Source organism: Rousettus aegyptiacus, unplaced genomic scaffold, assembly GCF_014176215.1.
Source record: "Rousettus aegyptiacus isolate mRouAeg1 unplaced genomic scaffold, mRouAeg1.p scaffold_m13_p_13, whole genome shotgun sequence".
NCBI lineage: Eukaryota > Metazoa > Chordata > Mammalia > Chiroptera > Pteropodidae > Rousettus > Rousettus aegyptiacus.
In genome coordinates this window covers 55,181,490-55,451,661 of record NW_023416288.1, presented here as the reverse complement: position 1 = coordinate 55,451,661, position 270,172 = coordinate 55,181,490, and the positions used below count along the sequence as shown (strand labels likewise).

General features: G+C 44.0%; 3 protein-coding genes and 2 pseudogenes across 6 annotated transcripts; 2 read left to right on the top strand and 3 right to left on the bottom strand.

Annotated features, from left to right (window-relative positions):
- Positions 1-37,772: 37,772 nt before the first annotated feature.
- Positions 37,773-161,895, top strand: TBXAS1 (thromboxane A synthase 1). 3 transcript variants are annotated; one of them, XM_036230825.1, is made up of 14 exons: positions 37,773-37,800; positions 38,647-38,813; positions 69,735-69,828; positions 72,581-72,633; positions 95,485-95,581; positions 106,222-106,338; positions 119,318-119,406; positions 121,097-121,245; positions 122,812-122,942; positions 126,032-126,346; positions 155,722-155,813; positions 157,780-157,917; positions 159,345-159,507; positions 161,656-161,895. In XM_036230825.1, exons 2-14 carry the CDS (start codon positions 38,725-38,727, stop codon positions 161,728-161,730), a joined length of 1,602 nt encoding a protein of 533 aa, XP_036086718.1. In that variant the 5' UTR covers positions 37,773-37,800; positions 38,647-38,724; the 3' UTR covers positions 161,731-161,895. The 3 variants fall into 3 exon arrangements, with proteins under 3 accessions (XP_036086718.1, XP_016017353.2, XP_016017356.2); XM_016161867.2 differs by lacking the exon at positions 37,773-37,800 and adding an exon at positions 37,967-38,117; XM_016161870.2 differs by lacking the exons at positions 37,773-37,800; positions 155,722-155,813; positions 157,780-157,917; positions 159,345-159,507; positions 161,656-161,895 and adding exons at positions 37,967-38,117; positions 152,454-153,658.
- A 2,725-nt stretch (positions 161,896-164,620) lies between these two features.
- Positions 164,621-198,963, bottom strand: PARP12 (poly(ADP-ribose) polymerase family member 12). The gene is made up of 12 exons (XM_036230824.1): positions 198,604-198,963; positions 194,590-194,725; positions 191,554-191,845; positions 188,961-189,062; positions 184,837-184,960; positions 178,860-179,055; positions 176,092-176,233; positions 173,180-173,276; positions 169,979-170,054; positions 168,015-168,142; positions 166,977-167,128; positions 164,621-165,721 (listed from the first exon to the last, which is right to left on the bottom strand). The coding sequence occupies exons 1-12, from the start codon at positions 198,933-198,935 to the stop codon at positions 165,396-165,398; spliced, it is 2,103 nt and encodes a 700-aa protein (XP_036086717.1). The 5' UTR covers positions 198,936-198,963; the 3' UTR covers positions 164,621-165,395.
- A 7,542-nt stretch (positions 198,964-206,505) lies between these two features.
- Positions 206,506-269,921, bottom strand: KDM7A (lysine demethylase 7A). 2 transcript variants are annotated; one of them, XM_016161897.2, is made up of 20 exons: positions 269,643-269,919; positions 245,474-245,559; positions 240,833-240,950; positions 239,344-239,504; positions 237,141-237,282; positions 236,661-236,847; positions 235,336-235,498; positions 233,323-233,410; positions 231,936-232,042; positions 228,902-228,993; positions 227,817-227,906; positions 221,692-221,901; positions 220,068-220,192; positions 219,696-219,850; positions 218,487-218,584; positions 217,832-217,980; positions 217,486-217,694; positions 216,021-216,106; positions 213,764-214,037; positions 206,506-213,135 (listed from the first exon to the last, which is right to left on the bottom strand). In XM_016161897.2, the coding sequence occupies exons 1-20, from the start codon at positions 269,834-269,836 to the stop codon at positions 213,041-213,043; spliced, it is 2,829 nt and encodes a 942-aa protein (XP_016017383.2). In that variant the 5' UTR covers positions 269,837-269,919; the 3' UTR covers positions 206,506-213,040. The 2 variants fall into 2 exon arrangements, with proteins under 2 accessions (XP_016017383.2, XP_016017382.2); XM_016161896.2 differs by lacking the exon at positions 206,506-213,135 and having other exon boundaries at positions 213,150-214,037; positions 269,643-269,921.
- LOC118611027 lies at positions 224,501-224,619 on the bottom strand (annotated as a pseudogene).
- On the top strand, positions 238,688-238,806 carry LOC118610823 (annotated as a pseudogene).
- Positions 269,922-270,172: the final 251 nt, after the last annotated feature.

Below are 270,172 nucleotides of genomic sequence, written 5' to 3'. Positions count from 1 at the left end.
GGGCAGAGCGGCGGGCCGGCCGGGGGGGCGGGGCCGGGGTGGGCGCGGGGGCGGGGCCGCGGGCGGGGCGGGGCCGCCGCGAGGGGGCGGGGCCGGGGGTGTGGCGATGCAGGGAGCGAGCGAGGCGCGGGAGGGCCAGGTGTGCGCGCAGATCGGTTCCGATTGGCAAAGGAGACGCCGGTCCGCGGAGGCGGCCGCCAGAACTTTGTGCGTGTGTGCGCGCGTGCTGGGGCGGGAGGGGGAACAGACGAGCTAGGGGGAGCCGGCTGGCAGAGAGTCTCCCCCCCTGTCGCACCTGGTTGGCGCTCCCCGAGAGGTGTGGGAGGAATGACTGAAGGAGTGGGCGCACACCGTCCTCGGAGGGAGGATGAGTGAGTGAGTGAGTGAGTGAAGGAGCCTGAAATCCATATGAGGTCAGAGATGCAGAAGCCATTCCGTGCACACTTAAGAAATGCGGCCCTCGGTGGTCGCTGAATTCCTGCGGGAGCCTGGTTTCCACGCCGTCTTCATGTCCACAGTGTCCTTAGGGGCTCCCTCACCGTCACCTGGACGCGCGGTCCCTGCCGACTCGTTCCCAGGCCTCTGCTCTTCTCCACACTCCCCCCGGCCCTGAGCCTCTCCGCGTTTACTTCGGCAGCCCGGTCCTGGGTTCTCTGCCAGGATGTCCTGCCATCGCCTGCAACTTACGAAGACTGGAGTCTCCTCTTAGGCAGTGTTTTAAAAACTGGATCGTGACATAAATTCAATTAAAACAATCAGCTTTTTTAAAAAATGAAATAGAATAGAATAGAAAATATTAGGATCCATTGTGCTTAGTAAGGGTAACTATAGCTTCACAAACCTTTTGTTTCAGTTACATACACTGGACAACTATACTGCACTGTGACATAAATTGTATTTCCAAATGCTGAAAGTCACGGATCAAAAAAAGTTTAAAATCTATGTTTGGGGGTATAAAATAATGATCTCTAAGACTGTACGACTTTCCTAAAAACAAACCCATTATATCCTCAGTATCATTTATCATTCCCAACCTCTATACCTCATGACCCCAGGCCCCAACCACAAGACAAGCCCTTTCATACGTTTTTCTAGTTTTGTCGTGGCACATCATTCCCCCTTCACGTCAGGATGACCTCTGACTCTGCCATCGTCCCTGCCCCCATAGTGAGTACTCCACTTCTTCCTGCATCTCAGCCTAATGTCATTCACATTTGCGGATTCCTAGATACCATTGCTAGAACGGGGCTCAGAGGTCATCGGGGCCAGCCCTGCCCTTTTAAATGTGAAGAAATGAAGTATATTTCCCAGTATTACACAGTGCTAAATCTTGGCTCCCACTCTGATGTTCTTTGCTTCACACCATTCATTCATCCCATCCTTAACGGGTCTCAGTCCTGTTCACCCAAGTGTTGCCTCTTTCATAATAAGTAGCTCTCCCCACACCAGGCTCCTGCTCACATCCATCAAGGACTCACCTCTGCACTCAAGACCGAGGTTTCTCACTCCTTGGCTCTTGATCAAGGCAGGCAGGTCCTGACTTACCTTTCCAAGCACTTAAGTTCAGCAAGTCACTGCCTCTCCAGCAAGACAGGTTTATTCATGGTCCTCCACCAACCTTGCCCATCTGTGCCTCTGTTTTTGCCCAAGCTGCCACTTTCCCACCCAGGGTGCTTTCTCCATGTTTTCTCTTTAAATGATCGCTACCTGTGTCTGACTCATTTCCTGCATTAAACAGCTTGAGATAGCATGAGATTAAGACAGACTTGCGTTCAGATCCCAGCTCTTCCACTTAGTAGCCATGTGAATTTAGTCAAATTGTTTACCCTCTCAGACCTTTGGTTTCTGCATCTCAATTATGAGAATAGTAATTATAATAATGTTCTTCCGTTGTATCTATAAGTCTCTATCATGATCTTGACCATACAGATATTCTCTCTCTTCCCCTTTCCAGCGCTGCCTAATAAAACTTTCTCCAATGATGGAAATGTACGATTTCAGTCTGTTGAGCACATGAAATGTGGCTAGTGTGACTGAAGAACTGAAAACTTTCATTTTAATTAATTTTAATAGACATGTGTGGCTAGTGGCTATCATATTAGACAGTGCATCTCTAAACTATAAACTCATAAAGGGCAGAAACCAGGTTGCTCTCACTTGACTTTATAGCCCCAGCAATGAGCCCATTGCCTGGCATGTGCTAGGTACTGCACAAATATTTGTCGAATGAATAATAGCTGCCATTTTTTTTACATGCTCACTTGTGCCAAGCACAACACTAAAAACTTGACACAAATTATTTCATATAGTCCTTCTCAGCCCCCAAGGTGGAATATTAGAGATAAGAGTTTGTGTAGAGTGCTGGTGGATAATAAAGGTTCAATAAATGGTGGTTATTATCATTATCAATACCTCCCCTTGACCTAGCCAACCGATTTTTATCTCATCTTCCTCTAGGCTTACAGAGCATTTCCTGCCTGTCACACATGCTCTGTTGTCCCATGGCATACCCCACCCTAGAAGGCTGACTCTCCTCTTCTGTATAAATGCCCCATCCCCACAACTAGGCTGGCAGCCTCTCGGGACAAGGCCCATGGCATACCTGTTTGGATACCCGTCAGCTCAGGGTTTACACAAATTAGTGTTCAGTAACTTCGTCCCAGTTGCTGTCCAGCCATGAGTGATTCTAGGCAGCCTCACTCTCTGGAATACCCACTCTGTCCTCCCAAAATTCATATGTTAAAATCCTAACCCCTGGGACCTCAGAATGTGACCGTATTTGGAAGCAGGTTCTTTAAAGAGGTAATTAAGTTAAAAGGAGGCCGTGGGGCTGGGGTTAATCTAGTGTAACTGGTCATAGGAAGAGAACGAGAACACAGAGACACAGAGGAAAGAGCACGTGAAGACACAGGGAGAAGGCAGCCATCTGCAAGCTAAGCAGAGAGGCCTCAGAAGAAACCAAACCTGCCAACACTTCGATCTCAGACATCGAGCTTCCAGAACTGTGAGAAAATACACTTCGGTCGTTACAGCTACACAGTCTGTGATGCTGTATCACAGCAGCCCCAGCAAACTAACACGCCCACGGGAGGTGAATTAAAAGGAAGTAAGATCACTTGTGTGAACTGAAAACATCTCAGGGTGGGGGGGTTGGTGCGGTGGGTCTCCTTCCCATGGGAAAAGAACCATCTTGGGCATGGAAATGAGTCTCGTGAAAGGAGAAGACGGAGCCAGGTAGCTAAGCGCCCCACCTTCTCTTCAGACCACTGTGACTAAAGCGATACCTACACGATGCACCACTTCAGTAAAAAACACCCAACTGAGCTAGCATACTTGGCATCATATAGATGGGAAAATGTTATTTCAATGAATTTAGATCTTTTTTCTTTTTTCATGAATTGGCAGATCGAGCACGCCTGTTTGTCTCCCTTCCCCCTAGTGACTGCAGCAAGCGGGAGCAGGCTATAAACCTAACAGTGAAATGTCACTGAAGGAGAGTGAGAGAGCAGCAACCGAGAGGATTTGAGACAGAGCCCCGAGGAGCACCAGTATTTAAAGTATGGGGAGAGGCAAGAGGACCCCCTGTGGGGGAGGGGACGAGGACAGAGGAGGACGACCTGCATGGCATGACACCTGGGCATCCTGAGGTGTGGTCCGCAGTGCTGCGCGCTAACGGGAGGTCACATGGGATACAAGCGGGGACGCATCCGCTGGACTGGGCAACACGAGTTACCTTCGTGACTCTGGTGAGACTCATTATGGGGGAAATATCGGGTTCTTAACATTCAGCCGAAAGGGAAGAGTGGGCCGTGTTAGATAGACGGAGATGGGAGGAGGGCGAGGAAGGTTAGGGAGGTGCCAGAAGAGGGCACTAGAGGGTATTCCAGGTAGAGAGCAAGACCAAAATCACCGGGTGTGAGGCAACGAGATGGGTCCGGGAGCTATCGCATTTGGCTAGAGATAGTACGCACTGTATTTTATTTATTTACTAAATTCACTAGCACTTAGACGTTTACAAATATTAACTCATTTAATATTTGACTTTTTTGCACAACATGGACACTAGGTTACCAAAAAATGTTTGATTTCAGCATGCCGTGAGAAACAATAACAAAGGCCAGAGAAATGGAGAAAGGGTGTAGTAACCGTCTACTCCGGTCACCTCTTAATGCGCTTTTCTACAGAACAGCGCCGGTAATATCTCAGGGGTTCGTAGAGTCAACATGGGGGAGTTTTGACCTCGTTTTGCTCACAGGACAAGTGACAGAGCGTCTGTTCTTCATGTATGCCTGTAGTCGTGAAAACGCGCACCGCCACTATCTCTAAGGAATGAGATGGAGGTGTCGCTCATTGGGGTGGTTACATACAGGTGTGTATGTCTCATGATGCCTCTCAGGATGTTTGTTCACAGGATGACGTCTGAGCAGCTCGATCTTCTGGGACTTGGTGTGTGCTGCTCTCGAGTGTGTCAGAGCCTGTGGTTTTGTCTTTGGAGGATGTATCCGGGGGAGGCAATTCAATTTTCCAGATCTGTCTTTTGAGATCACAGCTCTCTTTTGGTCTCTAGGTCTGTATACTTCTCTCTTTTTGACAATATATCTGTCTCATTTTTCTTTTCCTCTGTATATTTAGATCTCCTCCACATATTATTTCTCTTCTCTCCTTTCCTCTGCTTTATGATTCAGTTTCTTAACAAATCATAATATAGATCATTATTTTTTTTAGTTATTCCTAAGAAATTACTTCATATTTCTGCTTTAAAACTTTAATCAGCTTAAATGAGACATTTTAAAATAGACTTGTGATCAAAAACTACAGGATCCCTTAAATAAAAGCTTAAGGGATAGGGTATTACACTGACAGAGGATGTGCAAGAGAAAATGTCACATTTAAATGAGGGAACAATTGGAGCTATGGTTTCAAGAGCAAAGGATAGAGAGAGCTTGACAAGGTCAAGGGAATCTGGCTGTGGAAGGGGCAGTCTTGGAGAAACTACACTGGTAAATCGGGGGAATGGGGTAACATCATTTTCTGCTTCTGCTCCTACAGAAAGAAAAAAAAAATAAAAAATAAAAAAGATCAGACATCTGAACAGGGATAAAGAAAAGGCAAAGAGAGACCAGCAGGGCATTCAGCAGAAAGGGGTTACGCCCTCCCCCCCCCCCAATAAAAGTAATCAGCCTACGAATGTAAAAGAAGCTGTGAAGAAGATGCATAGAAGATTGAGCAATTTTGTTGGAGTTGTGGAAATGGCAGATTAGGACGCATCTGCTCCCGAGAAGCAGTTCAGAGAAGCAATCCAGCCCTGCAGAGAAATTTCCGTGATAAGGGGAGATGGGTAACAGCTTGGTTTGCCTGACAAGCAGTCCAGGCTGAACGTGGACAAACTAGTCAGAAACGGCACAGGGAGTGGACACAGACAGGAGAGCTTTTAAAAGCCTATGGGTCCTACTGAACCAAGTTAAGCCTAGCCCAGTGATTAATCAGTGAGCCTGCACATTTGTGTGCTGTGTGCAGTTTGTACAATAAAGTTTCCTCCCACTGGCATGAACGAGCTTGCTGCTATGTGGCAACCCCTGGAGAGAGGTCCACGGTAATAATGGCAAAGGGCTGTTAGGGCTGACTCTGCTCTGACGTTGCCAGTGACCTTTTCAATGCCAAACCCAGTGTCCTTTTTCAGCCCCTCCCCTGCTGGATCTCTAAACAAACATTAGTTAGACACTGTTAATCCCTTCAACCTTCTTGAATCATCCCTCCCTTGACTTTTTATAACAATGTACTTTAAAAATTTCCCTGCAATGTTCCTAGGCTATTCCTTCTCCCTTTTTAATTTCAACAACAAAAAAATTTTAAAGCAGAAGAAGAAAGAAGAAGAAGAAGAAGAAGAAGAAGAAGAAGAAGAAGAAGAAGAAGAAGAGAGAAGAAAGAAGAAAGAAGAAGAAGAAGAAGAGAAAGAAAGAGAGAGAGAGAGAGAGAGAGAGAGAGAAAGAAAGAAAGAAAGAAAGAAAGAAAGAAAGAAAGAAAGAAAGAAAGAAAGAAAGAAAGAAAGAAAGAAAAGAAATTCAATTCATTAAATGTTCAGGGACTGCTTACTACATGTTAGATTCTACAGCACGAACTGAGAGTATAAAAGAGAATAAGCCACAGCCCCTGCTCTCAAGGGGCTCAAGTTCAAAACCGCCAGGTAAAGAGCACAATACAATACGATGAGGCAGCGATAGCAGAACACTTGCCATCAAAGACTGGCACAGAGGGACCAATGGCAAGGAGTGTGTTTATAGGGTGGAGGAGATGGCACATCTGTGTCCATGAATTCTGGCAGGGGACGGCAAGGAGAAAAGCACATGTGTCCAAGATCTGTAAGAAGGCACAATGTTGCTGATACCGAGAACAAGGTCCAGGCAGTGGCTGGGTATGTGGTTGGAGACAGAGGCAGAGTTTCGTATGCCAAGCCACGGAATTTATACTTTATTCTATATGCACCAGGTGTAGGGAAAAAATGAATTCAATTTCGAACCTGTTGAGTTTAAGGTTCCTGTGAGATATTCAGATAGGGATGTTCAGTTGCCAAGTTTTTAATGGGAGATAGAAAACATTTTTTTGACTCATCAATATATAATGGGTGGCTAATCCATAGGAGCTGCGAGATCACACAGGGAGAGGTTACATGGTGGCATTTCTCAATCTGTGGCCCCCGGGTCACCTGCCTCAAAAACCCACAGGAGCTTTCTAAAGATGCAGATCCTTCAGGCAGAACCCCAAGCCTACCGACTCAGGAATCTCCGGGGGGTTGTGCCTGAAAATCTGTATTTTAAATCTACTCTGTAGGGGATACAGTTGTAACAAAGAATTTCAACAGGCACTGGTATGGAACAGGCAGTGGTGTGAGAAGCTAAAGAGGCTAAAGGATGGAACTGGAAAGGGGGAGCCCCGATCATTTGAGAGTCTGTGTGTTTTCCTCTAGGGTTACAGAGGCCGGCCCAGAGTCCTGATATCTTAAAAATGAAGTAACCTTGGAAGCACCAACTACCAGGCTTCTTGGTAAGTGAGAAGAACAAAGTCTTTATTAAGCCACCCTTAGCTGGGCATCCCATTACTTACTGCAAACAGCATCTTAATTAGTATAAGGAAGAATTTAATTTTGTGACTTCCAGATAGCATTTTATCGTAGTCTATGTGGAGATCTTTTAAAATATTTCAACAGCCTCAAAGTGTAATTTAAAAAAAAAAATGAAAAACAAAAAACAAAACAAAGGTTCTTTTGTCATAGAATTCTAAGGATTTTCACTGTACGTGTGAGACGAATTTGAATTTTTAAAGAATTTCTTTTGAAATATGGCAGTATCTTCATCTCGTATTCCCTTTGCCCTAGATGATACACTTAATAAACATTCAGAAGCTGCTGATTTGCTTATCTTTTCGTTAGGAGACATATATTGCCTGGCTGATTTGAGTTAGTTCTGTAACTAACTCTGGTTGAGTTGGATGTTTAAATAGAAGACAGAATGACAACAAAAAAAGTAAGATTTAAACAATACCTTAGATTTCCTTGTGTTCTTTTGACATCATTTTGTTGATTCCAAACTTCTGAATGTTAAATCCCGTGTTAACTAGCCACCGAGAGGGGAAGGTGACCCAGGCTTATTGCTCCTAGGGTACAAGCCTGTACCGCACGTAGCTGTACAAAACAACGTGAGGTTAAATAAAGCACAAGAGAAAATGATGCAATCAAGAGATTTGGTAAACACGAGATGTATGAGGCTGTTGCTGGTGCATCACAGCAGACTATTTTACAGAAAAAGTTTTTATGATATGTAGGAAGAATACACTCAAAAATAACAACAAAAATGTATAAGGTAAAAGAAGTGCCTCCAACATTTCCTGTACTACTGGCTTGGTGGTCATCAATTCCTTTAGCTTATTTTTGTCTGGGAAGCTCTTTATCTGTCCTTCAACTCTAAATTATAGCTTTGCTGGATAAATTATTCTTGGAAATTATGTCCAAAAAAAAGTTGAGAAAAAAATGGTGTCAAAGTTCTCCCCCCCCCAAAAAAAAGTATAATGTAGTAAATACATAAGTCAGTAACAGTCGTTTATTATCATCATCATCAAGTATTATGTACTGTATGTAACTGTGCCATACTTTTATATGACCGGCAGTGCAATAGGTTTGTTTATAATAGCATCACCACACATACGTGAGTAATGCATTGCACTACGATGTTATGACAGCTACGACGTCACTAAGTGATAGGGATTTTCAGCTCTATTATAACTAAAGGGCCCGCTGTTGTAGACTGAAGCGTCATTATGCAATGCATGACTGTCTTGTAACTTTTTCCCCCACCCAAACTGTCCTCCACTACACCCCATTTTTTCTTATCCAGTGTTCTTAACCTTTTCCGTTCTGTGAACTCCTTTGGCCTTCTTGTGGGGCCTAAGGACCCCTTCACAGACTAATGTATCTAAATGCATTAAAAAATATATGTTACAAAAGAAACTATTTATATTGAGATACAGTTACCAAATATATCTTTTGTTTATTGATACATTAATAAGATCTAAGTGCAGGTGCAATAGCAACAAAGTAGTGATGAGTATAAACAATAGTTCAGAATACCTATAACGATCTTCAGTCAGTATGATATAAAAACATCTGTGACTTCCACTGGTAACAAAGTCACAGGTACTGCAATTACTCCTGTGGTTGGTTACCTAGTCAGATTTGAAGATTTAAGGTTAATGAAAGTTCACAGAACTTTGCCCCATCCAAGTCCACAGATCCCCCGAATTCTATCCATGAACCCCTGGGGAACCTGGGACTCCGGCATAAGAGTCCCTTATCCTATTCTGCTATTTTTGTGTAGGATTTATCATCTTCTAACATCATACATTACTTGCTTATTTCTTAAGTTCATTTTCTATTTTCTGATTCTCTCTATTAAAATGTAAATTTCACAAAGTCAGGAGTCTTTGTCTATTTCGTTCACTGATGTGATCTCAATGTTTAGAACGGTGCTTGGCACTTACTGGAGTCACGTGAATGAGAACAGAACACACCAGCGTCTGAGTCTCGGCGGGGAGGCAAGGAGTTCTCGTCTTCTCTCTTTCTCCCTTTTTCCTTTCTTCTTTCTGTTTTTTTTTTCTATCCTTTCTTTTACCTTTACAAGATCCCTCTGCATTCCTTTCTCTTCTATTATCTCTTTTCACTTCTCTCCCAATCAACCAAGTATGTACTGACAATACAATTGTGACAAGACAGAGTCAGACCTGGGGTTCCAAGAGCTCATCACCTGCTGGGCAGTGACTGAAGACCTGGCCTTCGGGTCAGTCCAAGTTCAATGTCTGCATCTTCATCATACCAGCCATCTAACCATGGGCAACTCTCTTCACCTCTCTGTGGCTTAGTTTCTTTTACATCATTTAGTCAGTCATCAGAGGGCTTATTAAGTGTCTGGCACTGTGCTGGGTACTTGTGGTCTAGTGGGGACAGAGAGAGATGAGTAAACACAATGATATGGTGTGACAAATGTTTTGGTGGACAAAAGACAAGTGCCGTTGGAGGGGAACTCTTGAAATCCTGAGCCTCGTGAAAATTCAGTCTTAGAACACTGCCATCCATAGTCAAGGACAGTGTGTGAGCTCCAAGCAATTTCAAATGAATTCCATTTTTTTTTTTTTTTTTGCATTTCTGGAATGACACTAAAGGAAATTCGAAGTCATAGCACATGATAAGAATGATTCAATCTCTCTTTTTTTCTACCCCAGACTTTATTTCTTTCCCCGAGGTACCCCAGCATTTCACTACGTTAAACTCTCACCTTCCTTCTGAGGCCAAGGGGGGGGCAGGGCACAAATTTCAGGGCTGGTGATTTCAGGGTTCTCCTTAGTAGACATTGGAGAAGAAAGAGCCATGGATGCCCGTCTGGTGCTAATTTTGCTCCGACACAGGAGCACGTGGGATGGGAGATGACCTGAAGGCCGCGAAGGATGAGGCAGAAAGGGCAGCACGGAGGGCTGGGGAACGAGAGATCATGGCCCTTAGCTGGGGGAAATTCAACCTGCCTAGAACATCAAGAGGATGTAGGAGGCTAGCAAGAGTGATGGGGACAGTGACAATGGAGGGAGGGACGAGGGAAGGTGAGGCCATGTCACAGCAAGGCCTTACAAACCTCATCAAAGAGCTGGGATTGTCCAGAGAGGGTGGGAAGTTAGAGAATGACAAGAGGTTTTAAAAGCCCTTATTGTCTGTGGAGTGGGAATAGATGAGAGGGCCACAAGATTAGGAGGCAAAGGATGAGAGAGACCCGGCCGTGGTGATAGCGAAGGTTAGGAGAAATGACTAGAGACATTTCAAGAGACATTTTGGAGTTGGAATCTATAGGACTTAATGACTAACAGTGTGGAGGACCGGGGAAGTGTTATGGGCTGAAATGTCCCCACCTTCAAAATATGCTGAAGTCCTAACCTCTAGTACCACAGACTGTGACCTAGTTTGGAAACTGGGCCATTGCAGATGTAATTAGTTAAATTAAGATTAAGTCACAGTGGAGTAGGGTGGGCCCTAATCCAATATAACTGGTGTCCGTGTAAGTTCGTATGACTGGCGTGTGAAAATAGAGACATGGAGAACACTATGTGCAGACAAGAAGTCGAAGTGATACATCGATAAGCCTGGGAACACCAAAAATTGCCTAGGAATGCCAAAAATTGCCAGAAACCAACCAGAAGCTGGGAAGAGGCAAGAAAGAATTTCCTCGAGGTTTCAGAGGGAGCGTGGCCCAGCAGACACCTCGAATTCAGACTTCTAGCCTCCAGGACTGTAAGACAATAAATTTCTGGTGTTTAAGCCACTCAGTTTGTGGTACTTTGTTACAACAGCTCAAGGAAACTACTTTGGGGGAGTTTAGCCACACAGTGAAGTGAACATTTAGGTTGCTCTGTTTATTATTATAAACATTACAGAGCAAGGGGAGCTGGAAAATATTAACAAAAATTAAAAAGAAAACCAGAACATGCTTCACATGGATTCTGAAATGCTCGAAGACCCACAACTGCTGCTGGAATTCAGCACCCTCACTCCACAGGTTTGCTGTGTGGTTTAGATGAGGTGACGTGTGTAAAATTGCTTCGTACACGTAAAGCACGCTAGGTATGTTAAAGCTTCGTTTCCATTTTAATTAAATAAAAACACAAGGCCATATGTTGAAGTTGCCCACACAAATAGTTCCCACCCACAGGCCTGGCAATATACTTTGTGGAGCACGGTGTAAAATGATACTTGTTGAGGAATCATTGAGAGTTTCAAGACAGTAACAGCAGAAAAGCATCAGGCCAAAGCACACGGGACCTGCACTCATAAAGCCACCCTGCCCTTTTGGGAGCCAGGAGCTAGACTTACGTGGAGATCTTAGAATCCAGAGAACTGTAGCATTGACATGTGGAAGGAAGAGGGGAGGCGAGGCGGAAAGGCTTAGGGCCGCAAATGAAAGAATGAACGTGGATGCCAACAGTGACAGAGGTCAGGCAATCATGAAGACAAAATATGATTAGACGGTTATGGGCCTGGACGGGAGAGGGGCTTTGTGCCAAGCAGAGGTATTTGACTCTATTTCTATAAGCAATGGAGAAGCACTGAATATGTTTGGGCAGGAGTCTAACTTGGTAGAGAGTAAAAAATGGAAAGCAAAGATTGGGAAAGCTATGAGGTTTTGAGTCTGGTTAAGCACCCACCTTATCAATGGTGATTGAGAGCAAGATATAATCCCTCTCTCTAGTTCTGTACCCGTGACACCAAGGTGTGTGTTGAATGGGCATCCTTGGCATGATGGTGGGTCATTCTGACCTGGTTTAGCACCTCACCAGACATATATATTCACCTTTTGGTTTGTTTTACGATACCTTGAGATATTGTAAAAATGCCTATGCTTTTAATACGTTTCATATCTTTATTAGTGAAATGTCTAAGCAGTGGCTAAGATGTCAATGGTCTTTTTACTATTGTCTCAACTCCTTGTACCTCGTAAGTGTATTTTTTTTTCTAGAGTATTTTTAGGTCTGTACATGGAGTTCTAGGTCAATTCCTCCATCAACCCATACTGAGCCCTAACTGCTGCTTTTAAACTGAGCAACACGGTTAGTTAGGCACACTGATAAAATGCCAAAGTGATCTGCTTATGTGTCCCACTATTTCCTCTCACCACAAGTATACACATCTCTCTACAATATTTTCCTTTTATCTCGCATACCAGTGACCAAGCGGGATCATTCTCTTGCACCTAGAGCTTAGGCCTACTGAAAAACTTGTCTTAGCTATAAAGTCAATGTGGCTTTAGTTTTACATGCAGGTAGGGACCATGAGGACCCTCTGGGTTTCATGCTGGAAGGAAACGTTCAAACCTCTCCTACTGTTACTACTACTGCTATTAACAGAATGGCGATGATTTTTGAGAACTGGAGAAGTGCAAGCCCTGACAAGTTCCTGTAATCCTCCTTTCTTTCATTTCCCCAGCTGTTTTCTATTCATCCTTTATCCTAACTTTAAAAGCAAGAGAAACTGAAATAATTATTTAGAAAGTTTCCATTGCTGTCAAGACAACAAAAACCTATGGAGTATGAGGGATCAGGCAAGAACAATGGATAAAAAGACAGTGCTCAAAAAGAAAAATGATTTCTTAAACTCTTGGAGAAAGGAAATCAAGTCTGCCCTGTGATCAACCTAAATTAAATTACGTGGCAGTAAGGGAAACTTTTAATGTCAGACCATTTTTTTTTCTTGCTCCTATGTATCCATTCTCATGGATAAAGTAGGTGGTTTAGGACTCCATGTTAAATTTGTATGAATTAGTTGATATTAGGAGAATGTGTAACAATGACTGCATTATTGATCGATATAGGTTCTAGGTTTTTTATCTGGTTATACATTTAAAAAAATCCAGAAACACCATTATAGTGGAAGCCTTGCATCGGGGACATAACCCAAGCTGCTTAACAGAGAAAAGCTAACAGTGGTCCAACACAGTGGAATTTGATTTCTCACTCTTAAAACAGCCCAGAGTGGGTATTTAGCAGGCGGCTCTCCACACAGTGATTCAGGGACCCAGGCTTTCCCCACTTGTGTGTGAGACCTCGGAGTCCTTTGCTTCTAGCTGGCAGGTAGGAGAGGATGGAGGACCCCCCCATGGGAGGTTTTTATGGACAGGCTTAGGAATGATGTCCCTTTCTTCCATCCATACTCCAAGGTCAACAACTCTATCACATAGCTGCATCTAATCATGAGCGGGGCTGGGAAATCAGTCTCTCGGAGCATCCGAGAGGAAGAAGACAAGTTTTAGTGAACAGTACCACAGTCCCTGCCATTGCTGCATAAAGCTGGACTGCCAAAGGTCCAGTTCCTGCACGAGGTCACGTTCAAAGACACACAGGTTGACCCTCAAGAAAGAATTAAAATAAGAAATTTAAATTTAAACCCTAGCTGCAGTCACTCAAGAAAGCTTCAAGGAAGAATTATCTTCTTAACTCACAGGCAAACTTTGTAAGTCTTCTCACGTCCCCCTGTTCCTGTGTGTCTGCCCACTACCCACGGCGGCCACTTCCCAAAGTCCTCTTCTCCCTGCTCCGAGCTCTCAACTCCCTTGGCAACCTAGATCACTCAGGCTTTCTGCTCCCTTTCACCCTAATTGTGCCTCATTTAACCCTCTGGGCTTCAATTTCCCCATCTGTGAAATGAGAAACTTGAACCAGATGACCTTCGTGTACTGAACACTCTACGAATATTTATTAAGTGCCCACTGGGCTATGCCAGCTCAAACATTCTCCATTGGTATGAAAAGAAAAAAAAAAAAAAAGGCCAAAATGATTAAATCACGAACTTTCTCACACTGTGGCTGAAGTTTTAGAGGAATCTACATCCGATGGGTTTAACAGTCCCTTCATGTAAGTAGGAGTATATCTTTCTGATAAAAATAAAGTCCTTATCTTTGTGTCATTAAGAAATGGTCAACGAAATTTGCTGTAATTCATGAAAAACAGCTTATAGACCTGGAACTATCATTTCTTTTAGAAAGGCATTGACCCACTTTGGGGAATCTAGTTTATAGAAACAAAGATATCAATAGCTAACAAGATAGGCACAGGAGTGTTTACTACTTTATTGTTTATAGTGGCCAAAGACTAGAATAGACCTGAGTAGGATGTTGGAACATGATACAGCTATTGACAATAATGAATTTGAATTCTATCCAATGACCTAGGGAGAGTGTGCCTGATACATTGAGAAGAGTAAGTTTCAGATTCATGTGCATTGTATAATTCTATATTTGTAAGAGAAATTTGAAAATCCCTAACTATGCTGTTTATCTTTGTACATCCCAGCCTCTCTAGATCTATTGCTACAAGAGCTGGGAATGGAGACCATGGCAGGGACGTGAAATTATTAGCATTTTCTTTCTACATCTTTGGTGTCTTTTTTCATTTCTTGCAACGATCACATACTTTGGAATTAAAAGAAGTTTAAGGATGACTTCGAAATGTTGAAACAAAGAAGCGTTTTATAATGACACATGTAAATGGGTGGTGAGCCTCATGAAATTTAGAAAGAAAGAAGCAAAGAGGAAGAATGTGTCTGTCTGTCTCCACCATAATATATTTTCCCCTGGGAAGATATTTTCCCAAGCAGAGCAGGGCTTGTGTGTGTATCAGGCTATGCTATTCTCTATAAAAGTGCACCCCAAGACTCTCATTCCATGCTTGGCAAGCTGATATCATTTTCATGTATATCAGAACGTAAGTGCTCCAGATCCAAATTTTTGGGCCTTAGAAGGATATACATCTCTCACCCTAAATTAATTCACTGGTATTCTAATTTGGGGGGGGGGGGCCGCGAAACAAAGCTAGTCTGTAGTTGGTTAAAATGGACTCATCAGATCTTGAAAACTCTTGAGTAAACTGATAAAATTGAGTTACCAAAATCACCAGGCTGAAACCTGAAACCACCACCACCTCCCACCCCGCCCCACGCCCATCCCCCAACCCTGCCAACAGCTCCACAAGATTCTTCAGAGATAAAGCCCTATGAGGCTGAAAGTCAACCCGCCTCACCCAGGATGTGTGTGATGGTTTGTTTCTATATTTGTCTATATTTTCTCTGTAGGTCTCAGACGTTGAACACCCTGTCTTTTAAGTCAAATTTACTGTAGAACTTGGCCCAGCATCTGCATATTTTATTGACAATAAAAACAAACAAGTAAGCAAAACAGTCATAGACGTATGGGTGGTTATTCCTTAGGAATTCCATGGAGCAAAGTTGGGTGAGTGGTAAGCCAGTCCCCTTCAGTCACCAGGGATGTGGGGCAGTGAGAGGTGTCAGATGCCTTGTCTGTTTTGACAGTCATAGGAAAATGAGTTTGCTCTTAGCAAGGGCTTTGGTGACTAAGTCAACTCTGCTACAAAAGATGAATGACGGAGGAGAGAATGGATCATTTTCGCTCCTCTCCCCCAAAAGAAATATCTTGGAAAATGAACTTTCTAAGTTATAAGCCTCACTAAGAATCATTTGAGGCCCAGATAAGAGAAAATCAACAGGAAACAGGCAATGTGATAAAGGCAAAAAAGAGGGACACAAAAGTTTGGTTTAACATTATCTGACATACACAAAGAAAGGTCATTGGGTTGTTTGTCTGCAGCCTGCTTAAGTCATGGCTAAATATGCAAGATGTTCAGATCAGATCCCTGGTTTCCAAATATGTAACTAAATGGTTACATATCTTCCTCACAAAACTTTGTGAGGAAGAAAAACAGCATAAAACATCCCTGTAGGAACCCTATTAGTCATCACTACATTTTAAAAGCATTGATTGAACACCTACTATGTGCCCGACACTGCTTGGCATACATCGGTGAACACCTTTGTTTCACAAACTTGTATTAAAAGACAAAACAGAGACCCAGAAAAAAAATGAACAAACAAATAATGTAAGGGCAGTTTATGATACCGGCCAAATGAAAGGTTCTTATTATAAATGCTATTGACGCTTAGGGAATGGAAAGATCACAATGTGCAGAAATAGTCAAGAAAACCTTAAATTTTGAGCCAGGCATTTAGAGATGAATTTGATTTAGAAAAGCAGAGAAGAAAAGGCAACATATTTCACATGAGATGGGACAGCATAATAACGGGAACATTTACAAAGCGCTTTACGGTTTGCAGAGCATTTTGTCATCTATGCCGCAGAGGCAAAAATGAGCAAAGCTGTTCAGAGCCAAGTGCTGAGATCGCCCTGACTCAGAGAAGGCAGCCACGCCTCCTCTCCCCTCTGCTCCTTCCTCTCTCTCACCTGATCAGGGATCATGGTTTCATACTGACTTGCTAATCTAAAGCCCCTTTGTAGAGAGTAATGTTTCCACACAGAACTGGCAAAGAGAACCAGGAGGCTGTATTTCTTAAACTAAGGGGCAGTATTATTTCTGTATATCTTGTGTGTGTGCGTGCGTGCGTGTGTGCACATGTACATGGATGTGCACATGCCAACTAACAGTTGGCATGACGCTCTTTCTATTTGAGGTGAAGAAGACATAATCCCAAACTAAATATCTCCTCGACTTTGAAGGACTTCCCTTTCTTAGCAGATCTTACTTCTTGTCTCTTTCTCCATTTAAGGTAAATCTATGCCTCCTCCCTAATTAACATCACGACCTAGCTTTCCTATCTCTGCTCTTGCTGCATGCGCCTTACTGCATCTAACCAGGTCACCCACCCACCTTGGTCTTCAGATCGAGCTCTACCACCCTCATCAGCTCTCTTCCAGCAACAAATGCAACTTGCCTGCACCCCTCCTCATCTCTTTAGCGGTTCGTAATATTAAGAGGGGGTATAATATATCCCTTTAAGAATAAGATGACTGCATTGGACCCTTGACACACATGCAAAATAATATGTGTCTAATTTCAAGGTATGTTCCCCTGAAAACATCACTTTTCTAGATCACATTTTTTAAAAATGCAAACTATATATTTCAATGCTTTAAAATCTACTTTTCTATTATTTTGCCTAACATAGGTCTTGTTTTCATAATTAGGCTGACTTTGAAAATAAAGTTATTTTAGAATTTTCGAGGTAGCCCTCATAGAACTGAGTAGCATGTAGAATGTATGGGGAGGAGGTATTTAATTTAAAGAAAAATGAATGGATAAACTGTGCCACACATTCAGTGATCAAGACAAATGAGCTAGCAAGCCACAAAAAGACATGGAAGAACTTTAAATGTCTATTGCTAAATGAAAGAAGCCAGTCTGAAAAGGCTGCATGCTATATGATTCTAGCTATACAACATTTTGGAAAAGGCGAAACTGTGGAGACTTCAAAGGGTCAGTGATTTCCAGCAACCCGGAGGGAGGGAGGGATGAGTACGTAGAGCACAGGGGATTTTTAGGGTGAGACTATGCTGTTCGATACTGTAATGGTAGACACGTGTCATTATACATTTGTCGAAACCTATAGAATGTACAACAGAGTGTGGCCCTAGTGTGGACGATGGACCTTATTTAATCATAATGTATCACTATCGTCTCATCAATAGTAGCAAATGTATCACATCGATGTAAGGTATTAATAATAGAGGGCAGGAGTGAGGGTGGAAGAGGTATAAGGGAACTCTCTTTTTTTTCGTAAACCTAAAACTACTCTAAAAATATAAAGTCTATTCATTAAAAAAAAAAAAAGAGTTTCAGATTTTGACTGTGGCCTCGAATGACTATTGGGATAAAGAACATGCAACTCCTTAACGCGATGCATGTGTTTTAGCCTTTCATAGGTTGTACCTATTGGTGTTAAACTCAGTTATACCTGATGTTTGACATCACATCAACATAGTATCCAGGATTTTTAAAGGAACTAACTGAATAAGAAAGATATGTTCTCATGATATAGACTCAGCCTCATCCTAATGTCAATGAAAGACCCAACATGTAACACACAAATTTCAACATGGAAAAAAAAAATCCATCGCTGTATCATTGGTGAGTCTTAAAACACATAGATGGGAAGAAGACCACAAAGACATTGCCATCACTGAAGAGTACTTTCTTCTTGGTCTGTCTTTATATCCTTAACAGAAGCTTTGAGGAAAAGCCATATTTACCCGCAACAAAATGAACACTTGGGGCCCCAGAAAATCAGTTCAGTGAGTGATGGGACCAAATTCAGCGTCTCATTATCAACTTTGAAAGAACATAGTTAGGGGTGACTGACCCAGGTGACTTCTCCCTGAGGTTACACCTCAGTTGACTGTTGTGAGGACAGGCAAGGATTTTGGCCATAGTATTAGCCCTTTGCCCCACGTCGATTCTTGCATAATGTCATCTTGTTTGGTTATTAAGAAGGCTGAATTGATGGAGTGAGCTATTCCAAAGTCCTATTATTCTGTCCATTTTATCAAATAAATTAAGCATACAGTGATCCAGCTGGTTGGGTATAAAGTGCTTCATAATGAGACGGGAAAAGAGGAAGCCTTCCCTCTCCTCTCCCAATTCTCACCAACTCTTTACCTTCCTGTCTGGCTTTGAGGCGGGAGCGTATTTAAGAAAAGGGTCAGTAAGTCAAGGCTCCCAGATAGCACGTGGGTTGCTCTGAAGCCCCTGTGTCCACTCGCAACTGAGGAGATGGTATTTGAGCCTCCTACAAGGGGCCATGCTGCCCTCTTAGTGACTCCTTTGACCTTGACCACTGATCTGGCCACATGAAGCATTCATTTGATTCCACTTATTTCCTTTTTCAATAATTATAAAGATAATGTTTTTCCAGTTAAAAAGACTGCTTGCTTAAAGCCTTCTCTTTGAAACACTCATGATGTGCATTCAAAGTGCATAGCCTGTGGGTCTCCATTGTGTACACACAATAAATCTTAGTTTATCTGGAATCTGGGCTATTGTGAAGCTTAGATGACAAGAATTTTGTCTTTAACAGACAGAAGTCAGGGAGGGCAGCCATTGCTCAGACAATGAGATCCAAGCAAGTACTGTTCTGAGACAAGACAGCGGGGAAAGAAAGAAGTCGGTGATGCAGGAGAAGACGGCATTAAATGGGAGGAAGACAAGAAATGGAAGCTAATGGATGGGGGAGAAGGAGATTGTCAGCTGGGGAGCCAGAGGACAGAGAGGAGAGAACAGGGAGGCTGAGTACGTGGAGCCGTTTTTACTGTGCTATGAACCGGGGAAGCCAGGTATATTGTTCTGCAAACCGCATTATTAGTTGCCTACCATATGGCTTCCAAGATACGTGAAGAAAGCAAAGGCAGAAAACAAAATGTTAGCCAGTTATGTTAATGCTGAAAGAAAAAAAAATCTGTGTAAATTTCAAGAACTGTGAGAAGAGAAGTCTAGCCAAGAGATCAGTGTACACGCCATATATCAAGCCTCCCAACCATGGTAGTTCTGTTTCAAATAAGCTTGTTTCATGCCAATGATAATTTATGTTCCTGACGGTGACCCTAAAGCATGACAAGAACCAAAGAGAGACTTCTGAATTTCCAGAGGAAGATTAATTATGTTGAGGGTGGTTTGACTAGTGAATGCAGTTTGGACGTCAAGCGTATGTTGCTGTATTCTAAGTTTTTGGAAGACTGGGAATCCATGTGTGAAAGACAGACTCACTCCCAATTACCTAGGACGTGGTTGGTCCATCTGGCAGTTCGTCTAGACCTTAGACCTTAGTTCTGAGTCTTTAACTCTACTCATTGCCTGGGAGCCCTGTCATCATTTTAAAGCATTCTCAGAAACGGCCTCATCCCTCCACCTGTATTTTTCACAGACATTGGCATTACTCATCCCTCACCTCATCTTTGATTCTCTCTTCTTTATCTCCATGGGCTGCCAGATTGTTCTGCAAAATATCTTGATCTCCTTGCCTTTCTCACTGCTCTGAATTAAGTCCAGATCCTCATTATCCTCTCCCCTTCCTCCATTTTTTTTTCTATTCGGCCAGCACACATGTTCTAGGACGACTTTCTTAACGTGGCTTTCATTCGGATCAGTCTCAGGGCCTAGGAGGTCTCCAGGTGTCCCTGGCACCTGCCCCACCTGACTCACATCTACTCATTTCCTCTCGCCCTCTAACCACACCTCCTTCTCCAGCAAGGAGCTCCCCCATTCAGGTTCCAAGCTAGAAACTTGTGGATCATCCTGACCTCCTTCCTTTCCCTTCAGCTATCCACCAGCAAGTCCTGCGGACCCCACCCCGGCGCCCTTGCCCTACCCACTTTTTATCTCCATGGTCACCACTCCAGTTCAGAGGCCAATGCTGCCCTTTGTCGAGACTCCCGCGACAACCTCCTCACTCTTTGCACTGCTCACCTATGACCTCCCAATCCATTCTCCGGAGGTAACTTTAAAAAGATGCAAATCAGGGTGTGCCATCCCTCCAGTGGCCTCTCACTGCACTTTGGATAAAAAGCCAAACTCCTTGCTGTCGCCTCCAAGGCCCCTCACCCAGGCCCTCCGCCCACGGCATGTGGTGTCCACCCACCTGGCTACCTCCTGAACGGCAGGCTCCTTCTCACCTCTGGAGTCTTAGCTTCAATAGCACATCTTCAGAGAACAGACCCAGACCGCCCTATGTATTGTCATTCCCAGTTCCTACCATTATTCTTACTACCATGTTTATTTACTCCAAACCCTTTTATCACGATTTGCAATTATTTTGTTTACTTGTGTTTTGTCTGTCTGCCCCACTGGACTCTAAGTTCCAAGAGGGCCTGGACCATATATCTATCATATTGACCATCATTTCTCTCTCTAGCCTCAGCATAATGCTCAATACATGAAAGCCATGATGACTATTTTATTATTATTACATCATTATATTGTATCATTATGTTTCTTTGTGGATGGAGTATTCTCCCTTCTATCTAAGGGTATCTGTATCCTTTTTCTACCTCCCGTCTCCTCCAGTATTCCCTCAAATTTTCGGTTTTCTCATGACTGTTAATTTCATCTTTCACTTTTAAAAACTCATATGACTCAATCCCATCTTGCTTCTCTTTCTTATACAAACCTGCCAGAGGAATAGTTTATACCTAACTGTATTTCCTCACTCCCATTAATTCCTTTCCTATATTCAACTTCTTCCTATCAAATGCTTTCATTACTCTAAATTAATTTCAGCAACAGTTTTCAGAAAGTTTCAAAAATAACCCCAGTGGCATTTTACTTGGATTACATGAAACTTTAGCTAGTTTAGGTTAGTTAGTTAGAGGGGAATCAATATCTTTGCTATGGAATTCTTCCTAGTCAAGGCAACAATACATATGTCCATTTATATATTGTTAAATAAAATTATATTTTCTTTGTACTGGTCCTTTTATATTATTGTTATATCTCCCTTCAACATTCAATAGTTTCAATAGAATATGTCTAAATCTTGTTCTCTTTTTATGATTTTTGCCTGACACATGATGAGCTTTGATATGAATACAGGTCTTGCTTCAACTTAAAAAGGTTTTGAATATCCCTATATTATTATACATTATCCTTATATTATTATTATTATTAGCAGTAGACTATATCTTCTGGTCTTTTCTTCCCCTCCTTCAAAGCTGAGTTTCCATTGCTTATCTTCTCCATCTAGATCTCGTTTCTTATCATTTCGATCTGTTTGCTCTTTTCTTCTCTATTAGGGATTAAAACCCAAAGCTTGTCTTTCTTTCCACGGATTGAATTTTCTTCTGTGACATTTCTAACCATCAATTATGCTAAATTTGCTTAAACTTCTGCTATGTCATTAAATGTTTCCTTTCATTATTTTCTTAACTCTGACAACTCTCTCATATCATGCTGTTGTCTTATTTCATTTTTACCTTTTATTTCACAGAATCTATGCTATTTATTTTTCCCTCCATCAGACGTAGTTTAAATGTTTAAATTTACTTCTGCTTTCCACAGTAATTTTTTTTAAAATATGCAATTTTAACATTTTTTGAGTGGTACTTTTATTTTCATTCATGCTATAGAATTATTTCATAGGTCACATTTTTTATTTTATTTTGGAATGTGGAAAAGTCTGTTTTGACTATGCCTCCATCAAAAATCAATGTGAATAGATTTTTCACTGTTTCCCTGAACTCTATTACAATCATCTTTTAAAGTCCTAAATTGGTGGATGGACTGAGACCAGGCGGATGACCCAACGGGCTAATGGGTGTGGAAAGGTGGCCGGGGCTGTGGGGTGCCCTAGCAGGGAATCGTATTTATAATCATCAATAGCTCCAACTCTAGATCGGCATGCGTTCTTTTCCATATATTTATTTGATCATCACACACTGATGGTGTCCAGTCCAGGGCCTCAGCCAAGATATTTCTGGAATTTCTTTTAAACAGTCAATTGTCTGCTAGGACTCATGGACCAGGCGCCCACCTCAAACTCGACATGTTGAATGCTGCGCCTGTAACCTCTTCTCGCGGAATGTGCCCCTGAATGGTAGATGAGCCCAGCTAACCCAGCAGCCATCCTTGACTCCTGCCCCCAGTTCAGCCACCATCCAGCTAAAGATGCCACCCGCTTCTGTGAGAATGATCACCCTTCCCATACAGTTCCTCAGAGCCTCCACTTCCAGCTCCTCCATGTGGCCTGAACGGTCAGGTGTGATTTGGTCCCTCATCTACCCTTGCTCCCTGAGCATTCTGTTCCCAGCCTTCTGCACAGCTTGGAGTTCCTTGACTTTATCTTGAGTGGCCTTGTCCCTGCCTGCTGATAAATGACCTACTGGGGAGGAAGTAATCCCCTATGTGTAGCATTTGTGACTTTTCTGGTGTAAATACTCCCACCATGACCAGTTTCCAACTAACATGACGTCATTGAATACGGAGTTGGGAAGAGATGGGCAGGAGCCACTATTTAGACTGTATTTCCATCATATAGACTTATAGATACAACAGACATAAAAGTCCTCAAGGGCATAGATAACAGTAACATGTAGTAAAATAATTAGGGAGTGATCCATTTTTAGAATTTATTATCTTTGTTTCTAATATAATTTATTTAATTGTAGACGTATATAATTTAATTTTTAATAACGACCATGTTTAACAACAAGCTTGCAAATTTCCTGAACATTTAACGATTGGTCCTTGTGAGCCGGCTCGAGCCAGCCCCAGGACACCACTGACCTTTTTCCGTGAGACCTCTCTTCTCCACCAACACCTGGTCAATGCTTCTTCTTCCTTTAGGAGCCAACTCTGCTCAGGCTGGGAATGTCTCCATCATTGCTCTCCACATCGTGATGATCTGTTTGTGCATCCGTCTCCCTCCTAGTCCATGAGCTTCTTGAGGACAGAGGCTGGTCTCATCCATCTCCGTAATCCCAGTGCAGTGCCTGGTACATAGTAGACACTGGGTGAGTTATGGTTTAAAGAACCGATGCTACCTTCCTTTTAGATCTCTCCTCATCCGTCTCCCTTCTCGTTCACCCTGGGAAGGGCTGCTGGCTGAATGATGGAACAGTGTTCTAGGTCTCAATGAAAACAATGCCTGTCGATTGGATAAACTAACCACGTGGACTAGAGCCTTTGTGGGTATGAACAGTTCACTCACATATACTCTTAGTAGGAGGGGTAGAGCTCTCTTGACTATTCCTCAGACATGGAATCTCCATGCCCATGACTCTCACAGCTCGTGCTAACAGTCCATTGGATGCAAATTCATCACTTGTGGGAAAGTGGTCATTTAAAGCAATTGTACATTTGAAGTCCTGTAGCCCTCTATGCTCAGACTTTTTATACGGAATGAAAAACAGCATTCTAAACCATCGTTTTGACTGACAGAGAATCAGAACAGTCCACCAGGAAGTGTTACCAGTTGGACTGAACAGAACAGCGATTAAGCATCTATTATGTAACAGGTGTTGGCTGTATTAGCCATGGGGATATATCAATAGAAAAGGAATCTGTAAATATACTAATAGTACTGATAATATTTTTTAGTGTTCAACTGAATGCTTGTCATCCTAACAACACAGACTCGAATTTCTCAGCATTTTTACAGTAACTCATATTTTTTTGTAGGTGATTAACCACATAGGATGTTATCTCGGGTTGCCTAACATACTACACATCCCCAGCCTCACCAAGAAGGGGCAGCAGTGTGTTCTCTAGAATTGTTATTTTATAGTTCACTAGGATGGATATATTTATCTTCACTAAGATGATATATTTATATAACTGAATCTTTTTGTGGTCTAAGAAGAAGATTCAACAGTTCCATTAAGTAACAGTAAGAGCAATAGTCACCTCTCCAGAACAGACTTCAATCTTAGCAAGATTTATATTTCACAAATAAATATTTAAAAGCAAATCATAACAGCAAAAACCAACGCTATTGCATGTACCCAAAGTATGCCTGTTAGCCTGCGTTCATTTCTCATGGGACTTATGCGCTTCTGAAAGCTAGGTCAGTTTGACTCTCTCCCTAAAGAAAAGTTCGGTGTCTTTCAGATTCTAGCTACACACATAGATCAGTCTGAAAAGCAAAATCAAAAGACTGAGGTCACTCTAATTTAATTCAAATTTAATTCTGATTTGAGTGAGTGGAATTTGAAAGAACTTATATATATTTACATATATATATATATATTTTTTGACTGGATTCAACCAGAAAAATATTGAGATTTCTTAAAATCTCCTTCTACAAAGAAACACTCTTTCTTGCCTATGCGGGGACAAATCTATATATACTCTGCAGATACAGTCACTCTTTATCACACTGATGGGTCACATCTGCAGTGAACAGATGTTTCCCAAGAGTTTAAAATTCACGAGCAAAGGTATGGTGTGGGTGAGAGTGGTGAGCTGTTCTCGGTAGATGTTTCGAGAGAGAGCTGTGCCTCACGATTAATCTGAAAGTTAATTACCCCCATCGGACAAGGACGGAATGACATGAACATGCTCCTCTTTGCCTTTCTTTGAAAAGTTCGACATCTTGGGAGGATCGACGCTGTCTGTTTTTGATGATTCTGAACTAGAAATGACTCCATGGCATGACTGGGGGCTCTTGGAAACGGACGCCGGAGAACCTCTAGGGGTGGGGGGAACTAGACATGGTCTCCAGACTCAATAACAAATTGTTAAAAGAAAAAAAGAAGGGAAAGAAGAAAAAGGAAAAAGAACTTCTTTCCTGAGACTAGAGCCACAGGAGTAATTAACCCTAAAGATGGAATTAGCAAATAACCTTTGGTGAAGGAGGTGAGGGATATTTTTCTGAGCATTTTGAGCAGATCTGACTGCTTTATAATTCTTCAGAAGGCATGGAAATGACCCTGTTGTGAATGAGAAATACACTGCTTAAAACGAGCAAAGCCTTAAATTAGTCCACACGACAGTGTCTCTGGCCAGGTGGAATATTTCAACCCTGCACTTCCTGGTCTGTACCCTTTAGAGCAATTGCATTTCATAAATTTCAGGAACATGCCTGGAGCAGGTGGTCGAGACATGGGAACGGTCATAAATCTGGGGCTCAATGATTTCTAGCTCCCAAAGTCAAGGCTCACAAGTGCTGGCCTTGGCACAACTGGAATTCATGCCACCGAATGTCTTCCATTCAGTGGAAATTCAATATCTTATGTTTATTTCTTATCGCCATCCTTGAAAAGCAGCAGGGTATAGGAATGTTAAAAAGAGCTGTCTTTTTCCAGCTTGCCATAAAAAGCTAGATGGAAGTTCTTTCCTCAGCAAAGATAATTAGGGTGAAATGTTCTAAACTTTGTGGCCAAGGCTGATTCCTACTGAGCAAATATGCATGAGTGCGGGGAGCCGATATTTACCTCATATTGTTGGGCTGAGCAGTGCAGAGAGAATGAGATGGAGAAAACAAACATTTCCATGCATATTTATCCTCACGTTGGATGCTTATAACCCAAACCAGAAGCTTTTCCAGAACCTTTTCCCCCTGTTACAAAAGTACTACTAGATTTTAGGAAATCCATTCTAGATTTTAGGAAGTTCAGACAAACGTAAGTAAATTTCCTTTGCTTTCTCCCTGTGTACATGCAAAAACACATCTCTTGCCCTGTATTGCATTTTGTAAATTAGGTCTAAATAAAGACATCACTCTTCTCAGAGACTGGTTTCAAATTAAGTAGGAGGGACACAGAGAAATAGCACAAGTAGAGTACATCATTCATCCGCATTCCATCCCCGTTTGGGGGAAGAGGATGGAGAGCCCCAGCATTACTGCCTGATTTATGGCGGCACCAGATCATCCTCCCACGGAAAACAGATAGTCATTGCACCTCATCCATAGTGCTCTGCATGCCGGCAGAGATTCGACAGGTCACTTGGTTAATCCTCCGAGGAAGCGCCATTTTGTCTGAGGACAACGAACGGAGAAGAACGTCCTGGGCAAGGCGTGATGCGGACCTTGCACATCCGGCCCTGTCATCTTCCGTGTTCCAGAGACCTCACAGTATTTGATCAGTGACGTCCTTCTGGGAACTATTTGACTACCCTGTCGACAAATGCCCTTCACGTGGGAGTGACTCCGCATCACCACAGAAGGACTAAGCTACGCACTGGCCGAGAAAACATGCTTCCGGCGCAGGAGCTGAGGAAAACTTAGTACCTGCTGACTGCTTATGGCTTCTTGAAAAATCTTTGTATCCTGCTTCTTTTGAATAGTAACAGCAATCACAGACTTATAGACTATAGCCACCCAAACTGTTCTCAGACCCTGGATTGGGTCCCTGAATCCTGTATAACCATTTTCCTCTAATTATGTAATTGAAGCCACCTTACCTGTATCAGGAACCCTAGAACTTAAGACTACGGATCTTCTAGATCTTTAGAACTGTGTTAAATGCTAAGAAATACTAGGTTCAGCAAAGACAGCATAGAATGTATACCTTTTTCTGCCGGAAGCTGGTCTACATTAGACTTATGACATTTGGGACCCAGTCTCAAAGCCAGACAGGATGAATGAGGTGACAACAAAATGGGGACCTCCCAAGTCCTACCCCTTCTCTACTCTATGTTAGCGAAGTCTCGGAGGCACATCGGCTGGTGCGGACCTGGTTTTCACCTCGGCCCGGCTCCTGTTGGGGCGGGGGGGAGTGTTTGTTCTGGATGCTTCACAGGGCTTTGTCTCTGTCCTCCGCCAGCCGGCACGGTCTTTGCATCCCGTCTCTCTTGGACGAAGCACCACGGCATGGGGATGGTGCCATCTCTTCACTACAGAAAAATCATCTAAGTGCAAAGGAACAGCTTTGACTCTGCATCTCCACAAAGGGCAGGTTTCCCTTTGCCCCTCGGCTCACTGCCCCACTGACTCAGCCCACAGCCTGGGAAACTGGCTTGTTCTTCAGGAAGATGGAAAGTCTGGAGCACATGGTTCCAACCCTCACCTCCTCACTCGGGTTTGCTGGGAAGGTCAGCTGGTTGGTACATTTCTGATTCAGAAAGCTGAAATCTCAACACGACAGCAGAGCTCTATGATGAAAATGCCACCAGGCTGGGAGCTGAGCGGCCTGAGTTCTAGTCTTGTCTTTGCTAAGGTCCGCCGAACCTACCCGAGTCTGAGTGTAGTTGCTTGGTCAGGTGGATGCTCCATGCCTGGCCTAAGTCACAGGGGGGTTGTCACTGTCAGGTGGAAGGACAGATGTGGGAGTCCTAGTATGGCTGGGAGAACATGGCCTTGGCGAAATCCGACGCAGGCTGTGGAAATGTGCAACAGGAAAGAGCTGCTTCACGCAGAAGCGAGCTCCTGGAATTTAAGCAGAGACTAGTCGGCTACATGCTGGGGACGCTATGAAGGCGGAAGGCTGGAGCTCGGAGTCTCTGCTTGGTTTTCCAAAGACTGTGATTTTCCAGACTTCCAAAGATACCAATTCTTGGCACTGACCTGGAGTCCTCACCAGACCCCGTACCCTGTCATCTGGACTGGACCTGGTGTCCTGGGTCACTGAGCGGTGAGCTCCCTGGGCACAGGGCACTCCACTCATCATCCTGCTCTCTCGTCCTTGTCCCAAGCCTCTTACCTGGCTGACGTTCGGAGAGCTTCCTAAACGATTGACGGTGACAACAGCATGCTGGCTTTTCTGACCCCAGCTATGAGCTTAAGTCCTGTCTCGAATCCAAACTGGCTTGACCTATCTACAAGACGTGTTAGGAGAAGGAAAAGTGCCTAGTGATGCTGACAACAAATGCGATTTGAATCTCCATCCTGCCGTCCAGGGGCTCTGATGTCAGAGGACGCCAATTTGAAGCAGACATCGAGACTGTGAGTTGGAGATGAGAACCTTAGCCTTGAGGTTCCAGTGCTGCAAGAATAGCACAGAGAGCAGGACAGACAGAAAGACAAGACAGCCATGAAAGAGAGAGGCAGGCAGACAGACAGACAGATGCTTAGCAAAGCAACCAGTGGGCAGAAGAGTTCCCCTGTAGCTCCCAGGCCTTACGTTGGCAATTTTCCTAGTTTCTAGATAACCTAACCAAGGAGACAGAATCATTTGGTCACTTCCATGAAGAGGTGCCACTTTTGAGATTATTACAATAGTTCCACCTTATCCACGGGGTACATTCCAAAACCCCCCGTGGATGCCTGAAACCATGAATAGTACCAAACTCTATATCTGCTGTTTTTTTCCTCTATGTATATAATTCTGATGAAGTTCGCGGTTTCTCTTGGGCATATCTGAATTGCCAGCATCACTACTCTTGCACCTTGTGGTCATTACTAAGTAAAATAGGGGTTACTTGAACAGAAGCACTGTGCTGCTGTGACAGTTGATCTGGTAACCACGACGGCTAAGTGACTAACAGGTGGGGACACTGGACAAAAGGACAGTTCACATCCTGGGGAGACAGAGCAAGATGGCACGAGATTTCACCGTGCTACCCAGAACGGCGTGCGATTTAAAACATATGAATTGTTTTTTGTTTTTTTTCCTGGAATTTTCCATTTACTATTTTTGGAACACGGTTGACCTCAGGTAACTGAAAATGCAGAAGGCAAAATCACAGGTAAGGTGGGGACCACTGTATTCCAACTCACTGCTGACTCGAGGAAGCAAAAGCAGGGAATCGCACACCCCAAAGTGATTTTGTGTGTAAACATCTCCCAACTGTTTTCTTATTAATTTACCTTGGCAACACCTCTCTATTATGTAATTATGTGGGATTTCAGGCCCATATTTACTTCTATCCCACACACACCTTATGTTACCTCATCTTTTCGCTACCATATTGTGAGAAAGGACACACTTCTCTTAGCTCCTGCAGAAGCTCAAATAATCCTATTTGGAGATAAGACACTTCAGCTCCAAATAGCTGGGTTGCCCGGTTGAGTGCAGGGGTGAGAACAGGGCTGTGGCTGGGGTTGCCTTGGAGAAGGGATGCAGGGTGGGGGATAGCGGGATATTCCTGGGTGGGTGGGGTGGGGGGGTAGTCCTGCTTTAGCAGGTGAGCAGGTCTGCAGTGAGCACCATGTCCCACCTGCAGGAAATGCAGCATAGATATTTCTGAAATAAGAGTTAGAAAAAGCAAAGTGACAAGTGCTTATTATGAAAGAACGAAATGCAACGTAATTTACATTGATCCTGAGGGAGGATGGGACGATTCTGGCCAGTTCGGTAGATCTCTCAGGGAAAGAGGGGAAGCTGAGGCCTCTTTGCAGGGAAAGAAGAGAGTGTTAGAGACAAAATGGGGGTAAAATTCATGAACAGAAACCAGAGAAATTGCTAACACACTGCAGGTCGCATACAGCGGCAGCATCTTCAGACCCGAGGTGTTTCCAGGGGTGCTGTCTTTGAATCTAACGTTGGAGGTGGAGGGAAAATCCTCCAGGAAATGTTCTCTCACCTGGATTCTGATTCAGATGGTCTGAGAAGGGCTCTGACTTCAGCATTAAAACAAACAAACAACACGACTCCTGTGGTGCTTCTAATACTCAGCTGGGTTCTGGCAGCATCTTCTCAGGGAGCGAGTGGTCCCAGACCAGCAGCATCAATCGGGGCTACCTCCAATTTGGCAGAAATGCAAATTCCCAGGCCCCAGCCCAGACCCACCGATTCAGAAATGCTGACCGTGGGGCCCAGCGATCTGTGTTTTCAGACATCCTCCCACGTGTGTCTGGCGCTCGCTAACGCCTGAGCACCGCTGTATCGAAGATACATGAAACTCAGGGTGCTGCTCTTCTTAAAAACGATGCTCTTCTTGCCATCTTCTCAGGAATACCATCCCCGGCTTTCTCATCGGAGCTGAGGACCCGGAGTCTTCCCGCAGGGCTGCTGTGGAGAGGATGGGCATGGACTAACCCCAGGCGCCATTCACCTAGGGGCCGTGCAGACAAGACAATGTTCCGGCAGGTAGAGGGAAAGTGCCTTGGGAAGGGCATGCTTTTTTCTTATTTGCACAGAGCCAAGATTTAGCCCAACGGTGAGCCTCCTTCCTTGGCTTGCTTCTCTCCGTCTTTTTCCCCAATCAGTCCACAAATCCTCCAGTTCTCAATGTAAGGACATCTCATGAAGCCACCCAGATGTCCACCATCCACGTCCTCCACTTGTCTCGTGCCCCAGCCCTACTTCCTAGATTACTGCAGACATCTCAAAGTGGGTCTCCCTCGCTTCAGCATCCGCCCATCCATCATCTGCCCTTCTCGGCACCATTTGATGTAGGTCCCTCCCTCCCCATTCCACTCCCCTTTCACTCATGCACACGCGTGTGCATGCCTGCCTGCCCTCACGTGCACGTACATGTGTGTGTGCACCACAAGCACCTCTGCCAGCCACCCTGCTGTATGGGAGATAAAGTCCACACTCCTGGTACCCCGACGCCTCCTCCCGCTGGCCCCTCCCTGCTGCTCAGACCTTATCTCCCACTAGCCTTATTTATGAACCCTCCACTCCAGCCAAACTGGTCTACTGGTAAAACCCTGATAAGATAAGCAAGTAAAATTAGAGCCAGTGAACACGCAGCAGGTACAAGCAGCCACACGGGCGTCAGGCTGGGAAAGCTTCAGAAATTGCACATGCTCAGGAACCCAAATGGACACTTTCAGGTCTTTGAGTTATATGGTGCCAAACTGAGACCACATGGAGAATGACACCGAGGGCTTGAGGACGCAATGGTGCCTTCTCTCTGCCTCTCCCTTTCTTTATGGTATTTCGTTTGTTATATTTTCTTAGAAAGTGTAGCTGGAGAAATAAGTTTGTGGTTATTTCAATGAACTGATTTATAGAAGGTTAATAACCAAGTGCTTGGATTATGGGAGTAAACTTCGATTCATTCCAGGTGTTCTTGCAGAAAGAGCATTAATTACCATCTATCTTCATAATCCAAAGAGCACTATTGCCATCTGGTGGCTGCTACCTGAAACACAGGCAGAAGTACATTCATTCATTCATTCATTCATTCAACAAACATTTCATGAACACCTACTGAATGACAGGCAGACTTTCTCCTAGCTACTGGGGATACGCTGCTGAATCAGATACAGTTTCTGTTCTCTAAAAGCTTACATCTAGCATGGAGACATACAATTACTCGTCAACGGAGAAAGCTTGGGATGCTATGGCAGGACACAGAAGTATAATTTATCATCGTGGATGGTTCTGGAGCCTTCCTTGAGGAGATGACATCTAGTTGGAGTCCTGAAAATGCACTGGAAGGAATCGGGCCTGTGAGGAGAAGCTGAGGTTATGGGTTGACACGGGATCTGTCATAACGCAGGAGGGCACAGGTATCGGCAGGCTGGGACCTCAGGCCGCATTCTCCATGTGATCTCAGTATTTAACTCAAAGACCTCGGGTCCAGCGCATATGGGGTGGGGGCTAGGACCCCTACAGATGTTCAAGGTACGAGGCTGATTTCTTCAGGCAGAGTAAATATTTCTGACTCACACTCTCCACTAGGGTGTGGAAAATCGAGGCTTGATCCAAGTAGCACTATATCCTAAGAGGTTCTAGTTGAGTCGACTAGTCTCGTCTAGTTGTGTCTAGTTGCGCATCTTACACGGATGGCTCCAATGGCTCCGTGGAGCTGTGGATAGGCTTCTGGCAGTGAATCTGGAGCAAAACCCCAGCTGGCAGCTAGGGCTATGGGCGTAGACTCAGCCTCCTGGGGAGGAAGTTGGGGAAACTGGGTCAGATGTCAGCACTCCATCATCATAAAGCCTAGTTCCTCTTTATCCCTGATCCCGGAACTGACAATAGGACTTTGGCTTTTTGTGGGGGACTCAACTGCCACCCCACCCTGTTCTAGTGGCTTGTTTCCTATGCAGGAATCACAGGCTTGGGAACATACCCAGGATGGGACCTACCTGTGGCAGGGATGCTAGGTGTTTGTCAAACTTGTTTCTTCTTCCTCCTGGGCCCACTCCATTTCCCAGCCTCCTTTCGGGTAGGTGTGGCCCGTGTCTGAATTCTGGCCGAGGAAATGAAGGCGAGAGTGTTCACATCACTTCCAGGCCAGACGTGGAAAAACCTTCCTCACATTTTTTGTCCTGTTCCCATTTGCCAGCTGCTTGCAGGTGAGCCAGCAGCGGCGTCTGAGGGGTTCGTTAGACGGCCGGGGTCACGGGACTGAAGGAGCCCGTGTTCCTGCATCACTACGTGGAGGGCCGCCCACGGAGCACCCACATTTAGACTGTTAGGTGAGTGAGAAACAGACTTCTACGGTGCCAAGCCCTTGAGATCTGGGGGCTCCTGCTACGACACTTGTTCTATCCACTCTTCTCCCCAGGACTCAATTCTTATTTCTGTATTGCTGTCTGGAGACTGAGATCTTGCTATCTGCTTGCGTATATATTTCCTGCTGCTCAAACTTCTGATCGTCTTCCGCTTTGGGATTCCCCACGACTGGGCCCCACGCATATGTCACGGTGCCCTCTTTACTCCGTGTTAGGACTGTGGGGTGCTGACTTGCCCGGAATACCACGGCGTTCTTCTGCCAAACTCTGCGGATTCTGAAATCTGCTTTCCGGGCATGCAGTCGGTCTCCACAATCTCTGCCCCACCCCCAGTGACTAGGAGGTGAAAAATGGCTGTTCCCAGCACCAGCTTGTCTCAAAGCTCCAAGACTTGCCTCAAGGCAGTCAAGCCACCTGCCGACTCACCACGTTCACAAGTGGAACGTTGCCTAATCATCAACACGTGGCCACATTCGGCGACGAGGAGTGCCAGGAGAGATCCGATGACAATTCTCAAAGGGCGACGACATCTGACGAACTGAGAGCACGGGCCACGTGACGCGGCAGAAGGACTTGGTGATTAACTGGATGTGGAGGTGGGGGTCTGGGAGAGGAGGAAGAGTCAAGGACAAGCCCAAGTTTTGGACTTGGGAGCTAAGTGGAAGGGGGTACCATTTACTGAGATGGGGAACGTGGATGAGGATGAGGAGATTCATGGAGAAAGGAGGCTGCTATGAGGAGTCTAGTTTCTGCGACATCTGTGCTATATCTATGAGAAGATGTCCAGTGGACAGCTGGATATATTAGTCTGAAACTCAGGAATGAGAACTGGGCTGGAGAAAACAGATTTGGGAGTGATCAGCCTGTGGATGTTAGTTAAAGCCAAGAGACTATATAAGATTGCCAGGTGATAACGTACAATGATATACGAAATATGCTCCCTGCCCTCATGACCAATATAAAATCAAGATTTGACATAGACCTTAAAACTGTTTACAAACCTATGCACATCTCCATAGCAACCTCGAAGAGAAGAGATAGTTCTGTATTATCACGGCAGGCGGGGTGGCGGACAGACACAATGATGGTGGCTGTCTCCCAAAGGTCTCCTAACACAGGAGATGGCCTCGCTTCACAGGGGTCCCACACATAGTGGCACCTGGAAATTCCGCTCTCGCTGGTCCAAATCTCAGCCTTCTCCCATGTCTCCATCAGGGGGCCAAAGAGATGTACAGGGAAGGTTGGACCAGTCCTTACCAAGCCTCTATTTCTCCAGTTCTATCTCTCTACGCCCCATTCTGGGGTTGGCAGTAATGACCTGATCGCTAAATTCAGACACTTTGGTAACCACTTCACTTGGCCTTTCTGGAACCACCTTCGGCCATTTCCTGCTTCTTACAGCCACCCTCCTGTGACGTTCATGAAAGACAATCACAGACCACACGCACAAGTGCTCACTACGTGCCCGAGCTATGTGAAGCATGCCACACGGGTACCTCGGTCTCCCCACAACAACACTGTGAAGCATATTTAATTATCCCCGCTTTATAGATGAGAAATTTAGGAGTGGGGACTTAAATAGCTTCTCAAGACCGTCCAATCTCTAGTGAGCACCAGTGGCTGGATTTGAACCCAGTTCTTTGGAAAACAAAAAAGCCATGCCTTTCGGCTCAAAACCAGGGTCCCTCTGATGGCTTCCCTGCTCTCTCTCCCTCAGATCATCTCTCCTCGGTCTCTCTAGGGTCCTGGTGGCTTCTCTCCTGCATGGCTGGCTGCTCTCAATGTCGCTTCATGACCCACTTCTCAGCTCTCTACCTGTTCTCTGCGGCCAGTATTATCCTGACGGCTTCGCTCCATCCATATGCAGATGGCTCCCGAAACTAAAACTACTTCTCTACTTCAGATTTCTCTCATGACCTCTCCAGCTGCCTCCTGAGCTTTTTATTTATTTGTTTGTTTGTTTGTTTGTTTGTTTTTTAACCCGTGCAGCCACCAGGGACCTCGAGCTTAGCCTGCTCACCGCCGAAGCCACAATAACTTCCTTTCAACTTATCCCTTCCCTCGTGTCCTTACGGTTGTATACAGCATCACATGGGCTCCATCGATGGAGCCAGATATTGGGGAGTTCTTCTCAATGACCCCTTCTCCTTCACCTCTACACTCAACCAATGACCAAATACTGTTACTTGTGCCTTCCCAGTCCTCTCAAAGCCCAGTGCTGCCTTGCACTTGTCCAGGTCTACTGCTCTACTCAGGCCATCCTCTTACCTAGGTGGCCTGTGGCCTCTTTGCTGGTGTCCCCATGTCAGGTGCAACCCATCCAGTCTGCCTCCTGAAGGGGAGTTCGAAAAGCAAGTCCAATCGCGTAAACACTCTTTGGACTTGCTTGGTGCTAAGACCCTCTGTCCTTTTACTAGGGGTCTCACGTGGCAGAAAGGACGTGCCCAGTGCCTCGAACCTCACCAGAGACATCGGGCTTAGCGGGGCCAGCCGGGAACCTTTGGCAGAGGAGGAAGGCACCACTCAGACAGCTGCACGGGCGGATTTTAAACACAGGGACATGGCGGAAATACCACAGAATTTATGGAGTGAAAGCTTTAAAAAGAAAAACAAAGACTTAAGTCAAAACAGTTGACCCGACTCTGGGGGAGGTGTCTGCCTGGTTATAGGAGAGAGAAAAAAAAAAGATAGACTTGGAGTGAGTTGGGGCAGAAGGGAAAAGCTCTGGGGAAGGTGGGTGTCCGACCAAACGGGATAGATCCCACCTCGGCACACAGCTCGAGGGAGGGGACGCTGACACTGCCTTTACGGAGGGTAGCACGTGCCAGCATTTTTGAAATACGTGTCACTTGTAAGAATGTCGTTTGGGACATCCTCACACGAATCCCTAGTGTTGGGTACAGGGATGCTCACTGCAGCCTCGCTGTAGTTAGGAAAACTCGGGAACGACTCAAATGCCATTCGACAGAGGGCGGGCTAATTCAGTGGCATCCTAAGCAGCAAATGGCTCTCCCTAGCTCTGCGTGTGGAAAGATAGTCACGACGTGGTGAGTGAAAGAGGCCATCTGCAGCATGTCATGGATATGATGATCTCGTCTTCATACAAATTGAAGATATACCTACGTTTATATATGCATAGAAAAAGATACGGGAGGATACACGTTAATTTGTTAACAGAGTTTGTCTTTGGGAGTTGTGGGTATAGGATATTTTTTAAACAGTTCTGTAGAGTTAATTGCTTTTGATAGATATGCTATTGAAAAGAAAATGTCCAGAGAATCAAGGTCTAGTGTTTAATGATGGTAAATATCATTGTAACAGTCTGCCCTTCATCCTGAAAGCATACCGGCCAGGGTCCCCGCATTGCGTCATAGATGTCAAAATTATAACACATCCTTAATCATCTTTCTCTCCTGATGAAAATCCATGATAGCTCTCATATCTGACCCTTCTACTCCATCTCCGTTAATTTACTGTCCATAATTCGCTGAGTATTATCTCTTCTGTAAGGCAAGTGCAGAAAGGGAGTGATGATCTCTCCCCAAATCACAAATCACATAGGAAGAAGGGCTCCAAAAATACTAGTTAGAGGAATGAATTAATGAACTCCGTGCCACTAGGAGAGCTGGCAACCCCTCGAGAAAACCAGACGTCTCTAAGCTGGCCACCAACACTCAAAGGTGTCTCCATGAATGAAGCAGGACCCGTGCCAGGTATATGGGTGACATGTCCACAGGGTAGATGTGAGGCGCATATTCTAGATGCAGAGCCTGAAAAAAGACCTGTGTTCCAGCACTAGGCAGCCTTGGGACTTTGTACCAGCCACTTTTCCTTTCTGGGTCCCCATTTCCTCCTCTGTCAATAAGAGTTGGGCTTGGTCAACATTTCTCAAAGCATGTTCCTAAGAATACCACATCCGGGATGTGTTACTGAAAGTCCCTGAAGAAGGGTTCCTCGGTCAGACACACGTGGGAAGCGCTGCTCTCTGTATCCCATGCCTGGAGCATCCTGGGGCACACCAGCAGGTTAGCTTCTCTGAGAGGTCTTTCGGCAAATAAACTTCCTTCTCAATGCTCACACTAGCATTTCTCATCTTTATTTGAACTTCGAATCTCAAAAAAAAAAAAATTTTTTTTTTCTTTTTTCCTTGAGCATCCTTTTGATATCGATGGTCTCAGGGCTTCTGGTGGTCCTTCCAACTCTGAATCCATGGCCACGATGAGCTCGCACTCTCCATGCCGGCTTGCTATCCTCCACACCCCACATGGCGGCCCCTGTGGCTGAAAGGAGCTAAAAGTGCAGCTCTGTTTCGTGAGGGGGAATACGCAGATTCCTTGACATCTCAGGACACACTGATCGGATGGGACAAAGGAGACCCAGCCTGTGGAGAGGGGAGGGGAAGTCCGAAAAGACCAGGCTGGAGCACGGGCCACTTGGGTCCAGATAGGCTGCAGCTCTTGGGGGCTACTTAAGTAAAAATGCAAAAGAGGGTGGCAGGGCAAATGGCCAGAGGAAAGAGAAGTGCTTGGTACTGGTGTGGTTCACTCTCTTATTTGTGGCTGTAGCTCATCGATTCCTCTGGATTTACATACCATTTGTCTATTGACGGCGTCCACATTTGACTATAACCTTTGGTTAAGAGAATGGGCTTTAGAGTCCTCCATTCCATGCCTCGGTTTTTTCTTCTATAAAATGGGCTTAATAAGCTCTACCTCATTGGGTGGTTTATGAGGATTAAGCGGTTAACACATATGAACGCTCTTAGAATAGTAACTAGCACATAGTAAGTACTCCACAAATGGCACTGTCATTATTCATTATTATTTACGTTTTCAGCTGAGGTTACTCGACAGTTCCACGCTGATGTCTCCCACGTGTCTCAGGACCAAAAGTAAACTCTTGATTTTCCCAACAATTCCCCATCTTCTGCATCTCAGTAAACGGCACCTTATACACCCATAGATTAAGTCGGAAAACTGGGAATCACACGTGTTCCCTCCTTCCCTTTCACATCCCATCCACCAGGAAATTCTGCAGACTCCACCCCTAAAGCACATTTCAAGTTCATCTACTTCTTTCCTTCTCCCATCCCTACTGTAGTCTGAGCGGCGGCGACTCAGAATGAATGCAAAAGTCTCGTAAGTAGCCCCCCTGCTTTTTTCCTCCTGCTCCCTTCCAATGAATCCTTCACGTGTAGCCAGAATGATTTTAACAGACATAAACACGACCATATTAAAACCTTGAGTGGCACACAAAATGAAGCGCAAGGCCCATTGTACTCCAATAAACCCTCCCCTCTACTGAGGGTGAACTACGATGACTAATAAGCAAATCAGCCTTCTTGAGTCAGTCAGATAAGCTCAGAACTGGAACAAAGGTGCCATACGTAAGTCTATGGATGTGCTTTTAGACATTTAAGAAATCCTCGAACTCAGGATGAGAGTGCCGATCTGAGGTAAGATTTCTGGTCTGTTCCAACAGCCGGCCATCAGCCACCTCTGACCCTAGAGAGGTCATTAGACCCCAGGAACCAATGAACTTTGTGGGGTGAACGTTCTCAGCGCGGTCAGCATTTCTTGTCAGGTTGCTGTCTGTCCCCAGTTCTTCTGGGATATTCAGAGTCTTCATTTAATTACGAATTATTATTATTATTATTATTATTATTATTATTATTATTATTTTTGGAGGAGTCTTCCTTCAGGGATGACTTGTCGGAGGAGAAATCTATGGCGGTGACCATTCTGTTTCTCAGCCAACGTGGGGCCGCTTCTGTTGCTGCTCCCCAGAAAAGTTAAACATAAATGTTTATTGACAGCGTAGTCATCAAGAAAGTAAAGCTGCTGATTCATCGCCTTACACTGAAACCCTTTGTTTTTCCCTCCTCTTCCTTCCTCTTTAGAAGGAGACGCTGTGAGAAAGAACGCGTTTTGGGGACCCGCTTAATGTGATGTTTTCTTGGTTGCCTCTTCCTTCTTCGTCTGCAGGCTGCGGTTCCTGTAACAACACACGATCAGCTGCCATCTGTCTTCTGGAAGTCACCCCGCTAGGGTCTCCGGGGAACAATGGGAGTCTTGGGCTTCCTCACACTGGAAGTGAACGGCCCCATGCTGACAGTGGCCCTCTCTGTGGTCCTCTTGGCCCTCCTGACATGGTAAGTGAGCCTGGCACGTTCCAATGACTTGTGACATTGTCGGAAATGGCAGCCCTGGAGCCTCGCTGGAACCAGGGTGGGGTATGCGGGAGTGTGTTTTTCTTCTGTTCTAATCTAGAGGGAGTTGAGTATTAACACAGCTTCAGAATTAAAAGCAAACAGCCAGGTTAATCTTTCGCTAGAATGCACGAGATTGAGGTGTCAGGAAAGGCTGGTGATTCAGTGACTGAGAATGCTACACATAATTAAGTTTGAAAGAGATGGAAAGAGAAACACATTGGAAAGGTTTGGGGAGAAGTATTTCCATGCACGCCATCATATCTTCGCACGTTGTTTTTCTTAGATCTTCTCCCCATGTTGGATTTACAGCCGATTCAGCCACTTGGTTCATGTTACATTAAAAAACAAGAGGACACAGGCGCCTCTGGCACTGTGGACTATTTTGCGGGAAGTCACTGACCGACGGGGGTTTCTGGAGGCTTATGGACAAACTGGTGGAACTAATTTCCTTGTTTTCTAATATTTGATAGAAGGAAGCAGAGTCCTGCGAACACAGCGCAGGCCGTGCCCACAAAGTCTGAGACCCTGAAACGATCTCAGATTCGAACTGAGAATAACTCCCTGTGATTCTGTTCATTCAACGGGGGGGGGGGGGGGGTCTTCGAAAGTCTGGCTTGATCGAAGGCCCCGCAAAATGCAACATTTATACATGTTCACCTTGTCGGTTCAGTTTATTAAAGTGACTCAGTCATGAGCACCTGGATTTAGGAGGCTCTGGCGTTTGAGGGGAAAGTGGCAAAAATAACGGAGAACTGGAGTTTGAACAGAATTTTAATTTATGTTTCCGGTGGTAATAAAGCCTCCTCTAGATTAATAACCGGGAAAGCACTTTGAAAAGCATCAAGCATTATGCAAATGCGAGGTGTTATTCTTTTAGAAATTGCATGGCTGAAAATGGAATTCACGTTTGATGTTCTGTGATGACGAAATGACTTCTTGCACACTGATTCTGAAACCCAGCTTCGGTCCCAGTGCTCTTCTGCTTTTTAACTGGTTTAGTTATCCACAGAACCAGAGCCAAACGGTAGCCCTCTGCCCCCGCCCCACCCACCCATCTCAACACGTCCCTGTGCTCGGTGATGCGCATAGCGCAGTGCCCGACACCTAGTAGGTGCTTAGTAGACGTCAGCCGCTATAATGAACTATCCATGCAGCCTAAACGCAGAGGAACATGAAGTCTTCCGTGTTTTAGGCAGACTTTCAATTTCTTATTAATGTGTTTATTAAAACGAATTTCTCCTCAATAGCTATGCTTTCGACTGTGATTCTCACAGCATGTCCCACTTGAGTCCTCGGGGTGATCTCACGGCAGGAGCGTTTATCCTACAGACTTTCCTACCTGTTTCTTTCTGTCTCTGTTGTGTCTTTTTCATTTCTTTATTCTTAACCCCCAGCTGAGTGAGTGCCTGACATATAGTATGGCCTTGATAAATGTTTGACGAAGGAAAGAATGAATGAATGAACTGCATATATCAATGCCGCTCTGGCCATGGAAAGGGCCCTGTGTCCTGGCTGATAAGCTGCTGTCACTGGGTGTTCGCAATCGGCGTAAATCAGGGAGTCACGGACAAGAACGCCGTGTCGTTCGGCCAGGCAGCTGTGCGTTCGGAATCTGTTCCCGCGGCCACGGTAATAACCCGGGTCAAAGACACGGAGATTAGAGGTGGCAAACGGCAAGCGACAGCCGACTTCCATTTGTTATCGTGAAAATATTTATTGATCTGTTAATAATGTGTGCCAGGCATGGAGTGACGCCCTGGGACAAGGTCAGGAAAGAGGGAGTCTGGATCTGATGCCCAAGGCAGGGGGAGACACGGAGGGTCTGGGGTAAGCGCGACGTCTGGAGAGAATATTGCCGAAGGACAGGAGGGGGCAGGAGGGAGTGGCCACGGCTCTGGGACTCTCAGGTCTGTCCCTTGATGCAGCTCAGGGAAACCATCTCTGGCCTGTCTACCGTCCTGTTCCAGGCAGGACTCTAAGTAGCCACTGAGTCCCCGTCCCTCTTCAGTTTCTCGACAGAGAGAGGGGAGCTCGGGGAGCTGGAGGTGGAGAGACACTCACAGCCCTCTCGGTGCTGGGGGTGATCGTGGAGGGTGGCGCGTCCTGGACATGTAAGCTCCTCAGTCTTTCCCGAAGGGCTACACCTGCTATCGGGCCAGGAAAGATTGCAATGCAGAGCCTGAACCCTGAGAAGGTAAAATCATGAAGGACGCCAGGATTGTTTCTTGCCTCCTCCACCGGCCCGTGAGTTCTCTCAGGGCAGAGGCGAGGTCTCATACCTCGTTACAATCCTGGAAACATCTGTCCGTGGCACAGATGTTCTCCTAGCATTTGGGGCACCGTTGAGAAGTACATAGTCATCAGCCCCGCATCCAGGACTTAGGGCTTGGCTCCCGCCTCCTCCGGCAGCCTCATCTCCCCTCCCTCCCGCCCGCATCCTGTGCTGTTCCTGGTCTCCCGGCACCTGTGCCCTCGCCGGTCCCCATGCTTGGAACCCCCGTCCCCTCTTTTGTTCAATGCTAAGCCGAAGGCGTCTCTTCAGGAAAGCTGTTCCTGCTCGCCCGAGGCATTTACGAGGCCCCCACAGTGCTGCTTTAATCACCTGTCTCTTCCCCTCTCTTTCTCTCACAATGCCCGGCACGTCCTTGGTGCCTCATAAGTGTTGGCTGAAGGCTAATTCCAGCCTCTAATCTCTGCCGGTATTTTTCTTGCTGGTTATTCTCTTATCCTTCACAGCTCAGTACAAATCTTAATTCTTTTGCCCACATGAATTACCCCCTTTCCTGAAAACCTATTGTGTTCTCGGTTTGTACCAACTTTTTGACCACTTCCCTAATTGTGGCAGGCGTACAGTTTCTGCGGCCCCTCCCCTCTCACTCAGCAGAGCAGCGACCATAGCATGCACCTGAGAAACGCTTCTTAATTTTTAAGTGCATGAATTTGGAAAGAAGACAAAAGAGTTAATTTCGTTTAAACAGAGGCCGCTGTAAAATAGGCATAATATATTTTGATAGTTTTCCCCAAACTGCATTTCATACGGTTTTTCAGTGATGATCGTTTGGATTGGCAGTTAGGTGGCTGAACACTGTGCATTGGGGTAGAAGCTGACGAGAGCTGCTCCACGGGGCCTGGAGATGGAGCTGGAAACGGAGACTATGCTGGCTAGAGGTACATGAGGCGCGGCGAAGGTGATTAACACATGTCATAAAACATTTTAAAAACTCATTTTTCTATGTAAAATTGTTTGGAATTCTTACTCTTGAAAGAGATTTGATGTACAAGAAATCAGCGGTATGAGTTGGATATTGCTAGAGGCAACCTTCACTTCTAGTGCTTTTAAACTCTCAAGCACACCTAAGAACTGGCAGCTGGATTCCTGTTGGTAAGATAAAGATTTCTTTATTCTCTAAGAAAGACTATAAGGAAATAGCTCAAATAGTAACTAGTGGTTTTCTTTCGGTGGTGAGGTTATGGGTGATTTCTATTCCTTAGTTTTTCTTCATCTTCTATATTTCTTTAATGAGTATGAGTAGCTGATCAAAAAAAAAAAAAGAACTTGATCAAAAAGAGTAGGAAATTGGTTCTCTCTAGTCGTGAGGAGGAAAATAGTTTTATGCTTTGAGCATGGAGGTTTGGGTACGGTAATCTCTCTATTTCTGCCAGGAGGGTAGAATGTACAGAGGAATTTGGAGTCATGGGGGAGCTTCTTGGCTTATGAGGCAGTGATAAAGGTAAACGTGGCTGTTCCATTAAGTAGCTAAACAATTACAGCAAGTAAATACATGAATATGGCAGAGGCTGAGAAGATTGTGCTGGGAAGATAGAAGGGCTTTCAAGTGGCAAGCTGCATTTTAAGCTCAGAGCCCAAGACCCAGAGGTGTAGATCAACTGGACATTAAGATAGGAATCAGACCAAGTTAGTGTTCTAATTTAAGAACAGGTGAAAATAAAATGCGATTGGTCATTAAGACTTGACTACAGTAGAAAAGTTCCTCACTGTACCTGAAAGTTTCTTTCTCAGAGACCTTGCTTTACATGTGGGAGAACTGGACTCTAATTCTAGACCCACTACCAGTCTCAGGCCATATTTAAAAGAAACGACTGCTCCCTGGAATGCAAGGATGGTTCGACATATGTAAATAAATAAGTGGGATAACCCACATTAATAGAATGAAGCACAAAAATTGTATGATCATCTCAATCGATGCAGACAAAACATTTGACAAAATTCGATTTGACTTCCTTTCATGATACAAACTCTCAACAAATTAGGTACAAAAGGAATGCACCTCGACATAATAAAGGCCATATATGACAAGCCCACAGCTCACATCATACTTAACAGTGAAAAGCTGAAAGCTTTTTCAGGAACAAGACAAGGATGCCTGCTGTTACCACTTTTATTCAACGTAATGCTGCAAGTCCTAGCCAGAGCAATTAGTCAAAAATAATAATAATAATAATAGGCATCTAAATTAAAAAGGAAGAAGTAAAACTGTCTCTGTTTGTAGATCACATGATCTTATACAAATACAAAATCATAAAGACACCGCCAAAAAACTGTTAGAACTAATTGACGAATTCAGTAAAGTGGCGGGATACAAAATCAACATACAAAAATCAGTTGTGTTTCTACATACATATAACAACATATCTGAAAAAGAAATCAAGAAAATATTCCCATTTTCAATAACATGAAAACTAACAATATACTTAGAAATAAATTTAACCAAGGCTATAAAAGATCTGTACACTGAAAATTATAAGATACTGATGAAAAAAATTAAGGCACAGATAAATGGAAAGATATCTTGTATTCATGGATCAGAAGAATTAATATTGTTAAATACCCATACTACCTAAGGTCATCTATAGATTCAGTGCAATTCCTATCAAAATTCCAAAGGCATTTTCCACTGAAATAGAAAAAATAATCCTAAATTTGTATAGAACCATAAAAGACTCTGAATAAACAAAGCAATATTGAAAAAGAAGAACAAAGCTGGAGGCACCACACTTCCTGATTTCAAATTATAGTAAAAGCTATAGTTGTCAAAACAAACAGTCTGTTACTGGCATTTAAAAAAAACAACACATAGACCAATGGAACAGAACAAAGTACCTAGAAATAAACTGATGCATACGTGGTCAATTAATTCTTTGGTGGTCGATTTTTGACCAAAAAAAAGAAAAAAAGCCAAGAATACATAATGAGGAAAGGAAAGTCTCTTCAATAAATGATGCTGGGAAAACTGGATAAACACATAAAGAGAATGAAATTGAACCCTTATCTTTTAACCATAACAAAGATTAATTTGAAATGGATTAAAGACTTAAATCAATCTGTAGATTACTCCTAAAAGAAAACTAAAACGCTTCTAAAAGAAAACATAGGAAAGAAGCCCCTTGACATTGGTCTTGGCAATGATTTTTTTTTTAATATGACATGCAAAGCACAGGCAATGAAAGATAAAAAAATAAGCAAATGGGACTACAACAACCTAAAGAGCTTCTGCACAGCAAAAGAAACAATCAACAAAATGAAATGACGACCTATGAAATGGGAGGAAGTATTGCAAACCATCTATCTGATAAGAGGTTAAAACCCAAATTATAACAGAACTTATGCAACTCAATAGTCAAAAACAAGCCAGCAAACAAACAAACAAAAACCCACCAATCAAAAAATGGGCAACATCTCTCAATAGACATTTTTCCAAAGAAGACAATACTAACGGCCAACAGGTACATGAAAAGGTGATCAGCATCACTAGTCATCAGGGAAACGCAAATCAAAAGCACAACAGACATCACCTAAACCTGTGAGGATGGCTGTCATCAAGAAGACAAGTGTTGGCAAGGCTGTAGAACAAAGGGAGCCCCTGCGCACGGCCGGCGGGATGTAAATTGGTGCAGCCACTACAGAAAACAGGATGGACGGTCCTCGAAACATTAGAAATAGAACTACGATATGATCTGGCAATCCCACTTCTTAGCACTTATCCAAAGGAAATGAATCAGCATCTCAAAAAGGCATATATTGCACAAAACATATATGAAATCTAAAAAAGTCAAACTCATAGAAGTAGAGAGTAGAACAGAAGGTGGGGGAAATGGGAAGATGCTGGTCAAAAGGCACAAATTTTCAGTTATAAGATAAATTCTAGTGATCTACTGTACAGCATGGTAACTATAGTTCCTAATAATGTATTATACTTGAAATTTGCTAAGATCTGTAAATCTTACGTGTTTTTAGTACACACATGGACAAACAGTAACAATGTGAGGTTATGGATATGTTAATTTGCTTGACTGTGAAAATCATTACACAAGGTATACATATATGAACACACCAAGTAGTACACCTTAAACATATGTAATTTTTATTTGTCCATTATACATCAATAAAGCTGGGGAAGAACCATTGGGATGGAATCTGGCAGCCAGCTGAGAAGCCTTGAACTTGCTAGAATGAGGAAGCCACTTAAGTGTTCCTTGTTATAATCGGAGGTAGAGGTTGGGACATGCAGCCACAGAAGTGGGTATTTCCAGCGTGAAGATCAGTTTGATGACCTCTTCCCTAGTTCTGTTCCTGAAAATGTTTGGGAAGTTAAATATAATCATGTATAAGGCCCTTCTTGGAGACTCACGGCATGTCAAAGTCTCTGAAAGGTTCTATAGTAAAGAAACCATTTAACTTTACTTAACTCAGTGTTTCCTAAACTTATTTACGTAAGTAATGCTGCTTATGGCTAAAGCGAGAAGGGCAATCAAGACCCTTGCTTGGGACATTCCCTTGAAAAGAGTGGTCAGATATGTCAGCAGTTAGGCGGCTGCACAGCCTCGTGGATGTGGAGGGGCTGCTGAACAGAGGAATGAAACATGGCAATGATCCCCCTCAAGCTCTGAGGCCTCAGGGTTGATGATGTTTACTTTGGGACATGGAGGGTACGGAGTCTAGAGGGCAAAGCGAGGCCAACGGGTGGGGCTGGCTCCAGTTCAACATCAAAGTAAACAAGTAACCACAGCTGTTCGGCAATGGCTTTGGGGGGCTGTGAGTGCCCGTCAGCGTCCATCAGGAACGCTGCCAGAGCACTTGCTGTGTGGCGTGGGCAGCCGGTGCAGACGACCACCGAGTGCCTTCTGGACCTACACACCATGACCGCTTTAGAGATTGATGCTCTTGCACAAACCTAGGCGCTGCTGCTGAAAAGCAAGTCAGATAAAACACGCGTGCTCCCTCTTGCGCCCGGATGCCCTACTCGTCCTCTGTGGCAGTTCCTGTGGCGCTGAGAGGGAGTCCTAGCAGCCTGGAAATACTCCCATACAGCAGCTTTTAGGGGCCCCGTTGTGGCCTTGTGCATGACACCTGCATCTTGCCTCCTCGTCCCAGTCCTTGGGCTTTTCTGCGTCACCAGCCAGTCGGAGGTAGCTGGGTCCTGAAATGCAGGGAAAACTTGATTTGGCAGAGGAGAAGAAGGAGACCTTTTTAGGTGGGGGAGTATCACAGGCGAAGGCGACATCAGGGTTTGTAACATTTGGTGGAAAGATGTCATTAAGAGTGTGAACAATGGACACGTTTTAGAAATACATTTTAAAGGCCGTGGATAATTTTCAGTGCCCCAGAGCATCTAGTGAAGGATGTGTGCTATTTCCCTTTTTTTAATTTTTTGTATTTTTTTTTGTCTAGGATATGATGGGCACTTTGGTTTAATAACTCAGTGATGAGCTGGAGATAAAATTGAGCCTGCTTATGAAAACTAGGTCTGTGCTTCCTCGAGGACCATTTTCACAGAATATTATTTTTTTGTTTTCTCTCTTTTAAACAGTTATACACAATATCCCTAGCCTTCCCCTGGCTTTATTGATTTTCCAGAACGAGAGTACGAGGTGTGACTATAAAGTAACGTGACTGATTATTTTAGCATACGCACCAGAACTTATACAGCCAAATGAATTTTATGACCTTCAAAGGCATTTTCCTGATAGGCTAAACCTTTACTGCAGATATGCCCCAATCAGAAAACACATTCTTAACACTTTTCTGTGGGAATGGTCCTGGGTGTCTAGATTCAGTCTTCTGATAGCCCTCAAGGCAAGAGATTATCATCTCTATTGAGAATGGACTGTTTTTTAAAAGCAGCCCAGATTTGGACAAACAGGTGATTAGACCAGGTAGTATTATTTTTAATCCAAAACAAAAATGTGATTATAAAATAATAAGACTTGTTGTTTACTCAGAGGTTCTGGAAGCCTGGGAATTCTATAGAAGGGCCACACTCATTGGACATATGAGTTGTTCTTAGTTTTTGTTTGTTTGTTTGTTTTAAAGAAAACAGCAATAGTCTTAATACTTATGGTCATACTTTCTCTTATCTGGTAAGTAATTCAGGCTTCTGGTAGCATCTACTCTTAGGGCAGAGATGAAAGAAGACTCTCATTTATTCTATTAACAAAAGAAGTCATCAAAATTTCATTGGCGTCTTACTGAGCTGCTTGCATAAATGCTTGGGGCCACTTTCCTTGGGAGGACAGTGGCTCTTCTAGAAATACGCCTGTTGAATGAACCGTTCCCTCTATTCCTGAAAACCATAATGACCAACCTAAGAAGCTGTCTGTCATTTGCCACTGAGAGTAAGTGCCCATTTTTTGAACCTCAGCAGTGTTACAGGGACCTGTTTCTGATTACAAAAATAATGTACATCTGCACATGGAGACAAGACTTTGGGGAGAGAAGGCACAGGGGGCAGGTGCTCACACTGTTGTGGACTGACACTTCAATTATTTTTTTAGATATTTTTTAAAAATTTATTATGGTGACATTAACAAAATCCGTAAGTTTCAAGAGTACAATTCAACAGTAAGTCATATACATTGTATATTGACTGCCCTTAGATTTCTTTCTGTCACCACATATTTGACCCCTTTTACCCTATCTACCTTCTCCCTCCGCCCTACACCTTGGTCACCACTAGTCTATAGCCCATGTCCGTGAGTCTCTGTCCTGTTTGTTTAGTGCTTTTAGGTTTATATCCCACATATAAGTGATATCATGTAGTTTTCAACTTTTTCTGTCTGGCTTATTTCACTCAGCATGATTATCACAAGGTCCAGCCATGTCATTGCAAATAGCAGTATTTCATCTCTTATAGCTGAGTAATATTCCAGCAATAAGATTGTATATCCAATCATCTATTTTAGGACACTTCGGTTGCTTCCATGTCCTAATCACCATGAATAATGCTGCTATGAACATCGGTGTGCAAATATCTTTTTGGATATATGTTTTCAAGTCTTTTGGGTAAACACACGGTAGAGGGATTGCTGGATCATATGGTAGATCAATTCTTAGTTTTTTGAGGCATCTCCACAGTTTTCCATAGTAATTGTACCAATTTGCAGTCCCACTAGCAGTGTATGAGGGTTCCTTTTTCTCTGCATCCTCTCCAACACTTGTTATTACTTGGCCTGTTGATAATAACCATTCTAGCAAGTGTGAGACGGTATCTCATTGTGGTTTTGATTTGCACTTCTCTAACAGCCAGTGAAGCTGAGCATCTTTTCACATGGCTGTTGACCATTTGTATATCTTCTTGGGATAAGTGTCCATTCAGGTCCTCTGCCGATTTTTTAATTGGAGTGTTTGCTTGTTTGTGTTTTTATTGAGCTGTATGAGTTCTTTGTATATTTTGTATATTAGGCCCTTATCGAAGGTGTTGCCTGCAAATATGTTCTTCCATTTGCCTTGTTGATGGTCTCTCCTGCTGAGCGGAAGCTTTTCGGTTTGATGTAATCCCATTCATTTATTTTTGCTTTTACTGCCCTTGCCTTTGAGGTCAAATTCATAAAATCCTCGTTAAGTCTAAAGTCCATGAGTTTAGTACCTATGTTTTCTTCAATGCAATTTATTGTTTCCAGTCTTATATCCTTAATCCATTTTGAGTTAATTCTGGTGTGTGGTGATAGACAACAGTCTAGTTTCATTCTTTTGCAGGTGGCTTTTCAGTTTTCCCAGCACCATTTATTGACTAGGCTTTCCTTTCTCCACTGTATGTTTTTGGCATCTTTGTTGAAAATTATTTGCCCATATAAATGGGGTTTAACTCTGGACTGTCAATTCTGTTCCACTGGTCTGCGTGTGTGTTTTTCTGCCAATAACATGCCATTTTATTGTTGCTTTGTATTGCAATTTGAAGTTGGGCAGAGTGATGCCTCCAGCCTCGTTCTTTTTTCTCAGGATGGCTTTGGAAATTCAGGGTCTTTTGTGCCTCCATACAAATCTGATGATTTTTTGTTCTATTTCTTTAAAAAGTGCTGATGGGGGCACATCAATTATTAAGAAAAGCTTTGTTCCTGGTTTTCTAGAAATATGTGACATTGCACAACTTCCTGTGTGGTGGGGCAGGGGAGGAGTGTCAGCTGAGTGGGAAAATCCCCAGATCCCTCCCCTCTCTCAGTTGTCTTTGGCCTCCTCACAGAGTGTGGTCCTGGGTCACACTGCAGGGACATCCTAAACCTCCATATGTCCTCGCAAAAGTGAGCGTCTTTGCTTCGCCTCAGTAAACAGCAATTTCTGAACATGGTCCTAGAAAAAAGATGGCCTTTTTTCTTTTTTTTTTTTTGCTCAAAGGTGTCTGGAAAAATGAATGGTGTCAGAGATGACCTGAACGCAAGGCCAACCTCTACAAATAGTGGCTTCAACCCAAATCCTATTTTTCAAGCGTTACACACAGACACCCTGGGGAGGGCCAACGCTATGCACCCAGAGCAGCTGCCGCCTCCACATTCGGGGCTGAGAGGCGCCCTAACATCCTCCTGGCTCGTCCCTCCTGCGTACATACGACATGCCCCACCTCCTCTGTACATCTCGCACACCACACCGCGGTCCCTGCTGCCTGAACGTCCTCCCCTCTCTGTTTAACTCAATCCTATCCATCCTTCCAAACCTTATCCGAATGTCACTCTTGAAGGTCTCCTGAACCAGGCCAGCCCTCAATGCCCCTGGCCCCTTTGGACTCCACTAGTGCTCGCTGTGTCTACTGCTGTCTTGGCGTTCACCGTATTATTTTGTTGTTCATGCATGTGTCTTCTCTTCCTAGCTCGACTATAAGCCCCTGAGGGCGGGGGCTGGACTTTAAGCCAATCAGTGCCTTGCGCCTAGTAGCTGCTTAATAAATGTTAATGATCATACTCATCCTCAGGTAACTGAGACAACAGCTCTGCTTCCAAATGATTAGTTACGTGCGTGCGTGTGCATGCACACAAGCATGGGGGAGGGTAGGATTAATCTACCTCCGACTTGCACACTAGTGGCACCCAACACCTGGCAGAATGCCTTGCACATGCCTCATTGAAAGAGTCAATGAATTACTGCTTCGTCCACACACTCAATGAGCGCTGAAGGTTTTCTTGGTGTGTTCTGGCTCCACCTCACTGATGTGCGGTGGATAACATTCCCACGAGTTCAGATAAAGTAAATTGTCACATTAGGGATCCAAGAGCAAGGCTCTGATGCAAAAGGAGGGGACGGGACAGAACGCAGGACATGCCATTTAGACAACGTGGCGTATGGGGGAGCATTCGGGGTCTGGGCGGGCTGTCCTGACCAGTGTGGGGGGACAGGACACATCCAACCCCCGACGAGATGCATCACAGGACAAGCACCTCCTCCTCCCCCACTGTTCTATCGAACCCCAATCCCCACAGCTTAAAGCAATGCTATCTAAACTCTTCACCACCATGCACTCTTTGTATCATTTCCCCATAGGTCCCATGTTCTACTGTCCAAACAACAATGATTGATTTATTTTCCCTTTTTAAAAAAAAAAAAAATATTCAAAGACAAGCTGATGGAAGCTCTGCCAATGAGAATAGCTGATCAATGAGATAACCAGCATTAGTGTGCCAAGTTATAATTCTACTCCAAAGCAAAGAAATTTGACATTTTAGTTAACCCGCACAATCTTATTGTCAATAAGCACACAATTTACATTAGGCTCTTTGAAATGCTGAAAATATATCAGGTGCCCCCTTCGCAGATCAATAGGGATCTGGGAACCCCGGGCTGTAAGCATTGTGAAGCACAGTCAGTTATATACTTAACGGGTTTGAACTCTATCTGCACACGGAGAGTGACCAAAATGGTAGCAACATCTCATGATACAAGGGATAATAGAGGAAGGTAACTGGCAAGGTCTCAGGAGAAATGGGCCATTGTGGAGATCAGCTGGGCCTTTACAGTTTAGGGCACATACACTTTTCGTGCTGAATGACCGTGGGCAAGTCACCCTATTCCTGCTAGTTTCCTCGTTGATAATCCCTGCCTCTCAGCATTGGGCACCCAGGCCAGCTCTCCCTCACCCCCGACAGTCAACCGATCCACAGTCTTGGCAGTCTTGCTTCCTAAGTGGTCCTTGAATCATTCCTTCCTCTCTATCTACTCTTCTCTACTGTACTTCACGATTTCAGGAACGTCCTTGGCTAGAAATAGCCTCCCAAACGGTTTCCCCACCTCCTGTCTTGTGCCCCACAAATTTGTTCTGCAACTCTGCAGCCAGAACGACGCCCCGGGAGCTCGCCACTCCGCTGCGTGAAACCACTGCGCTGCCCGCCCTGGCCTGGCGCACGCAGCCCTCTCTGACCGGCTCCCGTCCAACTCTGCATGTTCATCCGCAACATGTCCCACCTGGCGCAGTGTTCTCTGCTGCTCAGGCTCTTCCACATACCATACGCTGACCACCAAGTTCCTTCCCTCTGCTCAGGTGTCCTTCATTCAGGCGAGAGCTTCTGCATTCCCTGTGCTCCCAGCCCTACCACACCCGGTACCTCCTCTCTCTCCCCTCTCCCCTCTCCCCTCTCTCTCCCTCTCCACGTCCCTGACTCCCCCATTCGAAGATGAGTTCCCCAAAGACTTACTCGGCTTTAGCCTTGACTGGGGCACTCAATACATTTCTATCAGCTAAAAGGCGCTCAATTATTTGTTGAACCAAACTGAATTTAAAAAGATCATATATAGGATTTCGTGTGGCAGGTGCTTGGCATTATATAGCTAACACCCCATGTATGTTAGTTGTTCTTTGCTACTATGAATATCACCACAGAGAATTTTCATTCATTCCTGGCCGCCTACCATTACAGCCAGCTACCACCCCAGTTTGTTATACAATAAAGTTTCATTGAATCAAACTCTGGATCTTAAGAAAAGATTTTGTCTTTATAATTCAGGCTTAGACTGACTGGGCTATGGGTTGAAGTTCATCTCTGCACAGTCTACGAAGGAAGGATTGCTCAACAAAATCATAGTGCATAGGTGACTGCTGAATCCATTCAGGGAAATAAACTACTCTCAAGCACTTTAGCCACATGTTACTTTATCAACATTGCTTTTAAAAACACACTAAAAACACTTCACTCTTGGCTGCTTTTCTCCACTTGGTGTAATGAGCCAAAGCTTGGACTTTGAGATTCAAATTCTGACTAGCTCTGTGAACTTAAGCAAGTTTGGAAGGTCTCTGTGTCTCAGTTTCCCCACCTGGAAAACAGATGATAACGATACTTACTTTGTAGTAAGTTGGGAGGATTAAATGGGTTAAAATGTAAAGTAAGAATTAGAGCAGTGCTGGGCACAGTTAGTGTCAATCGATGTTAATCATTATTATTACCCAATATCTGTGGGCTTATACTCAACAGTAACTGCATAAATGCTAGGTAGACCCTAATTTTAATTTAATTTGCTAAACACCGTCCAGAATTCTCACATGATCTCCAGGAATGCACTGAAGTGAAGGTAAAGAGAGCTGTATTTCAAACAAGTGGCTTCATTTTGAATGATCTTGAGCTTATACCACTGGGTAGCTTTTAACCTTGAACAAGCAGGATGAGATTTTAAAAATGCCTATTGTATTCAGCAACTAAGAAGTCTTAGGTGATGTTGGAGATGGCCACCAATGGTGTGGTGGGGACAGTCACCTTTCTTTCTCCTTGTAAGGGAGAATGAGCACTATGTAAACAGTAAATCTAACATCAGTTTATATTATCGTTAGTCTATTAGTGCGACTGTTCGTTTCTTATTTGTATGTGTTTAAAATGAAAAGAAAATCAATTTCTTGAAAAGCGCTCTATAAATCAAGCTTTACACTCAATTTGCTTTCCAGAAATTTTTTTCAAATTTTCCTATGACAAAATTTACATTTATCCTTGGATGTGAATAGTGAATGCACAATTCTATTTTCCATTTGGCCTTTGTTTCATTGGCTGACACTCGCCTTACCCTTGGGTTTGAGGACTCGAAGTGCAAATGATGCATACCAAATTAGTAAATAAATCCTGGTCAGTCTTATTCTACATTCTCTCATAAACCAGACATTCTGTTTCCTGCATACTCGTGTCCAAGCCCTTACTTTCATTATCCCTTAACTACGACACCGTCAATGTTTCCTTGCAGGTTCAATTTTCTCATCTTAAAACATACAAGTAAGCCAGCCGACCAACCAACTTACCGGCTAACTACCTCTTTTTTGATCGTATGGTCCACCCCAGCTTTTACTCCACCCATCTTTCCCTTCCCAGACAAATGGCCTGAAAGAGGACCCCACACATACTCACTTTATCACCTCCCATTTACCCTGCAGCCCTGCCACGGGGCTTCTGCTCCATTCCCCACTGAAACGACTCTCTCCAAGGCCACCAAGAAAGTCTCCAGTTCCTACATGGAATTCACATTCCCCAAGCCTTATCTTTCTTTAGTGTGTTGCAATATTTGATGCTGGTATATTTAGTCTCTGTTACCATGGGGTATATTCCAGAGCCCTTGGGTGTGCAGGGGTAGAAAAAAAGTTGAGCACGTTGATTACCAGATGGCCTCATTTTAAAGATGAGAAAATGAAAGTCCGGAGAAGTGAAGCAAGTTGGCCTTGTATTAGTCAGCAATTGCTGCCATAATGCCGTATGACAAACCACCCCAAATTTGCTGACAAACAACATTTCTTTTTCTCACAGTCTGTGGGTGGGATTCAGATCTGCTCCATGGGTATTTATAATGGGGCCCAAGCTGAAGAGGATACTTCTGCAAAGCTCTGTTCCTGATAGATCACAGGAATGCAAGAAAGGCAAGAGGAATAAGCAGTGTCTCTTGAGGCCTCAGTCTGAAACTGATGTCACTTCTGCCCATGTTCCTTTGATTAAAGCAAGTCATGTGCTCAAGCCTAACATCAATAGGGCAAGGAAGAAGACTCCACCCATTGTAGTGAAGGTACTTCAGACTCGCCGAGCAAAGGGCGGTGATGTAGAATTTAGATACAGGGAGAACATGAAGAATTGGGAGCAATAATGCTCCACGATCACACGCCTGGGTTCTAATCTGTAGCAAAGCAGAAAGAGGCCTTGAATGGGAAGACAAAACAAGAAGCCACGACGAAAACGAAGAACGAACAAACAAAACCTTAAAGCTCAGAGATGTCTGGACTTTTGTTGTCAATGAAAACAATGGTCTCTGTAAAAAGTACGAACATTGACTCTGTCTAGCTGAGACACTGACATGGAAGGTCATGGCCCTGGAATGGTGAATCAGCGCGAGTTCAGCATCGGAGCTCTGTCTGGACCTGGGCTGAGCCCGGAGATGCATCCAGAATTTCTGGCTGAATAAGGGATAGAGGTCAGGGGCTGAAGTATGCTCTGAGAAAAGCAAACACTGATTCAGGGGAGGCGTTGGGGGAGGGAGCAGCTGCCACATAAAGGACCCAACTTTAGTCCGGAAAAGCAGGCTTGAAGGAAGGCATTTCTGAGGCCCAGGAGACTAGAAGAGCCGTCTGGATTCAGGAAAAAGTCTCACTACAGAAAGCACAGTGTGTTCACCATATCCTGAAATACAACGACCAGGGGGCATCCTTGTAAATTGCGAGCTGTATTGTTTAGGACAAATTCATTGTTCTACACTCAGCGGTAAATTTATGGATGCCGTTATGCCAAGAAACGGCTAAGGATGAACAGATAAATAGCTCCAGAACTCTTTTAAATATTCTCATGGGTGCTAGAGCCCTACTAGCTTATTAAAGAAAAAAATATATTCTAGGATTATGTCTTTCCCTTCCAGAAACTACCCCTTTGTGCTGGCTGAGAGAAAGGGTGTAACTCAGTATCACAAGGTCTGTTAGACAAGGTGAATTTAACTTGGGCTTTCAAAGATAAAAAGTGACTTTTATCTCCCTTCCAAGCCCCTCCCTGTCGCATGCTTTTGTGCCCTGTCCTCTAGGTGAATCTGGACAGGTGCTCTTGCAGTCCAAAATCAGCCACGAAATCTCATTTATTTTTTCCTATAAAAAGGGCATGTTGATTAAACCAACTAGAATATAGATTAGTGCGTATCATAACAATAAATAGCAAAAAAGCTCCACCAAACCCAATAGACAAAATAAAAAACAAAGCACAACATTCCAACTGAGCCCGGAAAAGAAAATGTTTTTGCATTAGCGTCGTTTTTCTAGGATTGTTTTCTTTCCATTTTGCCTCCTCTGACGCCGGGCGAGGTGCGGGGCGGGGTCTGGAAGAGCCCTCCCTGCCAACACGCCCGCCTGGGTTATTGTCTTTAGGCCCCTTCCAGGGCTGCGGATGGCTCTGAAGGTATCTGCACTGGGCTGAGTAGTATGCCCCCCAAGTTTATGCCCACTCAGCACCTCAGAATGCAGCCTTATCTGGAGACAGGGCCTTGGCAGAGATAACCACGTGAAGAGGAGTCCATACTGGATTAGAGTGGGCTCTGGGCCATGACTGATGTCCTTAGAAGAAGCAGGAAGTCTGGATACCCAGAGTGGGGCAAGCTACGAAGACACAGACGCCCAGCGAGAAGGCCACGTGACGACGGACGCAGAGGCTGGTGTGAAGCAGCTGCAAGCCACGGACGCGCGGCCGCCAGCCGACGCCGCGAAGAGCAAGGCAGGGTCCTCCCGCAGAGCCTCAGGGAGAGCACGGCCCTGCCGACGCCTCGACTTCGGACTCCCAGCCTCCGGAACTCTGAGAGAATAAGTTACTGTTGTCGCAATCTCCCAGCTTGCGGGACCTGGTGACGGTGGCCCCAGGGGACAGCTGTGGTCTCCCTCCACTCACTGGCCTCGTGGTGACAGAACAGACCCATCAGAGGCCTGGCTGGGGCCTTGGGCCCTTCGGTCAGACAGCCCGGGCCTGGGCTGTGGGCCTGGCCGCCGACCAGTGGGGCTGGTCTCCAGGTCTCAGCTCCCCCATTTCCACGACAGACGTGACGAGGACGTGGGCGGAGGTGAGAGGTGGCAGTGCTTGTCTAGTGTCGGTACAATGCCTGACCGAGCAAGCGCTCGGGAAGCGTTAGCTATTCTCAGCCATCTGGTTTCCTGAAGGCTTTAAATCCATTTTTTACACCCCGGCTTCAAGTTGCTCTGATTTTACTTTTTCCAGTAAAAGCCAAGTAGATCCTAGCTATCCTCCCGGTGATGCCTGATGGCAGCTGGCACAGTGCCTGGCACCAGGAGGCACTAAATACATCTTTGTGCGATGAAAAATGGAAGGACTTCCTCTTGTCTCAGTACCTCACCGTAGGAGGAAACAGCTAATAGACTTTACGAGGCTTAGAAACCGGCTTGGAAAACCCCAAGGTGAAACTTCGGAAGAAGGATGTACTTTAATTAAAACTGTTCGCACCGGGGTGCTGGAGATGTGGTCGCCAGCCTCCGAACGGCCCGTTAACGATCACTCTCGCCTTGTGGTCACGCCTTTGCATGGTCTACTCCTGCACTGTACCAGGGTCAGTCATGTGACCAACAGAATACAGCAGAGGTGACAGCATATTACTTTCAAGGTTAGGTTATAAAAGACTGAGGCTGCCTCTTAGGTTCTCGATTGCTTGTTTGGGGAGAAGCCAGCTGCCTTATCGAGCAGCCCTACAGAGCGGCCCACATAGTGAACCCTGCCCACCGCTCCATAAGTGAGCACGGAAGCAGGTTTTCTAGGCCCTGGCAAGTCTTAGATCATTGCAGCCCCAGCTCATGGGACACCCTGGGCCAAAACCAACCAGCCGATCCGCTCCCAGATGCCCAGCCCTTGGAAACCGTGTGCAATAATCAATGTTTGTTGTTTTAAGCCACTTAGGTTTTAAAGTGATTTGTTACACAGCAACGGATAACTAATACAGGTGACGAGCTAGGAGTGGCCAGGATGAGGTAGGACTAGGACAAGGGATAGTAATTATACAGGAGATTATAAGATGTAGGGGGGCAGGAAAGAGGCCAAACCCACGGGGAAGGCCGGGCAGGTTCTGTGGACTGTGCAGTTTTGGTCAGGAGCCCAGAGGTGGGTGAGAGCCAGAACCACACTGATGAGCAAAGGGCACTGAGGCTCTTGGTGATCTTAGACTGGAACTATTGCCTTTTGATCTGGTTTTATACAACTTCCAATTGGACCTACGGCTGATCACTGCAGCTAAGAAGTGATCAAAGGCCAATGAGTGAACTTACCAAGAATCAGGTCAACACAAAGATTTGGGGATTACCGATAACCAACAAGACATATAGGGATTTTAAGTGCTTTTGAAACACTCGGTATATTCTTTTGTTATTTTGATTGCCTAAGCTCTTTAAGTCATCTGCCAAGCTGGGAGACAGAACTGGGTTTCCCAGGCCTGTTCTGGGCTATTGGGCAGGTTGTGGTGCAATAGAAAGATGAGGATATTGGCTGGGTTTATGAAGATGTAACTGCAAATCCAGTTGGCAAATATTTTTTGAATGCCTACTAGGCTGGATGCGAAAGAATGGAGAATCATTCTGTGAACCCACTACAAGCACCCAGTGCTCCTGACTACCAGCCTTGGCTACTTAGAGATATAGCAACTCAACTGGCCAAAAAACAAAAACAAAAACAAAAAATAGCTCCTCTGTTCTTTGCAGAGGCTAGGTATTCACTTTAAATTTACCTGTCCTTGTTTCAAGTCTTGGGGCCCTGCTGACTGACTCAGTGGCTAATCCGATCAATTCAACTCCAGGGGATATCAGTCCTGTGAATGCCATTTGCCTTTCACAGAAGCCTCAGAGTCCTTAACACACAGACGTGAGCAAAGCAGGGCTTCCCACGCCTCCCGTCCTGTAGACAGGTGGGATGTCAGGCCACTTGCTGCTCCGCACATACGAAATGAGAGGCAGTACAGGCTGCTCCCTAGCTAAGAGCACAGACTCCAGAACCAGCCGGCCTGGGTTCGAATGTCAGCTCTGCTACGTAGCTCGCTGTGTGACCTTGGGCGAGTTACTTAATCTCTCTGAGCCTCTGCAAAATGAAGATGCTCATAACAACCTCACACAGCGAGTGCAGAGAGGAGTCAATGAGTTAAACCCTGCGTGAAGCACTCAGAGCAGCGCCTGGCCCCTGGGAAACATTCGCTAACCGTTTTCTGTGGTCACGCAGGAGACGAGGCATAATGACGGCAAGCAGCTTAGTGCCTGCTCTGCACCAGGCTCTGTGCCCTCCCAGGGGTCGAACTGTCACAGGGGTTCACCCAAGGCAGGTGTCTCTTTCACAATAACATCTTTAGGGTCCTTCAAGGACTTCATAAAAGCAAAAGGATTCACTACAGATGACTAAGCCCCCCTGATGGAAACAGAACCAGGTATGGTAAATAATGAACTCAGGCAGGATTATACTCCCACAAACAGTACACTGAGTTCTCCTGCTCTTCGTTTGCAGGCCCTTTGCATTAGGGGCCAGTGGCCAAGGAAAACATCTTCGTGTGCCTAGGACAGGCCAGGTGGGCTCCTGGAGTAGGTAGCCCTCCAGCAGAAAAGCGAAGAATGGTCAGGACTTGCCAGGCAGAGAATCAGGGTGGATACACCCGGCAGGGAAAAGAGTTTACAGCCGCTAGAGGGAGGTAAGCGAACACCCGGGGCATAAGAGTTAAGGGGGCACTCACGCTCGGGGTCACTCGACAGATGGGTCGGCACCTGCACATGCCAGAGTGCCTCCTTCAATTCTGTCCCCTCAGTGACTCACTTGCTTCACCTGAGTCCTGGCCTTGGAGAAGAGCATGAGCAAAAGCCAGGAAGAGTAGAGCAAGCTGGCATAACAAATCCTGTGAGATTACTGGAGTCTAAAGGCGGGGACTTGGAGTCAGGTGAGGGCCAGATCATTGAAGGCCCTATGGGCCAAATAAAGGAGTTTAGTGCTTGGTCTAGAAGTGACAGGGAGCCCATGAAGAATTCTAAATCAGCCATGACATGGTCAGATTCGCACAGATTATCAAGATTCCTCTGGCACTAGTGTGGATGGCGGATTGGGGGACGAGGGGAGAAACTGGAGGCTGGGAGGCCAGTTCGAGATGCTACTGAAGAGTCCATGCCCCAGGAGGAGACCATGCACGTGTGATATAGGGCAGTGCCAGTTAGAAGCAAGGAGAACTTCGGAGAGACGTTTTAAAAGCAGAACTGACATTACTTGATGATGACTGCAGACGAGGACTGACGAAGAGTCAAAGATGGCACTAAAGTTTCTCACTGGTGACCGATTTAGAAGCCATGGGGAGTTATCAGGTAAGACAGGAAATCTATGAAAGGCAGCTGTCAGGGCTTCCCCAAGTCCAAGGGAAATCCCCCGTCTCGCCATTTGTTTTCCATGGGATACTCTCTGGGGGTCGAGCTGGGTCTTACTCCCCCTATGTATGGTGTCCACACTCTGTAAGTATTACGGAACTGAGCAGCCTGCAGACTCCACCCCTCATCCTGCTCACTGGCTCCCCAGGGGCCTTAGCAGGGTCCAAATCCTTTTAAAGACGGCCATGCAGCTGGGATAAGACCAGCACAGCAATGTGTCTGACCTCCTATTCTGGACCTACAGGGTCCCAGAGCTCTGAAGTGGCCCCCCTGATCTCGGTGGGGGCCAGCACTGTGACCGGATGCCAGACGAGGACCAGGCTGGCCTGGTGCTGCAGAAGGTAGGGGAACAGGAGGAAGAGGTCGAGTGGAGTGAGGGCTATTGGGAGGCTTGGGAAGCTTAAGCTGCCTGGTGACTAGAGTCTGAGGAGACACAATTTAGGATCAGAAAGTCAGGCAGAGAGCAGGCTGGGGGATGGCAGGAGAAAGGCTGAAGTGGCTATGCGGGACAGGCAGGAAGTGGTCAGTGGCTTCTCAGCAGCCACGCCTGGGACAGGGAAAGTGCTCCGGTGGCTGGACCACATTTGAAGACAGGCAGCAGGACCAGCATCCCCTGGCCCCGGCACCGCCACACACACTGACCTTGTGGTCACCTAAAACCCCCAGGTCCTTTTATATAAACGTCAGTGCACTTGAGAAGTTTGGAAAATACCTGCTCTGCATGCATTTCCCCACATTCTCGTAAAAATAGAGTCAAAAAAGCGAGTCTGAGCACTTTGAAACATTAATTAAAGGCACCATAGTTTCCTTATTTAACCGAGGGTTGCTGCCTCATTTGGGATTATTAGCAAAGCAAGACAGCCTTTGTTCTGCTTGACAAAGTGATTAATTCAGGCTCTTGGTGAATTTTGGCTTTCTCAACATCTTTTGATGTGCTAAGATTCCCCAGTGAGGACAAACACCATCAATTACTTAAATAAGCCATTACCTTGAGAGCAAAATTATCGGTGAGGCCCAGTCTACTAACTGGCAGATGGAGAGAGGAGAATGAACTCTGCTCTGGCCTGGCCCCTTACCTGCCTAGAAGAAGCGAGAGTCCTTTTCATTGTCTCATGGCGATGCTCCCGGTCTGGAGTGACCTACTTATTTTCCCACCTCTGCAAACATGCATATTGGGTGACTTGTGTCCCTAGAACCCAGAAGCTGCCAGTGGCTCTCTGATGAGAACCTCATTCTCACGAGCAGGGCTGCAGAACTCAGCGTTGGGGGAACAGGGAAGAGACAAGTCCACGGAAGCAGACTTTGGACTTGAACGGAGTTTGTAAGAAATTCTTTCACTTGCTTTTTCCCTCTCAAGAGCCAAATTCTCCAATTCCTGGGACCAGCAGGCTGAGGCAGGGGCTTTTGTAAAATGCCACACCTGGGCTCCCAGCCCTCTGACACATAAGGAATCCAAGGGCCAGATACATGAGGCAGCTTTTCATTTTTAAATATATAAACGTGTAAAATTATATTTTTAAATTTATGAATTTGAATGTACTGCTTATGAATTTATGAACTTGAGCATATTTTATTTTAAAGCATTTATTATCAATATATTTTTAAGTGCATTAAGCTGTTATTCTTTTTTCCTCACCTTCTCCATCCAGAGAGAGGTTCTGGGGGAAGGTTCGATGCTGTATTTATACATGTCATTCATTGGTTTTACTGGTCGATGCGGTGGGTGAGCTCGGTCTAGGTAAATTCAGTCAAATACTTTTTGAAAATCCAGAAGCGTTTCTTAGATATCAGCCACTGAACTGGTTTTATGACATAATTCAATTGCCTTGTTCTATTTTTAAAATGGAAGGATGAGTTGCACGCATATTTGTATTGTGAAACTCCTCTTTGCTCTACCATTACCTTTCTTCTCCATCTACTGGCACAAAGGGGCAAGGCACACTCCCAGAATCCTTCTGTGACCAGCTGTGTGACGATGCAGAGAACTGGGCAACAGAGGCTGAGGCTGGGCCCAGCTCTGGGCCTCAATCTGAGTCCCCTCCCTTCTGAACCCTCGACTCCCACTCCATGCCATTTTGCTGCCATAAATTCTAGAAGGTGTTAGTTGGCTTTTGGGGGGCAGGATGGGCATTGCCTGGGACATCAGCCCTTTCAAGCGGCTTCTTCCAGTGCCTTCACCGGCGACGGGTGATACAGCCTTGCTTATCATGCCAGCTTTAATACGTCTGTCTCGGTTTAATGGTTTTCTGGAGATTGGTCCTCTTTGGAGGGCCATGCTTTTCGATAACTGGACTTGGTAGGGGTGGGGGTGGGGGAGTCAAAAACATAAGGACCACTTGACATTTTCTTCAGCTTCAACGAATACCATCCAATAGTTGGACAGGAGACGTGCTCTCAAATGATCCAAATACAAGGCATACATTTCAACTGGCGTATCATCTGACACGTGATGCTTCTTTGCTGCAAGGATCATAACAGAACTGCTTAATTAACTGCTTGTCATTAGCCATTGAACATCCGTCTGATCCACTAGGCTGCACTTGCCACATCTCTGCAGCCTCCCCAGCACCCAGCACTGTGCCTGACATGTAGGAGATGTGGATTCGTGTCACCCCAATGATCCTCTTCATTTGTAACATGTCCACTAGCCCTAACAGTGATAAAGGACTTCGCTACTAGGACCTGCCCCTTTTATGAGAGTAAACTACTATCATAGTTTGGAATAAATCCAGTGTCAAATGCAGACCAGCTCTCTTTAGCTCTGAGAAACAAAATACAAGACAATAAGATACAGTTGATCTAATTCTCCACCTGTATGCCGACATTCCCTCCTCATTCTCTGAACATGGTGTTAAACTGTCAGCTGAGCCAGGGACACCTAGACAGCTCACATTTTAAAATGTGGCCTGCTTGGCCCATCCTCAAGAGCCACATCTTCTCAGCAGTGGCCTATGGACCATCTGTGATAGGTGAGATCATTTCGGGGGGAGTTCATGGACTTAAAAGAACTTTTCATTGTGAAGTTTTATTTTAACCGTAAGTTTTTATTTACGGAAGTGGTAAAGGTTTTCATTTATGGTAGTAACAAAGTTTCCTTTTAAAGGAAATACATTTAAGTTTATTCAAAGGAAATTGAATGTCAAAGAGCACAAGCCATTTGTACATGTGTTAAAAATTATAAAGATGCTATTCAAATGACTGAATTTAGAAAAGTAATGTCTCAATACCAGTTGAGATTTATTGACTCAACTGACTCTCCTGCACTGAAAAGTTGGGATAAAAATGGAAAAATTAGGTAACACTCTGTACTATAATAACCATCGACTGGAGGACTTACTATTTTTTAACTATAGTATTTTCTCTAAAATACTTATCTATTGGCTGTTCAGTTGGTGGGGCCATCGAAGCTTGGTTCTGTGGTGCCTGAGGCTGAGGCCGAGTATCGTTCATCTCTGGGCTCACCTCCTGCCCGCCCTCCATCGACTGTGCCATCCAGCTCTCCCTAAACAGGAAGCTCTGATAATCTTGCAGTCCCCACCCGGACAGGTCTCCTTTTCAAGCCTACTCCAAAACAATGTCAGGATCTATGCCTGGTACAAGCTGCATAGTGGCCCCCAAAGATGTCTACATCCTAAAACCTGGAACCTATGAATGACACTTTCTATGGCAAAAAGGACTTGAAGGTTGAGATGAAGGATCCTGAGACAGAGAAAGTATCCTGGATTACCCGAGTGGGCCCTAAATGTAATCATAAGTGTCCTTGCAAGAGGCAGTAGTCAGGAAGAGTTGGCCACAGAAGGTGATGCGGTGACAGGAAGCAGAGACTGGAGTTATGCAGCCATAAGCTAAGGAGACGAAGGATCGATACCCCGGATCCTCCAGAAGGAATCATTGCTACCTGACACCTCAACTTCAGCCTGATGAGACTGATTTTGACTTCTGGCCCCCAGAACCATAAGATAATGAGTTATGTTGCTTTAAGCCACTAAGTTTGTGGTTATTTGTTACAATGGCAATAAGGAACTAATACAGTTGGGAAAGATTCGTTGACTTAAAAGAATTCCTTCACTTTCCGGTGAGATTCACCATATTGATCTTTAATTTTAATGTAAGGCACCGCTATACGTTTAAAATAATTCTAATTACAAAAGAGTCGATTATGTAGTTTGAAAATCTAAGTTTTTCAGTAAGCATTCACTTAGTTGAAGAATCAACTGTATCATGAAGTATCACCGAGAAATAAAGCAAAAAAGTATTTCTCCTTTTATGGATCTTCGATGCCATCTTCCAAAAAAAGGAAGCAGAGCTCCTTGGGAAAATTGCTGACCCAGGTTTGGGGCAAGAAAAGTACAGGATGAACCTGGAACATCTTGTCATTTAAGAAAGTAAGAAAGCTATTCTGTCAAAAATACTCAAGAACAAATGGATATGCACTCAACTAGCCAAAGATGGCACAATTTAATAAATAAAATAATAATTGTAATGGATCAAAACATATAAAAATATTTCAACACATGAGTTCATAATGATACAAAAATACTATGTGTCACCACTATAAGATGTTACAGAATCAACTCCTTAGTTTAGCACATTATATATTTAGAAGTCTCCTCTTAGAACACAACAGACACTAAAAGCATTACACTTCCAAAATGGGTGAGATACAGCTAAAGTAATTATAGGGACATTTTAGCCTTAAATGCAGTCACTAAAAATAAAATAATATTGAAAATAAGTGAGCTAAATTATTAAGAAGCTAAAAAAAAAAAAAGAACACGGGCAAACCTAAAGAATATAGAAGGCGATAATTAAAATATGAGCATAAATTAATGAAATAAACAAAAATTTAGAAATTAATAAAAGCAAAAGTGGGTGCTTTGAAAAGATTAATGAAATAGAGAAACCTATGGCAAAACTAATCAAGAAAAACTTTTCTAAGCAAACTAGGAATATGAGAAAGTGTCCTTAACACAATGAAAGATATCTATCCAAACTCTATAGGAAAATCTCACACTTAATTTGAAACATTAGATGCAGTTCCATAGAGCCAGGAATATGAATAGAATGCTCTCTTTTACAGCTTCTTTTAAATATTTACCAGAGGCCCCAGCCAATGAAATAAGAAAATGAAAAGTGAGGTAAAAGAATTAGAAAAAGAATGAATTTATATTATTTGCATGACATAAAACTGTCAGCATAAGGAATTAAAGAGATTCCACATGTACACTCGTAGAACTAATTAGAAAGTTTAGAAGAATCACTGATAGCAAGATTGGCATAAAAAACAAGTTGTGTTCCTACACACGAACAATACCAATCCACATGTGTGAATGTGAACCAGGTGTATTCCAGCCCTGAGCGCAAGTGAGAGCAAGGTCTTGAGGGAATGGGTTACAGGAGACCGTCCTGAACGTGGGGATGAGGATGCTAAAATGGAGCTGAAATACCAAAGTGGGAGCTGAGATGACTTCACACGGAGACCCTGTATTTCCTTGCGGCACAATTGAAGCAATTTCTGTACTTACAGTTTCTCTAGCTGTGGTGTGGGGGAACAAGGGGGCAAGGAAGAAGAAAATGGGATTTAAGGGCAACTAACAAGGCTGTTAGTTCAGAACTAACTAACAAGTTTGTTAGTTCAGAATCCACCTGCTTATCTTCCTCTTCCTGGCCAAATATGTGCTTGGAGTCAGTGTGCAGTCACCTATCAACGACTGCTCGTTTTCCAACTAATTTTTCAACCAATTGGTGTAGCACAATTCTGCCTGCGACCCAGATCAACTGGGGTGGAAATGAAGTTGGGGGGCGAGGAGGGGAGGGGCAGTGGAAAAAATAGTTTCAAAGTCGGGAAATATTTTAGCAATTACAGAAAAAGAGATGGCGTAAAAAAGTTCTCTCTAGTAATGGAAGAAATGCAGACATTCAGATACATTGATGTGTCTACAAAATTAGGAAAAATTTTTATGAAAGCATTTTGGTGAAATGGATACACTGACAGTGAGATGGACTGGGGTAAACTTTCTGGAAAGGAATTTGGCATACCAGCCTTTACAACCAGTGACTCACGGACTTCAAATATGGCAAAGCTTCATGCATAAAGTGCTAGACAAACTTCATGCTCAGAGATGTTCCCTGTAGCAGCATAACTTAAATTAGCAAAAAAAAAAAAAAAAAAAAAAAAAAATGAAGATATCCTAAATATTTAATAAGAATAGTTTAGTAAATTTTGATATGTCCACAAGAGGAATGTATTATAGCCACAAAATTAATATTCATAAAGAATTAATAACATAGATATTTTTCCTTACGGTAAATGGAAAAAAAAGATATATAAAGAAATAGTAATAAAAAAAATATAGACAATCTGATCTCACACATATAAAAATACTCAGAGGATAAAAACTAGAAAGAATTACAATAAAATGAGAGTAAGCTTTCTCCCTGATAGTTCTGGCTTTCTTGTCCAAATTTCTGTCAAGCATTTCAAGATTTGTCTTCTGGAAAGCTAACAAACCTCATGTTCTGCTCTCGCATCATAAAACCTTTTCAAAAGGCAACAATTTAAGGTTGTGTTTCTAATAAAGTTTCTGGTGCGGCTATGACTTTTCGTGGAATTGCTGGCAAAGCCTCTGATGGCCGTGCATGTTGAAGCATGCTGTAACCGTGAGAAAGGGGATTTTCTCCTCCAAAGAGTGGGACAGGTGTGTTACCTGGCACTCATGGCTTCGCCTGTGCCTGGAACATCATGATCTTCGTCCCAGGTGAAATGCTCTTTGCCAGAGAAATCTTTCACTATTTCTAAAACATCAACAGCCTCTAAAATTTCCCAAAGTGACTCACCAAGTCCAAGTTCTCTGACAGTGAGGACATGACAGATGAACCAAGGAGCTGGCTGTTTCTAGAAGGACACTAGAGAAAACCCAATTCCTCTCTGACTGCTTAAGATATGCAATGAGGGAAATCTAGAAGGACAGGCCCTGTTTGCCTATTTTCTTCTTGAGATTTTTTCCAAATCTCAATCAGCTGGACCATCTCCTTAATACATGAGCCATCAAAATTTCCCCCAATTTATCACGAGTGACTTCTTTGGTTGAACGAGGGGCTGACCACTCTTGTCCAATGCATCACGCCAGGGCTTTATCTTGGGGGAAATGAAATATGGGGAATTTCAAGGCTTTAAAAATCAAATCTTATTATGAAAATGACCCACATGGTGCCATCAATTTTGAAATGGATGGGATGAGGTAAACCATTGGCACTGCAGGATTTGTGTCCCAGAGCAATAAATGACAGCATTAAAGTAAAACCGAAGGGCGCTATCTGAAGCGACTACGTACACGTTCCGTTGACATTTTCCAACTTAAGTATCCCTAATGTAACAATGATAGACGCCCATATTCATAACTGTGGGATACATCTGCATTAATTCCCATCAAAAGGAGCTGTTTTAAATATAACAGGGTGGCCACATTATGGTTGCATGTTGCCTGCTTTACATAGTCGCATCCTTGGCCATCTGAACTTTGATGGCACAGGAATTCGTAGCACATTGAGATGAAAAAGCAAATTTCTCTCACAATAACAATCTTTAAAAGTACTGAGAGGAAAAATTTTAAAAATCCCTTTACATTGATTCTCTGAAACTCACTCTTGAGTATTCCTGGTCCATCAGTTTCCTAGCGTTTCCGTAACAAAGTACCACAAACTGGGCTTAAAGAACCAGAGTTCGCTGTCTCACAGTTCTGGAAGCTGGAAGTCTGGAATCAGAGTGTGTACGGGGTGCGCCCCCTCTCTCCCTGCTGGGGAGAGCCCTTCCCTGCCTCTTCCTGGCTTCTGGTAGTCGGCTGATGACCTTCGGCGTTCCCTGGCTTGCGCTACACAACTCCACTCCCGGCCTTTGTCACCACACGGCCTTCTCCCTGTGTCTCCACGTCTTCATGTGGGCTGTCCTCCTTACTATAAGGACACCAGTTATAATGGATTAGGGGTGCACTTTACTTCAGTATGGCTTCATCTTAGCTATATTTACAAACACCTTATCTCCAAATAGGGTCATATTCTGAGATCCTGGGGTTGGGACTTCTACTTGTCTCTTTTGGAATGACATAATTGAACCCCTAACTCCTTGAGTCCATAGATTCTGGGTTAAGAGCCTGTTGAGAGAGACAGAGAGGACTCTGGGACCAGAGAATATGAAACGAGCGTGCAAAGAAGTAGGAATGAGACAAATAGAAGCCACTTTGCAATTCTGTCCAGAAGTCTGGTGGCAGTGATCTCTCCCTGCTGATTTTGGTGCGAGGACTCTAGTTATGGATGGCAACATTTACCTAGTTCCTAGCTGAAGACACTCAAGTTCTATACTCGAGTCTAGGCTACAAAGTGAAAGCTATGGTCATGTCCAGAACATTCTCTGTTGATGCCATATGTTTGAAAATGTCTGAATTTTGTGCAGGGACACACAAGCAGTATTTTTATAAGTGGAGTTACATAATTAGGGCATGGACTTGCATAATAATTAGCATGTGTAATTAGGTACAGACTTCTTGTCCTTTAATTAGACAATCAAGACATCTAATTACAAAATTAAGATGTAATTACGTGGCCCAAGATGACATATTTCCTTGTACCCATTAGAGATTACATTTAGAAAATAATTCACAAAAACGTATGAAGAAACGAATCTAGGAAACAAATCTGGGATGTTAAGAGAAGTGTTAAGTAGACTGGTAAGTCTCTTTTGGTCTTTCCTCTTAGATGTGTGGGAAATCAATTAAAATATCATAGTCTACTCAAAAGAATAACTTTTACATCTTGTGCTGTCAACCTTTGGTACACAGGCTAATGAAGAGGAATGCAAGCATGACTAATCCGTGTAATTCACACGTGGCTCTTGAGTGTGGTCTGTAATTACACTTGAACATGGACTTAAAGATGTGACGTCCTGGGGATTCATTCAAACCCGACTGCGGAGCCATAGGAGGAAGCTTTGGTTGGGAGAGCCAGGAGGAGAGCCCTCCTTCCCCTTCTGCCCTGACTTGGTTCTCCTGTGGCTGCTTTAAAAGCAGACCTGTCGCTCAGAGTAACACGAATCAGCACTTCAGCTAGGTTGTCCTTTCCCTGAATATTTGAGCATTCGATGAAAAGGTGTTATTTTAAGGGCTTCTTATTGGACTGCAGGCAGGGAAGTGGGGTGGGGGGGGGGGGAGGTCAAAGCCTATACAAACATTCCATCTTTCTGATGATAAGTGAGTGATTCTTACAGTAGCGGGTGGAGTTTTTTTTCCGTTGTTTTTTTTTTTTTAAGTTCCAGTACTGCTATGAAGCCCAGCTCTATTGACACTCTTTTTTTCCCCCTGCTCCTAAATTAAGATTTGGCTGGTCCCTGCATGATGCTAAACACCCAGTTTGACTCATTAATTTTTCTGAACTAACTGAACTTTCGACCTAATTAGCTGGCTGATTAGGGATCACAGCCATATGTCCAGGTTTTTCTAAGCCAGTTCTGACTTTAACTGCGACATCCCTCTGTTCCCATAAACTGTTGAAATATCCTAGTAATTCCAATGTTTTGACAGCCACGCTGCACTTCCCAGACTGCCGCTTTCTCCTGGAAAGTGGCACAGAAATCTGTCGGGCCACATTTCCTGATTTTTGGTTAAGAAAATATGCTTCCCATATGGTTTTAGACCATGAAAACAAAGACATAAAGAGGTTGTAAGCAGTCGGTGATGGGGTCTTGTCTCCACAGTGTGGTCTCTCCGTCCCTATTTTTTATTCTTCTCTATTAGGCCATGGAATGTGATGAGGGGCAAATTATATGCAGGGGTCATTTCTGGCCAAGAATATACACAAATTTGCGCGGCGGGTTTATTTTTGCCATGACTATTTTTTCCCCTTGCCTTCTGAGACAATCGTTCCCGGTAGATTTAGAGGCAAAAGAACTGAACTGGGAAGAGGTGTGTTTTAAAAAACAATTCATTTATTGATGGACATTTTAGGTGGAGAAAGGGTATCACTTCTAAGGTGTCGTCCAACTGTGAGACTTTAGGATTCCTTGATCTCTAGCCTGTCGCTCAGTCAAGAGGAATTTCCTGAGCTCTATGTCACTCACTCACCTATAGGCTTCCACCCTTTCGGTTGTTGGACGTGATCAGCTGGAATCTTCTTCTACCTTTACTTCTGGAGAGCGCGATAATTCTGATTTCTTATTATAAAGCTGAAAGCGAACTTCACTTTCTCTATTTTCAAAATTTGCTTCTCCCCTCAGGTACTCTACATCAGCATTTTCAAGACTGGAGAAGTTGGGCATCAGACATCCCAAGCCTTCTCCTTTTATTGGAAACTTGACATTTTTCCGCCAGGTAAGGGCTGTCTCCCACTTCCTCCCGGCATAAGATACGCTTAGCCTGGTGCAGCTTTATCCGTGAAGCTCCCATCTGGGTCGCCTACTGCTGGGGTGGTCCTTATGTGAAGGTGCTTCATGATGAGCCTTCCTCTGCTGGAATGAATTCTTATGTGGTGACAATGATGTAGAGCTTATCAAACATCAATATGTATTGATTCCTGTCATTCATTCATTCAGCCATTCACCCAAAACTGCATTCATTGAGTATCTAAATGTGCCAGGTTTTGGAATGCAGAAGAATTAGAAGTTACTACTGCCCTCGAGGGCACACATCAAATAATGGTGGACAATACCCGATGGGATATATCCCAGCACTAGATTGGGTGGCTGTCCTTCAGAGGAGAGGCAGATCATTCAGGGCTAGAATCGTCCTGGAGGACTTCCTGGAGGAAGGGGTCCTGCCAGAGCAATGGACACAAAGACAAGGACACACAAACCAGGTGAGGAGTGACAATGTGTTTGATTGCATCTGCATAAGAACCAGCACACAGCTCGATAAGCAGCCTGGACCGACTAGAAGCCAAAGATTGGGGAGCACAAGGAAATGCAGCTGTCTGACAGACAGACAGACAGACAGACAGTCAGACAGAGACTGGATTCCTGACAGTCTAGAAAGGCAAGTGAAGAACTATTCTTGTAGTATCCTCCATGAATAGGGGAGGGACAGAGAACTGGAAGATTACTCTGTAAGGGAGAGAATTTAGGTTCGGGCTGTAGAATCCAACTGTTTTCGAAGTCTCGGCGTGAAGCGGTGGAGACTTGGCCAGAGGTGGCGATGAGCATGAAAAGAGGAGGACATGGGGGGCCAAATTCGTACCTCTTCTCACTAATTAGGAGTAGAGAAGTCAAAGCAAGAGGAGTCAAACCTGCCTCTAAGGCAGGGTGACAGGGAGAATGGCATGAGCGGACAGAATAAAAGGCCGGGAAAGAAGCTGGCTCGGGGAGGCGTGTTTGATTTGCCAGAGTGACATCCAAGTGGAGATGTCCGGCAGGCATTTGTAGATACAGGGCCAAGACTCTATCTTCTAAGTCTATTTCTTTTTTCTCACATTGGGTTTTCTCAGCAACCAGATGATTTATTCTGCTGACTCATGGTGGGGGCTGTCACCGGACCCGACATCAGGAGCCAACAGATCTGGCACGTGAAGAGCCACTAAGCCAAACAAAGGCAGGAAGGACTAAATTGGGGACAATCCTGATAATGTCCCTGGCCACCCCTGCAACGGGAAAGGCTGGCCCTTGGCACCAGATAGGAAACCGTTAGCTATTTCGGTCCTTTTCCCTCTACCCTCTCAGTTTCTTCTTCCTTTCTGTTCTTCCTCTGTCCAAAACCCCTTCTCATTCCTCTGTTGCTGTTCCTCTCTTCCTACAGCTTTGAAAACACTTTCTTCTCTCATCTCCATCTCATGGGTGGCCAGTTCACAACTTTAAACCCACAGCTATCTCGTTCGGGCTTCCTGTGAGACCCTTGAAGCAAGTGCAAAGAAATCGCTAAGTGTCAAAACAGAACAACGAACCAGACAGGAAATTAAATAAGTTTCACGTCTTTCTGAGGGGGGAAACGATCGGTTGCATTCAGTTGAGTAATTAATTTCGTATTAACATTTTGAGGCAAAAAGCATAACTGTCTATAGGAGGGGAACACTGCGCTCCTGCCTCTGGATAATTTCACATATGCCCCTTTACAGCTCGTCATCCTTGTATGTGCAAACCCTGCCAAGCGCTTTCTAGAACATAGTAATTTCAGTGACTATTTTTATATTCATATACGCTCTCCTTGATACATGGCAAGCTTAGACTGTGAACGTGGATTTAATGAGAATGGGACATATTCCCAGCAAGGACATCCGGCTCTTCTACGCCCTGACTCTCACCCACCCCTTACCCACCTGCCCGTATGTATACTCCATCCCCACGAGGCAAGTCAAGCGTTTTCCACTCCCCTGCCTCCCTCCTAACCCATATATATTTGCACATATAGTTCCTTCCCGCAACCCAATGGATCTAGCGATTTGCAACCCTTTGCCGTACGGTTCCTCCACGCACACCTGCACGCATACTTCGTGCTCCGTCCTCACCACACAGTGAGTCTGGCACTTCCTGGCCCCCACCCCCACTCCGCCTCATGTGAATCTGCAGGCATACCCCTTTCCCTAAAAATGTGTCTAGTGTTTTGTCTTACATAAAGTTGCTCTAAGGTCCTTATGTTCTAAGTATGTTGATGTTAGTGAAAATTCAACTTGGATCGTAATTCAGAATTGGTGGTCATTTGGATAAACTTAGCAGAATGTTTACACATACAGTGGCTGTGAAAAGAGGCTTTGCCAGTAATAATAATAGTAATAATAATAATAATAATAATAATAATAATAATATAAACCAAATTGCAGAGGGGAATGTTAACATAGTTGAGAAAGCAAATAGTTTTCAAATATTTTAGCAGCGATTATACACAAATAGTTTAAGTACAGATGATCTCTTCTGTCCTTTATAGCAGAGCTGACTGAGACTTTCCCTTGGTGACATATATTTTTAAAGCTGTTAGTTTTATTCTACTACTCCAAAGTCCTTGAAAGCAATATCAGTTCAATGCTTTTCTGATTGTTTACGTGATTGCTTTCTCGCTGTTCCCGATTTTTTTCTGAATAAGTCTGAATGCTTGAAATTTTGTTTCATCATATTCTCACTACAGTGCTGTGTTTCCGCAGGGCTTCTGGGAAAGTCAAATGGAGCTCAGAAAGCTGTACGGACCTCTGTGTGGGTAAGAGAGAGACTCTGTTCTTCTTCCACATATTTTGAACTTTGCACGTTGAATTGACATGGACGTAAGCATAATGATTCTCAACCATATCGTTCCACACTGGTGTCTAATCAACTCAGTTTGTTCCCACATGCTTCTCCTCGACTACAGGGTGATTTTTCAGTAGCCTTTTTCCAGACCCCCCGGTGGGCGACAATGCTTTTGGGTGCAGTGAAATTTGGTTGTGCAGCCTGATGGGCTTGGGAGTCCCTTCGATCACAGGACTGTTCTCTCAGCGATGATTTTCGGAAGGGAGCGACTTGTACCTTTTGTGGGACTAGCTCTACCCAGGAGACCCACAGTTTTGGCTAAGCTCTTCTAACCACTCTTTAGTCTGCTGTGTGACCCTGCAACAATAACAAATGCAGATGTCATACTAGATGCTTTCTGTATTAGTCTGTAAGTTCCTCTATAACAAACTACTCTAAAAAGCTGCTTACTACGCAGTGACTTAATCGACACATTGTTTATGGTGTGCCTAAGGGTTGGCTGGGATTGACTGACGTAAGCTACCCTTGGCTGGGAAGCTCAGCTGGGCTTCCTGGAGCATCTGCGGGTCATCAGGGAGGTGGCTCATCTGGGCCAGGCTCAGTTGGGGCAGCTCGGCTCCTCGTATCTCTTATCCTCCTTGGAGCAGCAGGCAGGGCGGGCTCTTCTCATGGTGAAGGCAAAGGTTCGAGAGAGCAAACCCAGCAGCACAAGAACCTTTCAACTTTCTGCTGCATCACATCTGCTAACATCCTATTGGCCAAACCAAGTTAGATGGCCAAACCCAAAATCCAGACAACAGGTCATGTGGCCAAGCTTGACACTGAAGGAACAAGGAGGTGTTTTCCTCTGATGGAAGGGCAGGGAGATGGTGCCTATCTTTCATCAATAAGCAACTCTACCTCGCTCTCTAAAATCTCATTTAGCTTGCTCTTCACTTTCCATCCTTCCTTCCTTCCTTCCTTCCTTCCTTCCTTCCTTCCTTCCTTCCTTCCTTCCTTCCTTCCCTCCCTCCCTCCCTCCCTCCCTCCTTCCTTCCTTCTTTCTTTCTTTTTAGTGCATAGCTTCTTGCTTTAAGCATGATACTCAATACAGGCTTAAGGGATTGAACTGTTTACCTTTCTCTGTCTCTCCTGCTGTTCTATTGTTCTGTAAAAGTTATCCTCCAAGCTTTCTCTTTCCAATAGTTTCATTCTGCAGTTGACTTGACGCTGACCTTGGAGATGGTCCCTTATACTTTGGAGACATAGCACTGACTCAGAATGACAGTAGCTTCACCAGAATTAGAAAAAGGCCTCCCCGAGTTTGAGTTCTAGGAATCATTTCCCTTGAGTATTCCTTGTACAGATTTTCAGAGTAGAACCCCTGGGTGTTTTAAAATAATCTTAGAATCTCAGATGGAGAGTTTAAAGGGCACTGTATTAACTGGTAGGTGGCTGGTGCATGCAAGTCTGCATGTGTATGGGGGGTGGAAGAAAACGAGAAGGAGAATGAATATGAATGAGAGAAAGTAAGACAATTGGTTTCCTTGACAACGGAATGTCCAATCAACTTTTTCTCCAACTTTAACTAAGTTAACACAATTTATCCTTTTCATTTCAAGAAAACTTAAATCAAAGAGAATGATTTCAAATGAGGTTGTAGGGATAGAAATTGCAGTATTATCTCCACTCTTTGTTCCCTCCTCTAGGGAAAAGGGGAAAAATGGAAGGTGATGGCATAATTTCTTCATACAAAGCTATCAACTTTTTTTTTTGCTCTAGAAAAAAAAAAAAGACGAGCCATAGAATGCTGACTTCTTTTTGAACGTGTCCACTGCCGATTTAACAGCAACGTGGTAGTGGGGTAAAGTCCTATTTGAGCTCTGTAATCTTGATGACACTCAGTATGCTCGCTTTTTACAATGAAGGAGTTGAACTAGTTTATATTTAATGGCCTTTTTAGCCCTAAAAAATATTTCGTTACTGCTTAAAGTTTAGCAAAAATGGTTTTACTGATTGGGAATGTCAAGGGTGGACTATGTGCAATGAGACAGAGCCTTCCTTTATGAAATGATTCGGGTTAAATTACATTCGTTTTTACACTATATTTATCATTAGGAAGGATTATCAACCCCAGATTGAGCCTCTTCAAAGCTGAAATAATAGATCGGTTCGCCATTTGACAAGTGAAATCCCACATTGTTACCGCCACATGAAGGTGCACTGTGTCTTCAGATGACAGGACAGAACTGTGTGTTGAGAGAAATGTGGCCCCGAAAGCCATATATGATTATTGTTTATGCTTATTACCTGGTTATCATCATAGCCACTCAGTCAGCTCCTTGCCCATTTTCCTTCCCAGCTACTGCTATGGGGAAGATATTGTTGGAGGAGCTTTCTACCAAGAGGGGACAGCAACATTAGTGTTTATTATTATCACCACCACCACCACCACCACTACTGAGCATAAAATGTCTTTACCAAACGTCTAATTATATAGCCTGCTTTGTCAGGCTGTCTGCAAATAAAACTACACATGTTGTCTCTGCCTTTTTTGAACTTAAATATAAAGTGGATGGACCGGCATGCACACCCATACAGTTTTTATTCATAATACTTCATTAGAACTCTTTTGAATTGTATAGTAGTATCTTTGGTGACATAATATGAAGACAGCAAGGCTTTATTGCTTTAGATAACCTTAAGTCAATTAATGATTACTGGTTATCTCCTTCAGTCTGAGAATGAGCACTAAGTTGGATTTATATTCCTCCCCAAGCCCTACAAGGACAGTATCAACATAATCATCACACACTTGTGATTTAATATAAAAAGGAGAGAGATCACGCCCCCTCCAAGTTGCAACTGACTTTGTAATCCAGTAGATGACAAGCCTTTATTACGCTATTACTATTAATTATTTATACATAAAATACTTACACAGCCCCCTAAGTTCAGCTCATTGGCAGCTTCTAAAGGCTTCCATCCTTATCTCGTCTGTCTTTTAAGTGACAGCTCTATAGTTTCTCTTTTATTTAGCCTCATCCCCATTTCTTCTTGCCCTTACATCACTTCAGTCTCGATTTCTGGTCTACACTTATCTCCCCGTTGTTGAACTTTATTTTCATGCTGCCTGGTGTCCATCACCGATGCCCTTCCAATTGATTAATGCCACTTGATTCCTGTCTCCCTTCATCAAGTCAGCTTTGTTGAATGATCTCATACTCTCGTTAGAACCTTAAGTTATAAGCAGGTGAACATGTACATTATAACTCATAAAGTGCTGATGAGTATACAGAAAAAAAGTAAAACTGACTCCCACTTTGGACCCTTAACTGCTTCTCCTCAGAAGCAACCTCTGTTATCAAGTTCTCAATACTCAAATAGATAATATATGGGAGGTATTGTTCTTTGCCTTGCTTTGTTCATTCGCGATAATTGAGAAACTACCCCATTCCAGTACATTCATTCTTGCTAAATGCTATTCTTTTTAAGGATTCCCTGGTATGGATGTATCCTAATTTAAAACCCAAGTTCTCAATTGATGGACCACCTTTTACTTTTATAAACAATACTGCAGTGAATACTGTATATACATTATCGCTGTCATGTATATCTGTAGGATAAATGACTAGAAATGAAAATATTAGGTCAAAGATTATCCACATTTTTATTTTGATAAATATTACTAAATTGATCTCTTTAGGGTTTATATATTGACACTCACATAAATAAGTGTATGAGAGCACCTGGTTCTCTCACATAATTGCCATTAAAATGTGTGGTCACAATTTTAAATCTTAACCATGTGATGGTAGTTTTAATTTGCATTTCTCTAAATATGAGCAAGTTTGAGCATCTTTTCATGTTTTTAAAATCAATTGTATTTTGTTTTCTGAAGACTCCTTTGTTACTTTTCCATGGAGTTATTGATATTTTCCTAATTTATTTGTAGCTCTTTATATATAAAAGAAAATAACTCTTTATATTTATGTTGCAAATACTTTCTCCTTTTCATCATTTGTCTTTGACTTTATTATGTATTTTTTCCAAACATTCATTTTTGTGTTGAATTTAATCAATTTAAATGGTGTCTACATTTTGTATCTTATTCAGAAAGGCTTTCTTCTCCAAAAGTTTTTTTTTTAACTTCCATTTTTCTAATGTTTTTTATTTCATTAAAAAAATTTTAGATATTTGATACACCAGAAATTTATCTGAGGGTAAAGGTGGGAGTATGGATCCGCCCTTATTTTTTCCAGACAGTGGTGTTCCAACGGGGAATTCATCCTTTTCCAACGAATTTGAAATCTCACTTTTATCATTATTAGTTCCCATATGTATTTCTGACTTGTCATATGCCAGTGCCTCAGGGAATACCCTTGTTTGGATATGATCCCTATAGCACCTTCTCGTAACTAGCAGCAGTAGAGTGCTCTAAGAACATCTCCACAAATATCAGAATCTGAAGCAATCAGTCTCCCAGGGAACCGGGGGGTCCATGCATGGGAAAAATCAATTCGGCAAACAAATGAGCCTTCAGTATAAAGGACCTGCACTTAGACGCAAGGTTCATGCCCACAGGAGGTAGAGGTGTCCCATATGGCTCCAACTCGGAGCTTTTTAACACCATTTTTTATTTAAGTAGCCAGCACACATGAACAAATAGAACTTTGTCCCCTGGCAGCGAGGAGATTGAGAACTCTGGGATACATAGGGGAAAGCATGTGGCATCAGCAATGAAAACAATAAGGACATTTCAGTGCTTTTTAAAGCCCAGATTCCACGGTGCCATCCATTAGGACAGTGTGTGCTCTGGAAGTGACTAAGGTGTGAAAACTTCTCATGTTAAGTGCCCTTTGCCGTCATCTTTATGTACAGTTTAGATGAAATCGAAGAGCGGCATCGAGATGGTCTACTGTAATGCAGGCAGATGGTTATGTCATCAACGTGCGGGAGATTGGCTGGCCCGCTTCCATAGATCGAGACCTCTGGGAATTAAAAGGCTCTGATTCAACCTGTTGCATTCCTGTGTCACATGACTGCTCTCTGACATAGAAGACACACTGTGCCTGAACACATTGGACTTGAAAATGTGGCAGAGGGTAGGGCAGGATGGATACTGGGGCTGATCTGTGCAAGAAAACACGACTTGTGCTGGGCAGCTGATTGGGGAGACTGTTCTCATTTTTAAATTGGGCCGAGGCCAATAGAATGATAGATGTTGAGGCACGGCAGGAACCTTAGGTGCAAATGAAGCAAGAGTGGCAAGAGAACCTCACAGACATTGACGCTCGGGAGTTGAACGTGAAGTTTCTGTTGCTGATTTGGAGTGCGTGCCTTAGAATGAGATTCATTTGCTAAGTATTTGCCCTAAAAATGCAACTCAGTTTGAAGAGGAACTGATGAAAATGAAAACAAAGTATGATCACTGAGAAAACACAGAATCCTTGAAACTATGGAATTCTGCACAGAAATCCTAAATTATCCTAACATTTCTATGAGGCCAGACTTGGGGGAATACCTGGGTCTGCTAACTTGAGAAAAGTTTCATGAAAACGTTGAAAGCAAACCTTAGAATCACCAGTTTCAACTAATGTGAGTCTAGAACTAAAATTCATATTAGATCTGATCATTCATATGCCATTATTATTCAGAATCATTCGATGATTTAAATATCAATGTTCTCACTGGTCAAAACAGTTCAATCACTAGCATACAGCCTATAAGGGAACATTTTTAGATGCGTGTTTATTAAACTGTATTGCATTTTAGGGGTGTGTTATTTTTATAAAAGTGAATACCCTGACATATGGGCTGATTTTTTAGGAGGCCTTTAAGAATAGAAAGGATGCTATCAGCAGCAACACAATTATCACCAAGCCCGATAGGCAGAATTATCAAAGGGATAACTGTCCTCACACAGGCAGCTTGGGCCAAAAAAGGGACAGAGGGATTCTGTTAAGAGTTCCACTTTTCTTGAATGAACCCTTAATGCACTCTTCACCTTGCCTGTCCCTGTCACAGTCCCTTATTCTACCAAGGAATCTTCTATGCTTCCTTATGATTCAAGACCAGCATGCTTCTGATGTTCACCCATTTTTCTGCCCTGTCTGACTTCTTCTTTCCCCCTTTATTTCACACCACTTCCTGTCTCTCCATCCTCATTTGACCGCAACCCGAAGGTGATGGTTGCTGCATGTTTTAGTGACTGCTTCTGTCCAAGTCTTTGTGACCCACAGTCCTCAAGATCAAGCGCCTCTATTAATTCCTCTTGTTTGGGAAGAAAACCACCATATAGAGCATGGCAATTTACAAGAGAAAACTGAAGTTCAACTTCCAGTTCTAACTCTCTATCTGCCACTTGTTAGTCTAACAGATTTTGGCCAATCACTTCTCCCCCTCAGAGCCTCGGTTTTCTTAGACGTAAAATGAAGGAGTTTGGATTAGATCAGTGATGTTGACGCGTGAATTATAATCCTCAGTAAATAATATATTTTACACTGTGATCCAGTACACACACACACACACACACACACACACACACACACACCTGAAATAAAAGTTGTACAAAACAATATCTTATTTGCTATCTAAAATCCACTCTGACATAGTCTATTTTTTTCACAAAATAGAAACAAAACAGACACAAGCTGGTCACCGTTCAATAAATTGGTTTCATAACCATCAGTGAATCAAAATGAGCAATTTGAAAAGCAAAGGGCCAGTTGATATCTGAAGTCCTTTGCAGTTCCAGACAAGATGACTACAAACTAATGACTCAACCCCAACAGTTTACACTAAAAATTTTTTATAAGTTTCACTCTTGCCCCATGGTGGCTTACAATTCTGAGAAATGTCTGACAATGTCAGAAAAAGCCCACTGTTGGCGGGTGAGGTGGAGTCTGAGCTGAAACGCTGCTCCCTGAGATGAGGGCCCCCACGACCGCAGGCCCGGGCCAAGCACGCTCTGGCCAGTAGTACCTTCCATCTTCTTTAAAATCACAACTTCGAGCATTATTAAAATTATTTCTCTGCCTTAATCAGAAATTTACAAGTTAAAAAGCTTAACAAAGTATATTAGTTGACAATTTAAAACACGTCTAAGATTTTTGCACTGAGTGTAAATATCTAAGTATTCTGTGTGGACATCCTTTCTCAGACAGATATGGCCAATGACTTGCTTATTTCCAAGGAATGGGCCAGCAGAAGGAAATGGCCTACAAACTGGAAGTAGCCCCATTCCCTGGGGTGGGATAGGTATGGAAAACTGACCAGGCTGTGGGTGCCAACAGAGTAGGTTCCGGCTGATAAGCAAAGCACAATGTTTAAAGGGTAAGAAACTGACAGGTCCCCATTCGAGTAAACACTGGCCATCGTGGACAGTGCGGGAGAAAGCTGCCCACAGGGACAATGTCAGTTGGACAATAGTCAGGCACCCAGCAAAGCTGGATTCAAGAAGGTCTGTCAGTGGACATTAGGGCCCAACTATGGGGTGTTCTGAGCCCTGAGAAGAGAGTCTGGCAAGACCACAAGCAGGAGCTCAGGGAGATGGGCCCAGGGGACATTCGAATGACCTGCAGACAATCTCAGGACTGAGAGTATGATGTAAGGCCCAGGCCTCAGAAACCAGACCCAATCCTTGTTATCAGTCGGGGGACAAAAGGTCCCTCCTGGCTGGAACAGATGGAGTCTGAGGCTGCTTGAGGCTGTTCCACTTCCGGGGAAAGGCTGGGATGTAGGTGGGGGGTAAGCACCTGGCTGGGAAGAGTGGAGGGCCATGGAGGCTGGCAAGTCAGTCACAGATTTTCAGTTCTGCATTCCTTGGTGCAGTATTTCTAAAATCCACCACTATATCAGGCCCAAGGTAGAAGGAAGCTCATTTTCCATCAGTGATGACCGAATATGGATGGCATCGGTCACTTTTTATCCCCCGAACGACAGCCCTGCACAGATGTGTTCCCGAACAATAGAATGACTCATATTAAAATTGCATAAAAGCCCTATTTCTAGCTAATATTTTCAAATAATGAATTCCATATTTAATTGAATTGTACCTGCAACAAATCCAAGTTGTTCGACCCAAATGCAAAATAGATTATGTAACGTAGCCCTGAATCACTGTGGCATTTGCCAAGGCATTCTCCCATCCGGAAGTAGGTCCGGATGACACATGGCATTTATCTTCCGTGAAGAACTCTTGCACAGAGAGTCTAAGAACTGTACACATTTACCCAACGCTTCTAGCTCTTAACCCTAATTCATTGAGAATGCATACAGCATTCCTACTCTATCCAAAAAGAATCACAACCCATCTTTGATTTCATAATTTAAAAAAATCACCACTAAATTCAAAGAAGCAACGAATTCCCAACTCACATAGAGCTTAAAGTTCCTCTTTGATCACAATTTTGCGAGCAAAGAAACTTTTTCCAAACAAATTCTTGGAACTCTTAATGATTAAAAAAGAAAAAAGAAAAGAAAAGAAAAACCAGTTTTAAATCTTGTTACTCAGAGGGCAAAAGGCAAAGGTATCTAAATGTGTAAACCAAATTAACTCTAGATATATAGTATAAGTTTTTTAAAAAGCCGCAGACCATCACGGACATTTGAAATTCTACTAAATTTGGAATAAAAGTTTGTCTTTAAAAGGACCATATTCTTTCTTCCTCGGGACCTTTAAATCTTTTAAAGTTTGGGTTGTTTCTTACATCCCAATCACTCCCAGTCAGCCTTCTGTATAACACTTCCAGGGCTGTGCACACCAGGTAATTCCCTAGCAAGGCTCTGCCAGGTTTTATGATGCTTACATGCCTGAGGCAGATCACAGAAACTTAACTACTAAAATAAGTTCCCTGATTACTTGTCACATCTCAAGACCAGGCTGCTAACAACCTGTGCCCCACTTAACCCCTCAAACTGCAAGAATTTTGCGGCCTGTTCTATGAAGCTTTCCACTCTGGGCAAGGCCTTCGGTTTATGGGCGTCTTCACAGAGGCCTGACCCTCCGACAGGTTTTCTGCACTCCCCACGTTAACCACTGAGGAGACACTGTCAGTACATACTGCTATTTTTGTCTCTGCTCAAAGAGGAACTTACTAGCCTTTGCCCTGGGCCTGTGGCTGGTGGATGGCCGTCACTGCCTATCAGGTAGGCGTGGTGAGTGTGGTCTCGTGTGTCGCACACCCACCAGCACTGCTTGATATTACCCAGGCTGCAGGAGAGGTGGGCGTCCAGGGACTGATGGACACCACTGCCTTCCACGACCGGAAATCCGGGTCCTCCCAGGTGATCCCCTCCTCCATCTTCTCCTTTGCTAATGCAGTGGCTGGTACAAACATATTAACCACCCGAGAGGCAACTGTTGAATGGACCTTCCGCTTTCCTTCAAAGGTTGTCTGTAACTTCGGGTTCTTTCTCTGGCTCACTGCCAGACTATGAGTTGTACCTTGTGACTGACATGGCCACAGGGTCCTTCTCGAAGACTCCAGCCTCAAGATTCCAAGCTGCTTCCCCGAAGTCTTAGATTTCTCTGCTAGAGTTTGGTCCTCTAGACCATCCCATGGGCAAGAAGCCTGGGCAATCTGTCCTCCTTGCCCGGGGGCCCCCTACGATACTCTGTCTCCAACCCTGAATGAAACTTAGCAGCCTGAGCTCCACCCTCCTTCATCCATACTTGCTAACGAGCACCACTTTTCAGGGCCCAGAAACCCAAACTGACACCTACAACAATGTCATCCGAGGAGGTGGACTGGGTCCTCACGCTTCCACGGCCTGGCCGGCAGAGCGAACTCTCCGACCACGGCTAGGGTCTGACGGTCGCCTGCTTCCCGGGCAGATCCAGGCGTTGCGGATGGCATAAAGGACATTTGGCTGGGGGGCACTTTTTTAAATTACGGTAAATTACATATAACACATATACACGTGCAACAAACACAAAATACACATGACAAATTTACCATCCCAATCATTTTTAAGTGTACAGGTCAGTGGCATTAAGTAATTCCACGTTGTTTATGACCATCGCCACCATCCCTCCCCAGAACTCTTTTCCTCTTGAAAAACTGACACTCGGCAGCCATTAAACAATAACTCCCCATTCCTCTTTTCCCCTAGCCCATGGCAACCGGCCTTCTACTTTCTGTGCTCGTGAATCTGACTGCTCTAAGTCCCTCACATAAGTGGAACCATACAGTATGCGTCCTTTGTGCGACTGGCTTATTTCACTTGGCATACTGCCCTCAGGATATGTCAGAATTCCTCTCCTTTTTAAGGCTGAATAATATGCTATTGTACATAAATGCCACATTTTGTTTATCCACTCGCCTCTCAATGGACACTTGGGTTGCTTCTACCTTGTGGCTGTTGTGAACACAGATCTCTCTTTGAGTCCTCACTTTCAATTCTTTTGGATATATACCCAGAAATGGAATTGCGGGATCAGATGGTAATTACATATTTTTTTTTTTTGAGGAAATGCTATCCTGTTTTCTGTAGTGACTGCGCCATTTTTCATTTGAAGAATGTTTTAGAGCAGTGCTTTATTGTTCCCTTTGACCACGAGCGAGTGGCCATCCCTCCTTACCTTCAAACCTTGACAGTGAACTCCAGAAGGAATTTAAACGTCTGGTGCTCTGGAACCCAACTGGTCAATGTGAACCACGCATTTCTGATTGGAACGCACGGCCCCAGTAATCTCGCTCCCACTTCCTGTTGACTATAAGTCAATGAGCACATTCTTCACCAGACCAGCCCCGTTATCAACAAACGCTTGTACCGCACCATAAATTCAGTCTGTTCTAATAATTCCCAGGGGCCCCCATCTGGAGCCCCTTCTTCCCTTATCTCACTCTCTGCCAAACCCTTTACAATTTATGTGTTTGCTTTTCTATTCTGCTTTCAGCCCTCTCTGAGTTTCCTCTTTCCCACCAGGTCACCGCGGCCTTTGTGTCTCATACGAATTTAGTCTTCTCTGCCTGGGACTCGCTGGCTTTCACTTTCTCGTTCCCCAAGCCCACGCTTCTCTCCGGCAGCAGCTCTTTAATCTCAGGGCTGCCTACCTCAAGGAACTTGTCGAGATCGTATTCTCTTTAATGTATGTGGAAACACGAGTGACTTTAAGAGGGTAACGATCGATCGTTCAGTAAGAGGGCTGTGTGGGTTCTCCTTACTAATCCAAACACTTCGCTGTTCCTCTGCATTAACAGGAGGCCGTGGCATTGTTCGTTTAATGTCCCGCTCTCCTGCTAGAACGCAAACTCTGTGAGGACAGGAGCTCTCTCTCTTCTTTGCTTTGATATTCCCAGTGTCTGGACAGTGTATGACGCATATAACGTGCTCAGTAAATATTTGCTGAATGACAAAAAGAAACACTCCAGACTAACTTGTTCCCAAGGAAATCTGAACCAGGAAGGTCTTCCTGTTTTGCTAATTTTGGTAATTACTATTATTTCCCTGAGACATAGGCAAAGAAACTGGAGGGAACTAAGTTATCCTAAAATCAAGGCTTTGGGTGGAGAGGTCCGTATTCTTTCCCCATCAGTGACCTGTCCTCCACTGATTCAATAGTGAGCCCGTCAGGGTTCAAAGTTGATTTAGTACCATGTCAGGCCACCTCGGGACCCACAGGCAAATGGAAGGGTCTGCTCTGGTGACCTGCTAGTTAAGTTCCACTCACTCGGGTTCTAATCCTGATTCCTGTGCTCCCAGCTGGCATCCTGGGACAGTGCCCACTTCAGGAGCTCACCCCTGGCCAGCTGTGAGGTGAGCTTCTCTACTCCCACACGTGGGCCCTCAGAAGGGCTGGGGAGCAGTTTCTCTGGCCTGTCGCGCCTCCTCCTGGCCAAGGGGCAGCTCTGGTGATGCTATGTGTCCTGGCGGTGCTCACCCAGTCGTCTCACCTCTTTGGACCTCTCTTTTCCTGGCTGTGACATGTGGGGGTTGGACGAGAATCAGCATCTTGAAGCTTTCCCTCTCTCTCTAAAACCGTATAACCTGTGCTTTAATTGTTTTGTTTTTCTCTGCCTCTTGTTTCTCTCCAAAATGGGTCTGAAATTCTTTTGCCATTAAATCCCCCTTTCTTCAGAGTCCCGCATCTGGGCTTTCTAACACGTGGCCCTGGGCAGCATGCTCCTCCCGGGGCCTGGGGCTCCTCCCTTGGCTGCGCTGTCTTTTCAGAACTGACTCTAGCTTTTGTCGCGCCCCTCAATTTACATTCTGAGTCCGCATGTCATTTGGGGAGAGGAGATTTTGCCATGTACTGTCACACAAATACATGTCCTGCACGTATTCTATGCAGTAGAACCCCCGTCCCCCGCCCCCCGACACACACACAATTCCCTCCAGCGCCTGCAAATCTACGTGCCTGGGCACAACTGCATGGGTGCAAATATTCGGGGACAGCCAAATGACTATTTTAATGTTTCTTTGTCCCTGCGGTGCCATCTAACTATTTACTTAGTGGTTTGATGCTGTTTGCATCAACAACTTTGCCTTATAGGCTGTTCTTCATGTTTATGATTCTTACTGTGAAAAAAATTGCTTGCCTAACATCTGTTCTGAATTTGTTTTTTTCTTTATTTTTATTTATCTATTCCCTATTGAGTTAGATTTGTGCCAAGGACAGTTACTTGAATTGGAATCTTCAGTGTCCTTCAGGATTTCTGTACACTTCAATACATCTCTTAATTACTATGTGTGTGTATGTGTGTGTGTGTGTATGTGTGTATTTTTTTTACTGTTATGAGATATACGTATATACCCATGCTCGCATAGGCAGACTGGTGTGTAGCTTACTTCTGCCTATCCCCCTCTGGGGAATATATTTTATTAACTAAATAAATTAAATGGGTGGGTATATCCAATGGAGTAGAGAAGTTTTTCGTTACAGGTTTGTTTCAGATAATTCCCCCCCCCCCCCCGCCCCCCGGCTGCCCAATTCCCTCTGTTAGCCGCAGCTCTGTTCCGGAAAAAGCTTTACTGTAGCTCGACATAGTCATAACTCACCAGGACTAGAAGGGCCACTGTGTTTTACAGAGGAAGACGCTCTGCCAGGCTAGTTTGTGTGAGCTCGGACCCAAACCCTCATGACCTCCTATTCGCACCACTTTGAAACCCACCTGGGGACTGACCAAGCACACTACGAGCGGTAGCCAAGAAGGGTGGCGAGACCTGCTTTTCCACCTGATGCCTGGGAAATCTTCCAGGTAGAGCTATCATGACCCTGAGACTCAAGGGACAGGCCCAAAGTCACCAAGGTCTGATTCCAAATGCAATGCTCTTTCTGACATCGGTTCTTGGGAACACGAGGGAAAAATAAGACAGCGCCTTGCCCTTAAAAAATTAACAGAGTAGGAAGGAGCCCATTGACAAATAAAACAGTGAGATGCAAATCGGCAGAGGATGGACAAGGTGCTCTGGAAGGCGTGAGGAGGAAAGGGTCCAGGAGCACACCACAGAAGAGGGGACAGGTGACCAGAGGGGGGGAATCGTGTGCAGAGTCAGGGAAACACTGCAAATTTGGGGAACCGCAAACAACTTTTTTTTTATATAGCAACAGCGTGCGGCTGTGGTTCCCAAACCGGGTACTGAGGCACCCCAGGGTGCCAAAGTGGATTCACAGGGGGCTTCCTGGGTTCTTTTAAATATTCGTGGAGAACACGGCGACATCTGCTGGTCACTGTGAGAACTACTTCCAATTTATGCGCTTTCTCTTCTCAAAGGTCCCCTAGTTGTTAGAACATGAATACTTATTAAGTTGTTCTGACTTAACTGCTTTAAAATGACACCATTAGGGACCTTTTTTGGCCTGGGGTCGGGGGCAGCTATGAAAGATTACTGAGTCACTAAGGGTGCCGTGATTTGAGAAAGTTTGGGAACCTCGGTGGAAGAGGAGGGAGGCAGGGAGAGAAGCTGCCAAGCCTTGCGTGGCTCCAAGCTGCAGGCCAGGAAGAAAGCCGAGGGTTGTCGCTTCAGTGCAGAGCCATCAGAGCTTTATCGGGAGCGCGACAATATAGCTCCAAAGGTAGATGTGACCTTGGGTGGGGGGGCGGGAGTTAGTTTGGAGGCAAAGAGCCCCACTGGGAGCCTCTGCAGGGGTCCTAGCGGGCTGGAAGCCAGCAGCATGAGAAGGCGGCTGGAACACCGGATGCTGTGTTAATGTTAAGGGGCTCCTAGAGCACGCTCGGCACTGGTAAACCCTAGAGGCGAAGATGCACGAGGTGAGGGCCCCGGGTTTGCAGCTCTCTTGAGCAAGGGCAAAGGCGGCCCAGGAGACAAAGCGCTACTAGTGGAGAACCGCGAGGAGTGAAGCCGGCAAGAGAAGGAGAAAGGGTGATGTCTCCGGAAGGCAGGAGGGGCAGGCGGGTTCAGTACATCACATCACATCGGGCTGATTGATCGTCAGTGCTGCTTCTTGGCAAGATGAGGAGGGAGGGAAGGAAGAGGCCGGGGAGCGAGGCCCGGGCCAGGCTGTGAAGGCTGCCGCACGCCGTGCTGAGGACTCCCAAAGGCCTCGATGGCGGCGAACCATGGAAGGGTTTTAAATAAAGGAGGGGTACCAACGGGATTTGCATTTTACAAAGTCGAGGAGTGGCAGATGAGGAACAGAAGCCAGAATGACAGAGATATAACTGTGAGTGGGAGGTCCCAGGAAGTGAGGGCCCAGCGATCTACTAGTATGAGGAGGGTAAGAGAATGGAGCCCAAAGGACCCCAGGTACCCTGGACAGAAAAGGGGCGGATAAAGGGCCGAGTTGGTCCATCAAGCTCTGTAGTCTGTGTGTTCAGCATCAGTACCCAGGTGTGAGTGCCTGAGGCTTTCCCGCTCAGGTAGTGTACACCCTGCTCGGAGTGACAGCTGGGGCCGAGAGAAAGCAGCTCCAGATGCCCGGGGCCTGTGACTCTGTCACTGGCTCCTCCAGAAAACTGCCCCTAGCAGCTCGAGTCTGTGCTAACTCAAGCCACCGCTGCTCTAGTGACAGACTGGACAGCATGATGCCCCAAAGCGCTGAGCAGGGACAGATCCCAGGACTCCTGGGGCTAGGCTCCCCCCACAGCACTGTGCCGGCCGCCCAGCCCAGGGCAGCCCCTGGGAAGAACAAATGCCCGAGCATGGACTCCCAGCGCTGGACTCCTACTTAGCTTTTCTCTAAACTTTTGGGAAGCTGAGTCTCGGACACTCACACCTGTGCTCTCCAGGAGGCTAAATGTGCCCACCTGTCCCCACTGAGCCTCCTGCCACTTCCACATCTAGCGTCCAGGCCGGAGGTTAGACTTAAGGCCAGGACAGCCGTTCCGCCTTTAACACCCTCGACCTGCCAGGAGATAGAAGTGTCCCCGAGGCAAGGATTTATCAGATGCTTGGCGTTCAGCAGTGGCAGAGTTGCTGGAGGCCCTCGTCTATCCTTCCAGGTCTACAGACAGGTTCAGAGTCCTTCTGCCAACATGGGGAGGGTGACGGCATGTCACCTGGTCTCCAGGGGGTGCGCCCCCGCCCGGCTTCTTTATCCCTACGAAGGGGCACTAGTAGGTGCAGCCTGCCCACTGGAGTGTGCGGGCCCCCCACCTTTGGTGCGTGGTCATCATGACCAGCCCTGGCCCACAGCCTTACTGTGGACCCAGCAGTCTCATATTTCTAATCTGACCCTCATAATGGCCTCTTTCATCAAAGTAACTGGCTCAGGAAGGTTGTAGTTTGCTCAAGGTGACCAGCTGTTAAGTCACAGGGCAGGGCCTTGAACCTAAGTCCTGGCAGCCTACCCGCTGCCAATCTTCACCCTGAGGCTTGACAGAGGCAGTGGGGCCAATTCTGTGACAAATCCCTCCTTCTCCCCCTTTTTTCAAATGTTACATGTACTCATTATAAACTACTAGGACATGAGAGAGATACACAATGTGAAAAGGGACAGTCCCCCACAATTTCCTGCTCCAGGCCTCCGCCCTGTTAGCTATCTAATATACCTTCCTCCGCATTTTATCCGGGAATACTCCGAAGGCCCCAGCATAGTGCCTGACACAGAGGATAGGCTCAATAACTGCTTTCTGAATGAACTAATTAATAGACAGACTATTACTTATTTACAGAACTATATGTACCATTTTACAACGTGCTTTTCCATTCAGCTGTGTAACTTGGCCACCCTTTCATGTGGGTCCCCGTCGGTGCGTTTCAACAAATAGTCTTTACAGCTCGGTCACCCCTGAGAGCGCTGGCCTTCCGGAACAAGGCCAGGCAGCCCACAGGCTAATACCGGCAACCTACCCTGCCTTGGTTCCTGGAAGGTCACTGTGAACTATTTTGGTTGAACTGATTTTTTTTTTTTTTAAAGAAAACCACTAATTAAACAAGTCGAGCAAATGCTGTTTTTGTCTCCACAATACTTCACCTATTTGTCTCAATTTTCACTTCAGCCAGGCGCTTTAGGGTTGGATTAGCAAATTCTTATGTGCATAAATAAATATAAATGAATAATTGGCTGAGAATTTTTGGCTCCAAAGGTGACTAGATACACATTTGGATTAGAGGAATCAAGAACTTACCTTGGTATCTGGGCTCGGGTGGGGTAGGGGGCTGGTTCTGGTCCGGTAAGCAAGTCGCTGCTTTGAATTCCCATCTTTAAAAGGCACAGACCGCACAGCTGGAACCCGGCTCTCTCCTCTCGCACATCTGCCCAGCACGGGAGCTATTCTGCAGTCAGGCCATCCAGGGAGGAGAGACCTACGGGAGTTAATGGCAGCATGGTCAGCAGTGAGGGGCCCAGGCTTTGGCCGCTGTCAGGCTGGGGTCAAGTCCCTACCTTGGGCAACTAACCTAAGTGCTGAAAAGATGGCCGCCAACGGCCCTCGATTCATACATTCCCAGTTCGGCAGCTCCGGGAGCAAGACAGAGTTTTCATCCCAGCCTCCGTGTATACATCCCAATGAAGGGTTCTGACTGGCCCTGCCCGGGTCCTATGTCCACCCTGTGGACCACTCATGGTTGCCAAGGGGATGAGATACTACGATCGGCCATGCTTAGATGGTGAGCGCATTCTCACAGCCAGAGGGACAGGGTGTTGTCACTGACAGCTAACCCAGAACTGCACAGGATGGGGAGGTGCTACCCCAAGGAGGTTTGGGCAGACAGAAACAATGGAGCAGCCCAGGAATTGGTGTGGGGGGAAGCCTGGAAACCAACCTTAATTTACATGTTTTTCTTTCCAGATCTATTCAGGAGAGATGAGAGTTTGTGTAAATATAAATTCACGAGATTACACAATTTACATGTAAAATGGGGCCAGTTTTCTCACGAGGTTCATAAACCAGCTGAAGCAATTCTAAAGGAATTGTGACAAAATTGTTTTTAGCATTAGCAATATTACTGGAAAAAAGCGCAAAGACTCCCAAGAGCCCACTTGGGAGGACAACTTTCATTTGAATGTAGAAGTATTATTTTTTTTTCTTTTTTGAAAATCCAGATTATGTGTAAAATTATTTTGGTAATAACTAAATCAATACAAATATATTACCAAAATACGTTTGCACCCCAGAGCTAATGTTTTCCTGGTAGGTCTAAGAATTTAGGAAAATGAGAATGAGTGTGAACTTTGGTTAAATTCAGAGCAGGGTTTTTAATTTGGGGTTTCTGGATCCCCGACTTGGTCATCGTTATCACATTAGGATCCCCTGGGGAGTGTGTCAAAATTAGAAAGGACTGGGTCCCGCTGGAGAGACTCCAGTCAGGTAGGTCTGGCGGGGCAGCCAGGCATCCTTATATCTTGATGCTGGATAGAAGGTTTTGACTAGCCACTGAGACTGAGAACCACTGCCCTTAGGCAGCATTTCCCAGCATGGGAGTGGTCCACCGGCATCAGAATCTAGAACTCGTTAAATGCAGATTCCCAGGCCCCGCCCAGGCCACTAGATCCTACTTGATGAGGAGCAGAACTACGACTATGTAGTTTATTAGGCTCCCAGGTGAACTTAAAATTTTCTTTTTTTTAGATTATTATAGATTCACAGAAAGTGGCATAACAAAACAAAAAAATGCACAGAGTGATCCTGTGTGCCTTCTACCGAGTTCGCCCCAGTGGTAACCTCTAACATAACCAAAGCACAACAGCAAAACCGTGAATTTGATATTGCTACAATCCACAAGGTTTATTCGGATTCTATAAGGTTTACGTGCATTCGCGTACGTGCACATGCACATGCAGCATTCTATGCAGTTTTATCACACGTGTAGGTTCGTGTAACTACTACTGCAGCCAAGACAGAGAACTGTCCATCACCACAAGACTCTCTAGTGCTTCCCCTCCTAGCCGCACCAGCCCATCACAACCCTGTTCCTAATCTTTGGCAACCACTAATCTCTTCTCGATCTCTATAATTTTGTTATTTCAAAATGTTAGATAAATGGAATCATATGAAACCTTTTGCTCGAAAAAAGGGGCAGAGATTATAGAATGTTTAGGAAAATAAACTTCTAATATTAAAAAAAAAAAAAACAACTTTCAAGATTGGCTTTTCCTCCCTCACATAGCTCCCTTGAGATCCATCCAAATCACTGCATGTATCAATAGTTTTTTTGGGGGGTGATTATTGCTGCATAGTAAACCCTTGTTTAGATGTATCACTGTTTGTTTAACCATTCAGCTGTTGAAGAATATTTGTTTTTGGTTTCTATTATAAATAAATCTGCTATGAATATTCAGGTGTACGTTTTTGTGTGAACATAAGTTTTCATTTTTCTGGAATAAATATGTCCAAGAGTGCCATGGCTGGGTCATATAGTAAGTGCAGGTTTAGTTTTATAAGAAACTGCCAAACTATTTCCAAACGATTTTACATCTTACCACCAATGTGTAAATGATCCAATTTCTCCACATGCTCATCAGCATTTGATGTTATTATTTTTTATATTTATCATTCTTACAGATGTGCAGTGACATCTCATTGTGGTTTATAGTGCAATTCCTTAGTGGCTAATGATGTTGAACATTTTTTCAAGTGCTTACTTGGCATCTGTAGATCCTCTTTGGTGAAATATCTGTTCATGTCTGTTGTCCATTTTTTATGAAATGGTTTGTTATTTTAACTATTTGGTTTTGATAATTGTTCATATATTCTAGATGCAAGTTATTTGTCAGATATATGGTTTGCAAATATTTTCTCCCAGTCTTTAGATTGTTTTTTTCATCTTAACAAGATCTTTCAGAGGAAAAAAAAATGGGGTGGAGGAAGAAGTCCAATTTGTTGATTTTTTTTTTGTCTTTTAGAGACTGTACTTAAAGTGTCAAGTCTAAGAGCTCTTTGCTTAGTCCTAGCTCCCGAAGATTTTCTCCTGCTTTTTCCTAGAAGTTTTATGTTGCACATTTAAGTTTGTGATCCATTTGAGTTAATTTTTGTATAAGGTATGAGTTCTTTTTTTTGCCAACCGATGGCCAATTGCCCAAGTCCCCTTTGTTGAAAGGCTATCCTTCCTCCATTGAATTGCTTTTGTATCTCTGTCAAAAATCAGTTCAGGATATTTGCGTGGGTCTATTTCTGGGTTCTCTACGCTGTTCCGTTTCTCTGCGTGTCTGTTTCTCTGCCAATACCACATAGTCTTGACTACTGTAGCCAACTCTTGGAATCTGGTAGATTGATTCCTCCCACCTCATTCTCCTTTTTCAAAACTGACTTAGTTAAGTCCTTTGCCTTTCCATACCAATTTTAAAATAAACTTGTCTACACCTACTGTGACATTCTTACTGTGATTTTGATAGGAACTGCATTAAACTTATGGATCATTTTGAGAGAACTGACATCTTTACAGTGTGGAGGCTTCCAATCTATGAAGATGACATATCCCTCCATTTAACTGAGTCTTCTTTGATTTCTTTCATCTGCATTGTAAATTGCATTGTTTTAATTTTGGTTTCCACATATTCATTATTAGTATATAGAAATGCCACTGATTGTTGATCTTGAATCCTGTAACCTCACTGAATGCATTAGGATTTTCTTTTTTTTTAATTCCTTAGAATTTCTTATGTAGACAATCATGTCATCTGAGAGTAGGGACAATTTCATTTTTTTTTCCAAATCTTTTTATTTATTTTTCTTGCTTTATTATTGCACTTGCTAGAGTTTCCAGTCCTATGCTGAATAAGAATAGTGAGAGTGGACATCCTTGCCCTGGTCCCAATCTTAGGAGAAAGTGTTTAGCCTTTCACCACTAATTGTGGTGTTAGCTGGTTTTTGTAGGTTTCTTGCAGACCTTTTTTTATAAAGTTGAGGACGTTCCCCTCTATTCCTGAGAATTTTTATCATGATTGAGTGGTGAATTTTGCCACAAGCTTTTTCTACATCAACTGAATAATCACATAACTTTTCTTTTTTATGCAATTTATATAGTGAATTATATTGATTGATTTTAAAAATATCGAACCAGCATGTATACCCAGAATAAATACCACTTGGTTGTTGTATATTTTTTTATACAGTGCAGAATTTAACTTGCTGGTATCCTGCTGAAGACTTTTGTGTCTAAGTTCATGAGGGATATTGGTCTATGGTTTTCTTTTTTTGTACTTTTTCTGGTTTTGGTATCAGGATAATACTGGCCTCAAAAATTGAGTTGGGAAATGTTCCTTCCTCTTTTATTTTCTAGAATACACTGTGTAAAATTAATTCTTCTTTAAATGTTTGGTAGACTTCTCCACTAAAACCGTCTGAGCAGGGAGATGTCTTTTTCAGGAAATTTTAAATTATGGATTCAATTTTATGGTTATAAAATTATTCAGATTGCTTATTTCATCTTGGCTGAACTTTAGTAGTTTGTGGTTCTCAAGGAATTGGTCCATTTCTCCTAAGTTGTCAAATTTATTCGTGTAAAGTTGTCTATAGTTGTCTGAAGTATATTTTCATCAGATAGAGGACTTATAATTGACAGCTCTTATCTTTCGGCTTTTGAAAAATGGGCCAGTTCCTGTTGGCCTCCATGAGAAATCTGTTGTCCTTTGAATTGGCGTTCTCTGTAGATAATACATCATTTCTCTCTGGCTGCTTTCAAGATTTTTTTTTCTGTTTTGGTGTTCACAAGTTTAATTATGATGTATCTTGGCATGAATTTCTTTGGGTTCCTCCTATAGGAGGTTTTCTCAGCTTCTTGAATGTGTAAGTTTACGTCTTTTGCCAAATTGGAGAATTTTCAGCCATTATTTTCTCAAACCCAGGTGACTTTTGAGCACATTTTACATTTGAGAAGCCTTACTCTACAGAGGGCTTTTGGGGGTCCAAGAACCCCTCACATTGTATACAAAATGCTGTAAATGTCCATTTTTCTGAGGAGAATGTCTACAGTTTTCACTAGATTCTCAAAAGATCCCGTAACACTCACCATAAATTTTATAAAAGGATTGGTTTATGGCCATATTGGGTTATTTTTGGCCTCTTTGGTTAAAAACCAATAAAAAATAGTTAAAACCAATAAACACTAGTTAGCAGCCTTTCTTCCTTTTCACATCTGTCAAACTCCTGTGTCCCAAGAATTCCCTCAACAGTTTTGGAAAATATGGTCACTCAGGTGAATATTTTCTGAGCGCCTAAAATATGCCTTTTTTTTTTTTCATTTTTCCCCTAGTCAGTGAGAAAGGGAAGAGTTAAAAAAATTAAAGCCATATTTCGCTTATGAAAAGTTCTGAGTAAATAAAGAATTCAAAGGAAATTTTGCTGCTGCCACATCTTATGATTTTACCCTTTAAAATCTATCCCTTACTACTCTTAGCTGGATATGCCAGTGATCAAATTATATCCCGAAAGCACAATTTCATTGACTAAAAACACGGCTTTATGCAGGAGGCCCACTTGTCGCGACTCTGGTTTGCTTTACGTGGTTGGCAGCCGAGCTCGCATTCCCATGAGCAGGCTTGTCCCTGGACAGCTGCACAAGCTGACGGCTCTGCCCACTGCACCCTCTCCTCCCCCGCTTCCCACCTTCTTGGCCTAACTCCTGCTTATCTTTCAGAACTCGGTTGGAGAAACCCACCTCTGGGAAGCTTTTTCTCAGTTCTCCAAGCACTGAGTTGGGTGTGCCTCCAATGTTACCCATGCTTGCTGGATGTCACGCCGCGTGCTGATTGCCTCTTATTCCCACAGGATGGTGAGGCCCTTGAAGGCTGTGACTGGGTCTTGGTTGCTTTTGCCCACTGGTACTTTAATGAACACATATGACAAAACGTGTACTTCAGCCCTGTCTCCAGTTAGACTTCACTAGTGCTGGCTGATCTCTTCTTCCGTTATTTCTTCATTAATGTCTTGAGTATCTGTTGAGCTTCTTAATACACCGGTGTGGCAACCAGATGTTCAGCCCCTCCCCTGCAGATGTAGTCCTTCCTGAATTCTCATTCGGGCTTTTCCCAAGAATCAATATATTAAAGTTATTCGTCTTCCCCCCGCTGCTCCCCACCCCTAGGATGTCTATCTGCCTGCAGTTGGACGATATGAACAACATTGACTTCTGCCATCTTCCTTCCCCGTCTTACTACTGGATCTTATGAATTCCTCATTATTGTGTTAACATTTACAGATCTGTCTTTCCTATCAGGCTATGAGCTCCTCATGGGTAGGGACTCTCTGTCTTATTCATCCCAGAATTTCCAGGGACTGGGACAAGGTGGGTCCCATAAATGTCTGCGAATGCGGTTTGATGTTAGATCATCGCAGTCACACTGGTCCTCATAATCAGCACACACGTCTACTCATCTTCCCACGTCATCTTTGCTTCCTACTTATCCTTCATTCTAAGCCACTGTGAGTTCTTTCTGGAAAGGAGAAATGGATAAACATGACACGTTTAAAAGTAATTCTTTTGTTCCTCCCAGGTACTATCTTGGCCGTCGGATGTTTATTGTTATCTCCGAACCAGACATGATCAAGCAGGTGTTGGTTGAGAACTTCAGTAACTTTACCAACAGAATGGTACGTAGTCTTCTCTTTGCAGACGGATGGATGGGGAAGCATTCTCAGATGCAAGGACTGCACGTCCCACCTAACAGGGACATGATCAGGCCTCTTATGGCTTTAGATCAGTTCAACTCACAACTGAGCTCTCGCATGAATTTAGGTCTTCAGAAGAGATGTGCAGGACTGGCACAAAAGAATATCATTTACATTTAAGAGACACTTTAAGAAAGCTAAAGCTCAAGAGAAGTTGCGGTTAATAAAAATGCTAAAACCAGGAGGGTTTTTTAAAGCTGTGTTCAAAGTTAGAGGAATCCAGGGGGCACAGGTCAAGTGACTGAGGAAGACGGAGCAAGGCTAATAAATACCAGAGGGAAAGCAAACTTTTGAGCCCCTTGTGCTTCCCTCTTTCGCAGAGAGTATAAAAGCCTGAAGGCCGGAAAGGAAAGACAAGCAACATTGCAAGCAAAATGCGTCCCCAAGTAGCAGGAGAAGCCAGTAAGAGGGCTGCAACATGTCAGTTTGAGCCTCTAATCCACTAAAGGATGTACATACTCCGCCTGTTTTAGAGAGTACATAGCCTACTTTTTATCTTTGATGAGGAATCCCAAAGAATGACAGAGGTGTAAGAAAATGGCAGAAGTCGGTGTTTTCTATATTTTCTAAAAGTAGGGAGATAGGGATTCTAGCAGAGAAGACCAAATATATTTATGTTGATTCTTAAAAAGAGTCTAGAGTCAATTAATAAATGCTTGCTTGTGAGAATTAAGAGAATCACAACGTGCCAACCTTTTTTGTCAAATTAAACTCATCTTTCATTCTTTTGGAAGCGCAGGTAATGCAGTCACTCTTTTGTTGGTTATCTGGCAAACTTCTGCCATATGCCATATGCTAGGCATTGTCTAGGTGCAGATTATAAAGAAATAGAAGACTGAGTGTTGTCCTCAAGGAGCTCACAGTCTAGTGACAGGCAAAGAGGCCAGTACGACATGGTAGGGTGAGTGTCACTGCAATGGAAAATACTCTGCCACCTAGAATGGGACAGGAAAAGGCTTATCGGATGGGAGATCTCTGGGGCGAGTCTTAAAGAAATCAACCCTGCCCCACCCTACATACTGTACTGGTTGAGGCACCAGAGTGGTTTTTCCTCATTAAACTTCAAGAGAACTTATGAGACCGACACAGTTATCACCTCTATGTTACAGACGAGGAAACTAAGCCTCAGATGGGTTGAGTGATAACTCTGGTCACATGACTCATAGGAAGAGCAGGGATTCACGTGCCATGTCGCGACTCAAGTCCAGGGTTCTTTTTACCGCCACTACCATTACGGCTGCCTCAAGTGACATTTCCGGACTGTCAAGGTTTCATGAGGTAGTTAGCTGCTCACCCCAAACACGCTCACCTTCCAGCCCCAGAGCATCCTGCCCAATTCCAGACACCACATGTCCACTGGAAGGAGGTGACCTGGAGGGATGGCAGAAGGAATTGCCGGAGTCTGACTACTTCTCTGCTGCCCCTAGATTCTCTTCCCTAAACATTACGTTGTTATTCCCCTGTTCAAAATCTCCCGAAGGTCTTATGTGGCCTCAGGCTCACAGAGACTGAATCTGATGGTCCAATACAGCTGTGGATAGTCACTGTGCCAGGCTCGGCAAAGAGTGTTGATTAAAGATGTGGGGGAAACTGGCGAGTCAAAGGGCCTGGACCACCAAGCCATGCCCAGCAGACAGCAGAGGCAGGCTGAGAGCCTGTTGCGGTTCTTGCGAACACTTAGCAGTGAGATGGGATGTGGCAGCCACGTGTCTCCATATTGCTTCATGTGACACCCAGATGTCACCATGGCACAAGACCCTGAGAAAAGACTTGGAAGAGAGCCACCCTCTAACTGATATACTAGGGGCAGACATACACTCAACACACACATTCACACAGAAGGCACCAATGAAGTTGCCCCAGGCTCAGCCCATTTCTCCTCTAAACCATTTATTTGTCTGTCCTCCCTAATGCTTTCCATCCCCAGACCCAGGTCTCTAGGCCTCAAACTCAGAATATGGTTCTAATTTCCTTCTTGCACTCAACACGGTGCTCTCGGGAGAAAGTTCAAGGTCCCGCGATGAGATTGAAGCGCCTCTGTAATTTGGATGCATCTCATATGTTCCAATCTCACCCCTCACTGCTCCCCAATAGCAGCCGTCACACCAGCCTCTCCATCCTTTCCGTAACCTGCTCTGGAAAGCCCTGCGCCAGTGCCTTTGCTCATGCTGACGCTTTATCATGAACAAGAGGCAGGATAACGGAGGGTCTTGCACTGATTGACAACGTGTGCTTGAGCAAATTACTTCTTTATGCCTCTCATTGCAAAATGAGGGATATGATCTACCTTATGGGGCTGCTGTAGGCTAAATGAGATCGAACGTACAAACCCTGCCTTACACCCAGGCCAAACGAGCACTCAACGTGTATTAGGTGCTATTAACAAGAAGACCGTCCACCTTTTCTGCACCATTCAAACTCTAGTATTCTTCAGGCTCTCCTCAAACTCTGCCTCCTCCAGGAAGCCTTCCCTACCTCAATCCACATTTACTTTTCCCTCTCTCTGAATCCTTACAACACTTGTCATCCCAGAAGAATTAGTCGTTACCTGAATCTGGACAGTGAATATACACTTCCTCTTCTAGATCATTCATAAACATTCGGAAAGACCCATGAAAGATTAGATCTCTAGGAAACCCCAATGTTTATAATTTTCCATCTGGGAATGTATCCACTTATCTTTGGCTTTGTTTACAGTCTTTAAGCCAGTTCCATATTGATGATAAAACAACCCTCAGTGACTCAATTTTTTAAAAATCATCTTTAGAGTGGGATTTTCTCACAGGTTTTTGAAAGTCAAATTAAATCGGGTTCTGTGGCTCCCTCTTATCCATATGCTTATTTATCTGCTCAAAGAACTCAAGGAGATTAGTGAGGCATGATTTCTCCTTACCAACATCATGCTGCCTTTCCTCTAATAAGCCATGTTTACTTAAGTGTTCAGCAATTCAGCTTTATTATACATTCATTCAGTAAACATTAAACGCTTACTCCATATGCGCTTCTACCAAATGGTCCCTTGTGATACAGACAATACCTCGGCATATTAGTTTGATACATTAAGTGAAAAGGAACTTAAATAACACATGGCTTCATTTTTCCTGACTGTAAGAGCCCATCTCCATGCACAAATCCAGGCTTGACGGACGTGTGCCCCTGACAGGCGGGTGCCAAGTGGCCGTGATGTGGCAGCTGGGTTTAGCGCTGACATGAGATGTGAGCTGTAAGGACCATATAGGATTGACGGAGTGTACCAGCTGGAGGTGGGGGCCACACCACGGGGAATTCCCTGACATACGTCAGTATCGAGCAAATGTTTGAGTTCAAAAGTTGTTGGATGGAATTATTTTTTTTTTCAAACTTCAGAACACCGAGCCCAATAGACCGTGGCTCAGGCCCAGGGTGGCAGCTCCCGTGACGGGCACACTGTTTGAGGCACTCGGGTCTGCGTGACGCCTTTGCCCGGTCTCGCCCACTTTCCACACGGACTGCTCGGGGCTATCAGCGCACTCAGCACTTCCTGAAGTGGCTTCATGGTGGTGTGACCACAGTTTACCGTTAAACCCAAATCAATCTTCTTAGCATTTATAGGATCTCAATTGTCCCAGAACCTTGAGATTTGGTTATGTTTTTATTTAGATACTTCAGAATTAGCTCCTCTTTGCTAGCGGGTACTCAATGAAGCCACGAAGGCAGCTTTTTAATATCTGCAGAAACTGGAGCTGGCTCCACATGACTCAACAGAAATGGTCATGCCCAGCCACAGAACCTCTAGTCCCAGCCTCTCCTCAAGGCCTGGAGCTGGGGAGGCGGAGGACGAGCGACAGGTGGAGGGTGGTCTGTGGCCCGTGTTAGGTTGGTCTACTTGGAAGAGGGCACAGTGGGGATATGCTCCATCACTAAATCTACAGCTGGGAACTCTGAGTTCTGGTCCCAAATGACAGCACAGAGCGTGGGTCGGGCTGCAGGCATGGCCGCTCCCAGGTTCTGCTGGTAGCAGTCACCTGTGTGCGGGCGTGGGTACCAGTCCTCCGGTCCTCTCCAGGCACAGGTCCAGCCACACCCTCAACTCACACGTAACACATCTAAAGCCATGGGATGGATTTGTGAGTGGTTTTATCCAGAACCATGAAAGACCAGGGGCCTGGCTGGCCCAGGTGCAGCCTCTCCGAGGGGCGTTTCCGACCTCTCACCACACAGACGTTAGAAGCACAGGACAAGTTCCTGTAAAACCACAAAGCCCTCAGCACAGGCAAGCATTGCTAAAGTTCTGAGGCAAATTAGTCGCTGGAAACCTTATTACGTCTGCATCAGTGGCCGTACCCCGTTACAGAGAAATGCGTGGGCTCGTTACAGAGTTCTCCGGCAAGGAAAACCATTCAGAGCTCCAGGTGGATAAAGCCACCTGTGCTGGAGCCACAGGGACCTGGGACCTCTCTGCTGGCATCTCGAGGAGGGAGGGAGCCTCGGCAGGCTTGTCGTAAAACTGCCCCCCTTCACCTGCAACTGGCACCTGTCCACTGACAGCGTTTGAAAACTTGCTCATCTAGAGCTTCTGGTGTCCTGTGCCATAAATGAGACGCTGAGTAAATTAAAACGTTCAGGGTTTCAAACCTGAGCAGTGAGGTTTACGGTGTGAGAATGGTTTCTGCACATGACTTAGGAAAAGCTCTCATCGCCCCAAACATTGGAGACTATTTTTAGCTTTGTGTATCTTGAGAAGGGTCAACTTACACGATAGGTCCACAGCTCTGAGCGAGGCAGACGACGTTCTTACTGAAAACCCGGACAGAGACTGCAGAGAACCCGAAACAGGTGTACAACCTCATCTGCCTGACCCCCTGCTATTCTGAGGCAGGTCTCCGCTCTGCACAGGAAACCCTCAGGCCTGAGCCAGATGCTTGTCATCCTGGGACGGGCTGCCCACGGGAAGTCCCATGTGACAGCGGGGATGGGACGCCTGCCCCCTACAGGCCTCCCCTGTCACTTGCTTTGCTCAGGACGTGGCTGGTCCAAAAACCAAATTTGGGGAATTGCATTTGATCTATAAAACACACTTGGCCTCACGTTTTCAACATGGCGGGTAAGCGTGACCCCTAAGATCTCTACAGGCACCGAGCGCCCCGTGAATCTTTGAGGATGCAGGGACGGTGCTAAGTGGCAATGACCTAAATGCCCAGACGTTCTGTCAATGCCTTGCAGAACATTTTTAAACTTCTGACCCCGCTGAAAACGATTTCATGTTTTTGTGTCTCAGACCCTTGGTTCATCAGGAAGCCATTTTTATATTTAAAAAAAAAAATAAGTAAAAACTTATTCTCATACCTTCTTCCCCTAACTTTTGTGGTGGCAGAAGTAGAAACCGATATATAAACCAGGAGATTAGTATCAAGGCTTTTGGGGGAGAGAACAGTAAATAAGCCAGTGCCGATCTCTCTGTGGTGGTATTTCCGAATATTCCGTGAAAGTCAGGTCACTGAGCTGCCGAGTCCTGACCCTCACTCTCCTTCTCTGCCTTAGTCTCCTCTTTATAACATCCTTTTCCTCTCCATTTCTTCCCTCCCTTAAGCCATAGCCCAGCAGGATGATGAAAGTCATTTGACTTAAATTTAAAGAAATGAATCAAATTCCAGATTTGCCACCTTCGATTAGTTGTGTGACTGGAGCCCGTCCTTGAACTTCTCTGAGCTGCCATTTCCTCTTGTGTAAGATATGAGTGATGGACTAGCTACTTGCCAGCTCTGTTTGGTTCCTAGTCAGATGTCAGCATCCCAGAGAGCCATGTTGAGCCTCGGATGCCAGGGTCCCTTGTAGGGGCCATCAGGAGAATTTCTTCTCCCAGTCAAATGTGACAGGTGCTATATCAGAGACACCCTTACTCCTCCTTAGCGCTACTTCTGGGAAGAAACTCTGCTGAGAGCTGCTGAGGATTTTCCTTGGGAGATTTAACAAGCCCCCTCGCACCCCTCCCCCAGCAGGATGGCCCACACATCAGGCATGGGGCTAATGGAAGCGCGGTTCTAAGGCTGTGGCTTCCTCCTCCTTGGTGGATAAAATGCTAGAAACACTATCAGGCAGGGCCACCAGAGCCCATATCATGCCTCTATCCAAATTAGAAGGCATCCCGCCCCCGCCTGCTTCCACCAGCCAATGCTGAGTTGGCAGATGGAGCCTGAGCTGGCTTTAGTCCCCCTGAGCTGTGGACACACCTCGTGACCTTACTTGGAGGTCATGCTCTCAGGCCTGCCACAGTCTGGAGTAGAGAGAGGGAAGGGATTGTCTTCTGGAGACGGAACACTTTTACTATTTCAAAGCGCCAAACTATAAGCCCTGGCTGATCTCTTTGAACAGCCACAGTCATGTGTTGAGAATAGCACATGTTCTCAGGTACAGAATTTAGGGTTGGTTATCTGAGTGACAGAACTCAAGAGTTTCTGTCGATTATGATACAATGTGGGGCAGTGCAAGATGCTTAACACACGCACGTGGGGAGAGACAGGTAATGCCGTGGAGCCTCCTCACCTGTGCAAAGTTCCGTGAAAATCAGCGAGTTTGTCACAGTGGACCTGGCCCTTTTGTGATCATAGCATATTTTCTAACATAGAGATTAGAAAGCTTACTTGACATACTGATCACTAAACAAGATGGCAACACTCACACCACGACCACAGCCGGATAACAGTATCCCCTGGGTTTTTTTAAAAGTGTCTCACTCTGGTTACCCGCAGCCGTGTGTGGCTGTCTGAGGACGGCTGACTGCCACGCCAAGTCATCAGGGAGCGCACAGGTCTCACGTCAACGTTCTTGCAGGTTCCAGGAGACAAGAAAACTCTTTTTGGCCACGGTTTCATAGTCTGTTAATGCCTCTTATGCCTTTGTCATAGTAATACGTACACTCGGTTACAGCAAAAATGCATGGCAAGCATTTCATGTCCCTCTGGAAAGGTGGTCCTTAGGTGGCTCTACCAGGTCAGTCGAGAATCGCTGGTTCGGCCCATGATAAACACTCAATTAATGGTGGTTCTGTCCATGTGAACACAGAATGCTGAGGTGCTGGTTTTCTTTAACAATTTGCTCCTCAGACTGTGTAAATCTTCAAAGTTTAAAGGTTATGCTTTGCTGGTCTAATGAGAAGTTAGACTATTTTACGAGATCTTAACTGAAAAGATAAACACATCTGAATGTCTAAAGGAAGCTCAGCTGGGGGTGCCACGAGGCCACTACGGAACCATTACCATCACGGCTTATCAGGGCGGTGTTTCCTAATTGCCGGAGAAACACCCCCAAATGAAGGAAATAATGTGAAAAGCACTTTGTTAGCTGTAAGATCAACCCATGTTGGTTAGACACCACACCACCCTACCTCCCACAGCAACTGTGAGCTCCTTGAGGGCAAGGATTCCATCCTGTGTCTGGATGGTCGAGCACATAGTAGGTGCTCAACAAATGTTCACAGCTTACTAACATGGTGACTGACAGGATTTTCGCTGAGGGAGAGGACAACTCTTGGGTTGCCGTTTGGGTTAGAATAGGTTTTTCAAGCTTTTTCTTTTTGACTGTGGTCTACAGTAAGGAACATGTTTCACATCATGACACAGAATTCTCTCTCTCACACACACACACATACATACCTTGAAGAAAAATTTAACAACAATAAAATATTCTTACTTTGTAAAACAGTCCTCCACAGTCCTACTCTGTCCTAGTTTTTATTTCCCTTTTTTTTAAAAAAAAAAAAAAAAAAAAAGCTGGTTGCCATCCACTACATTGATTTCATGACTGGTTATGTATGGCCTGCAGTCTGGAGTTCATGGCCAGAGAGTGACTGAAGGTGCCTTCACCAAGACGGGTCACAAGGCTGGGCTGAGAGACAAGAGGCCAGAAAGCGCTGTTTCCTGAGTCCAGTGTCCCCTTTTCCGCTCCAATATTCACCATCCTGCCCCCAGCAAATTTCTCAGTCCCATCCCTCATTTCTTTGGAGGACAGCCCTCTGTACCTTTCAAAGCATCACTCAGTAAATCTGATCAATTATTATGTGTAGACAGGGCCGCGATTGGGGAACAGGGAGTTACTATTTCATAAGCACAGAGTTCCAGTTTTGCAAGATGGAAGAGTTCTATGGCTGGATGGTGGTGGTATTTGCACAACAAGGTGAATATACTTAATACTACTGAACTGCATGCCTAAAAATGGTTAAGATGGTAAATTTGACATTCCATGTATTTTGCCACAATTAAAAACACATACGTGTGTGTGTGTGTGCGCACAGGCAAACTAATAAAAAAATACTTGGAGGGGTCTTCTGGAGAGGAAGTCTCAGGGTTGGAAGCTGTCTTAAAGGTCATTTAGACCAAATCCCTCTGGACACTGGTGCCTCTTGGGCCGAATTTCCAGGAAGGGGGTACAGTTTCCAGTGATAGGGGCCCATTGCTCAGGGCAGGTCATTTTGTCTTTGAACAATTCTGACCTTTGAATGTTGGGGAGTCCTTTAGATGAGTTGGAACTTTCCCCACAGCTTCCCCTATTGAACCCCATTCTACCCCTCAATTCACAATTACGACCTAAATTCCCTCTTCCTTGTGAGACGAATTCAGTAAAATTTTTTGCGCACATAACTAAGTGCCGCTATCTGATCTCCCAAGTTCTCCCTTTCCGGCTGAACATTCCACAACTCTGACGACTATTTTGTGCCCCCTCACCATCTGACGACTCTCCCGAAATGACCGATTTGCTGCTCTCCCTCTTACGGCATGACATCTAGAAAGGAAAACGCTATTCTAACCGATGCCCCCCGCCAAACTTTTCCATTTAAAACAAAACAAAACAAAACAAAACAAAAACAGAGAATTCTAATGGAAGCCATCGGCCGAGGAGGAAGCGCTGTCATGGCAGGCCAGTGAGGGAGCGATCTGAGGGCTGTGCCGACATCTCGCGTGGACGGCTACATTTGTCCTCCAGGTGCAAGATAAAAAACATCTTGGATCCAGTCCTTAGCTCTGAAGGTCAGACACAAAAATCCAATCAATCTTGACTCTTATCTCTAATTTATTCTGTTTCATCAGCACCCCATCAACCACCACCCAGCTCTCCTTGGAAAATGCATGTAGCATCGCACAGGACTGGGCGTTTGCCAATACATAAACATACATAATGTATGATTTTCTCCTTTGACTCTGGAATCTAAACAAATGGGTTATGTTCCAAAAATTCCAGAAACCCACAATTCTGTATGGTGACCACGGTGCTCCTAAAGAATTTCACTCTAAATATAGAGAGGTATTCCTCTGCAGAAAAATAGCCCAGCAACTCGCTTCTAATATATAATTAAATCCCCCCTAGATATTTTGCAGTTATGTTTTATAGCTTATTTTGAGTGTTCATATTTTATCAGAAAATTATAATTTTCCTCTAAATAGGAGTTTTTATAAAGCTTTTGAATTATGATGGCTGGCTTCATGTTTCAACTATAATTAAAACAGTGAAAAGAAAATGCGAAACTGTACATCATACATGGTTCTGAAGAATGCTCGGTCCTCAAATCCCCCCCACTTCCTCATACCCTGCAGCCCCGGAGCTGGGGGATGCTCTTACCAGCTGTGGGGGCCCCAGTTTTGACCACCTGGCGGGAGTAGCTCATTTTAGAAAGGAACCTAATAGCCTGGGAAGGAGGGATGAGGAGGCCTCATCTTTTCTATACTTTCAAACTCAGCTTGAATATCTCTTCCTCCAAGAAGCCTCCCTGACCATTTAGTCCCCTGTTATTCTCACCTTGCCCTATTTTTCCCCCTTCACAATGCTTCCTCATGAACAGTAATGATATCTGCTTGTTAGTTTATGAGCTTACCGTCTGCTTCCCCATTAGATTACCAACTCCTTGCGAACCGAAGCAAAGTCTTCATTATTCAACACTGTATAGCCAACTCTTTGCACATATTAGATATTCAATAAATGTTTGCTGAATGAGATGCATGAATGAATGAATGAATGAATGAACGAACACAGAAATATGGTGACAGGTGTTCTCTCAGAGGCAGCTCTGTTGGGACGTGCTTCTGAAGGACTCTCCTGTTGCCCCCTCCCCTCTGTATCCATATTCCACACCTTATGTCCCCCCAAACACACACCAAGGACCCAGACACATGAGCCTGTCAACTCCTGGCCCCACTTGACCAAGCCAGCTACACAAAACCCATTGCCACAAAGTTCAGACGTGAAATTCCATCCCAGGAAAGACTAGTCCATCCTGAGAAGCCTGGTCCTCAGGGAACCCCCACTGCAGAACACACAGAACTGCTGTTATTTACCCAAGGACGACCACACTGTCACAGGGTAGAACTGGGCCAGCAGAGCTTATCCATCTGCTCCCCAAGGCCCTCAGCCATGAATCGTTAGCTCATTATCCCTGAGTCTTTGTACTCTTTTCCTGTATCCTCTCAGGAAAAACACCCTCACTTGTTGGTCTCTGATGGACTTTATGTAGAGCGTTTATCATGGACCTGTACTGCTCCAAGGTGGCTTTGGCTCCCTTGTGTCCTAACCCTCGGCTCGTTGCTTTCCATCAGGCATCGGGTTTGGAATCCAAACCGGTAGCAGACAGTGTGCTGTTTTTACGTGACAAAAGATGGGAAGAGGTCAGAAGTGTCCTAACTCCTGCTTTCAGTCCTGAGAAGCTGAATGAGGTAAGGAAAAAATGAAAACTTTCTTCCTTAAGGAACAGGTTTCTCCTCTCCAAATTTGTGACGGAGAGCTGGTTCACACTGCATCACAGACCCCCCCATTCCGCAAAAAACACAGGACACCGTCTGGATTGCAGTGCCTTCCATCTCTCCAGCCTCCCACATCTCCGACGCCATGAATGGGCTGCATCGACAAGCAGTTGTGGCGTTCCTGCTAGGTGCGGAGACTCTGCCTCAGGCACGTTGGGAAGACCCAGGAGGAAAAAGGAAGCAGTGCTCCGCACACTCTCATGTCTAATAGATAACCTAGGAATCTTTCGAAAATACAGATTCTGACTCAGAAGGTCTGGGGTGGGGCCCGAGAGCCTACGTTTCTAACAAGCTTGCAGGAGATGTGATGCTTCTGAAGGGTGAAGCAGCCTTTGCATGGCAAGGCACCAGAGCACAGCTCGAAACAGAGGTGAGCTGTGAGTCAAACCTGAAACGGGGACCAGGTGGCCATGGACTACTGGGGAGGAGTAAGGGGATGTTCCTGGAAGAACTCCAGGCGTGCAGGCAGGCCCCGCTTAACCTGCGCAGCCAAGTCAGAGGGAAGAGCAGCATCCACGCCATGCTGCTGGCCCTTTAAAGGCCCCAGGCTCCCTCCTTCCCCCACCCAGTGACCTGCCCTTCTCTGCCAGCTGCCTGTCCTTTCTTCCAGCCAAGTTCTCTCACAACGGATCCTCACTGATGACCCCTCCATTGCTGGTCGGGCTTTGGTTTCTGGTCCAAATTTTGTAACACCTCAGGTGTGAGCACTCGGGCCCTTCTGATGTGAAGTGGCTAAGGGGTTGCCTCACTTTGAATCCTAGGTTCATGGGCAACCCAGAGCGACTGACCTTCCAGAGCCATCCACATCTTGCTGTTCCAAAAAATGCCTGGACTTGGAGTGGCCTGTCTTCAGCTCAGTAACCGAAAGCTCCCCTTAGCTGACACTTTAGATGCTTTGCTCACCCATGGGGTCCTGTTTAATTCCTATAAATCTTAAGTCCCCCAGAAGAGAGGGTCCCATACTTCATAATTAACCCCATCCAAATAAACGAACTCGGAAACCAGTGATCCTGCCCATTTTCAAAGAGGTTTTGACTTGTGTTTCCATGGCAGCCTGTGGATGAGGGCAGAGGGCGAGCTCAGCTTACAGCATCCGCAAACCTTCTCTGGGCTTTTACTGCGTGTCAGCCACGGGATCTAAGGGCTTCTTGCTGGTACTAACACACCTAACCTCCACCACATCCCTGTGAGGTAAACACTATCATTATCACCCTCATGTTACAGATGAGGAAACTGAGGCACAGAGAGATTAAGTAACATGCCCCATGTCCCACAGGTAGTAAGTGGCAGTGCCAAGATTAGACTCCAACTCCAAAATACTCGTAACCTGACTGCTTTTAACCTCCGCATGGTTTTCAAACGTCCTCTGACGCTCCCTAGGACTTGTCCCAGGGGCTGTGTGGCGGGTGGCGGAAGGGGAGCACTTGGGGCCTCTGGAAACGCAGGCGACTCAGAAGCAACACTCCTGTATTTTCCCACCTAAGTTGGCAACCAGGTGAGGTACGGAACCAGGTTTCAGACAGAGGGAATACAAATTCCTTTCTTACCGGTAAAATTGAGAAATGCAGCTGACGCGAAGGTCGCAGCCTGCCCGCCAGGAGGGCGGCAGAGAGCACGCGCCCCCAGACCCGGCCCGCGCATGCTCAGTGCCTCCTTCCCAGGCCCCAAGCCATAAGGCTGCAGGGGGCAGGGGGCGTGGAGAACAGGAGTCCGGCTGTGTAGCTCAGCCCAGCCGCAGCCCTCCTTAGCCGCAGGTACACCTTGGAGTCACCTGGGGAGCTTTGCCGTCTGCGACCCACATCCACAAGTTCTGATTAAATTGGTTTGGTTTGGCGTGCAGCCTGGGTTTGAGGGTTTTCACAGCTCCCCAGGTGATGCTGTGTAAACCCTGAGGTGGGAACCATCACCACTAGGAGAAGGTCCCCGGCCAGGAAACACGAGGAGCGGAGCCTTCTCCTTCGGCTGCCGCAATGAGCCCTGCTCCGCATTTAAACAGGTTACATACTGAGGTTTCATGAGAGAATTCGTTTGGAGGCAGGGCCCGCTTCTTTAAAAAGTTGTAAAGCACTGTTTTGACCACCCGGATGAGCCGGAGGGAGGACACTTTTTTACAAGGTCTGTCAGTAATATGTTGAGTTAATCGAAAGAAAGGCAGGAGAGGAGAGCCAGGTTGACATCCCTAGTTTAAGCGTGGCGCATCCTATTTCTTTATTCATGGGTAAACAACAGCTTGACAGCACCACAGATGCAGAATCCCATCATTTGTAAAAAAGAAATAGATGAAGTATATCTGATTGGAAAAAAAAGTAAGAAAGGAAAAAACTTTTCTTGACAGTCTTGGGCTATTTTTCTTTGGGGGGGAAAAAAAAGGATCTTATTAGGGTATCTTCCAGAAACTGACACAATGTCATTTCCCAAACAAATCCAGTGCTCCTGGTGTCCAAAGTATCTTCTCCTTCTGGTTCAGAAATCTAATTCTTAGCGCCTAAATTAGTGGCAGAAAACGGAGCTCCTCCAAGTGGTTCACAAGCACTAGGGGACGGGAGTGCCCATAAATGAAAGGGGGGGGGGCAGAAATTTCATAGACACAGAGTCCCTGGGTTTTGCTTCAGTTCTAGCCCGCTGTTTAACATGTACTACCAGTAAACTTAAAATTCCATTGAAAACCATCTTTGTACTCAATATTAGTTCAGTTTGGGTTCTTGGGTTTCCGTTCGAAAGATCGCCATTCCAGGGGTGGGGGGAAGTGGGCTTTCTTTTCTCCTCTGGAGAGTTTAGACCTGGTGGGTTTAAGATTCCTGGGAGACATAAGTAGATTCATGAGGAAAAAGCTGACTGTAGATCTGGAGCTCAGGAGAGAAGGGAAGGAAAGATGGTCGTCCAAAACGCAGACACAAGTGAGGTCACCCTGAGAGTGTATGTAGCGTAAGAAGAGAAGTGGGTGCTAAGGACAATCATTGAAGTGAGGGGCAGCGGAGAAACCTACAAAGAAGAGTAGGGAAGGACGGCCTGAAATAGAAACCCAGGAGAATGAGGACGGAGAAAGTATTTCGAGAAAAGAAAGAGGTGTTAAATGCTGCTTAAATAGAAAGAAACACGAGAACTGAAAAGTATGTGACAAAGATAATATTTTTAAAACATTAAATCAATGTATGTGTTTCATACCCCATAAATCGTGTCCCTTGTGACGTTCTCTCCCCCACTGAATTCATGACGCTAACTGCTTCAGAATGAGAGAGTGAATGCCGTCCCAGAACTAGGAACTGGTCGTTCAGTTTGAAACTGCACGTTAGGCTCTCCCGGTCCGTACTGAGACGGTGGTCTGGAAAGCCAAGCTTTGTTAGGATAGTAAAGAGTGTTCCTAATTCCAAAAGCAGCTTTGCATGTGAAGGTTTGGGGCCCTGAGCATGGACTCTACACCAAGGTGTAGACAGGATGGAGGATGCGAGAAAGGTACGGTTTCTGTCCTATGGAAGGTGGGTGGAGGGAAGAAAGAGGAGAGCAGGCTGCCACACATTATAGCGTTCCTGACTTCCTCCTTCACTAGCCTATGTGACCCCCCCGCCCCTGCCCCCGGTATCTGGATGCTTCTTGGACGTTAACCTCCCATGGCCTTTGCTCTGGTTCTCCAACCAAGGGCCTGTGACCAAGGGCTACACCAGAATCACCTAGGATCCTTATTAAAAATACATAATTCTATCCATCCCAGGACCTGCAGAATGAGATTTCTAAGGGTGACTGGGCATCTGTGGGTTATAAGTTCCCTAGCATGGTTCTGATAAGAGCTAGAGCAGAAAGCACTGGCATCGTGTCTTCACCTTAGTTCCTTGTCTGACTAGCTCAGAGCTGCAGCTTCCCCAGGCTTGAAGGAGCTGGGCCCCAGGACCCCAACCGTCTTCCCTGTTTTACTTTTCTCTGTAGCACTATCGTCGGCTCACATTCCATTTACTTCACTTATTTCTTTATCGTTAACGACACAGAACTAGGCACCCAATGGGCACTCAATAATGGTCAGATGAATGGATGGACAGATGGGTGGATGGAAAAAGAAAAATTAAAGAACCAGGAAGCGTTCCACTGAAGGATACATGTTAAGACTAAGATAAAAGAGAAATCATTGTTTCGAGGAAAAATTAAAGCATGACCGATTGTTGGCTCTTTAGAGAGTCACCAGTATCTATGTATATAAATAGAACGAGCAGGTCACAAAGGCACAAAGAGGAAGATGAGGCATGCACAGGGCCTGGGGCAGACGGGGCAGAGACGGGAGATGCTCAGAGAAGCGACAGGAACCTGCACTTCTTCTCAGTTGCTGGTTCCTAAGTCAGTTTCCCCGGCAACGGCTTTGGAATATCAATATCTCCAGTCCTTTTCTGAGTTTGCACCTATCTTTTGGACTTTCATTATCAAACTTCAGACTGTACTCTTGGAAATCAAGGTTTGTTTCCCCTTGAAAGTCTGAGGCTTTTTCCTGCGGCACCTTGGCACCTGAACTCCTTTACCACCTGTGTCTCTGTCAGTACTCATAAGGCACTGTTTTTATTTGTGTGGATATTAGTCTGCCGCAATCAACAATACTTGAGAGTTACTTTAAAATCAGTATTATATCATGAATCCATATTTTTACTTAAAATAAAATTGGTTTTCAGCTTAAGTCCTACCAGGGATAATACAGAGAGGTAGAGAGCCAGAGAAAATTTGATTGATGTGTGCCTGATTCCAGAAGAGACCATCAAAATCATAGCCCAGTGACAGACGAGTTATTGAGATTTATATTAAAGGATGGTTGGGTCATCCTGGGAAAACAACTGATGGTTTTATTAGGGAAAATTCTGTCTGATTAATCTGCCAGAGTTTTCACCCTGTTCCCTAAAGAATTGATTTTTTAAAAGAGACAACCAGTAGATTTACTTAGAATTTTTTTTTTTTCACAGATTCTTTTGCTAGACTCTTTACCAAGGACTATTAATGAGTAACCCTGGGATTGTGTAAAACTTTATTATGGGTCAGGAAATAAATAGATTTAACTTTAGGAGACAAAACTGGGACTAAATTAATTCTTCTCTCAGGGAAATATATAAGTAATGGGATTCCCTGTTAGCACTAATTTTATTTTTAAATTTTATAACTCATCTGAAAGAGGAAGAACAGCAGGAAATCTATACATTGTGACTTCCTTTAAGCTCTTCTGAGCTGAAAAATATTAAATCGATTGGAATAAGTTGTTAAGACTGTATTAAGATTATATACATTAGCACTAAAGTGACAGCTAACCTTCAGTATAAGCAAGAATAAAATAATACATTGAGGAGAAAAGCACCTAAATTGTACCTATATGATGACGAACTTCAAGCTATAAATTACCACCAAAGAAAAAGATTTGAAATCACTGAGCACCCGAAAAGGCTCTGTGATCATACAATTCAGTAATATATTTCAAACCATCTTCTTAGAGATTCACTATGTATCTTAGCATGTGAAAGGCTTAGGAGAGCCCTGTTGCAACAAACAAACAAACAAACAACAAAAAAAAATCTGTTTAACTTTGTTTATTCTGGGCTCAAATAAGTTTGTAGTAGGTGAAAACATGGGTAGTTAATGTCACAGCCCACTACTGGGCACCATGCCTTTGGAGATGGATTTCACGTGGACTCCATTTTCAAGTGCACCTTGAGCAGAAACCAAACTCCAAATTGGTTTAATCCAACCCAATACAGTGGCTCAGATTTTCCCAATCATCAAAATGCAATAGACGTGCTGGACATTTCCTCGTTCTCCCAGAAAACTAAGCTGGTGGTGACCCACGGAGCAGGTGTAAGAAACCGGCAGCTTCATACCTGAGAGCCTAAGGCTGTGTGTGTGTGTGTGTGTGTGTGTGTGTGTGTGTTTGTGTGTCACTCAAGAGTAAATGAGCCAATCATATCTCTGTGCTTGGAGACTCAGTTAAAGAAAAGTCAGACCAACAGGGAAGACTGGTATCTCTCACAGCCATGGAAAATCCACCTTGATGCCTCAGTTTTTCACTTTCATCCAGATGTTTCCTGTCAGGGAGGCACAGTCAATAATGTATGAATCTTAACAGCGGAGGCAGATGTGGTTATTATTCCCCCTCGGCCTTTCCTGCCTTGGAGAAGATGTGTTGCTTGAGAATGACTACAATTTTTAAAAACTTAAGTTGATATAGCCAGCTTATGAGTAAATGCGCGGCTACAAATGTTTCAGTGCAAAAGTCTTTGCAGAATTACAGTCATCATCACAGTTTAGTTTGGCCTTTAAATTTTCACTGTAAACTCTCAGACGATCACGCACAGGGGCTTCTAACACAGAACCCAGCCTTCCGACAACGTGAGAACGAGCAGCTTTCTCTCGGCTGTACCGCCGTCCGGCAGTCTATTTTGAATATTTGCTTTTATTTCTTAATCCTTCCAAACGATAAAAATGAAAGTCATTATAACCAAGTGTGGCTGTGGTGATAAATGCTTCAGAGTCCAAAAATACATTGTCCTTGCCTGACCGGTTGCCCATTTTCCAGAATGTCTGGGTATTTATCTAGCAGCAAGAGACCATTATCCTGCAACGCAGTTGTATTCCACTGACACCTAATATCCTAATTAAAATCGGTATGGTGATGGACTGTTTTAAATTTTGGTGAAAATGTTCCTTTTCCTTTTGCATTTAAAAGAAAACACACTCCTCATCATGGGTACCCCATCCTGGGTTATAATTTGGCTTTTCCTTGCCTGAATCATGTCACTCCGACTCACCGCTGGTTAAATCTAAAAGAGCATCTTGATGTGCCTCCCAGCTTGGCTGTTGCCTGGCAACGCCAGCAGCCTCCTCCTCATCAGAGTGAGTTCTAATTGGTCACAACTCTTGACAGGAGCTACTGACTTATTAGAAAGGACACTGGATTATTTACCTAGATGGCTAGAGCTGATACATATCAGCAGGAAATTTTGCATCAAAGTAAATCATGGGTGTTTTTAATAGCTGGGTGGAAGAAAGAGGTTATAAGTTTTGTTAACTGGTATTAATTTTACATTTGTTAGTCACCAGTACAGAGCACTTTCGGGTATTAATTTTTCTCCCTTTTTTTTTTTAACAATATGGTTAAATACCACTTCCCACCCCTATCAGCTGACCTATATTTATTCAGAAAATCGCCCTCTGACATCAGTTCCAAAGCAACCTTGCCCACAAGCTAAGAATGCCAATTAGAATGAAACATTAAACACCAAATTCAACCGGTTTTCATTCGTTCCTGTCTGTAAGGGGTTTATAATGCAGCAGGACAACAAGGTGCCCGCCTTCCTAGTGGAAGATGGTGACAGCTCACGTCCTCTTTCAAGCATCAGAGAGCACTTTGGAGGCGAGCAGCGCTGGAACTGAGCCCTGAAGACGTTGCTGAGTTCTGACAGGGGGAGATGGCGTGCTGCAGGTGTAGTGAGCCGCAGGAACAAAGGCATCTGGACGGCAAGTACAGGGCGTGTTTGGGGAATAGAGGAGCACGCATCAGCCGGAACACAGAGTACACGCAAGAACTTACTGAGAGAAAACCGAAAAAGTAGGCCGAGGCACATACGGTCCGACGTTCAGTGCCACGGGGAGCGCTTGGTGCGAACTTCTCTGGCGAGGGAGGAGCTCTCCAATGTTTGGAAGTCGGGGCATGAGGAAAAGGGGTCCCGTTTCAGGCTTTTAGCTTCCAAGATGCCAGACGTCCCCAGGCCCGTGGAGCAAACACTTCTGGAGAGCCACGGGTCCATAACTCGGGAACACGCTACCATGGCCCCAAGGGGGTGGCTCCCAGGGGCCGTGTTTTGATTGAGGGGTGGCAGCCTCCACTCATGCTCTTTTCTGAATCCCATCCAGTTTAGAAATACAAGGTAGCGCACCAGAGGCCCCCTCCTGCCCTCTCCCTGCTTGGGACATGTGTCACCCCCTAGCACTTGGGCTGTCTCCATTGTCCAAATTTCCAGAGGCTCCAGAGGCTTAGTGGTGTTTGCTGGTTTGCTTGTTTTTTTTTTTTTTTTTTTTCCTTTCAAGTTCATGACATCAGAACTGCATGGAATGAAATTACAACCTGGAAGTTAATTAACTGAGGAACAAAGGGAGCGTGCATCCTGATTTCGGAGGGAAAAAAAAAAAAAAAGCACTAAGCCAGGAGTCAGAGGATCTGGTGTTCTAATTCGCACTTTTACTAAATTATCTGAGCATAAAAATAACTAGAGTCTGCCTTTTAGGTCTTTTTGTAATACTAAAGTCAATGTGTGAAAGAAATGCAAAATGGCTTTGTTAGGGATCTCACGTGTTAGAGCAAGTCCACGAGCCCACTGATCGGACCCTTTACTGCCCTAAACTAGGTGGCTGCCTGCTCTTTCCATGGTCCCCAAGTGACTGCCTCAACCTGGTGCTTAGTGACCTCCTTGGAACCCCAGAATGTCCATGGAAAGGGACTTAATAGCTCATTGCAATTAGCCCCTCATTTGGGGGGTAAGGACCTAAGTATAGAGAGAACTAAATGATTTGCCCAGAGTAAGAAGCAGGGCCGCCACGGGTCCCAGGTTCATTCGGGGCCAGCTCCCAGCAAACTGCACCACGCCAACGCTAAGATAGAGCACCTCGATCTGGCGATGTTTCTTGGACACCTTCCATGTCAGGGCCCTCGGGAAACCGTCAGTCAGTCAGTCATCACGTAGATATTTCTAAAGAATCAACTGAATGTGTTGCACTGTGCTCATTCCTGATAAAATACCAAGAACTTCAAAAATATGTGATGACACACAGAGTTGCTACAAGACAGTGACGCTGAGGGTGCATTAGCTATCTACTGCTGTGTAACGAATTACCCCAAAACCTAGCAGCTTAAAACATCAAACCTTTGTTAGCTCCTAGTTTCTGTGGGTCAGGAACTGGCATGGCTGAGCTGGACGCCTCTGGCTCAGGGTCATCAAGCTGCCAGCCTGACCTGTGGTCTCATAGGAAGGCCTAACTGGGGGACAGCGGGGCTCTGAGTTCACGCACATGGTTCTCGGCAGAATTCAGTTGTTAATGGACTTTGGACAATAGGGTAAGAAGCTTGTCCTCCGTCCTTCGGTCATCGGGAAACTCCAAAGGGCTTCGGCAAAACATTGCGCAGATAATACGTATTTTCAGAGGACCAATCGGGGGACTGTGTGCAGGATGGATTGGAAAGTGAAAAGACAGGAGGCAAAGAGGCCAGCAGGCAGTTTCCAAACAGAACAAAGAAAAATTTAGTGCACCTATGTGCCAGGTAAGGCACGAAGATACTAAGATACTAAGATACCATAAGATACCAAGACTACGAAGATGCTTAAGATACGGTCGTTATTCTCAAGAAGCATGATGACAGCCATATTCCACGCGACAAGTGGCAAAGCCTGAGTGAGGGCGGTCGCTGGGGATACAGAGAGGAAGGGACCGATGAGAGAAGGGAAGCGGTGATGACCTGGCGAGGCAGGAGCGCGTGGGTCCGACGGCGCGTTGCCTGTGAGGAACGTGAGAGGGAAACGCCAGGCATCCCAACCAGTCGGAAACGTGGGTGTCCCCCAGGTCGGCGGTCCCCAAACTTGTTGGCACCAGGGACCGGTGCTCCTAATGCCTGAGGAGCTGAGATGGAGCCGAGGTGGTGACTCTGGCGCTGGGGAGCAGCTGCAGACACCTGCGGCTTCGCGGTCATACCTGCCACTCACCTCCTGCTGGGTGGCCCGGTTCTTAACAGGCCATGGACCGGCACCAGTCTGCAGCCTGGGAGTTGGAGACCCCTGCTCCAGAGGACAGCTACCATGCTTGGGACGCTCACCGCCGCCTAGTGCTAAGCCTCTTTCATATTATGTTCCTAATCTTTGTCATGACTTTTCAAGGGAGCTGTTATTATTCCCATTTTTTCTCAGATGAAGAAATAGATTCAGTGAGGTTAGTTCCCCCAACTGAAAAGTGTCAAGGAGAGGAAACCTAATAATCGGCAGTGGCTTCAAGTGTTTGCTCTCCCCAGTCCACAAGTATTTAACAAGATCAGATTCTTAGCCTCAAGGAAGGAAACCTCAAAATTCTGGGGCTCGCCTACGAGGAGGGAAGGAAGCCTCTGAGCAGGAGAATTTCTTAGCCCTTCCACATCATTATCCCATAAACTGTCTCTTTTGCCCACTCATAAAGCTCTCCCTACCTTCTTGAATTAATTCTACTGCCCTCTGTCTCCATCTTGACTTAGAATTCCTCAGACACTTTGATAAAGATTCTGGTTTGTTGTTGTTGTTGTTGTTTTTGTTTTAACTTCGACTATACAGTAAACTCTAGGTGAGCAAGGACTTCCCTCCTTGGGGATTTCCTTCCCAGGCTGAGGATGGTGCTTTACCATTGATGGTCGCTGCTAGTGACCAAATAGCTGACAAGCCGTACACTCAGCACCATCTACAATGGAAATCACCAATGTGAGAAATGAAAGAAGCAAAATGGGAAACGTTCTCCCCAGGCTTGGCTGCTGGGCTGGGACCCGCAAGAAGAAACCATTCTTTAAAAGCCTAAAAACAATCATATTTTATCTGATTATAAGTGTAACATATATGCATTATGAAAAATGCAACAACGACAACAAAAAGACATCACTCATTATCCTACAAAGCAGACAAAAACGTAACATCAAAATAAGGCTTTAAGATTTGAGTGATGATAGCACTGCATTCATCGGTGCGTGTGTGTTTGCACAAGCCACCTATGCCTGCTCGTCTGCAAATCTAGAGGAATAACTGCAGGGCTTGTGGATTGTATAAAGATGATTGCAAACCCATCAAAGAGAGCTACTGTTTGTATGCAACTCGTGTAAGAGTAAATATCCCGTAACTGCTTGTGTATAATGCAAGGAAGAAAAACCTGAGTTGATGGCTATTGGCTAACATACTGATCATGCTCTACTGTCTTATAATATGTTCTCTGCACAGCTTTTTAAAAACATTTTTCATATTCCATGCCCCATCTCATATCACATTAACCCAAATAAAAATGTCATTATCCATTCAGTTCGACAGACAGCAGGCAGAGTGTGGTAGACAATTACAATCATGCCAGCCGGCAACAAAGAATTCTAGTCACAAGCACGTAGAGGAACTGGTGGGCAGCTGGTCCAGCCTCTCTTTTGCACTGTCCAGGCATACGACTGGGCTCAGTATGGGTGTGCCCCTCTTTATACACAGAGCATGCTTCTGAAGGATTGTATATAAATCAAATTTTATGTTGCATCCCAGTTTTGTAACTTAAGGAAGCTTCAGGCTTGATATCTGAAGAGACTTCCTTTTAAACAGCATTTTTTTTTATTACGTTACCTATTCCCCTGAAATAAAGCTAAAAGATATTTTTGCATATGGAATTTTTTAAAGCAGAGTTCACTTGTACCATTAACTTTATGAAAATAATGGAAAGACTATAGCCAGTGAAACCAGTCATAGAGATGATTCATGGGAAAAGACCTTGCGATTTTCGTTGACCTGAACCTCAATATTTGCCTGTGTTATGTGTCTTACAAAGACGTCAACATAGCCTGGCTTTGCGATTGACGTGCGAGGAAACGGCCTGCTTAGCACTTGCGGGATTGTAGCCGAAATGCCATGTTCCCTGTATGGAGCCGCCTTTAAGGAGTGACATACTTGTGGTAGATGTTTTAGAACTTTTCCCAATGCCTCAAGACTTTACGAGCAAAGAGTGGGCTTTGTGTAATCATTAAAATCCAAGCCTTCATTCACCCCTTCATTCATTCAACCAATAATTACTACGTGCCAGGCACTGTTCTAGGTGCTGAGGACACAAAAATGAGCAAACGAGCAAAAATCTTCCCTGCTCTCGTGTCAAAAAGGTGAAGTCTAAACATAGATAACACCTCGAAATACATTTTCCAAAAGAAATGCTCAGGACAATGTATGACATCATGTTGCTTTAGCTATGATGTTATTCTAGAATGCACACTTGTTAAAACAAGTCCCCTCGGCGTTTCCAATTTGGTTGTTCAAACATACAGGGGAGGCTGATGCCCACCAGGCTCCACAGAGAATTCCACCTGCTCCCGCCAGCCTGTAGGGCCAGAGTGGTGGACAGCCAAAAATGAGGTTTAAATTTCTAGAAGTTGGATAAGTAGTTACGTGAATGTTTGTAACATCATTCTATCTATGTGTGTGTGTGTGTGTGTGTGTGTGTGTGTGTGTGTGTGTGTGTGTTTGAAATGTTACATAATAAGAATGTTTTAATCTTAAAAAAAAGAAATTCAGAAACTGTCCTGTATGGGCGTAGGAGGCCTCTTGAAGTTAAGAAGGGTTCCCTTGCATTTAAGGTTTAAACAATTTAAGCAGAAATCGCCATCCATCAGAAAAGTCCTAACAATGATTTTTATCTTGAATAAGAAGTTGAGATAAATGACCTTGGTTACCTTTGGCTCATAAGATTTTGTACTCTAGTGGAAGATCTAAAGTATAATTGGAACCAAGCAAACATGGATTTGGGCTAATTCCAAAGATAGTACATATGGATTGTGGTCTGTTTACTCTCTAATGTGAACCAAATGTCATGAAATTGAGTGCAGATTCTCATCTCTGCCTCAGCACTTAATGATCATTTTCATAATTATTTCACAGTATTTACTCTAAATCCTTCCTTCTTTTTTCCTTCCAAAAAAAAAGATTGCTTAAGCTAAAATAGACATTTACAGCTACTGTATTTTGCGATGCCTATGAATTTTAGCCCTTCCTCTTGAATCGTAGCTGCACAAAAGTTACCTTCAGTACTATGTCCATTTTCCCAGGAAGTACCACACATAACCTCTTTATCTGCAGCTAATTTCGGTGTGCTCCCTGCATGGTGTCCTAATTACACCTTTGTTATCCGCCATCAGATGATTCCTCTAATCAGCCAAGCCTGCGACCTTCTCCTGGCTCATTTAAAACGCTATGCGGAATGTGGAGACGCCATCGACATCCAGAGGTAAGGGCGCCACGTGGCTACATTGCAGACAAGAAATCGCACTGTTGAATTGCTGCTTCTTGTAGCGGCACACAATTGCTGGACAATTACCTCGGGACCAGCAAACTGTGGCAATGCTAGAAGCTCGTAAAAGCATGGGTGGACTGACTAATAAGTAGTAGAAATGAAACCCATACAAAATGCGAAGCGAACGTGAACAAAGCCCAGGGGAGCTGTGGCCTGCTGAGGGCAGCCTTGAGTGGGCAGTGGTTTGTGGGTACACTCACCCTCTGACCTCCGCAGACCTAGGGGGCGGGCAGGATGTGCCGGGGCAGAAAGGATGGGTTCCTGGTATAATTAAAATTGTGGCGCACCTCAGCCTGGAAGCCATGACTTAGTGGCGCACACCAAATTTAAATGACTGATGATCTGGCTTTTCTCCCAGTTGTGTGATGCTCAATTATGGTTTACAGCACATTAGGATAGGGTGGGATTGGCGAATCAGCCAGAAGCCGACTCGTTCTTATGATCATTGCTAATAAAATAATAACATAATCGTCGCCAGCTTTTAAACGCCACCATATTGTTTACAAAACCCTCTCGTACACATACTCCCTGGTCATGCGATGCGTGAGCTGGCTAAAGATGGGCACGGAAGCTATCAAAGCAGAGTCAACAACTCTTAAAACTCTTAAATCGTCAACCGCATTCAGTAGTCTAATTGTTGTTTTTGCAATAGCAGGGAAATGTGTAATCAATTGTAGAAATGTTTTCAATAAAAGCAGTCAAAATGAGTCATCTGGAGATGACATTTATTCTTTATGACCAGTTGTTGGTTATAGAGTTTATAAAGAAGAGGAACTAAGAGTGTGTCTACATCAGGCCACAAAAATAGACCTTTTAATTACAAAAAGGATAGGCATGCCCGGTGGTTAGCCCTTTTAGAGATAACTTAACCTGACCTCTCCTATGAGCTAATGAAAAAGGATCATTCCAGCTTAAAATGGCCATTTGGGGGGCAGGTTTCCTAGCGTCTAAGCGGTTCATTTCCCTGGAGCTACTGCCAGACACTTTTCCTTCTGTTTGTTTCTAAAGTACAATGTGTGCTTTCTGTAATAATATAATATGTTCATGAAACTGGTCCCAAGGTTTGTCTTGTATTATTTATGTGAATGTGAAGGGCTCTGGTTTTTTGTTTGCTGCTCTTACGAAAACTATAACTTCATCAGGAGGAAGATGGGGACAAAGCCACTACACATAGACAATTGTTCATTCATCAATCACGATTTGCTCCTTATCAGTTGATCATTAGGTGCTGGCTTTGGGTGGGCTCCGCACAGCTCTGAGGTAATGCACGTAGGCTCTGGGTCCGACTATTGTCCTTCCTTCTTGGGGAGGAAAATTTAAAGCACACTTCCTGGCATTTGCGGGTGTCCGCCCAAAGCCTGGGAGTTGAGCAACGCGCTCCTCCCCAACACAGTCTTTGCCTCCATCCGCTCCCAGCTGTCTTTCACGTCTCCTCTCCTGTTCTGCTGTCGCTGCTCAGAGGGGCTAATCCTGGTGGTTCCTCTCCCAGCTCCTTGCTCCAGACCTGCGGGAAGCTGCCCCGTCCAGCAGGTGGACGAGCGAGTCTGGGTCTCTCCGGGAGTGTGTGCGATGAGTGGGCCAACGCCGGAATCCTTTCGAAATCAAACGGTTCCCTCTCTCATAGGTGCTACAGCTGCTACAGCACAGATGTGGTGGCCAGTGTCGCCTTCGGCACCCAGGTGGACTCCCAAAAGACTCCTGAGGACCCCTTTGTCAAGTACTGCAGGCGTTTCTTTGCCTTCTGCATCCCCAGACCTCTCCTGGTTTTAATCTGTACGTACAACTCCTGCCGAGGGCGGGGATGCTGGGCAGACCCTGGGATGTGAGGGCGGGATCCAGCCTCTGCCATAGGGAAAGGGACTTGGGGTGTCGCTGGGAGCCGCTCTTGTGGCGTCCACCCTGCAGACGCCTTGATTCCTGGAGCTACCCAGTGTTTTGCATGCATTGCCTGTTCGTGCTTCTATTCCTCCTATGGAAAGTTTTCTCACCCCCATTTTACAGATGGGAAAACTGAGGCTTAGGAAGACAGCTCTGAGACTAGAACTCAAAGCCTTCCATTTTCCAAGGCCTATTTCTCCCCATTAGCAAAACCCTCTGCAGAAGACATCCCTGCGTGAGGCCCAATGCATAGTAAACCAGAAATCACACGTGATGGGTAACTAATAGGTTACCTAATGCTGCAGAGACCAGTTGATTTTTTTTTTTCAGAAGTGAGTTTTACCCTGGCTGGTTCTAGTATCTTCTTGCCTTTATGGAAATATTAAAGCATTGTTTTTATTGTTATTAATTATTGCCATAATTTCTAACCATTTGCTGGGCTGGTAAATTCTATTCATTCCTTGGTTAGTGTCATTTCCGTTTCTGAGTCAATTTCTGTAGGAGCCCCTGGTACCTCCATCCGCTGGGCAGTGAAACTGTAGGAGGAGTTGCCAAGGGGATCAAAGCCGCCTCCTCCTCCGGCCCTCGCCCCTCCGCCCAGGGGAGCTGTTCCGGCTGAGTGGGGCCCTCTTGCCATCAACCACGGGGCGGGCAGGTGGTTCCGTTCCGTGGCCTCATCCTTGCTGCCACTCTGAGCCTGCCCCCCCGCTGTGACACGCTGGTTCAGGCCCCGTCTCTTGAAAATGGGCAGAGCATCCGGAAACCTCCACGGGTCCAGGACCGTCCCGCCAGCCCAGCTCCCACACGGCGCCTGGGCCCTGTGGGCCCACTGTGGATGCCGAGACGCTACCACCCCCCTGACCCAGTTAGCCCTGTCCCAAGAGCATGGCAGCCATGGCCCAGGCTGCACATGGCAGAGTACAGCAGAGGAGGCACCCGCGGGGAATGGGGCCATCGTCCTTGTCAGCTGCTGCAGCCTCAGCTCTTAGGGACGATTCAGATGGTAGCTCTGGGGACAATTATCCAGTGTAGGGGGGGGGGGGGTGGGGAATGCAAATGACCAGAAAGTTAAGAAAGTCGATCAGCTTCCACCACTTGCTAAGACTCGAAACACGGCCTGCAATCTGTTCTTTCTTGAAATACAAAGGGTTGGGACCCTCATAGCTAGGACCTGGGAAATTAATTTATAAGCATGAGACCGACTTCTCAAGGGCCAGATGGAAGGCGGGATTCAATCGCACGAACGTTTATCGAGTGCTCGCGATGTGCAAAGAACGGCGAGGAGTCCAGAGGTGGAATAAGAGACAAGCCCTGCTCTAAGGAGCAGCAATTCAAAGGGGAACGCGGGGCTTCCCGTGACTCTGATTCAAGGCCGGGGCTTGCTTCCTGGCAACAGGCATCTAATAGCCTCGGTTTATTATCGCCCCCTTTTCAATGCCACTTTTGTTTTTCTCTTTCAAGTATCATTTCCATCCATAATGGTCCCACTGGCCCGGATTTTGCCCAATAAGAACCGAGATGAACTGAATGGCTTTTTTAACAAACTCATTAGGAATGTGATTGCCTTGCGGGACCAGCAAGCAGCAGAAGAGGTAACGTGTTTTAATAGGACACAGCTTCGAAACGGAATGGAACCTAATCTGGCTCCGCTGCCTCTTTTCTCTCTCTTCCCCGCACACCGCGCCATGCTGCCCTTGATTGGTCTATCGCTTAGCGCTTTCTAGGGGCAGGAGAAGGAAAGAAGAAACGCTGGGGAGGGGCGAATCAGAAGGAGAGAGTGAGGGCAGGTGGGACGCACCCTGCGGAGAAGCCCAAAGCGATCTGTCTCCGCTCTCACGTGGGCGCGCAGGACTGAAGCTGCCCCCAAACTCTCGGCCTATTTCAAGCTTCGCCCCTGGCACAGGTTATAGCAGCCCCCAAAAGGATTTTCTAGGTAAATGTGCCACTTGTACTTTCCATCGGCAGATTCTTTATATTGAAAAATGGCAAGAACGGCGTTATATATAGCACGAATGGGATTAATATTTGAGAATTTAGGCAGTTGTCACCAATTCCACATTTTCCTTCAGCACCGAGGATGTTGCTACAACATTTGTATTTGGGGGCCCTCCCCTGCTTCACCTGAGACCTAGAGATTTCTTTCCTCCTTACAGACTTGCACTATGCTTGGCACATAGTAGGAACTGAATAAGTACTTGTTGATTGAACTTGGCCGAGAATAGAAATAGGAATTTTCAGTGTTAAGAAAAATAATTTCAATATCAGATATGCTGACACATAGGCAATGTTATTAGGCTTTAAGGGCTTTGTTGCGTTCAAGAAAGCTGCTTAAAAGGAAAAACGAGGCTGAAATGTATTATCCAGAATTGACCCAGACAAAATCTAGCTTTGAAAGCATTTCCTCAAAGGCTGGGTGGCTCAGAGGAATTGACAAGGAAGGGATGGGGGTCCAATGGTTGCGGCCTTGGCCGAGAATAAAATCAGGAGTTAAGGAGCTGTTTGCTGGCTGCACAGAGCAGCCTCACCCTGCCCAGCTTTGTCCTCGGGAGACTGTGCGGCACAGGTGTGTACCAGCTCACGGCCCCTTGGGCCGCACCACTGTGAACTCAACTCGATGCCCTTGGAGGTGTGAGGAGAATCAGCTACCTGGTACCCCTGGCCCAGCTCTATGGCCTAAAAGGACAGAACTCTCGTTCAGGTTCAGGGAGGGGTGAGGAGAGCCCCATTTTCGAATCTCAGCGTTGCCATCAAGGGCTTCCGTATCGGTGTTTGGTCACTCGCACCCCCACCCCCACTCTCCACCCCGCCTCAGCCTGAAACCCACTGGCTCTGGAGTCAGGCTGAAAATCCTGACACTGTTGCACCAAGAGGCTGACTAAGAGGTGAGGGGTTATTAAAGATCCAATTACTGGGATTGCCTCGAGCTTTTCCTTTTATAAACTCGAGAGCTATTTGTTTCAAACAACGAGTTGATCTGAGAAAAACTTCCCAACCACAAATCCAGGACCGCCGGTGTCAAGACAGAGCTCTACGGTTACTAAGAAAACTTGCTTTAAACCCATCTAAACTCCGTAGACATTCCATCAAGCAGATGTGTGTTTGCGCAGTGGAAAACGCAGCACAGATGTTAAAAGGTAAATATTTTTCTAAGCTCTAGCCGATGGGTGGATTAGACACCTACATCTATCAGGGTGCGTATTTTTCTTGGATAGAACCATAAACCAGCACTGTTTCGGTCCTAAATGGGCAGTCTTTAAATAGCCTCCGTGATGCAGTGCGAATAAAAGAACCCCATCTGCACTAATGCTCCTCTCCAGGCAAAGGCTCTAGAGAGCGGCCCTTTCTTCTGGCCTCTGCAGCTGGAGGTGAAGACAGATTTCTGTGAGCCTCGATGGCCCTGCAGCAGCCTATCTCCGCCAGCTGCAGTTCTGCCGCTGGGAAAATCCAAACACTGTGGATGTGGCCATGCCGTCTCCTTCATCGTCACCCTCACGGCACTCCAGAAATGCCACCAGGAGGCCTCAAGGGCCACAACTGTCCACGGGGAGGGCACAGGTGGCGTGCAGACACTTGCACTCCAATGGAGGGGAAAAAAGCAACCCCACTTGAAATGACACTCTTAAAGGATGGAGTTAAGTGCTAATGCGTGTGGTGTAGATTATTCATGCAGCAGAAATCCGGAAGCCAATGAATTGGGGAAATGCTACAACAAATAAAGTAATCTGAAATTATAATATTTTTTGCCGGTGGTTCTAATACTCTGTTTGCTGTTTAGGCCCATAAACTTCAGGAAAAAAAGTCACATATTGGTTATCACTCGTCACATTAAAAGCTTTTCAAAGGGATACACTTTGTCAAGGCTAAAGCAATGCAGAAACCTTCTGTGGTTACAAGCAGTGATAGTAAAAATACAAAGAATATGCAAATTGCTGATAAGGAACGTGGAGGGTAGAGTGGGTTTATACATCTTTAACCACCTAAATGGGGTAGGGGATTAAAGGGAGCTAGGCTAAGGGATGCAAGATGCATACTGGACACTCAGGAGACAAGCCTCTCCAAAGCTAGCCCCCTCCCCTGCCCCCAGACTCTGTTAACTTCCTGCTGTGTGAGGAAAATGTAGGGCCCTGAACTGTGCAGAAGTGAACAGTTCTGTGCTTTGACTTAAACCTATACGGTTTTGTTTTAGTGTTGGAAAACCAACGAAACCAACCAACCTACAATACGAACATGGATAAAGTAAAAAAAATACAAGGCCCCTGGTTAGCTCAGCTCCTCCAGCTCACCGTGAACTGTTGAGTATGGGCATTGCTGAAGAGTTTCCGGGCGTGGACAAACACGCGTAATTACGTATCTCGTACATTTACTGTTCACAGAACTGGGCACGCCGTTCTGCAACTTGCTTTTTTTGGCTTATCAAAACAGCTTCCCATCTTTCTGACTTGGCCCAGATAGAAGGGCCACATTCTTTTTAATGGCAGCAACCCAGTCTGTTCTTTGCTGCACCAGTCTGTGAACCAGTGGGAACTGAAGGACGGACATTCTCGCCATCTCAGATCACCCTGCAGTGAGAATCTTTGTTCCTGCCCAACTCTAAAAGCTCTATGTGCATGTCTTTTGTGCTCTAAGACTCATTTATGCAACTCTAGGGCCAAAATGTGCATTTTCTTCTTTTGTCCCTTAGAGGCGGAGAGACTTCCTCCAAATGGTCCTGGATGCGCGACAATCTGCCCCTTCCGTGGGCGTGGAGAGCTTTGACATAGTCAGACAAGTCTTCTCATCCTCCGAAGGCTCAGCGAATCCTTCCCAGCAACGCCAGCCCAGACCCCTGTCCAAGCCCTTGACTGTGGATGAGGTTGTGGGCCAGGCCTTCCTCTTCCTCATTGCCGGCTACGAGATTGTCACCAACACACTATCTTTCGCCACCTACCTACTGGCCACCCACCCTGACTGCCAAGAGAAGCTTCTGACAGAGGTGGACCGTTTTAACGAGAAATATGTGAGTACGAGTTGGGCCCAGGGCTCCATGTGAAATCCACACAATTGATTTTGCGTTCGTCGACGTGACACCTATTTTTGATAACTGCCCTGCTCAATTCACGTTCTAAGTTTTCGAGGTGAAAGAGGACCGACCGTTGCTCGCCTCCTCCACCTCTCTGGGTTAGAAAGTGCGATGGAATGTTCAGGATAACAGAAAAACAAAAAAAAAAGAAAATGGTGCACGCGCCTTCACTATGTGGGGTGGTCTGTGAAACCAGGCCCAGCTCAGGGAAGCTGCAAAGCTTTTATGCGTCAGGGTCAGAGGTCAGAGGTGGGGCAGGCGGAGTGGTTTCCCAGTGCACTGACTGTGGAGTCGCCGTGCTCAGGGAAGCAGGTCTGATTCAGAAAATAAAGCCAAATCAAGAGGCAGGAGGGGGCATGAGGATGGGCCAGGCCGAAGCAGGAGTGCAGGTTGGATGAGCACAAAGGAGGGGGGTCCCCAGATGGCGTCGGGTGAAGTGCGGCCAGTCAGCAGCAAGTCCAGAGTCTGCTTTTCCCTCTAGCTGAGGCCCCTCCTTGCTCGGCGTGAAGCAAACTTTCAAGGGTGCCGAGTTAGGCTACTTTATCTCGGCCTTTGTTTCTGGATGCTTCTGTGTGCATGGCTTTGACTCATGAGTTGTTAAAGAAAGTCATTTTTTAAATCTGTGCTTTAAAAGGAAGACCACCATAACAGAATCCTTTCCATTACATTCTGATGTAATTTTTAGAGTCACGATCTTGGGAGGTGGCCCGTTCTGTTATCGGAACCATTAGAATTTTTTTTTTCATGTGTTGAGCTGAAACCTGCTTCCCAGAAAATTACTTTTTTTACCCCACTGAGGAAGTAATGCCACATTAGCCTTTCTTCTCCAACACATTAACTGCGACACTAATTTCCTCAACTTTTGGCTCCTCGTGCGCTTATGGTCAACTCAAAGTTCCACGATACCATGACAATTGCCACGCCGGGCCTCCCCAATCCACTGATTGCACAATCGATTTCTTGAGCCTAGATGCAAGAGTTTATATTTATCCTTATTACTGCTCAAGTCAGTCAAAATAATTTTGAATCTTGATTCTGCCATCTGTCATATTAGCAATTCCTCCAGCTTTGTGTCATCCGAGACTTGTTAAGCATGTCTCCTACTTCATCCAAGTCATTGATTAAAATGTTGAACAGGACGGGGCTTCCCCCCAGGTTGACATTGATCCATTAATCGATATTCTTTAGGCGTGGAGTCTCGACAAGCCATGAATCCAAAACGCTCAAGTACCCACGCTCACCACCTATAGTATTTTATCGGTAGTGCGTGGTTTTCATAATCGAGGCGCAGGAAAAGGAGAAGCTGAAGATGATCAGGGTATATATTACTGCAAGAGGAATGACAGGAGCTGAAGAGCATATCTGCAGAATGTATTTCTGGCAGGAAACAAAACCCCGAACAAAACTGATTTAAGAAAAAAAAGGGGAGGGGCTTATTATTACATACAATTGAACAAACAGCTCAGGAAGAGATGTGCCTTCAGACAAATCTTTACCCGGGCCTCCACGACGAGCTCGGGTCCCAGTTCTCCGGTTCCTGGCTCCGCTTCCTTCGTACTGGCCTCCTTCTCTGTCCTGCTCTCCTCTTGAAGACCCGAGCAGCCTTCTGAGATGGTTAGGACCGCAGGCTTCTTTGCTCGTAACAAATGGAGAAAAGAGTCTGTGGCCCCGAATTCTCAGCAAGAGTCATGCTGTCCTCTCTCGTGGGATTGCCTAGGTTGCTGCACATTCTTGAAGCAACTGCTGTGGCCGGGGATTGGAGGCACAGGTTGGGTTAAGCCCATCGACTGACCCGTAGCATCGAGCACACTCAAGTTACGTGACTGAGGAGTTGGGGGGGCACACCCCCACACCCAGAAGAAGCTCCTGCTGCTATTCCAGGAAGGCAGTAAAAGCTCGTCTCAAATAAACCAGAAGGCTGGTCTAACTAAAGACTTTTAAGCATCTAGTGAGTGCCCAGCAGTTGGTCGATATGGTAGTGGGTTAGAGTGGGGGCAGCAGCTCCAACAGGTAGAGGACACAATCTTCACCTTCAGGGTATTTAATAGCAACTGAAAAATAAGTACTTATGTCTATTAAAACAATACTTCCCTTCCAAATAAAACTCTCCAGGGCAATAGAAGGCAGCAAATAATCAAGTCCAGAACGTCCAGTGTCCTGGAGAGAGCGTGGGGCTCGAGGAGTCTCCCAGTGGCTCCATCGTGACCACCTCTGGATGTATTTATCTTCCAGGACATGGCCGTAACTGGCCATGGCCTCAAGGTGGATGACACTGTCTTACCAAAGCCTGGCCTCCTTCACATCCCCCCGACCTGGGATGGAACTTCCTTCCCCCAGAGGGCCACCTCCCATGGGGCTGTGCAGAACGCAGCAAGGTCCTGAGAGCCCACGGGCACACAGACAGAGTTTAGTAGGCAAAGTTTCTCAAACTTCAGTGTACAAAGAACCATCTCAGAAGGCTGTTTAACAGGCAGAGTCCGGGGACTCACCCTCGGAGAGTGTGATTCCATAAGTCTGGGCCGGGCCCTAGGAAGCTGCATTTTAAAATTAACATCCCAGAAGATTCTGATGCAGGTGGTCCCTTGTTCCACCTTGGGAATACACCCTTAGACTCTGAGGGTTCTGTTTCTTAGAATAAACGAAGTCCTGCCCCAGCCATGCAAGCCGCCGGTCATTTCCTTTCTCTAGGTAACTAACGATTGGGGCTGCCTCTGAGAAACAGGAATGCATGTTGGTAGTCACTATTGGTAGTCATGGTAGCGTTAAGAGTCGTATAGCCTTGCATGTGGTATGCAATCAATGAATATCTGTAGGTTCTTTTTTTTTTTTTTTTTTTACTGTAATCAGAGTTCTGTTAATATGGGCCATCTGTCAGGACATGGAAGTGCAGATTATATGTTCACACATTAGATATTTTCCTGAAAATTTGCATGTAAAGTATGACTTGTTATAATTTCCCGCTGGTTTCCATTCAACAAATATTTCTTGAGTGCCAGTTAATGCCAGACTCAGGCTCCAGACGCGGCACCCAGGCACGTTCTGACCTAGCTCTTCATGATGTCCCTGTGGAGCCCCTCACGGCAGGAGGTGGCCTCCCCTTCGCGATCACTATGTGAGCTCCAGAGTACCTCTTCTCTGAGTCGCATCCTTTTCTGGCAATGCCCCGCGAGAATCTGATGACAGCCGTGTCCCTCTCCCCAAGAGCAAGAGTGTATATGTGCACTGTATCGGTGAGGACTCTTCCTGTTGACCGTTAGAAAATTCAGACCAGATTTGTTCAGGTTGTTCATTGGCCCACATGTCAGAAAACTCTAGAGAGCAAGGCTGCCTTCAAGGATGCTTGATTCAGGGGTTCAAACACTGTCTCTGGATCTGGGTTGTTCTTGCTCCCCATCTTTCAGCTCCAGTCCCAGCCCGAGACCGGACCTCCCTTGGTGGTCTCGAGATGGTTGTGTAACCTGTATGCTGAACGGTCTGAACTAAGTGTGGTACAAACATGGAAACGTTTTGTGTTTCCTCCAATTATTTACTTTAAATGTGCTCTGACCAATCTCCTTTCTTTCCTTCATGATACCTTGGACAGATCTCAAAAGTTTCTGGTCGCTCTTAGACATTAAAAAGTCCAGACCCTTCTGGTCCAGTTTAACACTTCAACCAATCACCGGAGCTCGAGGGGAATATAACGCTCTGATTGGCCTAATTAGACCTGGATCACTCACTCCAGCTTGGATTTGGTATCTAGGCAGAACCTCAGCCTGAACCACTCAGACCTGGATAAGGGAGGGGTAGATTCCCAAACCCCTGTTACTGGAAGTGGGGTGAATGGCTGCTGGGTGGCTAGAAAACAGAGTATCCACTCAGATACGTCGAAGCTGTAGCCCCCAGATTAGAAGCTCCCACTTTCAAATTTTTTTCTATGCAATCACTTTCACCTCACCTCTGAATTTTTAAATACTGACTTTCCAAAGTCAGAGGTGTAAGCCTGACAGCACCTAGAACTGCCGCCTGCCCTTTCGTACTTCTAAAGGACGCAGACGGCCTGCTCTTAGGTGTTTCTTGTAAGGGACGCGGACACTTACAAGCAGCCTGCGATTTCCACAGAGCCAGTCACTGCTTCCTTATTGGTTAGCACGAAGCTTGGGTTGACAGCTGGCTTTACCGCATCCTTTCTCAGTCAAGATGCGCAATCGTCAGGGGTGAACGTCAACAGCGCAGGTGCCCGCTTTTAGCAGAACGGAACTTCCAGCCCATGCAGGGTACTCGGAGGTCTTCCTTTACTGCCGGGGGTAACTTTACACCAGTTCACGGCGCGCGCATTCTGACGGCTCGTCTCTCGTACCACCTCTTTTGACCCAAGTGGCCCTGACCGCCTTTCTCTTTACAGGGTACGGATTTCTGTTTCGGTTTATAATACGGTCATAAGCTTCTTTATGCCTCTAAACTGCTTCATTCGCAGCCACATGTTTCCTTCCAGATCACCTGGCTTTGGAATTGTGTCTGGTTTCCTTCCCCTCCTCTCACTCGGCCATCAAAATTTGGCTTAAAACCCTTCTCGAGTCACCCAATCTCTTGGCGAACCCGCTCTCCCCCCCCCCATGTTTTCTTAGTCTCATTGAAGAGGGGGTACGTTCATTAAACTCGAGAGGTGGGGAGAAGGGAAAGATTTGTAGCACTACTACCACTCGTAAAATTGAGAAAGCTCACCAATTATTTAATAAGACCTTTGTAACGCAGATGCTTCATTGTGTTCTCCAATATCTAATTTTGAAAAGGATGGAAAAAAAAACCCACTTCTTTCCATATAAATTGTTTTTGCTATAGCTTTAGCACTTTGTGTTGAAATTATCGACTTTTGATCTGGCTAAACCATTCTCTTTTCTTCTCTCTGGTGCCAAACTGTGCCAGCCAAAATTTATGACTCATTTTCCTTCTGCCTAATTGTTGTTATAAATCTGTGCAGAACCCAGTTATAAATTTATCACGAATTGGACTAGATTGATATATAGCCTCTCTTTAGGATACTTTGAACACGGTTATGCCTTAGAAGGAAGGCCAAATTCTTAAAACTTCTCTGGAAGGGCTACTTTGTAACCATTATAAATATCTAATTAAAATACAACTTACTCTTTTTCTTGTAAAGGATAAAAGAATGTTCCATGCTGGGTATTTCAGCTGATTAGCTCATGCTGCTAATGGGAGCAAGGTTGAGGATTTGTTTCTTGAAGCAGCCAGAGGATCTCAAAAGAAAAAGGTATATTCTGTGGCTACAATTTAAAAAAAAAAAAAAAAAGAAAAGCCATTTGCCACCAACTAACTGTTTCATAAATACACATCCTTAGTCACAGGGGGAGGGTTTGTTGAAAAAAAAAAAAGTGACTAGTTTAACACACATTGATCCTCATTATAGGAAAAGAAAAAAAAAAGTCTGCCAGTTTGGATCCCACCCACCGTGAATGTGCAGGGTCATGTTCACACGGGGAATAGGACATAGTTGATTTTAAGATTCAAGTGGAAAACGGGAAATGGGTTTTTCCGCCCTGGGAAGGGGTCTGCTTTGCCTAGGTCTGCTCCGGCCCTGCTGTTTCACATTTAAGAGGAGAAAGTTCAGCCACACAGGGCAGGAGCAATTCATCCGATGTGTCCCTCTCCTGCAGATCCCAAAACAGGAAAGAGGAGGGAACAAAGAACGACTTACACCCCTAAAGTCAAACTACAAAACAAAGATAAGAAATGGTAGGTTGCGGGGTGCAGGGGGCGGGGGAGCAGCCGAGCGAAATTAGCAGCGATAGACTGCAGGACCAGGCAGCGGATGGGGTGTCTCGTAGTTTAATGTGGGGAGCCTGTTAAAATGCAGGTTCTGACTCAGCAGGTCCAGGGAGGGGCCTGCGATTCTGCATTTCCAACAAGCTCCCAGGGGACATGGATGCTACTGGTCCACGGCCCATACTGTTAGTAGCCAGGTTCTAAACTCTCACTTCTGCATCTCTCTCAGTTGTGATGTACGTAGCAAATAATTATTCTGCAGTGATTTACCTTTTGAGAAAGAGACGAAGGAATTACTTGGTCCTGGGTATGTTTTTAGAAGTGTATTGCTTGCAACCCTAAAATTATCTGGCCTCCTTAGACAATCTTCTCCAGGGTGGGAAGCTAGGGAGAGTTTTTTGAGTTCATCTGTGGTCATTTTTAAGACAGTTAAAGGTGGTGACCAGAGTCTCCTCTCAGTATGCACGTGTAGATGGGGGCCCTATCATACCCAACGGGCAGCCACCAGGCTGGAGTTTTAGGCAGGGAGCCTCATCTAGACCACAACCTCCCCTAATGAGCCCTAAGTGTAGCTTTAGATGCCAATCGAGAGGCCGCGTCAAAGTACTGTGGTTAAAGAGAACCTCCCTGATGCTGGTCCCCGGGGGCTGAGAGCAAAATTTATAGTTTTCACCGCAGGAGCAGGAGCTGCATGGGGGGACTTTGGAATGTGTCCAATTTGCCCACTTCCTGTCTTTCATCCTGGAAGTGTCTGACCCGGAGAAGTACATTCTCTTGCCCTTCCCTGGCATCTCAACAACGAACATCACAGGAGAGAAGTCTTGACAGCCTACAAGAGGGGCCTCTCTGGGTGTGTACCTGGAACCCAGCTGGTGGTACTGTTACCAAAGCAACAACTCTGGGAAGGAGGAAGACAGGATATGAGGCACTCCTGTGCCCCGTCAGCAGACAACCCAGGCGTCCCCGAAGCAGGGTGAACAGTTAACCTGGATCAGGTGGCAGGCGCCCAGTGTTCAACTGCCCATACGGTGATGAGATACACAAAACCGTCTTTGTGATCCAGGTCATCTGCCCATCATTCCTCGGGGACACCTGCAGGAAGGTAGATGTCCCTCCCCGGGGACGTCCAAAGCCCGTGCCTTACTGACCTCTGGGGAAATTGAACCACCTTGACTTTGAACTGCTCCCGGGGCCTCGGCAGTGGCAGCCACATCCCCAGGCCTTATGCCACCTAAGAACTCAGAGATGCTCTGTGGATTCCCCCGACTCCTTTTCTTTCCTCTCCCTTCTCGTCTAGCCCCAGTTCTTGAATTTCTCTGCTCTCTCCTCCCTTCGGGCTTCGCAGCACCATTTAGTCTTCTTGATCCTCGTTTGGGCTCTGTTCGCGAGATCCACAGAGACTTCCCTGCGCCACCTCCTGACCCACTGCCCCCTCGGGGCCGGCTGGCGGTCCCCGAAGCCTGTAAAATCACAACGCGACATCCCGCATGCCTGCGATGGGTGGGCAAGCAGGAGGTGGGCTGCGGCGCAGGAAGAACGTGCAGGTGTGTTTCTGGGCCACCGGGCTTAATCAAGTGTGGCGCTTCGGCACTTGCAATTTTTAGCAAGTAACGCTCCAAGTCCCCCTCCCCTGTAAGTCCCTGCAGAGCAGTTGTCACGGCAGAGGGAGAGGTGACCTGCAAAAAGATGTCTCTCCCGGGAACTGGCCATACCGATCGGCATATATTTGGTGTCCTTCATGGGGCGACTCGGAGTATTTAATACCCTGGGCCTCAAGAGAGGCCAAGCTTTGCTTAGCAAAATAAGCTGGTGGGGTCGGTTCATGTCAATCCAGAAAAGCGAGAATTAAAAATAAACCTGGGAACGTGAACTCCACAGGTGAAGCTCTCCCCTTGGCAGGCGGCTTGGCGCTCCACTGAATGGCTCATTTATTTAACTGTTGCTCACATTATGGGCTCTTAAAACATCAAAAGTATGGGTTTCCTTCCCAACAATTAGCTTTTGGAATAGAAGAATAAACACACACTTAAAAAAAAAAAAAAAGTCACTGGATTCTATTAACCAAAGCCACTGATACACCGGTGAAGCAGGCTGATAGCAGCTGATGTAAGTTTAAAGACTCCTAGTCCCTGAAAATTTTTTCCATCGACCCATCACGAGCCTTAAAACTTCACGATCAGTAGGTCCTTCCTTTGTTTCAAGACACTGCCCGTCATTAAAACGCTGCCGCTCTTGGGAGAGGGTGATATACTCAGGTACCCACAGGGGTGCCCTGCTCGGCACACTGGCCTCTAGCAGCACTTGGCACACGGGAGGCTGCTGAGGAATAGTGTCGAATGAATGAATGAACGAGTGTGAGTTCACCCCTTCCTTTCTGACTGGAGGCTGACCGAAAGCAAGCCGGAGGTGGGGAAGCACAGGGAGACGCACGGGGGAACACACGTGGTTACCGCGTTCTGAGAGGAAGGAGACGGGAGTTAGAGAGGGCAGCTGCTGAGGCAGAGGGAGGCAGGGGAAGGCAGCCCTCAGCAGCCCCCACGACCCCACAGGGCTCCCGTGGGGGCATGTCACACATCCCCCAGCTCATGCCCCGAACCTGTCACGCCAAGGCATGGAGGGAACCTGGGCCCTCAGGCTCTGAGGGGGTCTAAGGGGCCATCTAGGGCATTCTCCCATCCAGGGCAGATACCTGAGAGACCACGCTGCTCTGCTTGAATGCTCCCAGGAACAGGGAACTCACTACCCACTGTCCACCATTATCCTTGATAAAGGTCTTCCTCCACAGAACTGAAACTCATCCTCGCTGATTGCCCTCCTACTTGCCTTTTTCTACTCTTCTCTCAGTTCATGGTAATTATCTGCTAGCAGTCTGCAAATTAACAGCTTCTGCCTGGGGGCTGCTGCATCCACGCCCACTAACAGCCCATCACTGGGCACCTCAGAGACAGGGGGCGGAAGAAATATTGGGAAATCAGTATAGAATAAGGGACCTTTCTAAAATGTTTGCTTGTGGTCCAGACGTTTAATTTACTCTAAGTTTTCTGGTAAGTCTGTTTTGCCCCAGGGCTGTGGGCAGCATTATGTTTGCGTTAGGTGTGTGTGTGTGTGTGTGTGTGTGCAACATTATGTTTTATAGCTGAATATAGCATGTGTGAAAGTACCGACCACGTGAGCCTGCTAGTCCAGGCGTATGAATATTCCAGATCAGAAAGGATGTTTGACTCTCCCGTGAATTGCAATGTGTAAGGTTAATAAAGCTAAGCACTTAGAATTCTGTCTTTCAAATTTAAATATTTAGATTGGGTCTCTAGGACACAAAAGGCAATGCTTGTTTCTCACTCGCCTAATTTGATTTTTTTTTTTTCTTTCTTTTTGGTAGCATAAGTTGTTTTTCGAAGCCTCGTGCCTCAAATGTTCCCTATTGGAGGAATGTAATTAAACTCCACTGGCCTCCCCCTGCTGGGACCAAGCCAGGGCCAGAGCTGCAGGAAGCTTCACACAGACACCCTGAAAAAACAATCCTGATTATAAAGATGAGAAGGGGATCAACTTCCCTCTGGTTATGAACAAGCAGCGTTAGGAAGCCTTTGGCAATGGGCTTAGTCTCCAAGATACTTTAATTAGTAATTTAAGGCTGGAAGCAAGAAGGTAAACTTCTCGCCTCCTTAGCGATACATACACGAGAATCCGAACTCACTGAGAAAGCGCTCCTAGCGGCTGAGGAGGAGGGCGGTCCAGGCGAGGGTGGTTCTGGAAGAACCACCAACTTTTTCACGAAAGCGGCACAGGGAGGTAGGCTGGCCTCGTCACTCGCTGTGCCGGGGGTCCCATTCCTTGCAGGCAGTTCTTACTCCTCCCCTGGGGGCAGGCACTGCCTCTCTCTGTGATGCCCCCAGGGGGTGGGGGTTGTCAGTCACGCTCAGACCAAACCTAGACTCCTCTCTGCTGCCCGGAGAAGGGGCCGGAGGCCTGGGTGCTAGTCCCAGTCCTGCCGATCACGCACGTGGGGACGCTGCGCCGTCACTCGGTGGCGGTGTGACAGGGATGACTGGCATAGACTGGCATACTCTCTTTGTTCCTCAGTTTTCCTGCCTGTGAAATGGGCGCAGCAACAGTATGTAGCCTGTCAGGTCATTGTGAGGATTAAGTGAGTGAATCCGTGCACGATCCTGGCCACGCCGCCGGCATCCACACATGGGCTCCTGTCACCCCCTCTCTGTGCCTCAGTTTCCTTATCTGTGAAAGGAAGGGATTGGACTAGACTTCCTCTCTGTTGGCAGTGATAATGATGCTTCTGTGCCAGGCCTTAAGCGAAATACTTTACACACAAATGTTAACTTGATTCTCACAGTGACTCTATGAAGTAGGAACTGTCACCATCTGCACTGAATCAGCAGAGAAAGGGAGGCTGCATCAGCCCAGGAGCTGCAGAGAAGCAGGGCCGATGCGGGAGGGAGAGAGATTTTAAGGAAGGGACCCATTCGATGCTGGGGGCTGGCAGTCCTGAAACCTGCAGGGCTCCCGCCGGCCGGAAACGCGGGCCACGTTTTTTCGATGCGGCAGGGTTGGTTTCTCCAGGAAACCTCAGATTTTGCTCTCAGGTCCTTCGACCGATTAGGTGAGGCTCATCCACATTAGCAAAGGTAATCTCATTCTCGCACAGTCAGCTGGCGGTAGATGCCAACGACATCTGCAGAATATCTTCCCGGCAACGCAGATTAGTGTTTGATTAAATAACTGGGCACGATGGCCTGACCAAGTTGACGCCAAAGAACAGCCATCACAGAGGCTTCAAGAGGATAATTCGTCGAAGGGTGTTGCAGTAGGAAGGGGGCTGGCTTGGAGCTCACGTCTCCCTGACACCTGGTCACTGTTCCTTTCGACATCATCTCAGCAGTCAGTGACCCGGTGATTCTGAAACTGCCCCTCAGTGCTGACGCGGCCGGCCCGACAGGGGAGTCAAGGCCAGCTCCGCCATTTCTACAAAGCGGGGGCTTCTGGGCTGCCGTCCGGGGCGGGGGCCTGAAGCTGCGTTTGCACCGCACTTTTATGGCACCGAGAGAATGCCAATTGTCTGGGCAGATGGGGACGCACGTCCTCATCGGTCACCTTTGCCAGTGCCACCTTTGACCTGCCATCCTGGCTCTTGGCCCTAAAGATAACAAGTGTGGCTAGGTTTGTTGTGGCTTTTCCCCTCACGCGTGACTTTTCCACACTCCAGTCTCTGCACTTACGAATTATCTTTCTTTGTGGCTCAGACAGTGCAAGACGAAGGGCACACAGCCGGCTTCGGCCCTGAGGTCCCTCCATCCCTGGGACATCCCTGGAACAGAGTCATCCAGCCGCAGGGCTGCCTCCTACCTCCACTGACACCCTTTCCGATGCTTTCCTCACTATTTTGTGAAGCCGATCTTGCCTCATTCAGTGCAGAAAGCTCTCTAGCCGGCCCAGGCTTTCTCTTCCACGCCCCTGGAGTTTTTCACAAGTTGCATTTCCTTGTAGTTCATTCGCATTGTGTTTTTCCATGAAGAGCAAGAACTGTGCATCTGGGCCATCTGTCTTGCAGCCTCCTGGCCAGCCTGGCCCTCCTGCTCGTAGCTGGTGTCATACTGGAGAGCAAGCACTGTCCCCTTTCTCCCTGGCTCTCTGCTGGACGTCAGGTTTGATTCTCTCCCAGCTGGGGTCAGCTACTAACTGCTACTGAGCGCCATTTTCATCTTAATTTAGAAAAGTCCTTGGGACAGGGTTGGGAGCCAGGGAACAGCCCTGCACCCCGAGACCGTGAAGGGGTGGCCTGCCCTGCCTCCCAGCAGGACGCTCTGCCCACCCGATTCCCCCCAGATACCTCTGCTGTGTGCAGCTGCTCCCCTGTGAGGTGTGCAGGGCAGCACTGCCTGCCCCCCAAGTTCCCAGAGTCTGAGACTGAAGTGGGCCGAGGTTATAGAACAGACCCCAGCCCACCTCTTGGCAGAATCGGATTTCAGGCAGCGAGAGACCTTCCGGGCGTTCCTTCTCCTATTCACGTGGCCACTCAGACCAAGGCCCTGCATGCAAATCAGGGACCAAGAGCGTGTCCTCGAGAACTTCTAAAAATGGCAGATGCATAGGATCCAGCACAGAGATTCTGATTTAGTTGGCCTGCAGCCAGGCCTGGGCATCACACTCCTTTAAAAGCCCCCGGGTGACTCTACAGTGCAGGCAGGGTTTAGAGCCATTGCCATACTCCCGTGACGTATATACACAAACTTAACTTTGACCGTGACCTCGGGTTGTGTTATTAATGACATGACTTAACTTTATAAACACTCTGCATAATCACTGGAGCTGCTTTTTGCTTTTTAGAAAAGTTCCTCATCGGGTCACCAGGAAGTAGTGGGTTTTCTGTGACTGTGCCGTGGTTCAGATCCCGCCCGGCCACAGAGCCGAGAAACAAAGGCCTGGCGAGCCCCTCCAGGTGGTTGCCCTTGTGCCCCTCAACGGACCAGCCTGTTTGAAAACGCCTTAGAATTTTGGTCCTTAGGCCTGGAAAATGCCAGAATCAAGAGGTCGTCTGCTCTGTGCCCCACATCCGGGAGCAGGAGGGACTATTTCTCCATCTCACAGACAAGACAACAGAGGCCCAGGAAGGTTCCCTCACAGCCATGCGTCATCTCAGAATTCAGAGAGCTCTTCTGGCTGCCCAGGGCCTCGGTCTGTCTCTCTGCTTTCTCTCTCTTTACCTCTCTTGCTTTGCCTCTGTCTCTATCTGTCTGTCTGTCTGTCTCTCTATCCCTGCTCCCTCCCTCTCTTTCTCTCCTTTCTCTGAAAAGCTCATTTAAGGACTCCCCAGCCTGGCTGCAAATTAGCGATTTGTAGATCCGAAAGATGCTAATGACAGCAGTCACCACCATCATCATCGTAACAGTAAACATTTAGGGGGCACCGTAACCATTCATAATTTTTCTGTGTTAAATAAATCAGACCTAACTCGATAAAGAAATAGGCCCCACTAACCAAGAATATTATGTAAGTGAGAAATGTCCTAGAAGCATCTAAAAAAAAAAAAAAAGTGTCTCAAGTTTCATAATGCGCATGATTCGGCGGTTTTGTTTCTGGTCTCAATTCACTGCAGGCCCCGTGCACATTTTCAAGGGGGTTACTGTCCATCTTCCCAGTTCTCAGCCTGTGGCCTGTGGTCAGTTCTAACTCTCCACTGTCAGCGTCGGCTGTTAAGTTCTGCTACAGAAACACCCCGTTTCCAACTTGTTTTTATCAAGCAGTGCTTCTTGGGGAGCGAACATTCGCTATCGACCAATATGAATAAATAATTATGATGGAAATAAGAAGAATGACGACCCCTCGAACGCATGTGCTGTGGCCTGCTGCGGGGCCAGGCAATTCTAACAAAACCAACGTGGCATCTTCCCCCGTTTCAAAGAGGAGGAAATTGAAATGTAAAGATTAAGTGACTAGCTCGAGGCGGAAAGCAGAGTCTAGATTTGAACCCAGACCTGCAGGCTGCTACATCCTTGGCGCCGTCCTGGGAATGACCGCTAGGTCTATGATAGATTGCTCTGTGAGGGCACGTGGCTGTCCGGAGCGGTTAGGTGCACCTTAGGACACATTTTTGACCATTTCATCAGCACTGTGACGGCCAGGTCTCTGGCGAGGTGTCGCAGAGTTCTCAAAGTCATTTTTTCCCCTCTCTTGGGTGCCCTGCTCCATACCCTTCCACTAAGTACCCAAGGACACCATCAGGGTAAATGGCATTTTTACTTGGATCTTTGGCTTTGAGAAACTAAGAAATCCTAGTAAGTCAAGATGTGTCGGTCTTTACCATAAAAAGAAAAACTAAATTAATGTATTTCAACAACCAATAAAAAGATCAAATGACATAAAAGTCCATAGCAAGGGAAAGAAAGAAAAAAAACCTAAGCCAAGAAGTATACTGTTTCTTTTTTACTTAACATTTGACAAATTTACCCTTGTCTGCTCTTGCATATCTTAAAATAAAACTCTATCACTATTTCCATGTAAAAAAAAAATTTCTATATAAAATCCAACATATCAAAAATTTCTCTATTCATTCTGTCCCTTGGGTTTCAGACAGAGAGTTTCTTCCCTCGGGAATAATTCATATGTTAAACCTGTAATTTATCACTGTATCTGGTAGCATTTTTCTCTGTCCCACAATTTTTAGCTTAAAGCCCACTTAATAAGATCTGTGGGTGTCCTGACAAACATCTTTCTCAGACTCCGCGAGATTTCTGGCGACACAGGCCATAACCGAGCAAAACAAATCCTGTCCACTGCTGGCCTCTAACCGGCATGCTGTCAAATGTCCATATTTGCCTTTCTTTTCTAGAACTGGAAGAAGGGACGAAAACATCCCCCATGCCTCCAACTTCATTCCCTCCATCAAACTTCAAAGGCTTTGGAGAGGCGAGGCAGGTGTCTTCTGATGAGTTCACTCATTCCCACGTGGGTCAGCTAGAATGACAACTGGGCCACAGGTTTAATCCATCCCTGCCCATGCTCTATCTTGGAGAGAAACTTCCAGAAGTCAGCACCTCCCAGCCAGCCACTTAGAGACCTCTCCCTCCTCAACTGGGAGAACCAGTAACCAAGAGAACGACAGATTTCCTCCCTTAGAATCTGTCTTCCCCAGACACTTCCAGGAAGCTGGAGTCGGCACCCGTAGGAGTTTCACATTCTGTCCCCTCCTCCCCATCCTGCTTCTCTTAGGCAGAAGGACACACTTCTGCTTGTGGACACGCTCAGCTGTTTACACCATGAGTGTAGGGTCCTCCTCTTTGTTATCATATCCAGGCTCAATGGTAGTTGAATGAATGAATGAATGAATGAATAAAAGTTAAAGTTGAAAGAAACTTAGGGACCAGTCTATCTAAGCCCTTTATTTTGCAAATGAGGAAACTGAAGCAAAGGACATTAGGAGACCAGCTGAGGTCTCCCCCGCGTGGGCCAGTGGGCCGTCTGGGTGTGGTTACTTGACTCCCAGGCCCACATGCGCTCACAGCCTATCAAAGGCTCTCAGAACACCGAGTGTAGACAGTGTGCCCTTGGCCCCAGCCTGGGGCAGGAAGGGTTTGCCGCTGTCGTGGGGGAGCAGGCACAGGACACCCCAGCACGGCACTTTGACTCCTTCCTCAGTATCTACATTTTCTCTTCTGGATGAACAAAGGGTCCTTTTCTAACTGCATCAGCCTCACCTGCCTTCCTCCCCGTAATGTCTGCTGCAAACAGCCTGTCTTCCCAGGCCAGCCTGGCATTCTTCAAGGATTCCTTACGGCCATCTGGCTCCCTGTCCTCGAAGCTTCTGCTCTCAGGACCACTTTGGGGATGGCAAGTGCCCTTAGCGAGATTTGACCCCTCCCTCCCAGGGCAGATGCCAGCATTTCTTCCACAAACAGGATTCCACAATTAAAAAAAAAAAAAAAATCATTAAAGCTAAAATCAAAAACAAAAAACTGGGGGCATACTGGGAGCCTCCAAGAGGATGATGGTCATCGTTAAAAAATTAAGCAGATCAGCCCGAAGATAAGGCATCTCTATTATGCTCTGAATATTAAATTAGCCAATGCGTGGACGTTTCTATAGCCATGCCATAGCAAGGCAACGGCAGAAATTGCTTTTTCCTCTTTGTGTATAATCACCAAGAAACAGGGAGGCATGGAGATTCCAAATCAAAGGAGCCCCCTTCTCGTGTGTCCAGTCAAGCCAACCTTCGCATTGCACAGTGTTTATCGGTGGGAAACTGCCAACTTCTAGATAAAAGGCAGGAAGGGGTGTTCTCTCCTGTTATTTCACTGCCAAGCCGTGTTTCTTCTAAAAGGCATTAAGATGGAGGGAAAGGAACCACTGGCCACTCACTGGGATTGTGCTTGAAGATTCTAGACAGACCATAAGGAGTTCGGTGAGTCACTCACAAAGACCCCGGCTCTGTGTGTTTGCGGCTGTGGCATTCAGGCTAGCCAGAGGTAATGAGCGCCACCAAAATGCAGAACAAAACTCTTATCAGAAGATGTCATTTTTTCCGAAATGTCATATATACAATTTTTATTGGAGCGTGATGACAGATAGTGAATAACTTAACATAAATTTGCATAATATAATACAGCTGTTAATTTATGATCATATTAAAGCACAAAGTTTTGTAGTTTGGAGCACTTAAAAGTCTTAATCTTCAGAAACTTTCCCTCCAGTTTGCTGTTTATTTATTACTTACCCAGGGCTGCCACATAAAATATAGATGTCTGTTTAAATGAAATTTCTGATAAACAATGAATCATTTTTGAATATGTCTCATGCAATATTTGGGACATACTTATACTCAAAAATGATTCATTGCCTACCTGAAATTCACATTTTTATGTGATAAATCTGGCAACTCTATTCTTAGCAAACACCTTAAGCCCTTCTGGCTCTTTGCTGGCAGTGGGAGAAAGGGCCCAACTTCTGGGAACGTGGTACCGTTATGCAGAGAGAGAGAGACTTGGGTGCAAAGCGAGAAACCGAGGCAGACGGCACATCTGAGTTTTCGTGGCGGCACCGGGGTGGGGGAATTTAGGGGGCGAGGAGTTAGAGCTGTTTTCCACACTTTTTTGACCACAGCCCATCTTTACAGCTCAGAAAAGTGAATGAGATTTTTTAAAAAATAATTTTCCTAATGAGAAAGTGTGTCAGATCAGTTAAGAGACAGACATTTCAGGTCCATTTCACGAACTTGTGGCCAAATTGGGAATAACACTGAGGTCTCCCGGCTCCCGAGCCCGCGCGTTTGGTTTTCATTCTACCGCACGTCCCAGTACCCATTTTTTCTGGGATCCACTTCTTTTGTCCTATTTTATAACACTGTATTGCTTCTACACCATTTTGTTAGCACGTCATCGCCTTCTGAAGTTTCCCAAGATGTATGTCATTTCTGAGCTAAACCGAGCATGGCATTGCTTACGGCATCCGCGGGACTTAACACCCGTGTTTAAACGAATTCGCCTCGGTACTCACCCTGATCTTTGGCGCCGCCCCGCCCTCCCACGCGCAGCCCTGCCTCAGTCTCTCGGTGCTTCGGACCCGTGCCGTGGGCCTTCCGCGTGTCCTCCACGGGGATGCGCCCTGTCAGACACATGAGAAAAACATAGAAGAGAAACTGTTATCCATTACCATTTGCTCTCCCTGATCGAGAAACGTGGCGGCGAATCTACTGCCAACATTCCCTTTCGGGGCTGAGGAAACAGGCTCAGAGAGGTCAGGTGTCGTGCCCGGGGTCACAGAGCACAGACGGAACTCAAGTCTTCTCGCTCTGATTCTCACGCTCCGTCATCAGGACATGGGGGCCGCTGCGCTGAGACACCTGTGAACAAGTTCACTGGCTGGAAAAGACGCCAATCCAAGAGTAATCCATCCATTTCGTGCATTTTTCTCATGTACTAAGTCTAGATTTTCAAACCACATAAAGAGCTTTCTGGAATCTCACAGTCACTCAGTTTACTATCCTCTAGATCTTCTCCACGACCATCCACTGCACATGGCTTCCTCCCGCCCCAACCTCCCACCCCCACCCCCACCCCAGTTGTGACAAATTCCGAAGAAATGCGTGGTCTGCCGAGCACTTTTCCTCCTCTGGTGGCTCACCACAGTTCATCTGGGCTTGTATAATCCAAATTCGGGGGTACCCTACAATATTTTTTATTAACTCAACAGTCCATCGATTTACACAGAGAAGTCCACGGGGCTTGCTCCCTCCCTCTCTCCCTCCATCCCGTGGAACGAACTTGCTGGTTGGTGCCTCCAGGCCCAGCAGCTACTGCCTGAGCTGCCAGAAGATGGTTCTCAGGACCCCCCGGGGCTCAGCGCAGAGGGACCGCAAGCCCCTCCTCAGAGTGGTGCAAAGCAAGGACACTCCTAGCAGGAGTCACAGACAGCGTTCTGCAGGTCCCACAGCCCTTTACCAATCTTATCTTCACCCGCCCTGGATGGAGCCAGGCTAAGGGCTGAGAGCACAGGCTCCGGGTCGGACTCTGCACCGTGAAGCCAGACGGCAGCCCTGAGCCAGCCATGTAACTCCAAACCTTCCATTTCCTCGGTCGTTAAAAAGGGATAGGACTCGAACCTGCTCCCATAGGTTGGAGCTGACAATGTGGGATGGCGTGTGTCAGCACAGGGCCAGGCACCGGCCGCTCTCTGGGAGCTGGCCGGCTCACTCCGACAGTCTGAAACAGAAGCCGCTTCCTCGCAGGCAGGAGGCTGGGAGCTCCAGGCTGAGCTGTCCTCTGGCCCAGCTCGTCCTGTGCTGTCACCTGAAGCACACTTGAGCCCTCTGTCCTGGTGACAGAGGGTCTGCTTGTCCTGGGATGTCAAGAGCACTTGGGGAGTCTGAGCAGAATGTTCTCTAATTTCAAGCCAGGAAGCACTGTAAGTGTCTGTGCTTAGAAAACGTAATATTAAAAAGTGGTCCCCAAGGGTTCTCCCTGACTGCCGTTGCACGGGCCACATTACTGCGAATTAGAATCGGAAGGAATCTTAAAATCAACCTGTCCTGCCTCGCGCCCAGCGAGGCTGCCCCTGCAGCCTCTCTTCCCGACCTTGGCCGTGCCTCGGAGCCGTCGCCAGGCCCTGCGCAGGGTTCCGCCCTGGATCCATCACCCCTCAGCCGTGGCCTTGAGCCAGTCACCAAGGCAACATCAATATGTCACCTGGTCTGCAAGTTGGGGTTATGATGATTCTCCGCCCATGTCGCAGGGCAGAGTGAATGAGACAGTGAAGTTGAAACTAATGTGTCAAACAAGCAGATGATAACTTCTGTTTGGATATATTCAGTGGCAGGGAGTTAACTTCATTGCAAGGCTCTCTGTCATATGTATCAAACCACTTTACAATATGTCAAGGAGGAAGGCAATTCTGAAATCAGATGGAATTTCTTTCAGCTGGGGCTTATTTCATAAATTAACTGTGCTTATTTCATAATTAACTGTGCCCTTAGAAGTTTGAAAACAAATATTAAATACTTGCTGATATTTAATATTGGGAAATAGCGATTGATATTTAATTGTTAAATATGGGAAAAAACAGATATCAAAACATAAACTGATTTTTTTTTGCCTCATGGTTTATAGTCTCGACCCAGAGTTCCTTAATTTTCAGGGAGACTGTTGCATCTATATTTGATTTTCAATGAGCAGTAACTTCTAATTTTATTTCTAAGGTTCTTGGACTCTTAGTCTTTCTGTCATATAGTTTATGATCTGTAAATCAATATTTAAAAGCAATAGATAAAGATGATGGTTAAGGGAACTATCTATTGAAAAATTCTTGAAATAGGGAAAATACTGCTTTCTCCTATTAATCTTACTTTGCTACATTTAGATTTGTGTGTACCACTTTCTCTGAGAAGTAGACACACACACGTGTGTCCTAAGTCACTCACACATACACACACACACCCCACAGGTATGATGTGGGGTATAAATGAGAAAAACAAAATGAAAATGTCCTTGCTTTCAAAAGGATTTTTCCTAGAGATTCGGGGACCTAATAGAAAAAATAACATTTCCCTATTTTGCTAAAGGAAATAGAAGTGGGGGCGGCTTCGAGTTCGCTCCTCCCAAGCAGCGGCAGCAGCAAGTAGTATTGATAGGCACGCGCCCTGAATGCCGGGCGTGGTGTGCTGCGAAGCGGGCTGAGTTATGCCGGCCCTCGCCCTCCCGAGGCAGGGGACTTGAAATCCCTTACGACATGGCATTTTAGCACCAGGGACAGCCATGGGCAAAACAGCCACGTGAAGAGTTAGGATTTCCGTTTGCTCTGATTCTCCAGGGGACATAAGACGATCATGTGAACCCAGACCATGGAAAATGTGGCGACTCTGGCTTTGCCCCTTTGCCCACCAACTCAGAAGGAAAGCCTCTCCCTCCCCACCAGTCTCCAAGGTGAGCGCCGAGTCCCAAGTCCCGTCCCACTCTCTAAACCAGCTCTGGAGTTTTGGCTTTGCGATTCCACAGATGTGTCTGGGTGAGCCATCTCAGGCTTAGAGGGAGAAGAAATGGGGGGTGGGGGTTACGAGAGGGGCAGGGATCCATCTGTCAACATCGCTCTAGCCAAGGCCCAGAAAGTCCTACTTGCGAGTTTAAAGAATTTGGCAGAGTTGGATGTCAGCGTGCATTCACACCTTAGAAATAGTCATGAGAAGAATGTATGTAGCATCTAGTTATATCCACTTTACAAGGAAAGAGACAGAGCCCACCTCACATAAGCACGTGGATTACTCCAGGTGCTCTACTCCGAGCCCAGGCCATTAAGGGATTAGGTAAGGAGCTGCCATGAAAGAACATAAACCAGGCTGTGTGCATGCACACACACGCACGCGCGCGCGCGCACACACACACACACACGCACGCACACACACACGCACACACACGTGCGCATGGTGCCAGCCCTCCCCTCCGTGGCCCTGGGTGGAGCTTTATTTAGAGCGCTGACCCTTTGCAGGGATTCCTGTTCTCGGAGATCTAGGATAATGACAGCACTTCGCCTCCTGCCTTACCAAAAGATTTTTGCATGCACTCCATCGTGTGGTCCTTACAAATGCGCTGTGGGGTAGGTAGGGCAGTCTTTGTTGCCTGTTTTATAGATGAGAAAACAGATTCCGAGAGGTCTGTGGCCCGTCCAAGGTCACGCAGCTAGGAAATGGCAGAGTCGGAACCAAACACAAATGCTCAGGCTCCGAGGAGGATTTTCCGCCGTGCGGTGCCGCCTAACCCTCCTTTCTGCTCTCCTTCCCACTGCCTTCCCACCTCTCTCACTCCTTCCCTTTCCTTGTGTACGTTTTATGGAAAAATAATGTGCATACAGGAAAACGTAACGCAAACGAAAGTGTGTGGAGCCCAGTGCATTTTCACAAAGTAAGCATCCCCTTGAGACCAGCACCCAGATCGAGACGCAGAGGGCTTCCGGCGCCCCGTGCCCCTGCCGGCCGCAGCCCCCACGAGAGTAGCCCACACGCGAGATGACTTGAGCCTCTTGAAATTTGACATTTTTGTGTGAACAGACTACCGGGTGCGAAGGCTTTCGTGTCGCCTCCTGGCGTTTGGCTGTGTCTTAGAGATCCACCCGCGCGGCGGTGCGGAGAGGCGGCATGCCTGTTCCCCATGTCGTGGGGACGTCTGCGCCTCCTTTCAGCCGTGGGTGGACGTTCGGGGGTCATCACGAGTCAAGCTGGCTTCTGCAGCCAGCTACACGTTTCTGTTGGGCGCGCGCACGCGTGTGCGTGTGTATGTGTATACACGTGTGTGTGTGTGTGTGTGTATGGAATTACTGGGTTACAAGCGATGTGTATGTTCAGCTCAAGTAAGTATTTTGAACGGTTTTACAAATTGGTTGTACATAATACCTAAAATTTTAACGGCGAATCAGTTGAGAAGCAGCTTGTTAACATCTCGGTCCCTCTATTTACTCACTGTGGGTCCCTCCCCCCTTCCTCTGCCTGCCCCCCCTACCCTCGCCCCCCAGCATGCTGAAATCTAACACCGTCACTATTCCAGGAAAAGGCTGAGAGAAAAAAAGTATTTTCGGGGGCTGATTTATTTATTCCTATAGTGTGTGTATATGGTGTGTGTGTCGGGAGGTGGGGGACAAATAAGATAGATCTAATGACCCAATTTAAAAGTTTTGTCCCAATGATCAGACACGAGCACTCGTAAGCCTAAAACACATCCTAAAATCAACTAGATTCGAGTTTTTTCATTGTCCGATGTTTTGTAATATTTAGGATTCTGTTCTTTCTATTAGCATGAAATAACCCGTAAGTAAATGAGAGTTAAATCATCCATCCCACTTTCTCAGCACTGGGGAGAGAGTGTCTCGCGTTTCAAGTGCAGAGAAATCCTTGTTGTTCCCTCTCTCCCCAGGCGGACACTGAGTACCCCGCGTGTCGGGGAAAGAGGAGGTGAGACGCTTCCAGATCATACAGCTTATTATGTATTCGGGAAACCATTTACTCGTTCATTCAAAGATGTGGTATTAACGGTAATCGGGAGTCATTGGAGGTTTTTGATAAGTAGAGGTGTAACATACTGAAAACGGTATTTTGTGATCTGACAATGACGTATAGGATAGATAGCTGGAAGAGCTGGGTAACAGGGCAGTAAGACGGGAGACTATTGCAATAGTCCAGGCAAAAGCGATGAGCTCCCTTTACAGGGTCAGCTGTCAGGATGGGAAAAGGGGTTGAAAGAGAGAAGGAATGCAAGCGGTGATTCTCCGCCTTGGTTGCCCTCTACTGATGCCAGGGCCTCGCCCCAGAATACTTGGTTTGGGGAGCAGGAATTGGTATTGTTTTGAAAGCTCCCTAGGATATAGAATCATTGTAAGGAAGGAAAGCTTGTCCGGAGAGGTGAGTCTGTAGACATAAGGGGTCAGGGAGTAAAGAGATAAAAGTGATGCTGAGAGTTCATTCCTGGGTGGCTGAAAGAAAGGTGGAGGCAGGACCGACCCAGGTGGGACGTCCTCGTCCAGGAGGAGCGTGGCGAGGTCGTGTTGGGGGCCCCAGCGCAGATGGCGTCCAGTTCAGTCCACAGAGGTGGATGAGTCTCTGGGATGGGGAGAGGAAGAACTGTAGGGACTGCCCAGGGAAAAGTGGCAGAGAGGCTGGGAAGGAAGGGGCACTGGATGGTGTCCCTGACCTCTGGGGTACGGCCAAGGAGATGAGAACTAGGCAAGGCCGTTGCATCGGCCAGCCACGGGGTAGAGGTGAGGCCGAAGCCAGCACCCCGGACTGACCTCAGCTGCCGATTCAGGAGAACTAGAGATGCCCTGAGGGAGAGTGGACCTGCAGGGAGAGAGGACATGGAGGGAGGGGGGACAGACACACCCCTTCTACTGGGCAGACGGAGCCAACCGAGGGGACCAGTGAGAGGGCCGGCACATGTCCGAGCAGCAGGCATGTGACAAAAGCGACGTGCCGCTCCTGCAGTTACTGAGGGCGACTCGAGCCCGATGGTGAGTTCGAGAGAGAAAGGTCTTGACTCGACCTTCAAATGACGAGGACCTAACAAGTGACCCGGGTGAGCCCCATGTCCACTGGAGATTTCCAGAAGCTGTTGTTGAGCACTTGAAAAGGTCCCTGTGGGGTATTCACAGATCCCTCGCCAGCAGGAAGTGGATGGGGGTGACCCCAGAGTGCCTCACATCTGGGATGGTCTGACCCATCCCCCCGTCTCCCAGGGACAGCCTATGGCGCGGGCAGATCCCGGACCCCTGGGCCAGGTCAAGACAATGTGGCAGGAAGGCAGAGAGCGATCAGCTTGCTCTGCTGACCCCCACCAGCCCCCCACCCCACGTTCCCATTCTCCTTTCTGTGTGCTTCTCATTAGATAATTCAGTCCAAAAGCCGGAGCCCAGGTCACTCACTGTTTGGGGAAATGGTAAACAAAGATAAGAGCTGTAAGCACTGGAATTTATTTTTTTATCCACTCGGCCTAAAAGCAACTGGCATGTCAGAATCAGAGGGCTGCTTCCAGACCCTTCCCCGGCCTCCCGGGTCCTGCCTCCTCCTCAGCGCCCAGTGCTCCGAGCGGCGCCTTGCTGGTCACTGAATCCGAAATGTGTCTGTAAAGCCCAGAAATCTTTAGAGGCTGCCTGCCTGGATGTTTATAAAAATGTATCATCTCAGGGCCTGGGAGAAAATAACCATTTCCTCCGAGAGCCGGCTCTGCTCTCCGCTCCACAAGCAGCCCGTCTCTACCCAAATATTTACCCAAATATTTACCCAAACTCCCTGCCCGGGCAAGACAGGCCAAGGCAGGACCGAGGAGCTTCCGTCTCATCCTATTAGGAGGTGAGATGCTCCCCGGGGGAGTAACCGCCACACGATTTATTTACAAAGGTCTCCCTCATGCTTGGGAATCTATAATCGAACAGCTCTCTTTCCTATGGAGAAGAGAGCCAGCAGCCAGCTCCAGGAACCCATAGAAATCCTTTTGTTGGCCTGGATTGCTGTTGTATTGAATATTGTTGGAAATAAACGAGCCATTGTCTGGGCTGAGAATTTTCTAGTTAGATAGAGATCTCCACTGTGATGCGATTTATTGTAGCGGAGGGGGGGGGGGGTTGGGGTTTGGGTTATTTTTATTTTTATTTTTTTCCAAGCTCATTTTAAATTCCCTATCGCCTGCTCAGTCCCTTTTCACATCTCGGGACAGAAGTGGGGAAGGGCAAGCTAAAAAAAAAAAAAAAAAACGAAGAAAAAAAAGAAAAAAGAAATGAAAAAAACCTCTCCTTTGCCCAAGAACGATGTTCAGAGACTCCGTGGTGTCGGGTACCAGATTTTAAGGAAGGCCGGAAGCGAGGGACACCTGTTGGCCAGCTTAGGGGAAAGGAGAGTCGACTGATGCTCTCAGTGGGCAGGTGGCTGTGAGATCAGTCACAAGACCGAGAAAATAGGAACGAGGAGACTCAGAAGTTACATGCGCCCAACCCTCCCACGTACGGACTAGGACCGGTAAAAAAATAATAATAATTCTATTAAACCGGCCAAGCTCGAACACACACCCAACTCTAGTTAAGATGATGTTTTTGAAGTCGAAAGGAAAAAAAAAAGTCTAAAGAACAAGACACCGCTTTTTCTCCTTTGTAATTAACTCCTGAGGTGGTGCATGTCGCAGGCGGCAGGAGATGTGGGACCCATCAGATCTAGGGAAGGACGGCGGGCAGAGCCGCTAGCCTCGCCCAGGCCCCCTGAGCTCATCTGTAACGTGAGGAGAAATCTCCGCCCCCCGAGAGGGCTTGTCGTGAGGATTCCTCGCAAGGGGCCACGTGGGTGCTTGCTGAAGAAGCTCTGTTTGGTGATCTTGCTTTGGGACATGAGATGAGGAGCATAAGTGTCAGATTTGTTTCTAAAAATGCTGTTTAGAGCCCCCGTGAGTCCACGGTAGCTGCAAGCATGAGAAACAGTCCGTGCCGATGAGAATCAAGAATTCAGCTGGGGCTGCCTTGATGGACATGCCAGTGAGAAGTCCCCACCCTGTCACCAGAGGAGGGTAGAGGATTCTAAAAGATAAACCACACGGCTTAGTTGTGGCCGGTCCTTGGAGACCTGCCCTAACTCTGTCCTGCTCCTGGGGCAGAAGTAAGGTCCAGGACGCCTGGCTCTCACGTGGCCACCTCGGCCCAGACATGGCCTTTCCTGGACCCAGGGTCTGGGCGACCAGCGACAGGGCTCACTGCGTTACTGGGCGCACCTCAGTCAAGGGCTGTCTGCTCACAGGCCTGAGCCCGGTTCTGCAGGCGAGGAGGGAGGGAGTGGCGATGTCCTTGTACCCCCATGAGGCCTGGCGCTTGGGCTGCTGCCTGCAGGGAGGCCAGGGGCCTGGGAGTCCCTCGGTGAGCAGCCACCGAAGGGGACTGAGTCTCGAGGCAGCAGCTGGGCCAGAAAGCTCAGCCCGGAGCTCCCAGCCTCCTGCCTGCGAGGAAGCGGCTTCTGTCTCAGGCGGTCGGAGTGAGCCGGCCAGCCCTTTCTAACACGGCGCAGACCTTTCCTGACTGAGCTTCCCTTCTTCCTTTCCCTTTCACCGGAAATGAATTCTACCCCCACGACGTTGTTTTCTTTGTTAGCTTTCTCTAAATGGCAAAGAAAACCACGCGGCACCGAGATAGCATAGCTACCTTTTCGGTTTCGTTTCTCCTCGACGGCCCTCCGCCACCACGAACCACGCCCACCACATTTCACGGACTTGATCAGTGCCCGGCACGGGAGGCCCGTCTGCCTCTGTGCCTGGAGAACGGCCATCTGTCCCCCAAAATGCAGCTCGGAGCGGCACCCCTCCCGATAAGCCAGCCTGACGCAACCGTTTTAAATTCTTCAATGTATCTCAGAGCCTTGCATAGGCTGTTCCACACGCTGTTGCTTAAATTTCTATTTAATGCTTCAGCTTTTTATGAAGGAAAACTCTAACCTTCACACATTGGAAGGATCACAGCGTGAACCCCTGTGTACCCATCACCCAACTTCAACAAGTGTCAGCTTCTGGCCACTGGAGTTTCATGTATTTCTCCACCCTTCCTCACTTCCATTAAACAAACAAACAAAAAATCCCAGACATCATGTCATTTGTAAATACTTCAGCATGTAGCTCTAACAGAAAAGGGCTCTTTTCTAAAACATGATTACCACACCATCATCACACTAAAAACGAAATGGACTGTAATTTCTTAAGCACGTCAAATATCCTCTCAGGGTTCAAGGTCCTGTGATTGGCTCATGATTTTTTTTTTGTTTTGTTTTTTCCAGATTGGTTTCTTTGAACCAGAGTCCAAACACGTCCACCCACTTTCCACTGGCTTATTCTCATTCATCATAAGACCTCACTTTAGACCCTGCTCTCTCCTGGCAGCTCCCCTGACCCCGGACGCTGGACGTGTGCCCCTTGTCTGTTCCCCCACAGCTCCTGGGCTCGCCACTCTCTAACCTTCACCACCGGTTGGCATCCTGAGATAGACTGTGAGCTCCAGGAAGGGTCGCTGGGTGATGTCATGGAGTGATGTTGCACTGATGTCCCTGTGCCTAGTGCCGCGCCTGGTCGACAGTGTGTACCAAATCTCTACGTGATGAATAAGTGAATGAATGAGCTCCCAAAGTAAATGAATGAACTGTATGTCCCATTCCTAAGCCCATTCTGTCATACATTCCGCATTCTGTGGAATGGTTTGCGTGGAAGTCTGTTTCTCCGTGGAACAGAGACTTAACCGTTTTCGGAGCCCCAGGGCCTAGCCCATGATCTGACACACAGTGGGCGGGTGTAGAGAACCCGGGTTTTCTACTCCAAATTCTACTGGTGCGACTTGGGATTCACAGGCTTTCCTCGCTGGGTCTCGTTTTTCCCGTCTCTGTAACGAAGAATTTCGATTCATGAGTTCTAAGGTCCTTTTGGGTTTGCGATTCTGAGTAGGGGCCCGGCCTCCTGGGGAGTCCCCATTTGCCATACACTTGCTGCCCTCTGCTGGCAGAATTGGCTCAGGACCTCTCTGTCCTCGATTTTCCGGAAAGAGTTCTCCCCATCTGTAAGTAGGACAGGGCCTTGAATTGCGCTGCCTCGCCCAGGGTTATGTTAAGACGCGGAGGCCCGTGCCTCCCTCCACCTCACCCACTCATTCCTCCAGCAGAGGGGATCACTGGCGTAGGTCACAGAGAGAAAGAAGACTAACACGGTGGTGGTCACAACGCCCCAGCTTCACGTGAGAACCTCCGGGGGTGGGGAGCGGGGGCTGCTCTGAAAACAGATCTGATGCCCAGGCCCCCCTCAGATCAACAACCAATTCCCTGGGGGACAGGGCCCAGCGCTCATATATGTTAAAAGCCATCCTGCTGCATCTAATGTTCGGTCACATCGAGAAAGCCTGGACCAAGCTGATGTTTACATGCGTATCTTGAGCCAAAAGCTTAGAGCACAATAAACAGTTCACCCAAGAAAAGAATAAATGAAGACTTTGACTTGACGATACCAATTTCTCTCAGCCGATCTTGAGACGTTTTCTTTCACGCGCTGACAGCTTCCAAGCCTTACGGTTTTGTTTGCTGAATACCATCCCCCCCATTAGCGACACTGCTCCCCTCCTGGGGCATCTTTCTGCTTTCGAGCTATAGTTCTGTATTTCGGTGCACGGCACCACTGTTTCTTCCTATCATTCATTTTTTTCTTTTTTACATTTCTGCATGTGTTAAGACTCCTTGGGTTGCAGGTAACAGAATTCCGTGGTTCCTAACTTAGGCCCCACATGAGAAATTGATGGAAGGGGACCAAGAGGCCACCCACAGGGCTCCCTGCCGGAAGCAGATGGCGAGGGGGAACTGGACCTCTAGGCGACACCAGGAAATGGTCACTCTCGGTCCTTCGCCTCTGCTCCTCTCTGCGCATCAAATTCATTTCTTCTCTCTTTGTCCCAGTTAGTGTGTTCTGCCCATTTGCCCATAGGCGGAAAGTGGCCACCGGTAGATCATGACTCGCCCGTGTCCAGCTTCGGTCTGCTGGAGAAAAATCTCCTTTTTCTCAGCCCCAAATCCAAAGTCCCAGACTGGTCCCCTTGGGTGAGAGGCCCTTGGGCCAATCAGCTGCAGCATGCATGGCCAACTCTATAATTTGTTGGGCCCAATGCAGAATGAAAACATGGCGTCTCTTATTAACAAAGCAGGACAAGTGCCATGAACGGTCTACACAGAGGTTCTTAATTCTGAAGTCTCTCGACTTGTCACAGCACTTTTTCTTTTCTCTTTACTGTCATTCTAAGTAAAGAAATATCTAAATTTGACAGTATTCGCATGGATTTCTCCATTCATCTTTATATCATGCAATGCCACTTTAAAACGTCATATATCAGAGCATTTAACTCAGATGCAGAATCACTGAAACGACACACTTTGTATTTCGTGACTCGTGGGCCAGAAAAGACGAACACAAACCAACCTATTGAAAATAGGAAGGGGAAAGAGAGGGAGCGGTAGGCTCCCCCAAGGGGCACTCCCTCTGGTGTGGGGACACTGGCTAGGCTGGGGGGGGTCACCTTCACCGGTGCCCAGGGACCCTCCCACCAGCCCGTACATGTGGCCCAGCCTGGGACCGGGTCCAGGGAGCTGAGCTAGGCTTCCCCTTCCCATGGGCCTACCACCCCCAAACCCACAGCGGGCTGCGACTCGGCAAAGATCTTTACCCCTCTGTTGCCAAGACACACTCAGTGCGGCGGGTCCTCTAGTGACCCGTGTCCTTCCATGGTACAGTGACACCCCGGTGGATGTCATCCAGAGGACGTCGGGGTTCCCAGAGCAGGGCACGGCCCCTGCTATCTAATCGATATTTCCCAACTTTCCCTAACCTGACGGGCGGCAAACGGAGTCTCAGTGTTTTCATTTGTATGTGTTACTTATCCTGACAAGGCATATTTCTTCTGTGTTTTGCCCCTTCAGATTCTTAAGAGTTTTTTTCTAATGAGTTTCTCCTCTTGCTGAAGTAGTGTAGGTCTTTGGTGTTTGTTGCTATCGATCCTTCATAAATGTTGCAAACTTTTTTTTTTTTTTTGCTATTTCACTATTTGGCTTTTAACTTTACAATGTGCCGATTACCACCGGCGTGACCACCTCTCTGAGCCTCCGTTTCCTCGTCTAAGAGGAGAACAGCGGTCTGGCTGGTGTGCTGGGAGGATCAAACGAGGCGGTGTCTTCACAAGGGGCAGCCTGTCACGTCGTCGGCTGTCAGTAAACGCTAGTGGTGTTTTACATCCAAACTGCTCTATGACTCTCAAAGGCCCCCAGCTCCCAGGCCGGGCTGGCTTGCTCTCAGGAACACACGGCACCGTGAGATGAGTGCAACGGAATATTCTGCACGAGAGAATATGCGACGTGCTAATCAAATGCAACATGGGCAGTGACAACTGTTGTTGATATTGCGAGGTTTCCATTTAAGTATCTGCTAAAATTGGAGCAGGACTCTAAGGTTAATGGAAAAGACGGAAGGGTGTGTGACTCGGTCTAACTCGACGCTCTTCTTTTGTCACGACCCCTCCATCAGACGACCCCCGAGCTCTGCAGCCTTCAGGAAGGCCTGCCCTACCTGGACATGGTGATCGCAGAGACCTTGAGGATGTACCCGCCCGCTTTCAAGTAAGCCCGCAGCCCCGCACCTCGCCCCACGCCCCGGGACCCCTTTCGGCACCACGGTTTGGGGGCCTCGCCAGCCCTCAGTCTGTTACCACCCGCGTTATGACCAAGGCTGGCCTCGAGCTCCTGAGTCGTGGGTTTCTTTGCATCCCCTGGGGGCACCGTACTGCCTTCCGCACAGTGACAACAATAAACGTCTGGCCCATTTTCATGCAACCGAACTGCCTTCCGAAAGTGTCGCTGATCCTGTCCTAACATGACTTTCCACCCCCAACCCAAGCCGGTCTCTTTGGCCTCCTAGCCCTAGATGGCTTTGGCCATCCATTCCCCCTGTCCATTTATTCATTCATTCAGCAACTGTTCATTGAGCATCGGCTCTGTGCCAAGCACTAGGAAATCGGCCACATGTAAAACCCGTGTCCTTGGACCTGACAGTCCAGGGAGACCCCTGAGGTCTGGGATGCGCCTTCCTGCTCCCCAATAACCCACATCTGTCCCATCCTCAGAGCGGCAGCCTAAGACTCACCACACCAGGCGGCCCCACCCAGCCACAGCACACCTGTCCCTCCGTGCCCCGCCCCCCAGCCCTTTCCATGGTAACAGTACTTCATGTTACATCCTTGGACACATTTCAACCTCTCCACAACACTCTCCAAGGCCCATCCAGCCACACCAACCTGTAGGTGCCTTGAGAGCAAGAATCAGGTCTTCTGCTTGTTTTTTTTTTTTTTTTTTCAAACTCCCCCTAAATGAGGCATCTCATGAAGCATGCGTGGGGTCTTAACTCAGATTCCCAGGCCCTTAGAGGGTAAAACAGTGGCCAGATTTCAGGCTCTAGAAACGGAAACAACACAAAGCACTTAACTGCATCTCATAAATTCCATCGGCATGTCTATGAATTAATATGTCACTTAAACCGTACGGAGATACCTCCTGACATTTTAAAAGAGACAGCGTGGACTATTTGAAGCTATCTTAAAATTATATTCCAAACCGAAAAACGGCACTAGAAAGCGTGCTTGTAGCCACTGTCCAAATGTTCAGACCCAGAAGCAAATACAGAGGATTCCAGGGGTGTGCGTCCAACCGCCGGTTCTCAAGCGCACGTGGTTTCTGTCTCGCGGTCCGGGAGCCGCGTCATGCCAGCATGCACCTTCTTCTCCGAACGCCAGTGTTAAGACTGAATCTACGGGCCTTCCCTGATCTGGGGGAGCCGCAAACTGTACCCACTCTTCGTTTTTTAATGATTTATCCCCGGCTTCCTTCCAAGGGAACCGTGGGCAGCTGCTATCCACATTCGAGTGAAACTCAAAAGTGAGACATTCAGGGAGAACACAGAACAAAGGCTGTCGAAAGGAACGAAGCCTTTATGGGGCCCCGGAGATGGCCAGTAACCGGGGCCGGGCCCGCCTCGGTGCTGCGGCTTCTGGCACAAGTGAACCCAGCTGAGCTCAACAGCCGCGTTCGCCAGTGGGAGTGAAGTGTATAAACTCATCAAAGACACATCATTTCCTGGATCTAAACTCGATCACGAATGCATCACACGAGGCCTTGAATAGATGACGGACGTGCTGAGTGACAAAGCCATCAGGCTCTTTTCAGCGCCGAAACGCTGCGGCCAATTCTCTTACTGACTCTTTATCAACAGCACTGAGTCAAAGGGAGTCAGGGAAGGCGCTGCTCTCGGGGACCAGCATCCTGGCGATCTCACCTGAGGGCAGGGCAGAAACTAGAGGATCTGGAAGAACGTGTTAAAAGTCTCTCCTCCAATCACATGTAGTGCCAGTGCTCCGTTTAATGACAGAACGGGTCTAGACAGAAAGTTAAGGCAGCCCCGGCCCGGCCCTTAGTTTGCTGTGTGATCTTGAGCAAGTCCTGTCCTGCCCTTTGCCCTGCCCGGTACAACCGCCTGCGGGCTCTCCTTATCTCTGATCTGCATCAAAGCGGGGTGACCCGTGTGTCGCCGCAGGTTCACGCGGGAGGCGGCGCAGGACTGCGAAGTGCTGGGGCAGCGCATCCCCGCGGGCACCGCGGTCGAGGTGGCCGTGGGCGCCCTGCACCGCGACCCCGAGCACTGGCCCCGCCCCGAGGCCTTCGACCCGCAGAGGTAAGCACCGCCCCTTCAAATGGGGGGCCCTGAGGGCCGTGAGAGCGAGGGGATTGGAGGCCGCTGCAGGGAGACACGGATTCGGTAAAGACTTAAGACAGCCCCAAACAGTCAAAAGTCGGAGGGAGGTTGGCGAGGCATCATTTCTGAAAGAAATAATTGCACCATTCTTTAAAACTCCCTGAGGGAACCCAGAAATTTAGCATTTCAGCAGCACCATCTGCGAGAAGTAAGGCAATTCCAAATGCGTGTCCTCTTGTCTGTTCGAGCCAAGAAACAGGACACGGGAATCAAAGTAACAAAACGTCCTTTCCTTTTTTAAAAATTGGAACCTATTTCAAAACGAGAGGATCAACCAAATTCCTCCAGGAATTCCTGAGATCCCGCCATGCCGACGCGGCGATCCTGGATCTCCCTCCTGCACCTAACATGAATTAGGTCTGTTAATCTAAATTTCATTCCTAGGCTCCCGGACATAGAATGACTGAGCAGGCCATCAGAATGCATCCATAATCCCTGCCTTGTGCGACCTGGCCAGGGGAGGGTGGGCGCTTCCAACTTCCTGTAGAACTGCCAACCGGGTCACTGGGAACCCGTGGGCAGCGGGACCTAGATAAACGCGCCCTGCTGCGCAGTGGCTGCCGGAAACACCGCAAAGATCAAGCACTGTTAACAGTGCCTGCAGAGCTTACAGCGGCACCTTTGAAACAAAAAGTGCATTAATATTAGGCTGAAAAAAGGCGGGACAACGGCTCCTGGGCCCCAGAAAAGCCCAGAGGGAGTAAGCAGTGAGCTGGCTATGTCCCAATGTCACAAACACGCTGCTCCTGCTGCTGTTTGGTAGCAGATGGGCACCTCCTCCGCGGAAGGGCTCCCAGTGGTTCATTGCCACGGCCTCCAATCACCACTAGGACCAGAAAGGCAAGTGTGGGCGAGGGGGACAAACTGGCGGGGCCTGGCCTTCGGGAGGACTGGTGAGGAGGGCTAGTGCCCCAGAACTCTCCTTAGGAAGTGGGTGATGGCTGGCGTCACCCTCTGGCTGCTGGGGAAGTTGGAGTCAGGGGTCCAGGTAAGGGGTGTGGTTTCTTTAAGACTCTCATCCTTCTGGTGTGCAGTGGGCCCGGAGGCTCATTAACAACGCAATGAATTCGCAAGGGGAGGACAGGAGGGCCGCAAAGAATTTCTAGGGCATTCTTTTAATTCGGCAGAGCCTTCGCAGGAAGCTCGTGGATTAGCAGCCACCAGCTCCAGAGCCTGACGGACTGAGCCATGAGAAAACAGGATTCTGTTGACCTCGGCGGGGTTTAGGCCACTTAGTAGGAGCATGGCCTCGAATGTAGCGGACCCTCAGCCAGACCGAGTGGCTGAAGACGCCACAGGAGGCATGACGGGTGTCGTGGGCCCACCCTGACGGCGCTGCCCCACAGGTTCACGGCGGAGGCCCAGCGGCGCCGGCGGCCCTTCACCTACCTGCCGTTTGGAGCGGGGCCGCGGAGCTGCCTCGGCGTGCGGCTGGGGCTGCTGGAGGTCAAGCTGACGCTGCTGCACGTCTGCCGGAAGTTCCGGTTCGAAGTCTGCCCGGAGACTCAGGTGAGCCCCTGCGGGTGAGCCCCGCTGCGCTGGGTTCAGGGGCGCTCACCCAGGGATTATTATTATTGTTATTGTGTTGTTGTTGTTGTTGTTGTTGTTGTTGTTGTCGTCTGTACACAGGGCTGGGGCTCGTGATTCTGTAGGTCTTCCCTCTTTGGCAGAGAGAACCCAGTAATCCTGCAGAATAGGTTTTGTTATTCCCAATGTTCAGGCGAAGAGCTAAAATAAAGCTCAGAGAGGTTAAGTAACTTGCCTGAGGTCACATAGTTGGACTGCAGACTCCATGAGGACAAGGACCATATTCATCGGTGGACGCTCCAGCACCCAGCTTAATGCCGGGCTCACTCATTCATTCGACAAACGTGAATGAGCGAATGACTGACTAGCCAGAGTGAAGAAAGTAGAGTTCAACCCAGGTCTTGCTCCCTCCCAAGCCCAATCCCTCCCTCTTTCCTGTACATCCAGTAGCCTCTCTATACAACGTTAGTGGTTCCCAACACAATTGGAACATTGCTCTCCTCCCTGCCTCTTCGGAACCCCTCCCCGGGGGCAGATTAGGACATGCTTAGAGATGGTAGCAACTTGCAGAAAGTGGCATTGCCCCTGACAAACGGGGAAACCGGTCCAGGAGGAATAATGAGTTTGTTTGGGGTACAAAAGATTGTGGTATTGGATGTGAAAATGTCCTCAAGGGTCTGACGGTCAAGGGTGGAGACAGGGAGGGACAAATTAGAAGCACAGAGCCCAAGCAAGACAGGTGAATGGGCAGAGAGAGAAAGCAGGCCCTGACTGCCCTAGGGATTCCGTGTGGCAGGACTTCCTGCTGGGGTTTGTCTCAATTACACTTGATCTTGATAAACAGTAGAGCAGCCAAACCAATGTCCCCAAACACAGCTTAACCCTGGCACTCCCCAGCTCAAAACCCAGCTGTGAGTCCCAAGCCTGTTGGGTCCAGGGAGAACTCATCTGAGCCCCCTTCACATAGTCCCTGCCCCAGCTTCCCACTCTGAGGGGTCCACCCACTTCTCCCTGGCTGCTCAGGCTGCTGCCCAGACTTGGAACGTCATCCCTCTCGCTTCCGGCTCCCAGTCCCTTCCTGTCCTCTGAGTCATTTGGTATTGCCTCAAATCCCAAAGTGGCCTCTGAAAAGTCCTGCTCACCAGGCTTTTCCCATTCATTGCCCTACCCCAGGCGTCGCTTCCAGGAAGCCCTCCCTGACTTCGCCAGCCCCACTGACCTCTCCTTTTTTTGAAGTCCTGTGGTGTTTCAAGTTTGTCTAATACAGTAGCTGCTAGCCATGTGTGGCTCTTTACACGTTAATGGAAGTTAAATAAAAAATTCAGCCCCTCATTTACACTAACCACATTTCAAGCACTCAGCAGCTAAATGCACTAGTGGCTACTGTACAGGATATTGCAGGTCTAAACTATCTGGTTTCTTGGTTGTAAAACTGATCTCCTGTCTAACTCTAACCCCTAAAGACATCTGAGGGCTAGAGATTTTTCTTTCCTCAAAAGGCTTCAATAATAGCTACCGAACTATCATTTTACACACAGCTTAAGGGGATATCCTGCTTCTTATGTATTTCTTCGGCTTTTCTTCCAAGTTCCCAGTCCACCATTGATTTGTCTTGTAAGTTGGACATAAGGAAAGCTTTCTGAATGGTAGTGAGGCCAGACCACAGCATGCACGAACAGGAAACAGTATGAGGTTGCTCTCCCCCAAAGCTCCTGGGAAAAAGAGGGGGCTGCTCAGTTACTGGCTGGGCACCAACCAGGGAGGGGAATGAGAAAAGATTGTGGCTTTGCTTTCCCCTTTCTGGTCATGTGACCTTAGACAACTCACTTGGCCTCTCTGAACCTTCATTGCTTCGTTTGCAAAGTGAGCTGCAAACACCTCTTTCTCAGGCTTCGTGGGGTTAAGTACCCTCCTCACCCGCAAGATTTTATTAACACTGCTAGGGCCCCAGTGCCTAGTCCCAGAGACAGCCCTGCTGGCTTCTCAAGGCCCCGCTGGGGAAGCTGCTTTGCTAACTCCTGGCCCAGCTAACCCTCAGCCGACTCCACAATCCTGCTTCAGGGCCGGTTCTGAGAAAGTTTTCCTGTAGATGTGTAACTGCGACAAATATTTTAATCTCCTCTATTTTAGGTGCCACTGCAGCTAGAATCCAAATCTGCCCTAGGTCCAAAAAATGGTGTCTACATCAAGATTGTCTCCCGCTGACACTGTTAAGAGGGTGCCCCCTAATTCAAAGAAGACTTTCATGTGGAAATTCAGATATTTGGGGAGACATCACCTTAGCCATTGAAAGGGTGCCCGGAATGCAAGTATAAAAGAGGTCATTTACATAACATGTCCTAAATGCTTAATAAATGTTTGTTGCACTTAGTTTCGACTTTGCCAATGGTGTTTGAACGAACCACTGATCCACCTTTCTCAACAAGGGATTGCTGATAAATAAGCAAAAACATAGTTCTGACAAAACAACTGAGAACTTGGGTTTTGAAGGAAGTCCTGGCCTCAGGAGGGAAGGAATCTATGGGCAGGGGACAAGTGACATTCAGGGAAGCCGTCCTGACAACACCAGCTTGTGGGCCTTTTTAGCTTCTGGTGCGTTGTGGTGTTTGACATAGAGAATGATACTCATCAGAAGCTCAACTTCAAAAGTGGCTTAAAAGCTTTATTTTGCTTTGATTTTCGAAGATGGGGTAATACCAACTCTATAGTAAGTTTCAATGTACAGAAAACTGAGGCTGAAGAGTCCTTTTTCTTCTAAGGGTGTATCTTTTAATTTTAATCAAAAAATCAAAATATAGAGGTAAATTTTAGCAAAAAGGATTGTATTGCCAAGAAGTTCCAATTCAACAAAGAACCTGCAAAGTGAATCCCAGACCTACCACTAGTGGCTGTGGCTGCTGGCCTCTCTACCTCCCTGTGCCTGTTTCTTCATCCGTAAAACAGGGAGGCTGACCTAGATCAAAGGTCCCGTCCTCTGTTTGACACCTGAGCAACCTTAAGGGGCCGAAGGTCCCATTAACAGAAGGAATCCATCAGCATGGAGGCGACCGGCCTTGAGAAAGTTCTGGCTGTTTCCTGAGAAATGGCAAAACAGGCCTCCGCATATCCACCGCTGGAAACGCTGCCTCTGCCGCGTAGTCCTCCCCACTCCAGCCCAGAGCACCCCTTGCTTCCCTCGAAGGGCTCCCCTGCAGAGCCCCCATCTCTCTCTGGCCTCCCTGGAGGAGGGCTGTCTTGTTCCCCGGCACTGTCTCAGGCCTCGTTGCTGGCCGTCCTCTGGGAGGTCCCACCAGCCCATCGCACGGCCCTCTCACACACCTGCTGCCACCGCCTGCTCACCTCTGGGACCAAGCCCCTTTGAGATGCCCGGCCCAGGGCTTAGTCACTGGAGAAAGCCATCCATCCCCATTCCTGACCTATCTGCCTCCCCTGACTACCCCACCTTTCTCCCCGTCCCTGACCCGTAGCCATCACAAACCTCATCCTGGTGAAGGCCCAGCTGAGCACCTGGCTCCCTACTCGGAGTGTTGGTCTGCAACCTGTGTCCCCAGCTCATCAGCTTCATTGGCTTCCCTCACCTCTGTCCAGGTGGTCACCATCTTCAGACACAGCAGAGAGGCTTCCTCATGTGCTAGAATCACTGCACTCCCATCTATGCTTAAACCCCATTGATTACACCAAACAACTAACACAGGACAGGAAACGGCAGGAAACAGTACTGACTGGGTCCTCCACAAATCCCTTCAGCTCCATTGCAGCCGGGCCCTAAAGACGATTTCTTGGCAATTACACATACCCTTGCCCTGGATCCCACTACCTCTTTGCACTAAGGTTCTGAAGGTCACGGTCATTTTGACTTTTCTGGACAATGCCCACCCTCTCCTATGCCCACAGGAACGGCTGCCCACCCCCAGCCTGCAACCTGCCCACATGGACCCCACCCCTCTCTCAAATTTCCAGTCCAAGTAGTTGCTGTTCCTGACTTGCTTTCTCAAAGGTCAGCAAATCCATAGGTGTCTGCAGTCTTCATAGCTCACTTGACTTTTCTGGAGCATTTGAGCACCTCCCGTCCCAGGTTCCTCTTGCCATTCTTCCCATCTACACTTCCAAAGGACCATTCCTGTTTCCCACTCCTCAGTTCCCAGAAGCCGGGTGGTTAAAAACCATGGCCTCGATTCACCTATATGTAAGACTTAGCAGGCGAGCACCGATCTAAGGGTTCTGACATCACGTAGACTTCCTCGCCCTACACTGTAGGAGGACCAACGACTTAATCGAAGAGCAATGAATGCAATTTCAGAATTAATCGGGGTGTGGGAAATACTTTAGGGGCTCTGAAAATCATACCATACACAACTAGGTCCTGATGGTGGATAAGGTAATATTGTCACTTCTTCGTCTTTCTGGTCACTTAATTCAGTTCTCTCTGGCTTGATTAGTTGACCTGTGTCAAGTTCCAGGTCATTCTGCCCCTGTTCCAAAGCTTGGATCTGAGAACTACAGGACAAAATCAACTGAACTGGAGGCACTGCATGGAGAGGGACTACATCGTATTAGGAAGGGGGTGAGAAGGTACAGGTGAGGAGAGGCGCCTGCTGCTGAGGGCGGAACCTGGAGGCCAGCAGGTACAGCACCTGGGAGGAGGAGACAGCTTCATAATGGGGAGCCATCCTGCCAGACTCTCCGCCCCACGGCCAAAGCCAGCCGGCGCCCAGCAGAGACTGTGTAACCAGCCGAGTGTGGAGGACATGCACAGGACATGCCCACTCTCCTCGTGCCCACAAGTTTGCTCGACAGTGATACAGCGACTCTGGGCTTTGTGGGACTTGGAACTTATATGAGGTGGGGCAAAAGAAAAAAATACAAATATGTAACTTCTGCAAATTTAACCAAAATGTATGACCAAAGCTAGGGCCCCTCTTAGGGCTGCAGAGAGGGCTCCAGCAAGTGAGGCGCCCCGAAACTTCGGCTTCATGATTAATTCACACACAACCCCCCAGAGGCCAACGAGCTGTTACATCCCAATACCCAGAAAAGTGCCTGTATCCAGCAGGTGCTCAATACACAGACGATGAAGAATGGGGTTCAGTCGTCATCCGCTTCAGATAAATATTCTTTTATTTCCATACTCTATTGTGACATTTGCAGCAGATATTCTAATCTCATGGGGACATAAAACCCATATTCAGAAGATGTCCAGTGAGCTTAAGAGACGTAGGGATAGCATCCATGGACCAGGCCCATGACAAAGGGAAACGGGCAGGGACTCGGTGACACCCACAGTAGCCACTTGTCTGACAATGTAACAGATGGCCCAATTCCGAGGCCACAAGCCCAAGAGAAGCAGCAGAAGAGCTGCCTGGACTAGAGCCAGGGCCACAGACACAATGACTGTGCCTCCCGCGGCCGCAAGGTAGGCTTTTCCATACCACAGGCTACTGCGTCATTCTGACAAAAAATAAAACAAGATGCCACCGAGATCCTGAAAAATTAAATCACTGGAGAGATAGAAATTCTTAAAAATTAAAACTAATCCATAAAATAGTACCTGGAAACTCTGTGAGTGGTGCCAATCAGCAGCAAAATCAACAAAGAGTAAAAAAAATTTAACACTCTAGTAAAAAGCAGTAATGAGCTCACCTACAATCACTGCTGGTTAGCCCACCACTGAGATCGAAAGCGACTTAAAACCGAAAACTACTATCAAGAGATTAAGAATATAACTTCATCAAGAAGTCCACATTAAACAGTTCATTAAAAGCTTTTTCGTTTAAAAAACAAAAAAACAATAACCACGAAACCCACTTTCCCAAATAGCTATTTCAAGGAAGACAAGGCTGAAATGAAACACATGAAAAACATCCTCGTGTTCACTGCCGGTTGCCAAAGAAGGATGTCAGGGAAAGCAGGCTGGAGCCCCCGGCCACAGGCTTGGTCGACGTGGTGTACTGGATGACGTACTCTGGGTAGACCTGGTGCTTCTCGAAGACCACGAAGATGGACGGGTCGGACACGCTGTTCACGCAGCTGTCGTAGAAGACGTTGCACTGGCCCTCCTTGGCTGGGGGGCGGACGAAGGAGGTGTTGCCTCGCGCGAACTCGCCCACCAGCACCCGAGCCAGGAACATCATGTGCCGCTTCGAGTCGGATTTGCTGTAGTGGTGGGAATACGCGGCGTCTCGGGCGAAGTAGCTCCCTGCAAGGACACGCATGGGCTCAGCTGGACCCGGGGAGGACAGCCACAGCCGGGAAGAGGCAGCTCCAGCGTCCTGCCAAGCAGGCAGTGCCAGTGGCTCCTGGAACTCTGAAACCAAACGTCCCTCCTGCCCGCCCTCCATCCTCCCTTTCTTCAGCCTTCCTTCGTGAAGGGCGTCAGAGGGGACGCCAAACTCTGAGACAGAAAACTCAAGTTTTGAACCTGTCACCCAAATCCTAAGACTCTGTGGATATAACATTACTTAACTCCCCAAACCTCAGTTTCCCCAGCTATAAAATGGGACCGCCATGCCCAACCTCACAGGGTGGGTGTGTAAGGTGACCAAGGTCCCACACGTGGAGCCACTCTAGCCACTGGCAGCCCGGTGTATGGTCTTAGGACTAATGCGCATCTGAGCTGAAAGCTGCCACCGACACATTCGGATTGACCACCGGCTCACGTGCATCCTGACGCCACGGCCATCACGCCGGATGAAGGCTAACTGCTAGAACAGAACAGGGACTGCTGACTGTAGTATCGCATCCTTCTAAAATTTTCTCAATTTAGTAACCATGTTGTGGAGACAGAAGATACTGTCCTTTTTCTTAGGTGCTGAAGGGTGAAGGGGCATGATGCATGCCACCTACTTACGAATGGTTAAGAAAAAAATGGGGGGTGATAAAGTCGACCTGGCAAAATATTAGAGATGAATCTAAGTAAACGTAGGAATTTATACAGTTTTAAAAATATTATTCTTGCAATTTTCCTGCGAATTTGCAATTATTTCCAAGTAAAGTTTAAACATAACCAAGAGATAGGAAAACACGTAGACGAATCACATTATAGCTAGAATCACATATTTACATGAGCATATCTGAGGTGTTCAGATTTCTATTCTAACGAAACAGCACAGGCACACCCTTTCCTCTTCTGACTTGGGCCACCATCTTGCGGGGCCTCCCCTCCACAGGGACGCAGGCTCATCCCTGAGGGAAGCGCGACTCCAGCCTATGCAGGGCCGACCTGCTCGAACCGTGGGTCAGGCCCCTGGCTGCACGCCAAGGAGTGGGAGAAAGGGTACCGCCAGCTGCGCCTCCTGCAGGCGGCCAGGCCCGTCCCCCACTGAGTGCGAACCAGCTCATCAGCTTACGCGGTCCGCCTCACAGCCACCACTGTCAATTGCTTTAAAATGGCTTCCTGTGCCCTGGACAATGCAGTGAGGCAGGGTTCTGCTGGAGGCCGCCCTCGCCCTTACCCTTGCCGAAGGAAGTGCCATGAAGACCACAGACCCGCCAGTCAAAGTTCTGCTGGCAGATGGCTTCGACGAAACTGGCACTGGTACCATGGAACAGCTGCCTCTCATCCACCGTCTTCCCTTCATTTCTCTTCTGCATCTGCCCTTTTTGCCTAGAATCACAGGAGAGAAATGTGTGCTGGAGGCAGAGGGCACTTACCGCCCAATACAAGCCACCTGACCCAAGAAAACACTTTATTAGAAATGACATGAGAGAGACCAGGATAAACAAGTCTAGGCCCATCGGACTCCAGCCATGGGCCAGGGAAGGAGAAGGCAGAGAGCGAGACCTGGGTGAAAAGCAGAGGGAAACCTTTCCCTCCAGCCCAAGGCCTTCAGCAGCTCCTGGAACTCCCCACGCAGACCAGCCTTTGGAAGGCAGGTGCACTTCATCCCCACCACCTTGCTTCCACCTGGAGCTGAGCCGGGGGAGCCTGAGGATGCTGGTCATTGGGGGGTCGTCCATCTTTCTTATGTAGGTTACCCTGATTTCATCACTGGGCCCAGAGTACAGATGAGACTGCTCCAACTTCTTGTGGGGACAGCACGGCAGGACCCCAGGCCCACAGGGTGACCTGCCACAGATCTCTATCCCATACGTACAAGTGCCCCAAAACATGCTGGTCCTCAGGCACACACATGAGGCCCCTGCACTCTGGCTGTCAGGACAATGGTTTTATGTTCCCTCAGGTGTGGGTGACATGGTGAACTATCCCATCGATCTTTAGAGGGGCAGAATGTGTAAGTGCTGGCTTTGTCGATGGGGATACCTCAGTCCTCTTCCCTCTGAGAGGATACGTCAGCACTAAGCTAGAAAGATGATGAGACAGACAGGAAAGCTGGGACACAGCTCCCGATTCCAGCAGCCCTGGGCAGGTAGTGGCTGCTCTCTGGGATCATCCCTGAAGCCCAGAACACATCTGGTAAGCAGCTAGCCTACCACGTAGAGGTCTCAGGAGACAGAGTCACCAGCCTGCCAAGAGCAAGCCCCCAACATACCACTGGTAGACTTCCCAGAGAGCCAGGTTCTGGACTCGCTCAATCTTCTGGACGAAGAAGGGGAGCGTACGATTAAAGAGATTGCAGACCTTTTGATATTCCTCTGAGGAAGAACTGAGGGTGATCAGCTGCAAGGGACAAATATTTTTATACTGTTATCGTCAAAGTAGAATATAGATAAATATCTTTCCAAGACTGCTCCTATAATGACAGAACTGCAGAAGCAAGACCAGAAAGTGATCGCCTCTCCCCTTTGCCCCAAGGTGTATTTCTCCAGGCACAGGATGTGCGCAATTTGTGTTTGCTGTGGAACCTGCCTGAAGGACAGGCATGCGATGCTTACATCAGCACCATTCCAGGTGTCCCCAGGATGTCCCTGCTCTCCTGACCACACACAGGCAGCCTACACAGTCTACAAGCCCAGAGTGAATGTCAGTAAAGGCGGGGTGCATACATTTGGCAGAGAGGGGTAACTGTAGCCACAGAAGCAGCGCTGCGTGAGCGCCCCACACTGCAAGCACTGACAGAAGAGCCAGGCTGGCGGACCGGCAAGAGCAACTCAGGAGTGTGGCTGCCGCGTCCCTCCAAGCTGAATCTAGCTCTCCCTTAGCCTCTTGCTCTGGGAAACAGCACTTCAGAAGGGCCCAGAGGGGCCCCTGACCAAGAGCACGCTGTCACACAGAGTGACAATTCACAAATTCCTGCACTTGCAGCTTGAACCCTAACCATCCTCCCTGGTCCCAGTTCCATGAGGCCTGATCCAGTGATAGCCTATTTGGAGATCTTTGGGGAGTCCCTCTATACCACCCCTTCCCCACCCCAAGGGCAGCCCTATAACCACCACCTCACCCCCCAAATTCCTAAATGATCAGGGCTGGGCATGGATGTCCACGGGTCTCCTGAAACTCAAGTCCTGACTCTGGTTTCCCTGCTCCCACCTCACTGGAAGCCACCAAACTACTCTACCTCAAGTATGGAACCAACCCTGCCCCTGCCAGATCAGACTGTCACAGGCTCCCATACCTATCATGGCTGCTGCTCGGCCCCAGTTCCAAGGTGCTCCACAGCACAGCCTTGACCTCCTTCCTGCTCCCCACAACTATGCAAGCCTTCCATCTAAGACACGCCTGACATCCCGTGTCCTGACTGGGATGGTTCCCATTCGGTTCCCCTAAACCTTTACGTTCTTCTGCCACTCTGCCTGTACAAGCACCAGTCATCATCATTCAGATGTGGACCCTGTGATGCCTTCTCTGATCCCTTCAATATGGTTGCCTCGTCCTCTGACATTTGAGTGCTGCTGTCAATTCATCCAGCCCTTTGCACGTCTTGCCTGTGCTGTTGGTGCTCGTGTGAGTTTGTACAAATCAACGAGATGAGTCCTCCCAGGGCAGTGACCGATTTGTACAGTGCTTGGCAGCAGGCCAGCCATCAGAGGCCAGTCCAAGTGCCCCACATGGATGGGGCATCAGCAGACACTGGCCTGAGTAATCTACTGAACTCAGCGCAGCTCCCATTATCTGGCAGACCCTAAATGAGCTGCTGAATTGACTGTTTCTTCTCTCGCCTTCTACGATTTACCACCTTCCAATAGTAATTTCCCCTCTACATGTCCTTAATCATACTCAAACTGTCCCCTGGTTTCATTTCTTTTTCTAACATTTACTGGCTGAGCCCAGCTCTTAAGCTCTTTATTTCTGCTCTTTCTAGAAAATTTCCAGCTCCATCCTCCATCCACAATATATCCTCTCCCCTCAGGGCCACAGCTATCTCCTGGATGATCTCCAGCCCTAAAATCCCCCAGAGATGGGCGGGGGGTGGGGGGGAACCCACATATGCCATGCCCCTTCACAAGCCCTGGCCTCACAGCTTCTTCAGCAGTGGAACAAACAGGATAGTTGCTCATACTCACCTATCTCTAAGAACACTCTCTTCCCCAGCCCAAGCCAGCGCAAGCCCCATACCTTAAAGCCGAGGTCTGGCAGAGCCGAGGGGTCCCAATGGTCTGGGATGCTCTTTGGGCCTTGAAACTTGACACTGCTACAAAATGTAAACAGAAACACTAAGACATTTAGTTCCCAGACGCAAGCAGACTATCACAGGTGGCCTCTACTAGCCAAAACCACCAGTCTCGAGTCTCGGCATCTCATTTTAGAAAAGTGGAGGGAAAAGGAAGCACATAAACATACTATACACCTTGTAAGAGTACTTTTGCTCTTTGCCTAAGTGGCCCAAACTGAAAGAATCAGGCCTGAGGAATCCATTTCTCACCCGTATCCCAACTCCTGCACATAAGGGAGAGAGCATATGATTAAAGCGGGACAAACCCTTTCCATGACTCTGAAATTCAGGGTTCTGAAACTTTTATTTAAAAGACCCCTGAAATTTTGATTAAAGAGCTCTGAATGATTACTAAAAAGAGCCTCAATGAAGTATAAATGGCACATAAAGACAGTTTTTAAAACCATAAAATTGATGTCAAAACTCAATTTGGCAGTAGACATTTTACTTGAACTGCTACGAGGCTACTTGCAGTCTCTATATATCCTTTTTAAACTGACTATGCATGTTTGTTTGTTTTACTACAGAAATATTAATGATAGGGTGTCTTGTGACCTTTCTAAAAATAAAAATAAATAAAATCTGAGTTCTGAAAGACATGTGTAGCCCAAAGGGTTTAGGAACAAGGACTGGGAAACTTAATTCTGAATCACTGCTACTCAGCTTCAGAATGCTCTGTTCTTCCTACAATAAATCTACCTTCTGTTTCTGCTGGCATGAGACCTTCATTCTGAGCCTCAAAGAACTCCCACAAATAACATTCCTAGGGAAATGGCACAGTTTAAAAATAACTAAGCAAATCCCACAAGCAAGAATCAGACCCACAGAGACTTATGTTGCTGAAATTATCAGGCACAGTATAAGACAACTATTCTTTCCATGTTTCTTAAAGAAATAAAAGACAAACTAAAAACATATGCAAGAACAGGACCTAGAAGATCTGAAAAAGGACCAAACAGAACTTCTAGAAATAAAAAACACAATCCTTGATAGTAAAAGTTCAATGGACAGGCATACTAGATTAGATGATCTGAAGTGAGAATGAGTAAGCCAAAAGATGAGAAATGAAATTCTCCAGAATGTGGCCCAGAGCAATAAGGAGATGAAAAATATGGGGAATAAGGTAAGATGTGGAAAAGAGTGAGAACGCCTGAATCTAGCCAAAGAGAGGAGAAAGAACAGGGTGGGGGCAATCTTCAAGCAGAACTAATGAGATTGACCGACTCACAAGTTTAAAAAGCCCAAAGAAACTGCAACAGGATAATTAAAAATACATATCCTGACATGCCCTAGGGAGAGTTTATAACACCAAGACAAACAGATAAAAGTAGCCAGAGGGGAAAAAGGGGGATTTAGGCAAAGAAGTGTCAGTTTGACTGACAGCTGATTCCTCAAAAGTGGCAATTGAAACAAGAGGACAGTGAGTGATGTTAATGGTCTTCTAAGAGAAAACAACCACAATCGAAAATTCTATACCCAGTGAAAGTATCTTTCAAGATTTTGAGGGCAAAGTAAAGCTATATTCAAACAAACAAAACACAATTTTCTAACATTTAATCTAAGGAAATTTAAAAAGACAAAATTTGTAAAATGTGAGTAAATTTAATGAAACATTCACAGTGTTAAATAACAGTGCCTTATGAAGTTAAAAAATTTTGTTAGAGGAAGGTAAACGGAATGATATACATGAAGGTCCTAATATCGGCTGATAGGAAGGCAAAGATACTGACCAACCAACTTATACCTAAGAACACATGTAATTTCTAGTGTAGCCTAAAAAACAAAACAAAAACAAAAAACAAAAACACTAAGTAGTAGGGAAAAACAAAATGACAAAACTTATCCAAAAGAAGATAATCAGAGAAAAAATATGACCCAATCATATGGAAGGATAGTAAGGAACTAAACCAGACACCTGATATGTAAATGCCATTATGAACTTCCATTAAACTCCTATATTATAATTTCTAAACATGGAGATCATATTCTGTGACCCTATTAACTGTGTACATAGAAAAGTTGTTTCTGAAAGTGACCCTCCCTAAGAATTCCAGCTGGCCACAGAGGCCCAAGCAGACTTGTCTGCTGCAGGTCTGACAACCAGCTCCTGCCACACGGGTCAGAGGAAGAACCATGCACTTCACTGCAACAACACACGTGACTCTCAGGGTGACAGAGGAGGCAGATCCTGAACCGCTCAAATCTTAGTCTGAATTTGACCAAAATAATCACTTTTATTTCTGATGTGTGACAACTGCGTGTGGACCCCTGAAGACTAAGTCAGAATGACAACAAAAGAGATCTAGTCTCTTTTTTTCCAGAAAGAAGACAGATTTTTCCAAACTGTGCCTAGGGTAGACTCTGGAGAAGGAAAGAATTTTAGTTAAGCAAAATTCTAAATCCAGGAGCAACACACAGAACAGATACAATAAAATAAAAAATAAAAATAAAAAATAAATATTTCTGCCTGGCAAAATATTTCATAAATAAAGTCAAAAGACAAATCAAGAGAAAATATTTGTAACTTTTATAACCAAGGGCTGATCGCTCTAATAAATAAAAGGCTCTTACATTTAGGAAAAATACCAAAAGGCTGATAGAAAAATAAAGACAAACAGTCTACAGAACAAGAAAGGCAAATGGCCCTTGTATGTTAGGAAAAAACAGTAAGCCTAACTTATAAGAGAAAGCAAATTAAAATACACTGACACACTCTTTCCCGCCTATGAGGATGGCAACCATCTAAGACCGTGATGACCCGCTCTGTTGGCAAGGCTGAGGGAAGCTGGCGCCTCATGCATTCTGGGGTAAGCGCATACTGGTTCGACCCATGAAGAGGAACGTGCACTGACCTTCTAGGACTCTAACCTGATGAGTCACCTCCACCAATATGAAACACCACGTACACTAGATCACCGTTTGTGGCGTTACATTCATAACAGCAAAAGACTGAAAAGACCAAAGGCCAAGGCACAGAAAGTGCTGGGGCATTCAGTTATACAACCAGTACGCCGCCTCAATGCTTTTGCCAAAGGAGGTTTTCTGTACCCTGCGGAGTATGCCCTGATACACACCAAGCACCAAGTTCCCCAAATGCCACTTACCAAGTTTGCTTCACCTTCACATCCTGAGGGGATACGTATCTGGGTCTCCGACAAACCTTTCTGACTGTGCCATAGACCAGGTTTTTCTGAACAAAGGCTGAAAAAAAATTTACATACATATATATGTGTGTACACACACACACACAGAGCAGAGGATGGCCATGTTTTATAAACCTATCAAATGGGTTGGAAAGCTAATCCAAACATGTAAAGCCCAGAATCAGTGTGTTAAAAATAAGGCAGCTTTACTCATTTCAAATATTCATAAAGAAATAGGAATCCTTAGGAGACTGGATTTAATGAATAGATGAATGATTAGTAATTGACATATCAATTACACATGAGTGCTTTTAAATTGTTCCTTCCAATCTAGTTTAAACTATTATTTTGCTTAGTAATTTTTCCCAGTCTGGATAAAAAAAAAGCTTCATCCCAGCCTGAGACCAAATTAGAAATCTTGAACCAGTGGGATTTAGAATATAATAATTTTACTCTTATGACTTTCTTATTTTAAGGAAACAGTCTATAGCAGTGTTTCTTAACCATTTTTAAAGCCATACCGTCTTTAATAAACACATTTCTTGCCCCCATTCCCACCCCAGGATCCTCAGATTCATCCTGAGGGTGGACACTGTCCGTTGAGTCAAAAAACCACCAACACCTATAAGTTAGATTACATGTCTCCACTCATCAGGAAAATCTTGTCAAGTCTTATTTTCTGCATTTAAGAGTAAAAAGATAATTGTTTTCATTTAAAAAACATTTTGATATTAATTTTCAGATGCCTTTAACTTACCTGACTGCATTTGAGGTGTGTGTTCCCTGCGCTACAGCCCAGGTCAAAATCAGGCACTCCTGGGGGGTGGGTGTGGGGGTCTCCCACATTTTAATCAGCATTCCATGATCCAGACCCAGCTACCACAACCCCTTCTGCTACTCACCAGTCAACCTTCCATCAATACTCTGCTAGCTAATCAGCATGCTGCATGGGTTTTTACTGGCCTGTTGACTGACATTATGACGAATTTCCAATGGGCTTTCAGTGGCAAAATTAAGTTATTCAAGACATGTGGACTGGATTAATATACGTGAGACCTGTTCCCTACCATCCCTTGGACAGGGTAAAGTAAGGCATTTTCCTTAATTTACCCTTAAAGAGGCTTAGTCGCTAAGCAAGCCCTAACCTTGAGGATTCTGCCTGACTGATGCCAGCTAACAGATGTCAGAATTCGACCTCTGGAAACTTGGCACTTACCTTGAGTGACTCTTTTGAAACAAGAGTCCCTAAAATGACAAAGCTGAGTCATCCCCAATCCTACGGAACAAGTCATCTGGCCTGCGGTATGTGTGTTTCCTAGGTGTACTTTCTAATAAATATCTAATTAATAAATGTGAGTGGCAGATTTAGGTCTGAGATTTGCTTTCTTTATATCTAGCAGTGAGGTTGTGAGGAGAGAAATGAACTCACCTCAAACTTCTTCTGTGACTACTGTCAGCTACCAACGGAAAAAGAATTGTGCCCACTCAGGCGAGCCTAGGTCGGTCTGCAGTAAACATGCTTTCTCCTAGTCTGTAGTCAAGTGCATGCGTGTGCTCTTCTCTACCCTCACCGGACTCTCTGTTCTGTCCTCTGAGGGTGCTGCCTAGTAGGGTTGAGCGTGATCAAGATTGCAGCTGACATTTTCAGTTTATTTGAAAGTCCCCAAATATTTGAACAAATATTTTAAACTGTTGTTAGCAGCAGTCAGTTGAGTGCTAGTTATATAGACGTGATCTGATCATCAGGGCAATCCTGACTTGTTATTTTGTATATTTAACTGTCCCCTTTATTGCACTGTATTTATCAGACTGGACTGCAAACCACCTCATGTGTGACCACTGCTTTCCAGCAGACAGTAGAATCTGGGAAGCAGTTCTCACTGAAGAGCAGAAGAAACATTTAGGATCTCTGAAAGAGCCTGTGGAGGCAGCAGCAATTCTTCCTTGAGTAAAACTACAACTGCTACAAAACCACAAGCAACAACTAGCTAAAAGCATGCAGGAAGAGTGGATTTAGGGTAATTCACTAAAGACACTTTAATGCCCTCCGCAGAGAATGAAGGTCCATAAAAATAGAGAAAACAGTAAACTGTGCTTAAAGGGAAGTCCCACTCAACTCCCTTTAAAAATGCTAAACATTCAGAAGGATTGAGATGTGAATTTAAAGGCAAAACTACATTGAACAATGCTGGACTGATAAATTCATGTGGAAATGGCCTAAGAAGTTATAGAAAAACTAAAACCTAAAAAAAAAAAAAAAAAAAAAAAAACTCCTCACAATAGGCCACTGGAAGGCCAAAAGGTGTCTGGTCTGCCTCTGACTGTCAAGGCAACTGGGACAAGTCACTTACAGCCCAGTTTTAGGACACCATGAGCGCACAAAAATTTGCTTCCCAGTGACTTTTAATTAACGTGCATGTCTACCATGTTTGTTAGCCTGGCAGCCCCTCTATGCCGAAGGCACCTAGAGAACAGAAGATATTAACGTTACCACACCAGGGAGTGTGAGGCAAAGCTGCGTGGCAGAACCACCGTGACACTTGTCAGGGACTAAGGTTAATCCTCAGACGCAGAGGAACTTGACCATGGCCAACAGGACAACCGCCACTGCGCACGTGCCAGCTTTTCCCTCCTCGGGGTCATCTCTCTTCATCCCCTACGGCACCTCTCCTCAAGCCCACTGGGCGGGCATCATCTGTTTACAGGTCTGTCTCCCCTTCTAGATGGGCAGCACTTCAGGAGATGAGACCACCCTTTCTTTTCTTTCCTGGCCCTCAACGTGTACAGAGAGCTCTTCCAGGGTTAATGTGGAAATGGCACAGCCAACAGATGGCCAGGCCCTGCTGGGTGCGGGCAGTGGGGTCGGGAAGTACCTTTGAAGTCTAACACGTATTTGTGCTTTCCCGCCTCGAACTTCAGAGTAGCTGCCTGGGGATCAGACCCTGAGGCACAGTACGCTAGGTAGGCCTTCTCCAAATCGCTGTTGCTGACAGTGGCCACGGGGTGCTCCATGCCCTGCAAGGGAAAATACCAGACACTTCTTGAAAGCCAGAACCTAAGATGATGAAGACACACTGGGTGCTATCCTCACCATGCCCACAGTGGTACTCATGTCATGGAGGAGGCAGAGGACGGAGCAGGGTGGCAGGAGAGGGAGGCACTGAATAGAAACAACACAACTGCCTCTTAAAAGCCGCCTGGGAAAAAAGAAGCTTGCAAACATGGGCGTCGCTACATCAGGATAACTGCGATGGGAGCAGTGGAGAGAGGGTATTCAATTACTCATAACGAATGACACAAGCATTCAAACGAAGGTGAAACATCGGCAGTGAATTCTCGAGTGCTACCAGATTTGATGGCCTGAGCAGCTCTGCCCCTTCTCCATCTAGTCTTGTTCCTACCGTCCTCTAATCAGAGGGCAGTCTTCATTTGCCTTTTCCGGTCCCTTAGAAAACTCTTCTATTTTTCCAATTATCCATTCCGATCCATCTTCCTCATTCCAATTACCTAAGGGATAGCTGATATTTTGGGATGGACTGACTGTGAATTCTGGCCCCAACCTGTTTACTCTATAACCTTGGCAACTTAATCTCTCTGAATGTCAATTATCTCAATTTCATAACAGATAATAATATTTAAATCATACTCATACTGTTATACAATAGTATGCCATCCTCATACCACCCTCAAAGGGCTGGAAACTAATTAAAACGAGGCATGCAGAGCACTCAGCACAGTGCCTGAAACAAAAAGCAAAAGTGCTGCAGAAATATCAGGTGGGTATTTGGACACACACAAGTCTGACATTCGAAGATGAATCTGGTCTAGAGACAGAGATAGAGAGCTCACTTGAGGTGGCCACCACTGTTGGAAGAATCGGTGTGATCAACCAGTGCAAACACACCAGTGGAAAGAACGGGGGTGTGGGCTGGACCCCAGGAAACCACAACATTCACTAAGGGGAGTGGAAAAGCAGCCCATGAAGGGCACAGGATAGAAGCAAGAATGTCAGGAGAGTGAGGAGGGAGTGGGCAAGAAGCTGGGTGAAGGCTGGAAATGCCATGGGACTCGGCACCTGAGCCCTCTGCTGGGGTCTACAGAACTGTGAGGCCTATGCCTGACCGGGTCCCACTTCCTGCAGGTGCTCCAGGAATAGTGACCAGATGAACGAGTAACGGGAACAGAAGTCAGATTCTGTTGAGTAGAGGAATAAATGCAGAGGGCAGGGGGCAGGGTCCTTTCCTTCCAACCAGATGGATGGGTTTGTTCAGGTACAAGAAGATGAAGGTAACTGTGGGGCTTTTAGAGCAAGGCAAAGGCAATCATAGGAAAGGGGAAAAATAGAAAAGGTACACTAACATGAGAAGCCTGTTGAGGATAATTCAAAAAGGATGCTGGTTGGGATAATGCTTCCTGGAGCCCAATACCTCAGGGATGGCAAGTTTAATGCAGAAAGCTTCAGTGGACCAAGTACAGTAATTCTTTTACATACAAGATTAGGTTAAAGACCTACTGAAGTCCTAACCGCCAGTACCACAAAATGTAACCTTATTTGGAAATAGGGTCAATGTAGACGTAATTAATGTAATTAGTTAAGATGGGCATCTAATCCAACATGACTGATGCTCTTATAAGAGGATGGCCATGGCCATATGAAGACACACAAAGGGAGAACACTATGCGATGCTGAAAGCTGACTAGAGCGATGTGTCTGTCTACACACCAAGGACACCGAAAATCACCAGCAAAACACCAGAAGCTCCAAGAGGCAAGGAAGAATTCCCTACAGGTTTCAGAGGGAGCATGACCCTGACTACACCTTGATTTCAATTTCTAGCCTCCAGTAATGTGAGATAATAAATCACTGTTGTTCTAAGCCACCCAGTTTGTGATACTTAGTCACTGCAGCCTTAGGAAATGAGTGCAGGTGGAAGCAATTTGGATCTAAAATTTGGGAGTACATACTGAGCTCAGGCATTAAAAAACTTAGCTTTTCTGAGAAGAGGAAACTACCTGAACTGACGATTAGCAGAAAACTAAGACAGAAATATAAATATGGGGTGACACCAGAAGTATGTGGGAAAGGAGGGGCTAAAATGGACAAGCTGCCCTATGAGATGGACCCACTGAGGGGTCAAAATAAGACCATGCAGCCAAATGTCACTGAGTCCACACACATGCATTGATACCGGCACATGGTGTGTCACTCATACCTGTATGACTGCCGCGACTAAGTATCACAAACTGGGTGGCTTAGAACAACAGTGATTTATTGGGCAGCGAGCTACACAAACATTCCTGCACACACAGGCATGCGCTCCAGAGTTACCTGTTCAACGGTAAGAGAAGCATCCTTCTACCTCATTTAACAAAACCAATGAAAAAACGTGATCTCCAACTTTTAATCACACTGCTCTTATGAGAGCTAACAGATACCTAATTGTTCAAAGATGAAAGCTCAGAAAAATGAATTCCAAATTAGCTAGGTCTGTTTAATTTCCCCCAAGGAGGTGAGCAGGGAGATCTGGAGATCTTTAGCTCTATCACTGATCCCCACAGCAATCTTTGGGCACATGTTAGAAGGGCTCTTCTATATGGAGGCTCAGGAGGGAATCACTGGCCCTCTTTCCATCACACTTACTTGTCTTCCATATTCCTGCCAAGTACCAAATTCATCGGTCCAGTACCACACCCACTCAGTGGTGAGAATGAAGTGTGGAGGTCTGGTGACTGAGGAAGCTGTGGAGAGGCGGCGAGCCCGGGCAGTGCCAACTGTCATGGAGTCAAAGTTCAGAAGAGGAATGAGAAGATCACTGCTCGGCTTAGCACATAGGATCCTGCAAAAGAATGTAAGAGGTACACGAAAATGCCACCAGCCAAATGAACACAGGCCCCTCAGCTTCCACCCATGGTCTTCTAAACACTCAGCTGGTAGATATGAACATAAATGTGAGATGCGCATTGAAAAAAAAAAAGTTTCCAAGATCAATTTTGCTGTACAAAAATAACAAAATCGAGGTAGCATAGAAAACTCATTATCATGACATTCCTTTCACTACTTAGAAAATGCTAGTTAAAATATATTTTTAAAATGGACTACTGAGGTGGAAAAATGGGAAATCCTTAGAAGACAAAATAATAATAGTTAACATATGCTAAATGTTTATTGTGAGACTGTCGACACCTTGATTTTGGACTTCTAGCCTCCAGAACTGTTAGAGAATAAATTTCTATTGTTTAAAGTCACCAACCAAGGTTGTGGTAATCAGTTATGGCAGCCCTAGGAAACTTATACCTACATTCAGACTTATAGCTGTCTTCTAAATAGAAGCAATGGAAGCTAGAGAACAGTGGAATAATCTTTGAAGAGTTGGAAAAAAAAATACCAAATAAAATTATCTTTGAAGGATGAGGATGAAATAAAGATACCTTCAGACAAACAAAAAACACATTTGCCACTAGACTCTCACTAAAGCAATTTCTAGGAGATGAAGTTAAGGAAGAAGGTACATGATCCATGAGGAAATGTATGGCCAAGATGGTGAGCACAAAACAAAATGATAAATACAGAAGTTAAAGCAAATACTGACTACATTATATAATGCTAATTTCTAACTTCTGGGATTAAAAAAAGAGCAGAAGCAACACTTATATAGCACATTTTATATGCCCTACACTGTTTTGAGTGTTTTATATATATTAATTCCTTTAATTCTCAAAATAATCCTTTGATGTAGGAACTATTATTTTGTCTATTTGACACATGAGGCATAGGAAAGTCAAGTAATTTGCCCAAATTCATTTAAATAGTAAGTGAGTGGAACTAGTAAGAATTCAAGTATTCATAATTCTTTAATAGTTCAAGAGAATGATTAAAAGTATAAATTAGCTTAAATTGCTAATGTTTGTTACATTAAAGAGCCTGTTTAGATTTCCAGAGTAACCACTAAAAGAATAAGATTTTCAGTACATAGCTCCCAAACTAGCAGATAAGGGGGAAAAAAATCAAATGGGAAAAAAAGACAAAAGAAATATAGAAAAAGCAGATCAATAGCAAAAATCAAGATGGACAATAAAAATTGATTCAAATGTATAAGTAATCATAATACAAAATAAACTAACTTTTAATTAAAAGACAAAGATTGACAAACAAGAAAAATATTCAGTTCTATGTTTATAGGTAGTATAAAGGACAAAATATAAAATATGAGGACAAAAAACTTTGAAAGTAAAAAAAAAAACAGTAACTAAAAGAAAGTTGGCATAGTTATATCAATATCAAACAAAACAGACTGAAGGTAAAAATCATTACTAGAAATTAAAAGTATCCACTTTACAATGTTAACAGGTTGAAGTTATTAAAATAAAAAATTTTAACTTGTATATGCTTTACAACAGTTTAATACATAAAACAAAAACTGATGGAATTACAAGGAAAAATTGACAAATTCATAGGGTTAACATACTTCTATGTGTAACTGATAAAGTAGCAAAGAAATTAATAAAGATATAGAAGATCTGAACCACAAAATTAATATACTTCATCTAACACTGCTTCCAAAAGATTTTTAGCATACATAGAACTTTTACTAAAACCAATCATGTACTACACAATAAGCAAGTCTCAACAAAATTCAAAGTATCTATTATTATTCGGTCTATACTTTGACACCAATGCAGTTCAATTGTAATTTAACAAAATTTAAAATACACTTAAAAATAAACCACGGGTCATCTAATATAAGAGATCAGAAAAGAACAAAAGTTGGTTATTCTAAAATAGAAAACTATCAGTAAAATCAATAAATCTCTGCAAGATTGATAAAGAAAAAAAAAGAGGAAAAAGAAATTAGAAATGTAAAGGACAAAATTCAAGATGCCACAGACAGTAAAAGATACCACAAGCAACCTTATGACGATTAATTTGCAAAGAAATAAAACAAACAAACTTCTGGAAAAAAAAAAACATCAATTTACCAAAACTGACCCAAGGAAAAATAGAAAACCTACCTGGTCCTATAACAATTATGAGAAATTGGGTCAGTAGCCCCACAAGTTAAACATTAAGTCTTTATATTCTTAAAGACACATGATCAATAATTCAGGAAAAAGTAATTCTAACTCACCAAAAACATTTTAACACAAAAAGAAACCATTCCAATCTCATTTTTATAAGGTTAGAAACTTCTGGCGATAAAAACAGGCAAAGATAATATGAAACGATTATAGACCAATCTTACTCAAACATAAACGCAAAAATCTTAAAGTACCTGAAATCCAGGAGAGAGAAGGAGATGGAGAGAGGGAGAAAGGGAGGAAGGGAGAGGGAGAGAGGTGGGGGAGAAGGAGGGAAGAAGAGGGAGAGAGACAGAGAGAAAGAAAGAGAGAGAAAGAGAGAGAATGAATGGATGGATGGATGGATGAGTGAGTGTGTGACTGTGTGTATTAAGCCCAGGAATGCTATGGACTTAACATTAGAAAATTGATGTAATTCACTGCATTAATAAAGTATGAAGAACATGGGCTCCTAATTAATGGAGAAGCAGCACTCAATAAAATTCAATTTCCGTACGGAATTTTTAAAAAATTCGTAACACAGTAGGAATAAAATTAGAATTCTTTAACAAGGCCAAAGATTCCAAATACTTATTCATGTTAATTGAGTAACATTTTAACATTTAAAAGTTACTCCTTTTAAAGGTAGGGGAAAAGAAAAAAAAATAATATTTCAGCTATCACTACTTCTATTTAGCATTGTATATCCTATAATAAGGCAATAAAAAGAAATAAAATGTATAAGAATTAAAAAGAAATAAAAGTGCTATTTGACAGTTATATTAATTTCTATGTAGAGATCTAGAATAGATGCCTATACAGATGATTCAAATATATTATCAGTAGATTCTGAATTAAAATAGTAAAGTTGCAGAATACAAGATTATATAAGTCAACTGCATTTCTATGGAATATCACACAAAAATATAATTTTTTTTTTTTTTTTTTTTACTGGGGATGTACAACATGATAACTAGTTAATAATGCTGTATGGTATATTTGAAAGTTGCTAAGAGAGTAGATCCTAAAAGTTCTCATCACAAGGAAATAAAATTTTTTTTTATAACTATATGAAGTGATAGATGTTAACTAAACTTATTATAGTAATCATTTTGCAATATATACATACGCCAAGTTACTGTGCTGTACACCTTAAACTTATTTAAGTGTTGTATGTCAGTTCTCTCTCTGTAAAACTGAGGGGAAAATAAATTTTAAAAAAATTTTAAGCAAAGAAGTTAACAGATCCCTAAAGAAAAAAATCTAACAAAAGATATACGAGACTTTAATGAAGAAAATTATAGAAATACTGAAAAATATCAAAGAAAATTTAAACAAATGAGATGCTATCATATATATGAAAGTCTCAGCATCATGAAGATGTCAGTTCTCCCCTGACAGCAAGTCAATGCAATTTCAATTTTAAGAAGTCAAACCAGAGTTTTTTTGTGAAAACTGAGATTTTCAAATTTCTAAAGAGAAGCAAAAGGCCGAAAACAACTAAGACAATATGAAGAAAACCAAGGTCAAGATTTGCCTTGCCAGATGTCAAAACTTACTAAAATGTTCTACAAGGTAAGATAGTTTGATATTGATACAAACAGACCAATAAAACAGCCAGAAACAGACTTGGGTGAGTATTTGCTAACTGGTGCCTGACACAGGCGGCATTGAAAATAGGTGGAGAAAAGATGGACTCCTTTAAAATAGTAGCATTTGGCTCCTGAGTCTGGAAATAAGCTATAAAATGTGTTAACACTGTGACAAATTTAGCTCTGTTTTGATTGGGTTTAAAAGTAAACTTATGGAAATGGTTAATGGTGATGGCTGCACAATGTATATGAACTTAATGCCACTGAAATTTACAACACTTAAAAATGGTTACTATGACGCATCTTATTATGTATATTTTACAATTTTTAAAATTTTAAATACATCTTTAAAAAGTGGTCTTTGGAAAAACTGGTAATTCATCTGCATAAGAATGAAACTGGGTCCATACTTTACCACAGGCAGGACAAAATTAAATACAGTCCTTAAAATCTTAAGACTTTTTAAAGAAAATTCAGGAAAATTTCTTAATGATCTTGGGATAAGAAAGGATTTCTTATGACACAAAAAGTATAAAACACTAAAGACGAATAAATATTTCTCTTTAGTAAAAAATACCATAACCTAACAGGGAGAGTTTATTTTAAACACTCAATATCAAGAAATTTTTTTAAATTCCTAAAACTAAATAACTAAAACCACAACAACCAGCCCCCACCAAAATGAGCAAACTACTAGAACAGACATTTCATAGCAGAAGCAGCACAAATGGCCAACAAACATATGGAGGAACACTTATCTCATGGGATATGCAAACGAAGATACCAAGTTACACCCCTAGTCTGGGAAAAGTTCAGATGGCAGATGATAATATCAAACACTAGGAAGTGACACTACAGATTGTTAACGGAGGTGGAAAGCGGAGGGAAAGTGGAGCAGTCACCTGGAAAACAGTTTGACATCACCAGAGTTGAGGATGAACCCCAGCCTAACCCTAGCAGTTTCACCCCCGAACGTCACCCGTGCACATGCGCGCCAGGAGACAGGACGACCCGGACGAGTCTCGGAGAGTGCTGAGAGAAAAATGCTAGACACAACAGTCCCATCCATGTACGGTTCCATTCAGATGAAGTTTAAGAACGGGCAAGACTAATCTATGGAAATGGTCATCAGGGCAGCGGTGGCCTGTGGGTGTGGGCACTGACTGGAAGGGGACAGGAGGAAACTTGCTAGGGTGAGGAAAATTATCTATACTCAGATCACTGTTGGCTACACGAGTGTCTGCATCTGTCAAATTCACTGAACTATACATTTAATATCTATGCGCTTCACTATGTGTACATTTTGCCTCAGAACAAGAGAGGGAAGGAGGGAGGGTGTTTTGCGAGCCATTTAATCCTCCTAGGGGAAAAATTTGTCTCACATACTTTGCAGTAGCAATTTGTACATAATTGTACTCTAAGCACAAATTTATTTTATCTACTTAAAAAGAAGACTCAAAAAAAGTAGACTCAAGTTCTCTTTGTGGCAACATACCATAGCAAGTTCAATCCAAGATGGTAGTATTTGAAAATAAGGCTACCCAGAACTTCTCCATTTACTACGAACTGACTAAGTAAAACATGGGGGACACACTTAGAAAAGTAAAGAAGTTAAAGGCTAAATGGCAGTTCAGCCATACGACTTCACAGGCAAAGGCTAAAATTTCTCAAATGATCATCTCTCATTTTTCCATACTAATCAATGAGGATATAAGTACGTGATCAATCCCAACAGCCACCTCGTTCCCCACAGATCCTCCCTTAAAAGAGAAGGTGGGAAAACACAGGCACCGACTACCAGTATAAATATTAACTTCCAATTCCCAGCCCAGAGCTTCCACCTGCAGACCAGGCTGTTTACCAAATGTTTGTGTGTGTGTGTGATTAAAACTAAATCCTGCTGTGTCTAAACTTCCCATACTGCACAGAAAAGACCAGGTAAGAGCAGACCCAAGTGAAATTATTTCCTACCTGTTTTTTTGGGGATTGCTATATGCCTCTTCAATAAACTCCATGTTGTCCAAATCCTTCCATTTGTCTCCAACCAAGAACTGCCATCTATATGGCAAATGGAAATGAACTCTATTGCATTTATCTAAATAAAACAAAAATATAAACAAGACATCTTGGCATTAGACAGCATGGCCTAGTCCTATGGTTCTCAGCAGGTGTAGTGCTGCCTGCTGACCTGGGAACATTATGAAAATCTGTTGGGGGGTCTTTTTTTTGTAATACAGTCATATCTAAGCATTTAGATATTGAAATACTATGTATTTTATTATGTACACTTTTGTCTCCCTTTGCAACAGGACATTACAGTGATTTTTAGAAAGATGTTAGTAGGTTACATGACATTAATTTCATCTCATGACAGTAAAGAAGTTGATCATAAGAAGGTCGAAGTCTCCACTCTTGCAGAGGACAGTCTATGCCTTTGCTATTCATGTGGCAGGTGGGAACGGGAGCTGTCATACCGAAAACGAAGCCAGCTTTTTCTCTACTGGAAACCCAGCCCAACCTGACGTGTTCCACTTCAGGTGGTCAGCGGCATGGGTCCGACACGCTTTGACCTTTCTGGCTACTAACATACGCACCTCTTCTCAACACACGCCTGCAGCCCTGAAGGTCTTTATATGCACTGCTCTGCCCTTGCAGATATACACATGCTGGCCCAGTTAAAATCCTTGTCCTCTTGTTCCCTTTCTCAATTTCCTTCCCTCCTTCTACTTCACTGTGACGTTTCAGAGAACAGATTTTCTAGGTGAGCCCCAGAAACCAAATCGATTTGGCAAAGTACCCACATCCACATCCTTTTTCTCCCTATAGCCCTTGAAATGACAAGCCACAGAGAAGAAATCCAAAAGCACTAGAAACAATAAAATATTCCATCAAATATTCCAGATATATTGAAGAATTTCTAAAATCTTGAAGCAGAAAGAATCAAACCGATAGAGAAAAAGGAGAGAGAAAAAACAAAGTGTGAAGAAGAGAGCTACTGCCAGAGTGGGAAGGGTCTGGGGACTTCATGTAACAAGGAGCAAGGAAGACACCAGGCAATCACAATGAGAGTAACAGGGCCCTTGGCACAGGTACTCCCTCACTGCCTTGTTTGTGCTCAGCAACCTTTTTGGTTTTCCCATGGAACATGAAAGTGTGGTTGTAAGGGCTAGGGGGAGAGAGAAGCCTCTGAGAGATTCGTCAAAGCCCCTAGTCCTAGGATACATGCTTGCAGCCCACCTGCCAACCAAGACATAGTGCTCTTCCCTGATAAGCCCGGCAAGAGAATCAGCAACCACCACAGGCATGGGGCTTCTGAGTGCCAACATGAACAGACAACCAAGAATCACCCAAAACACAAGGAAAAACTACGCAGGCAGCTAACTCACACAAAAGAATCAATACCTAAGGAAATAATTATTAGAGAAAAGGGATCAAGAGTTACAGATAGACCTAAACATAAAAGCTAAACCTATAAAACTTCTAGGAAAAAAAACGCAGAAGAAACATTTTTGTGGGCTTGGAACAAGCAAAGATTTTTAAGGTACACAAAACCCAAACCATCAAAAAATATTAAAATGGATATCAATATTAAAACATCTGTTCTTCAAAAGATAACATAAGGAAAATGAACATGAAAGACACAGGCTGGAAGAATATATTTTCAATACCTGTATCTGACAAAGACATGTATAAAGAATATTCAAAATTCTTGCAACTCAATGAGCTCAAACAATCCAAAAAAAAATAGGGAAAAAATCACACAAATTCACAAAAGACCATATACTGTACGATACCATTTACATGAAACATCCAAGCAAATCTATAGAGATAGAATGTAAATGTGTAGTTGTGAGGGGCTGGGAGGGAGGGGAGAGTGGAAGTGACTGCTAATGAGTACAGGGTTTCTTTGGGGATGATGAAATATTTTAATATTGATTGTGACAGTGGTTGCGCAATCCTTTGACTATGTAAAAACTATCAAAGGAGTGAATTATATGGTATGTGAATTATACTCAATATCTCAATAAAGCTACTATACAAAAAAGGCAAAGATTTAAATGGATTCTTTACAGAAGATATATAAATGGCCAATAAGCACATTAAAAATAAACGTTAAACATCATTAATCATCAAGCATTAATGCAAATTAAAACTACAACGAGCTAGCACTACTCACTGACTAGAACAGCTAAAATTTAAAAGGCTGACAATACCAAGTGTAGACAAAGATGCAGAATAACTGGAACGCTCATTCGTACATTGCTGGTGGGAAGGTAAAATAGTACATCCACTTTGAAGGATAGTTTGGCAGTTTTTAATTAAGTTAAACACATATTTATCACATGATCCAGTAATTCCAGTAATTCCAGGTCTTTACCGAAGTGAAAACATATATCCACATGGAAACTTGTACATGGAGATTTACAGAAGCTCTATTTGTAAAAGCCGGAAACTGGAAACAACCTAGTGTTCATCAAGATCTGAATGGGTAAACAAATTGTAGTCAATCCATGCAACAACAAACTACTCAGCAATAAAAAAGGAACAAACTATGGATGTGCCAGCATGACTGAACCTCAAAACCATGCTGGGCGAAAAAAGATGGTACAGGAAAGCACATTCTGTACGATTTCATTTATATGAAATTCTAGAAAAAGCAAATCTAATCTACAGCAACAAAAAACAGATCAGCAATCGCCTGGGGTCGGGGAATTGAGGGGTAAGGATTAACTATAAAGGGGCACAAGGGAAATTTTTGTAATGAGAGAACTGTCCCATGTCTAGAGTACAGTGATAGCTACATGGGCATGCATAGTTACCGAAACTCAGAGTATACACTTAAAATAGATGGATTGTATTGTGTGTAAATCAGATCTCAATGTTGAATTTAAAAACATAAATATATATGTATATATGACACATATTCCTTGACCTACCTACCATTCCATTTCCAGAAATCTATCTATGGAAATACACGTGTGTCCTCAGATGCTCAGTGGAACATGACTCTAATTAAATACTACACAATTGCTTTTTTAAAAACAAGGTAGACTTACATGTACTAATGTAGGAAAAAACCTCTAAGATATGTTAAGCAAAGGAAGCAGATTAAATAATATGTGTCACATGTTCCTGTCTGTTGAAAATATGTAAAACATATATGACTGCACAGCATGTGTTTACCTTTAGGGATGACTGAAAGAGGACTTCAGATTTTACTCTGTATTATTTGACTCTTTTATAAAGTGAAAGTATTCACAGTGTTCATAAATTGCTTGGGTAGTTTTTTAAAAATTTATTTAAATTAGTTTCAAGTACACAGTACATTGGTTAGACATCTATATAGTTCATAAAACGATCCTCCCAATTGTTCCCTTCCTCCCCTGGCCCTCCACCTAGCCATCATATTAATGCTAACTGCATTCCCTCTGCCATGCTTGGGTAGTTTTTAAAGACTTAAAATGAAACAAGAAGTGGTTATGGTCGTTTTTTAAAAGGAGTCACTGAATTCAAGAAGAAATCTTTCTTCAAAGCCTAGGACGGCCATAAGAAAAAAAACAAAGGTTTAGTGAAAATACAAACACACACATATACACAAGAATTGTTGCTTCTGATAAAAGGAGGACTGTGGAGAGAAGACCCCAACTTAACTACTCATCCCCCAAGAGCAAACATGAGTGCCTCCTCAGGACCTTCCAGTTTCTAAGGCATCCTAAGTCTGAGATCACCCCTGATGAAGGACACTTTGTTCCCACTACACTGGGTATCTGTGTCTTGTGCATATCTGTGACCTCATGCTAAGTTGACCAAGGATCCAACACTTGGTACTCACTTTGCCGCATGACCCAAACAGTTATGTTTCCCAAAACTCCTCTACAGTTTGATTTTTAGAAACTCAAATAATTCCTACCATCGTCAACTCCCCAACAAAATTGCTGCAGAACTGGTTTGGCTGAATGTCACGCCAGCTCACAATTAAGGCCCACTCTCTCTGGACAGGGGAGAGGACTTTGGAGTGGCCTCGGAGCAGAGCTCCAGGAATGAGAAGCAGTTATCCCATCCACATGTGGTTGAAGGGGTTTCCTCTGACTTACCTTGAAAGCTACAACTTTTCCGGATATGGTATAAGCAGATCTCCTCACTCTCCTCTTGGTTAGTAGTAGTCGGGGACACAGAACCTGAACTATCTCTTCTTTCTACAAAGAAACACCACAAAGACACATCAGCTTCTGCGGAAACTTCATTTACCAGATTGGAGTAGTTCAAGATACAAAGGACAGAAAAAAGGATTTATTCATCTCTCTGCACAAGACAAACATGGGCAGACAAAATCAGACAATGCTTGGGATGAAAGCACCGTCAGACGTGCATATGGGCTCTGTTTTTTTTAGGAGGAAGCCAGGGAGCCCAAGGCCACACAACTGTTTGGCAAGTCCGAGACAACACGAGGCTCTCTTCTCAGCTCTGGCTGTGCACTCCATTCACTAGAAGACCCATTTAAAAATACAAGTGCCTGGCTCTGGCCTAGACTGACTCAATCAGAACCTCCAGGGGTGGAACCTGGGGAGAACCACTATCCTACACACTGAGAGAGCTTAAGAGTCCTTCTGTATCTAAGCTGGTGGTGACACCAAGGGGCAAGCGGAGGGCTGCATGTTACAACCTGGATTTGATTCTAACAGCAAATCCTTGTTAATGAAATATTAGAACTGGGTACTAATACCAAGAAAAAAAGCAATATATATAAAGCTTACTTCTTAAAATATCACCTTGAGATTATAAAAATTTCAATATAAAAAGGGCTTGTAAGTGATTTCAAAGCTTACCTTTATTAGTAGTGGTCCAATGAGCCTTACCTAATAATTACATCCCTCCTCCCTTCCACCTGTAAGTTTATAGGAAATTCTCCTCATTTTATAACCAGTCATTTTGTTATTCATCTTGCCCTTTCCTGTTTTATTTTAAGAGGTTACTTTTTTATTGTTGAGTTAAATTGTAAAGTCTACATCTACAGTTTAAGAAGAAATGCTTCACATTACATCAAGGATACATTTATTCTAGTGGAATAAGAAAGATGCAGACAAAAAAAAAACAACGTACACATCAAAACAAAAACAAAAACAAAAAAGACTACGCCTTTCACCTAGTCCTTTCGCTATTTTGGACCGTACTTTTCCAGAAAATTGATCTTACATACATATTAAGTGTGACTTACCATCCCACTTTTTAAACATTAAATATACCTTCTCACAATTTCTAAATGGGAAATAAAGTTTAAAAACAAAGAAAGTAAAAATAATAGACTGTTATTACCTTACAGTGGAAAAGCTGACTGTGAGCCCTCTGTGGCTCATCTCAAAGACACTTTTACTCAGAGAGGGAAGCATTTCTGTTCTAGCAGCATGTTTCTCACTCCTGCTGCGGGACCAGGCTTTCCCTTCTCTTTATGGGCCTCTCAAATATCCCCAGGTTGGGCCTCAAAACCCACACCTCTGGAGCCCTGGAGGTCACCTCCATCTGTCCTCAAGTCCTCAAGGGCAGGTATCTTTCCCTCCCTTTCTAGCAAAGCCATAATCCAAATGATTCATCTTCAAGATCTGTTTAAAGCAAACCCTGTCTACTTCTAGGCTTCCTGCTATTGAAAGAAATTAGCCAAAATTAAAGAAAATACAAAGAAAAAAACACATATGACAAGGACAATTTTTAAATATAAAAATCAGGTATGATTAGAGGAATAAGTTTGCTTGCTGGTAGTCCTGACGCTTACCTGGTATTTTAGGAAAGGGTCTGTTAAAAATCTTAACTATCACTACAGCTAACAAGTGGATATGATTGTGCATTCATTTGGGGAGTCATGTTTCATAGTCACCAAGACATAACTGGGGCCCAGGACAGTGGCCAGCACATGACAATCACTTGAATTTGTTGAATGAAAGAATGGATAACGAGAATGGCCAGCCAACAGATGATACTGTGAAATTCCAAGAACATCGATGTGTAATAACCTTGAGAGACCGCATTATTCATTTTCCACACAACAGGTATTAAAGAAATGCTTGTTACATAAACAGTCTGCTCAGAATTCTCCCATGTGCCTAACACTAAGCCTGACATTCCTTTTAAAATAATTATCCCAGCATGCTCCATCATTCAACCAATATCTGAGTGCCTATGCCTACTGTGGGTCAGGTACTGTCCAAGTGCTAGAGATAAGCAGTGAACAAAGCAAATTTACAATGACTAAAAAAAAAAGAAGAAGAAAATCCATTTATACATATCAAGAAGAGAGCTAAAATTAAAATATACTTCACTGACTTATTTTTTAAAAATCACAACAGAACACAATGCAAAGAACACCCTTAGAGTTGCACAGCATGGCATTCTTAACTTTAGGGTCCCTTATTAAAAGGCAAGTTCTCCAGGGGGCAGAGGGACAACTGTATAGGAGAAGCAGAGTCCCTTATCTCCGTGCAGGTGAGGCCCATATTCATTCACCCTCAACACCAAGTCGCACTTTTCTAGAATGCCTTGCTTGTCCATGGCCATGATTTCAACTCACCCTCATGACCCCCACTAGCTAGGAAGGGATCACTAACTGCACTGTACTAAGAGAAGCACAGACATATCCAGCCGCGCATCTCATTTAATAGTCAGATGGAATCCCGGAGCCCCAGCCCAGAGCCTTACCAGAAGTCCCTGGAGCCGGAAGGTGCTCTTTGCCAGGGGCGGAGTTCTTATTCTTGATGTCATAAGCATTTCTATAAATGGAAGGCAGCCTGCTCACCAAGTCTGAGCTCATGCCCAACTTCTCCAGTTTTTCCAGAGTCTCAGATTTAGAGAAATCATGGGATCTCTTACAGCTAGTACCAAACCTGCATTCACCCTGTAAAAAATACTGGCAGATATGGAGTTTGATACATTGCTTCTGAAAGGAACAAGAGCCATAGGGTCCATCTCCTTTATTGTAGTGAAGGCAGATCTGTTGACAAAGAAGGAAAAAGACAGCAGCTTAGGAAAGCTTCACAAGCCACCACCTCCCTACTGACCAGTCCACTGGTTAGAAGAGGTTTTTCCAGAAATCTAGCCACTGCTAGTGACCTTGTTATCCACACAAACCACGCAGCTATGAGAACATCCCTCGCTCTAGATGGGTGGCTGTTAACATGTCCTTGACTAAAATGGGAACTGAGTGGACAGCAGACTGCTCAGAATAGCTGCTCCATTGGGGAAACCCAAAGAACTTGATCAGAACTGCTCCCTTCACAGGAGACATTTTAATGTATTTGCTCCTCTCAACCCTTAAGCTCTATCTATACCCTTCTCCCTGATTCATTAACGCTCCATTACCTAGGCCCCAGTTTCTCTCAACTCTTTTTTCTACAACTCAGGGGTCAAAGAGGTTCTGAAGGTTTAAAGCATCTTAGAGAAGGCCAAATACAGCCCTTTAATTTCTCACAAGAAAACTGAGACTCAGAGAAGTTAACTGGCTTGCCCTAAGTCACACAGCAATCTGCCACATTTGGCACATACAATGGCTGAATTAGGTTATTGGCAAAGCTGGGATCTGAGCTTGAATTAACTGCTCCTTCTCCTCTACACTCCAAATTCCTACAGATGCAAACTAGGCCAGAGACCACCGAGGACCCACCCACTCAATTCAAAGGCATTAAACTGAGCAAGATTCAGCAGGAACCCTACTCTTTTCCTACCCTACTCCTTTCCCCAAAGAGAAAGGCCAGAGGGCTGGACCCTTACCTGATTCTGCCACTTACAAGCTGCCTGACCTTTGGCAAGCTACATGTCAGCTCTCAGATTCAATTTTTCAATCCACAATATGGGAATAATCCCACCTCCATTCCTGGGTTATTGTGAGGATTAAATGGGAAATATTACAAAATGGCTAATGCCATACCTGGGACGCAGTGAGTGAGTGCTCGATTCATGGTGGTGGCCCCCAACTGGTCATCTGATAAAGAGACTAGCCTGAGAGCAGAAGCCCTGGCAGGAAAGCTGCACTGGGTCCGAGTTTGTGGCCTCGGCTTCCACCTGCTGGCACTGTGTCTGAACCAACCAGCACACCCAAGCACGCAGAGGCTACAAACTCTTGCTTGGTCACCCTCTGATTCATTTTTCACACTATTGACAAGACGATCTCTCCAACATGTGAATGCCCACTCCGAACACAAACCTACCTCCTGACTCCTTCCTGTGTATGAGCCTCTGCCCATCCATGTCTCTTTTTCCCCTCTCCAACCCTAAATCCAGGCTGTGCTGACCTACATGAGGTCCCCTGACAATGCTAGGTGCCCTCCTCTCTGTGCCCCCCTCTTCCCAGACCTTCATCGTTCAGCTCCAAGAGCAGGCACCATGGACTCCAGGACGCCTTTCCCAGCACCCAAACTGTGCCCCGGAGATCAGAGCACTGACTTCTGTTGGAGCTTCTAACACAGCACCTTACGATTATCTGCTGACTTGTCTGTGTGACCCAGTAAATGTGCCTCCTAGAAGGACAGAATGGGATCTGCTATCTCCTTATCACCAGTGTCTGATCCACAGTGGATATTCAATAAAAGTTAGCTGAAGTAAATCAATACTAATTTTCAAAAAGCAAAAAAAGTTAATACCCATTATGTGCCAGTCACTATGCTCTGTTGCACCTTCCTCAAATGGGTGATTCTAATTAAATCATATGGAAGCACCGTCATTAAAATATGCCGATCTAATCTGTCGCCTCATCACAGGAAGTGTCAGCGCATCCCATATAACCTGTGCTGGCCACAGAAAGGCGCTGCTCATACCTGCTGCAGAGCACAGTTAACTGACAGCCCAGTGTTGCCTCTGGAGCCACTACCTTATTCACACAGAGGCCACACTCCCGGGGACGCTCCCAGCCAATGGAGCACACCTTTCTAGGGAAGCCCAGGTTGCCTCCAACAGCGAAACCTTTAACTCCGAACTTCCAGTTGGCCAGGCAGAAGCCTTCCTGGAACTGTGCTGCAGTCAGGATCTCTTCCTGTCCAGTCCCCTTCCTTCCCCCTCCTCCTGCCACAGATGCTAGACCTGCATCATTGCCTCAAGGCTCGCCCCACCTTCTGCTCCCTACCCAATAAATCTCACACTTCTAATTCCATCTTGCTTCTAGAAGGATTTGAAATAGCACATAACCACTGCAGTGAGCTCTGAAACAAGTGGTTAATGCAATATGAGACTTCACATTAACTAAACTTCAAAATTCCCTGGGTGCAACTGAGTTAGTAGAGAATGCATAATCTGTCTGTCAGCAGCCCTAGAAAGCTTCTCCACAGACGCAGCTGGCTCCACTGAAACCTGCATGATTCCAAGACCTGCTAAACAAAGAGGGGCTGGCTGGAATCTCTCATCTCCTTGACTCTATGTAAATAACATCTTGCTGCAGCCACTGGCCAAACAGGCTCTCAACTTCACAGAAGCCCTGCAAAGGAGGTACCAGCCCAACTGATGGAGGAGGAAAGGAGACCTCAAGAAGGAGCAAAATTGGCCTAATGTCACAGAGCCAAGAATTCAATCTAGGTCTCCTCCAGGCAGTCCCAGTGGTCACGATGGGGGCCTAAGATTCTCTTCTACCATAATATTTCCTATCTTCCTACCTTTTGGCCTCTCCCTGATTCTGTGTGCGCGCGCACACGCGTACACACACACACACACACACACACACACACACACACGCACCCTCCTGGCACTCACCTCTGGCAAAAGCCAGGAGTCATTCTGAAACAAAAGCTGGCAGAGCTCACTGTAGCTAAGGTGGTCGACGCCGTGAGTTCTCAGCACACCCAGGTTGTGCTCAGTTGTTAAGCTGTGACCATTCTTACAGTTCTTCCTGCAAAAGAACAGAGCTGGGATCACAACTGAACTGTCTTCCGAAAATTCTTATGTTGAGGTTCTAACCCCCAGGACCTTAGAAGTGATTCTATTTGGAGACAGTCTTTAAAGAAATGATTAAGTTAAAATGAGGTCATTGGAGGGGGACCAATCCAATTTGGTGTCCTTATAAGAGGAGGAGTTAGGACACATACTGGCACAACGGGAAGATGATGTGAGGACGTGGGGAGAAGATGACCATCTACCAACCATGGAGAGAAGCCTCGGAAGAAACCAACCCTTGATCTTTAACTTCTAGCCTCTAGAATTGTGAGAAAATAAATTTCTGGTTGATTAAGCCACCCAGTCTGTGTTAACTTGTTATGTCAGCTGGAGCAAACTAATACAACTGGTAAAATCGGTCTTCAAGAACAGTTCCCGACCTTGTTTAAAAGCACTGGAGAAAAAACCAGTTGGCTATGCAACAATAATACATAATGCTTATTTACAAAAAAAGAAATGATAACTTGTGAGTTCTAGAGCCCAGGATAGCACCTTTCAGCAGGTTTCTGATGAGAATGACAGCGCTATTTCACAAAAAAAAAAAAAAAAGTCACAGCATACCAGTCACTGGACACTTAAAACACTGGCTGAATAAATGAGTGTTGACACCTTATGGTTATAAGTATTTACTCATGCCCACACACTGGAGACCCAGCCCTTTTCTCTGTTCCCCTCCTCCATGTTTTCAAACAAGCCCCTGTTAAACACTCATCGTGAGCAAGGCACTGGCACCATGCCCCAGCGATCCAAAGACTTCAAATGATCGCCTGGGTCAACACAACTGGGAATAGTCAGGCAAACAGATTTTGCTTGACTAAGACACTGCCATACTTCATAGATTATGCTTATTTTAAGCACCTCAAAAGAAAATGAAAAACCTGATCAACTCCCCCAAACCTGTACCTTCCACAGACTCCATCTCAGTAAAAGGCAACTTAACTTTCCTCTTCCACTGCACAGGCCAAAAACCTTGGAGTCATCCTGACTCACATCCTTCTCTCATCTAGTGGAAGTAAAAGACAGATGACTAAAATGGAGCAGAAAGTGCCAGGTCAGCTAAGCTCAGAAAACATCAGTGCAGAAGGAGGGGCACCTGAGCCTGACGGAAGTGGGGAAGCAAACAAGAGAGGACCTGAGCCAAATACTTAGGGTTGAAGATGATCCAGGCAAGGAGAGAAGGGAAAAACATTCTAGGCAGAGAGGCTAATAATTGGTGCTCTCAAACCCAAATCTATCTAATTATTATAATGATAATGATGATGACTGCTAAAACTTGTTGAACATTTACCATGAACCAGGGAATGCCCAACATTTTATGAGTTAATTTATTGTCTTCAAAAAGGCTATGAGGTAGGTGATATTATTATCCCCATTTTGCAGATGATGGAACTGAGACTCAGATACAAAGTAATTTGCCCCAAGCAAAGGCAGGGTTGGAACAAGGCAGGCTTGTCTTGGAGGCTATGCTCCTGACCACGGTGCTTACTGTCCGCTAAGCACAGTTTGAAAGTCAGGGACTAAAGACCCCTCCAGATTCACCAATGAACACAAGCAGCAGTAAGGACCTATTTCTGAAACTGACCTATGGTTCAGGAGGACTAATAGTCACAGAAAATACAGCCAACTGCACATTCTCTCTCCCCACATGACCCACAAATAGTCAGAGAAGGAAGGGTCAAGAAATTCTCTTGCGTGAACCTCAAGGAAAAGGTAAAGATGAAAAACAAAAAAGAAAACATAGAATTATCTAGATCAGTAAATACCATATGTTCAGACTTCCAAGACAAGTAAAATTTGACCCCACATTTTGGTGACTACCCTAAGAATAGGTCTGCCATCTTTATTTTACCAAATACAGGCATTAACAAAATCTACCAGTTATTCTTATCATCACATCCATCCATCCATCCATCCGTCCGTCCATCTGTCCATCCGCCTCTCTGTCCGTTATTTACTGTGTCCACCTTTCTCTCCAGCTGCTGCTCCTGATTCTCCCTCGAGGTGGATCTTCTCTACCAGTTCCTGAAAGCCAAATTTCTCCAAGGTTCCACCTTCAGACCCCACCTCAGACCTGACCCATTCATGGAGCCACAGCCTATGCCACCCAACAACTTCCAAACGAGCCAATCGGGGCCCTGGCTGTCCTCCCAAACGTCAGATCCCTGACCGAGAAAGCTTCAAAACAAAACACTCCCCTGCTCTCAGTCAAAAGAAATAACAGTCATCTCTCAGTCAACGAGAAAGAACACCGAGTTATCACCTCTCATATTCTGTCACCACACTCTCACCAACTCCAGCCATCTCTCCCAAATTTCTCACACATACATCACTTCTTAAGGCCTTATATGGGCCTTCGAATATTCTAACCTTGATATTTCTGGGCAGCGGCTTCCCAGGGTCTACATTTCCCCAGCCCTCCCCCACTCCTCATCTAGGTGGGGTCATGAGACATCTTGTGATGTGGGTGGAAGAATATCTACCAGTTCTAACACTGACCCATAAAAACAACTCTCCAACCCTCTACTGTGCCTCTTCTCTGCCTGCTTCCTGGAACCTGACACCCAGAATGGCTTTAAGAGCCATGGGTTGAGGAGAGCAGAGTCTAGGTGAACCAGCCTGGATCCTTGAATGACTGCATGAAGATCCGTACCCAACACTAGCGGACCTGACATAAGCAAGAAATAAGATGTACTGTGTGTTAAGCCCTCCACCCCCAAAACGGAGAAAAGAGAAAGGAAGGATGGAAAAAAGGGAAAGAAAGGAACCAATTCTTTTAAGTAACTGGACTAATTTCCAAACAGGTCCCCACCACAACCTCTTGTAAATCAGCGTCCACACCCACCACTACCTAAGATACAGCTTCCTAAAATGAAGACCTGATGGCCGCTCTCCTGCCATTTGACCGGCCCCTATCACATTTAGGGTGAGGTCCAAAGTCTTTAGCCCAAATCCAGTCCACTCACTGCAAAAATCTCACCGAACACCTGCTGTGTGCACAGAGGGAAAGACCAGCCAGGGCTAAGACTGCAGGGCCTTCCGCGCTCACAGAGCTTCCGCCCACCTGGGGGGAGGGGAGCTATGGTAGGTGGTAGGAGAAAAGTAAACAGGACCATGTGATGGAGAGGAAGAGGAAGGGCGGGCGCAAAAGGAGTGGTTATGGCCTTTAAAGATTCATAGGGCAAACCAGGAAAATCGTTCCAGACAGAGCAAAACAAAGCTCACGAGACGAACAAAAAGGCTGGAAATGTGCCAGAAACCAAAGGGCACCCAGGAGGGGTGCGGCTGGAGTGCAGCCGGGCCCAGCCCCCTGCGGTCCTTTCGGGAGATGGCGCGGAGCTTGCATTTTATCCTAGACGCAAGCGAAGCCTCTGCTGGCTTGGAAGCCGGGGAAAACGGGGGCTGAGCGACGTTTGAACAGGTTTCCTTGGGCTGTGTGGCTTTCAAAGCTCCGGAGACCGGGCGTCATGGCGCGCGGGGAAGCCAGCCCGGCCCCTCTCCCTGGGGACCCGAGCCCGCCCTCCCCTCCCCTCCCCCAGCCGCACCCTGACCCCCACCCCGGGACGGCCATTCCGAGAGCGTCCCAGTCCGCAGCGCGCGCTCAGCGGCGCTCGGACGGCCGGAGCCTGGAGGGCACGATCCCACCGAGTCCCTCACACGGCGCCCGGCATTGAGCAGGTGCTCGATGAGTGTTCGCTGAGGAGGACTGCGGGGACGACCTCCACCCCGCCTCCCCAAACCCTAAGCGGCGCCCCAGACGGCCGGGCGCGGAGGCGCCCCGGGGCCTCGGCCCGCCCCCCTGCCCGGGCCCGCCGTCGGGCCGGCGCAGCGCCTTACCCGGCCCTCAGGAACTTGCAGGCCCCGCACACCATGAACTTGCAGAGGTGCAGCTGCGAGCAGAGCCCCGCGCACGCGGGCTTGGCGCCCTGGTGGTCGCGGCACAGGCGCAGCGCCGACACGGCCAGCACCACCCGCTCGGCGGCGGCCGCGGCGCCGCGCGCGCCCGGCCGCGCCGCCACCGCGAAGCGCGGGTGCTCCCGCAGCAGCCGCTCCAGCGCGTCCGCGCCGACGCCCTCGCGCAAGCGGCGCCGCAGCTCCTCCAGCTCCAAGGCGCCCCCGGCCGCGCACAGCACCTGGGTCACCTCGCGGAGGACGGCGGCCTGGGCCATGGCTGCGGGTGCGCGCTGGCCGTCGGACCGCCGGCTGGCAGGGCGACTCCCGCAGGGTGGGGACGCCGGCGGGAAACGAAACCGAAAGCTGAGCCGGGCCGGGGTGAAACAGAACTTGTACGGCCTCGCCACGCCCACCGGCCCGCAGCTGAGCGAGGCTCGCCGCCTTCCGGCCTCGGGGCCCTCCGCGGAGGCGCCCGCCCGGCCGGACGAGGCCATCGTCAGCGCCGTCGGAAGGCCGCAGGGGCGCCGACGGCTGCCGCGACTCTTCCCCGCGGCCCTCGGCGGGGTTCCCCGGGCGCTTCAAAGACGAGGCCTCTGCTTTCGGGGCAGCGCTCTGCACCTCACGAGGCCCTTCACCTCGAAGACGGAGGGGCGACGCGCGGGAGCGCGCGCGCTGCCTGCCCGGGGGCCGCGCTCCCGCGGGCGCCGCAGCCTTTGCGCCCGGCGCGTTTGCGCGGCAGGCTGGGACCCGGCGCCTCACGTACGGCGGGACGGCGACCCTGCGGCCACCGCCGGCGAAAACTGGCGCCCCGAAGTGCCAGGGGGGCTGCGATGTCACTTTCTCCCCCAGTGCCGGCAGCGAAGCCCTAGTTTTAAACGTATTGGCGTAGATATACACATAGACCTGTTTAAAAAGCCAGTCCGTGGCCGCGCGCCTTGGCCGAATAAAGAGTGAACGACGATCGAAAGGCCGTTCGGAACTTCGGGAGGGACACGCTCTAGAGTTGCCGATGGAAGTGTGAATTGTTAGGACCTTTTGGGACAGTCATCCGGGAATAGCCATTAAAATGTTCAGTGTGTGCGTGACCTTTGACTCAGAAGTCCTTCAAAGAATCTTCTGGAAGTAAAGGGAACAGTGCATAAGTTATGCATGCAAGCGTTTTAGTGGGGGAGGTAGGGTTACGAACAACGGGTTGATCCGTTGTTCAGACTAGCCAGTTTTAACAATCATATGTTAAATCTCTTGTCTGTTGAGATTTAACAGATGTGTTAAATCTGTTAACACATTCACGATGTGTTAAGTGAAAAACGAGAGCTGTGTAGAAATGGCGGATATCGGTTGCAACAAGAATCCTATTTGTGTGTGAATGTGGCAGGATATTTTTGAATGAACCTGAAGAAGGCTGAGGAAGGACACACACTGTGCTGTTTGCATTAACTCCGGTTGTGGGGAGCAGGCAATAGGAGGTACTAGGAGAGTGAAAAAAGGAAGATGAGGGGTAGAAAGGCTGTGGGGGAAACGGATTTACGGTGTAAACTCCAAACGAACATAAAATTCTATTGATAATATTACTACAAAAGGTAAAAAATCTATTGTATGGACAAAGAGTTCCTATTACCATGAACAAATGGAAATGAATGAGTTGCAGTTTTTCTCTCGAATTTTTTTTTAATGTGTGGAAAAGTTCATTTTTCATGACAAATTTTTTATTTTCATTGTGGGTTTAATATTCTTTTGCGATAAAGTAACACTTTTTAAAAGAAAGGAAGGGTATTGTCAGTGAAAATGCTGGAGTCCTTAGGACCTCAGAAAGTTTGCCCTTCTATACAAGCAATGAAAAACTGGGAAAAATGGGCAGAATTGATATTTTCAGAGCTCTGGAAATTAACCAAAGTCTTGCAGCAACTCATTTAGCATTTAGTCAAGAGAAGCAGCTGAATCTAAGCACATCAAACTTTGTAGCATTCTATCTCCTTCACAGCTCCATGCCTGCCTTGAAAACTCACAGCCCACATTCCTGGTACCTGTACCAAACATAGCAAAACACAGCTGGAGCTTTCAAAGCCTCAGTCCCAAATAAGTCATTATGTGACCTGTCCAGTGGTCCCCCCGGAAGACTGTCTGAAAAGGCAGATATTTATTCCACCTCACTGGAAAAAAACTAGCCCAATCCTAATGGCTTCTCCCCATGGGTGGTTTTATCATTTAAATAGTTTAACATCATAACTAGCTGAGGCTATGGGTAACATTTGGGGCAAACAATAAACTAGCCAAAAAGCTTAAAAGGAAAAGCTGAAGTATGAGATGTCCACTGGGTCTTTGAAAAGCTCCAACTTATTTCTAGGAATCGAGAAGGCCACACGCATGCCTCACAGTGGATTCTCATCATTCTCCAAAGTTACCGTGAACACTGAATTAGTGAATACTAAATCATTGCTCCTAGGGCAAGTACAGGGTTAGGTTCCTGCAAGGCTCTGGTCACATTTTTGGCAATTCGGATCAATGCACAACCTCTATATGTGTATCTGCTTAAAGCCACCTTATGTAATGTATTTCGATTCATTCATATTGAACTCACAGCTCACGTCACTACAGCGTATGCCTGAACGAATCTTCTAACATATTTTCCCCTTTGGCCACATCGCAGCCTGCTTGCACTTAAGGGCACTAGGGGCCCTGCCAACACTTATGCTTGAGGGGCATTTTAAACAGTGAAATCACCAACAAAAAGCACCAAAATGTGAAAAACATGGCACTAAATAGGCCACCAAAAGGTTAACTTGTTTACCCCACGATAGTTGATTGTTTACCCTGTGATAGAGGTAGAGTATCACTTCACTATGTGACCATGAATGACCATAAAAGTACCACACGTAGTGATTGGGGATTACGAGATGAATTTGCAGATATGGAATCTGTGAATAAGGAAGGTCAACCATAAATACTCCTCAGAGTTTGTCCCTTCACTGGGCTATCGGACCCCTGCACCATCATCCAACAAGCAATGGCTAAGGCCTGCGGAGGAGCAGGCGCAGGGGCAGGAAGAAAGCTCCAGGCCCTTCTGGCTCTCTGCAACTGCACCTGGGCAAAGTCACTCCAGTAGCAAAGCTTGAAAATGGGCATGCAGAGTAAAAAGGATCCAAAGGCATCTGGGAAAAGCGGACAGCGTCCAGGGCACGCTTTGGGGCTCGAGTTATGGCAAAACAAACAAAACCTCAGAAGGGATCGATCAGCCTTTGGAGTGTCATCGAAGTCCTCCCCAATCCCACAGACTGCCCAAGGTCACCTTCATGCTTGCGGCACAGCACAGTGGAAGAGGGAGGCAATATTATAATTGACTAACATATTTATTCTTGACTGTTCTTCTTAACTCAGACTTTCAGAGAATCACTGCTGGTGTTTACTGCAGACTATTGAAGCCTGTATTCTGGAGTGAAATCAGTCTTTCTCTGTAGAAGGGGTTGTTTTTCCTAAGAGGTGGGTGTAGAAATTTCCAAGAGTAGAGGATTTGTGCTGGATCATTTCCATTCATTCCTCCAGGGCCACTTTCTACTCTCCTGCACCCTGCTCTGTGCTCCTGGAGGCTGGACAGGATCAAAGGGGCTTCCTGGATGTCCAGCTCCCAGCAGGACCCACCAGAAAGAGGCCATGGCAGGTGATCAAGAGAAAAGCCAGAGCTCTCTCTCGCCTGGCTTCCCCCCTGGGTGGCTGGTTATATCCTTGTGCCAGAGGCCACAGCTCCTGTGGGAGGATTACACAACTGCCTCTGCACTCTAGTGACTTCTCCCTTCCCCGATCCCGCAGGGGCAGGAGTGGCTCCTCCTCTTTGTTGCCAGCCCCAGGATGACTCACCACCCTTTGTGTTTTTCCCTAGCCCCTGCACACTCATTTATTAAGTCCTTTTATCAAGCTCTTCCCAATTATGCAGGTCGAGGGTACCATTAGCATCTTCTAGGGGACCCCAGCAAATGACAGACTGAAGAGGGAATAATGGAAAAAGAGGGTTTTGAAATAAAAGCAAAGGCAGGGAATGGGGTATTTCTGAAAATGGTTCATTTTCCCTTGGGCTGTGAGGGGTAATCATATTTAATGGACAGATTTCAAGGGTTCTCTGAATTCGACTATCCAAAGCCTTTCATAACTCCTATCAGTATGCTTAGCTCTATCTGTGAGAAGCTAAGGGAAGGGCCGTTCAGGGCAGTAGGGCCCTTCCCATCTTGCTCCTCCCTCTCCTGAGGCCCACGTGGGCTGGCAGAACCATTTATAGAGCACTGTGGTGTCCTAGAGATCAAAGTAGAATCAGAATGTAAAGTGTTTAGTGACCCACAGAAGCAACAGGAAGCAGCTGCCAAGGGGTGATTCAGTAGCAGATGCAAGGCAGACGCCTTTATTCCAGGTCAATCATAGCCAAGTGAGGCACCCAGGGTAGGAGACCGATACTGCAGTGATAAATATTTAAGGCAGTGTATCCTTGGGCAGTGCACACTACGTGCTTAGCACTGTGCGAACACGTGGACGATCGAAAACAATGGTACCCTTGGTCCCTGTCCTCAGGGTTATTCTGATGTAATTAAGAAGTCAACGGACTTGAGGAAAATGAGAGAACAACAATCACTATGTTTACTGAGCATGGATGTGCCAAGTACAACGCTAAATGCTTTACATGGATTACCTCATCTATTTTTTATAACAAACATGTGGCGTAGAAGATACTATTATACCCATTTAGAGGTGAAAAAAATGAGACTCAGTTGAGAGGGATTAAACGACTTGTCCAGATGTTAGGTGGCTCAGCTCTGTGGCCTCCAATGTCCAGATAATATAGAAAAAAGTGATTCTTCCCCTCTCTGGTTGGACAGTCCAAAAAGCCATCTTGGATCAGGAGGTGGCAGCCAGATGCCAATGATGGCAGGCCAGCAGGACGGAATGGATCTGGACCCCTGACAACTTTGTGAGGTAGTCCCCGGTCCTGGAAGGCCTATCTCCAGCCTTCTACCTTGTTTAAGCCACTAGGGTTTTGGGTTTGCTCTCCTTTGAAGCTGACTCTACCTCCAACTGATGTACCATGTTAAGGATTTGGGTCTTGATCCTAAGAGCTCCTAACGAGAGGCTGTGGTTGTTGGTGGCCATCAAGAGATGATAAAAGCCATGATAAAATGAATGGACAGGACTTTGTGACTCATTGAGGTGGGGAAAGAAGAAGATTTGAGAACAGCACCCAGGAATCTAGTTGGGACAACTGAAGATTGCTGAGGTCTTTCACCAAGAAAACACATTTGGGACAGAACGTGGAGGTTTGGAATCTGATATAGAAGTGTAAGATGTCTCCACCAGGTGGCCCCAGCCAGCAGGACACGTTGACCAGGACTTTAGAAACCGACCCTGGAACTCGTGTCCTGCTTTCCCTGCCACTGGCCAGGGTCCTCTTCCCCTTTACAGCCAGACTCTGCTGTGCGCAGCACACACCCAGGCCAGCTGCGTGGTTTGTCTTCCGGGTGAGCCCTGCCGAACCCCTGAGCAATTCCTTCCCTGAAATCACGCTGCCCGGGAGCCACAGCGGAGCAACAGCCCGTGAAGGGGCCGCTTCAAAGCTCTGAAAATACTGCTCTGTGGAATCAAGTAGCTCTTTCAGGAAGCACTTTTTTTTCCCCCTCTAGGTAGGAAAAATTCTTTCATAATTAGGTACCGCCTAATTGTTTTGTAGTTTTACACACTAAAATTACTATTGCTTTCAAAGCAAGTACACTAGAGTTTACAAAGCAATTACCATGAAATTTTAGGTTTTAGGTTCTAAGTGAGCTATGTAATCACAGTTTATCTCATTAAAGAAAAACCCATTCTGCCTTCTATTTCTCATTGTAAAGACACTGGAAACACATGTGGTTTATAACATTATACTGATGAGTTTCTGTAGACGTTAACAGTTGACAGAAGTGGAATTCTAAAATGGCGTAGGGTTCTTTTCTCATTGTTCTGCTTTTCTTTTACCAACCTCTTCTACCCCCACCCCACTGAACCCCATTACGAGAGAGAGAGAAGCTCAACTGTTCTTTTTCCTTCCTTATCTGGGCTGATCAATCTACCAGAGCTGAGGGGCTGAAAATGATGGCAGAAGAGGCTTCGATGTGGGAAGCGGGTGGCAGAACAGCAAGACAGGCAGCTGTGCTGTCTCGTGGGGTCCTGTCCCGGAGAAGGGGTTCAGTAGGCGTGGCCTCCACTTAGATAATAGCTCTGTGACTTTGGGCATTCATGTTAGGATCATATCCTGTAACAGTATCGCATGTCCCTTGTTTACAGCCTGTTCTTCACTAGAAGGTGGGATCCTAGAAAACAAACGGCATTCTTTCATGTGTGTCCAGCCCCTGGGAAAGGACAGACTCGAAGTTTAATTGAGTGACAGAAAACTTCCATAAGAAAATATATTATCAATCCAAAATGGATGCCTACAAAGAAAATTTTAGAATATGAAGCTTTTCTAAAGACCATATTGATTCCTTTTAAATAAATGAAAGTATCTAACAATAAAAAATAAAGAAAAACAATTCAGAAGAAATAACATGGCCTTTAGAGTTAGGCTTTCGCTTAAAATCTCAGTTCTACTTATTAGCAGTGTGAACCTCGACAAGTTATTTACAGTTGCTGGTCTCGGTTTCATCTGCAGGATGGGGGGGTGCCCCACTTACCTTGTTGGGTGATTGTGAGGAAGAAATGAAAATATGCCTTGTACACAGTAAGTACTCAAATGGAATAAAATTAAGATAATGAGGGCTTCTGTTCCAAAGCCTGTCTGCAGCAGAGCACCTGATTCTTCCCACCCTAAATTGAGGGGTGGGTGACACCCCACATTCCACAGTGATGATCTGTCTCACTGCTTGGTGGCAAGACATCCGGTTAGAAGTCTAAGGAGCATAGGTACTGATGATCCCTAACAAAGGCTAAACATCCCACAGGTTCATAGATAGCATGTGTATTTTTACAGATTTGTTCGGATTTAGTTTCCATCAGCTGGAAGAACACAAGCCAGTAAGGGAGAGGAGGTGTGAATGAGCTTCGAGCAACAGGTGTTGAGGTGTGTTTAAGCGTGTGCACTCTGGCCCCCTGGCCCACCTGCTCTAGCAGGTGTTAGTACAGGAAGAGCCCTGGTCTTCCTGCCACCTTGGTTTCCATGAATCTGCACTTGGGCTCCTCCTCCACAGCAGATGCTCTGCCCACTTCCTGCCCCCTCCCAGGCTCCTCTCCTGACCGGAAGTGCTGCCCCCAGTGCTCCTTCCTCCTCGGTCCAAGGCTCCTCAATCACCCGCCCAAGGCAAGGTCTCACCACACTCAGCTCATCCCGGACCTGGTCACGGACCCCTTAAAAGCACTATGTCCAAAACAGAACTCATTTTTCTCACTAAACTTGCACTTGCACCCCGACTCCCCCTTCCCTCGGCGGCCAAGTCACAGCGTGCCTCGTTCTCCCTGGCCTTTCACATCTACCATCTGCTCATGCAGGACTGGGGCTGTGTCCTGTTCACTCCTGCAGCTCCAGCGCTAGAACAGCACCTGGTATCATGCAGGTGGCTCGGTGAGTCTCTGTGTGGAGCCCAGGTTGGGGACAACGAATGCTCTTACACGTCCATCAGAAGCACCCACATCCATGGCCACTGCGTAGCCTCACCTTGCAAATTACCCTTTGATGTTCTTCCCTCTCTTTCGGCAATTGCTTCCCCAGTGATATGTCTAATAAAACAATATGACGCATTACCTTTCACAGTAAGGAGCCTAAATTTGATACAGTTTTTCACACACTCAAATAATTCACCCACGATTCAATAAGCAGAAAAAGGGAACAGGAAGTCAGAATTGGATATAGAATTCAAATTTTTTTCTTTCAAAGACACATTTTATACAACTTCCAACATTTATACTTTCAAACAAAATGAGCCCAAAATACACCAAGCGCTAAAAAAAATCAAAACAGAAGTAATACAATTTTAATTTCAATATTCAAAATACAGAAATTGGAAATACCAAATACAACTTTAAACAAGTCACTTGTCTTCCCCTCTAATAACCAATGTAAGCTATTTAAAGACTTACAAATTTAAAACAGAAACAAAATAAATACTGTACACTTTCCCTGCCTGCAGGCAAAAGATGGGAAATACTGTCGTGAATCGAAAAAAACGCTCGTAAAGCTTCAGCGTCCCACTTCCCAGCCACACCCCACTCCGTAGTCACACAATGTGCTTCTGTCTTCAAAGGACACACATGTGCACACACACTGACTGCCTATACAAACAGACAAGACACTACTCTGCAGACACCCCAAACAAGAAAGAGTGACAGTCACCTTGGACCATGGGCATAAAAATCAGTTAAGGAAAGTCAGTCAGGCTAGCAAAACATTACTACAAAACTAGTAAATACCATAGCCAACAACCATCCCCTTTTCAAATTTCACAGATTTGAAAACCCTAAAATCAATACTACCCCTCCCTACCACCTCCCTCCACCCTTCCATCCCCAAAAAGCCTGCTGAAGCACTGGCAAAGTTAGATGTTTCACAGTAAGTGTGAAAATTCATATTATATAATCTCTTCAAATGAACCTTTCACCCTCTTTCCACAGCATGAAACTGTTATGGCTTAATTTATATTAAAAGTAAAAAAGTTTTCACGGAAGGAAACACAGCCTGCAAAGCTGCACGTGCATTTCCTGATCAGTGCTATTTCATACCTAATGACTGCACGACTTGCTTTTGCAGTCAGAAGCTGTTTTGGAAAAAACTGAGGTTACAGCTTTTGATTCAGTCTAACCATAAATGTAAGGCCCTTAGTTTGGTTTAGGTTTCTTTTGCAAGATAAAATAACCTTGGGGTTCACTTAGCAAGTTACACCTCAGGTCCCTGACTATCATGTGGAAGTTATATGTATGCTTTGTAAAAATAAAATGGTATGAACCTTTGAGGGAAGAAATGATTCCGGGCAAGAAATTAACTCATTATATATTCCACTTAATGCTGGTAACTGTTACCAACCAAAATCTACCACAGAAATATGAGTATGTCTGGGTTACTTTATTCCTGCAAAATATTACATATTCCAGCACTTATGATCACTGTTTTGGTGAAGAGTCTTGTGGGGAAATAGCTGACACTTTGAAAAGGAAATGGCCAAAATAAAACTGGGTGGAGGCAAGGTTTATTTTTATGATTAAGTTCCACTTAGGACTGCTTTCTGAAATAAGGAAAAGTGAATTCAGAATGTCACAGGTCTTGCATAGGTAAACTACTTGGAGGTCAAGGGCTACGTGGTAGCCAGGGTTTATTAGTGAAATAGTGCAGAGCAGATCAACTTGTTGGAAGAATCACTGAATTGAGTTTTAACAAAAAATTTAATGTTGCACTTATTAAGACAAAGCTTAAGGACACTAGAGAGGGCACCAAGGGTGAAAGGAAGACCCTAAAGGAAAGAATGCAGGTAAATAAGTGTTATTTTCCCCTACCTATTAAAGAGGAAAAAAATACTATAGAAGGATAAAACCACGGTCTATCACAATAAGCTAATTGCTTTGGAAATGGGCATTTGCTTATCAATGATCTTAATTTAAAAAATTTGTTCATGTGAGGAATATCAAATATTTGACTTATGGCATGAGGTTCACTGAAAAACAAATGAAAATAAGGGCAGGGTTTTTAGTAAGGCTACAGTACTAAAATTACTTTAGTCCAACAGCAATGTAGTGAGCATATTACTTCTTCCCCTTTCTTTCCACCTGGCTTCTAGTGAGCATATCGACACCACTAGCAGAGGTTGCAGTCACAAAGGAGGGTCTGTGGTAGGGGGGAAGCAAGGTACCAGAGGTCTGTGACCCCAGGTGAATCACTGCCTTGTCTGGGTTTCATTTGTCTCCTTTAGCTAATGGTGACACTCTTTTCCTAAGCTAAAGAGCTGACGCTCGCCTTCTCAAGACTGCTTTAGGTGAAGGTCTAGGGCATCCAAAAATGACTGGTGATTTTAGCTTCTCTTTTTGGAGGGAGCAATTAGCTTAATATTTAATTAGAAAAATGAACTTTTAAAAAATCGTCAGATTGACATTATTAAGCCCTCATCTCAGTGTGAAATCGTAAAGTCCTGATACACTGCAGTAATTACATCCACAGTAGTATACTGGGCTGTATGGTTATTTGTGAACTCTTTGGGGGAGGTCTTGTCACTCTAGAGAGCATCTCTTGAAAAAAGCAGGAAGAAGCTTCATTTCGAAGAAGTCCCACTGTGTCTCCTTTCCTACACAACCAGTGGTTCCTCTCTCTACCCAACAAGCCATTGTCAGACAGCACTGAGCTGTCTCTGATGACTTCCATATTTGGAACCACCATATTTTATCCCACCCCCCACCCTCCGCTCCATGAGTTGTTGCCAAATCATTTTGATTCCGTGACTTATTTTACCTTTATCTAGTGCCTGGAGAGTACGCAGACTCTGAGGAGCAGTACCATCCTAATTCCTCTTTGAGAAAAACCTAAAACTATCTTCCAATTACTTTAAATCTTAATGATTATTGTAAATAAACATTATTCACTTGAGGATAAACATAAACTACTTTACTTCCTTTTACTTCAAGCACTAATTCTGATTTCAATTCAGCACCTTGTAAAGAGTCTTCAGATTTTTTTAGGTAGCATGCTCTAGGCATATGTTTGAAATGGAATAAGTTTTATGAGTAATAGGAGTTTTCATTTAAATGCATGTGAATGTACATTCATTATCACTGTAACTTAAATAATGATAAACTACCTGCAAGTATAAAGTGTTAATAGATTAAGGAATGCTTTTCTATGTTTTTCCTAACTGCATTTTCATCCGAACTTACAAATGAGAAAACTAAGACTCAGAAAGAGTAAGTGACTTATTCAAGGTCACATAGCTGACATATAAATGGCAGACCTTGGACAAAAAGTCAGGTCTTCTGCTCCCTTCCATGCTAAACCATGACCCTCTACTACCAACATTAAAATGTTAACTTTTAAAATGTTTAAAAATTTTTAAATTAAAAAAATTTTACTTCCATTTCTACAGTAGCATAGTATATCTCAGTTGAAACTAATAAATTATGCTTTTAAAAAAATGAATGGTTGCTCTTTTGCTTAAGTTTGCTTAGATGTGAAAATAATACTGCTTATTTCCTGGAGAACATACCTTCAAAGGCAGAGACCATACTTCGACTTTGCATTTCCCCAGAGTACTAAGTAGTGCCTGGCACATAGTAGGTGTTTGATAAATACCTGCTGATCTCATATGAATAAATACAGTAGAGTTCATTAAAAAGGCAATAATTAGGATTATTAAAAAATAGAACAGTATTCAAGCTAAGTATTTAAGTAGTGATAAAGATGGGCTTGTTTTCTCTGAGTTTACAAGATGATTTCATTCAGAATTTTCAATTTGTATGCTTTAAAAATTCATTGATGCTTATGAAATTCAATGTATTTCTAGGATACTAAACTATTATAAATGCCATCTCTGTACTGTTCACATCATTAATCAATACTTGAGAGCATTATATTATGTGACATAATGAATTACAGCACAGTGGATCCCAGATTAGCAGAAGTCACACATTTGAATCAATACAGAAAAAGTATCTACTGCTACAATTAAAATTGCACGCATAAAATCATAGTTGTTTTATATACTGGTACTTGCTTATAACTAGCTAAATGCCACCACTGCTGTCTTCCTAAGCTGCAGTATCTACACAGTAGTATTGTTTGTAAATGAGACTGAGAAGATAAAAGGTTGTCTATTACAGCTGAGCCCAGATACTAGCTGCAGTTTCCTCAAGGTTCAGTCATTTCCATGAGATAAAGGGATGCATCACAGCCAGTAACTTTATAAAACTAGCAAAGTCATTGGATCAGTAACTAAATTTTTATCAATTCAGAAAAGAAGATACATGTATTCTGTTTTAGTGGTTATATTTATTACCTTACTGAAAGTTTTAAACTTAGCTAGTTAATGGGCTAAAACTGCCAAAAATGAATCCACAGTACCTTCACTTAAGAGTTCCACATACTGGCTACTTAAAATTACTATTTACTGGCCTAAGTACAGACAGGGTGGATACTGGCCTTAATTTTAATTCATAAAAATAAACTGTTTTACTTTAATTTTTATAGCTAAAGAAAAAAAGTCAGGTAATTAGAAATACTTAGAGCTGTGAAGAATGTAAAGAAAACGACAACAACAAAAAGCCGGACCATGATGTAATTGAAAAAAAATTGTAACTGTTATTTCTTAAATCAAAACAAAAACATGCGTACTGTTAACTCTAAAATGGTGTCTACAGAAAACCAAAACATCACAGTAATTAATATATTGTGTGGGGAAGGTGGGAGAATCAGACCCAAATTTTCAACATTTTGAGATTCAATGACCAATCAAATGACTGACTGTATCCATCTCCTTAGTTTTGGTATAATGTAGACACAGTTTAAGTAGGCCACTTATAGACATTTAGTATTTCCGTACAAATTCTTCTTGACACCCAGATAAGAACCAGAGTTTGGTCCAGCCACTTGGACCAAAAAGACTAATTCATAAGCTGTTTCATATTTACTCCATGAAATATTGGAATGAAGACAGAGTATAGATCTCTCTTTGAAAACACATATTTGAACCATGAAAGATGATAGTGGAGATTTTATTTTCTTACAGCTACATGTGATACTTAATACAGAAGAGAAAGTCCTGCTACCTCACTGACTAAAAAAAGGGATGTCTATCCTATGCCCATATCTCTTCACGAAAATAAATTTGATCTTATTTGCCTATATTTTCTTTGTAGGAACTTGTAAAATGCTCTATTGTCAAAATTGGAAATATCTTCGCCCCTCCCCTCCCGCTGAAATCGCTTATTTTTATGCCATGGGGAGGGGGGTAAAACATTAGCTATGATTAGCAACTGGCATTTAGTAAAAATTATGCATTAAAAAAATAAATTGTGTTTTAGCTGTCAAAAAAAATATTGCGCATAAAGGAGATAAATGATTATTTACCTTAAAGCTCTACCAGATACTTAACCTCAATATGTGCTGGCTAAGTTAGGACAGATGGAAAACTGCAAGAAGCACCGATTTTACTCCAAATCCATATCTTAGATAATTCTTTAGAAGGTTAAGAAATAAAAAACTAAACACACGCACACCTCAAAAGATCTACTCCAACATGCTTGCATCTATATAATTAATGTAGTATAGTCCTATTATATTACGGCTTATTGTATAGATTTGAATAGACTAAGTCAAATCATATTTTCCAACAAATCAGATACACAGAATAAAAGTGTCGTAAAATATAACCTCTGTGGCAGGTGTCGGCCCTGCCCTCCAATACCAGCAGTCCGAAGAAGGCCCTCTGTAGTTACAAATGTATTTGAAAAACTACAAATATGACAACTTAACCAAACTTATAATACTTTTCCCACAAGTAGGAAGAAGATATTAAAGCTGTTCTCTTTGGGACCCAGATATCACCAGCAAAAAATGAAAATGCAAGAAGCCTTTTTTTACATTTAGAAGAAAATCGCAATGTCAAACGAAATGAGAAATGAGGGGTCTTTGACGCAGTTCTTATGCGTTGGCTATGAAAGTGTTCCCTGCAAAGAGAAGTCTGTTGTGTCATCACAACTGTCGGGGGTGCAGAGGGGGCGGCGGGGTGTAAGGTCATCAACCTGGATAACAGTACGCACCTTGGATGTTAGCAAAAGCGAAGCTAATAGCTTATAAAAAACACGAAATATATAAAATAAAATGATTTTCATATACATCTTAATTTAAAATAATTAATGCATCAAATCCCTGTTTAAGACTTTAACCTGAATATCAAATTTAAGAGTCCAGACTAGTTACTGTTACTGTGGCTCTTCCCCACATGTAACACACGCACTATCAAAAATAATTTAAAAACCTTCACATTCTTAAATCTAAATTAGTGAGATATTTCTCCAGAAATCTTCCAAATAAATAGCTTTAAAAAAGAATTTAAAAGCTGTTAACTTTAAAAAAAAAAATCTGTTAAATAAATTATTGATAATTCTTTACCCTACCACTGAAAATAAATCAAGACACTACCAACAACAAAATGATATTCAAGCCCTGACGAGAGACCCTTTCCAGTTCAAGGTCTCCTTTTAAGGTTCTACCCTCCTTCTTCCTCTCCCCCACCAGGTCCAAAATGGTTATTGCTGAGTGGGTGTGGCACAGTGAAAATGCAGCATCAGGTTCATTTTGTTCTTCGGGCAGTGTTCTCTACTGCACACGCACGGCGGAAGCTCCAGGCTCCCGCACCCCCGAGACTGGTCTCCAAAGGGAAGAGTGGTCCCAGTGGCAGCTCCGTCACACAAAAAAACGTGCATGGCCATTTCTGTTCAACTTAAGGATCTTCCCAAGACGTTGTTTGGCTGTTGCCATTCCTTTTTTTGGACGTTTACCTATAAAACACCAATAACAGTGTAAATGATGATGGAAATCATGCTGGGCACCCAGGATCCGGAAGAGCCCTGGGAGGGCTGCGTGGCAAGCAAGCTCTCAGGTGTTCTGAATGGGCCGAGGCACAGTCCAGGGATCCCACTGTTTAAAGTGGCGGAGAAAGGCCCGCCTCCTTCACAGGACTTTCGTGGCCCTCGCCCAGTCTAATCTCCGCCTATCTCCTCAACGCGCGCTCTTGCCATATTCCACAGGAAACTGCTTCAGCAACGAAAGTGACGACAGTTTCATCGACACCACACATGCTGTTTCTTACCTTTGGACGGTGGATCATACGCTCTATCTCTGTCCTTCAATGCTGTCTATCCTGTCGCTTCCCCCAGCTCGCGTGGCTAACCCCTTATCATTCTTCTCAGGGTCGACCTCCTCCTCCTAAAGGCCACTCTGGATCCTCAGGGGTGCCTAGCATCCCCTCCTGTCCCAGAGTATCTGGGCACACTGCTGTCACTGTACCACTCACAGTGCATCAGGCTGTGAGCAAGCTGAGTGCAGAGACTATGTCCATGTGAAGGGCCGCTGTCACCATCATACGTGGCGAGGGATAAATGTAACCTACAAACATGTAAAAGTTACCTTTCGTTGCCTGGTTGCTGATAGGTGGTGGATTTGACGCAGGTCTCTTGGTGGGGTGAAGGGGCACTGAAAAGGAAGTTTCACCAACTGGCCTTTCTGGGCTCACACTGCCATTACTTATCCGGCATGCCCCCGAAACCAAGCTTGAATTCTGCATACACTTTCCGTTCTGAGGGCTTGAGCCACTGCTGTCCACAGAATTTCTATTTTGTACCTTCTGACTGGTTTCTGATGAGCCTTCCTTTTTGATGCATTTCTGGCTTCTGCTTAGATCCTAAAGAAGACGAAATAAGACTGAATTTTTAGGGTTCCTTTAAGATAAGTGAGGTATTTAACCTTTCTTGCATTAGTGAGTCAAGGGAGAGAAGAAAGAGACCACTGAACTTTGGTTTTCTTAACATGTAGCAGCCACAGAAGAAAACCCTTCATGATGGCCGTCTCATTCCAAAGCCTAAGGGCTCTGAAGGATTTGAGTATTAAAGTTACATCATAACTTAAGTCAAGAAGAAAGCATAATCTCTGGCAGGGGGAGGGAGAAGAGGCAGAGAGAGAGAATATGAACATATTTTCAGCAAGCCATCCTGCTCGCAGCGAGCATGTTGCGAAAGGAACCCAAGATGGGAGACGCGGCCCTACTGTTTCCTCCGGATGTCAGCTCCCACAGCGCTCTCACTGGGTAACGTACTGTCTTTTTTTAGAAGCTAACTTATGTTGTTTGCTAAAAAAAATCCCTAGATCCTGAGCCCGAAGCCTGCTTTTACTGTAACAATTCTTCCTTCAGTCCCCTAAGACTGTTGAGTAAACTGTCAGGAAACAAAGAAACAATCTACGGAATGTCCTGAATGTCCTGAAATCAATGCAGAAGTGATGACCCGAAATGAAACTAGAAAGGAAAAGACAAACTTGGAAAGAGCACACTTCGGATGTGCTGTTTCCTAAAACTCGTCTTGGTTTTGTGTGTGTATGTATGCGTGGGATGTACAATAGCCCTCTGATTCTTTGCTTTTAAACCTTACTTTCTATATATCTCTGATTCTGTAATGGTAGAATAAATTTTAAAAACAGCATTAAACACAGATTTGCTTTAAATTAATCTTACAAATACGTGAGCATGAAGAAACAACTGTTATGATTTGACATGCCTCGCTATAATCTCTCTCTAGATTATACGCAGAAGAAATTTGGTTGTCTCTAAAGTGCTAATCACCTATCTACTTTATTTTTTTTTTCAAAGACAACTATAAAAACAACAGCTAGATTTAGGTAATAGCTTACTTTTAACACTGAATCTTATGTCACAAAATTCATGATAGCCTAGGTACAGCGAGGCACTAAAATATCGTATACTGAATAAGTGAATTATAACAGTTATAGGATTTTTTACCTGACCTTTGACTCTAGAGCATATACTTCTATTAAAAGAATTTATACACGTGAAACTGCCTTAAAAAATTTGGCACTTTTTCTTACTGTAAAATTGGTAAGTATTTAGAAAATAAGCAAAACGAAGAAAATAAAACTCTCTCATGATTCCACTACTCAGTATGCTTGGGGTCGAGGAGGGTTCGGAGCCTCACTCTGCCACATGGGAATTTTAGTTCTTTCGTTGGCTGTCGTTTTCCAAGGTTTCCAGCAAAAGGTTGTATTCGCTTTCCTTGCTATTGTAAACATTTTATTTTTTAAAAAAATCGATTTTGGGTGCATTTTGTTTGGTATAAGCATTAACATGCTGAGACCCCAAGATGAAAAGTGTCTTCTTTTAGAGGAGGGGTTCTTACTTTGGAGTCAATGGGTGGTCAGGGGTGGAGGGTGGAACACAAATCATGAAAAAAAATTAAGCAAAAGTCAGTATTTATGATGAACATTTTTCTGGAAAGAGAATTTATAATTTCCATCAAATTCCCAAAGAAATTCAATACTTAAAATGTCCAAGAAACACTGTTGGAGATTTTTTAAAAAGAGACCCTCTGGTACTTTTCTTTCATGTTTCCTTTTAACCAGACAAAATCTAGTACTGGTGGCCAGCAGTTTTTAACTACTTCCTTGAATAAACTGTTCTTTTCCAGATCACGTGCTATCCACAAGTTTTTCATTGGTCATATCAGAATCTCTAAAAATGTGCATTTAATTGTAATATTTTATCTCCCCAGATCCAGTCAGTGGTTGATAACTAGTTCCAGTTAAAAAAAAAAAAAAGTAAACACGTAGTTAATAACAATTCTAAATCCTTTTTCAATGTTTCAAACCTTGAGTATACCTGAAGATTAAATCTGGAAGTTGAGTCAAATTGTTTAATCCAGGAAGAACTCCTCAAGTCCTGATCTTCAGTCTTGACATGGTGTCCTAAAGAGAAGTATTAATTAAATTTCCTTCACACAAAATTGATCTTAAAGAGTTAGCCAAATGCTTAAAATTGAAAAGAAATTTGTGTTGGCATTTGATTAAAAATGAGTATGCTAACTCTTTAAATATTTATTCATATACATTCACCGCATTCCCTTCCCTCTCAAAAACAAAACAATCATCAGCTCACCATCTTACATGTTAATTCTTTCAATTCTCTCAAAGGCTGTCTTTATATGACAGGTTTTGTGCCAGATGCTGAAGATCTAGAGTAAAATTCTATGGCCATCTGTTGTAGATGTGAAATCAAGTGCAATACACACTCTCTAAAAAAGATGTATTTTTCCATATAGAATAAAGGCATATGTTTGCCTGAATTTTGTAGTATTTCCACAAAATCTTTCTTTTCAAGAAACCAAACAGTCTATCAGAAGACAGAATGATGTAGTAGAAAAACAGACAAACCTAGATTTGAATTTGAGTTCTTCCATTACCAATGCATTTTTAGGCAAGTTATTTAATCTCTCTAAACCTCAGTTTCCTCTTATACAATAAGTGAAGATTTTGAGATCAGATGGTCCTGGGTTCAAATTCCAACACTATCCTGAACACTAAGCTATGTTAGTATGGGTGTATTAAATTTACTTCACTAAGTCCTATTTCCTTTACTTGTAAAGTTAAAAACGTTTTCCTTTACTTGTAAAATTTAAAATGTTGTTTCAAGAATTAAGTGAAATGGGTGTCGAACCCTTAGTACAGAGTTGACATTTAACTACGTGACCATGAACGCAACTGGTATAATAGGCATTTGGTTTTAAAATAACAACATCTTCTCTCCAGTCCTCCCTCCTCAGATGTTTAGGGAAACAAAAATTTTCCCTAAAGGCACAGAGAACAAAATGCTATGTGGCATCACTGAGGCTGCCACTGAGTCTCCTCTCTCTCCTAATACTTCCTTTGCAAGTTGGAAAGAGAATATGCTCAGCCAGAAACAGTTCAAATCCTGCTTTCCTTCCCATTAAAGGAAAACAGGCTTATTGTTCAAGTCAGCAGATTGTTTAAAGGACCCAATATTCCTTCCACTCTGATCAGCTTACGAAAGGGAAATAATACTATCTTTCCACAGCAATGATAAAATTAAGCTGGCAAACACCACTCTCGATCCCAGGTAATTTACATTTTGAGTTCTTACACTGTGTCATCTTACATAATTTGCCTACATCATGTATTTTTTGGCCAATGTGCTCAGTAGCATTTCCAAGAAAAAGTGCACAATGAACAGTTCTTATTCATAATCTCTAACTTTAACGAGGATTATATAGCTATTAATTAAAGTGAGAGTCATGGGTTACTTTTTAGAGACTAATTACGTTTCTTACCACATTCCACTGGTTTATCATAGCGATACAGCTGCCTAACCTCGTGGTTACTGCTGTGGCAGCTGCTGGGGTCCTGGAGAGAGTTTCTTTCACCACTGCAGTCTGTGCTTTGAACATGCCTTTGTAAACACGTGGGATAGTGCAACCCTGCCATAGACAGCATGCCCTGAATAGCTTCTTCCTCTGTGCTCGTCGAGGTAGGACATTCCCTACGGAGCAGAGAGCCAAAGAGACAAGAGCCTATTTATTCCGATGACATTTTTGATAAAATTTAAAACTAAAAAAATGTTTTCATATCCTTTACGACACAATGTTACGAGACTACTACTACCATCAGCAAGCCTACCTTTTAATTGAAATTTCACTTCTAGATGGCTTTTGGCTCTTTTGAAGGAAGTTCCTCATCACATTAGACTCTTCCTTACAGTTTGATGTTATTTTTTGTTTCTTTTCATCACCTGAACTTTCAGACTCTTCAGTGGTAAAATTATTTTTCTGAGATAATAAATAATGGAAGTAAAGCTATATAAGAAATCTGATTAAATCTGTACAAACCAACAAAAAACACTTTACCCATCTAGGGAAAGAGTCTTAATTATCATGGAATTATTTCTATATTTCACATAAATGTGAAAATCTCTAATAACTATAGTAATATAATTCATTAGTAAAAATACACAGGTACAGGTTTTCTTTATGGTAAAATGAAATATCACCTATGAGAGATAAGAAACATAAGAGCAGTATCTCCCTCCACTCTTTCTAAAATCAGAGAAAAGCTATGTTTATCAAATGTTAATAGTCACATGTTGGGGGTGTGTGTGTGTGCGTGCACACATGCGTGTGTGTGTAATTACTACCACTACAGACAAAGACCCTGTGTTACAAAGGTCAGAAAGACAGGCTTTGGGAAACGCTGTCATTCACTTTTCTCCTAGGTAAAGGAAAGTAGGGTTCATCTTTACATCAAACAGACACAAGTCGCAGGCTTTTGGGCATACCAGTGCAGTGCAATCAGGTCCAGAGTCTTCTGAATCAGAAATATCGGAATATTCTGATGATCGATTCCTGAGTTCTGATTTCACACTTGTAAAAAACCCTGAGAAGGGGAAAGAGAGAAAGAAGGTCATTAGAATTCTATGAACAGGGCGATACGAAAATCTGTGCAGCTTCATCGTTTCTCCGTCGCTCTTGCTCGATCCTCATTTCTCATTGCTTCACCTTCTCCATTTTCCTTCCCCCAGGGATTTTCTCCCCAATCGACCAAGATAAGGATTGCAGTGTATTCTAAAACCATTTCTGGAATTTACTGAACATGATTTTATATTCCTTATCTGGAAATTTTTAATATCTTTCTTACCAGAAAAACTCCTCCAACACTATAGTAAGCTACAAGATGCTTTTTACTCTCCCTTTTGCATTATTTCTCTCCAGAGAAAACAAAAAGGCAACTCCCTAAACCTAAAAAGCATTCGAGTCGAGAGTGACTGCAACAGGCCTGTACACTGGGCCTTAGCGCTCGCTGCCTTCCTCCTCTACAGCAACTGCTGGATGCATTCCATTAACCACCTTTCCCCGGCATGTGAACAAATGCAGTTACCAACTGCAGCAATATGGAAGGGCATGTGAAGGCCCTAAAACGTGCTGAGAAATTAATACTTCACTCAAAGAAGATCTCCGGGAGGTACTACTACTTTTCACACTGATGATAACCAATTAATAACCAAGTCGAGACCTTCTTGTCAGTAGGCAATCGTAAAACAACACAAGGATTACTAATAGCTTCAGATCGGCCGGCCAATTATGTCTTCTAATTCTGAAAACCACATACGTGTTAGCTAAAATTATATATGAAATTGCACTGAACTTGCAACTGTTTTATCATTTGGAGTAGCGGTCCATAAAATACATGAGCTTTCACGTGACTCTTGTAAAAACTGTCACTAGATGAGTGTGTCACTGACTCGCACACATCCTCATCATTAACAACACCTTCCCTGGGCTCTATACCCCTCCTGGCATTCACGCTCAGCATTTCTGTAATAGATAAACTACTCAGAAATACTTCAGATTTCTCAAGAGTATTAGAGATGCAAGCATTTTCAATCCTGCTACAAATATAAGAACTTTAAAATTAACAAGTTACGTCGCATAGTATTATCACATTAGTAATGAGCAGACCTTTAAAATGACCATTAAAACAAACATACTGTTAAGTGGTTTTTGCGATTCTTCATTCTCCACCCCCTCTATTCCTGAACTCTCTTCTATCTTCACTTGTGCCTTTTTTGTCCTTCTCTTATCCTCTTCATTTTCACTATCTGCTGTATAAAGACTTTGATCCGCGAAGGGCTGTCTTTCATCTCTGTATATGGGAGGGGTGGAATAATCGTCAGAACACAGTGCATCTGTGCAGCCAAACAGTACCCTCCGCCCCCTTAATTTGCAGACAGAATGGACAGACACCGAGACGTGTTCCTCACGTTTCAGTCAGCTGTGCAGCAGTATGGAGCGGGGATTAAGTGAGCAGAGGGAATTCCCTGAAAACGAATCTGTTTGATACTTTGATCTGGTTTACGTACTTAATTATTCTTCCATTTGTCAGCAGTAATCGTAGATCGTTATCTTTCGCTCTCCATTCAGGCACCGTGGAAGATGGCTGGAGATGTTTGTTAAATTTTCCATTCAGTTTAGAGCTCAAGATGTCCTTAAAGCATAAAAACAGAACTTATTTAACTTCTACCCTCAGGGATATCTGCTTGACCAAAAGAATACAGTGTCCCACCGTCTCCTGCCTGGGGCCCGGCATCCCAGACTGGGCTGGGCAGCTGCCGGCCAGACAACATGCAGTGGTGAGGCACTAAAACGAAACGGTTCCTAAAACCGAAGCAGGAAGGTGGTTCCTCTCTCTGCAGGGCCATCCGCAGCAGCACACATTCTATGAAGTAGAATGTAAAATTTGCATAGAGCGAATCCAAAGACGATTCAAAGCTGAAAAGCTGGGAAGCTGGAGAAGCACCGCCTTCATGTATTTTAATGCTCCTTCCCGTGTTGCTTTCCGCTGCAGCGCCAGCTGCCGGCTCTTTCCCGGTCCCTCTATCTTTGACCTAATGCCCAGTCTTCCCACCAGTCACCAGCAGCAACTCACACTGCTATCTCTAGGAACAAAGGCCACCATGGGACATAAAAGCACACAGCAGCTGGTTTTTAATACATGAACACTTCCTTCTTATGGTCATTTTTTTCTTTCATAAAAGAACGCTTCATAATTTGCTAAATCATCTTCCAGATGGCTCTGGGTTAAGGAGGTTTAGAATAACAACGAAATCTTAAAACAGCACGAATACAATTATCTATGATTTAAAATATTTAAGAAAGTTATCATTTCTACATAACTTTTTAAAAAACTAATTTAGATACCACTATCTTGTTCATTTTCAATTATTTCCTACCCTCTACTTAAGATGTAAAATTATGGATGATATGGATCTCATTGAAAATTCATTACCATGTTTTACAAAGGTCCTACATTGATCTCATTACTGCCTCCCTCTCCACTCTTGCTTTGTCCATTAGGCCAGCATTTCTCAAACTTTAATGGGTTAATTCTAAATCTCCCAGTCTAACAGTCACTCATGCCGATGCTCTTGGGTGAGGGACAGGCTTTTTGCACTTGCCCATCCCTCTGCAAACAATACTTGTCCTCAAATCTGTGTATCTATCTGACTTCTTGCCATTATTTGTCAGTTCAGATGTTACCACCTGAGCAGCTAAAGTAGCTGGCCACCCCAAACTCCTTTATTCTATTGCTCTATTGTTTTAGCTACCTTTGTAACACATATTATCTGAAGTTATATTACTTTAACATATGTTTCTGTCTCTCATCTTTCCAACTTGACCTAGGCTGGAAGCTACCAAAAGGTGTGAACATAAAATGCTTACTCTGAGATCTCCTCCAGAGCCTAGAAGAGCTTGGCACTTGGTAAACACTCAGTAAAACACGTCAGTGAATGAATGAGATTTAGTCATCCTATTTTTACATTGATGCCCAGAAAGCTGAAGCACCGCCTCGTAGGTACTGCCCACCGTACAAGGCTCAGCAAAGGTCAGATAACAAGAATGGTTAGATTGTCCTCTTTTTATTATCCATTTAGAGAAATTTTAAGCACAATCAAGTCTCTTTTGTAATCATGAAACAGTACTTGCCTCTTCCCACGGGCACATTTCCAGTCTTCTAAGGACCTCCCTCGTGTGTAGCTCCAGGATGTCTAGGTTAGAAGGAGTTCGAACATTATGGTCTCTAAGTTTCCTCATCTTTCGTCGGGAATGGTACGGGGAAGTTGCTTCATTTGAGGATCGTGAAACTGGACACACAGTAGGAATTCCCTGAGATTTAACTGGTTTGCTGTTTTCCTCCTTTAGGAATTAAATTCAGAGTATTTTTATGACAAGGCTACATACATACCTAAGTAATCAGTCATAAAAATATTTCTGAAAACAAAAACCATTCAGTTTCATTATATAAGTAAAAAAGACCAACTCATAAGACAAGCAGACTTTCTGAGACCTTTATTTAACGTACTATGAATATATCTCCTTGATTTTTAGCATCATTTTAAAGGCTGTATAGTACTCTGCTGTATAGATATAGCATAACTGACTGACTTAAGCTTACTGGTAGTTATTAGACTGCTTCCAGTTCTTTCCTATGATGAACATTCTTTTACTTACATAGTTGCATAGATCAATAATTGCTTTTTAAAGCAAAGTCACCCATTTGTGTGGTTTTGAAAATTAAAATACTATAAGCATATTATGAAAAGTAGCAGTCTGCTCTTCCCCATTCTAATTCCCATTCTCCAGAGGGAACCACTTGTAGCTTTTTAAACAACTGTAACAACATATACATCATTTTGTACCACATGTGCGGTAACGTATGTGTAATTTACCTTTTACGTATACAATTTAGAGACATTAAGCGCATTTCACATTGATGTCCAACCATCACCATCTACCTCCATAACTTAATTTTCCTAAACTTAAACTCTGTACCCATTAAACAATAGTTCCCTATTCTTCCTTACCCCCAGCTCCTGGCGACCACTTTTCAATTGTCTCTATGAATTTGATTCTATGAACCTTGTGCAAGTGGAACCATACAATATTTGTCCCTTTATGGCTATCTTATTTAACATATTGTCTTCAGGTTCATTCATGTTGTAGCGTGTATCAGAATTTCCTTCTTTTTAAGGCTGAATAATATTCCATTGTGTGTAAACAACACGTTTTGTTTATCTAATCTTTGATGGGAGACACTTGGGCTGCTTCCACCTTTTGAATGTGAATAATGCTGCTATTAACATGGTTGTGCATGTATATATTGGAGTCCCTGCTTTCAGTTCTTTTGGTATATACCCAGCACCTGCAGCTCTTGTAGCTATTTTTGCTTTTCCCCCAGTTACTTGCTTCCGAATTTCTAAACAACATGTTATTTCTTGGTTTTTCAACTTTAGATACTACTGAATTCCTATGCAAGATGAAATCTTAATCCTTACATACCTCTCCTAAATGTACACCTACAGCCTTTTCCTTCAATACTCAGCATTTAAATTGGACTCAGTAAAAATTATTTACCAACTTTAAATGCATTTAGGTAATCTATCAGATTTATATTTTTCTTTGGCAACATCCTTCCTGGATCAGCTTGCAGATAAAGTACAAGATGCTCAGTTAAGTCTGAATGTCAGATGACCAGCAGGACGGCTCTCCTGACCCACCCTGGCCTGACTGCTCTCTGAGCCTATACATGTCATCAGAGACCTTTCCTGACCTGCTCCCACTCCGCTGCATAAAACTGCAACCCCCTCCACCATCTTTGGCTGCTACCCCTTAACCAGGCCCCCGTTATTTTTCTTCATAGCACTGTCAGTTCCTGATTATGTTAAAGTTGCTGATATATAGCCTCTTTCTATTAAGCTCCATGCACGGGGACTTCGTTTTGTTGGCTGCTCTATGCCCATCCTAGATGGTACAGAGCATGCAGTAGGTACTCAGTATTTGTTAAAAGATGCATTCCAGGGCTCCTTCTTTTTTCATTTACTCCCTTTTTGGAACGGCCTATCTTTTTAGAGTTTCCTGAGAAAGGGCACATGGGAGGTACGTGTTTTGAGATCTTGCCTCTTTGACATCTTTGTTTTACATGTGATTTATGACTTGGCTGAGTACAGACTTGGATGTTGGCGTCCCCTAACCCGAGAATGTTAGACTTTGCTCCACTGTCCTCTAGTTTGCAGTGTTATTGTTGAGAAATTTGATATTATGATTCCCCATTCTTTGTATATGAACCATACTATCTTCCCTCGTGCTCTTTAGGATACACTTTGTTAGATGTATTCTAAAGTCTGACCGTGATGAGCCTTGGCATAGATAGGCCTTTCTCACCCACTGTACTGGACATTTTGTAGGGCTCTCAACCCGGGAAGATATATATATATCCTTGAATTCTAAAACATTTTGATTATTTCTCTAATAATCTTATTTTCTTGGTTATCTCTTTCTGGAGCTCCTATTATTTTGACAATGACTGTATAAAATGACCTTCTAATTTTTCTGTCCTATTTTTTTTTTTTAACTTTATGGGAGAGCACTCCAAATTTATTTTCTACCCAGTCTACTAAATTTTGTTCTTACTATATTTCTAATTTCCAAGAAGCCCTCTCCTTTCTTCTCTGAATGCTCCTTTGTTACAGCCTCCTGTCCTTTTTTTCATGGAGGCTATATTTACTCTTTTCTCTTGAGGATATCAATTATATTTGGGTTTTGGGTGAAAGACTTATTGTTTCTTTTGAATACTTTTTCTCCTTTATTTTTAGTCAATGTCTTCAAAATTCTTCTGGGTTCTCTATGCATTTTATTTATTGTTGTTGTTTTTTTTTTAATTATTTTTTTAGGCAAGGTTGACCTCACAGATTGCAAGGATCTTGTCATCTTACAATCCCTTATTTTGTACTTTTTATGCCTACAGCACCTGGTCTTCCTAGGTGGTCTCCCATCCAAGTATTAACCAGGACCAACCCTGCTTAGCTTCTGAGATCAGATGAGATCGGGCTTGTTTAGGGTGGCATGCCCATAGAAGGGAAGCATTAAAGAGCTATTTGGTGCTAAGAAAACTAGATAATCATAGGGGGGAAATGCCTTGACTTATCTTATGCAATATACAAAAATTCAAGATTAGCCATTTACCTAAATGTAAAAGCTTTTTGGGAAAAAAAAGAAAGTAGTTTCAAGACCTTGGGGTGCATAAAGAATTCTTGGCAAGGACACAAAATAACAGTAACTATAAAAGAAAAAGAATTGATAAATTGACCCTCAAAATTAAAAATTTCTACTCATCAAAAGGTACCTTTAAGATAACTGACAAGATAATTTATATGTACACACATATATATGAATAAATGCTTGTTTAATGACAAAGAACTTGTGACCAGAAAATAGCATGAACTCCCTACAAATCAATAATAAAACAACATAATTTTTTAAATGGTCAAAAATTTCAAACAGGTACCTCAGAAAAGAATATAAATACCATGCATGAGAAAAGGTGCTCATTAATTTTCAGGAAAATACAAGTTAACACCACAATGAAATAATATTTCATACTCTCCAGAATAGCAAGAATTAACAAGACTGAAAACACCAAATACTGGTGAGGATATGGAATAACTACAACCATTTTAAAAAACTGGTAGATTCTCACAAAATTAAAATTCACTTGCCCTGTGATTCAACAACTCTATTTCCAGGTATTCATCCAAGAAAAATGAAAACATATATTTAACACAAAAGATATATAAGAATGTTTGTAACAATTTTATTCATAATGGCCAAATCTGCAAATAACCCAATATCCATTAACAGAAGAACAGAAAACAAATTGTGGTATATTCATTCAGTGGTGTACCACTCAGTAAACAAACAAACAAACAAAACTAGTGACACACACAACAACAAGAATGAAACTCAAAAGTATAATGTGAGTGAAAGAAGCCAGACAACAAAATATTATATACTCAATGACTGCCTTTATCTGAACAGACAAAATTAATCTATGATGGTAGCAAAACAGATGGGAGTCAAAACAGTGGTGACCTACAGTAGTCAAAGACTGACTAGAAGGGAACAAGAAAGGACTTTCTGGGGTGACAAAAATGATTTACATCTCAATTGAGATATTGGTTAGACAGGTGTATACATTTGTCAAAATTCCAATTTCCTTACGATCTGTACACTTTACTATATGTAAAAAGAAAAAAGCTAACTGGAAACTCCGTGTGAGTGGGGCTTTGTCAACTGGTGGGTTTCACTGTAGGGATCTGTCTTGGTCCAGCAGATCCAGTAGGGACGTACTGAAAGGTTTTAAATTGTCAGTATCAGTAGGTCTTCTTGGGAGGCACAGGCCAGACGGTTTTTGGGGAGTCAAGCGGGAAAGAATCATTCACTATGTAGGCTGTCACTTAATCCTCTTGTTTTCCATGTGGGACTCATCTCCCTCAGCTGGACTCAGTGCCCCAAAATCCACAGTCCCAAGTTCAACCTCTCAAATAATTAAACCTCTAATTTTCTGCATGTGTTAAGGCAGGGAGCTGGAGATCAACTCATGTCTTAAATAGGCCTTCAATCGATCTTTTCAATCGCATCTCCACTCTCACATTCAGAGGGTCCCGTGTTCCTAACTCCTGAGCTTTCTGAAGGTTCTGTATAAATAAGACCTGCTCCTTGCCTTCCCCCACGGCCCACACAGGTTTCAGTTCTTAGGGCAGCTAAATCAGTGACCACTAGTACATTTCTTGTCTAAAATTTTGTTGGAATCTTCATCTCTATTATTCTCTTTGTTTCGGGGAATGTCTTCTTTTACTCTTTACTATCATTCTGGTCCCAAGAGGTGACAGTGGTAAGTATATATGTTCAATCTATCAAGTTTAATTGGAATCCTCTTATTTACTTTATTAGGTTAAAATGAAACTTCCAGGTCAACGGATGTAACATTCAGAAAGTATAAACTAATCTCTACTCCTATCATCAGGGCTAGAATATAGAATTTGATTTTTGCCAATTTGATAAATGATCATATGAAATCCTAAATTATTTGGCAAAATGTGCCTGAATAGTTTTTCACATATTGAGATTATTTCTCATATTTTTACTGGACTGGTCATTTTTATTTCTTCTTTAGTGAAATGCCTGTGTGTTTCTTTGCACATTTTTCTACTGGCCATCTTGCTGCCTTCTGTACTCTCTACCCTTCAATGAAATATAAATAATAATACTATGTCGGCTATTTTTGTCCAATTATTCTTCCAGGGATATTGCACCATTTAAAATTTGTGACACTAATTTAGAGGTGACATATTTCAGAAATGACACTCCCCTTACTCAACTATTGTTTTACTTCCCTTAGTAAAGATTTATAGTTTTTGCAAATAGACCCACACCTCTCTGAGTTTACTCTTAGGTTGGGTTGTTAAATTTGAGATTTATATACTTATACATTTACATATATAAGATTATATATGTGACTTTTGATTAAAAATCTATACAATTACTATCACTCTTTAAAAAACAAAATATTTTTCTACTATATCTGGACATATTAAGAATTACATGAACTATTCTGTCCAAGGATATTATGTATCCCTCTTTCCATTCTCAAAACACAGACCTAATCTAAACTGTCAACTTACAAGTTTGCCTCCATTTCTCCACTTAATTTCTTTTCAGTTCAGGCTAGACACTAATAGAACCACCTTCCTGAATTAAAACCTCCTTTCTTTAATCCCTAAAAGAGCTCCTAGTTAATTAAAACGCCTATTCTCAGATTTTGTGGACTCTTATCAGAGGGCATTTATCTAACCAAGTTGTTCTAATATTTCCAATCGAGTGACCCTCCTCGCCCCACCCCCCTAACATCGCCCCCCTTCCAGCCCAGCTGCACCCAGCTCCACTCACTCGCCTTACATTTCCTCTCTTTTTCTCACTACTAGACATGTATTCCTCTTCAGATAGCTCAAATGAACTAGATCTGAATGTTTTATTTATTCTGTATTTTTCATTTTTGGAGTAACCTGGTAACTGCTTCCTTATTCATTATAATACAATATTTTAAATTTCTCTCTAGGACTTCAGAAGCCTAAAAACCTGAGACTGTTTCTCAGTCTTAGCTCGTTCCATTTATTTCTAAGTGCATATAAGCTTTCATGTTTGTAGTGCAGCGGTAGATTTGCTTTTCGAAGCAGACAGTGACCAAGCATTTAGATGACAGTTTCTATGCTTACCTCTATTGCTCGAATCACTTTAGAAAGTTCTTTAATGAGATGTCCAGGTCTAACATTGTCTGGAATTTCAAAGGCATGTTCAGATACAAGCTGTATTTGGATTAACAAAGACAAGACAACCAAAGTTATTTATACTTTAATATGAAAAAACCAATTTATTAAACCAATTTTTGGGTTCTCCAGATTTTATGAACATAGTTAAATATTAATAAGGCAGGTCTCAGAGTTCCTGTAGTGTGACACCTTCTAAAAAGATTCTCATTAATTTACAGAATCTTCTTAGACTGATTTAAAGAGAATTTTGTGTTATATAGAGTAGTGGCCTCACACTCTTCACCGCAAAGCCTACTCTATTTCTAACTACGATTATAATTAGTTACTAATTAAGCCTAACATTTAATGCATAATACATAAGGATTTGAAAGAGGGAACAAAGGCACTGAAATAATCCTAGTCCACTGGTACAAGTAATATGCTAAGGAAGCATAAAGGACATACTAATCCCCAAAAGGAATCTGGGATGACCTCTTAGAAGAGGTGGGACTCAAATGCAAACAACTAGACTATATTTTAGAACAAATGGGAAGCCCCTGCTGGATAAGAGCACAGGCTCTGCAATCACAGAGACCTAGATTTAAGTCCTAGCTCCACCAGTTATCTTGGGCAAGTGACTTAAAACTTGTTTCTCCATATGTAAATGGAGAAACAAGAACTATAGCACCAGACTGCATACAGTTGCTTTAAGAATTAAATGAGATTATGGGTATAAAGACTAAGCACAATGGTGAGCACACTATGAGAGCTCAGTTATTTATAATTATTTTAAACCTACACATTCATTTCTTAGTTAATACCCTAGATATACCTGAATTATTTTCTTTTCCAGCTTAAAGAAATACTGAGGCACTTTAACCTCATAAATATAAAGATAAACCAGTACATTTGCATATAGTGGATAATAAAATGCAGGTTATATTTAAAGCACAATTTCCATTCCCTCAAGTGTTGCCCATCAGCGTAAGGTCTCTGTTTTCCTGACCTTGCCATATAAAAGAATAGCAATCATTTCACTAAAGAAAACTTACTTCTTTTCTCATCCATAATTTTAAAGCAGTATGCAGTGCTTTCACGCCCTGTACTAGGTAAGTTTGAGGCTGGAAACCATCTTCTCTCAGTTCTGTGGGAAGGGAAGAGGAGTAGGAAAAAGAGTTAAGTATTCTGAAGATAAAGGGATTAACTTTATATTTTCAGTAATCACCAAATATCAAACTACACAACTTCCAAATTAATAAAAAGGAAAAAAGTGAAATAAGAAATGATCGACTGAAAAGGCGACAAAGAAAAAGAAAGAGAATTACATTAAATGATTAAATGTCGTTATACTAAATGCTCCAGTTAAGAGAAAGCTCACACACATAATGTTGAATAAAAGACAGGCCACAAAAAATGTCAGCATGGAGCTATTCATATGATGTGTAAGAAGGGACAAAATTAAACTATTTTAGTTTGTGACTTAGGTGACAAAACAGAAGAAAAGGATTATCACTGAAGTCAAGATAGCGGTTCTCTCTAGAAGGGAAGGAGGGTGTGATGAGAAGAATGGGCATGCCTCTAGCGCTGGCATGGCTGCTCCTGCTCACCTTGGGTGGAGGTGATCTGAGAGGCAGTCTTATAAGTCTCCACACTGTAGGAGAGCCTCTGTGTATGCAGTGTGTGATCGACACAATCGACTATGGACACGACATATTTCACTACTGTAATGGTTAATACACATTCACATAATACACACATACATGCAAATGTCTCCCCTGGGTTTTGAAACCAAATTAATTATCTAAAACTCACATTAATATAGTAGATGTGGTCTATGACTCAGGTGAGTTGAAGCCAAAGTGAAAGATTTCATTTCTGCTCTAATTTACTTACGTAAACCCCCACCAAATTGGTTTGCCGTTTCATTATTACTGACACTAAATACAGTTAGAAGTTTCATACACCCACCCTTACTTAAACCATCTTATAAGCCTATAACAACAGTCTGAGAGCTGGCAACTAACAGGCCACAGTGGAAAGTTATGGGATGGAAGGACAGCATAACGTGGGGTTACAAGACCACCATTCCTGCTTCCAGGATGAAGACCTATGATGACAGCAATCGGCATCTTAGTAATTGGGCTCTTGCCTTAGTGGGATTGGACTGGCATGCTGGTACTGCCAGGTACCTTGCACTGATCTGGCTGATGAAATCAAAACATTTTAAAACCTGACCTACCAATATCCTTTAACAGTAACCTTTTTTTTTGTCTTTAATGTATAGGGCTATGTGTTTTGATTAGACCTCAATAGTTTTGAACTCTCGATGGCCTAACACATAGGCTAGAGATCGATTCTAAGACCAAGCGATTTGCTGCTCGTGGCTACGACGACGACGGCAAAATTTTCTTTCAGATAAATTCTTAATCTGTTCTAAAAGGTTAATTGATGGGCCCCTCTTAGACATTAGCGGAAAAGCTTCACCCCAGTGTGTGTGTGTGTGTGTGTGTGTGTGTGTGTGTGTGAGAGAGAGAGAGAGAGAGAGAGAGAGAAAGAGAAAGAAAGAGAGAGAGAGAGAGAGAGAGAGAGAGAGAGAGAGAGCGAGAGCGAGAGATTGAGAGTGAAACTGAGGAGAGAAAAGATGGGAAAAAAAGCTCTGAACTTACTGAGTATTGAATTGCCAATCTATGATCTAAGGGTTTAGTAACTGGGTTTTATGTCCAGAAAACAAGGACATTTATAAGTGTTTTTTTTTTTTATAAGTATTTAAAAATGTTTCTATTTTTCTAGATTTCTACCTGGATAGGAGACTACAAACTTTAAAGTCCAGTATTTTACTGGAAACTATATATGGCAACTCTGTGATCCACTGTGACATTCCTGCAGCCAAGAAAAATACCTGAAAACATTGACCAAGTCAGGGATTCGGGATAAGAATGCATTTCTGGAGCAGAGACGGGCGTGTGCAGGCAGCACCTGTTCTTCCTCCTCCACGGACCCTTCCGCCATTACAGACACCTGCACCACCATCAAGACCTCTACCTCTCCACTGCGCTAAAAGGTGTGGCACGGGCTTCTATTAGTCTCTCCTTCCATACAGAGTGAGCCTTTTTCTTTTTTTGAGCAAAAGAAAATACATGAATGAGTTTTATCATTTAATTCTGTGCATGCTATCCCAGGAAGTTAGTTTTGGTTGTTTCTTTTTTATTTTACCTTTTCTTCTTGAGTAACTTTTAAATAGAAAAAGAAACAGATATTTAGAACAGACTTTACAGTTTAATCTGTTTATATCTGTTCTTTCGGGAGTTAATTATAATAGTGGCACTATCTGCAAACTGACTTGAAAAGTTAGCCAACACAGAAACGAGATGAACTGTATTGTATTCTAATGGACAGAAATGCATGAAAAGCAAAAAATGGATAGAACTACAAGGGTATATTTAGTCTCTAACTTGATGGCTCAAAGATCATTAAACCAAAAAGTGAAAGACTAAAATCTGAAACTCTACATTAAAAAGGTAGCTTTCAAGTTTAAATAAAGCAATATTCCTAACCACCTCCCCCCACCAAAAAAAATAAATAAATCAAAATGTTCTTCTTCAACTGCAGGCTCAAAACCTGACGTTCAGCTTGTCTGTGCTGACAGGTACCTTATATTGGCCAGCATAGTGGGTCATAATAATGATGGCACAGGCACCACCTGGTTCTCTTGGGATATGAAAATTACTCCCTTAATTTTTAAAAGCAAATTTAACAGTCTCTTGGCTTAAATTGCATTTTTGTAAGTGAGGGACTTTTATATGCCTGACAATGTTTGTGGGCTATAAGACTCCTAGGTGAAATGAACACGTTTCAATAATACCTGTTCTGATGCAGGTCTTCACATAACTGCTTTTCAAGGTTATAGACTAGAGACTCTAATTTGCTAAGAAGGTTCTTGGCAGGGGGAGATCAAGCATTTAAAAAATAAAATAGGGGCAACAGCCACACCATACTAAAAAAGGGTCTTTCTATCAATGGCTTTTAGTAAATTTACAAACATCATGCATCAAATCAACACAACAAAATGTACAGATTATTAATTACCTTTCAGGGTCTCCAGCAAGTTTTTGGCTACAAACCAACATATGGCTTCGAAGAAAGGGAATTTGAAAAGATCTGGTGTTTTTAGCCTTTTTTCCATCTCATAACACCTAAATAAATACAATTTAAACACATTTCATATTAAATTAGCATTTCAAAGTTAAATGGAGGCCACTAACTTAAGGAAAATAAAATAAGCCACAACGTATACGAGCGATCAAGTACTGTATATTACCTAACGCCACATTTGGATAAGACTGAATTGTGATCTTAGCCAGGTCTGACCTTAACAAATTTGACAGTATATTAAAGAACTACATTGGCCTTAGAGAGGATCATGCCTCGGGATTTCTATCCTCGTCTTAACTGGAGGAATTCTGCGAGCATTCCACTGTGGTAAGTGAAACCACGTGTTTAGATGTTAACGCCACGTGTGGGGCAGCACTGTGACACCCGCTCGGGTTTGCTTTAGGTTCTGCTAAGCGTTCAGGCTCGAGACCACACTTGGCACTCGTCGAGGGGGACGACAGGAACTGCAGCTTGCCACAGTGCTCGTCTTCTGTGGGAGTATCTGCAGCAGTCCACATAGCCAGCCGGGGGCCACCTTTCCCCCCAGGGGCAGCTCAGGTATAAAGAAGCAAGATTCACACTTGGCAGGTGTGGGAGCTGCCCTGGCTTAAGCTTCATGTCCAGTAAGAGCCAGTATTTCTTGTAATAACTCCACAGACACACAGCATCTAGGGTTCCCCATGGGCAAGCCAAGGTACAAGAGTCACCACATTCAGGAAAGCCCAAATATATGACTTCATACTAGGTACTTCTAGTTCTCCCAGTCCTGATGCAGTTTATCAGTCAACAATCATTTTACCATAATCAATATTGCTAAAACATTCTAATCTCATTAGGCTACCAGGAGCACAGTTACCTAAAGGTCAAATACAGAACTGCTGTTAATATTTTACTGATAGCAAAATTAAAGCAGGTTGTCTTGACAGCAATCCTAACTTAGGGCTGCTTTTCCCTAGTACCATATGTCACACATGAGCCTGACGGGATTTAGTTCATTTCCCTAACTGTAAAAATGGCCAAAGGAAAGCCCATACATTTTTATACAATTTTGAAATCTGGGAAGACATTTAATCTCAAACTAAATACATCATCATCATCATCATTATTATTACTGTTTTCAGATTCGAAATGCATCAAGGTGTCCTCATGACAATATTTTAAGATGCTTTTTGGTCCAAGTTCCTATTCCTAGTAATTTCTCAGGGCCTATCTCCATGAGATCTCAATTAAAATACGTCGTTGAATTTACGTTTTTGAAACTTTTAAACAAAGTCCTATTTAAGAAAGGGCAAAAGATCCTTTAAATACTGATAACACAAACCTGAGCTGCATGCCAATGTTTAGGTTGTGCAGAAAGTTCCCCCCAAAAGCCATACAGTCCTGAGAAGTGAGTACTGCATGAATCCACCCTGAAATGGTTAAAAACATATAAATCAGTGATGTCTCAATATTTAAACCAAATGTGATATCTATCTGAAAAAAAAAAAACTCGAACTATCAACATCAATTTATTTCACCCTCCAGTACTAGAGAAGTTAATGTCTTATACAATCTATAGATTCATTCAAATAGTTACTGAAGGCCTATTATATGCCAGGCTCTGTGCTGAATTTGAAGAAACATATGTATTGGTCCAATTAGACAAAGTCATGGTGTGGGAGAGGTGAAGGTTTTTGTGGCTGCTGCTGTTTTAGTTTTTTAATTTGAAAACACAATCCAACTTTATACTGAAGATTTTACTCTGAGACAAGTCAAATCTGGTAGAATGAGGCAAGCACATTTCCGTTAAGGGAATCTTGAGACTGGCTGAGCACTTCGCTTCCCAGGTATCTGAAATGAAGACCCTTAGGGACTAAGCGGAGGGACCTCCCTCCCAGAGGAAAAGGAAGATGGCCCACATTTCATTAGGGAGGGTTTTGGTCATATAAATATAAATGTTGGCAGTCAAAATGATGGCTTGTTTTCCCATAAAAATGTTTTTGAAGTGAGAATCATTTCTAAGAGATGCCTAATTTTTGAAAGAAATGTCCATAGTCTAAACATAAAGACTTTAAATATAAATATATACATTTCTCCAAAGAGATATTCAAATGGCCAATGAACACGAGAAATATGCTTAGGATCATTGCTCATTAAGGAAATGCAAATCGAAATCACAATGAGATACCACTACTTCATACCCACTAAAGTGGCAAAAAAAAAAAAAAAAAAAAAAAAATTACAGTGCTGGTGAGGGTGTGGAGAAATGGAACGCACTGTACACTGCTGGTGGGAATGTAAAAGGGTGCAGCCATCTGGAAAACAGTCGGACAGTTCCTCACAAAGTTAAATGTCAGTGAATCACAGGACCCAGCAATTCTGCTACTAGGTATAATCAAGGGACATGAAATACCTCGGGCACAAAATTTCACAAATATTCAAAGCAGCACAATTCATAATAGCCAAAAGGTGGAAATAATCCACATGTCCATCAGCTGATGAATGGATAAATGAAATGTGGTATATCTGTACAATAGAATATTACTCAGCCATGAAAGTAATGAAGGGCTGACACATACCACAGTAAGGATGAGCCTAGTATACGTTATGCTAACTGAAAGCAGGGAGAGTGAAAAGGCCATATATTCCATATATATACACATATATACATACACATATATAAAATGTCTAGACTAGGCAAATCCAGAGATCAAAAGTACATTAGTATTGCCAGGGCCTCAAAGGAGCGGAGTAGAGATGTGATTGCTAATTGGTACAAGGCTTCTTCTTGAGGTGATGAAATGTTCTAGAATTAGACAGTGGTATAGCTGCATAACCTTGTTAATCTATTAAAACCCACTGAATTATACACTTCAAAAGGGTAACTGTTACAGGATGTGAACTTCAACTGAATAAAAATTAAAATAAAGGCAAATGGCATAAAATACCAGACCAAAGCAAATCCTAACTGCAAGAGAAGCCCTCTAAGGCAGGAGTCCCCAACCCCAGGCCACAGACCGGTACCGGTCCATGGCCTGTTAGGGACCAGGCCGCACAGCAGGTGAGCGGCACGCAAGCCAGTGAAGCTTCATCTGTATCTGCAGCCGCTCCCCAACACTAGTGTCACTGCCTCAGCTCTATTTATCATCAGGCATTAGATTCTCATAGGTGCACTGGTCCCTGGTGCCAAATAGGTTGGGGATTGCTGCTCCAAGGGACAAAGAAGAAAGAAGTTCAAGATCAGGCTGTGCAAAGCTACTTTCCAAACATGGGAAAGCCAGAGGATCTAATCAAAAACTGACTCCATGTGACTGAGTATCAACTATAGGGAGTGGGGGTGGGATTAAAACCTTACCTGTAGGAACAAATAAGGTATGTCCCTGCTTTACCACACATTTGTAGCATTTATCCACCTTATCACCAAAGAAAACCTCACTCTGGGTCACAGATGAACTCCAAGATTCATAGAGTGCCAAATTTTCATCTGTTGGTTTTATCAAATAAAAAATCTTCTCACCCTAAAAGGAAGTAATCACACTGGTTTTGAAAAGGAAAAGCCATTCTTAGGATGGCCTACATTGATGCAATTTCTCAATACAATAATCTAAAGTAAATAAGATAATTATCAGATTTTTTTTAGGCTCAAAAAGACATTTCTCATACCTGGTCAATAGCTCTTGCTCCTTAAGCATCTCCACAGAAGCTAAAAGCTCCCCCTTTCAAACATGACAAGGAGCCAACACAGTAGCATTGGAGAAACAGTTATGAGAGAGGAGGGTAAAAAAAAAATCACGAACATCCTACTGATCTCATTTTCATGGTATAGAAGTAAATCCATGGTTAACAGGCCCCATGTTACAGAAAGTCATCTTTGCAACCTTGTGCCCTTTCTCCTAAGAGCTATAATATAATGATTATTTTTAAAGACCTGCAAATAAACTTCCTTTAATGAACTACCCCTTTTCTTTCTCATGGAGAAAAGGAACAGGAGCTCAAGGGCACAGCATCATGTACGGTCCAGACAGAGCATTGCTGATGCATAGGCACTCAACGGAAGATTTGGTTTTAGATCAGAACGTCCTATGATGATGGAAATGTTTTATATCTGTATTATCCAATACAGTAATCATGTCATATGTGGCTACTGAGCACTTGATATGTGGCTAGTAAAAATGAGGAACTGAATTTTAAATTATAATTAATTTTCATTATCTAAATTTAGTCAGATGTGGCTAGTGGCTACTGTATTAAACAGCAAGGTGAATGAATATGCCCCAGGAATTAGTATTTTTATGGACATTCCTGACTTACCAAATAGCTGTCCTAATCTTAATGTTAGAAGCAATTATTACTGTAAATTTGCTCCTTATCAAGTACCTGATTCAGGGATTAAGTGATAATGAACTAGGGGGAAGAGGAAATAAAACCAGACAAAAGACTAAAAGAGACCAACTGATAAGATGGGGGTGAAAAAAGAGAATTTAAATATAAATTAAAAACTTATGTCTCCTCTATTACTTGGGATAAAAAAAATTATGCTTCAAGGTAAAATGATAGATTCTATTTAAAAAGTAAAAAAAACTTCCCTTGTCATAAATGTTATTTATAGCAATTGAATATACTCCCGGAAAAAAAGGACAGTTTTGTCAATAGAGAACAAAAAAAATACCCCAATCTTACCCAGAGGACATGGTACCAAACTGAAGTTCCACCAAAGTCGATGTGGAAATCTGTGTAGCTGTCTTGAACTCCCATTAAGCAGTATTTCTGAACAAATGGCTTGGGAAAGACTGAATCATCTGGCCAATAATTTTCCACCCAGGAAAGTTTTCTGGCTATGTCAGGGACCTCCACCAACTCAGACATCCTTAAAAAACAAACACACGTATACACACACGCACACATCATGCAAATTAAAACTTCTTAAAATTGCATCTCCCAACTCGACCCAAACCAAGAAATTAACTGAAGCTCAAGGTAAACAACAAAACTTAAAGTTTAAAACTCATTGCATTTCTAAATATTCTCTGAGCGTGCCAAAGCAAAATTTACAACATTGCTATCACTGGACCACTTTAGAAGTCACAATTATGTTTCCTACTAAAATAAATTTATCAGTTAACTACATTTAGCTACACCAAAATGTCCAGAACTACTCACTTTGTATCTGAAAATTCAAGGCTGATCACATTTAACACTTTTGGTCTGTTAGGATTCATGAAGTATTTAACATAATTGTGAAGTGTCATTTTGCTGTCTGCCTGCCTTGCCACATCAATGACATCTATCACTTTGTCACCACCTGCAGAGAAAAATTATAGTCTTATTATTGGGCTTAAGAGTTACATGAACAGATGCCCTAAACGAGAATATTTTAAAGACCATATTTACTTGGTATGATAATCAAGCCAACTACAAAAACTACATAGCCTAGACAAAGATTCTTCCTATATCCTTAATTTTTAAGTCCAATTGGAACTTTTGATAAAAGGGATGGTTTTTGATGGAAAAAAAAAAAAGACAGCAATTAAGACAGAGCTGCATAATTAACACCGAGCATAAAAACTTAACGTTTACAAAGCTTTTACATACCAATGACTTCTTTTGTGCAGCTCATGACAAAAATGCATTAGCTGGTATGGGGAAACTGTCACATGCTCTGGATTTCAATCTCCTCATGCATAAAACTAGGGGACTGACTTCCCTTTCACTTCTGCAACACCTAAGATTCTAAGTCAATCATTTTGAAAAACCGATCAGTCATTAGGGACAAGTTAACTAGGACAAACGATTTCTGCTTGCCTGGCAGTGTCTTCTAATATTCTGCACCAAGAAAAAAAATTACTGTTTAGGAAGCAAAAATCAGTTCGTATCAGTGTCTGTGAAACGAGTTCTGAATTGGATTAATTTACAATTTTCCTATAAAACCGTAAGTTGTTGCTGGCACATCGCTGCATCTTCGCCCTAGGAAGCATGATCTGTTTTGCAATGTCCTACACGTTGTAAGGATAAGAGAGAATTCAAAATACAGCAAATACTTAATTGGTCTGAAATAGAAAGCAAATAAATGCCATTTTCTTACTTTAATGTAACTTTATGTAAGTTAAGAAAGTGTTGCCTAGAAGACTTTATACTTAGGAGGCAAGATAATTCTGTTAACTGAAGGGCTTTGCAGTACTAAAAAGTTAGCTATCAAGTAGTTTGAATATTTTCCCCCCTATGTTTATATTAACCACTTATGCAAACAGGTTTAGGTTAAATCCCAGCCTCATCCCCTAATTTATCAAATATTCAAAATTAGCTGAATATGAAGTCATGGCATTTAATTGGATTTCTTTGGTGAAAAAGTTATCAAGGAGAATTATCAATGGCTCAATGAAGGGACAAGTTCTCAGATATTTCATTTATAGAAAATAAAGTATTATAGTGGGTATATAGTTTTGAGTCAATGTAGTTTTGAAATCTAATCCTCAAATAATGTCTATCTATTGCTGACAAGGAATGAGATCTATATGTAGTCAGCTTTATCTATAAATTCCATGATGAGAATGAATTGACTAAAGTGTCAAAATATTGTAACAGAGAAGATTTTCTCCTTGTTTCTTATGCCTTTCTGGGCCTCAAGAATACAAATTAATCCAGACATCATTAAATGGAGCTATCACCAAGTTGTTAATATAAAAAACAGGTTTGAAAATATTTATTCCGTCTACGGCCATGTCACACTGAACAAGCCCGATCCCGTCTGATCTCGGAAGTTAAGCAGGCTTGGGCCTGATTAGTACTTCGATGGGAGACCACTTAGGAAGACCAGGTGCTATAGGCATAAAAAATACAAAATAAGGGATTGTAAAATGACAAGGTCCTTGCAATCTGTGAGGTCAACCAAAGGTGGCCTCACCTGAAAAAAAAAAGAAAAGAAAAAGAAAATATCTGTTCTTTTTCACGGCCTTTCTCTAGGGAACAGGAGGTCACTAAAACAGGATCCAGAAATCCTGTGCCCAAATGCTAGAGGCCCAGAACCAATCCAGCTTCCTAGCGTTTCCTTTCCAGGATCTGTAGCTGCCCCTCAGTAACAGTTTGTCATAAGCCAAGTACCAGAAAATTTGATGGACAACAAAAAAAGCAGCAGAATGAGGCTGAGGAAATAAGAGGCAAAATGTTTCATTCTGTTTTTCTGTTAACTGTAGGTCCGCTGAGAAAAAATACTTTTCAACATAGGTGATACTGACTTTCGCTTTTCCTGACCCAGGAAGCTGAACTCAATGAACATCTCCTCATTCAAGTTTTAATGTGATTAGAACTGCATCATTTGTTACTTTTACCGTGTTTTCCCAAGTACTTAAAGGAATGAAGTTCGTACCTACATAACGTTCCACATCCATAACAGAAAAAGTAGGTGCAGGAAGCCTCAGTCCTAGATCATCTAATTTGGGGACCATAATAGGGACTTCAAATCCATGTTTCTCCAGGTATCTTTGTGTCAGCTGGCTGCCATGCATTTTTACAATGATTTCATCGGCACTAAGGAAAACAAGAGTAAAACATCGTCTTTGCTGATAAGTTCAGTTTTAAAAAATACTCCAGTAATGAGTTAATTTGTATACAATATTATTACCTGTATCAGTGGTCCTCAACCTGTCATACCTAATTCTCCTTTTTGTAACAAGTTATGTTTATAGAGCCTCTTTTACCATCCAAAAGTAAAATTCATAATTACTTGAATACATAATAATTGAAAAAAATATATTTATTATATAAGATGCCTTAACTAAAACAAAAAAAAAATCAGTTTATAGCAAAATATATATTTCAATATGTAAATGTTCAGGTAAACTACACTAGAAGAGATAATAGGATGCTTACAATTAGTTGTAATGAGTGGCTGGAGTTAAGAGAGTTAATAAGATCAGAAGCCACTCAATACTTGTAAAGGGAAAAAACTGGAAACAAACAAAACAAACATCATGGGGGGATGTGTAAGAAAATTATGGTATATGTCATAAGCCAAGTACCAGAAAATCTGATGGACAACAAACTGTCCATCATTTGAGGAGGTAAATTTTTCTATACATATGGAAGGATACCTACTAAATAAGAGTAAAAAATGCAAGTTGCACAACATATGCATAATACCTTTTTATTTTTTAAAACTTAAGTGGATATGTGTATCTATATATCTCTATAAATGTTTTAAAAGTTATTATTTATGCAGAAAATGGTCTCAAAGGCTTACACCAAGTCTTCAAATAGGGGAAAAAGAAGACAACCTGTTTACTTGTTTTATACACTACATCACATATGGGTCATTTAATTAATTTTTATCACTCTACTATGGTTTTAAATGTTGTGAAGGTTTGTGGAGTTCAACAAAATAAAACCAAAGACCTTTACCTAATGGTAATTACAGTGTAGACATTTGTGACCATCTCGATAGCCTGCTCTCATTTGTGTCTACTTTGGCAGAGAAGTCACAAGAACTGTCGGGCTTTTTAATACAATTCTTGTGGGTTACAAATCTATTTGAAAAAAAGGTAAAGCCTCTAGCTCCTCTCCCTGAAAAATGCACATTCCCACAGTGACACTAAATTGTTTATAATTTTAGGGTCTCTTTAGCCTCTCTGAAGCTAATACACACACATATATAACCAAAGTTCCATGAAGCTATGCTTATTTAGTTCTACTACTTGTAATGTGCCAATATTTTCTATTTCTTTTTTTTCTTTTTAAATAAAAACTTGATTGAGAATAATAATGGGTTGCAAACTGCCATCTGAAAACACTGCTTCAGATAATGTCACTTGGTCAGGTAACATTCTTATATTTTCTCTGGTCAGAACAGCTTTCCATACCTTGGGAAGACTCGAGAACGCAATTCCTTCACGAAAGTCCTAGTTCCGGCTTGCACTGGTTTGGAACCATCATCGATTTCTGTGTAGTCATGCCTGTGCCAGTTCCTCCTCTTTTTCACTGGATATTTGGAAGATCAGAAAAAGAAAACATTTGTGGTAACTGGTGATACTATGTACTTTCTAATGATTATATTGTATAGAATCAGAAATAAATGTTAAGTACAATAAAAACACATTTTTAAGGCACTTCTAGGCTGAAGAAGTAAATTTTACTTTATATAATGCTGCAACTATGAGGACTTCACTGTGGTTTTTAAAAATCTACTCTTTATTTCACAATTTTAAAATTAAATCAAGGAATTCAAATTAGCAGATGGAGCCTTTTATAATATCCATATTACACATACTATAAAATCCCATCATTATTTAAAAATCATGATTTTCGCTAGGACATTAGATCAAAATATGATTTTAATGGCCCACCCAAATCTTCCTCTTAGGATAGGGCCTTTAATCCCACATCGGAAATCTATTTTAACAATGCAGTTCCCTTCTCTTTTATGTTAAGATTCATCCCCCAAATGAGCATGGCTACACCGACACGAAGAAAACAGGTGACCGCATCGTAACTACAGGAAGACAAGTGGGCTCACAGAATAACGAACTTTATGGTAACGTCTAATGCCAAGATCCTGCGATTCCACAGCTCTAGGAGGAATGGTCACAGCAATCAAAATCAGGAGACTTGGATTTGACTCATGGCCCAGCCGTAACTTACTCTGCAACCGTGGTCAAGTCGCTTAAAACACATCTGGGTCCAGTTTCCTATGTGGAAATGAAGGGGATGAGAGCTGTTTTTCCACCTGTGTGGGGGAGCCCTTCATGCAGGGGACGATGAAGAGGCTGAGGAAAGCTCTGGACCTCATTCTTCTTTCCACCACGGTGGCACCACCTACTTATCCTCCGTGTGGTACTAACATAAGATTTCAGAACTGTCTTTGGTGTGGTATTAACGTAATATTTCAGTTTTATATCTTTTTTTTTTTTTAAGACTGAAAATCACTCTCAAGCCTAAAACCTCCATGATGCTGAGTAATGTACTGATGCCTTCAACTTACTTAGAACGCATCTAATAAATAAATAAATAAATGGATGGATAGATGGATAAATGGATGGATGGATGGATGGATGGATGGATGAATGAATGAATGAATGAATGAATGAATAAGGGGGGACAGTGGGATACTTAATGGCCAGATACGTGGTAAAGCAAATAACATAAAATGTTAATAGTAGAACCTAGATGATAGCTTTAGAGGCACTCGGTGTAAAATTCTTTCAATGTTTACTATATGTTTGAACATATTCACAATAAAATGTGTGAGAGACACAACTCTCTGAGTCTAAGTTTCTCCAAATCTTCACCTTACAAAGACCATAATAAGATATAATACAGGATCCTCATATGGATAAGGAGAAGCCACACTAAATAATCAAAGGGGTGGAAATCAGGCTTATTCATATCTAAGAGTCTAAAACAAGATTCCCAAGTAATTCAAGTAATTTATGGAAGCTAGACCTCAATATGGAAGAGAGTAAATACCATCTTTAAAAAAATCTCATGAGAAAAATTGAGAACTATAAAGCAATCTTCCTAGAAAATCTCATTAAGGTATCCTTTGTGTGTTATATTTTTTCTCATTTAAAATCACTTTTAAAATTCAAGAGTATTTAATTCCAAGCTTTTCCCCATGATCGTAATGTGAATTCTGCTTACTCTTCTTATTATATCATGAGCATTTTCTCATTAAATATTCAAAAGCAATTTAAAGGCAGCCTAGAATTATTTTAAGATATAGATGCATCATATGATTCTTAAGCATTTAGTTCATTCTGAATCTTTCTTCAAAGTTGAGATTAATATTCATATACATAAATCTGTTTCCCCCCATTATTTTTGGGGATAAATTGCTAGAGATGCTAAGGGAAAGACAATATTTTAAGGATACTTGCTACAAATTGCAAAACTGCCTCCAGAAAAGTGGTAGGTAACTCACTTTTTTTTTTTTTTTTGGTAACTCATCTTCTTAACAGTGTATATAAACAGCCTGTTTCAAAGCCCTGAGTTGACAGTGAGCATCATCATTAAGAAAAGGAAAAAGGAAAGGAAAAGAAAAAGGTGACCATTTGAGAACTGTGCTTCATTGTTTTAATGTTCATTTTTACAGAACGGATTAGAATTAAAACAGATTGGGGATTGGACAGCTATGGGTTCAAACTCCAGCTCTGCCAAATGGCTACAAGAAAGAGCTGGTTAGATTATTTTTCTCATATCATGCTGTTAAAAATATCAAAGGAGATAACAGAGGTCAAGTGCTTACTTGCCTGGCACCCAATAAGCTGACAATTACTATTGTTTCCTTTTGAACTTGCTGGATGTTAACGGAAGGCTACAGCTGTCCTGTTGGGCCAACATCCTTGATACATAAAACCAGCCACTGTAAGAGCTAACTGAATTTCTTAAAGGAGGGGGCCAGTGAATATTTTAGTAGTGGTAACAGGGAAAGGAGAAAAAAATTTCATTTTTGCATATGCCTGAAGAGCACTGAGAATATATGTTTAAGTGTTAGGTTATTTTTTGGTACCTGCCCTCAAATAGAGTTCTTAATTCTCATTAAGAGGATAAAGTCTAAATTCACCATATTAAGTGGATATTATACTGTCTAGATGGTATCTATAATAAGGAGTCCTGGAGAACTCCAAAGGGAACAGGAACCCCTGGTGGCAAGCAGGGAAGGCTTACTAGCAGAGGGAAAGGGACCAAAAGGGGTTATCCAAGTTGGGGTGGAGGGTGAGGGAAGTGGAAAGTGAACTTTAAATCAAGATAAAAGAGATTACTGGATCTGGGGCATTTTCCCTATAGGCACTTAGAGTTGGACTTCTCCTCAGGAGATAGCCAATGCCTGATCTTCTGTCATTCAAGGACGAGAAGAACATGAAGGACCAGGTCACAGACTTCTCTCTGAAGCATCATTATTCAAAGCGCCAGTCGTGATCCCTTATGGATTGTGAAGTCAATTTAGTGAGCATGACATGCTTTTGAAAAATTAAATCATATAGGAAAAAAATGAAATAGAGTGCATCACATGTAGTAATATCTTAAACACTACATTATTCTTCCTCATTCTAACTCACTTAATATTTCATAGAAATGAAATTTGAATTATTTCATTTGGGGGTTATATACTTAAATTCTAAACAAAAACCGTTATCAATTTTAGTCCTGTTTTACTTCTTCAGATAACAACTCAGTATTATTTACTTTCTCCAATAGTCGACAATTATTTCAAGTTATATACTTTATATTTCAGTACTACACAAAATAAAAACTATGACAAGAAATCAGCCAATTATACATGTCAAAATTCTACCAACCTGCTAACCTCATATTTTACACTGTGTAGTAACAACAAAATATATTATATATTTTACAAGGAAATATTTTAATACATTCATATAGCTCAAATCTCTATACCTCACAAAGAAATTTGGTTATTAACATTTCTAACAAAATGTATAAACAATCAGTTGCTAGTAAGTTTCTTTTAAAAAATTACTTGCCCATAACCTCAGAACAAAATTTCTATTAAAAAAAAAAAAAAAAGTACTAGGAAAAAGGCTGTATTTGAAATAAAGAGGTTGTATAGGTAACCTATATCTGAGCCAAGTGTCTATCAAGGCATAGTCAGGAAAAGGTTCTTCTCAGTTCAAAAATGACTAAGTCTACAGTTTTTCCCTTTAGTTTAATGGACACAAAAACTCTAGTTAAAAACAGTCTACATTTTAAAGGAAAAAAGTAGTTATAACGTAATCCAAAGCCTTTAAAATCTTCACTCTCACGTTTGTACCATAATAATTAATATTTCGATCTATTCTTCTGAAGCATTTGTAAAAGGCTAAAAACAAACATCGCTTTGTATGTGATGCTGGTCCCCTCCAGAGGACGCGTGAGCTTCCCTGCCTGCACCTGCCGGCGCAGGAAGGAGAGTATTGGCAAAGACCTGGTCTGGCCTCTGTCTTCCTCAGGGGGGGGACCCTGGGGGACAGGTTTCAAGCAGAGAATATGGCTGGCAGGACTCTAAGCCATACTCACATGATGATCAAATTTAGAAAAGAGAAGTAATATTTTAGCATATCTATGCCCTAATTTTCTCCTAAAAATATAATGCATTTGTGCACACTCAAGTAGCCTTACACTGTACACCATCCCAAAATACTACTGAAAGATCACTTTAAAAATTACTTATAGAAAGAAAAAAAAGTTAAAATTAGTTTCCAGAATAAGAAAAAAAAAAATTTTTATCATAACTTCTCAAATTGAAAGCTTTGAAAATATATATTTGATTTTGGGAGCTTTGCACTGGCAATTAAGAACGAGAGTATTTTGTTCCCTTGATATTTACCTTATTTAATAAGTTACTTAATAATTCATACAAAAATTGCATTCTCGATACCTTCAAAAAAATCTTTCCTATAGTCCTTGGTGGTTTGTAATATAACTAATCATTGTATCATTTAAAGTATTATCATGTACATGTTAAGTTTTAAATTTCAATTTTTATTTGAGCATCTAGTACTTACTCAAGGAAGAACCATGTAGAATGGCACAGTTGGGACAGTGATACAGGTCAATGTCAACAGCATGATGTTCTTCTACTCCAACGCAGCTAAGATAAAGAAAAATAAAGCCAATATGTAAATATGTGGAAAATCTTAACTACAATAGATTGGCTGGAATTTAACTGAAAAATGCACAACTACTTCACCAACAAATTTTGTAGAGTACAGAAACATATGCAAGGATAAACTATTCTTTTCCGTACACACTTGCTAAATAATTGTGGGGAAGAATACATGGGAGGTGATTCACTATTAGCAGTAGCAGAGGTATCAAAAGTAATGTAATTATAAGCCACAAGACCCTCAACTATTATGTAAATACCACCTGTTATGGACTCAATATGTTTCCCCAAAATTCACATGCTGGAGCTGTAACTCCCAGTATGGTTGTATTTGGACAGGGCCTCTAAGGAAGTAATTAAATGAGGTCATAGGGTAGGGGCCTCGATCCCACAGGACTAGTGTCCTTATAAGAAGAGACACTCTCTCTGCAAGCACCCACTGAGGAAGGCCATAGAAGTACATGGCAAGAAAGTGACCATCTGCAAGCCAAGAAGAGAGCCCTCCCCAGAAACCAACCCTGGTGGACCTTGCTCTGAGGCATTCAGCCTTCAGAACGATGAGAAAATAAATTTCTGTTGTTTAGGCCGCCTAGTCTTAAAATGTTATGTTATGGCAGGTTAAGCCAACTACGACGCAAACTAACTTTAAAATAGGGCTATCATCAGCTAGAGGTGGTTAGTAAGTTTGGGTAACATCACCGACATGGTGAGAGCGCTGAGTCCTACCCAGTGCTGCTTTAGGTCTTAACAGTGTCCTAATTAATCCGTTCAATTCGTTTGAGGCACCATACCTAGGAAACTCCATTCCATGGAGTACATGGCAGTGGCGCTTAAAAACACTAAGTTTAAGGGAACCAACTCAGGACCGAAAACACCATATTAAGACATCTTGAAAATAGGAGTAATTTATTAAAGACAGACCCCGGCAGCTTTGCTACATCCCAAGTAACCTACTGGGGTACAATTTTGATAAATGTTTGTATTCCCAAAAGGTGTAAAACAAGAAAACCACCACAAGTTGTATCTGAAAAGGAACTAAAGTAGAACTAACACGGGTTGAGGAAGGAGGATGAAGGACGATGGCAATTAACTCAGTTGACAGGTATAACAGTAGAAAAGAAAATTATTGAACTGGATGATGGTCATATTAACCAGAATGTAGCAGAGAGAAAGAAGATGACAGGAAATATAAATAAGATGGTAAGAACTACAAGGAATCAAATGAGAAAGTATAACATATATTTAATCTTCACCTCAGAAGGTAAAGAAAGGATAAGGGCAGAAGCGATATATGAGGGGACAGCCGCTAAGATTGCAGAAATAATGAAAGACGCTGATCCAGATTCAGGAAACCCAATAAATCCCAAGCAGGACAAATAAAAATAAGGTTTTCTGCAGAAAACAGAAGTCAGAAAATTTCAAAGCCGTAAGAGAAAAACAAAGATTAGTTTAAAAAAAGAGAGCCTTCTCTGGGCAATAATGGAAGCTAGAACATATTAGAATATCTTAAATGTCCTTAAAGAAAATGTCTGTTAATCTAGAGTTCAATATTCAGTAAAAATGTTTCATGAAGAAGGGGAAAAAGTATTTGCAGACAACCAGAAACAGAGTTCACCTCCAGTTAATCTACAGTAGAAGAAATGTCAAAGGATGTACTTCTTACAGAGGGAGATAACCACAAAGAGGGCTGAAATGCAAGAAAAAAATGAAAAGCTAAGAAAAGTAATACATATGGGAGTAAATTTATATGAATACTGACTATACAAAACATTGTCGTGTGAGATTTAAAAATATATAAAAGAGTGAAACACACGACAACAGCAGCATTTGAGTCAGGAGAGGACAGAGGCATTAGAGGGTCCTAAGGTGCTTACACTGGATGGACAGGGAAGGTAATGATCACCATCAGACTTCACTCGTCAGTGGAGGCTGCCTATCAACTTACGACTGAAGTGTGATGGTAATCATCAGACAACTGCGGAGACAACTAAAAACTCCAGGTAAAAGACACAGGTTATCCCGCTGGACTTAAACAATATAATTCACTGTTTATAAGAGAGACACATAAGACAAGGATACAAAAAAATGTGAAAGTTAAGATATGGGCAAATAAATACAATGAAAATAGTAATCAAAAGAAAATATAGCTATATTAATATTAGGCAACATAGAACCTAAAGCAAAAAACAGGGGATATACATGTTCACTTTATAATGATAAAAGTTTCAATTCACCAGGAGGCTATACCACTGACAACTGTAGTGGCAGATTTTGACAACTCTCAGTATGCGATAGAATAATAGGCAAAAACAAAAATCTATGAGATTTTTATATACGAAATTTGAACTACAAAATTAAAAAATATGGCCTAATGGATATTTATAGAATATCATATCCAACATCTATAGAGCGCATATTCTTTTCAAGAACACATGGACCATTCATAACAAGTGCCCATCGAATGGGCCATTGCCAACTCTTGAAAATCTGAAATCATAAAGAGTATATTATTCTCTGGCCACTGTTCAATTAAGCTAGAAATAAATGAAAATCAAAACAGTAACTTGAAAATCTTCATGTTTAGAAATTAAGACATAAACTTCTAAATAACCCATGTGTCAAAAGAATGAAAATCTGAAAATTATTTTGATCTGAACAATAATGAAAATACCATGTAACAAAACTTGTGGGATGCGGAACTTGTAAACAGAAATGTATGGCTTTAAATAATCATTTAAAAAAATTTTAACTAAAAGACTATTAATTTCCAAATCAACAAAATAAACTTTACGCAAAATTTTCCACACATTTATGTACAACGTCCTGGATGCATGGTTTTTTGTCAGATACCCAAAAGGGCTTCTGTAACCTAAATAAGAATCATCAGAGGATGCACACTTCTTGATTTCAAAACTAACTTACGAAGCTATAGTAGTCAAGATAGTATGATACAGTAATCAAGACAATAAGGAGATCAATACAGATCAACGGAATAGAACTAAGAGTCCACAAATGAACCCTTACATTTAGGATGAATTTATTTTCAACAAGGAAATAAAGATTACCCCATAAGGAAAAGAACAGTCTTTCGACGGATGGTACTGAGACAAACACACATACATTTGGACGCCCACCACACACCACATAGAAAAATTAACTCAAATGAATCACATACCTAAATGTAAGAGCTAAAACTATAAAACTGCTTAAATAAAGCATAGGAGAAATCTTCAAGTTCTTGAATCAGAGAATGGTTTCTTAGATCCTACACCAAAGGCAGAAGGGACAAAAGAAAAAAAAAATAGATAAACTGGAGGTCACACTGCAGTCCAAAGGCTTCTGTTTTCTCAGCTTAGTTTGGTGTAAAATAATCAGCTAAGTTTAGAAAGTGGCAGAGAGGTGTGAGGAAAGAAAGTATTAAATAGTTGATGTGAAGAAAGGAAAGACCAAGAAATATATAAGGTTGCTAAAGCAGTGTTGAGAGTCCACCTGAGGTCTGGGATAATGAATTCTAAATGGAACCATTTCTGCACAGTTGTGTGATTGTTTTTGTTTTTTTCTTTTCTTTTCTTTCTCCCCTCCCCCCTCCCCCCACCAATGTTCAACCACATGGTGCAAGCCCAGAGGAGGAGGTTGGGTCCATCCACAGTTGGGGTTTTGTAGGCAAAGACCAGAAAGGGAGTTGAGGATATTTACAAGAGAGTTAGTATAAAGATAAACCATGAAACAGGCTGGACAGAAGAGGCACGAAGGCAGAAGGTAGTGAGAAGATGGTGAGGAGGTCTGAGGTCAGCGCATTCCTAGCGCCGACTCAGTGGAAGGCTTCGAGCAGTGATCTGTTAAGGGGCGCAGATTATGCTCAAAGAGTGGAATGTTCAGAATTTGAAATTTCTGAGGGAGCAAAACAGTGATAAGGTACGAGTGTAACAACAGCAGGTGGCTACGCAAGGTGGAACAAGAGAAAACTCACTGGAGATAAGTGAGATGTGTGAGAAGCATCTCTACATTCAATGAAACGAAGTTCAAAATCAAACTTCCCTGGTTTTGAAAGTGAGGTTCGTTAGGTGTCAGTAATTGCTACACTCTGACCAGAATAGAAACTCAAGGCCACAGAAGCCAACTTGACACTTCTTCTAGAAACTCAAGGTTTGTCTTGTCATACCCTGACTATGGTCACATTCTTCATTCCTAAAAAGTGATGGCTACACATAAAGAATGAAGTGAGAAAAAAATCATTAGCTGTGTCCTGGAAAACCTAAACCTGTGTACATCATAAACTCATCCATGACTATCTAAGATACATAAATAAGGGTGACTCCCACAAGGCTTCAGGAAGGAAGAAAATATAGGGACATTCCAATTAATTAAGGACACTTTGGGCAAAACTTAGCCAATAATCCTCAAAGATCTATGGTTCCTCTCTCCAGCTTCTAAGCTCTTCACCCCATACTCACACTTCTACCCTCTTTTACTAAGATGTCGGCGCTATCTTCAAGTTTGATTAATTCTAATCAATTGGCAAAACGTCTACAGCTCACATTTAAAAATTTCAGAACTTAACAGTAAATCTGGAATATTAGTAAAAACAATAAATTTGATAAATTAGAAAATCTGAAATACGATCTTTTAAATCCTATAAAATAAAATTTTTTAAAAATTAAATTAAACATAAAAATTAAATGTTTCTAAACCAAGGTTATTTCAGATCTTTGATGGGCACTACAGAGACCTGCTACACTCACTTTGGTTTCTCTTTCAGAGAGCGGGATAACTTATCCCACCTCATATCCCCCCCCCGCCCCCCCTCCCCCGCCCAACAATCACTACAGCTTCAAACTAGAGCTTTGACAGGAGAGCGAATGCAGTGGGGACACATAAAATGCAGAACTATGAAAGCAAATTTTGTAAGAATCATTTTCAATCTTCCCTTAGTTTCTCTCATTCCATTTATTTCTCTTATGACACTCACCTTCGTACATAAATTGCCCTACTTTTCCTAACAGCAAAATGGTCAATGTTTATTAGACCGTTGTGTGGGGGGTGGAGGGGTTTCCGATAGGAGTGCCAATCTGACCTTTGCTGAATAGCTTCCATCTAAAGAACAGCCTCAATGCCATTTGGTGAGTGAAACAGTGACAACTTTAGCACTTTCTATTGTGTTACTCTTCTGAAATTGTTGCTTAGCTGGCATTTTTTTTTGACACTTGATGAGAACAGAATTGAATTAATGACTAACCAGAATTCCTCAGGATCTGCCAAACATTCTCTTTTTTCCTCTCAGATAAAGCTCCCATTTATACTCTCTACTCCTGATGTTATGAGAGTGGGTGGCCAAATTCTTTAAGATCTTACTGTCAGTGGACTTCACTGGACACTCCTCTAGCATCACAGGATATTACTCTCCTCATTCTTCACCGATCTTACATTACCTAGTCTTCAAAGCCCAACTCAAATTCCTCCTCCTTGCTGCAACTGCACTGGATCGCCCACAGAAAGCCCTTCATTTTATTGATACACGTTCCCACTCACTCATACCTAATACTGAGCTACTTCATGCACCCTGTCCCCTGGAGTTGGCTCGATACTTCTCCCAGTACCAAGTACAGTGCACCCCCTCAACACAATGAGCCAGCGAATGTCTGCTCATTATTAAATGTGCTGAAAACTTATTTGAAAACAGGAAAGTTGCGGTAAAGTTAAAAGCAACTTAAAAAGAAGTCTGTTCAGCCTGAATTTTTTAAGAATTTGGTATAAGAACTAAAGGTAACAGGTGGTAAAAAGGGAAAGATCTTTCGACATACAGATTTTTTCACCTTTCCTTAGATGGTAGAAGGCCGTAATAATGGAATTCATTCTTTTTAAATTTTGCTTCAGTACAAGTGTTCGCCTATGTATCAAAATATCAAAGTCCACTTTCTCGCCCAAAGTGCCAAACCACTCTATTTCCCCGTAATGAGCAGACTGAGTCATCGGGTGACCCCCGAAGCCCCACACTAACATCCTCAAAGGGGGTGGGGAGAATTAACTCCAGGAATACAGAAGGCAGCGGACAACCTGCTCTTCATACTGCCTTTCACATTGGTTACCTCCGGGGTCAGTTGAGGTCATGGAGCAGCCATCAGCCAGGCAAGGCCTACCTAGCCTAGTGCCATGCCACCAGATAACGAGACTCATTTGGCTTCAGGGAGATGTGTAGATTTTGGAATTAGAAAAGCTTGGTTTGATTTCTAGCTCCTCTAGTTTTGACTTTGAGCAAATTTCTTAATTTCTCTGAGCAGGAGTTTCCCTAGGATTAAACAGGACGATGAATGTCAATATATAAAGCACAGGGCTTGGGATATAGTAACCGACGGCACGGTAAATATATTAAGTAATAAATGGCAGCCATCGACATTGTTATGTTTCTACTAGGTACCAGTCACAGCTCACGCAGCTCTGGGCTTATTATTATCTATGAGCTTTGAGCCTAAGCAGGAAACTTGGCTTTATGATTAGGCTTAACAGTTTTTTTTCAATGATGTCTCTTCAGAGAACACTCAACTAGATGCCCAAACAGCCATTCTTTAAGGTGGGAAAAAAGAGAATTTATTTTCAATTTTTAACTAATTTTTGATGGTTGCGTTCTCCAGAGTCAGTCTGCGATGTTAGAATCCTGGCTACCCCACTTAGTAGCTAGGTGACTTTGGATAACTTACTTTGTCTATTTTTGTTTCACTGTAAATATGGAGATGACAGTATTCCCCTTAAAGAGTTACTATGAAAATTAATTAATATATATAAAATGCTTAGAATGAAACTGGAAAACAATGATTTTGTTGGTTCAAAAAACTCAATAGATTGATATTCCTACGAAAAGTACTACGATACCAACAGGCATTTTCACTTTTAAATTATGTTTTGCGTAGCGTTTTAATACTTAGATATTTTATTATCAGATATTAGCTAAAGTAAAAATTTATAACTTACACATATGAAATATTTTCAGAGAAAAATCAAACTAGTAAATTTATAATTAAATCTGTCATTCAGAAACCCCAACTTCTATTATTTTCTTACTGGTATACGAAACTGTTTTCATAAAATCAAGTGTTTTTCTTTATGTATTGGCATATTATATGCTTAACTATATTTAAAAGGGACACTGAATGAAATGCATACTCTTAACCAAATTCCTTCAGTTCATAATAATCTCAGAAAATTGGACACTTCTCCCATCTCCCACAGCTGGCGCATGCTTCCGACTCTCTCAGGGTTTCCTGAGTTATTTCCAACCAGCTGACTATGAGCATCTATGTTAATAAGGGTGAGGAGGAAACTGAACAAGAAATTGAACAAAGAACATGAGAGGAAAATAAGGGGGGTTGAAGATCCAATAGGTGAGCTGATACAAAATGCACCCCCCTTAAAAGCTGAAAATCCTGCTGGTAAGTTTCTAATTGAATTTGTTCCAAGATGAACACATGAAATACGGACATCAAATATAACTTATATGCTGACTGATACATTATACTATTTGCTTCCTGAGTGCAGAGAACATGCTTGCTCTGCTTATCACTGTCTAGCTGACACCCAAGTACACAAAGTGTGCAACGTGAATGGTAAACGGATGAAATGGATCTTTATGAAAAATCACAAACAAACCATTCTCTCAAGAAGGTGATAATTCCTATTGGAATGTTCTAAAGAAAGAAAAAGGTGTTTGAAATTTCTGAAATATGCAAAAAGCTAAATATATGTGCTTTTTCACCATCCTGTGGTCATTCCACCGGCCATTCGACCTCTCCAGCTAAAACTCTCTTACTGCTCTTCGGCAGTCCACTTCCTGCCCGTCCAGCCACGGACGGGGTATGTCTGCAGAGACTAAGGCAAGCAATAATGCAAACAGTGCCTAGTGGATCCACTACATCATGCAGACGGACTATACTTCTATTTATAACCAGTGAAACAGCAAATAAATGCCATCCCAAAGGGAATGTTATGTGAGAATTTAAGAAGAACTTCGTAAATCATCTTGTGGGAGAAAAAGCTCTGCATGAGGATAAAGCAATTTCATAAAAGTTTGCCTGGCAATGTTCTTAGTGAAGGAAGGAATTAAAAAGTTATGTTATCAGTATGTACATCGGCGTGTGCACGACTGCCTTCGTGTACTTTTGACTGATAAATTATACCTAAAAACAGTAGTAAGGAAGAAGAAACATTATGCAAAACTTTGTTCTAAAGCAACCTGAACCTAGAAATACATAAAATGCTTGCTGAGTCCAGTTAGTTCCTTGCTGTGAAATGCAAGACGTAAAGAATTAACATTTCAAGAAAACTTTTTCTGACTTCCTTTAACACTTGGTCTCTCTGCAGCTCCCAAACCTGGCTGCACATTAGAATCTCCTGTAGAGATTTCACAAGCTGCTGTCAGGCAGCCTTTCAAAAGAAAGAGGCAACTCTGTAGGAAGAGATAAAGATCTCCGAGATACGCTGTAAAACAACAGAAGCCAGGAACAGAACAGTATGTATTTAATACGTCCCCCAGCCCTTGACCAGCTCCAAATACACGTTCATAAATGCTAAATGTATGTCTGGAACAATGTGTCAAAAAATGGTCAAAGTATTTGCTTCTGGGAAAGAAAACTGAGTGGGTGCAGAACAGAGGAGAGTGAGAATTGCTTTTCACCATATTACCGTCTCGTATATCTTTTGTACTGTGTGCTAAAAAAGAAAAACACACATTCTTGAGGCCTACCTTAGATCCACAGGGAAAAGTCAATGGGTGGGGCCCAATAATCTTTATTTTTAACAAGTTCCCCAGGTGATTCTTTTGCAGCCTGCTCGGCAGAGAAATGGCATTTGGGAAACTACTGATCTAAAACCGTGGCATAGAAGCTGGTACAATACCTTATTCATGGTCGCTTCTATGAAAACTTCGTTACTTCAATTAGACTTTAAGCTCCTTAAAGACATCAGTATTATTTAATAATTCAGAATTTCCATTCCACACAGATCTACCTAAAGCTGATTACAGAGCAGATGCTCATCAAATATTTCCTGATTGACTCGAAGCACAGTGGGGAGGCATTCGTTTGGACTACTATCCTGGAGCCTGTTTAAACATGGATTTTGTAAATGTAAAGAGGCGAAAAGTGGATTTGAGGGGGGAAATAACTGATGAATTTTTCTTTCGAGATCTTGTTTTGAAATGTCCATATACTGTCAATAAAAAAGAACGCAGTATTCTTGACTTCAGGTTTAGTCAAAGGTCTCTATACTCTCTTACTGTACAGAAAAGGTCCCTATTCGTTACAGATTTACACATTATGCCCATTTATTTTGTTTTCATTTCATGTGGCTCTTAAGTGTCCCTCTCTTGATTTTGCGAATAGGGTATCTATTAAGGGATACATAGATTAAATAGATTATGAATAAAAATAACTAGATTTTTAAAAAGATGAACCAATATGTGGAATCTAAGGAACAAAAAAAACAAACTAATCAAAAACAGACTCACAAATATAGAGGACAACTTGGTGACGGCCAGAGGGGAAAGGAGTGCCGGGAGCTGAGGAAAAGCTGAGGGAAAGCGGTGAAGGGTTAAAGAAGCACAAATTAGTAGTTAATAAATGATCACAGCACAGGGAATGCAGTCGGCAGTAATGCAGCGGCTATGTGTAGAGCCAGAGGGAAGGTAGAGTAATCAGGGGGATCGTTTCATAAACGATATAAATGTCTAACCAATGTACTGTATACACGAAAATAAAAAAAAAATCTTTAAAAACGATGAACCAATAGCTATCAGAAACATTTCAACCCAGTTGACAGTTTTATTTCCCATTGTGAGTATGGGAAGGAAAGCTATATTTTCCAGGGTCTAATGACACCTACAGAAGATTTAATATATTCTGGGCTAAGAGATCACACCCTGGGATAAAAGATAACAGCAAATCATTAACTTTTATATTAAAGACACTTAGTAGTGAGTCAGCTATAAAGGACAGCAGTCAACTCAAGCAGACCTAGTTCCCTAATAGCCTTTCTCCTCCTGTGAACAGTCTTCAGTGCCAGCATCTAAGGGGAGAGGACCACATTCTGAGCTAAGCCAAGGGAAAGGATTCATATGAGAACTTTCTATTGGGACAGAAACTAATGTAGCATTCTGAGAGGGGCTACTTCACTCTTTAGCAGGTTTCTTCATTCTTGATAATGGATGAGTTAGAGCAGGGGTTTGGACCACAGAAATCTTGACATAATCCATAATAATTATCCCTACATGGAATTATATATACTATCCAGAAGATCTCAAAGAAATTCAACACAATTACAAATCAGGAGTATTCATTAAAAGCCAAATGTGTAGTAGTGGGTTGTTGAGAAAATGTCAACAGCAAGCACTAGACAGTTCTATTCGAATCACACAAATAAGGGCAGTAAGTTCATATAATATGTAAGAAGGACTTTTTACCTGTTTATATATTAGATCCATTCAAAAGACAAATCGTTGTTGTATACTTTAAATATACGTCAACTATGATTGAAAAGTAAAATTTAAAAAGAATATATCCTCTATTAACCTATACATTAAAAATCTGTGTGAATGTTCTTAAAAAAAAAAAAGAGTAATTTATTATAGGTTCCTCAAAGTCCATTTTGTAATTCTTCTTAACTTCCACTAGAGGTCAGATGACCCATGACTGGCAAATACAAGAAAAATACAGGCAGTCCTTGCTTTGCATGAAAGACCATAGAAGTAACCATGCAAGGAGAAACTGCAAAGCTATCTTAGTAATCAGTGCGGGAAAATTACAATTCTTTCCTAACCTTTAAAAGTGTTTGTCAAAACATTTTAAAAACTCTTACTGTTGGTTATAATGTAGAGAGAAGTGAAAAAATAGTAAAACCCATATTCATGTAGTACACTGTAATTTAAAGCACCGCGCCGGTCAGTGTGCCGTCGCTAAGTGCCCCTCCGCTGCGGACCTAGAGTCTCTTGAACGGCGGGAGTGTCAACATTCCTACCGTCAGTTATTATTCCGTTTACGCTCAATTTAAATTTCACTTCCGGAATCACTATTTTTTTTTTCTGCACTTTCATCCTTATTGGTCACTTCTCTCTTTTCATCACCCGGTTTTCTGATATGTCATGTGAGTTCATCACTGGGAGACAAGCAGGCAGCACAACAACACACTTTCCTGTCTGTGTGAACTGAACAAATTGTGCACCTGTTGTTTACGCACTGGTTTGCCGATCTGCATCCTGAAGCGCTGGCAGCAAACTTTGTTCTCTAAGCAACAGTTAATATATCATGATGATTAAAACCGAATCACAGTATTGGGGGACTAGTGTTATTTAATTAAACCATATGATAGTGTGACATAACAAGAAATACATTCCTGGCACAAGAATGCCTAAAACCCCTGTAATTTCCTGATAAAGGTGAAAGGAACATCTTTTGTTATTCGTAACAAGCCCCTTTCAATCACACCTCAGTTTAGGCTAATGAGGTGACCCTGGGTGGGCTCCTGCATAGCTTTAGGTGAGGGCTGGTTGCCGGAGGAACCAACCAGGTGATAAGAGGATTAGAACTTTCAGCCCCACCCCCTAACACTGAGGTGGGGAGAGGGGCAGAGAACTGAGTTAATCACCAATAACCAATGATTTAATCAATCGTGCCTAGTAATAAAACCTCCATAAAACGACCCTAAATGAAGGGGTTCCAAGTGCTTGGGGGTTGATGAATGCATCCACATGCCAAGAGGGTGGCACACCCCGGATTCCAAAGGGACAGAAGCTTCTACATGGGGGACCCTTCTGGACCTCGCCTTATGTACCTCTTCATCTGGCTGTTTGTAACCTTTATAATATCCTCTATCATAAAATGGTAATAGTAAAGTGTTTCCCTGGGTTCTGTGAGCTGTTACACAGCAAATTATAAAAGCTTAAAAGGGAATTGGAGAACCTCCAATTTGTAGCCAAGTCAGACAGAAGTGTAGGTCACCTAGGAACCCACTACTTGTGATTGGTGTCTGAAGTAGGGGACAGTCTCGTGGAACTGAGCCCTTAAACTGTGGGGTCAGCACTAACTCCAGGTAATAAAGGTTAGAAATGAAATAAAATTGTAAGACACCCAGTTGATATCTATAAAGAACTGGGGAATTACGTGTTGTGAAAAACCCACACATCTGGTGTCAGAAGGGTCATAAGCGGAGAAAGTTTTCCTCTACATGGTAACTGAAATCTGTGTGCATCAGAACCACGCTAACTGGGAACTGTCATACAACATTCGGTAAAAGAGCATGAATCTCTTATAAAACTGGACCATTTTGTATAAGAATGGGAGGGGGAGCAGGTGGAAAGAGGGTAATCTTTTAGACAAAAGGGATTAAAATATTTTAGCTATCTTCAGAGAATTTCCACAGAGAAAGTAGCATGTTGGAAACAATTTTTAAATGAAAGGAGAAGAAATCATGGTGACGACCAAGAAATTTCTGGGGGCAGCTCTGAGAATGAGCAAGGAAAACAAAAGAAGCTAGAGAATTAGGAAGAAGAGATTAGGTCTAGGAGAGACACCTAGAGGAAGCGTGAAAGTAGGGAAAAGAAATACTAGCAGGCAGAGACGCAGGCCATACTGTCAGTTTAACAGTTCAGCAGGCCATAATATTATTTGTGGGTAAAATACACACTTGCCACCGCCTTGTTTCCTTCATCAGCGAATACACCACGTACTGTAAACCGAACCCAAAATGCCTTCTCTGGCTAAGCCATTCACTCTCAGGACCCTGGAAATACGGCAACGATAAAATCAACAAATCAAATGTGCACGCTGCGAACTTACATTTTATTTAGGGAAGACAGAAAAACAAACAATAGACATATAGTATGTCTGATGGTAATAGGCACAATGGAGGAAAAAGGGTGCCAGAGGGTAGGGGCATTTCTATTTTATATTAGAGTAGTTAGGGAAGGTCTTGCTGAGAAGATGATAATGAGGGAAAAACCTAGAGGGAATGCAGGAGCAAGCTTTGGGGCATCTGAGGGAAGAATGCTCTAAGCGGGCAGTAAAAGCACGTGCAAAGGCCCTGAGGCAAGTGGGCCCTAAGAAACAGAGAGGAGGCGAGCGCAGCTGGAGCTGATGAGCAACAGAGCAGGGGCAAGAGATGTCACACAGAGTGGAGGGACAATCTGCGGGTGCTTACGGCTACAGGAAGGCTTTTACACTGGGTGAGATGGGATTCTTTGGAGGGTTTCAAGCAGAAGAGTCATATGACCTGACTTATATTTTAAAAGCACCACTCTGGTCCCTGTGCCAGCAGAAGGAGGGGGACCAGTCTGAAGGCTACTGCAGTAATTGCAACTTCTAAGGGGAGTGTGGGTGAGGGAGATGAGATTATGAAGGTAAACCACAGGATTTTGCTAAAGAATTTCATGCAGATTCTGAGAGAAGAAGTAAGGATGACTCCAAAGACTCTGGCCTGAACGCCTTGAAGGAGCTGCCACTAACTGAGGTGGAGCCTGCAGGGGGAGAAGGGCTGACTGGAAGGGAGTTCGGAAGTTCGACTCTGGATCACTTGTGGATAGGATGACTGCTCTTCAACCAAGTGAAGGTAAAAAGTTGGCAATTACATATCCAAGACTGGAACTCAGGGCAGAGGTCTACAAAGGAGATACAAATTTAGGAGTCATCCACATACAGGTGAAAGCTAAAGTCGTGGGATCAGATAAATGCTAGAAAAAGAGAACTACGGAGGCCCGGACCCTGGGGTACTCTGGTTAAAAGACCAGGAGATAAGAAGGAGCTGCAGTGAGGGCTGAGGAGAAGAAGGAAAGCAGGAGGAAACCAGCATGGGGGTTTCCTGAAAGCCAAGAAAGGGGAATCTCCCTGGTCTCTTTGACAAGAGCTGTTCCGAGTAGGAGTAGCTCTTGTCAAAGTAGTAGTAAAGATGAAAGTCCAACCCCACTGGGTTCACAAAGAATGGGACCTCAATCAGAAAAAGAGGGGAGGGGAAAAAACAAAACAACTGGGACAGCGACTATGGACAATTCTTTCAAGGAATTTCGCTATAAAAGGAGCAAAGAAATAGGGTTGCAGCTGAAGTTGCAATGTCAGGTCAAGGAAGTGTTTCTTCTTTTAATGAACATTATATACCGTTTGCATCCTAATGAGAAAAAAAAATGATATTGGGGTTGGGGAGATAACTGTTAAGCCCTGTCCCTGAACAGATGAGAGGGGATGGGATCTAATACATCTAAAGGCAATTTCCAATGACTTGGCAGTTTCCTTTGCTTTCTGAACTTACATTTCCAAAAATTTCTTAAATCTGAAAATAGATCTCTCCATACTAAAGAAAACTTTGGCAACTGCGGCGCTTATATAAATGGCTACAGGCAAGATGTGTGGCAGTGACACTTCAAAAACAATGACGAGAATAAAAAGTTCTAAAGAGAAAAATGTCATTTATTTCAAGAATAAATGCTATTTTGACAAAACAGATATGCTACTTTTACATATTTAAGGATCTGTTCTTTGCAGTGGGTGTGTACAAGCCTTCTAGTTACTTTTTACTGATCTACCTTAAGGTCTACCGAAGTGCAGAGTTACACATATCTGAAAGAGCAGATGTCAAGAAGGCTTGAAACCTGCTAGCAAGATGGTAAACATGGGAAGCCAACCTTCAAGTCACCCAATCTCACCAGAAAAACTGAGGAATGTGCTGAGGTTGTGAACAGTTACTCATACCTGCTGGGCAGGCAAGGTCACCACTAAAATAGGGAGAAATCAGAGGACCCCAGCACCGAGATCATGGTGAGAATGGCTGGACCTGATGAGCTCCAGCTCCCAGATGGCATTACCTTTAGCGACAGGGCCCGTTTATGGGAACTGAAGGCCTGGGTAGCCAGCTCTGCCAATGGGAGGAACTCTGCTGGGCCTCCTGCTTCGTAGAGTCATTCTCAGTTGGTTAAGTTCTTCTATCCTCTACTTCTATTAAGGAGCACCTGTATCCTTTCCCTGTGTCTGTTATTGTCTCCTCATCAACCGCCATCACCCTTCTGACAATCTTATACGTACACATTTTATATGATAAAGACTCTAACTCAACAATTACATCTTTTCTCACAAATATTAAAATATAATAAGTATTGCCAACACATGGTTTAACGAATACCTCTGTTTAGGACAAAACTACATTTTAAAAAATCAAAATCTGTCTAAAGTTGTTTTAGAGAAAACAACTTTAGAGGGTTGGAAAAGCAGGTTGGAGGGAAGAAGCCACTGACTCAAACAGAGGGGACTCTGCTTTTCCCAATACCCATGGGATTTAAGGAAATGCTGATCCTTTGAGGTACAGAAAATAAGGATGGGCTATCAAGAAAAGGAAAGTGACTCAAAGAACCAGGCACAGAGAAAATTAGCCTTAAAAAAAGTCCTAAAATAAGAAGAATGTCAGAAAGATGAGTCAGACCTGTGACAAGTTAAATTAAGCAAAAAGACTAAAATTGCTCTAATCTGCAGCTAGTTTATACCCCCGAGATTCCTTCACTGACCGCACATCTACAGTGCAGCGTGCGTGACAGGCGAGGCACCGTGGGAGTTCACGGAGAAGAGGAAAAACCTAGGAACCCACGAAGCGGTCTCTGGGTAGAAAGCTCTTGTGGTCGCCATGGAAAATTTCTGAAGCAATCATTGGGCATTAGCCAGAAAGTCTCTGCTTCCAGAGTGTCCCATACTTTGTCACTTTCTGGATCAGTTAGGATGCGATCCAAACTGTGTCACTGTTCTGACCTTTATGCGTTTTTTTAATAGTTTACGAGGTTCCTGGGCAGTGGAATATCTCCAGGACCTCCAGGCAGATCTCCAGGACCATTTTATTTTCTTTTTTATATTTATTAATATAAAGTATCCATAAGACACTATATAAATCAAAAGGACCACATGGATCCCGTTCCAATTTCTCTGTCAAATAGTGACCACTTATCTGACAAAAGCTTTTAAACATAAAAACACCAAATTATTTACAATGGTATAGGTTTCCCCGGCATTTGCAATTTCACAATTTACTGCACATGATGTCAGACTGTTATATTTACTAACTGATAAACAGGAGTTAATATTATATGTTTGAAATTCCTGTGTTTTGTACTCCAGGAAAATGACACTTCTAAATTACAAAGGAAGAGAAGTTCGGCACTTCTATACAAAACATTCTGAACATGTTTGACTTCCCCCTCCCCCCAACAAAATACAAATTGGATGCGTCATTGTATTTTCTCTAACGATGATTTTTGATGTATTAGAATTTTCGGGTAAATGTAACTTACAGTTCTAGTGCAGTATCTTAAATTTGTAGTTAGTATGTTTAAGCTCATCAAACTTCTATTTCAGTATCAGTGTTCCTTATGCTTCTTGTCTTTGATCAACAGTCCTTCAGAAAATAAATTTTAAAATATGACTACAGATAAAAACAATTACAAAATGTAGAATACTTGAAATTCATCTTAAGGATATCCAAACACTCATCAATAATAAAGATAAACATACAAAAGTATATACACTGAAGCATTAAGTACTAAGGAAGAGAGAGGAGGAGGTAGAGAGAGAAACCAGCTGAAGAATCAATCCATCAATAAAGAACTAGATAAATAAATTATGGTAAGTCTATGAAATGGAATTCTATGCAGTCATTAAAAAGAATAAAGTATCTATATATGCTGATATGAAAAGCTCTCCTGGACCTCCAGGATACCCTGGAGGGTAGAGAAAGGCTTGCTAACTATGACTCAAAATCCAGAGCCAATGAAAGACTGAAAAACATGATTACATAAATTACAAATTTGCATGGCAAAAAAGAAATCACCGCACACACGCACACACAGCCCTACAAACTGGAAGAGAATATTTATATATGCCACAAAGGGTTAACATCCCTAATACAAAAAGAGCTCTTAAAAATTGAGGAACAAAGGACCAAAACCTGATAGACTCAGAAAGATATAAATAGGTGATTCTCAAAAAAAGAAAGGAAAAAGAAAAAAGAAAACGACCCTCAAACATATATATGAATAAAACAGGGCACAATGTAGTTCAAACTCATCTGTACTTAAATAAAGATTAAAACGCGGGTATCATTTTTTATGTATCAGACTGGCAAGGATTAAAAATATGACGACACATCCCATCCTGATGGCAAGAATGTGGGGAAAGAGGCACACTCACGCACTGCTGGTGGGAATGCAAACTGGTCCTACCATTCAGAGGGAAAATCTGGTGAACCTCACGAAACAATATATGCATTTATCTCTTGACCAAGTAATCCCACTTCAAGTAATTCAACTTGAAGACAGATCTCCAAATAATATGAAAATACGTATGCCCAAGATTACTCATTGTAGCATTGTTTGTAATTGCAAAATATTGTAAACAACCTAAATGCCCACACGCAAGAGAAGAGATGAATAAAAAGGGGCACATCTACACGAAGGAGTATTATGCAGTCGTTAAAAAGAATTAGGAAGAGGTCTATGAAGTGACGTGGAGTGAATTCCAGTTAAGAAAACATACAAGCATCTGTTCATTTGTGGGAAAACAAACAAATAAAAAACCCATAAAGAATGGATGAACTAGAAACTATAGAAATTGATTATTTGCAGGAGATGAGTGAGAAAGGGGCGGAAAGGTGTAGGCGGGATAAAGAGGGCATGACACTTCTGGGTAGACCTGTTCATGTAGCTCTGACTTCTCAGAATGATGGCAACGTTTTACATACTCAAAATATAAACCAACGACTAAAACCAACCACATGAGGGAGGAACCCAAAATGCAATACAAATAGTAACAAATAAACCTAACGGTACTACGAATAAATGACAACATACTAAAGTGGGGGAGAAAAGAACTAACCTAACACTGGAAGACAGTATTTTGACAAGATATTATAAGGCTCAAGATACAGAGAACTATTAACAAATACTATAATCTCATTAGAAAATTTGTTTATTACACGGGTAAGGTTTAGCAATTGTAGAACTATTTTATGTATACACTGGCATTGAACGAATGAACATACTGTAGATAATGCGATCTGGGTTTCTCGTTGTTGGATAAGAAAGTTACAAGTGAGGAAAGGGAGAAGGCTAGAATGAACACTGTGGTATTGGATTAGAATCAAAGGTATTATGAAAACTTAACGGTTTTTAATACATACAGACAGAACAGAGACAAATAAAGATGTGTGTGAGAGTGTATTTCCTAGCTCGTCCACTGAGGTGTAGAAGCAAAGAACCCACCTCGTGCCAGACCTCGGTTTTTAAAATCCATCTCCAATAAAAGGAACCAAGGCTCACCCAAACACATACAAAAATTGTACGAGTTACCATTAACTCATACTATAATTAATGGGGAAAGTATAATATTAATAGTAATGGAAAAGTAAGCAAACGATCACCACAGTAATAAAATGTAACCTCCAAAAAGAATCAGAGACTTGGTAGCTGCTGCGAGACTGGCGCTAGCTGTTCAAAAGCTGTGCAAATTATTGTGGAGTTTAAACTGCTCAAATCAACCAAAGCTCCTTTATAAACAAATTCCTCTACACCTGTCCTGTTCTTATTCTTGAGCTCCTCCACTTCACATCATCAAACATAAAGGCATTCTTCCCCTTCGATGTTCAGTAAACTCAATTTCATACCTAAGAACACAGGCTATGAACACATCAAACAGAAATCTGCCCCAAACTAATAGTTAAACACTTATTGAATGCTTTATACCAAGTGCTAGGCGCTGTTCTAACTGCATTAGATGTATTGATTAACTCGCGTAGGTAATTCTCATAGTCACCTTGCTGGACAGGTGTTGTTGTTATTATCCCTATTTTACACGTGAGGAATCTGAGGGTTAGAGAGGTCAGTAACTCTCCCGGGATCACAAAGCTGGAAGGTCTAGTGTCTGATGAGAGAACTATATGTCAGTGCCTCCAAGCAGCCTGGGATAAGAGTCCCATATCATGACATATTTTATTTAAATAGCAAAACCGAGTGTTCATCTGAGTTCCTGGGACTCCACAGTGAGTACCTGAGAAACTCCTACATGACAGCGCTGCTCTAGATAAAATTCTTCCTTTTCATAAACTAAGCTCTTCATTCATTCAAGCTTCAGGAAAAAAATCTAATATATGACATTCGTAAATTACCAAACTGACTCAAACTTTTTAAATCATCTCTCACCTGGATTATTACAGTAGCCTTATTACCTCTGCCTGTCACCTTTGCCTCCCTCAAATCTACTCCTCATGTAGCAGTCAGGATGAACTTTTTAAAGGTTATATCAAATTGTTTCCTCCTTTACTCAAATATACCATTTGCTGTGTGAAAAATCCAAAATATTGTTGTGTTCAAATGTCTCCCTCTCAGGGGCTTCCATAATCACATCAAATGAAAGTAGCCTTGTACTACCCCAGTCCTCCATCTTCCTTTAACTCAATTTTTCTTTTCTCTTGTCTTTTACATGCATTTATCATCCTTTACTAGAATATAAGTTACAAGAGAGCAAGAACTTTGTTTCGTTCATTGCTATATTCCTAGCACCAAGAACAGCGCCCGGCATACTGCAAACTCTGGGCCAACGCCAACATCATACTTAATGATAAATGATAAAGCTCAAGAGACAATGCCATTAAAGTCAGGAACAAATAAATAAATAGATAGATAGATAGATAGATAGATAGATAAATAAATAATGTTATAAAATCCTGTATGTCAGCTGCCAAACTGGTATATTTATAATTTTTTAAACTTTTAAATGACTGAAGTACACTTCAACCATTAAAATAAAGTTTAAAAAAACTCTTCGGTGCACATAGAGCTCAGTGAATTTTTACATCTGTATACACTCATATTATCACCACCCAAGGTGAAGAAATGGAACATCTCCAGAACCCCTGAACCTCCCTTATGCCTCCTCTCAGTCAATATCACACCCTGGAGGTAAGCACTGGTCTGACTTCTCTCACCCAATTATGCCTGTACTTGAACGTCATACAAGTAGAATCAGAAAATGCATGCTTTTGTGTCTGGCTTCTTTTATTCAACTTTGTATCTGTGAGATTCAACTATGTTGTTGTGTGTATCAGCAGCATATTCTTTTCTTTATCACTGAGTAATATTCCGTTTCATGAATATACCACAATTTATTCAATCTACTGTTGATGACATTTAGGTTTTTACAGCTTGAGGGTAATGTAAATAATGCTGCTATAAGTAATCTTGGGTATGTCTTTTGGTGGAAATATTCACTTATGTCCAGAGTGGCAAAGCTTTTGTTTAGTTGGTTGGTGGGGTAGTTAAGAATGGTGGGGTGGTTTAGATTGGCGAGGATGCAGGGAACTAGATGTGGAGTGGACATTGCTGGTGAGAGTATAAATTAGAATAACCTCTCTGGAGGACAATCTGGCCATAGGCACAGGAATCCTAAAAGTATTTGTGCCCTGTGACTAATAATTCTACATCAAGGAAATTTATTATTGAGTATCTACACGTGCAGATCTTCTAAGTGTTTTACATGTATTAACTCATTTGATTTATTCTAAGGAAATAATGAGAGATGCTCTAAATGGTTTTAGAGAATGTCAACTGTCCATCACTAGGAAATACAAGAAAAAGTAACAAACAAGGTAAAAAAAAAAAACTGACAAGTGAGGAATGGTTTTAAAATGTATCATACTTCTATGAAATTAAACACTATGTGGCCACTGAACATTTTTCAAAGAACATTAAAGAAATTAGGTAACAATAGAATGTATAAAATGAATTCATTTTTTAAAAATACATACATATAAACTCCAAATGTTAAAATAGTGATAATCTCTGGAAGGCACGGGTACTTTCATATTCTTGATACTTGTCTGTATTCCCATTTTTTCTATAATATATTACTTTTGTTAGTCCAAAAGAATCCGATCCAAAAGACTAACAAGGAAAGGTGGTTACATTCCAAGGGAGAGACAAAGACATTAAAATACAATTTAATTAGGCAATGATGTAGTTTCGCACAGGATAGTATTAGGTGTACTGCAGAAAGACATCTAGCCTAGACATTAGGGGTGGGGCATTGCCAGGCTCTCCACTGCCTTACTTCCATCAAAGACTCAGAGAGGAAGAACTCCATCTCTAGGTTAAAAGTTACGTTCCCAAGAAAACCCTGTTAGTTCCTCAGGTCACTGCCCCTAGGGTATCAAATTATATATTGTACCCTAGCAAGTGTTCTTTTCCCGTCTCACTTACAAAAAAGGCTGTAGGCAGAGTGAGAGATGGGAATTCTTGAACACCTAGGATGCAATCAAAGTTCAGCAGCCTCAAGCTTGGAGGAGGCTGGTTCCATCCACCCCAATTCTTGAGTTTCAAAAGTCTACTTGAAGAAATACGATTATCAAGAAATTACCCAGGTAAAAGCAAGCCTCTGTACCCACCCACCTATTTCCTCTTCCTCCTCTGGAGATGGACCACTTCTGTAAAACAAAGGAAAGCTTAGCATGGGAATTAAAGCTATGTATCTCAGAACTTCAGAGGCCAATTCTTAGGTAAGCAAGTGATATTTATTTCATAATTAATACATAAGGAACATTTTGCTGTGTTCAAAAAAACAATCGCACATTCCATGGTACGATAAACATTAAAGTAAATACTGATCACAGGAAAAGCTCATAGAGCCCAAATTACCAATAATACTTCATTAAGAATTAAATGCTAATAAGCTACTGTCATAGCAGGGCAGTATCACTAAATTTTCTCATTTCTGACACCTGAACCACATTAAATTCTCAAGGACTGCTGGTCAAAAAAAAAAATCTCCTAGGTTCGAAAAACAGATTTCAGAGATACGTCCACAGCTACGAAGTCGCAGAAATTTATGTGACAAAGTAGAGCATACTTGTGTTGCCCTCACTCTCCCTCCTTCACAGATGCTTTTATTTTCCCTTCGAATTCCTCCATTTTCAAATTTATGCTTACAGGTACTACAAAACTCTCCAAACTACCTGCAGCTTTTCATGGTTACAGTGTTACGTTACGTAAATTAAAATAAAATTCTAGCCTAAAATTTATTAAATTATCAAATTTCTATATTGCACCATGGAACAAATTTCTTATGCGGCTAAAATAGTTCTTTGGAAAAAAATCAGTATTTACATAATCACAAGGAATTCTGCCTTTATTCTATATGTAACCTAGATTTTTGGATACTCTGTATTCTGCCTGCCTGCGGTATGTTATGGGAACAAAGGATGTAGAAATTGAACTGGCAAGATTTGGTATGTTCAAATTTCAGTTTTACATATAATCAAAATATAAGAAAACATCAGTATAGAGTAATGAAAAAGAACTTTGAATAATTTATTCTTAATTACATGTGGCAAGGTTATAGAAATATTCTCCATGCATAGACAAGAGTGTTGAAGATTATCTGATATAAACATAAGGATGCTGTCCTTTCACAGTGACAATATGCTGGACTTTTTCCTGTTATTGCTGTCGGAACTGTGCAAACTGGAAATTGATTAAGTAAAACAGTCCTTGAAAATTAAGTAAAACTAACTGTACCTACTAGCACTAAACACCGAAAAGAACGCTGTAATTTAAATGGTTTTCTCTCCCAGGGCCAGTAGAGGGAGACTACGACATCTGGCCTGGTCGCGTAGTGTTTCTGTAAAATTGGGGAGGGGGGGAGCGGAGGCTGTATTTAAATGTCCTGCTGTCAATCAAAGGACACTTCCTACAATCACAGTCACCATATCTGCTATTACCCGTGAGCGTACTCACGCCAAGATACGACACCAAACGGTGCTTGGGAAACCCGCTTCTCCTAAAGGTGACCGCAGGCTCTGCCACAACACCCAAATAAGGACTTTGGGAGCCCAACCCCAACTAGTTTCTTTGTTTAAATGCCTGCGAATCCCTCCCACGCCGGAGTCAAGAGGCTGTGGCGCCGCCCTTTATTAGCCTCACACTTTGATTACAAAACACACGAGTCGGCGGCCTGGCGGCGGAGGCGGCCCGAGCTCCCACAAACGTCAAACCCGAAACGCTGGCGGCGGCTGAGGCACAGGGCGACGCTCGCCGCCCCCGCCATCCGACCCAAAGTCCCCACCGGCCGGCAAAAGTTCGCCCGCACCAGGCCCCCGGGCGCCGGCCCCGTGCCGTCCGGGTGTCGCCAGCCCCTCGGGCGACGGGAAATTTCACTCTTTGTAAAGTTTGAGCCGCGACGCGGGGGCGACGCGGGGGGTACGGGACAAGAGGCTGTCTCTCAGCGCCCCGCTGCCCACTCCATCCGCTCCGCCCCCGCCGGGGCCGGGCGTGCTGGGGCGGCGGTGACCGCACGATCCGAGCCGACCTGCCGCCCCGCCCGGGACCCCCGGCCCCAAACTTCCGACTGGCATCTTTTAAGTCCCGGAGAGCGCTTCATCTGTTGCTCTGTTTACTCCGCGGAGCCCCGCCGGGCTGCGGCTGCCGACGCCCCCATCTCCGCACCCCCGGCCGCGGAAGTTTGATAAAGACCCGGGAAGGGGGCGCGACAGGGACTCGCCGGGGGAGGGCACCAGGGAGATTTCTGGAGCCCCGAAGCTGGGCGCCCGGGTCGCCGCCCGGAAGGAAGGCGCGGCGGCCAGCGGGGGAAGGCGACTCCCGGCCGGGTGCCCCGGGCGGGCGGCCCGGCGGCCGGGCGGGGCGGCGGCCGGGCTGCGGGCGCCGCGAGGGGCGGCGGGCCGGGCCGGCGCTCCGCCCGCCGCCTGCGCCGGCGCCTGCCCCGGCCGCGTCCCCTCGCCCCGGTCTCCCCCTGCCAACTTCTCGGCCGGCCCCCTTTGTTCCCGTTTGTTGTGGCGACTCTTCGCCCGGCCGGGCGATCGCACCGGCCCCCCTCAGTCCGCCCCGCACCCGGCGAGCCCGGGGGACCCGCGCGTCTCGCTGCCCGGGCCGGGGGCTCGGCGCGCGGGCCGCTGGGCGCTCGGCGCGGCGGCCAGGCGGAAGGCGATGCGGGCGGCCGGCGCGGCGACGGCGGTTGGCCGGTGGCCGGCGGCGGCGGGGCTCGAGAGGGTTTATTTACCTGCCGTGGAACCAGTCCTTGCAGATATCGCACTCGATCATGAAGCGGTTCACGTCGTACGGCTGCCGGCACACACAGTACACCGGCGGGGGCGGCGGGGGCGCCGAGGCCCGGCCCGGAGCCGCCACCGACACGGCTGCCGCGGCGGCTCCCGCTGCTGCTCCCGTGGCCACCGCCGCCGCCGCTCCGGCCATCTTTAAAAAACACACACACGCTCGCTCGCAGCTCCGCTCGCCGACTGGAGCGAGCGCAGCCGCCAGCCAGCGCCGCCTCCTGCAGTAGCCGGAGCAGCAGCCGAGGCGGCGGCGGTCGGCGGCGGCGCCCAAGTGCGCGCGCGCGCGCGCGAGGCCGCGGGCCCGGGCCTGAGTTGGGGTGGGGGGAGGCGCGCGCACGACGCGCGACGCCGCGGCCCGGCTTCTTCCGGCGCTCCGCGCGGGGACGTGCGTCTCGCGCACGTCGTCCGGCCGCTTGCGCGCGCGCCCCGCTCCCCTCGCGTCCGCCGGGCGGAGGGACCGGCTGAAGGGCACGCG

Coding starts and splice junctions, on each gene's coding strand:
- TBXAS1 (XM_036230825.1), top strand. CDS start 38,725: ATGGGAGTCTTGGGCTTCCTCACACTGGAAGTGAACGGCCCCATGCTG. Junction 69,829..72,580: donor ACTTGACATTTTTCCGCCAG/GTAAGGGCTGTC, acceptor GTGTTTCCGCAG/GGCTTCTGGGAAAGTCAAAT. Junction 106,339..119,317: donor GTCCTGAGAAGCTGAATGAG/GTAAGGAAAAAA, acceptor ATCCGCCATCAG/ATGATTCCTCTAATCAGCCA.
- PARP12 (XM_036230824.1), bottom strand. CDS start 198,935: ATGGCCCAGGCCGCCGTCCTCCGCGAGGTGACCCAGGTGCTGTGCGCG. Junction 191,846..194,589: donor ACTCCTGGCTTTTGCCAGAG/GTGAGTGCCAGG, acceptor CTTTGTCAACAG/ATCTGCCTTCACTACAATAA. Junction 184,961..188,960: donor GAAAAGTTGTAGCTTTCAAG/GTAAGTCAGAGG, acceptor TGTTTTATTTAG/ATAAATGCAATAGAGTTCAT.
- KDM7A (XM_016161896.2), bottom strand. CDS start 269,836: ATGGCCGGAGCGGCGGCGGCGGTGGCCACGGGAGCAGCAGCGGGAGCC. Junction 220,193..221,691: donor AAATGTGCCCGTGGGAAGAG/GCAAGTACTGTT, acceptor TTATGCTTTAAG/GACATCTTGAGCTCTAAACT. Junction 216,107..217,485: donor TGATAAACCAGTGGAATGTG/GTAAGAAACGTA, acceptor ACTTCTCTTTAG/GACACCATGTCAAGACTGAA.